The sequence below is a fragment of the Choloepus didactylus genome, chromosome 10 (assembly GCF_015220235.1).
Source record: "Choloepus didactylus isolate mChoDid1 chromosome 10, mChoDid1.pri, whole genome shotgun sequence".
Lineage (NCBI taxonomy): Eukaryota > Metazoa > Chordata > Mammalia > Pilosa > Megalonychidae > Choloepus > Choloepus didactylus.
The window spans coordinates 22026771-22315128 of NC_051316.1; the positions used below are offsets into that span (position 1 = coordinate 22026771).

The 288358-nt window shown below is 39.3% G+C and overlaps 4 protein-coding genes, 1 non-coding gene and 2 pseudogenes across 22 annotated transcripts; 1 reads left to right on the forward strand and 6 right to left on the reverse strand.

The window, feature by feature from the left end:
* Positions 1–12541: 12541 nt before the first annotated feature.
* On the reverse strand, positions 12542–48827 carry LOC119505040 (zinc finger protein 782-like). Of its 7 annotated transcripts, none has more exons than XM_037797733.1 (5): positions 48742–48827; positions 46151–46208; positions 38006–38132; positions 21903–21998; positions 12542–16367 (listed from the first exon to the last, which is right to left on the reverse strand). In XM_037797733.1, exons 2-5 carry the CDS (start codon positions 46163–46165, stop codon positions 14584–14586), a joined length of 2022 nt encoding a protein of 673 aa, XP_037653661.1. In that variant the 5' UTR covers positions 46166–46208; positions 48742–48827; the 3' UTR covers positions 12542–14583. The 7 variants fall into 7 exon arrangements, with proteins under 7 accessions (XP_037653661.1, XP_037653662.1, XP_037653664.1 ...); XM_037797734.1 differs by lacking the exon at positions 48742–48827 and adding an exon at positions 47432–47505; XM_037797736.1 differs by lacking the exon at positions 46151–46208 and having other exon boundaries at positions 48742–48810.
* Positions 46318–169280, reverse strand: LOC119505042 (zinc finger protein 510-like). 12 transcript variants are annotated; one of them, XM_037797750.1, is made up of 7 exons: positions 120911–121277; positions 119614–119874; positions 118784–118842; positions 99705–99831; positions 99392–99487; positions 48742–48828; positions 46318–46450 (listed from the first exon to the last, which is right to left on the reverse strand). In XM_037797750.1, the coding sequence occupies exons 3-6, from the start codon at positions 118796–118798 to the stop codon at positions 48770–48772; spliced, it is 297 nt and encodes a 98-aa protein (XP_037653678.1). In that variant the 5' UTR covers positions 118799–118842; positions 119614–119874; positions 120911–121277; the 3' UTR covers positions 46318–46450; positions 48742–48769. The 12 variants fall into 12 exon arrangements, with proteins under 12 accessions (XP_037653678.1, XP_037653677.1, XP_037653676.1 ...); XM_037797749.1 differs by lacking the exon at positions 46318–46450 and adding an exon at positions 46634–46672; XM_037797748.1 differs by lacking the exon at positions 46318–46450 and adding an exon at positions 47477–47607.
* On the forward strand, positions 136457–137018 carry LOC119505046 (annotated as a pseudogene).
* LOC119505041 (zinc finger protein 782-like) lies at positions 144941–177272 on the reverse strand. The gene is made up of 6 exons (XM_037797738.1): positions 177202–177272; positions 174587–174645; positions 169360–169479; positions 169153–169279; positions 156257–156352; positions 144941–147667 (listed from the first exon to the last, which is right to left on the reverse strand). The coding sequence occupies exons 3-6, from the start codon at positions 169360–169362 to the stop codon at positions 145935–145937; spliced, it is 1959 nt and encodes a 652-aa protein (XP_037653666.1). The 5' UTR covers positions 169363–169479; positions 174587–174645; positions 177202–177272; the 3' UTR covers positions 144941–145934.
* Positions 177273–188996: 11724 nt separating this feature from the next.
* Positions 188997–190171, reverse strand: LOC119545124 (annotated as a pseudogene).
* Positions 190137–190242, reverse strand: LOC119505841. Its single transcript, XR_005210876.1, has one exon. It is a non-coding gene; the product is annotated as a U6 spliceosomal RNA (small nuclear RNA).
* A 51028-nt stretch (positions 190243–241270) lies between these two features.
* On the reverse strand, positions 241271–246818 carry LOC119505455 (procathepsin L-like). Its single transcript, XM_037798248.1, has 8 exons — positions 246686–246818; positions 244983–245118; positions 244551–244673; positions 244301–244447; positions 243896–244120; positions 243253–243418; positions 242415–242532; positions 241271–241667 (listed from the first exon to the last, which is right to left on the reverse strand). The coding sequence occupies exons 2-8, from the start codon at positions 245106–245108 to the stop codon at positions 241568–241570; spliced, it is 1005 nt and encodes a 334-aa protein (XP_037654176.1). The 5' UTR covers positions 245109–245118; positions 246686–246818; the 3' UTR covers positions 241271–241567.
* Positions 246819–288358: the final 41540 nt, after the last annotated feature.

The following is a 288358-nucleotide window of genomic DNA, read 5'->3' on the forward strand; positions in this document are numbered from 1 at the left end:
ATATCTTCAAAGACAGAGCCATGGAGGTTGAGGTCTGGAGTCAAGAGGCCTTGGGCTGGGAGAGTGGATCAGCCCACATGCATGGAAAGGGTGTTTGCCTGGGAGGTCGAGGGTGGGCATTCCGCCTCAATGCTCTGGAAGTTTTGCCACCCCAGGTCCCAAAGAGGGTGGAGCACATTCCCAGGAAATTGGGGAGAGCCTGGCTGCCACCCCACTATTCTGAAGGGGTTGAGCATGTGCCCCGGAAATGGAAGGGAATCCGGGTGCTGCCCGATGTTTGAGGAGGGTGGGGCCGAGAAGGTAGTCTCCCCAATGTGTGGATATGTTGGAGAACTCACCTCAGTGTCTGGAAAGGAAAGAGCTGCCGCAAAGTCCCTTAGGACAGGTGATACTCCCGCTCTCTCAAGCCCCAAGGATGCAACGTTGTTCTGTTAATGACTCTCAAATTTTGAAATCTAATGGGAGTTTGTTCTGTGGGTTTTAGGAACTGTTCTGGTGCCTTAAACCCTGTTTTTCTCACTGTTTCTCCTTATAGCAATGGGAATGTTTATCCTATGAATGTCCCTCCTTTGTATATTGGAAGCAGGTAACTGGTTCTAGGTTTCACAGATCTACAGCCAAAGGGGAAGTTTGCTCCAGGACACACCATGCTGCTTGTAACTGATTTTGATGGGATCTTGTACTTACCTATTGCTACTGAAATGATTTGTTTTTGATATTGTGATGGGATGAATTATTTTTTATTTGGAAAGAATATAATTTTCTGGGGTCTAAGGGGTGGAATGTGCCAGTTTAAATGTATTATGTCCCCCAGCAAAGCCGTATTCTTTGATGCAATCTTGTTGGGCAACCATTTCAGTGCTGATTAGATTGGAATCCTTTGAGTGTTCCATGGAGATATGACTCACCCAACTGTAGGTGATAACTCTGATAAGATCATTTCCATGGAGGGATGGCCCTGCCCATTCAGCATGAGTCTTGCTTACTGGAGCACTATATAAGAGCTCAGAGAAAAGGAGCAGTTTGCTACAGCCAAGAGGGACACTTTGAAGAATGCACTGGAACTGAGAGACGAGCTTCAGCTTACAGAGACATTTTGGAGACGGCCTTTGAAAGTAGACTTTTGCTCCAGAGAAGCTAAGAGAGGACAAACGCCCCAAGAGCAACTGAGAGTGACACTTTTGAGGAGCTGAAGCCTAGAGAGGAATGTCCTGGGAGAAAGCCATTTTGAAACCAGGACTTGGAGCAGATGCCAGCTACATGCCTTCCCAGCTAACAGGTTTTCCGGATGCCATTGGCCATCCAACAGTAAAGGTACCCAATTGTTGATGCATTACCTTGGACACTTTATGGCCTTAAGACTGTAACTTTGTAACCAAATAAAGCTCCTATATAAAAGCCAATCCATTTTTGGTGTTTTGCATTCCGCAGCATTAGCAAACTAGAACATAATCCAATAAGTTTGTGACGATTTTTTATGCTTCTTTAAAAAGCTAATAAAAATTTCAGTACCAACAGCTGGGTGTGGCCATAATAAATAAAAATTTGCAAGTGGATTTAGAACCAAGTAGTGGAAAGAGGGTGATCCACTTTTGAGCAGAATTTTAGGCATATGATACAGTCCCAGTTACATTGAACTTAATGTTGGTGGAAATACGGTCATTGATACACTGCTGGTAAGAACGCAGAAGGAAATGGAAAACATATTGTGCCAGTTTGGATGTATTATGTTCCCCAAAATGAAATTTTCTTTGATACAATCTTCTGGGGGAAGACATAATAGTGTTCATTAGGTTGGAACTATTTGATTGTTTCCATGGAGATGTGACTAATAACACCTTTGATTACGGTGTGACTTCTTGAAGGGCTTGTTTCCATCAAGGTGTGACTGTGCCTGTTCAGCATAGGTCTTAATTTTATTACTGGAGCCCTATAAAAGTTCAGAAATATAAAAGGACTTCAGAAAAGCTGCAGCCATGAGGGACACTTTGAAGAATGCACAGGAGTTAAGAGAGGAGTGCAATGCAAACTAGGAGGCAGCAGACACCAGCCACATGCCTTTTTAGCTAACAGTTCTTCGGACGCCATCAGCCATGCTTAAGTGAAGGTACTCTATTGTCAAAATCCTTGATGCCTTACCCTGGACACTTTATGTCCTTAAGACTGTAACTATGTAACCAAATAAACCCCCTTTATAAAAGCCAAACCATTTCTTCTGTTTCGCAAAACGGCAGCATTAGGTAACCAGAACACATATTATTTGAAACTGAAAGAAGGAAAAAACTTAGTGGAATTGTCTCCTTGAAGTTATGTAGAAAGTAGATTTTGTAAGCAATGAACTTGCATGTGTAGGTGAGACTTTGCAGTAAAGCGCTGAAGGTGTTTCTTTGTCATGCCTATAGTAAAATGTGAGAGAAGAAATTAAGGATAGAAGTATCAAAGAAAAAGAAACAAGGACTTTATCATTTGGGAAATTCTCAGCCATCCAGATGGCAAAGAAGCTAAAATCAAGACGCTTCCAAATGTCTGGCACTGAGAAAAAACTGTGTGTGGCTGTGCACCACTTTTCTGACCCACTGGAAATACCAAAGATCAAAGTAGTCATTCACAAGAGATTAAAGATGTGACTCACAGATACAACCCCCCTGCCCCCAATCAAACTAGGTGGCCTCCAGGAAAGTGGGGTCATGTGCTTTGGAGCAACAGAAGCCAATACAATTGATATTTATGAGCTTCCTGGAATCTCTGCTGAGTTGTTCTTGACAATTTTGAATCATTGCATTTGTACCGTTTTGAAAATCTGATAGAAAATCAACACTAATATGTCTGCCCCCGAAAGACTGTATCAAAGAAAATTCCATGTACACTCCTATATACAATCAAAAATTGCATCCATCTTAAGCAACAAATGAACTCCTTACAGCTGTTTGTGGTCTCACAAATTGAGTTAAGGTGGCTCAGTATATTTATTTTCTACTCTTCTGATACTGAAGTCCAGAAGTATACTCAATAGGGGAGGACAGTGCTCTACAATGCAAAGGTCGTAAGCATGAGAAACAGTTAGTCAGCCACTTACCCTGGCAAAACTCCTTGGCTTCCTTCCTTGGGTGGATTACACTAGCAGGCTGCCTGTCATTCTGGTTCACACATCAGAGATGGCTGAGGGCATTTAATGACTTACTTTGTTAAGCAGACATTGATGCCTGCTCAATAGAAATTTTTAGTTTATTTGGACGATTAGGCAAGCAGAAGATCGAAAGTCATTCAGTACCCAAACCAAGCCATAAGGAAAACATATAGGGATCCAGGTCAGGGCAGAATGTAAGAAGGCTCCTTGCCAAATGTGTCACTACCTGCAACAGTGTGAAACCCTCTGAAAACAGGCTGCTTTTCTGCCTATATAACCATGAAGACCCTTACTGAGCAGGTACACAGAAAATCTAACTCTTCCTGGGTCTCCAAATGAGGTGACCATTTCTTAGAACAAAAGTGAAGAAAACTGTAAACAAAATTATCAGACAAGAAGAAAGATCTGACATGTAAGAGAAAAAAAGGAGGTTTAATGACAACAACGTAGATAACATTCTCCAGTAGATGAAGTGGTGCTGGGGAGTCCTCTGGATATGTCCTGAGCAAACATGAAGAGCAGGTGGAGTATGCATACCCAGTCACTAGCCTGGGTCTCCTGGTTTCAAGAATGACTCCAGGTCCTCTAGTTAAACTGATATCACTTTGTGCGTAATTGATTAAGACTGAATTTAATGCAAATCGAATTATAATCTCAAAAGATTTGTTGAAGGGGCGATTAAATTGCCAAATATTATCTCTAAGGGAAACAATAACAAAAACAACAAAATTTGGGGGAAGAAATGGACTTGTTCTATGATGTATAGTATTACAAAGGCAGGCAAAACACATTGATCATAACAAGTCCAAACAAATAGCTTGGTAAAAATAAAAAGCAATCAGAAACACATGATAAGGCCAAAGTGGCCAAATGAAGGGGTTTTCAGCAAACAAATCTCAGGGAGTTTCAGAAACAAAAACAGTGATAGCCCTCTGGATAAAGACAGCATCCAGGAGTCTAGACTGGTATCAGTACATAAAGGAACAAACTATTCTTCATGGTATAAAGACAGTTGACATATGCATAAAGAATATAAGAAATACAAGGAAATCCTAAATTGCAGTTTGTGATTAAGGGAGACTGAATGGACATGACAAGAGAATATAATACTTAATATGGGATTGTCTTTTGCTATAATGGATAGTAGTTGGGAAATTGGAAAAATATTAGTAAGTGCCACAGATTAAACCCTAGTATTTTATCAGTGTTAATTTCTTGGTTTTGATAAATGTTCTGAGGTTACGTAATTCCTCATGTATAGAACAGAGTAAAGGGGCATCAAATCTGCCACCTAATCTTCAACAGTTCAGGAAAACTATGTAACAAAATCCATCTATCTATCTACCTTGCATCTACCTATATATTTGACAGAGAGAACAATAGACCAAACGTAGTCTAGTGTTAACTCTTGGGGAAACCGGCAGCATGTTGTCTGGGAATATTTTTATTACTCTTGCAATTTTTCTCTAAGTTAGAAATGATGTAAAAATAAAAATTAGAAAACTAGGGCTCACCATTACATCCAAGGACACATCTTTTATTAGTATTTCGGGACTACATAAAGTAACTATTGAAAGATCATGGACACTGTAGTCTTCAGAGACCCAAACCTTCTCCTATACTTATGCATTATCAGAAAACTCTCTGCCTATTCATCTGCTTCTCACTAAATGTAACCTTATTTCCACTTGTTGCAATTCAAAATTACAAAGAAGGCTGATCGTTTGTTAATTGTGGACTAAAAGCCTGTCACTGGCACAATCAACATGGAAGCAAGAGAGGAAGTACTATTATTTACTCATATGGGTTATATAGCAGTTCTGGGCACCAAGAGAGTATCTGTTATCAGAAGCAAACAGAGAAAGAGTACTGAGAACTCTACAATACCACTGTGAATGATAACTCATTACAAATAATAAAGCAGTCTAAATGAGCAGAAATGGCATGAAAGAAACTAATGATATTAGAACTATTTCTCTGGACAAAAAATATAGGTAGTGTTCGGCAAAATTCCCACCACCAACACACACAAAACCTACCTTTAGCAAATATTCCAGGAAGCTCTCCGCACCCACAACGGATGTGACTGTTTACATAAAACCCACTCTCAGCTTATGTGGCAGTTTGACCAAAAAAACAAAAATTTTCCATAACATAATAACCCCCCTGATGTCAACTCCTTATCTTAATCTGAACAAACCAATCCATGACATCTACTCTTTATCTTATCTGCCCTAAGCAAACCACTCCGCTGACATCAATTCCTTACTTCTCTATCTTACCCCAACATCCCTCCCAAAAGGTATAAAATTGTACTCTAACCTTTGTTCAGCGCTGTTGTCATTTTTTGGCTACAGGCACCTGTGTATAAATAAAACATTCTTCGATCGAGTTTTGGTCTCTTTTCTTCCCAGTCATAAAGACACTTTGGTGCCAAAACCCAGGAAAGAAAAAACCCACTTGCCTGACTTCAGCACCAACACTGGCACATCACCTCTGGGTAAGAAGCAAGCAGCCTTCTCTTTCTTCTCCGGCACTCTCTTTCCAACCCTGCCTCTCAAAAGCTATAAAACTTTTGAGAAAAAGAGTAATACCAAGATAAGCAAATGCTAAGAGGACAAAAACAACAGAAAATTATCATGCATATAAGGAAACCAGAAGATATGGATAATCCATATGCCCAAGTTAAAAAGCCAGATGTGACACAGAATTTGGAGCAATTAGTCAAAGTAGTACTCACAAACACCAATTTCATGGCTCAGTATTTAAAGGATATGAAGAAGACCCTAAAAGAGCATAAAGAAGAATTCGCAATGGAAAATTTGAAAACTAGCAGACATTATGGAAATAAATATTGTTAATCAAATGAAAAAAGATTTTTGAGACACATAAGACCAGATTTCAAGAGGTAAAGGGAAGAATTAGCAAATTCGAAAACAGCATGACAAAGTAAAAGTACAGAAGAATGAATGGTAAAAAAATTTGAAAAATTTGAAGTAGATCTCAGGGAAATGATGGACAACATGAAGCCCACGAATATAAGAATAATCGGCATTCCAGAAGGGGAAGAGAAGAGGAAAGGGCTAGGAAGGGTATGCAAAGACATCGTTGGAAAAACTCCCCAACCCTTTTAAATGACATAAATATGCAAATTATACTTGCCCAACGAACTGCAAATAGAATAAATCCAAATAAACCCACTGCCAGACATATTCTGATCAGATTGACAAATGCTAAAGAGAAAGTTCCGAAAGTAGCAAGAGACAAGTGATTCACCACATACAAGGGAAACAACGTAAGACTAAGTAGCCCTTACTCAGCAGTCACCATGGAGGAAAGAATGCAGTGGTATTGACATATTTAAAATTCTGAAAAATTGCCAACCAAGAATCCTTTATCCAGCAAAGCTCTCCTTCAAAATTGAGGAGAGCTTAAAATTTTCACATACAAACAAATGTTGAGAGAATTTCCTAACAAAAGACCTGCCCTTCAAGAAATTCTAAAGGGAGCTCTACCAGCTGACAACAAAAACAAAAACATAACAAACAAACAACAACAAAAAAAAAAAAAAAACAAAGGAGAGTGAGAGATGTCTGGAGAAGGGCACAGAATTAAAGAACTTTAGTAAGGGTACCTTAAAGGAAAGAGAGAGAGGGAATAAATACATTGGACAAACAAAAATGAAAGGATATGATGCCTGAATTCAAGAACTCCCTTCAGAGCAATAACACTATATGGTAATGGATTAAACTCCCCAATGACAAGGTATAGATTGGTAGAATGCATTAATAAATATGAACCATCAATATGCTGTTTACAAGAGACTTATCTTAGACCCAGAAACACAAAGAAATTGAAAATGAAAGAGTGGAAAAAAATATTCCATGCAAGCTACAGCCAAAAGAAAGCAGGGGTAGCAATATTAATCTCAAATAAAAGAGACTTCATATGCAAGGATGTCATTTAAATGCAAGGACACAAAGAAGGATAGCATATACTAATAAAAAGGACAATTCACCAAGAAGAAATAACAATCATAAATATCTGTGAACCCAATGGAGATGACCCAAAGTCCACGACACAAACATTCGCAAAACTGAAGGAAGCAACAGACTTTTCCACAATAATTGTGGGAGACTCCAATACATTACTCTTTCCTACAGGTGGATCAATCAGACAGTGGACCAATGAGGAAACTGAAAAACTAAACAATGTGATAAATGAATGTGACTTAACAGACATATATAGAGCATTACATCCCAAATCACCAGGATGCACATTCTTCTCTACTGTTCACTGAACTTTCTCCAGGACAGATTATACACTGGGTCATTAAACAAGACTCAATAAATTTAAAGATTCAAATTATTCAAAGAACACTCTCTGATCACAATGGAATACAACTAGCAATTAATAAATATCAAAGATTTACAACATTCACAGATATATGGAGGTTAAACACACTCCTAACAACTCACTAGGTTAAATGTGAAATTTCAAGAGAAACGGCTAAATATCTAGAGAAGAAATAGAAGACCTCAGCAACACAATCACAACATATCAAAACTTATGGGATGCAGAGAAGGCAGTACTGAGAAGGAAATTTATACCTCTAAATGCATACATTAAAAAGGAAGAAAGAGCTAAAATCAAACAAACAACTATTGGAACAATTGAAGAAAACAGAAAATGAACAGCAAATTAATCCCAAACCAAGTAGTAAAAGGAAATAACAGGGATTAAAGGAGAAATAAATGATATACAGAACAACAACAAAAAACAATAAAGAGAATAAATAAAACCAAAACTTGGTTGTTTGAGAAGATCAACAAGATTGACAAGTCCTTAGCTAGACTGACAAAAAAGAGAAGACCCAAATAAACAAAATAACAAATTAGAGAGGGGACATTACTGTGTATCCCAAAGAAATTAAAAAAAATTATTAGAGGATAACATGAACAACTGTATGCTAAAAAAGTAGATAATTTAGAAGAAATGGACAATTTCCTGGAAACACAGGAACAACCTAGACTGACAAGAGAAGAAACAGAAGACCTCAGCAACACAATCACAAGCAAAGAGATCCAATCAGTCATCAAAAAGCTTCCCACAAATAAAAGCCCAAGACCAGATGGCTTCACAGGCGAATTCTATCAAACTTCCAAAAACAACTGACACCAATATTACATAAACTCTTTCAAAAAAATTGAAGAAAATGGAACACTACCTAACTCATTTTATGAATCCAACATCACTCTAATAACCAAACCAGTTAAGGATGCAACAAGAAAGGAAAAGTAAAGGCTAATCTCCCTCATGAAGACAGAAACAAAAATTCTCAACAAAATACCTGCAAATCGAATCCAAAGACACATTAAAAAAATCATACAACATGAGCAAGTGGGGTTCATTCCAGGCATGCCAGGACGGTTCAACATCAGAAAATCAATGTAATGCAACACACTGACAAATCAAAAGGGAAAAATCAAATGATCATCTCAACAGATGCTGAAAAAGCATTTGACAAAATCAGGCATTCTTTTTTGATAAACACTTCGAAAGGCAGACACTGAAGAAGTTCTCAACACAATAAAGGGCATATATGAAAAACCCACAGCCTGCATAGTACTCAGTGGCGAGAGATTGAAAGCCTTTCCTCTAAGAAAAGGAATGAGAAAACAATGCCCACTGTCACCACTATTATTCAAACATTGTGCTAGCAGTTCTAGCCAGAGCAATACGGCAAGACAAAGAAATAAAAGGCACCCAAATTGGGCAGGAATAAGAAAAATATTATTTGCAGATGATACAAACTTATATTTGGAAAACCAAGAAATCAATGACACCGCTACTTGAGCTAACAAAAAAATTTAGCAAAGTAACGGGATACAAGTAATGTGTTGACATTATATGTAAAGCAAGAAATTCGTTTTAAATTTCTAGATAAGGCTTACTTACATTTTTCAATTTTATAGATTTTTCCTTTAAATATGTGATAATATTTGACAATTAGTTGAAATGTTTTACACATTCAAAACTGAATGTACAGGTGATGTCATCACCATGGTGACATAAACAGCTACTGAAAACTACTCTTCAGAGATTCAATGAAAAAAAGGACAATTGTGAATCGTTTGAAATTCCAGAGGATATTGACTGGAGTATGACCTTGAAAATGTTGAATTGAAGAAAGAGAAGAAATATCAGATAAGAATTTTCCATCCCACAACAGCCGATCCTCTTGCTTCCCCCACTCGGTATCCTGCAGGAAAGGCATGGAAAAGGCAGTGACATGGCACACGGGACCCCTCTCTCCAGGAACGCAGATTTTAAACTCTTACAGCAGTGAAAAATACCCTTGCTGTTTGAAGACCTGGTGGACTGGGGAGGACATTTGAAGGCCCAGCTCAGTGAGAGGCAAAGAGACTGAAAAAATGAAGACACAGATGCGTTTCCAGCCCTGGGTCTCAAAGCCCTTCTCCCACCCTTGAGGTAAGCAGCACCTGGCATGTGGATCCAAGGCAGACCAGGCACTGGGGATGATTAGGTTACCCAACAGCACCATCTGCAGGACAGTCTGAAAAGTGCAAGGACCCTTTCTTAGGAACATAGAAGCGGGTCTACACACCGTGTAAGGAAACCTGGCCCTGTTTTGGCAGAAAAATAGGGAAGACCCAACTGTTAAAGCAGGGATGTAAAACAAACCCAGGTATTGCTAGCCAGTGGAAAACAGAGCACCACTGGAGGCCAGGAGATTTCTATTACCACACACAGTGACCTTGCTGGGGTATCAAGTGCCCACCTCCCACCTCTATGGCAGGCCACAGTGGGCACCTGGTTTGGGTGGGGGGGAAGACTGGGAGGAAGAGCCAATCTGACAACTGGTCAGGGAGAGAAACACAGAAAGAGATAAAAGTCAACAAACAAGAAAACCTTACACAAGGGAGAAAACCTCAAGAATAAAGCAATCAAGAAAACCACAAGCCAGGACAGTAGAAAATCAAGCCACATCAGGAAACAGGAAGATATGGCCCAGTCAAAGGAGGAAACTAACATTTCAACTGAGATTCAGGAGTTGAAACAATTAACTACAGATGTTTAAATGACTCTTTTAAATTGAATCAATGAGGTGAGAGAGAATGTGACACAAGACAAAGGATATAAAGACACTAGGTGATCATAAGGAAGAAATGATAAGCTTGAAAAAACAAATGGTAGAACTTATGGGAATCAAAGGCACAATAGAAGAAATGAAAAATACAGTAGTGACATACAACAGCAGACTTGGAGAGGCAGTAGAAACGCTTAGTGAGATGGAAGACAAAATATCTGAAATCCTGCACACAAAGGGACAGGGAAAAGAATGGAACGATATGAGCAGGGTCTCAGGGTACTCAAGAACATGAAGCACACAAATATACAAGTTAGAGGTGTCCCAGAAGTAGAAGAGAAGGGAAAAGCTGCAGAAGGAATACAGAAAAATAATCAGTGGAAATTTCCCAATGCTTATGAGATGTAAAATTACAGCTCCAAGAAGCACAGTGTACCCCAACCAGAGTTCATCCAAATAGAACTACTCTAAGACACTTACTGATCAGATTTTCAAATGTGAAAGACTAAGAGAGAATTCTGAAACCAGCAAGAGAAAAGCAATCAATCACATACAAGGGAAGAATGACAAGACTAAGTGCAGATCTCCCAACACAAACCATGGAGGCGAGAAGGCAGCAGTATGAGATACTGAAGATACTGAGAGAGTAAAACTGCAAAGAATCCTATATCCGGCAAAACAGTCTCATAAAAATCAGGGATAATTTAAAATATTTATAGATAAATAGACACTGAGTTAGTGAACAGCAGACCTCCCTGACAGGAAATACTAAAGGGTGTGCTACAGATAGGAAAAGACAAGAAAGGCTTGGAGAAGAGTATAGAAATGAAGGTATCAAAAGGTAGAGAGAGGATAGTGATTGGATATTTGATGTTGGAGTATAGAATGTTCTAGAAGATTGATTGTGTAGCACAACCCTCTGTGATGGTAGCATAGTATAGTAAGTATGCTGAAAGAAGACTGCTGTGAATACTGTTGAAAGAGGAAATTTAGGGGTCTGAATGACATGAGAAGGAAATATAGAAGGGACTGTATAACTTAGTGAAACTTGAAGTAGTCAATGTGTATGATTAAATGTACAAATGTAAGAAAATTTTTGCATGAGGGAGCAGCAAGAATGAATGAAGTTATGAGGTATGCAACAATGTGAATGGACCATGAGGACAGTATGTTGAGGGAAGTAAACCATAAATGAAAAGACAAACATTAAAATGGTCCACGGTTTGCTAATGCTGCTGTTAAGCAAAACAACAGAAACGGATTGGGTTTCATAAAGGGAGGTTATCTGTTTACAAATTAACAGTCTGAAGGCCATGAAAACGTACAAATTAAGGAATTCCATGAGTATACCTACACCAAAGGACCAGTAGTGTCCAGAAAACCTCTTTTAGCTAGGAAGGCACGTGGCTGGCATCTCCACGGAAATAATCCAATGAAACTTTTCACTCTCAATTGACTGAGTCACATCTCCTTGGAAACATTCAAAGGATTCCAACCTAATCAACACTAATACTCCCCCCCACAAAATTTCATTAAAGATAATGGTGTTTTGAGGGACATAATACATCTAAACTGGCACTCTAACATAGACTACTAACAATATTTAAACTCTGGGAACTGAATGTTCGACCATGGGCTATAAGGGGAAGGTTTATATAAAGGCTCCTAGATTGGAAGCTCTTGCAACAGTCACAATTATTCATGATTTATAACAGTTATTTCTACATTTTGAGATACTGAGATATTTCTATGCAATGTAGACAGTCCCTGGAGCTTTGGGGGTCTGTCTGGCAGCTGGGACTCACAGCCAGAGTTCAACATATATGACCGTATGATTCTAAAAATCTATGGTTCACACTACCTTTACCCAGTGTAGGGAAAATCAGCAGAAAAAAATGGGACAAAAAGTAAATGAAAATATTGATCAGGGGGATATGGGACATTTTGAGTGGTCTTTTACTTGTATTTTTATTTTTTGAGAGTAATGAAAATGTTCAAAAATTGACTGTGTTGAAGAATGCACAATGATACGATGAAACTGTGAACAATTATATTTTCGATGATTCTATGGTATATGAATATATTTCAATTAAAAAAAGTAAATGGCAGAGATGGGGTATGGGATGCCATGAGTTTTCTCTTTTATTTTTATTTTCATTTTATTTTTTGGATGAAAATGTCCAAAAATTGATTGTGGTGTTGAATGCACAAATATATGATGAAACTATGAAGAACTGTACAGATTGGATGATTGTATGGTATGTGAATATATTTCAATAAAATTACACTTAAAAAAATGAACATGTATTCAAGGAGATATTTATTTTCGGTAAAGGATTTTCAGTATGTATTGAAATATTAGATTTCTCCACTCATATTTATCAGCTTCCCAATGAAGGATAATTCTGGGATGATAATTTAGGATGTCGTCAGGGAGTGGTTCTGAGGAATTTCCTGATATACATTGAGTTTACAGGTCTCACAGAAGTCATATTTGTAAATTTTATTAACCTATGGTAAGCATGTCAGTATTACATATATCAAACCTGCAGAATTTCATCAGAAACAACTTTATTTCCTTTGTCATGTTAAGTCCTCCTGTGTACATGGAGGAGAAAACTGTCCCATAGTCACTCTCTGGGCCTGGATCCTTCCATCTTGTACTTACTCATCATAAGAGCATGAGTCTCATGATTATCTTCCCAAAAGTTCCTTTCCATTCTGACAAGGGACAGAACAAAATGAAATTTTAGAGAGCTATCTTCAGTGGGTCTGGTCACCAATTCCTACATTCCACTAGTTAGAGATTGATGACATGAAGCTATTTCGATGAAGGAGAGGTTGGGAAAATTAGACTTAGTGTGCAAGAAGGGGAAAGAGGAAAAGTTACTAGTAGACAAATAATAGTCATTCTATGATATATCAGGTTAAGTCAAATTGAGCATGGACATACTGCAGGATTTTTTTTGTATCCATTACCTTCACAGAGTCTCCTTGTTATTCTGATACATGAAGAGGTTCACACTGAAGTTATTTTCTGCTGTACGGAGAAAGCTGGCTTTTGGTTTAGGGTTACCATCCACTTATTACATTCTAGGTTTTCTCACTCGATTTCTCTCATCATGAAGGCGTTATGGATCCTGTCACATTATTATTTCGTTAGAAGTTTTCAAAAGTTTGAGTTTTCTGAAGGTTGCGTTCACAAAGCATGTTTCCCATGTTAATTATTTTTACAGGCTCTCATTCTTGGGTGAATTCTCTGCTATCAAATAAGGAGTATACTATCACTGAAAGACATTCCATATAAAATATATTTCAAGAAGTTCTCGCTTGAGTAATTTCTTTGATATTTAAAGAAGGTTGATATTTTGCAGAGGAACTTCCAACGTTCATTTATACAAAAGGTTTCTTTCCTGTGCATCTCCTCTGGTTTCATGAGATAGGATTTCCAGCTCAGAGTTTTCCCAAACTATCACCATTCGTATGTTTAATCCCCTGTATGGGGTCTCTGACGTTCTGTAAGGTTTGCTTTCTGGCTGAAAGTTCTCCCACATTCATCACATTTGTACTGTGAGTTCTCTCATGTACTCTGAGGCCTGCTGTTTGGATAAAGCATTCTACACACTGATTGTAATTATAGGTTTTCTCTCCTGTGAGTCCTCTGATGTCTTAGAACTGAATTCTCGCTGAAAACTTTTCCATATTCATTACGTTCATATGGTTTCTCACCTGTGTGAGTTCTCTGACATCTTGTAAAACGTGATTTCTGCCTAAAAGATTTCCCACATTCATCACATTTCTGGGGTTTCTCCAATTGTAAGTTCTTTGATGTGTTCTAAGATATGATTTCTCTCTAAGATCCAACACACCGATTACAATGACAGTGCTTATCTCCGGTATGAGTTCTCTGATGTTTTCTTAAAACTGAGTTCTGACAGAAAGCTTTTTCACATTCATTACATTCATTGAGTTTCTCCCTTCTTTGAGTTCTATGATGTTTTCTTAGGCAACACTTCCTTCTGGTTTTGCACATTCATGACATTTGTATGTTCTTTGCCCTGTGTGAGTTCACTGTGGATTCCTCACATTCATTATACTCATGGGGTTTCACCCATGTTAGTTCACTGATGATTCCTTAATTCTGATATGACTGAAAGATTTCTCACATTCATTACATTCAGTCGCTCCCCTGTGTGATTTCTCTGATGTACTATAAGGGATGACTTATACCTGAATGACTTCCCATATTCATTGCATTCAAAGAGTTTCTCCCTTCTATGAGTTTTCTGATGCTCTCTTAGACATGAATTCTGTTTTCCCACATTCATTACATGCTTAGGGTTTCTCACCTGTGTTGAGTACTCTGATGTTTTTTTAGACTCAACTTGTCCATGAAAGCTTTTCCACATTGATTACATTCATAGGGTTTCTCACCTGTGTGAGTTCTCTTATGTTTTCTTAGACCTGAATGCTCGCTGAAAGCTTTTCCACATTGATTACATTCATAGGGTTTCTCACCTGTGTGTGTTCTCTGATGTTCCGTGAGGTGTGATTTCCGTCTAAAACATTTCCCACATTCATCGCATTTATAGGGTTTCTCACCAGTGTGAATTCTCTCATGTCTTCTGAGACTTGAGTTCTGGCTAAAAGACTGTCCACACTGATTACAATTATACGGTTTCTCTCCTGTGTGAGTTCTCTGATGTGAACTAAGAAGTGAATTCTGATTGAAAGCTTTTCCACATTCATTACATTCATACGGTTTCTCCATTGTGTGATTCCTAAGATGTTTTCCAAGGGATGACTTGTGTTTGAAATGTTTTCCACACTCATCACATTTATATGGTCTTTCCCTTATGTGTGTTCGCTCATGATTCCCTAGGTGTGATCTAAAACTGAAAGATTTCTCACATTCATTACATTTAAAGGGTTTCTCCCCTGTGTGAGTTCTCTGGTGTCCTATGAGGGTTGACTTATAGTTGAAAGATTTCCCACACTCACTGCATTCAAAGAGTCTATCGCATTTGTGAGTTCTCTGATGTACTCTGAGACCTATCTTTACACTAAAGGCTTTCTCACATGTATCACATTTATACGGTTTCTCTCCTTTGTGGGTTCTCTGATGTTTCCTTAGCTGTGATTTCTCACTGAAAGTTTTCCCACATTCATGACATTCATGGGGCTTCTTCTTTGAGTAACTTATTTGAGGACTAATTGGGCGTAAATTCATAGGACAGGACTTTCCAAATCCCTTACCCTCATAGGGTTTTTCCCTTGTGTGAGTTCTCTGATATACACTGCAAGATGACTGGTAACTGAATGTCTCTCTACATGTGTTATAATCATAGGACTTATCTGTTGTATGAGTTCTCTGATGCACTGGAAGGGCTGAATCCTGACAAAAAAATTTTCCATATTCAAATGGTTTCACCTCTGTAAGAATTCTGTGATGTTCTCTAAAATGTGAATCATGGCTGAAAGTCTTCCCTCCTGTATCAATTTTTCGAAGTTGAGTGATCCTACTGAACTTTATCCCATTTTCATTAGATTTATATTCATTAAGCTCATCGTGACTCTTATGTTCTTTAGGAATGTTCTGAGATACAATAACAGATTTTTCAAGCATGTTTTCCCCACCTTCATTGCATTTATATGATTTCATACTTGGGTGGGCATTCATAGATGCAAAAAAGGCAGCTTTCTGTAGGAAAGCTTTCCCACATTCACCATCCTCAAAAGGTTGCCTCAAACTCTGAACTGCCTGATTCTGAATAACTTCCTCCTCCTGACTGAAGGCTTTCATGTTTTTATTACAATGAAAATATTCCTCTCCTGTTTGAGTTCTGCCATCAATACTGTGGATCCACTTCTCAAATACATTAACCTCATCAGCACTCTCTTTTGAATACTGGCAGTGTGAGGCCAATGTGCTTAGATCAAGGTAAGTAGGTCCTACAGTGTCACATTTCAAAGGTATTATTCTTGAAGGAAAAGTGTTTATGTCCGGATTACATGGTGTTCCCGAGATGTTCTCTTGCTCTGTAGTCAACATTTTGTTGGTGAATAAAACTTGGCACCAATGTTTGCCTCGGTTTTCTGAGCTCTTAAGTTCCTCATGTTGGTAGTGTTCTAAAAATCAGAAAATTAAACATACTTTGTGATGCTTAACACACTTCTTATGGAATGAGGTTTATATACATATGCCCTATTATCTATTTTTTTGTTTCTGGTTCAATCTCCCACTTAAAAAATAATGCCAAATATTTATTCCCTCTATCCCAGTTGATTTTTAAAAATAAAACATGCCCAAGAACATCTTTATGTAGTGGAGAAAGGGACAAGAGAGTGGAAATGAAGGTCATATGTATTTGGCATTTAAAAAAATAATTCTCAAAATTAATGTATTGGCATTCTGAAATGTAATTCTCAAAATCAGTCTTCATGCTTCCTGTGGCATTCCCTGTGTTCCATTCTACACCTGAACACCTTGACAAGTTTATAATGGCACCAACTTCCACATGTGGTAGGTCATGGTTTAATTCTTCCCGTACTTTTATTCACAGGAACACAAATGTACAGTGGAAGTGTGAAACTGATGTGTGTTAAGTCATTTTTCCATCCGGACTGGATCACTTCCCTAGCCTGGGTGTATTTTATCAGGTACCTGTGTCTACTCTATCAGGGTCATTCAATGAACCGGTCTTGATCATCAAATCTTAACATTCCTTCTTTTAATTTGCCCACTCATTTCCCCAAAACCAGTTTTGCTCCTGTCCAATCCTTAATTCTGCTTTCTGTCTACTTTTCAACATATCTAGTTTTCACTGACTGTGAGAACCTTAAGGATCATGTTTCAACCTGATTCAAGAAACTTAAAAAGTATCTTCATATTTCTTTATCATAAATATCTTGTATACATTTTACTGCAATTACCCTGCTGCAAACCACTTTCCATGAGACAAAGTGTCAAGCCATGCTAAAAACATTTTGAGGTCTTCAGTCTGCTCCATAGGTACCCACAGATGAAAGACAGATGAGACATGATTCTGAAAAATAGCTTTCCACTAACTGCGTGTTCATTATGTATTCTAACTTCTGTTCCACTAGTCCACAGTATTTTCTGCTCTAGTTTCGACAGGTTATTGGTCCCCACTAATTCATTTCCAACAATTATCTTACACTCATATTCTTTTTCTAGTTATTCATTCCCAGTTTGGGCACTACTTAAATCTAGATGCCCTTTAGAGCAAAGCTATTTTCCCAAAGGTTTAACAATAATTTTTTTTAAGGCTTCTTGTACGTTCCCAGTAACTTAACCACCATTTGTTTTAAAACATGAAAGTAGTCACTGTCTGTGTTGTTCATTTGGAGTAATGGATACAGGAGAGAACTTCATGTATCTGAGATACAAGATTTTTAAGCAAATTACCATCACCAAAATCAAGAAGCATCTTAAACATGATGGCATGTCCACAGTTAAACAGGGCAGCATTTTCCTCAGTTGTACCTTAAATAACGGCTTACCTTTTAATCAACAGCAACTTTCATGATAAAATTTATTTTACATAGCTTTGCTCTCCTTTCCTAAATGCAACTCTCATGCTGATTTAATTGCATTCATGTACAATATAAATTAAACCAGCAACCCTTAGAAAATAATGAATCATATAATGACCCATTGAGCTCTTTGACACATAGTGGCTCAGACCTAGTACAATCCAACAGATAATGCTTCAAAAGGTCTAGAAATGTGACTTTGGCATGTGCTGACAGTGAAAGTGTTCCTGAATGAGTCAATATGAAATCCTTCTCCCCACCTAACTATGGGTAATCCACAATGGAATTTAAAAAGATTTATTATATATTACATATCACAGAATGGAAGAATAAAAGAGACCATTCTTTTGAGGGGAAAGGAGCTCATTTAATAACTGTATGCTATGTGAAACAGAATGTGTGAACGAGTCTCATTTTCTTCTGACACACTTATTAAGTGGGTTCAGAGTTTTAAAAAAAAGGGAGAGTGAAATATCTGCTAAAGTCTTGCAAGATAACTCTATAGAAGAAGTGGGAATCTGAGCCAAAATTGAAGGTATTCCTTCCTGAGCAAAACTTTCTTCATGCTTACAAGGTCCCTTTGGCCATGAAATTTTTAAACATTCTTTCCTCACTTCCCTTTATATTTTTCATCCTATGTACACAACACAAAAATAAGTACAATTTACTTTTTCCAGCTGCTTTATATAAACGGCTTCATAGAGCTTACTATAGTCATTGTTTGTCCTGCTTCTGTGCTCAACATAGAGACGCATCCAGGTATTTTCTTGTAGGCATAATTTGGTATATTCCCTTTGCTGTATATTTTTCTTTTCAACAACTGCACTACAATTTATTTCTCCATTCACCTATTAAAGGGTATTTGTGTTGTTTTCATTTTGGAACAAAATACTCACATGCTTCCTATACCACAGCAGTACACCATTCTCAAGAGTATATACCTAGGACCAGAACTGCCTGATATGTGGTATGTGTATCTTTGCCTTTACTCAATAAGGCCTGCTGATTTCAGAAGTGGTTGCATCAGTTTTAATTCCACAGCAGTGATGAGAGTCTCTGATGCTCCACATCTTCAATTCCTGTTTCTGTCAGACTCTTCATTTCTGCAAATCTAACGAATAAAGAACTGTGCACTGGCACCATGCTGCAGTTCTACTTTGCTACTGTTTCACAATTAATCAGGTTAAATAGCTTTTCCCATGTTTACTGGGCACCTGTATTCCCACTGGAAAAGCTCCTTAAGTCTTGTATGCGTTCATGCTAGGCTCTCAACTTTGTTAATAGATTTCCAGAGGTTCTCAGAAGAAATAAAAATTCAGAATTTTAATAAACCGCAGTTTATGTCTTTTATCATATAATACATGATTTTCTGTTCTTCAATTGTTCCCTATGAAATGGAACAAAAATGTTCTCCTGTATTTTCTTCTAAAATATTTACAACTTTGCCTCATAAAAACTCAGCCTTTAATACTCCTAAACAGACTATTTTGAAATGGTGTGAAGCAGGGCAAAATATGTCATTTTTTATATTAATGGCTTTGCAGCACTCTACAGTGACAACTGTTTCATAAATCAAGTGAAAATAAAGCATGTTTGTTTCTGCGCTTTCCATTCTGTTTCACTGTTCTATTTAATTTTCTCGACAGACTACCATTTTTTATTGGTTATAAGAGCTTTCCAATACACTTTTATGTCTCGGGGGGAACAAAATCCGCCTACCTTGTTCTTGTTTTTTTTCAAATGCACTTTAACAATTATTGGGACTTAGGATTTCCATATAAATTTTAGAATCAGCTTTTCAGGTTTCAAAAAATTGGGATTTTGTTCAGTATTATATTGAATATATAAACACATCAGAGAGAACTGTGAGTTTTAAAATACAATATCCCAATCTATGAAGTGTGCTATATTCTTTATTTTAGTTTAATGCCTCTCGAATACTCTTAGAAAAATTTAGATATATTACATGTCTTTCATTATATCTATTTCAAAATATTTTCACCACTGTATTGCTAGATGTATCTTCATACTTTTTTCTAACACAGTACTTTTCCTTTTCTAGTCAGGGATAGTTATTTGACACAATTATTTTGACTCTGAGAATCAATTTTGGTCTTAGAATTTAGAATATGCCAGCTTATCTTGATTACTCCTTTTATTTTGCTTAGTCTTCAATTAAAATTACCTTGCTTTTTAATGTATGTATGTTAGCCAAAAATTTTCTTCTAAATTCTACTTTACTTACTATTCAACAGGTAAATTCTAATGATTTTCATTTTTATATCTGTCTGGATATTGTACAATATTGATTTTTATTTATTCCTTGACCAAATGTTTTTAAAAGATACCCATTACTGATTTCAAGAAAGACATTTTGATTTTTTTCATATTTACAAGTTTTATTGAACAATAATATTTCTACTTTTTTCCCCAAATTATTGAAGTTTGCCTAAAATATCTTTATATTTTGTGACTGTTCAAATATCATGTAATAGAAGGTTTATTTTTTGTTTTTACAGTACACAGCTTTGACAGAGACATACCAGGTTCATTTTATGAAATATAGTATTTAAAAATTTGAGAGCAGTGGTCAGCAAACATTTTCTTTAAATGTTCAGAGAGTAACTGTTGCAGACTTTGCTGTTTATGTGGCTTTGCAAAGCACTATTTTAGAGTCTCAGTTTTTGTCTACTAACTCTGGTATGAAATTAGTGTACATTAAAGTCTACTCTGTCTAATGTGTTTGTATTTCTCCTTACTTCTTATAGTGTTTTTTGTGTGTAAATATTGATGACAATTTATTTGTTGCACAGTTATTCAAAACTGTTATCCTCCTTTTAAACTGTCTTCTTTAGCATTATCAAAAGGCCCCTTTTCTCATCTCTGTTTTGACCCAAATTGAACCTTAGTAGAACCTTTCCAAATTATGTTTTAGGTGTATCTCTGATACAATCTAATAACATTTTCATTTACTAAGCCTTTTAACCATTTACCTTAGTTAACAGGGCAGATATGTTTCAATTACTGTATGTTAAACAGTGTGTTTGCATAACTTTTGTGCAGAAAAGAATTAACATAGAAGGTTTGAGACTACTCTCCTTAGAAAGGTCTGTTTGCAAGGTAGGCTCCCCGCTGGCATCTTGGAACTTAGATTTCAGGAGTCCTCCAACATTCCCGGAGCTGATAAGAGTGGCTCACTGTGCCAAAACTGAAAAATGTGATTTATGCTAAAGACCTGTATTCCTTCTGGGAGTCTGCAACTTTGGTAGATGCTAGACACAGGAAACCTACATAAACAGCTCCCATTAAAAACCTTGGGCACTGAGTCTCTAACAAGCTCCCCTGCTGGGCAACATTTTCACACATATTGTCACAACTTGTTGCTGAGGTGATTAGCATATTGTGTGAGTCCACTGGGAGAGGACTCATGAAAGCTTGTGAGAAGATTCCTCTGCACTTCTTCCCATGTGTCTTTTCCTATTGTTGATTTGCTTTGTATCCTTTCACTTCAATATATCTTAGCAATGAATACGACTCTTTCTTGAGTCCTGTGAGTCTCCCTTGTGAATTATAATAACTGGGGGTGGTGCTGGGAACCCTGATACAGCTTTCTAAAAATACATGTCTGGTAATGTTGCAATGTATTTCTCTTCTAACAATTAGGAAGATTGGATTTGGCTCCATTAGTTATCCCTATAATTACAATATTATGCAATTCCTCAATTAAATATTCATTTTGATAGTATCTAGTAATTCCCTATTATAGAATGAAAGATTGTTTCCTCTCTCTTTCTGATGCTTTAACTCGCAATTGAGTTGGTTTAATAATATTAGTTTTTATATTTTTATTTACATATATATCCATCACTTAATTTTTCACCTTTAAATTATATACTTAGTGCTATGTTTTCAAGGTGGGATAGCAACATGCTTACATCCATCCTGTTTTATAAGGTTTTCCTTCCACATTTCATTGGATACTTTATTTCTAAAATTCCAATAAAGGCTTCTACAAGAAAAGTCCTGAAAAACATTTTAAACTGTTCATCTCTGATCACTTTGGTTCTAATACCCTTGGATACCTTCTGCCAGTACTAAATAACGCACCTGTATAGCTCCTGTCCAGGAATCCTTCCTCTAATAACCATGAGTCTTCTCCTTTTTCCAATGTGAAGATCAATTCTGGTTTTGTAAAGCAGTATCCTGTAAATTGGAAACAATTTAGAACTTGACTGAGTTGCAAGGGCTTCACTGTCTTTGAATGTGAAAGAAGGCACAACTTCAGAAGTGGCACGTTGACCAGGCTCGTTTCACTCTTTATGTGGGGAGTGACAACAGAAATATTTTCTTCTGCTCAAAAGGACCAACCTCCTTTAATCCCTAGATCACAAAACCAAATAATACCAAATTTTAATATAGGACAACCTGTTATGCTTCATAAAAGGGATTTCCAGGGAATATCCACTTGTGGCCATGGTGAAGGACAAGGAACCGATTAAACCCACCATAGTGTACATCTAGAAAACCAAGCAAAATATATGAAAGAACAGCTTTTAGACACTGGACAACAGGCAATGCAATACAAGGATTCTTGAACATAGGGAAATAACGTAAGACCTATGATTATCACAGATAACTGCTAAGTTTTCAAGACACTGTATATAAAGGACTACCAAAATAGAGCCTGACAGACTCAGTAAGTGAGGAGACAGTATTGAAGGTTTAGGGAAGACATAACAACTAGAATTTGTGGGGTAAAATACCAGAGAAGGAGAATTGTACTGAGAGGGTGAATCTTAGAGATCTGCAGAAGGTTCTCATTGAGTCTTTGGCTGGGTACTGCCTTGTGCATTGTGCTGGCCAGGATATATTATGTCCCCCAAAAAGTCATGTTTTAACCCAATCTTGTGGGATATTTAGATTAGGTTGTTTCCATAGAGCTATGACTCACACAACTGTAGGTGATACTTTTGATTAGATTATTTCCATGGAAGTGTGGCCCCAACCATTCAGGGTGGGTCTTGATTAGTTTATTGGAGTCCTTCAAAAAGACCGGCTGAGAGGGACATTTTCGAGAGAAGCTAAGAGCTGACACTGATGCTGACACTCAGAGATGCTTGGAGACACTTGGATATGCCAGACTGGTTTTCTCCAGAGAAGCTAAAAGAAAAAAGCCCAGAGACATTTTGGAGAATGCCACTTTGATACCAGAACTGCGGAGCGAAGGATCATTAGACGCCAGTCATGTATATTCCCAGATAACAGAGGTTTTCAGGACACCACTGGCCATTCTTCAATGAAGGTATCCACTTGTTGATGCCTTAATTTTGAGATTTTCATGGCCTTCGCATTGGAAATTATAACCTAGTAAACCCCCTTTATGAAAGTCAACCAAAGGGCAAAATGATGCAGTGGTTACATTTGGAATTTAATTACTCCTCTAGGGCAGCTGGTAAATAGCCAGTAACTTTGTGGAGCAGGCATTTCAGGGAAGTCTATGATCAGCCACACATCATACAACAGCCTGGAATGCGTAGAGCAGCTGAAATCGCAGCGAAACCTGTAAGTTTCCCCGGCCAGGGGAAGTCGTCCCTCCCTGTCCCAGGTATAGCAGACTGTATTGAAGCTAGTTCCTAGAGGAAAAAACGACAATCTATGCTAGGAGCATGGAGCGAGACTCAACCTGGCCCCAAGTGCAGAATTAATTAACAAACTCAGATGACTGAATAAAAGCTGCAAGCACAGATAAGCTGAGAGCAGGCACAAAAGAATCTGGGAATAGTCATCCCGGCAAAGAGGAGGTAGGGCTAACAAAAACGGGGGAAAAAACAGAGACTTTTGCAGTTGGAGGCACTCAGAATACTGGAAAAGTGCTGGGCTCCAACAAAAAGGGGCAAATAGAAATGGGTCCCAATTCCCATCTGCAAAACCAGGAACTTGGGGTCCAACTTTCAAAGAGGGTACATTTGGTTAACTTTTCCTGTTTCCTTGCTCTCTGACTCTTTATCTTCTTACATTTCAATTGCCCATCAGAGCTCCTGCCCCAGTCCAGACTCCTGCAAGGGCAGAATTAAAGTTGTCTCAGAGTAACTATCAGGTGAAAGAGATAATAATAATAGCCTAAAGGGCTTACCTTTAAATAGCCTACAGTGGGACTTACAAAACTTGGAGGCTGGGAAAGAACTTGAAAATGGGTTTCTTTTTTGTTTTCTTTCTTTTTTTTTTATTTTTAATAACTATTCATTACAGAAAGCCTCAAATGTATGCAATTGGCCCCTGGACCAAGGCAGGAGTGGAGCTAAGATAGCCCTGAGAGACAAAGCAATGAGTCTAGTGGGGAGACAATCCCCTGAAGGGCATAACTTCCCCCAAAAAACATCAGGGCCCAGCTCAGGGAGCAGCCTTCCTTCAGAGAACTCGGAGCCCAAGGGCTGGAAAACAGAAACCAGCTTGACTCAACCATGCATCAATCCCAATCTCTGCATCTCAATTGATGCAGAGAAGGCATCTGACAAAATTCAACATGCATTCTTGATGAAAACACTTAGAAGGATAGGAATAGAAGGGAACTTCCTCAACATGATAAAGGAAACAAATGAAAAATCCACAACTAACATCATACTCAATGGGGAAAGACTGAAAGCTTTCCCTCTAAGATCAGGAACAAGACAGGATGCCCACTGTCACCATCATTATTCAACAATGTGTTGGCCATTCTAGCTAGAGCAACCAGTGAAGAAACAGAAATAAAAGGCATGCAAATTGGAGAGGAAGAAGTAAAACTTACACTGTTGCAGATTACACGACCCTATGTGTAGAAAATCCAGAAAAATATACAGCAAATTACTACAACTGATCAATGAACACAGCAAAGTAGCAGGCTGCAAGATCAACACTCAAAAATCTGTAGTGGTCCTATACACAAGTAATACGAAACAGGAGGAGGACATCAAGAAAAAAATTCCATTTGCAATAGCAACCAAAAGAATCAAATATTTAGGAATAAACTTAACCAAGGTCACACAGGACCTATACATAAAAAACTACAAGAAACTGCTAAAAGAAATAAAACAGGACCTAAGAAAATGGAAGAACATAGTGTGTTCATGGATTGGAAGAGTAAATATAGTTAAGATGTCAATTCTACCTAAACTGTTTTATAGATTCAATGCAATACCAATTAGAATCCCAACAACTGACTTTGCAGAAATAGAAAAACCAATAACCAAATTTATTTGGAAGGGCAAGGTGCCCTGAATAGCCAAAAACATCTTGAGAGGAAAGTGGTAGATCTCACACTACCTGACTTTGAAATATATTACAAAGCTACAGTGGTCAAAACAGCATAGTATTGCCATAAAGAAGATACACTGCGCAACTATGAGAAGGAGTGAAGCTGTGAGACACGCAATGAGGTGAATGGATCTTGTAGACAGTATTTTGAGTGAAGTAGGCTAGAAACAAAAAGACAAACATTATAATGCCTCATCAATATGGACTAACTAAAATGTGGAAACTCTGAGAATTGAATCTTAGAGCATAGCCTATCAGCAGAACGCTTATTTTAATAGTACCCAGATTGTAAGCTCTTACAGTAGTCACATCTATTCCTGAATTGTAATGGCTATCTCTAAATTCTGAGATGCTGATCTCTGTGTATAACCTGGATGGTCTCTGGAACTTTCGGTATCTGTGTGACACCTGAAACTCAGAGCTAGAGCTCGGCAGCTATGAATGTCATTTATAGCACATACAGCAACTGTTTAAAAAGCTGAAAGAGTCCAGACTTCAATTAGAGATATGAAGGAAGCAGATCTGCTTAGGCTAGGGCAAATCAGGCAAAAGGTTAAAGGACGATTTTGACCGTGTGTTAAAACTTTCAACTTCTGTGTGGTACCAAGGGAAGAGATGTTTATTTGGTGCAGAATGAGTATTTTCTACAGCACACTAGAGAATTTAACTTGTACAGTCAATTTGTTTGAACACCGTAATTACAAGGAACTTTGGATAGGAAGTGAAATCTGGTAGGTTTGTACACATTAGTTTGAAATAGTGATACATCCCAAAGTCATTTGAGCAGAGAATAAAAATATATTTGGAAGGCCCCCCTGAGGAGCTGGGGAAAAATGCAGAAATGTTGGACATCCCCACCTGGGTTATTGCTGATAATCTGACAAACACTGAGAATGGACAATTTAGTATGCTGGGCCCTCAATCTTGTGGCTTAATTTTATGAGGCCTATTACTGCAAAGCAGAGATTAAGCCTATTTATAAATGTGCCTAAGAGTCTCCCGCAGAGAACCTCTCTGTTGCTCAGATGTGGCCCTCTCTCTCTAGCTAAGCCAAATCAACAGGTGAACTCACTGCTCTCCCCTCTACGTAGAACCTGATGCCCAGGAGTGTAAATCTCCCTGGCAAAACAGGATATGACTCCTGGGGATTAGCCCAGACCCAGAATCATGGGATTGAGAAAATCTTGACCAAAAGGTTCTTTGAAATTTGCTCTCCAACTCCTTGGTAAATTGTACTTTGAAAGTTATCACTCTTCTATTTATGTTATGTATCACAGTAACAAATGTAAAAAAAAAAAAACAAAAAAAGTCAACCTAGCAAACATATTTTCAAACAAAAATCAGCTGAAAGAAAGTATTTCACAGCACCGTATGTGTATAACCATAAGAGTTTAAAGAAATTCTTCAGAAAGAAGAAAAATAATACCAGGGGAAAATTTACATCTACATAAAAGAAAAACCCCATAATCTGGAAACATGAGGCTAATTTTAGAACTCTTTTAAAAAGACAATTTAGGAATAAACTTAACAAAGGATGTAAAAGACCTCCACAACAGAAAACTACAAAACTTTACTAAAAGAGATTAATAAAAAGGACCTAAAAAGGTAGAAAATATTCCGTACTCATGGATGGGAAGACTAAACGTTGTTAAGATGTCAATTCTACCCAAACTGATCTACAGATTCAATGCAATTCCAGTCAAAATTCCAACAACCTACCTTGTGGACTTGGAAAAGCTAGTTATCAAATTTATTTGGAAGGGAAAGGGGGACTCAAATAGCCAAAAACATCCTATTAAAGAAGAACGAAGGGGCAGGACTTAAAATTCCTGACTTTGAAGCCTACCATAAACCCAAAGAAGTCAAAACAGCATGATATTGACATATTGATCAATGGAATCAAATCTAGAGTTCAGAAACAGACTCCCAGATCATAAGGCTCCCAAATCCACTGAACTGTGACAGAGTACTCTCTTCAACAAACGGGGCTGGGAGAACTGGATATCCATGTCCAAAAGAATGAAAGAGGACCCCTTCCTCTCACCCTGTACAACAATTAACTCAAAGTGGACCAAAGACCTCAATAAAACAGAGAGCACCATAAAACCCTGAGAAGATAATGTAGCGAAACATCTTCAAGACCTAGTTATCAGGAGGTCACTTCTTAGACCTTACACACAAGCAACAAAACAAGAAAACAGATAAATGGGAACTCCTCAAAAACAAAATCTTTTGAACCTCGAAGGAATTTGTCAAAAAGGTGAAGAGACGGCCAATGCAATGGGAGAGAATATTTGGAAACCATGTATCTAATAAGATACATCTTGCATATATAAAGAAATCCTACAACTCAACAATAGTACAAACAGCCCAATTATAAAATGGGCAAAAGATATGGAAAAATGTCTCTCCAAAGAGGAAATACAAATGCCTACAAAACACATGAAAAAAATGTTCATCTTCACGATTACTGAAATACAAATCAAGACCACAATGCCATTAAACAAACAGGAAACTAAAAATGCTGGAGAGGATGTGGAGAAATTTGAACTCTTATTCACTGCTGGTGGGACTGTATAACGGTACAGCAGCTGCGGAAGACAGTTTGGCAGTTCCTCAGAAAACTAGACATCAAGTTATGTTACAATCCAGCAATTTTACTTCTCAGCATATACACAGAAGACCTGAAAGCAGTCACATGAACAGACAATTTCCACACCAGTGTTCTCACAATTGCCAAGAGATGGAAACAATCCAAGTGTCCTTCAACAGATGAGTGGATAAACAAAATGTGGTATATACATACGATGGAATATTACACTGCAGTAAGAAGGAAAGAGGTCTTGAAACACATGACAACACAGATGAACCTTGAAGACATAATGCAGAGTAAAATAAGCCAGACACAAAAGGAGAGATATTGCATGTTAACACCACTAATGTGAACTCTGTGAATAATGTAAAATAAGTGTCTTCTGATGTAGAATATAGGGGACCTAGAGATACACAGAAGCTAGTGAATGGGGAATGATAAGCTGATGTGTATAGACATGATAATGAGGGTGAACTTAATGGTATTGGAATGGACAGGTGTGACTATGCTTCCTTAATGGGATTAGAAGTATCAGTGCCACATTGAAGGCGAACAGGTTTGAAAGTAGTTTTTTAAAGGCATGTAATCCCCAGAGTAGCACTTCAAACATAAATAAGTGTTAGTATGATATATTTATAAGGTATGACACTGGTACAATGAGTTAATAGAACTGCATATGGAAAAACTACCCATTATGTATTATAGTCTATATTTAACAGGAATATCTTAACTAACACTACACTAATACTAGGGATAAATAATTTGAGGCTGATAAGAGCTCTGGGATGTATTATGTTATGATAATTGTATAAAATTGAGAGTGATGATGACTGTACAACTAAGTGAAGATAATGAGAGAAAGTGTTTATCTTGGGGCAAAATATATGTTATGTGAAATTAGGAACCTAACCCTTAATAAATCAGATCCCCGACTTGAGGCTTGCTCTTATACAACTTAGGGCTGTAAATGGGAGGCTAAGCCATCCTACAATTATGCCTAAGAGGCACCTCCTGAAAACCTCTTTTATCGCTCAGATGTGGCTTTTCTCTAAGACCAACTCAGCAAATAAATTCATTAACCTCCCCCCAAGATGGGACATGACTCCCAGGGGAATGAATCTCCCTGACAACATGAGACATGCATGACTCCCAGGAATGAGCCTGGCCCTGGAATCAAGGGACTGAAAACACCTACTTGATTAAAAGGGGGAAAGAAAGGTAACAAAATAATTTGCAGTGGCTAAGAGAACTCAAATAGAATCGAGAGGCAATCCTGGAGGTTTCTCTTATGCAAGCTCCACCCAGATATCCCAAATGGCCAGCATATGCCATGGTTTACCAATCATAGTTACAAAATACCTAGGTGCCTATTTGAGAGTCTATAACAGATTCTCAGTTCACTAAGTTTTGTATCTCAGAGACTTAAATCTATCAGCGTGTTCCTATGCCAGACAGGTCCTAAAACCCAGAGGCAAAACCTCTTTAAGAACAACAATCAGATGCAGCCCCCTTCCCCATGGTGTCAACACCCCCTTTCTATGTGAAAGAGTTGGGGTGGTCATTGCCTAGACACCCCTGAAGACTGAGAAAGTTATTGGATGAGAGGAAAGGGTGGCAACAGACAGAATGGGATTTAATAGAGGATTCAGAATACTTAAATTTTATATAAACATATGTATGTATTAGATGCTAGGGTACTGGAATAGCTAGAAGGAAATAAGTGAAATGGTGGAAAAATAACATAACATTCTTTGAAATTTGCTCTATAGCTATTTGTTGAATTGTGCTTTGAAAGTTGGCACCTTTCTATACATATCCCACATTGCACAATAAGGAAAGAACTGAAACTGTGGAACTTTAATCCATAACGTTTTATGAAATTACCTATATAACTGCTTATTGAACTGTACATTGAAAGTTAACACCTTTGTGTATATACGTTGTATTTTCCAACAATGGAAATAACTGAAATTGCAAAACTGTAATGCATTTTAACATTCTTTGAAATCTGCTCTCTAACTACTTTTAAATTGTCCTTTGAAGGTAATCACTGTAATGTATTGTGCCAGTTTGGAGATATTATGTCCTCCCAAAAGTCATATTCTTTAATGCAGTTTTGTGAGGACAGATATATTAGTGTTGATTAGGTTGGAATCTTTTGATTGAGTGTTTCCATGAAGATGTGACTCAATCAACTGCAAGCAAAACGTTTGATTAAATTATTTCTATGGAGATTCAGACCCCGCCCATTTAGGGAGGGTCTTTGATTTAATCACTGGAGTCTTATAAAAGAGCTCACAAAAAGGAGCTCAAAGCAGTTGAGAGGGACATTTTGGAGAGACATCTGGAGAGATGCTTGCTGACACTTGGAGATGAGGACAGAAGGACACTTAGAGATGCTGAGCTAAGAGATGAAGTTGAGTCTGTCATGGAGAAGCTAAGAGAGGGCCCTCAGAAACTTAGAAACGCCTTGGGAGAAAGACGCAAGGACACAAAGGAGCTGAGAGAGAGGAGCTAAGGCAGAGACATTTTGGGAGAAGGCCATTTTGAAATGCAAGCTGGAAGCAAAGGATCAGCAGTCTCCAGCCAAGTGTCTTCCCAGCTGACAGAGGTGTTTTGGACACCTTAGTTTGGACTCTCAGAACTGTAAATTTGTAGGCAAATAAACCCCCTTTATAAAAGCCAATCCATTTCTGGTGTTTTGCATAATGGCAGCATTAGCAAATCAGAACATGTATATATATTGAAGTTCACAATTTTTAAAAATGTATTTTTAAAAACTGCTTAATATTGCCACTATATAGCTGAGATCCAACAAAGGGGATACTCTAAAGAGGACCTCCTAGAGGACCTAGCCAAACTCACATATCATAAACTAAAGTGAGACTAAGCAATAGCATTTCATAAAATACAAGGGCCATGACACTCTGTGGCATTGTGTGGTCCCCTAACGGCAGCAAGATTCCCACCGCCATCGAACACAAGTCCACTTTAAGATATGCATGATACCTAGGAGGCTTATTCTGGAGGCAATACATCCCACATCTCTCACTTTCACTGTAGCCCATACACAAAATCACATTTACATCTGCAGCTTTCTACTGGGGAGAATCCCAAAAATACACCTTAGTATTGGCAAAACAGGCCATTTCCCACAGCATGCCCCTTGTCCCAGTGGGAACAGATTTTAGATTAGAGGTTTGGCTATCTACAAGTATGCCTCTTGGAGTCTGTAGTAGTGGATCAAAGACCTCAATATAAGAGACAGTACCATAAAACTCCCAGAAGATAATGTAGGGAAACATCTTCAAGACCTTATACTAGGAGGTCACTTCTTAGACCTTACACCTAAAGCACAAGCAACAAAAGAAAAAACAGATAAATGAGAACACCTCAAAATTAAAAGCTTCTGTACCTCAAAGGAATCTGTCTAAAAGGTGAACAGAAAAATGAAAATGAGAGCACAACATATCAAAATTTATGGGATGCAGTTAAGGCGGTACTGAGGAGGAAATTTATAGCTCTAAATACATACCTTAGAAAGGAAGAAAGAGCTAAAACCAAAGACCTAAAGGAACAACTGAAGAAGCTAGAAAATGAACAGCAAATTAATCCTAAACCAAGTAGAAAAGAAACAACAAGGATTAAAGCAGAAATAAATTGACACAGAGAACAAAAGAACAACAAAGAATAAATAACACTAAAAGTTGGTTCTTTGAAAAGATCAACAAGATTGAGAAGCCCCTAGCTAGACTGACAAAATCAAAAAGAGAGAAGACACAAATAATTACATGGGACCAATTCCCATCACCGCCAGAGCCACCAGGAATCAGAGATTATAGATTCCAAACTGGGAATGATCAGGGTCACTTTTAGAAATAAAGAAAAGCTATGTGTGGCGGATGCCAGTCATAACGCAAAATGATCTTCTTTTACCCTGCCATGAGTGCCTATTGCTCATACAACAACACCCGGCTCGCAAACACCAGACACAGAGTGAGCCCCGAGAAAAAGCATTATACAGTCTCTCAGCGGGGAAGAAACAACAGCAAATCTGGCTGTCATGACACAAGTAGCACTCACAGAAGCCGATCCTTGCCCACTGGTGCAATGTCAATGTCTACCCTGGCTCTGAGTTTTAGTATTTTCACTGGCTGCATGGGTCACATGACTACTTACTGCCCTACAAGGCTTCACCATGTAGGCCTAGGAATGCTCAAATAATACTCAGCTAAAAACCTAAAACTGTACACAGGGATGGGACAGAGGAAATTGCTGGCTGCTGCTCCTCAATCACCCACATCCAACATGCCACTGAGCATGATTAATGACCCAAAGCTATCCAATCTATATATCAAAAGGGTCCAATAGCATAAATGGGTCCAATGCATAAACAATTCTCGACCCAGCATACCCTAAGTAAGATTTTCATACAACAGCAATGGTCTCCTGAGTACAATAAAAAAAAACCCAGCATGGCCCACTGTCCTCTACTCTAACCTCCTGGACATTTTACTCTAAGACAAGAGGTTAGACTGCAAAGAGGGCCAACAAAAAATTAACACCCAATTGGCAAATGTGTGGACAAAACATTCTCGCTGTGGAGAGAAGTGCAGGTGACTATGTGGGAACATGCAGCCAAAGCCTTTGCTAGGCTAGATGACTTCCTAAAAGTCATAGACCTCTGTGACAACAATCATTTCACTAAACCTACAGAGATACCATGACTGGAGCTGCACAATGGTATTTAAAAGCCCAAGAGAAAATTCCCCATTCTTTATGGACTCCTACTTGGGAGCAAAACACATGTCATGTTTGGCCTCTGGCATTACTACCTCACCTCAGATGATATTACCCCAACCCCTGATCTAACCCCTGAGAGGATTTCATCTCCAGTAGAATCCACCACAGTAGTTGGAGAACAGGACTTACAACAGTGCTTGTAGCCCTGGGACTCATATGTGGACTTACACCCTGCAGAGATTGCCAACTGCCTGCCCAGTGGGCCCATGTGGTACCTTAAAGCTTGCAAAACAGAAAGCCACCCCCCCACCACCACTGTCAACTTGCCCTGAGATGAGCAATCCCCACTGGTTAACAATGTCTACATAACCATTTAAATGATGACTCATGCGTCCCAGAAGAGCACCTCTCTGACAACCTCTTCCTGTGTGTACTAATGCAGAGAAATTCTTGCCCCATAATACCAACAGAAGGGTTTCCTACACACAGTATCATGGTTACCCCCTACCCTATACCCACATTTCCACCTTCCTCACCTTCTCCCTACAATACCTGACTCACCCTCTCAGGAATATTTACCCACTGATGACGTTTTTGTGTATGTAACCAAAATAGCAGCCCATAAGCTAGAAGAATAGAACTGTTGGATATTCCATCACAATGTGCAGGCGTATTCCCCAAAGTTTGTACTCCACCCTGATGACCTGGTCCCGGATGAGCCCCTGTCTTGGACAAAGATCAATCACTCTTATGCTCCCATAAAGCTATGAGATTACCCCAGGGTAGCTACTATCTGCCCCTCCACTAATCTGCCTAATAAAAGATGAGAGTCACACAAACCCAGACTGTGACAGTCACATTAAATTCATATACTACTTATTTACTTTCTGGATTTTCTACATACAGAATTATGTCACCTGCAAATAGTGAAAGTTTTACTTCTTGCTCTCCAATTTGGATCCCTTTTATTTCTTTTTCTTGCCTAATTGCTCTAGCTAGCAATTCCAGCAAAATGTTGAATAACAGTGGTGACAGTGGGCATTCCTGTCTTGTTCCTGATCTTAGAGGGAAAGCTTTCAGTCTTTCCCCATTGAGTATGATGTTAGTTGTGGGTTTTTCATTTATTTCCTTTATCATATTAATGAACTACATATCAGATAAGGGTTTAATAACTCAAATATATAAAGGGATTCTACAACTCAACAACAGAAAGACAAACAATCCAATTAAAAAATGGGCAAAAGACATGGACAGACACTTTTCTGAAGAAGAAATACAAATGGCTCAAAAACATATGAAAAAATGCTCAACTTCACCGGCTATTAGGGAAATGCAAATCAAAACCACAATGAGATATCATCTCACACCTACCAGAAGGGCCATTATCCAAAAAACAGAAAAGTACAACTGCTGGAGAGGATATGGAGAAAGAGGCACATTTATTCATTGTTGGTGGGAATGTAGAATGGTGCAACCACTCTGCAAGACAGTGTAGTGTGGAGGTTCCTCAGGAAGCTAAGTATAGATTTGCCATATGATCCACCGATTCCATTGCTAGGTATATACTCAGAGGAACTGAAACTTAAGACACAAACAGACATCTGTAAACCGATGTTTATGCAGCATTATTTACGACCGCCAAGAGATGGAAACAGCCCAAATGTTCATCAACGGGAGAGTGGATAAACAAAGTGTGGTATATACACATGATGGAATATTATGCAGCTGTAAGACAGAACAAAGACATGGATCACATACAAAGGTGGGTGAACCTTGAGGACATTATGTTGAGTGAAGTTAGCCAGAAACAAAAGGACAGATACTGTATGGTCTCACTAACACGAACAAACATTAATGAACAAACTTCAAGAGTTAAAAGCTGACAACACAGGCTACCAGGAGATAAAAAGAGGGTAGAGATCAGGAATTTGATGCTGAAAGACTACAGAATGTTTAGCAGTATTGATTGTATAGATACAGAAATAGATAGCATAATACTGTGTGATGGTAGCACAATATTATAAGTACACCAAACAAAGATGTCTGTGAGTAAAGCTGAAAGAGGTGGGATAGGAGAATGTTGACACCAGAGGTAAAGATAGATGATAAAGACTAGGACTGCATAACTTGGCCAAAACTGGAGTGGCCAATGACTGTTACTAAATGTACAAATATAAAAAAGTTTTGGCATGTGGGAGAGCAAATGAATGTCAACCATGCAGTGTTGAAAAAGAGATGGTATTCGGGAAAAAACATTTTCAAAGCAAACTGGAGTCTATGGTCAAAAGTAACATTGTAATATGCTTCCATTAAATGTAACAAAGGCAATATACCAATGCTAAGTGTGTATGAGAGGGGGATATAGGGGAGGGACATGGGATTCTTGGTAGTGGTGGTGGTTTCTGTCCTTACTATCATATTGTATTGTATGACATGTTGTTTTACTTTTCATCATCTTTTTTATTATTCGCTTAAAAAAAAACAAAACCAGAACCAAAACCAAAAAACAACTTTTTTTTTGTAGTAATCAATATGTTCAAGTGGTGATTATGGTGATAAATTTACAACTTTATGATGATACCATGAATGACTGACTATAGACTCTGGATAAATGTATGGTATGTGAATATAACTGTAAAATTGCAGAAAAAATATATAGGAGTAACAGTGTTGGAGAAAACATGGAGAGAGGAATGTACCTGTCTACTATTGATGAGCAGGCAGAATGGTGTAGCCTTTCTGGAGGTCAGTGTGTTAGTTCCACAAAAAGCTAAGCATACGGGGCCATAAGGTCCTGCAACCTCATTATTGGGTATGTCATTGGAAGATCTGAGAGCAGAGACATGAGTGGACATTTGCACACTGGTGTTCATGGAGATAGTATTCATGATTTGTAATGGGTGGAGGTGGCCTAAGGGTACATAGATTGAGGAACAGAATGGTGAACTGTGGTGTATGCATACAATGGAATACTGGGCAACTGGGAGAAGGAGTGAAACTGTGAGACATGCAATGAGGTGAATGGATTCTGTACACAGCATCTTGAGTGAAGTACACTTGAAATAAAGGCAAACACTATAACACCTCAGCAATATGGACTAACTACAATGTGTAAACTCAGAATTGAATCTTAGAACACAGTCTAAAAGGGGAACGATTATTGTAATGATCCATAGATTGTAAGCTCTTACAGCAGTCAAATCTATTCCTGAACTGTAGAGGCTATCTCCAAACTTTGAGATGCTGATCCCTTAGTGTATAACCTGATCGGTCTCTGGAACATTGGGTACCTCTGTGACACCTGAAACTCAGAGCTAGAGCTCGGCAGATATGAATGTCAGCATTACTGCATACAGCAACTGTTTAAAAAAAAAGAAAAGCTGAAAAAGAGCCCAGACTTCAACTAGTGATATGAATGAAGCAGTTCTGGTTAAGACTAGGGAAAACCAGGCCAAAGAGTAAAGGTCGAAACTGACTGTGTTTTAAAACTTCAACTTCCATGTGAGACCAAGGGAAGAAATGTCTATTGGGTGCAGGATCTATATTTTCTATAACATGATAACTCTACAGTCAGTTTGTTCAAACACCACAAATATATGGAACTTTCAATAGGAAGTGAGATATGGTAGGTTTGTATAGGTGAGAGTGAAATAGTGACACATCCCAAAGTAATTTGGGCAGAGAATAAAAACATATTTGCAGGGCCCCCCTGAGGAGCTGAGGGAAAATGTAGAAGTGTTGGACTTCCTCACCTGGACTGATGCTGATGCTGTCACAAACATTAGGACTGGTGGTTTGATGTGCCGAGCCCTCTATCATGGGACTTGCTGTTATGAAGCTCATTACTGCAAACGAGAGGCTAAACTTGCATATAATTGTGCCTAAGAGTCTCCTCTTGAGTACCTCTTTGATGCTCAGATGTGGCCCCCTCTCTCTAACTGAGCCACCTAGACAGGTGAACTCACTGCCTTCCCCGCTATGTGGGACCCGATTCCCAGGGGTGTGAATCCCCCTGGCAACACAAGAAATGACTCCTGGGGACGAGCCTGGACCCAGCACTGTGGGATTCAGAGAATATCCTTGACCAAACAGGGGAAGAGAGATGAAACAAAATAAGGTTCCAGTGGCTGAGAGATTTCAAATGGAGTCAAGAGGTCACGCTAGAGGGTATTCTTATGCGCTATATATAGTTTTTAGTGAGTTGGATGGCTAGAGGGAAATATCCAAAGCTGCCGAGCTGCAATCCAGTGACCTTAATTCTTAAAGATGATTGTATAACTGTAGCTTTCACAGTGTGACTGTGTGATTGTGAAACCTTGCGGATCGCACTCTCTTTATCCAGTGTATGGACAGATGAGTGGAAAAATGGGGACAAAAATTAGATGAAGAATAGGGTGGGATGGAGGGGATGGAAAGATTTAGGTGTTCTTTTTTGCTTTTATTTTTATTTTGGAATAAGGAAAAGGTTCAAAAATTTATTCTGGTGATGAACCCACAACTGTATGATGTGCTGTGAATAACTGATTGTACACTGTGGATGACTGTAGGGTCTGGGAATATATCTCAATAAAACTGTATTTTTAAAAAAGTACATGAACAATGGGGAGGAGGAGGGGAATGGGATGTTTAGGATGTTCTTTTTTATTTTTATTTTTATTTTATTTTTGGAGTAATGAAAATGTTCCAAGATTGACTGTGGTGATGAATGCATAACTATATGACACTACTGTGAACAACTGATTGTATACTTTGAATGATTGTATGTTATGTGATTATATCTCAATAAAATTGCTAAAAAAAAAAAAAAAAAAAAAACTCAGTAAGATACAAGTAGAATTGTTAAAAATATCAAGATGTACCAACCCAAACATTGGTAACCAAAGAGTAATGAGAACTCTCAGATATCACTAATGGGCATAAAAATAGCACAGCCAATTTGAAAACATTTTGCAACTATTTCTAAAGATTCATATAGAAAGATCCAATAAGCCTACTCCTAGGTATATACACAAGATAAATAAAAATAAATGTTCACACAAAGACTTATATGCAAATGTTCATAGCAACATAATTCATAACAGCCCGAAACTTGGAAAAAAAAAAAAGTCTATCAACTCGGAATTGATAAACTATGGTGTACTTGTACAAAGGAATAGTACTTGGGATAAAAGGATAAACTACTGATATACAAAAACACAAATATGAATCTCAAAACATTCCACTAAGTCAAAAAAAAGTCAAAAAAACGGAAGTACATACTTAATGATTCCACTTATATAAAATTCAAGAAAAGGCAAAATTATTGCAATAGAAAGCAAATCAGTGGCTGCAGGGGCTAGAGGGGCAGGAATGGAAGAAAAGACTTGCTGCAAAAGGGTATGAAGAAACTTTCTGAGGTGAAAGAAATATTCCAAATCATGATTTAGTGGTAGTAATCAGCTTTACACATTTCTCAAAACTCATCACACTAGTACTGAATTTTATTCTCCATTAAAAACACCTCAATAGACATGATTAAAATTTAAAAAAAGAAAAAACAAAAAGGTACTCAACAGGGAGATACAAGTTAGGCTCTGCTCACCGACTGAGACGAGGTGGCTGTAGTTCTCCAGCATCACATCTCGGTACAGGGTCCTCTGAGCAGGGCCCAGGTGCCGCCACTCCTCCTGGGTGAACTCCACAGCCACGTCCTTGAATGACACCGAGGCCTGTAACAGCACATTTCTGGTCAATCTGAAGCATCCAGAGACAGGTGACATGGAAAATACCTTAGGAAATCAACTCTTACCATCTTTACTGTTGCGAGTTTCAAACAAAATGCTATAAAGGATGCCTAGGATGCTCCTAACTGCAGGAAATCTTGATGAGGAGAGCTCTCTACACAAGGTCAGGGGAAATGCTTCAGGGGCTCTGGGTATGAATAAGGCAGACAGAGATGCACAGAGCAATTCTCATGTTTAATATTTGATGACGCTTCTGTAGATGATATGACAATTTAAACTTTTGTTTTCTAATTGTTTCTGGCTGGGATACAGATGATGAGTTTGATTTTTTTTTAAACACTGACCTTGTATCTAGCTACTTTCTAACTTGACTTATTATCTTTAATAGTTAACGTGTAAATTTTTCTGGATTTTCTACCTACACAATCATTTCATGTCTGAAAAAATGGGAGTTTTATATCTTCCTTTCTAATCCTCCTACCTTTTATACTCTTTACTTTCTAGGTCCCTGGTTAAAATTTCCATTACTATATTTTCAGTCTCAGGAGAAAAGTCTCCTGTATTAAGGTATAACACATAAAGTTACCATACTATGTTATTTTTTATATATTAGATGAAGAAAGATCACTTTTATTTCTACTATGTTAATAACTCTGATCATGAGTAGATATTAAATATGCTCCAATTCACTTACTACATATAATCATATAAGTATATGATTTCTATCCTTTACTCTATTACTGTCATGAATTACACTGATGTTTCATTAACTCAAACTTAAATTCATCGAATATCAGTAACCTCGACATGATATACTATCCTTTTTAAACATGTATCGATTTGTTTTCCTTACCTTGGCTCAAAAATTGGATACAGAGAACTAAACAGGCATATATAGCCAGAAAGGACTGAAAAACATCAAATATGATAAAGCTGTCCTGCTTGACAGTGACATAATTTCAAAAGGTTTAATTAAAACAGTGTAGTCTCTTAGTACATAATGCAATGGACTGACCCAGGGAACAAAGTCAGAAATAAACACCAATACCTACCTTTTCCTTACTGTAATGCAGCTGACATCTTAAATGAGTGGAGAAAGGCTGGATATAAATGTCATATGTGTAATTAGATTGCCTTTTGGGACACAAAAGTTAGATCTATACCCCAGACCACAGAGCAAGACAAAATCCAAATGTATAAAAGCTCTGAATCTAAAACAAAATGAGCACCTTCTAGGAGACTATATAGGATGATTCTTTATAGTGTTAAAATAAAAAATGCCCAAATATGACTCAAAATCCAGGAATCATAAGAGAAAACTGCTAAATTTGACAACATAAAAATCAAATGACTTTATGGCAGAAACAAAAACAAAAACAAAAAACCAACAAAAAACAAATCATAAGTCAGGCAAAAGTACAAATGGAAAACTGTAGGAAAATTATGTATTTTATATCATAGGATGGGGCTATGAAAACGTACTGAATAAATAATTTAAAAATCAGCACATCAAAAGAGAAACAGGATAGGGAGGTATGGAACTGAGTTAGTCCCCTAGAACAACTAGTTAAGTAGCCAGGAACAACCAGTAAATAGCCTTTGGGAGGACAATGTGACCAGTCACACATAGTACACCAGTCTGTAATGGGTAGAACGGCTGAGATTACAGCATGGAGATGTACGTAAAGCTCCACAAACCGTGGAGCTGTTGCCCCTCCGCCACCCGCACAGCAGGCTGAGTAGGAACACTTCCTTGTGGTAAAAAGAAATGGTAGCTGCCAGCAACAAGGAAAAGCATCTCAACCAAGCTCCATTCACAGTTTTAATTAACAAATATGGACTACTGAACACAAGCTACGAGCAAAGATAAACCCAGACCAAGCAGGAAAGGAACCATAAGGAGTCTCCCAGAAGAGAGGAGGTGGGGCTGATGGAAAATTAATAAATTAATTAAAAAAAAAAAAAGAGGCTTCCGGAGTTGGCTGAGCTCAGAAAACTGGAAAATGGCTGTGTTCCAAGAAAAGCGGCACACAGAACAGGTACCAACTCCGGTCAACCAGCAAAACAGGGAGGCTGGGGACTGGCTCTGAAAAGGGGATTTCTTTCTTTTTCCTTTTTTCCTCTCATTCCAAGTGGCTCATTAGAGAAAGCCTCAGGCATTTACAATTGTCAGCTCCAACCCAGGCAAGGGTGGAGTTCCCATCCCTTATGAAAGGTATAAAATCACAGATCCAAGAAGCATAACGTACCTCAAACAATAGAATCTGAATAGACCTACTCCAAGATACTTAATAATCAGATTATCAAATGTGAAAACAGAGAATTCTGAAAGCAGCAAGAGAAAAATGATCCACCACATACCAACAGAGAATTCTGAAAGCAGCAAGAGAAAAATGATCCACCACATACCAAGGAAGCACGATAAGACTATCTGCAGATTTCTTGGTAGAAATCATAGAGGTGGAAAGGCAGTGGTATAACATATTCAAGATACTGAAAGAGAAAAACTAACAACCAAGAATTCCCTATCCAACAAAACTGTCCTACAAAAATGAGGGAGAGTTTAAAATATTTTCAGACAAACAGACACTGACAGTTTCTGAACAAGGTACCTGCTCGATAAGAAATACTAAGGGGCGCACTACATGGCAGACAGGAAAAGTAAGTAGAGGGAGGTTTGGAGAAGAGTGTAGAAATGAAGAATATCAGCAAGGGGAAAAAGAGAGAGGAAAAATAAAATAAACTATGACCTATAAAATCCAAAAGACAAAATGGAAGACAGTAGACATTACCTTGTGTGATGGTTGGGTTCATGTGTCAACCTGGCTAGGTGACCCAGCTGTCTGGTCAAGCGGGCACTGGCCTGACAATTGCTGTGAGGATATTTGAGGCTGGTTAATAAACCAGCAGTCTGGTTTGTTGGATCATCAGTCAATTGACTGTAGCTGACTGATGACTCATCAAGGGGCGTGCTTCCACAATGAGAGAATGCAATTGGCTGGATTTGGTCCGGGTGATCAGCCGGTTTGTTGGATCATCAGTCAATTGACTGCAGCTGACTGATGACTCACCAAGGGGCGTGCCTTCCACAATGAGAGAATGCAGTTGGCTGGATTTGGTCCAGGTGATCAGTTGAAGGCTTATAAGCCAGACGGTTAGAGAACCTTCACTTCTTCTTCGGCTGCCCAGTGAAGCATTTCCTGGGGAGCTCGTCGAAGTTGCAGTTCATTTCCTGAGGAGTTCGTCGAAGTTATCGGTTCGTTTCCCGAGGAGTTCATCGGACGTCTTCCTTGGAGTTGAGTTTGTTGACAGCTCTGCAGAATTTGGACTCGTGCATACCCACAGTTGCGTGAGTCACTTTTACAATCTGATAATCAGAGACATCTCTCATTGATTCTGTTTCCCAAGAGAACCCTAACTAATACACCTTGGATGAAATCAGCCAGAAAGAAAGGGACAAATACCATATGGGCTCACTAAATGAACTAATATTGATGGGTAAACATTGTGAGTTAAAGATGAGAACACAGTTATGAGGAAAAGAAAAGAGGCATTTGATACTGAAGGAGTACAGAAGGTTCAACAGGATTTATTGTATAGATCCAGAAATGAATAGCACATTACTGCATGATAGTAGCACAAAATTTTAAGTATTCTGAACAAATGAGTGTGAATACGGTTGAAAGAGGGAAGCTAGAGGCATGAATGACACCAGAAAGAAAGATATAAGATAAAGACGGGGATTGTGTAAGTTAGCAAAACCTAGAGTAGTCAATAATGGTGATTAAATGTACAAAAATAACAATGTTTTTACATGAAGAAGAACAAACGTATGTCCACATTGCAAGGTGTTCAAACAATCAATGCAAACCAGGGTCTACAATTAACAGTAACACTGTGAGCTGCTTCCATTACTTGTAACAAAGGCAATACACAAAAGCTAAATGTCTGTAAGAGGGGGATACAAGGCAGTGGTATGGGTTTCTTCATGTTGTTGCTATTGTCTGACCCCTTCATTGTATTTTATTTTAATTTTATTTACTTTCTATCTTTCATTTTTTTCTCCTCTTCCTCTTTCTATGCAAAAGAAATGGATATATCCTCATATAGATTGTGGTGAACTATGTGATTATACTGGTGATCATTGATTATCTACTTAGCATAGATCGTATGGTGTGCGTATGAAACTATTTAAAAAATAAACAGAGGGATACAAGTGCTGGAGAAAATGTGAAGAGAGGTATCTACCTACTCCCTCTTGGTGGAGAAGTAGAATGGTGCAGCCCATCTGGAAAGCAGTGTGATGATTCCACAGGAATCTAAGAATCAGGTTACCTTATGGTCCTGCAACCCTGTTACTGGGTATACGCTTGGAAGAACCGAGAGCAGGGACATGAATAGACATTTGCACACTGGTGTTTATGGCAGCAGTATTCAAGATTTTCAACGGATAGAGATGGCCTAAGGTTACATCAACTCATAAATGGAATGGTGAACTGTTGTGTATACAGAAATGGAATACTGAATGGTGGCAAGAAAGAATGAAGTTGTGAGGTATTCAGCTAGCTAAATGGACCTTGAGGACAGTATGTTCAGTAAAATAAGCTGGAATAAAAAAGACAAGCATTATAACTTCTCACTAATATGGACTAACTATAATGTATAAACTCTGAGAAATGAATCTGAGAGCACAGGTTATCAGGGGAGGCTTGTAAAGGTTCCTAGACTGTAAGGTCTTATAACATTCACATCCATTCATGAGCTCTAATGGTTATTTCTAAATTCTGAGATGCTGAGAATATAACCTAGTTGGTCCCTGTAAATTTGTATAACTGTGTGACACCTGAGACTCAGAGACAGAATTCAACAGCTCTGAATATCAGCATTAACCCATAAAACAACTGTTTAAAAAAGCTGAAAAAGAGATCAGACTTCAATTAGAGATATGAATAAAATGGACTTGGTTGGGATAAGGTAAATCAGACTAAAGGGTGAAGGATGATATTAACTATGTTCTAAAACCTCAACTTCTATGTGAGATGAAAGAAAGAGATGTTCATTTGGTGCAAAATCTGTATTTTCTGTAGCACACTACATAATTTAACTGAACGGTCCATTTATTCAAACATCATAATTACCTGGAACCTTGAATAGGGGGTGAGATCTGGTTGGTTTGTACAGGTTAGCGTGAAGCCATGATACATCCCACAGTAATTGGGCAAAGAATAAAAATGTGGTAATATTAAACTTTCCCACCTGGGGAATTCCTGATATTCCTGCAAGCATTGAGGACTACCAGTTTAGTAGGCTGAGACCTTCATCTTGGGGCTTGCCCTTATGAAGCTTGTTATTGCAAAGGAGAGGCTAAGCCTATTTATAATTTTGCCTAAGAGTGACCCCCAGAGAACCTATTTTGTTGCTCAGATGTGGCCTCTCTCTCTAAGCCAACTCTGCAGATAAACTCACTGCCCTCCACCCTATATGGGACATAACTCCCAGGGGCGTAAATCTCCCTGGCAACGTGGGGCATGACTCCTAGGAATGAGCCTCAACCAGGAATCATAGGATTGACAAAGCCTCTGGATCAAAAGAAGGTAGAGAAATGAAAAACAATAGAATTTCAGTGGCTGAGAGTTTTCAAATGGCAAAGAGGTTCTTCTGGAGATTATTCTTACGGTTTATATAGATATCCCTTTTTAGTTTTTAGTGTATTGGAATAGCTAGAAGGAAATAACCTGAAACTGCTAAACTGCAAGCCAGTATCCTTGATTCGTGAAGACGACTGTATAACTGTATAGCTTACATGGCGTGACCATGTGATTGTGAAAACCTTGTGGCTCACACTCCCTTTATCCAGTGTATGGACACATGAGTAAAAAATGGGGACAAAGAGTAAATGAATAAAGAGGGGGAGAAGAGTATGAGATGTTTTGGGTGTTTTTATCTACAAAAATCTACAAATAACCAACAGTTTTCTCATTTTTATTTTTGTCCTTATTTTATTTTTATTTTTTGGAGTAATGAAAATGTTCAAAAACTGTGGAGATGAATGCACAACTATATGATGATAGTGTGATCAACTGTACACTTTGATGAGTGTATGGTTTGTGAATATATCTCAATAAAATTGCATTTAAAAAAAGAAAACAAAATGGGTAAAAGGGAAAGGATTCAATAAAAAGAAATACAAGAGAATCATAAACAACAAAAGCTGTTCCACCTCACTCATGGGAAAATAAATGCTTCTAAAATTCATCAGAGATTATCATGTTTTATCACATAGATAAAAATCAAAAAGCTTCACAGAATACTCCCTATATGACAAGCTCTGGGGAAGCAGGTACTCTGATCCTGTTGGCTCTACCTTCAAAATTCATCCAGAATCTGACCACTTCGAAGTACCACAACAGTTAATACCACTAAAAGCATCATTTCTTACCAGAATTATTGAAATCGCTTCCTACATTGTTCATGCCTCCATTATGACCACCAATGCCTCACTAATCATCTTCTAGTATCGATCAGTTATTCTTTTAAAACACATCAAAGCTGTCCTTTCTCAGTTCAAAACCTTCTGTGATCACTTAAATAAACAGAGAGACTCAACATGATCAAGACGTCATGCAATCAAATCAAAATTAAACTCTTGGCAGGCTTTAATGAGCTAGACAAGGCTTAATTTTAAAAATCTATATAAAGAAGGAAAGGACCTGGCATATTCTAAACAATTTTGAAAAAGAAGAACAAATTTGGAAGACACATCATTTCAAAACTTACTGTCAAAGGACACTAACCAAGACAGTGTGGTGTTAACAAAAAGATTAAACAAATGTACAGAAACCAGAAACAGACCACTTAAATACAGCACCTCAAAAAGAGGTGTGAAGGCAATTCAATGGAGAAAGTATATTCCTCTCAACAAATTAGGCTGGCAGCTAGGTGTGCAGAGGTGTAGAGCACAAATATGGTGAGTGTATGTTCCCTCCATTCAAATATTCAGGCAACACTGACAGCACACAAAATGTTAAGACCCAGAACCATGAAACTCTATGTTCCAAACTGGGCCAAACAGAACATATTTTCTCTTTTCTGATCAGCAGCCACAAAACTAAAATAAAATTTAAAAACAGATCAAAAAAGGAATTACAGATACAACACATAAAGACCCTAAAATCATAAGAGAATATTTAATCAAGCTCATGAAAATACATTTTAAAAAATAAAATAAACAATTCTCTATGAAACTGTAATGGCAAAAATTAAATCCAGAAAAAAACAGAAATCCAGGATAGATTATATTATTGACTATTTCATAAATCAAGTCAATCAAAATCTTCATGCAAAAGTCCCCGTTTTATAGGTGAGTTTCACAAAAATCTACAAATAACAGTTTTCTCATTTAGATTGCTAGAAAGGAAAATGAGAGCAAAAAGGGCCGTTTCCTTACAAAATCTGACACCATAATATGACAGGTCCACAAGAAAATTATAGTCTAATCTAATTTCATAATGCAGAAATAAAAATCCTGAATATAGTATTAGGAAAAAAAAAAAAAAAAAGAACCACATAAAAACCAATCAAAATAAGCACCCTTAGGAACATAGGTATGAAAAACTCAGCACAGTTATTAGCAAGCAGGGTCTATACAGGAATTTAAGAATACATTCACGTTAGAAAATAGATTATGTTATTCACAATTTTTATATGTTTAAGTAAAGAAATTATGCTTTTTCTCAGTAGATACACAAAAAGTACTCAATATAATTCAACGCAAACTCACAATAAACATGCGATCTTAGCAAACTGGTAACTGCAGGGAAGCTACTTGTGCTGACATAGGTGACCTACAAAAGCTGACACCAAACATTAGAGTTATTGGGGAAATCTTCCCACAAGTTTGACTCAATTTTTTTTCTAGCTCTTCTTTTCCAATAAATGCATGGACCCTTACAAAGCTCATAAATCCATTACAATGCAAATTGGGAGGTGAATAAAGAGCTCACCTGAGATTTTTTCATTTTCTGTGGCTCCTGGGAGAATGTGGAGACCTGTGATGGTCAGCTGGCGGAACAGAAAAAGGTCATGATATCTGGCCTGCCTTCCAGCTCCCGGATTTACCTCCCACAGATCTCAGAGCTCCAGATGGGGAGCAGCCTCCCTATGGGAAGAGGGCTCTTTGGGCCTTGAAAAGGCATGAGAAGGCAATGTTCAGATGATAGCATCTGTCCATGTGCAACTCTGAAATGAATATGGGGGCTTAAACCTGCAGTTCTTCACTGGATGAATATAAACTTTTCTCAATCCTGACAAAAACACAAAGAAATAAAACAAAAGAGGATTAGGTGAATTACAATACACCAAAGGATAACACAATACTCTTTCATTAAAAGTAACTTAGCAGAAACTACACATACCTGCAGACACACACATACGAGAGTATGTATAACTGCAGAAATTGGAGTAAGCTGTATTGAGTGAACCAATATCAATTTCCAGATTTTGATATTCTACTGTAGTTGTGCAAGCTGTTAAGACAAGAGTAGGCTGGGTAGGCTAAACATTTCTCTGCAACTTCCTGTGAATCTATAATTATTTCAAAATAAAAATGTTTTTTTAAAACTCTGAGTGATATTTTTGAAAGGTAAATATGCTGTTTTATACTTAGAACATAATAAATTTATTTTGTGCATTAAAAAAGTAACTTAGAAGAATAATACTCATGGTGCATCATTTATCTATTTTTCCAATAATATTGTTTATTCTTTGACATACAAAGTACTCAGAAAGCAGACTAAAATAAATGAAGGTTATTTAAAGGCAAGGATAATTAATTATTTGTTTTAATCACAATATAGTTTCTCAAAAGGCCCTTGTGTTAAGATGCTTGTGGTGCCTTATCTGTGAAAGTGAACTGCACTGTGTTTTCCTCCTGGCTCTGCCACAAACAAACTGGATGTCCCCGGACAGGTTACTGAAGCTGTCAGCACCGATGTCTTTAAAGCTTTCAAGAGTGGGAAAAAGATATCCATGGAAATCCCTCATGAAGCATCATTCTAATGATAAGAATAATGTCAGGAGTGTCACATGCGGTAATGGACAGGAGTCAAAGCAGCACATAATTTTAATAGAGTGGCAAATGAAAGCATAGGAACCTTTTAGGGATGGGTGGAGACAGAATACCCTCACTTCTACAGGTTATCCCCTATCTCCAGACCACGCCCATACAGGCTCTCCTGTGAAGTGGCCTTTGCTGAGCATCCTGCCTCTGGGCCTCCTCAGCTCACCTCGCCCTTCTCAAAGCTGGTCCAACCCCTCCACTGTCCGACAGCCTGTGGTGGCTTCTGGAGGTGGAGACATCATCAAGTTTGCTTCATTCTAGGCAGGCGGATCAAGAACTGCTTTTGGCTGAGCAAATCACAACCTGCTTCTTTCTGGGCAATTCAGCCTCTCCTCTGAAGCTCTGGTGAGAGGTGAAAAGTCAGAGAAGCATTCTCTTCCAGGTAAGATTCCAGTTCCCAGAGGCCCCCTGCTTCCTACCTCACTACTGCTGCTTTTTCCCAAAAGATCGGGACCCTGGACCCGGAAAGCAAGTTCACTTGAGGGCAAAAAACACATGACTCTTGGAACTTACTGTAGTATCAGACTTAAAACACAAATAGCCTGCAAGTCCAGGAAGGGCCAGGAACATTGTCTTACCCAAAGGATCTAAAGACACCAGAACGCATTTGCTACGTGGAAGGATGCCCTCCACATTCAATTCACACATCACCAGAGACCTCCGGACAGGCCACTCAGTTAAGTGCTGTGATATTAGAAAGAGCCTGAGAATTGAGAAAAGCACACCTGCCTTTAAATCCAAACTTTAAAATCCTGCTGGCTTGTGACCTGAGCACATCATCCCACCACGTTGAACTTCAGCTTTTTACTTTTAGTGCATATAGTTATACCGACATCATAAAGTGGCTATGAGGTTTACACAGGCCACTAAATGAAAGGAACAAAGCGTCTTCTAAACATAAAAGCAGTTGTCACTAACTTAGTGCTTAGTACCTGGCATTTGTATAATTATAGATAATACTCAACTAACTTTCTAAACAGTATCCTGAAGCAGTCATTATTACTAACCTCATTTTCTTAGGAATGAGCTCACCTTCCCCAAGTACCTTATCTGGCCCCTGGTTTCCGGTGACAGAGCTGGAATTTACTCAGGCCTTTCTCTCTCCCAAGTCCGCAGACCCATGGCCGGCTCTTTCCGTCACGCTCACAAAGTTATAACGTTATAAACACACCCTGACTTCCCGCCTTCGGCGCCGACTTTTTCCTGGTCGAGCTATACCTGGGACGGGCAGAAGCTCCCCAAAACTCCGCTGGTACCAAGCACCTTCCCCTCAGGAGGCCTCTGCACCCCCGGCGCCCCGAGCGCGCGCGGAGCTGGGGATTCGCCCCCGTTGGCCTTTCTGGGTAGGACTGTCGGGCCCGGCGCGCGCACGGGCTCCAGGCGGCGAGGTCGCTCCTATGGACTCCCTTTCCCGCTCCCCGGGCCCAAGCCCGCAGCTCCCAGCTGCTCCCCACGGCTCTCAACCCGGGTACTTACCTTCGAACCCGTAGAGACGCCGGAGATCTCAGGAAGGTCTCAAGAAGCTTGAGTGGGCGTCTTGAAGAGGCAGAGCTCCGACTGCGCCTGCGCAGAGAAAGTCCAGACTAGAGTTCCCAGAACGCTGCGCGCGGTACGTAAGTGTCGCGAGTACATTGCCAAAGTCAGTTTTTGATGTTTCTGGGTAATACAGAGTTGGGGGGTGATATTCTTAAAGGTCTCCGCTACCCCCAACTTCCTTCAGAACCTAAAGAGGTTAAGGCTTAAATTTGAACACTACCGCCAAAAACAAAGCCTGGTCCCGAACAGATCCCGATGGAAATACCAACCTTTTCTTAAGACATTTGGAAAAATTTGGGGAAACTTGCATTACTAAATGTATGACTACCTATGTGTTTAGGAAAGAAATTGTAAAGTAGTTTGTTCGAAAGGCGGGTAACGAAGCCAAACGGCAGGCAAGAAAGAAAAAAGTTTTATTTGAGAGAAGCCTCACGGGGAGTACCCCAGGCAGGCGGAAAAGCTGCTTAGAAGCGAGAGCGCACAGTCTGGTAGCGGGATTTCCTTTTATAGGCCTTTTTGCCAATCAGGAGGTTACACGGGGTTCTGGACATGTAAGGTATGTGAGTTTGGCCAATAGAGGATTATACAAAATTTATTTTGTAACTTCCGCAGTGCCTGGTTTGTGCGTTTGAACAGGGGAGGTGGGGAGGGAGGGAGTAAATTTGTGGCGCCAGATGGGGAAAGGGAGTCCCGCGCGGCGCAGCCTGGCTTCCCCGCTGTGCTGCAGCAAACAAAGGGAGTGGCGCGAAATGGAGGAAAGGGAGAGGCCGCCACGGCGCAGCCCGGCTTCACAAAAGAGGGAAATGGAGGAGGGGCTCCAAGCCCAGACCTAACAGAAATTATATATATTATATATAACTTTAAATTTATCTGCTAACTTAAAAATTTTCCTCCTGGGACCTCGATCCTTTCTTTTTACTACAAACTCCAGACCCACCGTCCCCCTAAACTGGTACTGCGTGCCCCGGAGCCCACCCTGACTGTTTTAAGCCGGAGCCGAGTCTAGCGCCGCAGTTATACTGTATATAAGAAAACTGTTGCTTTATACACATTAGCATTGTTCACTGCTGAATTCTCTTATTGTTTCAACAAACTGTTATGTTAATTATCTCGGATTTTCACGCACGTAATGCCAAGTTTACTTGCTTTTCCCCAATGTTTAGAATTCTTAACCATTGCAAATAATAACTACAAAAGTACTGGTGACATTTGATTAAATCAATTATAATAATCCTTAACATTAAGATCTCTAATACAGAAAAAATGGACAATTCATTCAACAGTTATTGAAAACCTGCCATATGGTATACATCATTCCAGGTGCTGTGATTGCAACATGAAATAAGAGATACAACTTCCTCCCCTTAATCACGGTCTCCAGAAGAAACAGGTATCACCCTCAATTGGAACAATTGAGATGAGTCTATTAAAAGGGCTCTTGACAAACCATGGGCAGGGTTGATGAACTACCCTGTGACAAATGACAGTAAGGAGCCATATCACCACAGGTGTGAAGTGGGAGTATGAGAATTACTGGAATCTGGAAGAAAGGGGCACTGCAGTAGGAGTAATGGCCTCACTAAGCTTAATATTGTAATGACCAACTCATCACACAGCACAAAGAGTCATCAGAATATGTATACTGCATACACTTGTTATCAACCCTCTAATGTCCTATCTTTGATAAGCATTCATAAACCCTACTCTGTTTTTCTCCATGAAATCCATCCACACGTCTCTTCCAGATATTTTTTGTTACCAATTTTTTACTGTTATTCTTTTCTAGCTCCTAACTACCTGTCAACTCATTGAGCCATTGGAGATGAGTCAGTATGAATCTAAACTCAGAATCTCTCTTCATCATAAAGTGGACAAATATATCTTGCTAAACTGTGCAAACTGAGAATTCACATCTCAAAAAACTTTGAGAACCAGCCCTTGGGGGGGACTATATTTCCAGCAGCCATCACTTCTAGATTATTCCACCATGCATGGTCGGTCATGAATGGAAATTCAACCTGTCTATGGCTACACTGCAATTTCCTTTCTGGGCATAGCTAAGTTTTACCCTGAATATGGACATGGAGTCAATATAGGAGGTTGTAGGGACAGGTCCTGAAGGAAATATGCATCTCCTTTCTGGGATGAGTTACACTAGGAGCCCCCCTAGGGATTGGGAGTGAGAAATGAGACCTACTCTCAGAAGCCAGTTTATCCTCATTCTTTTTCTCAACTTATCAGAAACGTTGATTTTCACAAAACTGAAAGGTCTTAAAATTGCAGATATTGTGCCAGGTACAAGGAATCCTACTAACTCAGTAAACCTCAAAGCCTAATTTCCCAGATAAAGTATCTAGAGCACAGAGTATTTGTTGCAACTAACTGTCACACCCTGAGGGTGCTTTGCCAGTCGAAAGACCAAAGAAAACACCAGCAGATTCTGAGACATGAGCTTTATTCAGGGTGTACTTACAGGAAGGCAGAAATCAGCAAAAATCAAATGGCTTTGAGAGGCAGGGCAAGATGACAAAGTAGTGAGGTCTAGGTTGTAGTTACTCCTCCAGGGCAGTTGGTAGAAAGCCAGGAATTGCATGGACCGGACACTGCAGAGGAATCTGAGATTGGACAAACTTCATACAACACTCACGAACGTGTGGAACAGCTGAGATCAGCGAAATCTGTATGTTCTCCCAGACGGGGACCGTGCATTCCAGGCACAATCCCGAGGGAGGAGGGGACATCAGTGCTGGGAACCAGGAGAGAGAACAAAAGCTGCAACCATAGATAAACTGAGAGCAGACACTGGAAAATCTGGGAGCAGTCAGCCCAGCAGAGAAGATATAGGGCTAGCAAAACAGCAAAAAAAACAAAACAAAACAAAACAAAAAACAAAATAAAAACAGAGACTTCTGGAGACAGGTGAACATACTATGGAGAAGGGCAGGGCTCAAACAGAATCAGACACATGTGCAACTGCAAATCCAGGGAGGGAGAGCCCTTGTCTCAAAAGCCAGCTTTTCTGCTTTCTTGATTGTTCCTTAATCGCCCTCAACTCCTGGTCTTTTAGCATTTCAATAGCCCATTAGATCTGCAAGGACTGTAAATAGTCCATACTAGGCCCTTCCTTTTATTTTTTTATTTTTTTATTTTTCTCTTTTTCTAAAACAATTATTCTAAAAAGCCCACTACAGAAAGCCTCAAAGACTTGCCATTTGAGCCCAGGCAAGAGCAGAGCTAAGATAGCTCTGAGAGGCAAAGCAATAAGTCTAGTGGCATAGAAAATTTGCTAAACACCATAACTTCCCAGACTTTTTGGGAACTCAGATCCCAGGGGTTGGAATCCATTAACTAACTTCAGTCAGCCACGCCCCTGACAGGGTCAGGGTCACCTGGAGAACTAAAGGCACCCTGCCTCCTTACACTGGAGGGGGAACTGTGGGCTAGCAAGCGCCACATGCTGGACAGCATAGGAGAAGCACAGAGTCTAAAGACCTCACAGGAGGGTCTCATTTTCAAGGAAACTCCACACCCTCCTCCTTAGACCTGGGCCTCTCAGGACTAGGAAAACCTGACTGGGGCTGACCATATTTGAGGAGATCACCACACAAAAAGGCTACACAGAGGCAGGGCAAGAAACAGAAAAGCAAGAGGTGAAAAACTCTGATCAACTAAATGGAATCTAAGTTAAAGGTCTAGAATAAGCTGAACTAAACAACAAAGGTTAGAGAACAAAGCCAACCAACAAGAAAATCCTAGGTAAAACAGTGAAGACAAGCTCCAGAATAAACTAATTAAGAAAGTCAGATGCATAGACAGCTTACAATAATGAGCCATACTAGGAAACACGAAAATATGGACCAGCCAAAGGAACAAACTAATAGTTCAACTGAGATACAGGAGTTGAAGCAGTTATTGCTAAATCAATTCAATGAGCTGAAGGAAGAAATAATTGGAGATGTTCAAACAAATCTAAATCAATTCAAAAATTAAGTCAATGAATTGAAGGAAGACAGCAGAAGAGATGAAGGATATAAAAAGGACACTGGATGACCATAAGGAAGAATACATTAACTTGAAAAACCAAATGACAGAACTTATGGGAATGAAGGGTATAATGGAGGAGATGAAAAAGACAATGGAGGGATGCAACAGTAGATTTGAACAGGCAGAAGAAAGGATCAGTGAATTGGAAAACCACACATCTGAATTCACACACATGAAAGAACAGATGGTGAAAAGAATGGAAAAGTATGAGCAGGGTCTCAGGGAGCTGAGTGACGACATGAAATGCACAAACATACATGATATGGGTGTCCCAGAAAGAGAAGATGGGGGAAAGGGGCAGAGAGAATAATAGACTAAATAATCACTGAAAATTTCCCAACTCCTATGAAAGACAGAAAATTAGAGATTCAGGAAGTACAGTGCACCCCAAACAGAATAGACCCCAAAAGATGTACTCCAAGACACTTACTGATCAAATTGTCCACTGTCAAAGACAAAGAGAGGATTCTGAAAGCAGCAAGAGAAAAGCAATCCATCACGTACAAGGGAAGCTCAATAAGACTATGTACAGATTTCTCTGCAGAAACCATGGAGGCGAGAAGACAGTGGTATGATATATTTAACATACTGAAAGAGAAGAACTGCCAACCAAGAATTCTATATCCAGCAAAACTATCCTTCAAAAATGAGGGAGAGATTAAAATATTTTCAGACAAACAGACACTGACAAAATTCATGAATACGAGACCAGCGCTACAGGAAATACTAAAGGGAGTGCTACAGGCTGATATGACAAGACAGGAGGAAGAAGTTTGGAGAAGAGTGTAGACATGAAGATTATCAGGAAGGGTAAAAAGAGAGAGAGCAAAAAATAAGACATGACATATAAAATCCAAAAGACAAAATGACAGAAGAAAGTTCTGCCCTTACAGTAATAACACTAAATGTTAATGGATTAAACTCCTCATTAAAAAGACACAGACTGGTAGAATGGATTAAAAAACAGGACCCATCTATATGCTGTCTACAAGAAACTCACCTTAGACACAAGGACAAAAATAGGCTGAAAGTGAAAGGTTGGAAAAAGATATTTCATGCAAACAGCAATAAGAAAAAAGTGGGAGTAGCTATATTAACATCAGAAAAAGTAGACTTCAAAAGTAAAATAATTAAAAGAGATGAAGAAGGATACTATATATTAATAAAAGGGTCAATTCATCAAGAAAACATAACAATCATAAATATTTATGTACCAAGCCAGAGTGCCCCAAAATTCATGAGGCAAACACTGAGAACACTAAAAGGAGTAGATAACTCCACAATAATAGGTGGAGTCTTCAGTACACCACTCTCATCAATGGATATAACATCCAGACAGAGGATCAACAAGGAAAAGGAGATGTTGAATTGTATGATAAGTGAACTAGACTTGACAGACATTTATAGAACACTACACCCCACAAAAGCAGGATATATATTCTTCTTGAGTGCTCCTGGAACATTTTCTAGGACAGACCACATGCTGGGTCACAAAGTAAGCCTCAACAAATTTAAAACTATTGATGTAAAAAACACTATCTCAGATCATAATGGAATGAAGTTGTAAATAAATAACAGGCAGAGGATTGTAAAATTCACAAATATAGAGACTGAACAACACACTCTTAGAAAACCAGTGGGTAAAGAAGTCACAAGAGAAATCAGTAAATACCTTGAGGCAAAAGACAATGAAAACACAATATATCAAAACTTATGGGATGCACCAAAGGTGGTGCTGAGAGGGAAATTTATTGCCTTAAATGCCTACGTTAGAAGAGAGAGCAAAAATTGAGGAATTAACTGTTCACCTGGAGGAACTAGAGAAAGAACAGCAAATAACCCCCCAAAGCAAACAGAAGGAAAGAAATAACAAAGATCAGAGCAGAAATAAATGAAACTGAGAACAGGAAAACAACAGAGAGAATCAACAAAACCAGAAGATGGTTCTTTGAGAAAATCAACAAAATTGATGGACCCCTAGCTAGGCTAACAGATGATTAGGGATAGGGATAGGGATAGGGATGATGCAAATAAATGCAATAAGAAACAGTAAAGGAAACATAACTACTGACCCTGCAGAAATAAAGGAGATAATGAGAAGATACTGTGAGCAACTATATGCTAATAAACTGGACTACTTACATGAAATGGACAACTTTCTAGAAAAGCATAAACAACCAACATTGAACCAAGAAGAAGTAGACGACCTCAACAAAACAATCACAAGGAAAGAGATTGAGTCAGTCATCAAAAAGCTCCCCAAAAAGAAAAGCCCAGAACCAGATGGCTTCACATGTGAATTCTACCAAGCATTCAAGAAAGAATTAATACCAATCCTGCTCAAACTCTTCAAAAAAATTGAAGAGGAGGGAAAGCTACTCAACTCATTCTATGAAGCCAACGTCACCCTAATACCAAAATCAGACAAAGATACTACAATAAAAGAAAATTATAGACCAATCTCTTTAATGAATATAGATGCAAAAATCCTCAACAAAATTGTGGAGACATGGAAGTTTCCCTGGCTTGATAGGTTATACAGGGAGGCCGCCAACAAAGCATTGGGAGCCTGAGGGTGGGCACCAGGCTAGGAGAAGGCCAAAGCTTTGCGTGCCTGAAGGCAGGCACCAATTTAGATAAGGGTCAAGTCACCGGACTCCTTCCGTGCTCCTGTCTCATGCTCCTGCTGTCTCCCATCTAGCCCCAAAGAGATTGTCCCTTGAGATCAAAGACATGCAATCACACCTATGGCTTTAGAAAAAATGCACGCTCCCTGAAATACCTGAGAACAGTCATGTAGGAGACTACCTTGTATGCTATAAAAACCTATAGAAATGAGTAGAAAAAAACTTTCTTTTGCATGAACACAGAGATGGAGTCGGCTCCCTTCTTTCACAATATTGAGTCAGTCATCAAAAAGCTCCCGCAAAAGAAAAGCCCAGGACCAGATGGCTTCACATGTGGATTCTACCAAGCATTCAAGAAAGAATTAATACCAATCCTGCTCAAACTCTTCAAAAAAAATTGAAGAGGAGGGAAAGCTACCCAACTCATTCTATGAAAGCCAATGTCACCCTAATACCAAAATCAGACAAAGATACTACAATAAAAGAAAATGGTAGACCAATCTCTAAGAAAATGGTAGACCAATCTCTTTAATGAATATAGATGCAAAAATCCTCAACAAAATACTCGCAAATTGATTCCAGCAGCACATTAAAAGAATTATACCCCATGACCAAGTGGGTTTACTCCAGGCATGCAAGGCTGGTTCAACATAAGAAAATCAATTAATGTAATCTACCACAGCAATAAATCAAAGCAAAAGAACCACATGATCATCTTATGGATGCAGAAAAGGCATTTGAAAAAATTCAGCATCCTTTCTTGATGAAGACACTTCAAAGGATAGGAATAGAAGGAAATTTTCTCAATATGATAAAGGAAATATATGAAAAATGCACAGCTAACATTGTATTCAATGGGGAGAGACTGAAAGCTTTCCCTCTAAGATCTGGAACAAGACAGGGATGCCCACTATCACCATTGCTATTCAATATTGTGCTGGAAGTTCTAGCTAGAGCAATCAGGCAAGAAAAAAGAAAGAAAAGGCATCCAAATTGGAGAGGAAGAAGTAAAACTTTCACTGTTTGCAGATGACATGATTCTATATGCAGAAAATCCAGAAAAATCTACAGCAAAGCTATTAGAGCTAATCAATGAACACAGCAAAGTGGCAGACTACAAGATCAACACACAGAAATCTGTAGTGTTCTTATACACAAGTAATGTGCCACAAGAGGAAGAAATTTTTAAAATTCCATTTACAATAGCAACCAAAAGAATCAACTCTTTATGAATAAATTTAACAAAGGCCACAAAAGACCTATACAAAGAAAATTACAAGAAACTGCTAAAAGAAATTGCACAGGACCTAAAAAAAATGGAAGAACATACCATGTTCATGGATTGGAAGACTAAATATACTTAAGATGTCAGCTTTACCTAAACTGATTTATAGATTCAATACAATACTAATTAAAATCCTAGGAACCTACTTTGCAGAAATAGAAAAACCAATAGCCAATTTTATTTTGGAAGGGCAAGGTGCCCCAAATAGCCAAAAATACCTTCAGAAAGAGGAACGAAGTGGGAGGTCTCACACTACCTGACTTTGAAACATATTACAAAGCTACAGTGCTCAAAACAGCATGGTATTGGCATAAGGACAGAGATACTGACCAGTGGAATTGAACTGAATGTTCAGAAATAGATTCTCGCATCTACAGACAACTGATCTTTGATAAGGCAATCAAGCCAAAGCGACTGGGACAGAGCAGCCTCTTCAATAAAGGTGTTTGGAGTACTGGATATCCACTTCCAAAAGAATGAAAGAAGACTCCTACCTCACACCTTATACAAAAATTAACTCTAATTGGATCAAAGACCTAAACATAAGTTCTAAGACCATAAGACTCTTAGAAGAATATGTAGGTCAATATCTTAAACATCTTGTGATAGAAGTGGTTTCCTAGACGTTATACCCAAAGCGTGAGCAACCAAGAACAAATAGAGAAATGGGATCTCCTCAAAATCAAACACTTTTGTACATCAAAGGACTTTGTTAGAAAAGCTAAAAGGCAGCCTACACAATGGGAGACAATATTTGGAAACCACATATCAGATAAGGGCTTAATATCCTGAATATATAAAGCAATCCTACAACTCAATAACAGAAAGACAAACAACCCAATTAAAAAATGGGCAAAAGACATGGACAGAAATTTTTCTGAAGAGAAAATACAAATGGCTCAAAAACATGAAAAAATGCTCAACTTCACTGGCTATTAGGGAAATGCAAATCAAAACCACAATGAGATATCATCTCACACCTACCAGAATAGCCATTATCCAAAAAACAGAAAACTACAAGTGCTGGAGAGGATGTGGAGAAAGAGGCACTCATTCATTGCTGGTGAGGATGTAGAATGGTACAACCACTCTGGAAGACAGGTGGAGGTTCCTCAGGAAGCTAAGTAAAGATTTGCCATATGACCCAGCTATTCCATTCCTAGGTATATACTCAAAGGAACTGAAAGTTAAGACACAGACATTTGTAAACCGATGTTTATCACAGTTTTATTCATGATTGCCAAGAGATGGAAGCAGCCCAAATATCTATCAATGGACAATGGAAAAACAAACTGTGGTATATACACATGATGGAATATTATACAGCTGTAAGACAGAACAAAGACATGGAACATATAATAATGTGGATGAACCTTGAGGACATTATGTTGAGTGAAGTTAGCCAGAAACAAAAGGACAAATACTGTATGGTCTCACTAATATGAAATAACCTAATGATCAAACTTTGAGAGTTTAAAACCTGATAACATAGGCTACAAGGAGATAGAAAGTGGGTGGAGATCAGGCATTTGATGCTGAAGGACTACAGAAATGTTCAGCAGGATTGGTTATATAGATCCAGAAATAGCATAATACTGTGTAATGGTAGCACAACATTGTAAGTACATGGAACAATGAGATCTGGGAGTAAAGATGAAAGTGGTGGGATAGTGGAATTTATGATACCAGAGGTAAAGATAGATGATGAAGACTGGTCCTGTATAACTTGGCAAAAACTGGAGTGGCCAATGACTGTTGCTAAATGTACAAATATAAAAATGTTCTCACGTGTGGGAGAACAAATTAATGTCAAGCATGCCAAGTGTTGAAAAAGGGATGGTATTTGGGAAAAAACATAATCAAAGCAAACTGGAGTCTATGGTCAGCAGTAACATTCCAATATGCTTCCATTAAATGTAACAAAGGCAATATAACAAAGTTAAATGTGTATGAGAGGGGGATATAAGGGAGGGATTTGGGATTCTTTGTAGTGGTGTTTTTTTCTGTCCTTACTGTTGTATTGTATGACATTTTTCTTTTTCTTTTTATTATCTTCTTTATTATTCACCAAAAAAAACCTTTTTCATAATAATCAATATGTTCAAGTGCTGACTGTGGTGATAAATGTACAACTATGTGATGATGCTGTGAACAACTGATTGTACACTGTGGATGGCTGTATGTTATAAGAATATATCTCTATGAGATTGTAGAAAAAATATAAATAGAGGTGTTCTAGTTTGCTAATGCTGCGGAATGCAAAACAGCAGAGATGGATTGGCTTTTAAAAAGGGGGTTTGTTTAGTTGCACAGTTACAGTCTTAAGGCCATAAAGTGTCCAAGGTAACACATCAGTAATCAGGTACCTTCACTGGAGGATGGCCAATGGCATCCGGAAAACCTCTTTTAGCTGGGAAGGCACGTGGCTGGCATCTGCTCCAAAGCTCTGGCTTCAAAATGGCTTTCTCCCAGGACGTTCCTCTCTAGCAAGCTTGCTCCTCTTCAAAACATCACTCACAGCTGCACTGAGTTCGTTCTCTTTTTAGTCAGCTCATTTATTTGGCTACACTGATCAAGGCCCACCCTGAATGGGTGGGGCCATGCCTCCATGGGAATATCTCATCAGAGTCATCACCCACAGCTGGATGGGGCACATTCCAAGCAAATCTAATCAGCACCAAAATATCTGCCCCACAAGACTACAACAAAGATAATGGCGTTTGGGGGACACAATACATTCAAACTGGCACAAGAAGTAAAAGTGCTGAAGAAACATGGAGACAGGGATGTACCTATATATTGTTGATAAGGAGGCAGAATGGTGTAGCCTTTCTGGAGGTCATTGTGGTGGCTCCACAAGAAGCTACCTATGTGGGGCCATAAGGTCCTACAAACTCATTGTGGGGTATGTATTTGGAAGATCTGAGAGCAGAGACATGAATGGGCATTTGCACACTGGTGTTTATGGAGGCAGTATTCATGATTTGCAATGGGTGGAAGTGGCCTAAGGGTATACTGAGGAACAGAATGGTGAACTGTGGTGTATGCATACAACGGAATATTGAGCAACTACAAGAAGGAGTGAAGCTGTGAGACACGCAGCGAGGTGAATGGATCCTGTAGACAGCATGTTGAGTGAAGTGTTTCATTATACACATTATAGTGTTTGCCAGAAACAAAGGCAAACACTATAATGCCTCACTGATATGAACTAACTACAATGTGTAACTCAGAACTGAATCTTAGAGCACAGCCTAAAAGGGAAACGATTATTGTAATGGTCCCTAGATTGTAAGCTCTTACAGTAGTCAAATCTATTCCTGAATTGTAATGGCTATCTCCAAACTCTGAGATGTTGATCCCTTAGTGTATAACCTGATTGGTCTCTGGAACATTGGGTATCTGTGTTACACCTGAAACTCAGAGCTAGAGCTTTGCAAGTATGAATATCACTATTAATGCATACAGCAACTGTTTAAAAAAAAAAGCTGAAATAGAGCCAAGACTTCAATTAGAGATATAAATAAAACAGATCTGGTTAAGACTAGAGCAAATCAGGCCAAAGGGTAAAGGTTGAAACTGTCTGTGAGTTAAAACTTCAACTTCCAGGTGAGACCAAGGGAAGAGATGTTTATTTGGTGTAGGATCTATATTTTCTACATAATATAACTTCTACAGTCAGTTTGTTCAAACACGACAATTACATGGAACTTTGAATAGGAAGTGAGCTATGGTAGGTCTGTATAGGTTAGAATGAAATAGCAACACATCCTAAAGTAATTTGGGTGGAGAATAAAAATATATATTCAGGGCCCCCCTGAAGAGCTGAGGGAGAATGCAGAGGTGTTGGACTTCCTCACCTGGGTTGTTGCTGATGTTCTCAAAAACATTGGGGACTGAAGGCTTGATGTGCTGAGACCTCTGTCTTGGGGCTGGTCTCTGTGAAGCTGGATGCTGCAAGAAGAAGCTAAACCTGTTTATAATTGTGCCTAAGAGTCTCCCCCTGAGTGCCTCTTTGTTGCTCAGATGTGGCCCTCTCTCTCTAACTGAGCCACATTGGTGGGTGATCTCGCTGCCCTCCCCCCTACATGGGACCTGATGCCCAGGGGTTTAAATCTCCCTGGCAACACAGAATATGACTCCCAGGGATGACTCTGGACCCAGCATCATGGGATTGAGAACATCTTCTTGACCAAAAGGGGAATGTGAAATGAAACGAAATAAAGCTCCAGTGGCTGAGAGATTTCAAATGGAGTTGAGAGGTCACTCTGTTGGACATTCTTACGCACTATATAGATAACACTTTTTAGATTTTAATATATTGGAATAGCTAGAAGTAAATACCTGAAACTACCAAACTCCAACCGAGTAGCCTTGACTCTTGAAGATGATTGTATAACAATGCAGCTTACAAGGGGTGACAGTGTGATTGTGAAAACCCTTGGATCACACTCCCTTTATCCAGTGTATGGATGGATGAGGAGAAAAATGGGGACAAAACCTAAATGAAAAATAGGGTGGGATGGGGGGAGTGATTTGGGTGTTCTTTTTTACTTTTATTTTTTATTCTTATTCTGATTCATTCTGGTGTAAGGAAAATGTTCAAAAATAGATTGGGGTGATGAAGCACAACTGTAAGATGGTACTGTGAACAGCTGATTGTACACCAAGGATGACTGCATGGTATATGAATATATCTCAATAAAACTGAATTTTTTTTTAAAAAAAGAGATGTTGAAATCCTAAAAAAAAAAAAAAAAGAAAAATCAAACAGGTTTTCTCTTCACCAGGCAGGTACAGCTTTCAGCAGGGCAGTTGACTGTGCAATCAAGCTAACCTGTCAAGCTGGAAGGGCTTTCTAGACAAAGACATTCTCATGATACAGGTTGTTTTTGTTTTGTTTTGTTTTGTTTGTTTATTTTGTAGATTTCAATAAGATTGATAATATCCAAGGGGGCTCAGAAAGGAGGTAAGCTATAGATGTATGAGGTGTGGTTTCTATACGTACATAGTCCAAGCTGCACATTCTTGTCAGGACACAGAGGTGGTAGATTAAACATTAACTGGCCTAGGTCACACAGGCCGCTGAGTGCCAGGTTTCTCACCCCCCGCCCCCGAAGTTAAGCTAGCAGATGTTACATTCCACCCCCACGCAGCAATCTGCGTTGACCATAGGACAGGCATTGCAACTATAACCCACAACAACAATATACCAAGCAACACAACACTAATATTCCAGTACAGAGAGATAACAGGCCTGTTCATAATTATGCCAGGGCCAAGTCAGTGAGTTCCATCATCTAGGTAAAGGATCATCAGACAACTGATCAATACTTTGTATATGATTTTGCATGTGATTTAGAGCCTGTGTTACATTCTGGGAATTATCAGGTATATATATACAACACTGAATATTGATTACAGCAGCATTCCCCAAACAGAACAGATCTGAATAGGCCCACACCAAGACACTGAATGATCAGATTATCAAATGTCAAAGACAAAGAGAGAATCCTGAAAGCAGCAAGAGAAAAGTGATCCATCATGTATGAAGGAAGACTATGTGCAGATTTCTCAGTAGAAACCATGGAGGCAAGAAAGAAGTGGAATGATACATTTAAGATACTGAAAGAGAAATCTGCCAACCAAAAATCCTACATCCGGCAAAACTGTCCTTCAAATATGAGGGAGAGTTTAAAAAATTCTCTGACAAACAGACAATGAGTTTGTGAACAAGCTACCTGCTCTACAGGAAATACTAAAGGGAGCAATATAGACAGACAGGAAAAGACTGAAGTGAGAGGTTTGGAGCACAATTTTGGGTGATGGTAGCACAGCAACGTAAGTACACTGAACAAAAATAACTGAGTATGGTTGAAAGAGGAATGTTAGGAGCATGGAGGACACCAGAAGGAAAGAGAAAAGATAAAGACTGGGACTGTATAACTCAGTGAAACCTAGAGTGCTCAACAGTTGTGATAAAATGTACAAATATGTTTTTACATGAGGAAGAACAAATGAATGTCAACCTTGCAAGGTGCTAAAAATAGGGTGGCTTTGGGGGAAAAATACAATCAATGCAAACTAGAGACTAGAGACTACAGTTAACAGAAACATTTAATGTAACAAAGGCAATACACCAAAGTTAAATGCATATAAGAGGGGTTCATAAGGGAAGGGTATGGGACTCTTAGCATTGGTGATGTTGTCTGACTCTTTATTCTACTTTAGTTTAATTGTGTCTTTCCTTTTGTTGCTTCCTAGCTGTCATGTTTTTCTCTTTCTTTTCCCTTTTTCTATTGTCTATCTTCTTTGATTTTTCTTCCTTCTTTGTGGAAGAAATGGAGATGTCCTTATATAGATAGTGATGATGGTAGTGAATACATGTAAATATGACTATACAGGGAACCATCTATTGTTTACTTAGGATGGAATGTATGGTGTGTGAACAAAACCATCTTAAAAAAATGAGTTGATGAAGAAATTTTGAGGACATTATATTAAGTGAAATAAGTCAGACACATAAGGACAAATATTGCAGGATCTCACTGATATGAACTAATAATAATATGTAAACTCATAGACATGAAATATAAGTTATCAGGATCTAGAGTGAGGTTTAAGAATGGGGAGTGGTTGCTTATTATGAGAATAATGTTTAACTTGGTCAAACTTAAATGTTTGGAAATGGACAGAGATGATGGTAGCATGTTATTATGAGAATAACTAACAATGATGAATGGTGCATGAATGTGGTGGAAAAGGGAGGCTCAGAGTCACGTACATTACCAGAAGGAAAGCTGGAGGTTAAAAGATGAGAATGTGTAAAACAGTGAATCTTGTGGTGGGCAATGTCTGTGAATAACTGTACAAATATTAGAAATTTCTTTCATGAACTAAAACTAATGTATGACACTACACCTAGAAGTTAATAATAGAGAGGCATATAGGGAAAAATATACCTATTACAAACTATATACTACAGTTAGTAGTATTTTAACGTTCTTTCATCAACCATAACAAATTTGCTATACCAATACTATGAGTCGCTAATGGAGGGGAGGTGGTTAGGGGTATGGGTGGATTTGAGTTTCCTTTTTTTTCTTTATTTCTTTTCTGGAGTAATGAAAATGTTCTGAAAATTGAAAAAAAATTAATTGTGATGGATGCATAGCTCTATGATGGTACCTTGGGCAAATGATTGTATACTTTGGATCTCTGGATAATTGTATGGTATGTGAACAATCTCAATAAAATTAAATTTAAAAAAATAAAAATAATCACATGGGAGAAACTCCTGAGAACATTCTGAATGATCATAAGGTTTTATCCATAGTTCATTATTAATGAGATATAAATACAAGGGGAGGATTCTAACATTTGAATGGCTATAGGAAAGCCTTTATCAAGAAATGATATCTCGGAAGGGGCAAGATGGCGGCATAGAGAGGAGTGGAAGCTACGTAGACCCCCTGGAACAACTACAAAAAACCAGAAACAACTAGTAAATAATCCACAATAACTGTGGGGGGACAAATGAAACCATCCACTCATCATACACCAACCTGAATTGGGAGGAATGCCCGAGAACACAGCATAAAATCTGTAAGTAAAACCTGCGGATCCAAGTCATGAGACCCCCTCCCCCATAGCCCGAGCTGCAAAGCCTCGTGGTGCCAGGGAGAAGCTCTCTCCCAGCAAGCGAATATAGCTCAGCTGAGCGCCAACTGGGGTTTTAAGTAGCGAGTGTGAACTGCTCACTACAGGTACGAATCCCCAAAAAACAGACAGAGGCTTTGGGTGACGACTGACCTTGGAGAGCCGGAGGGTCGCCTTGGACTGGGTCTGAAGGGGACTGTTTGTTTCCTTTTCGGCTCAGTGGAGAAAGCCCCAGTCATTTTCAGTTTCCAGGGCTGTGACTCCAGGAAGGGTGGAGACAGCACAAGCAGAGAGAGAGACCACTGAAATGCTAATAACCTCCACCTGGGGGGTCTGTCTTCTCTAGGAGGAAAGGAGTGAGGCCCTTTCCATTCAGAACCAGACCCCAGAGCCTGGGGGAACACGGCCATACCTCCTCACACCAGTCAAGAATTATAGGATAACAGGCATCACCTGCTGGGCAGAAAAGCACAGTGACCTGAGGCATCACAGGGTGGAGCAATTTTCTAAGACACACCCTCAGGGAAACCAGATACTGAATATTTCTTCCCTCTGGGACCTGAGCCTGTTCTGGTCTGGGAAAACCTGATTTGGATAACCAAGGAAACCATCCCTAGACAACAGAAAATTACAACCTACACTAAGAAAAACAAAGTTATGGCCCAGTCAAAGGAACAAATGTACACTTCAACTGAGATACAGGAATTTAAACAACTCATGCTAAATCAATTCAAAAAGTTTAGAGAAGATATTGCAAAAGAGATAGAGGCTGTAAAGGAAACACTGGGCATACATAAGGCAGAAATCGAAAGTTCAAAAAAACAATTAGTAGAATCTATGGAAATGAAAGGCACAACACAAGAGATGAAAGACACAATGGAAACATACAACAGCAGATCTCAAGAGGCAGAAGAAAACACTCAGGAAATGGAGAACAAAATACCTGAAAGCCTACACGCAAAGGAGCAGATGGAGAAAAGAATGAAAAGATATGAGCAACGTCTCTGAGAACTCAAGGATGAAACAAAGTACAATAATGTATATATCATTGGTGTCCCAGAAGGAGAAGAGAAGGGAAAAGGGGAAGAAGCAATAATAAGAGGAAATAATTAATGAAAATTTCCCATCTCTTATGAAAGACATAAAATTACAGATCCAAGAAGTGCAGCATACTCCAAACAGAAGAGATATGAATAGGCCTACGCCAAGACACTTAATAATCAGATTACCAAATGTCAAAGACAAAGAGAGAATCCTGAAAGCAGCAAGAGAAAAGCAATCCATCACATACAAAGGAAGCTTAATAAGACTATGTGCGGATCTCTCAGCAGAAATCATGGAGGCAAGAAGGAAGTGGTGTGATAGATTTAAGATACTGAAAGAGAAAAACCGCCAACCAAGAATCCTATATCCAACAAAGCTGTCCTTCAAATATGAGGGAGAGCTCAAAATATTTTCTGACAAACAGACAATGAGAGACTTTGTGAACAAGACACCCGCCCTACAGGAAATACTAAAGGGAGCACTACAGAGTGATAGAAGACAGGAGTGCGTGGTTTGGAAAACAATTTTGGGAGATGGTAGGACAACAATGTAAGTACACTGAACAAAGATAACTATGAATACAGTTCAGAGAGGAAGGTGGGGAGCATGTGAGACACCACAAGAAAGGAGGAAAGATAAAGACTGGGACTGTGTAACTTGGTGAAATCTAGAGTATTCAACAATTGTGTTAAAATGTACAAATATGTTCTTTTACGATGGAGAACAAGCAAATGTCAACCTTGCAAGGTGTTAAAAATGGGGAGGCATTGGGGGAGGGATGCAATCAGCATAAACTAGAGACTGTAACTAATAGAATCATTGTATTATGCTTCCTTTAATGTAACAAAGGTGATATACCAAGGTGAATGCAGATAAGAGGGGCGGATAGGGGAGGCATGTTAGACACTTGACATTGGTGGTATTGTCTGATTCTTTATTCTACTTTGATTTAAGGTTATTTTTCCTTTTGCTGCTTCCTAGCTGTCATTTTTTTTCCTCTTTCTTTTGCCTCTCTACCTTCTTTGACTCTCCCTCCTGCCTTGTGGAAGAAATGTAGATGCCCTTATATAGATAGTGGTGAAGGTGGTGAACACATGAATGTATGACCATGCAGAGAACCATCGATTATTTTCTTGGGATGGAATGTATGGTGAGTGAACAAAACCATATTAAAAAAAAAAACGGGTTGATGACAAAACCTTGAGAGCAATATAGTGAGTGAAATAAGCCAGACACATAAGGACAATTATTGCAGAGTCTCACTGATAGGAACTAATTATAATATTTAAACTCATAGACATGAAATATAAGGTACCAAGATATAGGACGAGGCTTAAGAATGGGGAGTGGTTGCATACTAAGCAGAATGTTCAATTAGGTTGAACTTAAATGTTTGGAAATGAACAGAGGTGTCGGTAGCAAGATGTGAGAATAACTAACAGTGATGAATGGTGTGTGAATGAGGTGGAAAGGGGAAGCTCAGAGTCATATATGTCACCAGAAGGAAAGTTGGAGGTTAAAAGATGGGAATGTATAAAACTGAATCCTATGGTGGGCAATGTCCATGATCAACTGTACAAATACTAGAAATCGCTTCCATGAACCAGAACAAATGTATGACAATACAATTAGAAGTTAATAATAGAGGGGCATATAGGGAAGAAATATATACCTGTTGCAAACTATATACTACAGTTAGTAGTATTTCAACATTTTTTCATAAACAGTAACAAATGTACTATACCAATACTATGAGTGAACAATTGAGGGGGGTTGGTTAGGAATAGGGGAGAATTCGAGTTTCCTTTTCTTTTTTCTTTTTTCATCTTTCACTTAATTTCTTGTCTGGAGTAATGAGAAGTTTCTAAAAATTGAACAAAAATTAAGTGTGGTGATGGATGCACAGCTGTATGAGGGTACCCAGGGGCAAGTGATTGTACACTTTGGATCTTTGGCTAATTGTATGGTATCTGAACAATCTCAATAAAAATGAAAAAAAGATTCAGTATTCATAATCCTTTGCTAAATCCTTTCTTGTCTGTTGCTATCCCTTCCTCTCATTTAATCACTTTCTTGATCTTCAGAGGTGTGTAGGCAGTCACCACTCAAACTTGTTCACATTGAAAAGGGGTGTCGACATTATGGGGAAGGGGGCTGTATCTGGTTGTCGTTCTTAAAGAGGCTGTTGCCTCTGGGTTTTAGGACTTGTCTGGCATAGGAACACTCTGGTATATTTAAGTTTCTGGAAAGTAAACTGAGTGAGTGAAACTTTTATAGAATCTCAGATAGTATTGGTTAGGGCTTAGCATACTGTGGCCATTTGGGATATCTACTTGGAGCTTGCATAAGAGAAATCTCCAGGAGACCCTCTCAACTCTATTTGAAATCTCTTAGCCACTGCAACCTCATTTTGTTACCTTTTTTTCCCACCTTTTGGTCAAGAAGGCATTTTCAATCACTTGATTCCAGGGCCAGGCTCATTCCTAGGAGTCATGTCCCGTATTTCCAGGGAGATTCAATCCACACAGTTCCTGGCTATTTACCAACTGTCCCAGAGGAGGGAGGTTAATGAATTTATTTGCTGAGATTGGCTTAGAGAGAGAAAGGCCACATCTGAGCAACAAAAGAGGTTCTCTGGAAGTACCTATTAGGCGTAATTGTAGGACAGCTTAGCCTCCCATTTACAGACATAAATTTTTCAAGAGCAAGCCTCATGATTGAGGGCTTGACTTACTAAGTAGGGGGTTCATAATTTCACATAGCATATGTTCTGTCCAAGATAAAAAAACATCAATGTCTCACATTATCTTCACTTAGTTTTACAATCATAATTATTCTCAATTTTAAACAATTATCATAACACAAAACATCCCAGAGCTCTTATCAGCCACTAGTTATTCACCCTTAGTATTAGTGTAATATTGGTAAGGTATTCCTATTACATATAGCCTGTAATATATAATGTGTAGTTTTTCCATATACACTCTGTTGTTAACTATTTGTTCCTGTGTCATACTTTAGAAGTATATCATGTAAACACTCATTTATATTTGTAGTGGTACTCTGTGGGTTACATGTCTTTAAACAACCACTTTCTATCATGTTTGCCTTCAATGTAGTACTAATATTTACAGTTCCATTAATGAACCATCACCACCTTTGTCCATTCCTATACCTAGAAGTTAATCCTCATTATCAAGTCTGAACATATTAGGTTTTCCTTACCCCTTCACTAGCTTGTCTATGTGTAGGTCCCCTATATTCTGCATTATAAGACATGGATTTTGCATTATTCACAGAGTTTACATTAGTGGTAACATTTAATTTCCTTTTCTGTCTGGCTTACTTCTCTCAGCATTATGTCTCCAAGGTTCATCCATGTTGTCATGTTTCAGGACCTTGTTCCTTCTTACTGTGGCATAGTATTTGATTGTAGGTTTATACCACATTTTGTTTATCCTTTCGTCTGTTGAAGGACACTTGGATTGTCTCCATCTCTTGGTAATTGAGAACAGTGCTGCTATAAACATTGGTGTGCAAATGTCTGTTCATGTCACTGCTTTCAGATCTTCTGGTTATATACCAAGAAGTGAAATTGCTGGATCATAGGATAACTTGATATCTACTTTTCTGAGGAACTGCCAAACTGGCTTTCATAGCAGCTGTACCATTATACATTCCCACCAGCAGTAAATAAGAGTTCCAATTTCTCCACATCGTCTCCAGCTTTTTTAGTTTCCTGTTTAATGGCAGCCATTCTTATTGGTGTGAGATGATACCTCATTGTGGTTTTGATTTGGATTTCCCTAATAGTTAGTGAAGATGAATATTTTTGTGTGTTTTTTATCCATTTATATTTCCTCTTTGGAAAAATGTCTTTTCATATCTTTTGCCCATTTTATAATTGGGCTGTTTGTACTATGTCATTGAGTTGAAGGATTTCTTTAAATATGAATGATTTCAGTCTCTTATCAGAGATATGGTTTCCAAATATTTTCTCCCATTGTGTTGGCCGCCTCTTCACATTCTCAACAAAGTCCTTGGAGGTACAGAAGCTTTTGATTTTGAGGATTTCCCATTTATCTATTTTTCCTTTCACTGCTGTGCTTTGTGTATAAGGTCTAAGAAGCTATCTCCTAATATTGGGTCTTGAAGATGTTTCCCTACATTATCTTCTAGGAGTTTTTTTTTTTTTTTTTTTTTTTTAATCTTCATTTTATTGAGATATATTCACATACCACGCAGTCATACAAAACAAATCGTACTTTCGATTGTTCACAGAACCATTACATAGTGGTACATTCATCACCCAAAACAATCCCTGGCACCTTCATTAGCACACACACAAAAATAACAAGAATAATAATTAGAGTGAAAAAGAGCAATTGAAGTAAAAAAGAACACTGGGTACCTTTGTCTGTTTGTTTCCTTCCCCTATTTTTCTACTCATCCATCCATAAACTAGACAAAGTGGAGTGTGGTCCTTATGGCTTTCCCAATCCCATTGTCACCCCTCATAAGCTACATTTTTATACAACTGTCTTCGAGATTCATGGGTTCTGGGTTGTAGTTTGATAGTTTCAGGTATCCACCACCAGCTACCCCAATTCTTTAGAACCTAAAAAGGGTTGTCTAAAGTGTGCATAAGAGTGCCCACCAGAGTGACCTCTCGGCTCCTTTTGGAATCTCTCTGCCACTGAAGCTTATTTTATTTCCTTTCACATCCCCCTTTTGGTCAAGAAGATGTTCTCCGTCCCACGATGCCAGGTCTACATTCCTCCTCGGGAGTCGTATTCCACGTTGCCAGGGAGATTCACTCCCCTGGGTGTCTGATCCCATGTAGGGGGGAGGGCAGTGATTTCACCTTTCAAGTTGGCTTAGCTAGAGAGACAGGGCCACATCTGAGCAACAAAGAGGCATTCGGGAGGAGGCTCTTAGGCACAACCATATGGAGGCCTAGCCTCTCCTTTGCAGCAACTGTCTTCCCAAGGGTAAAACCTGTGGTAGAGGGCTCAACCCATCAAACCACCAGTCCCCTATGTCTGTGGTCATGTTAGCAACCATGGAGGTGGGGTAGGCGCATACCCCTGCATTCTCCACAGGCTCCTCAAGGGGTCACTACATCTTTTTCTTTTCCTTGTTTTTCTTTTTTTTTTTTTTTTAACTTTCCCTTCTTTTTTAAATCAACTGTATGAAAAAAAAAGTTAAAAAGAAAACAAACATACAATAAAAGAACATTTCAAAGACACCATAACAAGGGAGTAAGAAAAAGACAACTAACCTAAGATAACTGCTTAACTTCCAACATGTTCCTACTTTACCCCAAGAAAGTTACCTAATATAGCAACATTTCTGTGAACTTGCTCCTACTATATCCATCAGAAATTAACAGACCATATTCATTCCTGGGCATCCCCAGAACGTTAAATAGCTTATCTGTTCTTCTTGGATTATTGTTCCCCCTTCCTTAATTGCTCTCTATAGCTAGTTCCCCTACATTCTACATTATAAACCATTTATTTTACATTTTTCAAAGTTCACATTAGTGGTAGCATATAATATTTCTCTTTTTGTGCCTGGCTTATTTCGCTCAGCATTATGTCTTCAGGGTTCATCCATGTTGTCATATGTTTCACGAGATCGTTCCTTCTTACTGCCGCGTAGTATTCCATCGTGTGTATATACCACATTTTATTTATCCACTCATCTGTTGAAGGACATTTGGGTTGTTTCCATCTCTTGGCAATTGTGAATAATGCTGCTATGAACATTGGCGTGCAGATACCTGTTCGTGTCACTGCTTTCCGATCTGCCGGGTATATACCGAGAAGTGCAATAGCTGGATCGAATGGTAACTCTATATCTAGTTTTCTAAGGAACTGCCAGACTGACTTCCAGAGTGGCTGAACCATTATACAGTCCCACCAACAATGAATAAGAGTTCCAATTTCTCCACATCCCCTCCAGCATTTGTAGTTTCCTGTTTGTTTAATGGCAGCCATTCTAACCGGTGTTAGATGGTATCTCATTGTGGTCTTAATTTGCATCTCTCTAATAGCTAGTGAAGCTGAACATTTTTTCATGTGTTTCTTGGCCATTTGTATTTCCTCTTCAGAAAACTGTCTTTTCATATCTTTTGCCCATTTTATAATTCGGCTGTCTGTACTACTGTCATTGAGTTGTAGGATTTCTTTATATATGCAAGATATCAGTCTTTTGTCAGATACATGGTTTCCAAAAATTTTTTCCCATTGAGTTGGCTGCCTCTTTACCTTTTTGAGAAATTCCTTTGAGGTGCAGAAACTTCTAAGCTTGAGGAGTTCCCATTTATCTATTTTCTCTTTTGTTGCTTGTGCTTTGGGTGTAAAGTCTAGGAAGTGGCCGCCTAATACAAGGTCTTGAAGATGTTTTCCTACATTATCTTCTAGGAGTTTTATGGTACTTTCTTTTATATTGAGATCTTTGGTCCATTTTGAGTTAATTTTTGTGTAGGGGGTGAGGTAGGGGTCCTCTTTCATTCTTTTGGATATGGCTATCCAACTCTCCGAGCCCCATTTGTTGAAAATACCATTATGGCTCAGTTCAGTGACTTTGGGGGCCTTATCAAAGATCAGTCGGCCATAGATCTGAGGGTCTATCTCCGAATTCTCAATTCGATTCCATTGATCTATATGTCTATCTTTGTGCCAGTACCATGCTGTTTTGGCAACTGTGGCTTTATAAGAAGCTTCAAAGTCAGGGAGTGTAAGTCCTCCCACTTCGTTTTTCCTTTTTAGAGTGTCTTTAGCAATTCGAGGCATCTTCCCTTTCCAAATAAATTTGATAACTAGCTTTTCCAAGTCTGCAAAGTAGGTTGTTGGAATTTTGATTGGGATTGCATTGAATCTGTAGATGAGTTTGGGTAGAATTGACATCTTAATGACATTTAACCTTCCTATCCATGAACATGGAATATTTTTCCATCTTTTAAGGTCCCCTTCTATTTCTTTTAGTAGAGTTATGTAGTTTTCTTTGTATAGGTCTTTTACATCTTTGGTTAAGTTTATTCCTAGGTACTTGATTTTTTTAGTTGCTATTGAAAATGGTATCTTTTTCTTGAGTGTCTCTTCAGTTTGTTCATTTTTAGCATATAGAAACATTACTGACTTATGTGCATTAACCTTGTATCCCGCTACTTTGCTAAATTTGTTTATTAGCTCTAGTACCTGTATCGTCGATTTCTCAGGGTTTTCTAGATATAAGATCATATCATCTGCAAACAATGACAGTTTTACTTCTTCTTTTCCAATTTGGATGCCTTTTATTTCTTTGTCTTGCCGGATTGCCCTGGCTAGCACTTCCAGCACAATGTTGAATAACAGTGGTGACAGCGGGCATCCTTGTCTTGTTCCTGATCTTAGAGGGAAGGCTTTCAGTCTCTCACCATTGAGTACTATGCTGGCTGTGGGTTTTTCATATATGCTCTTTATCATGTTGAGGAAGTTTCCTTCAATTCCTACCTTTTGAAGTGTTTTTATCAAAAAGGGATGTTGGATTTTGTCAAATGCTTTTTCAGCATCTATTCAGATGATCAATTGATTTTTCCCTTTTGACTTGTTAATGTGTTGTAATACATTGATTGATTTTCTTATGTTGAACCATCCTTGCATGCCTGGAATAAACCCCACTTGGTCATGGTGTATGATTTTTTTAATGTGTCTTTGGATTCGATTTGCAAGTATTTTGTTGAGGATTTTTCCATCTATGTTCATTAAGGAGATTGGCCGGTAGTTTTCCTTTTTTGTAGCATCTTTGCCTGGTTTTTGTATTACATTGATGTTAGCTTCATAGAATGAGTTAGGTAGTGTTCCATTTTCTTCAATGTTTTGAAAGAGTTTGAGTAAGATTGGTGTCAGTTCTTTCTGGAAAGTTTGGTAGAATTCCCCTGTGAAGCCATCGGGCCCTGGGCATTTATTTGTGGGAAGATTTTTGATGACTGATTGGATCTCTTTGCTTGTGATGGGTTGGTTGAGGTCTTCTATTTCTTCTCTGGTCAGTCTAGGTTGTTCATATGTTTCCAGGAAATTGTCCATTTCCTCTACATTATCCAGTTTGTTGCCATACAGTTGTTCATAGTATCCTCTTATAATTTTTTTAATTTCTTCAGGATCTGCAGTTATGTCACCTTTTTCATTCATTATTTTGTTTATATGGGTCTTCTCTCTTTTTGATTTTGTCAGTCTAGCTAGGGGCTTGTCAATCTTGTTGATCTTCTCAAAGAACCAACTTTTGGTGATATTTATCCTCTCTATTGTTTTTTTGTTCTCTATGTCATTTATTTCTGCTTTAATCCTTGTTATTTCTTTTCTTGTACTTGGTTTAGGATTGGTTTGCTGTTCATTTTCTAGCTTCTTCAGTTGATCCATTAGTTCTTTGATTTTGGCTCTTTCTTCCTTTTTAATATATGCGTTTAGTGCTATAAATTTCCCCCTGAGCACTGCTTTTGCTGCATCCCATAGGTTTTGGTATGTTGTGTTCTCATTTTCATTCGTCTCTATATATTTAGCAATTTCTCTTGCTATTTCTTCTTTAACCCACTGATTGTTTAGGAGTGTGTTGTTTAACCTCCAGGTATTTGTGAATTTTCTAAGTCTCTGATGGTTATTGACTTCTAATTATATTCCATTGTGGTCAGAGAATGTGCTTTGAATAATTTCGATCTTTTAAAATTTATTGAGGCTTGTTTTATGTCCCAGCATATGATCTATTCTGGAGAAAATTCCATGAGCACTAGAAAAGTATGTGTATCCTGGTGATTTGGGATGTAATGTCCTGTATATGTCTGTTAAATCTAATTCATTTATCAGATTGTTTAGGTTTTCAATTTCCTTATTGATCTTCTGTCTGGTTGATCTATCTATAGGAGAGACTGATGTGTTGAAGTCTCCCACAATTATTGTGGAAACATCAATTGCTTCCTTTTGTTTTGCCAGTGTTTCTCTCATGTATTTTGTGGCACCTTGATTGGGTGCATAGACATTTATGATTGTTATTTCTTCTTGCTGAATTGCCCCTTTTATTAGTACGTAGTGGCCTTCTTTGTCTCTCAAAACATCCCTGCATTTGAAGTCTATTTTATCTGAGATTAATATTGCTACACCTGCTTTCTTTTGGCTGTAGCTTGCATGAAATATTTTTTTCCATCCTTTCACTTTCAGTTTCTTTGTGTCCCTGTGTCTAAGATGAGTCTCTTGTATGCAACATATTGATGGTTCATTTTTTTGATCCATTCTGCGAATCTATATCTTTTAATTGGGGAGTTTAATCCATTTACATTCAACGTTATAACCGTGAAGGCATTTCTTGAATCAGCCATCTTATCCTTTGGTTTATGTTTGTCATATTTTTCCCCTCTGTCTATTAATATCCTTTATTGTACCGATACCGAATCTCTTTAGTACTGAACCTTTCTCCAAGTCTCTCTGTCCTTTCTTTGTTTCTCTGTCTGTAGGGCTCCCTTTAGTATCTCCAGTAGGGCAGGTCTCTTGTTAGCAAATTCTCTCAGCATTTGTTTGTCTGTGAAAAATTTAAGCTCTCCCTCAAATTTGAAGGAGAGCTTTGCTGGATAAAGTATTCTTGGCTGGAAATTTTTCTCACTCAGGATTTTAAATATATCGTGCCACTGCCTTCTTGCCTCCATGGTGGCTGCTGAGTAGTCACTACTTAGTCTTATGCTGTTTCCTTTGTATGTGGTGAATTGCTTTTCTCTTGCTGCTTTCAGAACTTGTTCCTTCTCTTCTGTGTTTGACAGTGTGATCAGTATATGTCTCGGAGTGGGTTTATTTGGATTTATTCTATTTGGGGTTCGCTGAGCATTTATGATTTGTGTATTTATGTTGTTTAGAAGATTTGGGAAGTTTTCCCCAACAATTTCTTTGAATACTCTTCCTAGACCTTTACCCTTTTCTTCCCCTTCTGGGACACCAATGAGTCTTATATTTGGACGTTTCATATTATCTATCATATCCCTGAGGTCCATTTCGATTTTTTCAATTTTTTTCCCCATTGTTTCTTTTATGCTTTCATTTTCCATTCTGTCATCTTCGAGGTCACTGATTCGTTGTTCAACTTCCTCTAGTCTTGTACTATGAGTGTCCAGAATATTTTTAATTTGGTCAACAGTTTCTTTTATTTCCATAAGATCATCCATTTTTTTATTTAGTCTTGCAATGTCTTCTTTATGCTCTTCTAGGGTCTTCTTGATTTCCTTTGTCTCCCATACTATGGTCTCATTGTTCATCTTTAGTTCTTTGAGTAGCTGCTCTAGGTGCTGTGTCTCTTCTGGTCTTTTGATTTTGGTGCTTGGGCTTGGGTTATCCATATCGTCTGTTTTTTTCATATGCTTTATAATTTTCTGTTGTTTTTGGCCTCATGGCATTTGCTGAACTTGATAGGGTTCTTTTATGATTTGTAGACCAACTGAAGTTCTTATCTCTAATTTATCAGATCTGCAGCTTCATGGAGTACACTTTCTCTAACTAACCAGCAGGTGGCGTCCACGAGCCACCTGTTCTCCACAAGCCAGTTCTCCCCTGCTTAGCCTTTTTGGTGAGTGGGGGAGTGAGTCTTGTGGGGTCCAGTTGGTGTACCAAGCTTGCGTGTGTAGTTGGTGTTGCCTGCCCTGTATATGGGGCGTGTTTCTGGGCAGTCAGGGAGGGGGGGGTGGCTCTAACAATCAAATCTCCCTGGTGATCCTAGAGTTTTAAGGCTGCTGCAATAGTCTAATCCTTCAGTTCAGTCCTGCCACAGTTTGTCTCTGCCACTGACCCACAAGTCCCTGGTATTGGCGTATGGCTCCTGAGACTTGCAAGTGGGCCCCTCTTCCAGGCCGTGCACCCCCTGGTCCTCTGTTGAGGGATGACTATGCTATGTCACAGGTGAGTGCCGTCCCCCCAGAGCAGTTCTGGGCTGCTGGGCTGTGTAGGGAGGCTCCCAGTCTGCTGAAATGATGGCTGATTGGGGCTTTGTTAATTCACACTGCTCTACCTCCCCAACTCTGGGACAATCAGCTGAGGTTGCAGGGAAGGCTAATGTCCACGCCCAGTTTTGTGGTGTGTGCCTGTTATTTGAAGCACTTCCGTCACACTGGGTTGTCTGGGGCATTTCTGGGCTATGGGGCTGGCGATGGGCAGGAGTGTTTCCTGTCCACCAGGATGATGGCTGTGAGCGGACACCCCCCTTTTCTTGGGAAGTTGTGGTGTTTAGTGAATTTTCTCAGCCACTGGATTATTGCGTTTTGTCTCAGAGCTCTCCTAGTTCTGCTCTTGACTTGACCTGCCCAAATTGCAGATCTTTGAAGCTTTCTGTATTGGGCTTCTTAGAGTTATTGTTTTAGAAAAAGAAAAAAGGATTAAAAAAAAAAAAAAAAAAAAAGGGGGCCCTCCTCAGAGATCTAATGGGTTATTGAAATGCTAAGAGACAAAGCAACCAGGGCCATTAAGGAAACGTCCACAGGGCAGAGAGATCAGCTTTTCTTCCGGATTTGCATATGCGCCTCAGGGCCTGGGCTCCGGCCTGAGCTCTGCCCTTCCCCCTTCTATGTTCACCAGAACTCCAAAAATCCTCCGCTTTTATTTTGGAGTTTTTCGTGTTGTTTTTTTTCTATGCCTGTCTCCTCTCTGCTGGGCTGGCTGCTCTCAGATTCTCTGGTGTCTGGTCTCCGTCTATCTATGGTTGGAGTTTGGATCAGCAGAATGAGTTTCCGATAAGGGCTGCCACTGCAATTCTCCCTTCTCCTTCCTGGAGCTGACAGCCCCTCCTCCCACGGGACTGAGCCTGGCAGGGAGGGGCGCGGGTCCCCTGGCCGCAAAAACTTACAGATTTCGCTGATCTCAGCAGTTCCACGTTTTCATGAGTGTTGTATGAAGTATGCCCAAAGACAGATTGCTCTGTGGTGTCCAGTCCACGCAGTTCCTGGCTTTCTACCTACTTTCCTGGAGGAGTAACTAAAACATACAGCTCACCAGTCTGCCATCTTGCCCCGCCCTCCACATTTAATGTTTAGCCTTCCTATCCATGAACATGAATATCTTTCCAAATCTCTAGGTCCCCTTTGATTTCTTTTAGTAAAGTTATGTAATAGTCTGTGTAGAGGTCTTTGACATCCTTGGTTAAGTTTATTCCTAGACATCTGATTTTTTAGTTGTTATTCTGAATGGAATTTTTTTCTTGAGAGTCTCTTCTGATAGGTAATTCCGAGTGTATAGGAACATTAGTGACTTTTGTGCATTAGTCTTGTATCCTCCCACTTTGCTGAATTTGTTTATAGCTCCAGTGGCTGTGTCATTGATTTCTCAGGATTTTCCAAATATATGATTATATAACCTGCAAATAATGACAGTTTTACTTTTCCCTTTCCAATTTGGATGTCTTTTATTTCTTTGTCTTGCCAGATTGCTCTGGCTAGAACTTCTAGCACAACGTTGAATGGTAGTGGTGACACCAGGCATCCTTGTCTCATTCCCACTCTTAGGGAGAAGGCTTTCAGTCTCTCACTGTTGAGTACTATGCTGGTTGTGGGTTTTTCATATATGCCCTTTATCATATTGAGGAAGGTTCCTTCAATTCTTACCCTTTGAAGTGATTTTATCAAAAAGGGATGCTGAATTTTGTCATTTTTTTTAGCATTTATTGAGATGATCATTTAATTTTTCCCTTTCTATTTGTTAATGTGTTGAATTACATTGATTTATTTTCTTATGTTGAACCCATACTTGCATGCCTGGAGTGAATCACACTTGGTCGTGATGTATGATTCTTTTAATGTGTCTTTGGATTCAATGTACAAGTATTTTATTGAGAATTTTTGCATCTATATTCATGTTTTCCTTTCTTGTAATATCTTTATCTGGTTTTGGTATTAGAGTGATGTTAGCTTCATAAAATGAGTTATGTAGTATTCCTTTTTCTCCAATTTTTTTGAAGGAGTTTGAGCAGGAATGGTGCCAGTTCTCTTTGGAAAGGTTGGTAAAATTCCCCTGTGAAGCCACCTGGCCCTGGACTTTTATTTGTAGGAAGCTTTCTGATGACTGATAGGATCTCTTTACTTGTGATTGGTTTGTTGAGGTCTTCTATTTCTCTTGGGTCAATCTAGGCTGTTCTTATGTTTTCAGGAAATCATTCTTTCCTCTTAAATTGTCTAGCTTGTTGGCATACAGTTGTTCATGGTATCATCTTACGAGTTTTAAATTTTCTTCAGGATCCACAGTAGTCTATCATTTCTGATTTTGTTTATTTGGGTCTTCTCCCTTTTTTACTTTCTCAGTCTAGCTAAGGGCTTGTAAATTTTGTTCTTCTCGAACCAATTTTTGGTTTTATTTATTCTCTGTTTTTTTTTGTTTTGTTTTGTTCCCCATGTCATTTATTTCTGCTTTAATCCTTGTTATTTCTTTTCTTCTAATTGCTTTAGGGTTCATTTGCTGATTATTCTCTGGCCTCTTCAGTTGTTCTGTCAGTTCTTTGATTTTTAGCTTTCTCTTCCTTTTTAATGTATGCATTTAGAACTATAAATTTCCCCCTCAGCAGTGTATTCACTGCATCCCATAGGTTTTGATATGCTGTGTTCTCATTTTCATTCACCTTCTAGATATTTAGCAATTGCCCTTGCAATTTCTTCTTTGACCCACTGATTGTTTAGGAGTGTGTTTTAATTCCACATATTTGTGAATGTTCTGACTCTTTGATGGTTACTGACTTCTATTAACATTCCATTATGGTTAGAGAATGTGCTTTGAATAATTTCAATCTTTAAATTTATTGAGGCTTCTTTTATGCCCCAGCACATGCGCTATCCCAGAGAATATTCCATGAGTGCTAGAGAACAATGTATCCCCTGGTAATTTGGGACATAATGGTCTATGTATGTCTATTAAGTCTAATTCATTTATCACATTGTTTAGGTTCTCAATTTCCTTATTGGTCCTTTGCCCGGTTGTTCTATCTAAATAAGAGAGAGGTGTATTGAGGTCTCCCATGAGTATTGTAGAAACATCTATTGCTCCCATCAGTTTTGCCAATATTTGTCTCATGTACTTTGGAGCACCTTGACTATGTGCATAAGCATCTATGATTGTTATTTCTTCTTGGTGAATTTTCCATTTTATTAATATATAGTGTCCTCTTTCTCTTATGACATCTTTGCACTTAAAGTATATTTTGTCTGATATTAGTATTGCTACCCCTTCTTTCTTTTTGCGGTATCTTGTGTGGAATATTTTCTTCCACCCTTTCACTTGCAATCTCTTTGTGTCACTGCATCTAAGATGAGTCTCATAAACAGCATATGGATGGTTGATACTTTTTAATCAATTCTGCCAATCTATATCTTTTAATTGGGGAGTTTAATTCATTCACATTCATTGTTATTACTACGAAGTCAGTTTTTCAATCAACCATCATTATCCTTTGGTTTTTATTTGTCAGATCTATTCCCCACCCCCCTCTTTTTTCCTTCCCTTTAAGTTTCCCTTACTTATACTCTTCAGTTCTGTGCCCTTCTCCAGACCTCTCTCTTCCTTTTTATCTGAACCAGTAGAACACCCTTTAGTATTTCTTGCAGGGCAGGTCTCCTGTTAACAAATTACCCCAGCATTTGTTTATGAAAATTTTATATTCTCCTTCAACTTGAAGGAGAGTTTTGCTGCATAAAGCATTCTTGGCTGGCAATTTTTCTCTTTCAGAATCCTAGATATGTCATACCACTGCCTTCTCATGTCCATTGTGCCCACTGAAGAGTCAGTGCTTAGTATTATGTGGTTTCCCTTGTATGTGGTGAATCAATTCTCTCTTGCCACCTTCAGGAGTTTCTCCTATTCTTCAGCATCTGACAGTCTGATTAATGTGTCTGTGATGGTTAGGTTCATGTGTCAACTTGGCCAGGTGACCCAGCTGTCTGGTCAAGCAAACACTGGCCTAACAATTGCTGTGAGGATGTTTGAGGCTGGTTAATAAACCAACAGACTGGTTTATTAAATCATCAGTCAATTGACTGCAGCTGTGACTGATGACTCACCAAAGGGCGTGCCTTCCACAATGAGAGAATGCAATTGGCTGGATTTGATCCAATTAATCAGTTGAAGACTTATAAGCAAGACAGATAGAGGACCTTCACTACTTCTTCGGCTGCCCAGTGAAGCATTTCCTGAGGAGTTCATTGAAGTTGCCGGTTCGTTTCCTGAGGAGTTCATCGAACACATTCGTCGAAGATCCCAGTTCATTTCCTGAGGAGTTTGTCAAAGTTGCCAGTTTGTTTCCTGAGGAGTTCATCGGACATCTTCCTTGGACTTGACAGTTTGTTGACAGCTCTACAGAATTTGGACTCGTGCATACCCACAGTTGCGTGAGTCACTTTTACAATTTGATAATCAGAGACACCTCTCATTGATTCTGTTTCCCTAGAGAACCCTAACTAATACAGTGTCTCTGAGTAGGTTTATTTGGATTTATTCTATTTGCAGTTTGTTGGGCATCTTTGATTTGCATATTAATGTCATTGTTGAGGGTTGGGAAATTTTCCCCAACTATGTCTTCAAATATTCTTCCTAGCCCTTTACTCTTCTCTTCACCCTCTGGAAAACCAATGATTCTTGTGTTTGTGTGTTTCATTTGTCCATTATTTCCCTGAGATCCATTTCAATTTTTAAAATTTTCTTCACCATTTGTTCTTTTGTCATTCACATTCAATTCCCCTGTCCTCAAGTTCACTTATTCTTTCTTCTGCCTCTTCAAATCTGCTGCTGTGTATCTCTAGTATATTTTTAATTTGATCAACCATATCATTTATTTCCTTAAGTCCTGCCGTTTTTTATTTACTCTTTCAAATTCTTCTCTATGCTGTTCTAGAGTCTTCTTGGTGTCCTCTATGTCTTCAATGACCTGACTGAAGTTGTTTGGGAGTTTCTTGTGTATTTCTTTGATTAATTGCTCCAAGTTCTCTGTCTCCTCCAGCTTATTATGTTTTTTTTTTTATTCTGCATACCTTCTAATTTCTTCATATGCTTTATGATTTTCTGTTGGCTTCAGAGAATTTGCTTACCTTGATAAGATTATTTTGGTATATGTAGAATATATGTAGGATTATTTGAACATTTTCTATAATTTAGCAGAGCTGCAGCTTGGTGGAGTGCACTTTCCAAGTCCTACGAGAAGATGGTGCTCTTGAGCCACCTCTTACTCTCAGGCCAGCTTTCCCCCAACTTCCCCTGTGTATTAGGCAGGTCCAATCCTGATGAAAATCCAGTCAGCACCCCAGTTATCTGTGTGTGTTCCCTTGGGACTGCAAGCCTTTTCAGTAGGGGTGGGCCCTGTGCAGTTCATGAGGGAGTCCATTCCAGGGCTCAGTTGTCCTGGCAGGTGTCCAGGCTGTGAATGGACTACTCTGGAACTATGGAGCTATGCATCTCACCCTCCAGCTCATATGCACCATAGTCGCTGATCACCATCTGCCTATGAATACCTGGGGTTGAAGTGGGGCTCCTGGCACTTCCGTGAGGTGACCTTGACTCTGCTGTGCTTGGAGAAAGAGTGAATGCAGTCACAAGTCTGTCAAATCCTGAGTTCCCTCATGGGAGCTCAACCACAGGTGTGTGAAGGGTTATCTCCCCAGCCAACTGCTGAGATGGGTGCACACAGCATGGGAAACTGCTTCCTCCCACACTTGCCAGCTGGCTCCAGCCACCAAGACCCTGCATGGGAGCTCTTGGTTGTGGGGCTGTGAAGGGTTATCTCCCCAGAAAATTGTTTAGAAGGGTGCACAGGGCATGGAAAGCTGCTCTCCTGCATTCTTCTGTTGGCTCCGGCCACCCATCCCTGGGGTCTGTCTGGGCCAAACAGACTCACCCCATCCTTTCAAATGCAGTCTGTCTGCCTCTCCATCTAAGGTCCCCACTGTGTGGTATAGAAGTCCCTGTCCAGCCGGTGGCATCCTGGAATTTCTGCTCCAGAGTGCTTTCTGCCCTTTATCTAGTCTTTTTCATGGAGGAGAATTTTGCTCTGCCTTTCCTACTCCACTCTCTTCCCAGAAGTCATTATGGAGTTTTCATACTTTAAATTTTACTTTAGCTGTTTATGAGCACATTAAAATTATTTTATAATTGTTTTAAGCATTTGCCTTTTAACTTATATAGAAAAACTTAGAAACCAAAAATGCAGTATTATTTGTTTTTGTATTTACCTAATTCTTTAATTATATGGTTCTGAATTACCATCTAGTGTCATTTCATTTTTAGGCTGGAGGATTCCTCTTAGCCTTTCTTGTGGGTAGTTCTCCATGTTTGAACCCTCTCTATTTCTGTTTATCTGGAAATATTATTTATCCTTCTTTACTGAAGGATGTTTACTGAAGGATATAGAATTCCTGGTTGGCAGGATTTGTTTTTATTCTTTCATGTTAATATGACATATCACTGCATTTTGGCCTTCATAGCTTCAGAAGATAAATTCACTGCTTGGAAGAGAAATTATATTGTGTATCTCTTGTACATGAACAACACACTTCTCTTCTGCAGCTTCTTGGACTTCTGACAGTTGGATGATAATGTGTCTCAGTGTGGATCTCTGAGTTTATCCAACGTTGAATTCACTGTGCTTTTGAATGTATAGACATACCTTTTATTAAATTTAGGACACTTTCAGGTATTATTTCATCGAATATTCTTTCAGCCCCTCATCGCTGCTTTCCTTCTAGGTCTCACATTATGTATATGTTTGTAAGTTTGATGGTCTCTTAGGTTTCTGCTCGGTTTTTGTTGTCATTTTAATTTTTCTGCTCCTCAGTCTGGATAATTTCAATTGATGCATTTTTAACTTTGCTGATTTTTTCCATCTGCTTGCTCATATCCGCTGCTTAAACCATCTCGTGAGTTTTTAATTTCAAGTATTGCAGCTTTCAGCTCCAGAGTTTCCATTTGGTTCCTTTACAAATTTCTATCTCTTGATTTACATTCTGTACTCGTTGAGCTATCATTCCCTTGATTCCTTTTAGCTCTATATCCAAAGTTTCCTTTAGCTCATTAAGCTTTTGTAGTAAGTTCAATGTTTCTGCTAATTCAAGGACTCTGCTTCCTTTGTTAACTTTTTTTTCTCTAAATGGGCTTTACTTTCTTCTTTGTATGCTCATCATTTTCTGCTGAAAACTGCATTTTGAACAGTATGATGTGGCCACCCTGGCAATAAGATTCTTCCCCTTCCTGGGATTTACTGTTGCTGCTTCCTATGAGTTTACTGTTTTCTTGCTTAGAGACTATTCTAAGGTATTTTTGCAAAGTCTGCATTCTTATTCATTTGTGGCCAGTGAAGTCTGTATTCCATTATCTCAATACTCAGCTAGTGTTTTCACACTTCTCTTAAATACTTGTAGCTGAACAAGAAAAAGAAGTAAAAAAGAAAAAAAGATAGTAAAAGATACAGATTCAAAATAATCTGTTGGTTTGGATCCATTATGCCTCCCAGAAAAGCCATGTTCTTTAATGCAATATTGTGATGGCAGACTTATTAATCTTTTTGATTAGGGTGTGACTTTTTGATTAGGTTGTTTCCATGGAGATATAACTCACCCAACTGTGGGTGGCACCTTTTGATTATATTATTTCTATGGAGGTGTGGCCCCACCAATTCAAGATGGGTCTTAATTAGATCATTGGAATTCTTTAAGAGGCCCAGGAAGAGAGACGGGAGCTGGAGCTGACAGAGATGCTTAGACATTCTTGGAGATGTGGAAAGAAGGACGTTTGGAGATGCTAAGCTATGAGATGAAGCCCAGAGTTTGCCCTGGAGAAGCTAAGACAGGACCACCAGATGCTGAGAGAGAAACATCCTGGGAGAAAGGAACAAGGACACAAAAGAGCTGAGAGAGGAGCTGAGACAGATGCCCAGAGACATTTTGGAGAAAGCCATTTTGAAACACAGCCCAGGAGCAAAGCACCAGCAGACACCAGCCATGTGCCTTCCCAGCTGACAGTGGTGTTCCAGGCACCATCGGCCTTTCTTCATTGAAGGTATCCTTTTGTTGATGCCTTAGTTTGAACACTTACGGCCTCAGAACAGTAAATTTGTAACCTAATACATCCTCTTTATAAAAGCCAAGCCATTCCTGGTACTTTGCATAATGGCAGCTCTAGGAAACCAGAACAATCTCCCATGCTTTGAAAATTGACTCTGTTGGGACATCTTCTAACACTTAAGCAGGCCACAAACAAATCTGCCTTAACTTTCACTTCTTTGTGAAGAACCTTAAAGCCAGTCAGTAGTGGATATTATGGATCTTCTTAGGCTTTTCAGAGCATGCATCTGAATATATACATATAGCTTTCTCACTTCTCCAATATACATAGGAGCTTTAAAAAGCCCTTATTCCCTTATATATCTCCTTTCCCAATCTGTTCCATCCATGGTCTACAGTTTATTGATTTGTTGTAATGATTGCTGTGCCTTCCTCTAGGCTGCTGTGGCCAGTCCTTGTGCCTGTACGTGCTTTTGGCAAATGCCAACTGGGACATCATCCCAGCCCTGTGACTACCCCAATTCAGGTGAAACAAAGCTGAAACCTTTCATCACTCCTTTACGCAGCTGTAAGACAAGTTGAAACTTTCAACCAGAATTCAGAAGGGTTTCTATTGCTCCCTCTGGCCCTAGCAACTTGCACCCAGAAGTGCCAACTGCTGTCATCACAGTCCCTGCAAATCTGAGGTATGGGGACCTTGGGGGTATTGGGTACAAAGCAGCTGCTTTTTTTTTTTTTTTCCTTCAACAAGCCTTCTCCTGGTTATTGTAAGGTTTTGACTAGATCTAGCTCTAGTGTTTTATAAAAGTGATTCTGACAGATTTGGCTAGTAATTAGTTGATTTTCTGGGGGATAGATTCCTGAATTTTCCTACTCCACCATTTTTGGTGATGTCCTTAATCCTTTTATTTAGATCATTTACATTTAATGCAATCTTGATGTGATTCAGTTAAAGTTTACCATCTTGATAGTCCCCCCCCCCCCAACACACACACACTTTCTTTCATCAATTCTGTATTCACTTTTTTTCTGGCTTGCTTTTGGGTTGGCCTTATCCTGGATTGCAAAATCTCCTTCCTTCCTTTTATTTTATAAAATATGATTTAGCTATATGCAGATATCTACTTTTCTATATAAATTCAAGAATATTTTTGAATTCTGTAAATATGTGACTTTCATTTCAGTAACAATTATGTTCACTCTGTAGTTTGAAGGATAAATTCAATATTATATTTGTTATAAAAGTTTTTCTACGTTAAGGATGTTCCTTTCTACATAAAATTGGGTGATGGTTTTTATCATGAAGTGTACTATCAAATCCTTTTTCTGCTTCAGTTAAGATCATGTTTTTATTTTACTCTATTAATACTATGAACTTCATATTCAAAAGTTTGGTTTTCTTTTCAGCCAATTTTGTAATTTTATACTTTTCTAGGGAATTATACCACTTGTCTTGGTTACACTGGCTTTATGCCTGCAGTTATCCCCGTCCCCGCCTTTGATCTGTATTTTATTTCTTTCCAATCTCACTCCTTTCTTGATGATTCTTGCCCTGATGTCTTTCTATATTGATCTTTTCAAAGAATCAAGGCTGTTAAAAAAATCTTCTTCCAAGAATTCTTGGTGTTTTGTTCCTCCCATCTTTTACTTTGCGTTCCCTTCTACCCTTTTCCTCACATTTTTTTTTATTAGGTGAATGACCAAGTTATAATTCCCTCTTCGTTCACATATGTTCAGGTCACCTGTTCCATTTTTTAGAAGCACCCTTCCTTGACCCTGCTACCACCTCATACTACTGTCATCTCTCATTGCCTTCCATCAAGCTCCGTTTTCTTATTTGGCGCCTTCAAACCAGACTTGGATCCTCACCCTCCTAACATTGTTTCCTGGGAAACATTAAAATACTGAGATCCAGATCCTACCCCCAGATATTTTGATGTAATTGCTCTGAACTGTGGCCAAGACAAGGGAGAGACTGTTGTCCCATTAAAAAAAAAAAGAAATCCATTTTCTCCTTTACCACATGTAAAATGCTATTGGTAGAAGGCTAGAATATATTATTTATTTTGGGCCTCCAGGGGGACCTCTAGAATATATTATTTATTTTGGGCCTCCAGGGGGACCTTTGATATGAGAAAAAAAGGTGTTGCATATCTGGGAAAAAGAAACAAACATGGAAGGAAGAAGATGTACAGGTTGTTGTGATGCCTCTTCTATTGTTACATCTGTGGTTAGATCCCCAAATCTGACCTAAAAACCTTTCTCCTTGGAAATGCAAGGACTGTGATTTTGGAAGTAAAAGTGAGGGGAATTACTGGTAAAAAGGATTCAAGGAATGACCACAGGAACCACCTCCTTTGCCTGCACATTTAGTTGAATGTGAAAATTTGCTTTACCATTTTTATGGTTTTACAAAATTGTGTGGATTGGTACTTACAAAAATGATTGTGGAAGCAAAGTTAAAAAATCAGATGCCTGCAGTCTTCAGTGAGAATGAAAAACTGATTACATATGTATATATAATTCTGAGTTAGCAATCTGAAGATAAATTCTGTTTTGATTGACAAAGATCTGAAGATCAGTGCTATATATGTCTGAATATTAAGAACAAATAAAATGTTTCATTTAGCACATTTAGAAAATAACAAAAACAGAAATGTCTGTGAGTGGGGAGTCCATACCAATAATCTCCAGAATCAAAAGGAAAAGACTCTGAATTTCACTTTTATAGTTGTGTGATCAAGAACTATTTCTGAGTGCCTAATACGTAAAGGCACTGTTTCATACGCTTGAGATATAAGAACAAAATAGCCAAAATTTCATGCCCTCATGGAGGATTTTCTATCTTAGCTTGAATACCTCAATTAGGCAGGCAGATACAAAATTGATTCCTGTGTGGTCTTCAGATGCAGAATCAATCTGCTGGAATAACTGACCATGACCTGGTAAGGAGGGTCCACTGGGCAGGGAGGGGGAGGGAACATTCATGACTCCTGAAGAGACTGTGGCCTCTACTTGATGTTATTGTATATGGAGAGGAGTCCCAAGCCTATCCCAGTAAAGGAAGAGCAGGAAAAGCCTGAGTTTCCAGTCATGGGACTTAGGCACCTGGCCTCCCAGTGAATGACTGAGGTTACCTAGGTGAACTGGTTCCACCCTGGTAGGTACCCGATTCTGAATTTAATTGCAAATCCAATCATAAACATAACCAAAAAATTATATTTAAATCCAATCATAAATATAAAATTTTATTTAAAAAGGAGGGGGATGATTGTAACTAACTTATTGAAGAAAAAGTATTTGAGGAAATATTAGAGAGACAATTTTTAAAAATCACAAAACATTGGCTTTATAATATATTATATTACAAAAACAGAGTAATTAAGTATTGATGTTTTGATTCTCAAGGAGTCAAAATACTTAATGGACTTTTATACCATCAATCTGCCTGTCATGTCAGCTTCTCTCAATGTGCAATCTTATTTTATTCCATTGTAGATACATTTTCTTGGTAGAGCTGCTGGCAGTTCTCGTGTCATTATGAAACTATCTGTGATGCCACAGCATTTCCAAAGTCTCTTATCCAAAGTTGATTCAAATACCCTTCTGTGAAACATTCTCAGGCCAGAAGAATGAAATAGTTTGGCCCACATGAGGCACATGCCATCCCTCTTGTCACAAAGGGTGATGTGTTCTTAAATGAATTTTGGGAAGGGGTGCTAATCAACCATATGCAACATCTTTATAAAAGGTAATTTCACATAAGAAGAAGATATTTAAAATTAGTGGGAAAGGAGTAAAATAATGAAGTGGTATATGGAATACTGGCTGTACACCCAGAGGGAATAAATGGCAGATTCTTCAATCAGGTTATTAAAGGAAGCATCAGATATATGGAGACCTTTACTTTTTACCCAACCTTAGACGGTATTTTGCCATACCAGTATAATAATGGATCCAGATGGAAATGGTGGCAGTCTGGCCAGTGAAGGTATCAGTCTCATTAGAGAACAGTTTCTTAACATGGGTATCTAGATGAGAGACCTAGGTGGTGTTCTCAGCAGCCCTGATTTTTTCCCCAAAACTCACAGCCCCAGTAGGGATGTTTTTAGTCTATCAAGCTATACATAGTTTTCCAGTTTGCACTCCAAACAGCTAGGCTACTAGCAAGAACCCAAGATTCAATAAAAATATTACTAGGTTCAACAAGAAGAGTATTGGCCAGAGGTGAGATCACCCTGAAAGGAGTAGCCACATCCATTTTTGGGTCTGCATACTGGCACAGAATTAAAGTCACAGTATCACAGCTTCAGCTTAGCAAAACCATCACTGAATGAGGCACAGGTAGATAGGGGATCCTCTGTGAATTTACAGCTTTACTGACCCAGTGGCTTTGCTTAAGGCAGTCAACTGGAGGATAAATATCCCCTCACAGTGTAGCTGCTATTCTTCAATGTAAAGGCAACATACCCCTGGGGCTAGGACAGCTGTGTATTTGGATATACCATTTACATTGCATAAGAAAGGTTTTTTGGGTCCTTCCTTCTTTGTCATTGGTCTGAGATGACACACCAGAAAATCAGAAGAGGTTACAAGTCTCTGTGAGTCATGTGTCTAGAGTCTAAAGAGCTCAAGAGTATAAGCTAATAGCTGCTTTTCAGAGGTGTGTATCTGTAGCCATCCCAGAGAATCACCCTAGGGCCACCTTGGCCACAGGCTGCCTCCTTTTGCTAGAGGTTCCAGTTAGAGAGTTGATGCTTCAAATGGTCAACAAAGTGGGCTGACCTCAAAGGTAACTTCTTTAAAAGCAACTCTTTCTGTTTTGGTGAATTCCCTCTATGACTTACAGGACAGAAAGTACAGCATATAACATTAATTCTTTCCACACTGTAAGATGTAGAGGCAACCACAGTATGTTGCACAGGCCCAAAGGGTCTGATCCATGATGCATTCCCTTCCCTACTGTGTTCTGAACCCAAACCCCATTAGTTGAATCCATGTGCCCATCCCCTCCACATGAGAAAATTTAAGATGTTGATGTGGGAACTTGTATCCAAATGAGCCATAAGTTTGAGTCCCTCCCCAGCATACTGGAGTTGGTGCCAATGGCGTTTGATTCCCTTTGGTGACAGTCAAACCTCGTTCTTCTTAAAGCAGATGAAGCTGGGGTATATAAATGTATTAGGAATTGTGGGAGGAGTGTGGCTTTGTGCCATTGAGCAAGACATTTACTTTTGGTTTTGAGCTGCATGGTGGCTGTTTATCATTTAATGACAACAAAAATTCCAACATTTTATATTCAACCAGAACTATTTATTGAGTGATGTCTTCATTACAGGTATAATCTTTTTCATTACATCAAAAAGATATCTCATCTATAAATTTTGATGATCTTGAGGGACTCAACTCAACAAGTCACTACTACTGCTTGTGTCCTCTGGCTGACTCAAGATTGGCTTAAACAGTGGTTTTGTATCCCCGCAGAAAAGGAATGGTTAAACTGCTACAGTAACAAATAGACTCAAACATTTAAGAGCCCAACAGAATACAAGGTTATTTCTTACTCAGAAAATGTTTAAGTGGTGAAGATCTGGAAGAAGAGAATTCTGTTCCACATCTTTTCTCAGAGATCCTGTCTTCTTTCACCTTGTGCTGTGCCATGTGAATGCACAGCAACCAAGTTTGTCTTTAAAGTAATTTCCACTTTGTTATGAAAGGGGACTGGAAATCTGTGAGGGAAGTCTTTTGATGTATCTCAAAGTGGCATTCATCCTTGGCTTCCACATTCCCCTCGCCAGTCACTTGGATGAAAGGGAGAAATACAGATTAACTATGTGCCTAGAGGAGAAAGAAATGGCTACCAGTGAAGAAATCACGAGTCTACGGGATGGGTGCAAGTTATCTAATAGACTATGAATTAATTAAGAAAGACATTTTATAGTATATTGAAAAAAAAAACAGAAATATGAGAGACTTCCCTGACATATTCTGAGGGTTGCTTTTTAGACAGAATCCTTCCTACATTCATCATATTAATGGGCATTCTCTACACTGAATTCTCTGAGGTACTGTGTTTACTTCTGGGACAGTTACTGCACTTTCACTAAATTCAGTTGGTTTCTCCCATGTGTGAGTTCTCTAATGTCAAATGGATGGTCCTTTGGACAGGATTTTTCACATTTATTACATCAATGGGATCTCACCCCTTCCTGAACTCTTTGGTACACATGTAGGGTTGACTAATTATACAACTTTCCATATTGATTACATTCATAAGATTTCTCCCTACTGTGAGTTTTCTGATGTATTCTAAGATTTGATTTCTGCCCAAATGTTTTCCCACAATTATTACACTGAAAGGGTTTCTCCCCTGTATGAATTCTCTGATGGTCACTAAGGATAGCTTTCCGGACAAACTTTTTCCCACATTCATTACATTTAAATGGTTTCTCTCCTGTGTGAATTCTGTAGTGAACTCTGAGGGTTGAAGTCCGGGCGAACGTCTTCTCACACTCATTACATTTAAACGGTTTTTCCCCTGTGTGAGTTTTCTGATGTTGAATTAGATGGTCTTTTCGCCAGAAGGATTTGTTACAATCATTACATTGATAAGTTTTCTCCCCATTGTGAGTTCTCTGATGTATTCTGAGGTTTGATTTCTGGCCAAAAGTTTTCCCACATTCACTACACTGAAAGGATTTCTCCCCCGTGTGAATTCTGTAATGATCTCTGAGGGTTGATTTCTGAACAAAGGTTTTCCCACATTCAAAACATTCATAGGGTTTCTCCCCTGTGTGAATTCTCTGATGTCCCCTGAGGGTTGACTTCTGGACAAAAGTTTTCCCACATTCATTACATTTATAGGGTTTTTCTGCTGAATGAATTCTCTGATGTGTACTGAGGTGCGATTTCTGGGAGAAAGCTTTCCCACATATACTACATTCAAATGGTTTCTCTCCAGTGTGAGTTCTCTGATGTTGAATGAGATGTCCTTTTTGCCAGAAGGATTTCGCACATTCATTACATTTATAGGGTTTTACATCTGAGTGAATTCTCTGGCATACTTTGTGGGTTGATATCTGATAGGAGTTTCCATTTTTGTTATATTCAAAGGAATTATCTCCATGTTGTGTTCTGGCATTACATTCAAGTGGAGCATCTTTTGTGACAGATTTCTGAGGCCGAGGGAAGTGTGACTTCCTGCTGAAATTATTTCCACTTACATTACATTCATAATGTTCCACAGCCATGAGAAATTTATTGTATTTCAAAAGGGCTGAATTATCACAGGAAGATTTCCCACATTGGCTCAGATGAGAGCATTTCTCCCCTGGGGTAGTTTTCTTGTGGTCAAAGAGAGTTTTCTTTTCATGATTTTCTCTAAATTCATCAAGTTTATAGGATTTCTCTTGTGTTTGAGAGTTCTTATGTGCAATACAGGCAGCCTTGTTATGGATGGCTTTTCCAAATTCCTTATGTTCAAAAACTTTTGCTAAACTTTGAAATTTTTGATGTTCAGTAAGATCTTCCTCATAACTGAGGGCTTTCACGTTTTTATTATATCCACAAAATTTATCTCCAAGGTGAGTTCTCTCAAACTTATTATTGAAAGGCAAATTCTCACATCCACTAAAATAATTGGCTTTCTTTGTGGAATGGTTTCTCTTATTAATGATAAATTCAGAATAATTTTGTAAATTCATTTCCTGGGAGTCATATTTACAGGATATTTTTGTTGAAGGAATAGAAGGTATGCGCAGATTAAATGGTTTCCCCAAAACATTCTCTTTCTCTTTAGTCAATGTTTTATTATTTATAAATATTCCTTCCTGCAAGAGGTTTTCTTTGATTTTGTTGTTCCTCTTGGTCAGGTCATCAACTCGGTAATCTTATAAAACAGAAAAATTGAAAACATATTAAAAGTCTTACATTTCATATGTGTTGTGAATATATATTCTCTGATAATCCCTCCTTTTAAGAAATAATATTGATACAATGAAAAATGGGGGACGAAAATTGTAATGAACACATCTGTACTTGGTATTTGATAATAAGATTCTCCCACCGGGGTAGAAAAGGGGGAAAACGGACAATAGAAATTGAGTTTTACAGGAGTGCTTATTTTAGGGAGCAGGAAAATCAGAAAATGGCATGAAAACAAAAAGAACTATAAAATTATGTAGAGTATCAAGAAAAATCAGGCGATAACAGTGTTCATGTGATAGGCCCAAGAGAGGAAAGTTCTGGTCTCAGGACGTCAATTACAGTCTAGCTCTAGATTACATCAGTAGACTACTCACTAATGTGCAGACTTCCAATCTGATAACCTATTTCCATTCTACCTTTCAACATCAATTTAAATTCACAATAGCACCAAGTTTATCATGAATAAACAGAGAATCTTATAGCTGAAGCTTTAACGCATTTACGGCTGTGATTCACAGAAACAAAAAAGCACAAAACTGATCGTAGGAAAATCCATCATTACAATAAACAAGACTAACTGCACAATGCTGGCCATCGTACCTTTCCTGTATTCTATCAGAATTGCATAAGTGAACCTGACCATGCCAGCCTAAGTTTCCACATTTCAATGTGCTCACTTATTTCCTCAAACCAGTGTTTTCCTTGACACAAACCTAATCTTTTCTATTTATTTTGAGGGCCTGTTTTGGAAACTTTAAAAATATTCTTTATATTTATTTATAAAAATTCTTGTTGTACATTTTACTGCCCTCTGGCTACCCATGTGCAGTGAAACAATGTCAACTGTTTCTTAAAATCCTATTCTTCGAAGTAATCAACCTTGCATCTTTTCCTATATAGTCTTTAAAATTATAATCATGGTTAAAGCCCTTTTCAGTTAATACGTAATATCTCAATCATCTGGGGATCATCTGAGGGTCATCTTCTAATTATTTTTCTTTGGACTTTGTTATATATTCTTGTTTCCTTCAAGTCTAGTAATGGTTTACTGTGTGCAGGACGTTCTGTGTAAAAAGTTCTCATAGGCCATTGCTTACGTGATATATATTGCAGAAGACATGGTGTCTCCTTTCCTCTGTTAGGGAGAGCCAGTTGAGTAGTGAGATGATCAAGTCAAGATTAAGTAAAAATCAAGGTAGGACAGGGCTGGGTTAAGAGTTTTAGTATACAATTTAAGTCTATTTCTGATTTTGGAGTTCGGGCATCCCATTTTTCTGACTGAGTACCTAACATGTATTGTTCTCCACCCTGAACCACTGTGGTAGAGCAAACTCTGCCTTTCAAAATCCTCCATAGAAACCCTTCCAGTTTTCACATTGCAGAGTTTCAATATCTGGCAAAGTTCTTAAGAGAGAAGAGAGATGGAATCTTTGAATCAGGCTTCTCATCCCTGTGGTTGCTTGTGTCTTAAGAAGAGCAAGACCGCAGATGATTTTAATCTTTTAGAAGCTAGTTCCCTTACCTCCTCTGCAATCCCCAAACTCATGTAAAAGCCTTGCTGGATTCTCTTTCTCCTGGCATTACTATCAGTCTACACTGCACTCAAGCACCTAACTAGCAAATACCCCCCATGAAAATATTGGCAGGCAATCCTTACTTCACTTTGAAATAATCCTCTTTCTAGAATTTTAGTTCACCTAGTTTTTGTGGCTTCCACAGTTGACTCTCATGTCTTTAATACAGCTTTTCAAAAAATTGATCAGCTTTTTCTAGTTCCTGCAGCAGGGCTGCCATGATCTAATACATCCTTCCCAGAAACATAACCATACTTTTCACAGCTCTGCTTAACAACTCACTCTATTTCAACTATTCTGAGACATACAGTTTTTACATTTACTATCACAGAAACCAAGATTCATCTTATATCTGATAGCATGTTATAGTTTAACGGATATTTTCACTTAGGGATATATAGAATGGTGTTCTAGTTTGCTAATGCTGCCAGAATGCAAAACACCCGAGATGGACTGGCTTTTATAAAAAGGGGGTTTATTTGGTTACATAGCTACAGTTTTAAGGCCATAAAGTGTCCAAGGTAACACATCAGCAATCGGATACCTTCACTGAAGGATGGCCAATGGTATCCGGAAAACCTCTGTTAGCTGGGAAGGCGTGTGGCTGGCATCTGCTCCAAAGTTCTGGTTTCAAAATGGCTTTCTCCCAGGACGTTCCTCTCTAGGCTACAGTTCCTCAAAACTGTCACTCTTAGCTGCACTTGGGATATTTGTCCTCTCTCAGTTTCTCCGGAGCAAGAGTCTGCTTTCAACGGCTGTCTTCAAACTGTCTCTCATCTGCAGCTCCTGTGCTTTCTTCAAAGTATCCCTCTTTGCTGTAGCAGCTTGTTCCTTCTGTCTGATCTTATATAGTGCTCCAGTAATTTAATTCAGACCCACCCTGAATGGGTGGGGCCAACACCTCCATGGAAATTATCCAATCAGAGTCATCCACAGTTGGGTGGGGTGCATCTCCACAGAAACACTCCAAGAATTACAATATAATCAACACTGATATGTCTGCCCACACAAGATTACATGAAAGATAATGGCGTTTTGGGGGACATAATACATTCAAACTGGCACAAATGGTTTATATAATTAATGCCTTTTCCCATTTTATGAAATATTGCAAACATTCCCTATTAAAGGCAGACACTTTATATTTCAAGCAGTTTTGCTCTCCTACAGCCTATACTTCTGGAGATGCTACTACAGCTCTGATTTCTTTTAAACTTCCATGAGTAGAAATTAAATAATTGACTCACACATAGTATAAACAACAGTTATTTGGAGACCATTCCCAAACATAACTGCTAAGTAAGAACTAACAATGATGTGTATTAGGCATATGTATTTACAATAGATTCTATGACAATTATTTCAAATGAATAAATATGAACAATTTCTCCCCTATCCTTGCAGTTAAATGACTGTAATATAGTATATATATATGAAACACCAGAGTAGGAGAATGAAATAGAGGACACTCTCTGCAGTGGATCGTAATTCTTATGAGTAAAAAAAGTTCACTTATGGGTTTCCAAACTTTGACAATGTTGACATTTTGGGCTGATAATTCTTTATTCTGGGGGACTGTCCTATAGTATCAAATATCAGGGTGGATGATGAAGTGTTAGATTATGTGGTACAGCCACTTTGGAGATAGGAAACTGGGCTTAAAATTTAATATGTATAATACCAACAATAATGGTAATGGCAGGAAGCTTCTACTAGAAGACAGACATAATTCTAAGCACTTTTAATTTATGAATACATTAAAGTCTTTGGAGAGGAAAAGTTTCCAGTGTTTTAAGGGGTACTGCAAGGAAGAGTAGCATATATATTTCAGGAGGCGGGAACAAATGGCATCTGGTATGAGTATAGAAATGAAAACATCGATTTAGTTTTGTCAATTAGTGCCAGATAAACCAAATATTTGTATAAAAATAAAAGCTGAATTCTAACTAGAAATTATAGTAATCAAATGAGGAGAAATGACAGGCCTGGTTCTGGGTGTTGTTCATGGACTGAGAATACGAGGGTATGTAGGAGACAATTTTCCAAATAAAACAACAGGATTTGTGGAGACATCATTAAGGGAAGATGAAAAATATTCAAAGACTTAAAGTAACTTTTATGGCAGCTATGGAAGCAGAAAGATGATAGCACAGATTAAGGTAGAAGTAGGAAAAGTAAGGATGTATGATTTATGAGAGAGAAATTTGTTTTTGGTTTCTGCCATACTGTAAATGAAAGAACTCCACTGTCAAAGATTAAGAAGTCTCACATGCAGGTTAAAGATGGGACTACAGTTCTGGTGGGACACACACCCATGAGGTGACTATTTTGCAGGTATAGTAGACTGCTGGCTACACTGATGGCCCCCAATTCATCAAGACTCCCAGTATCCAGGCCCTTGTGAAGTCCCCTCTAAAACTGACTCAGGCATCCATAAAGTGACATGCTTTGACCACTGGGACATAAGCAAAGGTGACATAAGCAAGAGGCCAGCAGTTGCACATTGGGGCTTCCTCTTTTGGATCTCTGAGACCACGATTCTGTGACAAAGCCCTAAATGAAGGGCCATGTGGAGAGAGAGCCAAGTGTCCCTACTATTCCAGACATTCCATATGAGGCCCTAGACGATCCTGCCATAGGTCAAGAACCCAGATGATGGCAGCAACATGAGTAAACTCAGGTGCGAGCAGGAGGAGAACCACCTTGCTGAGCCCAGCTGAAAATCCAAACTGAATAAATGGGTGCTTTAACTCACTAATTTGTGTGCAAAGATTATTCCACAGTAATAGGAAGCATAAGACAAATCTGTTCTGCCATTAAATCCAAGGTGAGATGGACAGTAGGAAGAATGAACAGGGATAAAAACATTTTGTGGATGACTGGACATACTGGAATTTCATTTCAGGTGTAAGGGGAAAATAGGAAATGATTCAATTTCAACAAACAATTGTGAGATCATTTCACAGTGAAGAAGGAAAATAAAGTGGAATTAAACTAAACAAATTGCATTGTTAGAAGCTTAATTTTGTGATAAATATGAACGGAAAGAAGTTAAAATAGTTGTCCATATTGTCTCAGGTCCCTCTTCTATATTTTTTCTATTTAAACTTGATACACACATAAGTACAGATGTAAGATGTAAGTAACTTAGTAACTTAAAATTCAAATACCCAGAAACCCCAATCTGCTTAGGATCATTAACATATTTGAATCTACCTGGATATGCCTCATCTATCCTGTCTCCCTTTCCAACCCCACATGTAACTCCATCATTTATAGTTCTACCATATTTTTTGATGCAAAAAACAACAGCCAGTTTAGTTTTTACTGTGTATGAGCATTATTATTATGGTATTACTGTTACATATAGTTTTCTGAGATTTGTTTTTGCCTATGTATTTTGATTTTTAGGTTTATCCCTGCTCTTTCATTTAGACAGCACACTATATGAAAGCACAGTAATTTATTTTTTAGTTCCCTTTTAGTAACACATTGAGATCATTTTTAGTTACTTGTTTTTACATGTAATGTTGACATAGACCCCATCATTCCTGGAGATCATATGCAAAACTGTTTCTAGAGTATATAAGCCTGGGAGTGGAACTGCTGGGTCACAGGGAATGAACATATTCACTTTAAGGATAATGCCCACCTCCTTCCCCAGGTCACTGTGCCAATTTACACTGCTCCCTGCCTTGTGAAATTCTTTTCATACATTATACTGTGTACCATCACTCACTGGGTAATGTCAGACTTCTTAATCTTTAACAACTTATTACCCACTGAGTCCTAAGTGTACAATGAGTTGTGTATATATTCACAACTCACTATAACATGCAATCACAGCTGCCAAATTACTGATAAGATCATGAATATGCAGAATAGCTACTTGTACTTTCTTTTCTGAAAAATGGCTGATGGTTTTCAGCCAGTTTCTTTTGAAGTATTTGCTTTTAAAATGTAATTTTTATGATTTTCAACATTTAAAAAGCATTTATTGATTTCCAACTGTGACAAATTTTTATCCAACCCATGCGGTTGAAAAAGTAAAGAAAACAGGAAAAATCCTTAGTTTTATTGCCTTTGTACCCACAGGAAGACAGACAAAAAAATATAAGCAACCAATATTATGTTAGATGGTGAGAAGTGCTCTGGAGATGAATAAAGCAGGCAAGGGGAAGAGATGAGGTATCTGGTGTGGGGGGTGCAATTTTAAATGGGGTATCATGAAGGCCTTTACTGCAACTGATGACATTTAAGAAAAGTTCAAATTGTTGAGTGTGAAACAATATACATGTGTCTAAAGCTCTTATGTGTAATATGCATTTAGCAACACTAAGTGTTTAGAAAACACTTAGGGGATTAGAAACCAAGTCAAGAAACAGAACACAAATGGCTCTGCAAAAAAAACATATTTATTATCTCTGCCTGGTTACAACCTGTGCATGCTTAGAGTGCACCTCTCTCCTAATATTTATGTAATCATTTCTTTGCTTTTATTTATAATTTCGCCATCAAAATGAATTCCTAAAAATGTAGTGGAGTTTCTTCCTGTTTCTGACCTTTATATAAATGTCATCATATGGGCATGCTTTTCCTTGTGGTTTCTCTTGCTTAATATGTACATAAGCATTCAACAAGTTTTCCTGTAACTGCATAATTGTCCATTAAAGAATATAACTGTTTCTCCTTTCTATTGTCAATGATCGTGATTTTTGGCAATTATAAATAATATTGTCCCAGGTATTGTTTTATGCATCCTAGAGAGTATAGGCACACTTTTCTGTAGGGTATAATTAGGAGAGTTATTGCATGGGTATGGGGTACACATGACTTGACTTTTAACTAGATAACATCTTCCTGATTTCAAAGGGGTTCTACCAGTCTCCGACATTTTCACATCCTCACTGGCACTTGGCATTGCCAGATGTGTTAATCTCATATTTTGCAGTATCTCACTGTGATTGATTTTTGCATCTACCTCAAAACTAATGAGGTTGAACACATTTCATGGCCATTTGGTTATCACTGAATGTCCTATCATAGTCTTTTCTTATTTTTCAATTGTGTTGCCTACCTTTTCCCACATTCACTTAGAAAAGTTGTGTGTATTTTTCAGGATGATTACCCTTTCTGGGTTATCTGAACTATATATGTACTCTGCCACTCTGTGGATTATCTTTTCACCCTTTAATGTTTTCATTCTATTAATGATATCTTACGAACAAAGTTCTTAATTTTAACATCACCAAGTTTATCACGTTTTCTTTTGATTGGTGCTTTTTGTGAACCTTCTAAAAATAATCCTGGAAAACAAAGGTGTTCTCCGTGTAGATGATCTTCCGGACACTAGGCACCTCTGCAGGATGCTTTCTGAAAGTGCTCAGTAACTCACCTGGGTAGCTCGGGTTTGAGAACTGCTTCTCTAAGAACCAAGGCTCTTCTCCTTGCTCCAACTTGAAGACCACCTCCGGTTTGAAAATACAGAACCCTATAACAGGGAAATTGAGTGTGTACATCAGACACATGAGCCTTTTGGTTTCCACAACTGGAAGAAGACAAGGTTTCAGAAGGGTTCAATTACTTTAGACAACCAAATGAAAAGACTGATATCACTGAAGTCTAAATTAAGTATTCATGTGTAATGGCAAAATTTACAGGAAATGCCTTCTATAGAGTGCATGTGTACATGATGCAAACGTGCTCACCCACTGAGACGAGGTGGCTGTAGTTCTCCAGCATCACATCTCGGTACAGGGCCCTCTGGACAGGGCCCAGGTGCTGCCACTCCTCCTGGGTGAACTCCACAGTGATGTCCTTGAATGACACAGATGCCTATAAGAAGACATTTCTGTTCAGTCTGAAGGAGTCACAATAAAGTAGTAATAGAAAATATAAACGAAAACTATTCTTATGCTATTTTAAAAAAAAACTTAAAGGAAACAACAGAGTGGTATATGGGAAAAACTACCCATTGCATATTAGAGACTATATTTAAGAGCAGTAACTTATCAGTACTACTATAATATTAGGGCTGAATAATTTTGGGTGGATAAGAACCTTTGGGATATTTTGAGTTATGACAATTATTTAAAATTAAGAGTGATGATGACTGTACAATTAAGTGAAGATATTGTGGGACACAGATATATGCTATGTAAAATTAGGAACCCCCTACTTAGTAAGTCAAGCCCTCGATCTTGGGGCTTGCTCTTGTGAAAGCTATAGCTGTAAAAGGGAGGCTAACTGTACCTATAATTAAGCCTAAGAGACACCTCCAGAGAACTTCTTTTGTTGCTCAGCTGTGGCCTTTCTGTCTCTAAGCCCAACACTGTAAATAAATTCATTAAACTACCCCTCTCATGGAGAGTGAATCTCCCTGGGGACATGGGACACAACTCCCAGGAATGAGCCCGGCCCTGGGACTGAAAGGGATTGAAAATGCCTTCTTGACCAAAAAGGGGAAAAGAAAGGTAACAAAATAAGGTTACAGTGGCTAAGAGATTTCAAATCAAGTTGAGAAGATATCCTGGATGTTGCTCTTATGCAAGCTCCAGCTAGATATCACAAATGCCCATAGTATGCCAAGCCCTAACCAACAGCAGTCGTGAAATGGCTAGGTCCCTATGTGAGACTCTGTAAAAGTTTCACTCATTAACCTTATTTCTCAGAAACTTAACTCATCCATAGTGTTCCTATGCCATATAAGTCCCAAATCCCAGAGGCAACAGCCTCTTCAGGAACATCAACCAGATGTAGCCCTCTTCCCCATAATGTCAACACCTCTTTTCCATATGTACAAGTTAGGGTGGTCACTACCTAGACATCCCTGAAGATCGAGAAAGTGATTAAGTGAGACGAAGGGGAAGCAGCAGACAAGATAGGATTTAACAAAGGTTTATAAATGCTGAATCTTTATATAAACATTTTCTTTCTTTTTTTTTTTTTTTTCAGATGCTAGGCTATTAGAATACCTAGAAGGAAATAACTGAAATGGTGGAACTCTAACCTATGACATTCCTTGAAAATTGCTCCCTAACTACTTGTTAAATGGTAAGGTTATCACTGTTCTGTATACATATTTCACAATAAATGTAAGGAAAAAAAAAATCTTGAAAGGAAATGATTATAAAGAATGCCTGTTTTGGTCTTAATTTTATCTTATACTTTGGTACTCAACTAGTAATAATGCTTATAATTATTTTGTATACCTTTATGAATTTTATACATGTATTGTCAATAAATATATTAGTAAAGGTATTCAAAAAAAAATTTTTAGCAAAAAAAAAAAATATGTCAATAAGCTTGGTACAGAGTTCATTCCACACCCCAACAGACTACTCTCAACATGCTCTACATCAGGAGTCAGCAAATTATAGCCTCTGGGCCAATTCCAGCTTGACATCTTTTTTTATGTTTTCTTGGAATATGGTGATGCTCAATCACTTATGTATTGACTGTGGTTGCATCTGTGCCAAAAGAACAGAACTGGAGAGTCCCATCAGAGACCATACAATTCTTGCAGCGGAAAATACTTAACTACCTGGCCCTCTGGAGAAAAAAAAAATTGCCAATCCTGAACTACATAATCCAATTAAAAAGACTTCCTAACTACGTTTAAAAAAACAACAAAGAAAACACATTTTATATAGAGAGATATAAAATGCAAAGGATGGAAAAATATACATGTAATCACTAACCAAAAGAAAGCTTATCTAGTCATGTTAATATCAAAAACAATAGATTTTAAGGTAAAAAAGTATTAAAAGATAAACAGTTTAACAATAAAATGTTCCTTTAAACAAGAATATATAAGAAAACTAAATTTGGATATACCTCTTCCAAATATATAAACAGAAGTTGACAGAAATGAGATAAACAAATGCAGAATTATAATTAGTGATTTTAACATTAAAGTAACTAACATTAAAGTAACTAACATCTATATCCTTACTAATTTTTAAAATTTTTTTTTAATTTAATTAATTTAAAAATTAATTTTCATTTTTTTAATTTTTTTAAAAAATTAGTAAGGATGTAGAACAGGGGTTGGGAAACAATAGTTTGAATGATGAAATCTGGCTCACTGTCTTGTTTTTAGAAGTAAAATTTTATTGAAACACAGCTGGTTCATTCATTTCTTGAACCGCTCTGGTAACTGCATTTGAGGGCAAACAACTAACCTGAGATCAGGAGAGACACAGGCTCCTGAAGAGAGAATTAGGACCTGCTCACTTGCTGAACTTGGAAAAGATGCCACCAAACTCCATATAACCCAACAAGAAGATAAAAGTAGAAAAATTTTCACAGCTGGCTAAAGGCCAAATGTGGGCTAAAGTGAGCATGTGAAGTCCCTGCGGGCTACAGACATAGCAGGGTTTTCACTGTCCTGTGGGATTTTCATTATGGAACCCAACCTGTTTGTCACAGAGGGGGCTGGTAAGATATCCATGAGAAGATCCCCCCGTGAAGCTGACTAGGGTAGGGGAAGAACAGTCACTGCCTAAATCTGCTCAGACCTAATGATTACCGATATTACAGAACAAAATAGTTAAGCTATGAAAGGAAAGTCGTCAAAACACATAACCTGAAGGCACTGGGGTTCCCCATTGTAGCAGAGGGAGCGCAATGGTGGCCGCTACCAGAATGCTGCTCAGACCCTATGTCTCTTAATAAGAAAAGCCTAAGACCAAGTCTGCCTGCCTAAGACTGAGGTTAATCAGAAGATCAGCCCAATTCCCATTATTTGGCCTATCAGGTGGTTCCTTAGAAGACCCCACATATAAGGCTGTCTTTATTTGACATGACTTCGGCACAACTGCTGTGAATTGCATTTTCCCAGGGGCATTACTGAAAAAAAAAAATCCACAGGCCATTGTTAAACATCATGTCTGCATTAGGCAGTTGATAAAAGTTAAGGCAAACAAGGGTCTCACCAAAAGACTTAAAAGGAAAAGCTGGAGAATGAGATGTACATAGAGCCTTGGAAAGCCCAGAAATACTCCTGGGAATCTAAATGGCCACACACATGGCCATGCTTGTGTGCAGGCTCAGGAAAGAACTCTCTTCTCTGGTTAATTTTAAGATTCTGTGTAAGGTGGAGTGAAGGCAAATATGGAGTTGTAAACTGCCGGGTTGAATACTGAAGGTGTGCCCTGAGATGCACATAGAGCTTTTTGGTCAAGAAAGGAAAAGTTATCAGTTGCAGGAAATCTCTGCCCACACTGCTGACCACTAGGCTAATAAAATAAGGACTTAAGTGGCCACCCACAGAAAAAACTACAGGTTTTATAGAATTAGTTCTAAAGAGTCACTAAACAAACAACCACCACACCTTGGCAGGGGGATAGATTCTGATTACCAGAGTTGTGACATTCTATTATTTTAAATGTCCAGTTTTCAAGAAAGAATTATGAGACATGCAAACATACACAAAGGTATGGTCCACATACTGGAAAAAATAAACTGTATGAAATTGTGTAGAAACTTTCCTTAAGGAAGAACAGACATTACACATACTAGACAAGACTTTAAATCAGCTATTTCAAATATATTCAAAGACGTAAAGAAAAACAATATATAAAGAACTGCAGTGGATTGAGTGGTGTAACAGTTTGGACATGTTTTTGGTGTTGGTCTGCATTCTGGTGGGTATGGACCAGTCGTAAATAAGATCTCTTCAAGATATTACTTAAACAACACACTCCTAAACAACCAGTGGGTCAAAGAAGAAATTGCAAGAGAAACTGCTAAATATCTACAGATGAATGAAACTGAGAAAACAACATATGAAAACTTGTGGGAAGCAGAGAAGGCAGTGCTGAGAGGGAAATTCATAGCTCTAAATGTATATATCAAAAAGCAAGAAACAGCTAAAACTAAAGACCTACCTGAATAACTGAATTGGCTAGAGAATAATCAGCAAAGTAACCCTAAAGCAAGTAGACAAAAATAAATAACAAAGATTAAAGCAGAAATAAATGAGCTGGAGAACAAAAAAAAACAATAGAATAAATAAAACCAAAAGTTGGTTCTTTGAGATCAACAAGATTGACCAACCCTTAGCTAGACTGATGAAATAAAAAAGACAGAATACCCAAATAAACAGAATCAGAAACAAGAAAGGGATAATTACTACAGCTTCTGAAGAAATAAACAAAAAAAAATCATAAGAGGATACTATGAGCACAAAGATAGACATATTGATCAATGGGATTGAATTGACAATTTGGAAACAGACCCCCAGATTTATGGTCAATTGATTTCTGATAAGCCCCAAATCCACTGAACTGGGACAGAACAGTGTCCTCAAGAAATGGGGCTGTGAAAACTGGATATCCATATCCAAAAGAATGAAAGAGGACCCCTACCTCACACCCTATACACTCAAAGTGGATCAAAGACCTCAATATCAGAGACAGTACCATAAAACTCCTAGAAGATAATGTAGGGAAACATCTTCAATACTTAGTATTGGGAGGTCACTTCTTAGACCTTACACTCAAAGCTCAAGCAATGAAACAAAAAATAGATCAAAAGCTTCTGCACCTCAAAGGAATTTGTCAGAAAGGTGAAAAGGCAGCCAACTCAATAGGAGACAGTATTTGGAAACCTTGTATCTGATAAAGCCTGATATCTTGCATATATAAAGAAATCCTATAACTCAACAATAGTACAAATAGCCCACCTATAAAATGGGCAAAAGATATGAAAAGTTATTTCTCTGAAAAGGAAATATAAATAGCTAAAAAACACACGAAAAAACATTCAACTTCATTAATCATTAGGGAGATGCAAATCAAGACCACAATGAAATATCATCTCACACCAATAAGAATGGCTGCCAGAGAAGGGCCATTTGACATGGGAGAGCAGTGGAGGTCCTCTGGGGAGTACTTCTTGCTGCCGCCAGCCACACTCATCTCTCCTCTCTGCACATTCTGTAGCATGTGCAGGGTGGACCACGCCTCTTCCCATGGGATGCTATCCTGGCTTTGATTAAATGACTGTGTTCACCAAAAAAAAAAAAAAAAAAAAAAAAAAGAATGGCTGCCATCCAAGAAGTAGGAAACTACAAAGGCTGGAGAGGATGTGGGGAAATTGGAACTCCTACTCATTGCTGGTGGAAATGTATAATGGTACAGCCACTCAGGAAGACGGTCTGGCGGTTTCTCAGAAAACTAGATATTGAATTACCCTATGATCCAGCAATTCCACTTCTCAGTATATACCCAGAAGATTTGAAAGCAGTGACACAAACAGACATTTGTACACCCATGTTCACGCAGCACTGTTCACAATTGCCAAGAGATGGAAACAATCCAAGTGTCCTTCAACAGATGAGTAAACAAAATGTGGTATATATATACAAAGAATATTATGCAGCAGTAAGAAATAACAAAGTCCTGAAACATATGGCAACATGGATGAACCCTGAAGATATAATTCTGAGTGAAATAATTCAGACATAAAAGGAGAGACATTGTATGTTGCCACTTCAATGAACAATCTGAACAACGTAAAATCAATGTCTTACAAGAAAACTGGGGACCTAGTGGTAGACAGTAGCTAGTGAAGAGGAATGATAATCTATTATGTTCAGATATGTTAATGATGGTGAATTCAAAGGTATGGTGTGGATATGGGGTGATGTTTGTTTGTTAATGGGATTATAAGTATTGTGAATAGGAATGAAACGGGTTGTTTAAATGCATATTTCCCACAGATCAGCACCACAAATATAGATAGGTGCTTGCATGATATAGTTCTAAGGTATGACACTAGCACAGCGAGTTGGCAACAGAAGGGTATATGGGAAAAACCTACATATTGCATACTAGAACTATAATTAATAGGAATACCATACTAGTATTACACAAATACTAGGGACAAATTGTTAAGGGCTGACAAGAGCTATAAGATGTTTTGGGTCATGAGAATTGTACAACTCCATGATGATAATGTGAGATACGGATGGATTATCGTGGACATAACATATGCTATGTGAGCTTAGGAAGCCACTACCTTATAAGTCAAGCCCTCGATATTGAGGCTTGCTCGGGTGAAACTTATGGCTGTAAAGACGAGGCTAAGCTCACCTGCAATCATGCCTGGGCGTCACCTCCAGAGAACCTTTTTTGTTGCTGAAATCTGGACCTTCTCTCTCTAAGCCTAACTCTGCAAATAAATTCATCACCCTCCCCCAGATGTGGAACAGGACCCCCAAGATGAATGAGACTTCCTGGTGATGTGGAACATGAATTCTGGGAATGAGCCTGACCCTGGCACCAATGGACTGAGAATGCTTTTTGACCAGAAAGGGGAAAAGAAAGGCAACAAAATAAGGTTTAGTGCCTAAGAGAATTCAAATAAAGTCGAGGTTGACCTGGAGGTTACTCCTATACAAGTCTCACCTAAATATGCCAAATGACCATAATATGATAGGCCCAAGTCAACAGTGAACCAAAAATATTAAAGAGTGCCTGGATCCCTATCTGAGACTCTATGAAGGTTTCACTCACCAAGTTTATTCGTTAGAAACTTAGATCCTTCAGAATGCTCCTAAGTCCCAAAACCCAAAGGCAACAGCCTCTTCAGGAACATCAACTAGATGTGTCCCCTCTGTTCATAAAGTTGACGCCCCTTTTCAACATGAACAGGCTCGGATGATCACTGTCTAGACATTCCTGAAGATCGGGAAAGTGACTGAACTACAGGAAGGGGAAGCAACAGACAAGATGGAATTTAACAAAGGATTATGAATACTAAATAGTTATAGTTTTCTTTTTCTTCGTTGCCAAGGTATTAAAATAGAAAGAACTGAAATGGTGGAACTGTAATCCATAACATCCTTTGAAATTTGTTCTATAGCTACTCAGTAAATTGAAATTTGAAAGTTATACCTTTTTGTGTATATGTTGTATTTCACAATAAGGAAATAACTAAAACTATGGTACTATAACTTATAATAACTTTGGAAATTTCCTATATATCTACTTGTTAAATCATGCTTTGAAAGATATTACTGTTTTATATATATATTTCATAATAAAGAAATAACTGAAACTGTGGAATTATAACCTACAATATTCTTTGAAATTTGCAACTACTTGTAAAATTGCACTTGGAAAGTTTTCACTTTTATGTATATATGTTATATGCTACAATAAAAGCAAAACAAAAACAGTAACAATAACAAAAAGTGCAAGGGACCCCAAATAGCCAAAACAATTTTGAACAAAATAGGAGGACTCATACATCATAATTTCAAAACATACTTCATGATTTCAAAACTAACTGCAAAGGTACAGTAGTCAAGACATGAATGTGGTACCAGCATAAAGACAGATATGTAGAGCAGTGGAAAAGAACTGAAAGTCCAGTAATAAATGTATACATCAATCATCTGCTGATTTTGGAAAGGGTGCCAAGAACATTCAATGAAGAGAGATATTCTTCTCAACAATTATGCTGGGAAAACTGGATTTCCAAATGCAAAAGAATGAAGTGGAGGAGAACCTAAGATGGTGGCTAGGAGAGATAGGGCAAAACAAACACTTCTGTGAAAAATACTAGATAAAAGCCAGAAAGTGACCCAGAACACCAGTTCCAGCGATGCACTAGCTGGACAAGGTCTGCTAAATCCACAGGGACCATGCACTTGGTGAAACCAGGACTCTGGGTTCTGAAACGAGTGAGTAAGCTTGCTGAATATCCAGCAGCCACGCTGTGGTATGTGGAAACCGTGGGTTGGCATTTGGAGTCAGACTAGTTCCTTTTTAAAAAACCCAAAAGCGGCTGCAGATATGGCACAGTGAAGTGCGGCAGGAATGGGCTGTGCGAACGCCTCAATATATGGCATGGAAGATAGCCTTTCGCACACCCGCTGCTAATTGTCTCAGAGCGAGGCAGACAGAGGTGAGCCAACAGGGGAAAATAACCATGCCCCTTGCAGCCACCTTCCCGGTGGGCTGGGAACGCTCCCGCCCGGTGCCGGAGCCACAGCCCAGAGCCATGCCAAAAAACCCAGTGTGACAGGAAGTGTTTCCAGCATCACATGCACACGCCACAATATCGGGTGTGGACAATAGCCTTTCGCACACCCCCAGCTAATTGTCCTGGAGCTGGGAAGGCGGAGCTGTGCGAAAAGAGGGAAATTAACATGCCCCATACAGCCATCCTTACAGCAGGTTGGGAATGCACCTACATGGCCCGGTGGCCTGGAACCTTCCTTGAGGGACGGCACACACTTGTGACATAGCACAACCTTCCCTCAGCAGAGGCCCTAGAAGGGCACAGCTTGGAAGAGGAACCCACTCAGAAATCCCAGGGACCATATGCCAATAGCAAGGACTTGTGGGTCAGCTGCAGAGACAATCTATGGCGAGACTGAAATGAAGGTTTAGATTCTTGCAACAGCCTTAAATCTCTAGGAACACCTGGGAGGTTTGATTATCAAAGCTGCCCTCCCTCCCTAACCGCTCAGACACACACCCCACATTCATGGCGGACAGCACCAACAACGCACCCAAACTTGATGCACCAACTGGACCCCATGAGAATCAGACCCGCACACACCACCAAGACAAAGTTGGGGAGAACTGACTTGAGGGGAATAGGTGACTCGTGGACACCATCTGCTGGTTAGAGAAAGTGTACGCCACCAAGCTGTAGATCTGACAAATCAGAGATTAGTCTTTGAATAATCCTACATATCCTAAAGAACGCTATCAAGTAAAGCAAATGCCAAGAGGTCAAAAAACAACAGAAAATTTAAAGTATATGAAAAAACCAGACAATATGGATAATCCAAACCCAAACACCCAAATCAAAAGATCAGAGGAGACACAATACTTGGAGCAATTAACCAAAGAACTAAAGACAAACAATGAGAGCATGGCACATTATATAAAGGACATGAAAAAGAGCATGGCACAGGATATAAAGGACATGAAGAAGACCCTAGAAGAGCATATAAAGAAGAAATTGCAAAAGTAAATAAAAAAATAGATGATGTCATGGAAATAAAAGAAACTGTTGACCAAATTAAAAAGATTCTGGATATTCATAGTACAAGACTAGAGGAAGCTGAACAACGAATCAGTGACATCGAGGACCACAGAACAAAAAATGAAAGAACAAAAAGAAAGAATGGGGGAAAAATCATAAAAATTGAAATGGACTTCACGGATATGATAGATAAAATAAAATGTCCAAATTTAAGACTCATTGGTGTCCCAGAAGGGGAAGAGAAGGGTAAAGGTCTAGAAAGAGAATTCAAAGAAAACTGTTGGGGAAAAGTTCCCAAACCTTCTACACAATACAAACACACAAAACATAAATGCCCAGCGAACTCCAAATAGAATAAATCCAAATAAACCCACTCTGAGACATATTCTGATCAGACTCTCAAATACTGTAGAGAAGGAGCAAGTTCTGAAAGCAGCAAGAGAAAAGCAATTCACCACATACAAAGGAAACAACATAAGACTAAGTAGTGACTACTCAGCAGCCACCATGGAGGTGAGAAGGCAGTGGCATGACATATTTAAAATTCTGAGAGAGAAAAATTTCCAACCAAGAATACTTCATCCAGCAAAGCTCTCCTTCAAATTTGAGGGAGAGCTTAAATTTTTCACAAACAAATCCTGAGAGATTTTGCTAATAAAAGACCTGCCCTACTTCAGATACTGAAGGGAGCCCTACCAACAAAGAAACAAAGAACGGAGAGAGAGATATGGAGAAAGGTTCAGTAATAAAGAGATTCAGTATTGGTTCATTGAAGGACAATAAGAGACAGAGGGAAAAAATATATCTGATAAACATAAACCAAAGGATAGGATGGCTGATTCAAGAAATGCCTTCACAGTAATAACGTTGAATGTAAATGGATTAAACTCCCCAATTAAAAGATTACAGACTGGCAGAATGGATAAAAAAATATTGAACCATCAATACATTGCCATGCAAGAGACTCATCTTAGAGACAGGAACACAAGAATTGAAAGTGAAAGGACAGAAAAATATTTCATTCAAGCTACAGCCAAAAGAAAGCAGCAGTAGCATATATTCATCTCAGATAAATAGACTTTAAATGCAAGGATGTTATGAGAGACAAAGAAGGCCAGTTACATACTAATAAAAGGGGCAATTCAACAAGAAGAAATAACAATCATAAATGTTTATGCACCCAGTCATGGTGCCACAAAATACATGAGACAAACACTGGCAAAACTAAAGGAAGCAATGGATGTTTCCACAATAATTGTGTGAGACTTCAACACATCACTCTCTCCTATAGACAGATCAACCAGACCAATAAGGAAACTGAAAACCTAAACAATCTGATAAATGAATTGGATTTAACAGACATATATAGAACATCACATCCCAAATCACCAGGATACACATTCTTCTCTAGTGATCATGGAACTTTCTACAGAATAGACCATATGCTGGGACATAAAACAAGCCTCAATAAATTAAAAAAAAAATTGAAATTATTCAAAGCACATTCTCTGACCACAAGGGAATACAATAGAAGTCAATAACCATCAGAGACTTAGAAAATTCACAAACACTTGGAGGTTAAACAACACACTCCTAAATAAATGGTTTATACTGTAGAATGTAGGGGAACTAGTGACAGAGAGCAATTAATGAAGGGGGGAGGAGATAACCCAGTAAGAACAGAGAAGCTATCGTGGTAAAAAACGTTCTGGGAATGCCCAGGAACAAACTACAGTTTGTTAATTTCTGATGAGTATGGTAGGAACAAGTTCACAGAATGTTGCTATATTTAGGTTATTTTCTTGGGGTAGAGTAGGAACATGTTGGAAGTAAAGTAGTTATTTTAGGTTAGTTGTCTTTTTCTTACTCCCTTGTTATGGTTTGTTTGAAACTTTTTTTATTGTATATCTTTTTAAAAAATTTTTTTTTGATGTAGTTAATTTAAAAAAAAAGAGTTAATTAAAAAAAAATATGCACAGTCCCCCTGAGGAGCTGGTGGAGAATGCAGGGGTGTTGGGCTTCCCCACCTTGATGGTTGCTGATGTGCTCACAGACATAGGGGACTAGTGGTTTGATGGGCTGAGCCCTCTACCACGGGACTTGCCCTTGGCAAGACTGTTGCTGCAAAGGAGAGGCTAGGCCTCCCTATAATTGTGCCTAAGAGCCTCCTCCCGAGTGCCTCTTTGTTGCTCAGATGTGGCCCTCTCTCTCTAGCTAAGCCAACTTGGCAGGTGAAATCACTGCCCTCCCGCCTACGTGGGATCTGACACCCAGGGGAGTGAATCTCCCTGGCAATGTGGAATATGACTCCTGGGGAAGAATCTAGACCCGGCATCAGTGGGATAGAGAAAATCTTCTTGACCAAAAGGGGGATGTGAAAGGAAATGAAATAAGCTTCAGTGGCAGAGAGATTCCAAAAAGGAGCCGAGAGGTCACTCTGGTGGGCACTCTTATGCACAATGTAGACAACCCTTTTCAGGTTCTACACAGAATTGGAAATAGCTAGCAGTAAATACCTGAAACTATCAAACTACAAACCAGAACCCATGAATCTTGTAGATGATTGTATAAAAATGCAGTATATGAGGGGTGAGAATGTGATTGGGAAAGCCATATGGACCACACTCCCCTTTGTCCAGTTTATGAATGGAGGAGTAGACAAAGGGGGGGGGGGGAGGAAAGAAAAGAAAAAAAAAAGGAAGGGACCCAGTGTTCTTTTTTACTTTGGTGTTCTTTTTCACTTTTGGTTTTTATTCTTATTGTTTTTGTGTGTGGTGGTAATGAAAATGTCAAAAATTAATTTTGGTGATGATGAATGCAGAACTATATAATGGTACTGGAAACAATCAATGTATGCTTTGTTTTGTATGAATGCCATGGGTATGTGAATATATCTCAATAAAAATGAATTGAAAAAAAAAAAAAAAAAGAATGAAGTGCTGGTTATGACTCTAGTATGTATGGCAGAAAGCCATGTTCTTATAATCCCCAGACTTCTGATTAGGGACCTGTTGATTAGATTATTTCTAAGGAGATGTGACCCAGCCCACTCAAGGTGGGTCTTAATTAGTTTACTGGAATCCTTAAGAGAGGTCAAGAAGAGAGAGAAAGTCCAGAGCCGGCACAGATTTAGATGCTTGGAGATGCAGACAGACGTTTGGAGATCCTAAACTAAGAGATGAAGCCCAGAGTGTTCCCGGGAAGAAGCAAGGAGGACTACTGGAGATGAGAGAAGAAACTAAGAGAGACAAAAGCCCAGAGACATTTTGGAGAAAGCCATTGTGAAACCAGAACTCAGGAGACGAAGGACTAGCAGACATTGCCATGTGCCTTCCCATGTGACAGAGGAACCCTGGATGCCATCAGCCTTTCGTTAAAGAAGGCATCACTGGATACCTTAATTTGAACATTTAATAAGTGAGAACTGTAAATCTGTGAACTAATAAACCCTCATTGTAAAAGCTATCCATTTCTGGTATTTTGCATTTTGGCACCTTTAAGAAACCGAAACAGACTCTTACCTCAAAACAAAAAAGTTAACTTAAAATGGATCAAAGATCTAAACATTGGAAGTAAAACTATGAAACTTGTAGAAGAAATCAGAGGCAAATCTTCATCTTAGACTTGGCAATGGTTTCTTAGGTATGATACCAGGAGTACAAACAACTGAAGAAAAACAAATTGGACTTAATCAAATATTTAAAATTTTATGTATCAAAGGATACTGTCAAAAGAGTGAAAACACAGCCCACAGATAAGGGAGGAAATATTTGCAAACCAAATATCTGATAAGGGTCTAGTATCCAGAATACCTAAAGAATGTTTAAAACTCAACCAGACAGACCAACAACCCTATTAAAATATGGGCAAAGGAGTTGAACAGACATTTCCTAAAAGATAACACAAATGGCCAATAAGCAAATGTAAAGATGTTCAACATCAATCAGGGAAATGAAAATCAAAGCCACAAAGAGATACCACTTCATACACACTAGGATGCCTATAATAAACTTTAAAATATCAATTGGTGGCAAGCATGGGGAGAAATCAGAACCCTCTAAATCTGGTATAGCCAAACAATGGAGTATTTGATTATAAGAAGAATGAAGGACTAACATATGTTACAATGTGAAGGACACAGGAATACATGATGCTAAGTAAAAGAAGCCAGATACAAAAGACTACATATTATGTAATTCCATGTATATGAAATGTCCAGAATAGGCAAATCCATAGACAGAATGTAGATTAGTCATTGTATAGGGATGGAGGGAGTCCATGGAGCGAGGGCTGTGGTGGTAACTGAAGGATTCAAGGCTTCTTTTTCAGTTGACAGAAATGTTCTAAAATCGATTGTGGCAAAGATTACATAACTCTGAATATACTAAAAATTATTCACTACACACTTTAAATCTGTGAACTGTATGGTATATGAATGATCTCAATAAACATGTTCTAAAAAAATACATTGGAAGAAATAGGATTATTCAGATTTTCAAAATTTATTACAGAAACTGAATTCCTAATTTGAAGTACCCATAAAGAAAACCCAGACCCAGGTGGCTTCAGTGGTTTATTTTTCCAACCATTTAATGAAGAAATCTAACATACTCTTTGAGAGAACAGAAAAGGATAAATCATTTATCAACTCATTTCATGAGAGCAGAACATTGACGGTGAAATGTGACAATGACATTAAAAGAAAGGAAAAGTATAGGCCAATTTCTTCCCCTTTATTTAGATACAAAAATATTAATTTATATATTAAAGTGAATCCAGATATATATGAAAAGTATACTAATCATAACCACAAAAAGCATTCAATATAATTCAAAAAGCATTCAATATAATTCATTCCCCAAAATAATAAAGAATAAAATTATGTGATTATCTCATTAGAAGAATATAAAACATTTGACAAAATTTAATACCCATTTGTGAAAAAAACTTTTAGGAGGCAGCCTACTCAACAGGAGACAATATTTGGAAACTACATATCAGATAAGGGTTTAATATCCTGAATACACAAAACGATCCAACAACTCAACAACAGAAAGACAAACAACCCAATTAAGAAATGGGCAAAAGACATGGACAGATACTTTTCTGAAGAGGAAATACAAATGGCTCAAAAACATGAAAAAATGCTCAACTTCACTGGCTATTAGGGAAATGCAAATCAAAAGCACAATGAGATATCATCTTACACCTACCAGAATGGCCATCATCTAAAAAAACAGAAAATTACAAGTGCTGGAGAGGATGTGGAGAAAGAGGCACACTTATTCATTGCACTTATTCTACATTTACACATTGTAGTTAGTCCATATTGGTGAGGCATTATAGTGTTTGCCTTTGTTTCTGGCATACTTCACTCCAAATGCTGTCTACAAGATCCATTCACCTCATTGTGTGTCTCACAGCTTCACTCCTTCTCGAAGTTGTTCAGATTCCATTGTATGCATTGTATGAATGTAGAATGGTGCAACCACTCTGGGAGACAGTGTGGAGGTTCCTCAGGAAGCTAAGTATAGATTTGCAGTATGACCCAGCTATTCCATTCCTAGGTATACACTCAAAGGAAATGAAAATTAAGACACAAACGGATACTTGTAAACCAATGTTTATTGCAGCATTATTCACGATTGCCAAGAGATGGAAGCAGCCCAATGTCCATCAACAGACAAGTGGATAAACAAATTGTGGTAAATGCACATGATGGAACATTACACAGCTGTAAGACAGAACAAAGACACGGAACATATAATAACATGGATGAACCCTGAGGACATTATGTTGAGCAAAGTTAGCCAGAAACAAAAGGACAAATACCGTATGGTCTCACTAATATGAACTAATATTAATTAGCAAACTTTGAGAGTTAAAAAATGATAACACAGGCTATCAGGACATAGAAAGAGGGTAGAGATCTGCCATTTGATGCTGAAGGACTACAGAATGTTCAGCAGGATTGACTGTACAGATCCAGAAATAGAAAGCACAATACTATGTGATGGTACCACAATACTATAAGTACACTGAACAAAGATGTCTGTGAGTAAAGTGGAAAGAGGTGGGCTAGGGACATGAATGACACCTGAGGTAAAGATAGAAGATAAAGACTGGGACTGTTCAACTTAGCAAAAACTGGAGTGGTCGATGATTGTGACTAAATGTACAAATATAAAACTGTTCTTGCATATGAGAGAACAAAGGAATGTCAACCCATGCCGAGTGTTGGAAACAGGATGGTACTGAGGAAAGAATATAATCAAAGCAAACTGAAGTCTATGGTCAACAATAACATTGTAGTATACCTCCATTAAATGTAACAAAGGCAATATACCAAAGCTAAATGTGTATGACAGGGGGATATAAGGGAGCGTTATGGGATTCTTGGTAGTGTTGTTGTCTGACCCCACTATGACGTTGTATTGTATATTTTCTTTTTCTTTTTTTATTTTTTTAATTATTTGTTGGAAAAAAAACTTTTTTCGTAGTAATATGTTTAAGTGCTGACTGTGGTGATAAATGCACAACTATATGATGATACCATGAACAAATGATTGTACACTGTGGAAAATTACATGGCATGTTAATATAGCTCTCTAAAATTGTAAGGAAAAATATAAACAGGGATAAAAGTGCTGGAGAAAACACGGAGAGGAATTTATGTATTTACTGTTGGTTAAGAGGCAGAGAACGGTGTAGTCTTTCTGGAGGACAGTGTGGTGGTCCCACAAGAAGCTAAGTATGTGTGTGCCATAAGGTCCTGCAATTGCATTACCGGGCATATACTTGGAGATCTGAGTGCAGGGACATGAATGGACATTTGCACACTGGTATTTACGGAGACAGTTGGTATGATTTGCAATGGGTGGAGGTGGCCTCAGGGTTCATCAGCTGAGGAACAGAATGGTGAACTGTTGTGTGTGCATACAATGGAATCTGAACAACTTCGAGAAGTAGTGAAGCTGTGAGACACACAATGAGGTGAATGGATCTTGTAGACAGCATTTTGAGTGAAGTATGCCAGAAACAAAGGCAAACACTACAATGTATCACCAATATGGACCAACTACAATGTGTAAACTCAGAACCGAATCATAGAGCACAGCATATCAGGGGAACACTTATTGTTAAGGTCCCTAGATTGTAAGCCCTTACAGCAGTCACATTTATTCCTGAATTTTAATGGCTATCTCCAAATTCTGAGATGCTGATACCTTTGTGTATAACCTGATCAATCCCTGGAACTCTGGGTATCTGTGTGACACCTGAAGCACAGAAATAGAACTCGGCAGATATGAATGTCAGTATTAGGGCATACAGCAACTGTTAAAAAAAGCTGAAAAGGAGTCCAGACTTCAATTAGAGATATGAATGAAGCAGATCTAGGTAGGACTAGGGCAAATGAGGCCAAAGGGTAGAGGATGATATTGACTGTTTTAAAACTTCAACTTCCATGTGAGACCAAGGGAAGAGATGCTTAGTTGTTGAAGGATCTATAGTTCCTAAACAATTTAACTCATACAGTTTGTTCAAATACCATAATTACATGGATCCTTGAATAGGAAGTAAGACCTGGTAGGTGTGTATAGGTTAGTGAGAAATAGTGACACATCCCAAAGTAATTTGGGTAGAGAATAAAGATATATACGCAGGACCCCCTTGGGGAGCTGGGAGGAAATGTGGAGGTGTTGGACTTCCCCACCTGGATTGTTGTGGGAGTTCTCACAAACACTGGGGACTTGCGGTTTGGTGTGCCAAGCCCTCTATCTTGGGACTTGCCCTTACGAAGCTTGTTACTGCAAAGGAGAAGCTAAACCTGCCTCTAATTGTACCTAAGAGTCTCCTCCTGAATGCCTCTTTGTTGCTCAGATGTGGCCTTCTCTCTCTAGCTAAGCCAATTTGGCAGGTGAAATCACTGCCCTCCCCTCTATGTGGGATCTAACACCCAGGGGTGTAAATCTCCCCGGCAACTCTGGATATGACTCCCCAGGATGAATCTGGACCCGACATTGTGGGACTGAGAACATGTTCTTGAACAAAAGGGGAATGTGAAATGAAACGAAATAAAGTTTCACTGGCTGAGAGATTCCAAATGGAGTCGAGAGGTCACTCTGGTGGACATTCTTATGCACTATATACATATCCCTTTTTAGTTTTTAGTGTATTGGAATAGCTAGAAGGAAATAACTGAAACTGTCAAACTGCAACCCAGTAGCTTTGATTCCTGAAGACAATTGTATAACAATGTAGCTCACAAGGGATGACAGTGTGATTGTGAAAGCCTTGTGGATCACACTCCCTTTATCCAGTATAGGTATGGATGAGTAGAAAAATGGGGACAAAAACTAAATGAAAAATAGGATGGGGGGAGGATGATTTGGGTGTTCTTTTTTACTTTTATTTTTTTATTCTTATTTTTACTTTTTCTGGTATAAGGAAAATGTTCAAAAAATAGATTGAGGTGATGAATGCACAACTATATGTACTGTGAACAGGTGACTGTGCACCACAGATGACTGTATGATATGTGACCATATATCAATAAAACTGAATTTAAAAAATAATAATAATAATAAAGGGAAAAATTCTACCAAAAAAAAAAACCTTTCAGAAAAACTTAAAACAGAAAGGCAATCTCCTAGTCAAACAAAGGGCTTGTATGAAAATACCTAGACTGAAAATCAGATTCAATGGTGATACTGACCACTTTTCCCTTCAGGTAAGGTACTGACTAGGATGTCCACTGTCACTATTTCTATTCAACATTGTACTGGGTATCTTAGCAAGAAGCTTAAAAAGAAATTAAGGCTATAGGGATCAGAAAGAGGAACATACAATTGTCTTTAAGTGAAAAGACATGATTGTGTAAAAGTAAAAAACCTAAGAGAATCTACATATAAGCTTTAACCCTAATGAGTGAATTTAACAAAATTGCCAGATATAAAATCAACATTAAAAAATCTGTGTTTTAAACTAGTAACAAACTAGAAAATGAAATTTTAAAAATATCATAATAGTGTTAAAATAGATGAAATATCTAAGAATAAATCTAATGAAAGATGTCAAAAATTTCATTCACCTCTACATAGAAAAACTAACCCAAAGAATATTACATGAAAATTGACAAAACTTCTATGAAAATGAAACAGACCTAAAATAGCCAATAAATTATTAAAGAAGTACTACTTGAAGGCTCTTTACTACCATATTTCAACGCCTACTATGAGGCAATAGTAACTATGACAGTGAAGTACTAGCAAAAAGATAAATAACTGGACCATGGGAAAAGAATAAGAAATTTAGATATAGACCACATGTATAAAGTCAGCTGATTGACAATAGAGGCTCTGCTACAATTCAGTGGACCAAGGATGATCTTTTCAACTTTAGGGTTGAAACTACGACAGTCTCCACTATCACCTACGTGAAAAACATCATGACATTTTTCCAGACTTCAGTGTCTTTAGTTTTCATGAGGAACCAGGTTTATTCTTCTCATCAATGCAAATTTAAAACAAATATCTGTCTTTCTCCAAGGTTATCAGAAAGTTCAGAAATATACTTGCAGGTCCACTTTGCAAAATCTGCAACATTAGAAGACCTGCATCTTTCTACATGCCAACTTTGCCCTGATATTCATCTGCTATTCTATATCTTCCCTAAATGATTCTGATCCATGTCTTGTTTTACTTTTCTATTTTAATGTTTGGGCTCTTAAACACCTATAAAAATCCATCATTAAAAAAGGTGTTAAGAAACAACTCACCCGAGATATGTCCATTTTCTGCTCCTCTTGTAAGAGTTCAGAGGACTGTGAAAGATAAGCTGAAGGTACAAAAAAGGAGAGAGTCATGAGAGATCTGGTTGACTCTACCTGCCTGACTAAAAATCTGTCACAACAGCTCTGGTCACCTGAGCTTGTGCATCTCTCATATGATCATGTGGGCTTAACGCCATAGTTTGTCACAGGTTGAATGTAAACTATTTTCCTATTGACTTGTTAACAGTTTATGTCCCCTCTGACTAGTTAACAAAAAATTTCAACAAAGGATTATTACTAATATTCCATTAATATTATTTATACCTGGAGTTAGAAAATCAATAGAAAATTATGAAAAGAAGATGAGATACTTAGACTATTTCTTAATCTTTCTGGTCTAACTTGGTTGCATTTTTGATAAGACACTTCTGCTCACTGACCAATAACAGAGTATGCTCCTAGCTCTGTCCTGGATGATCCTGGAAAGTCATTCATCTCAGGCTCAATATTTTATTAAACTTGCAAGAGTCAGAAATTAAACCATTTCCTGTACTATCATTTTGTGATTCTATATATTTAGGATAGAAGAAGCTTCGGCCTATCTCTAGATGGTGCACGTGGTCACTGACATGGTGTGAGAGCAACTCAGAATATGGAAAGAGTTAGTGAAGAAGGAAGGAAATGGAAGGCTCTTTAAAAGGAGTGGAGATAGGATTTCCTCAGCTCTTGCTGGTCCTGCCTTCCCTGGAGATCACGCCTTCACAAGCCCTCCAGTGATATAGCTTTTCCTGTGTACTCTGACAGTCCACCCATTCCTTCCAACCCCAGGTCACCACCTTCTGCAAGCTGATCCAAAGCATCCACTGTCACAGTCTGTGATGGCTTTTGGAAGTGGCGACATCACCATCTGGCTCAGGGCAGGGGATCAAGAACTGCTTCTGGTAGAACAACTCAGGAACTGTGACTTTCTGGGCTGCTCTATCCTTTCTCTGCAGCTCTGCTGAGTGGTCTCTGAACAGAGAGGCTGTTCTTCCAGGTGGGACTCCTCCTTCCTGCCTCACAAGAGTTGTTTTGTTACAGAGAGCTGTGACCTAGGCCTGGGAAACAAATTCATTTTAGTTGAAACCATCATCTGGAGCAGGTTTTGGAACCTCGGCACTAATGTCACTTTGAGCGGAAAATTCTGTTTTGTGGGGGGGCTATCCTGTGCACTGTGAGGTGTTTAGCAGCATCTCCCGCGTCTAACACAGGAGATCCAGTAGCACACCCCCCCACCCCCCGACCAGTTCTGACAACCAAAAATGACTCCAGGCATTCCCAAAAGTTCCCTGGGGAGCAAAACTGTCCATCTGGTTGAGAACCACTGATGTAGGCCTTAAACCTGATTCTTGGAGTTCAGGAAAACTGTGCAATCCATTTCTGTATCCACTACCACTAGTGATTACTGAGTACTTGAAATGTCCCTACTGAAACGTAGAAATAACATTTTAAAAATATGGTTATACATATAAATACGACAGTTCTGAGGATTAAATGAATACTACATGAAAAGAACAAAGTATACTTCCAAAAAGGTTGGGAGCAAACGTTTACACTCACCTATTAACTAACATTTGGCTAGATGTTTTACAGGTGATGACGTATATGTGAGAACAAAGGCATGAAACCGTTTTTTTCTGATACCCTCCTTTTCAGATGAGAAACCTGCATGTCACTAATGTGAACGCACTGGGATCTACCCGGACCTGCCTGGCTCAGAGCTCTCTCTCCCGCAGACCCACCGCCCGCACTTTCTGGCAGGTTCATGGTCTGCATTACACACACACATTTCTTACCGCCGCCGTCATGGGCTGTTTTCCGGTCAAGCTGCAGGCAGGGCTGGACACAAGGTCCCGCACACCCCAGTCCAAACCTAGCCCAGTCTCCGGACGAGGACATCCCACCGGAGCCCCTAAAGCCCGCGAGGCGGGTCGGAGGTCACCCCACCGGCCTATCCCGGGCGGACGTCCGGGCCCGGTCCAGCACTAAAGGTCCCTGGTGGGGTTTCGGGATTTCCTGCTCTTCCCACGTCAGAATCCTCTCTCTATGCTGACACCGAGGTCGCGCAGGGATCCTGGAACCCAGAGCCCTTACCTGAAAAGAACAAACTCGATACCCCGAGTTGGGGACGGCGAAAGCGGGACCGGACAGGTGAACTGCGCATGCGCAGAGGGAAGACCCGCTATCCACCCCTAGAATGCAGCCCGGCAAATCGCCAGTCAACACTACACTTCCCATAAAACACCGCGCTGGAAGCCACTGACTTTTGGTTTGCTTTTTAAAGCACTAGGAAATTACAGGATGTCACTGATGGTCTGATACCTGGAGACTAAGTGTTCCTAATGCCCTCAGGGCTTATGGGTCGGCCTTTATGACATAACAGGAAATACAATGTGTGGTCCTCGATTGGATCTTGGTTGAAGAAAATAAGTTCAAAAGAAGCAATTTTGGAAACAATTTGGAAGCAATTTTGGAAACTTGTGTATGTACTAATATCAGAAATAAAGGGAATGCATTGCTTTTGATAACTGTGGTCAATAATTTTACTTATTAGAGAATCATATTAAAGTGTTCAGGATTGTGTTATGTATTTGTAATTTCCCTTAAATATTTCAGCAAAAACAATTTACAAACACAAATATGGTGAAGTGTTAAGAATATGGGTATACAAAGTAATTTGGGAAGAGATTAAAAAGATATATGCAGAGCCCTCCTGAGGAGATAGGGGAAAATGCAGAAATGTTGGACATCCCTACCTGGGTAACTATTGATATTCTCACAAACATTAAAGACCAACAACTTAGTAGGCCAAGCCTTTGATTTTGGGGTTTGTACTTATGAAGCTTGTTAATGAAGAGGAGAGGCTAAGTTTACTTATAACTGTGCCTAAGAGTCTCCCCCAGAGTACCTCTTTGTTGCTCAGATGTGGCCTTCTCTCTCTAGCTAACACACCTCTGCAGGTGAACTCACTGCCCTCCCCCCTACATGGGACCTGACCCCCAGGGGTGTAAATCTCCCTGGCAGGATGTAACTCCACGGGATGCTGGACCTGGCATCATTAGATTGAGAAAATCTTGACCAAAAGGGGGAAGCGAAATGAAACAAAGCTTCAGTGACTGAGAGATTTCAAATGGAGTCCAGAGGTCACTCTGGAGGGCATTCTTATGTAGTATATAGATATCCCTTTTTAGGTTTTAGTGTATTGGAATAGCTAGAAGGAAATAACTGAGACTGTCAAACTGCAACCCAGTAGCCTTGATTCTTGAAGATGATTGTATAACTATGTAGCTTACATGGGGTGATGGTGTGATTGTGAAAGCCTTGTGGCTCATACTCCCTTTCTCCAGTGTACGGATGGATGAGTAGAAAAACGGGGACAAAAGCTAAATGAAAAATAGGGTGGGATAGGGGGCATGGAATGATCAGGGTGTTCTTTTTTACTTTTAATTTTTTATTCTTATTTTTATTCTTTTTGGTGTGAGGAAAATGTTCCAAAATTGGGGTGATGAATGCACAACCATATGATGGTACTATGAACAGCTGATTGTACACCATGGATGATTGTATGGTATGTGAATATATCTCAATGAAACTGAATTTAAAAAAACAGAAAAAGAATATGGATATGTGTGTGTATTTCTACTTTCCTATGTATTTGAAAATATTGTAATATAAACTTTATAAAGAGAAAAATATGGGCTGTGCCTCCACTAGTGTATATTTCTAAAACTCAGCTACCAAAGAGAAGTAAAGGTATATTTAAAAAGCTTTTGTGAAAGAAATGTTGCTATATTATGTAACTTTCTTGGGGTAAAGTAGGAACATGTTGGAAGTTAAGCAGTTATCTTAGGTTAGTTGTCTTTTTCTTACTCCCTTGTTATGGTCTCTTTGAAATGTTCTTTTATTGTATGTTTCTTTTCTTTTTAACTTTTTTTTCATACAGTTGATTTAAAAAAGAAGGGAAAGTCAAAAAAAAGAAAACAAAAGAAAAAAAAAGATGTAGTGCCCCCTTGAGGAGCCTGTGGAGAATGCAGGGGTATTCACCTACCCCACCTCGATGGTTGCTAACATGACCACAGACATAGGGGACTGGTGGTTTGATGGGTTGAGCCCTCTACCGTAAGTTTTACCCTTGGGAAGACGGTTGCTGCAAAGGAGAGGCTAGGCATCCCTATGGTTGTCCCTAAGAGCCTCCTCCCAAATACCTCTTTGTTGCTCAGATGTGGCCCTCTCTCTCTGGCTAAGCCAACTTGAAAGGTGAAATCACTGCCCTCCCCCCGACGTGGGATCAGACACCCAGGGGAGTGAATCTCCCTGGCAACGTGGAATATGACTCCCGGGGAGGAATGTAGACCCGGCATCGTGGGGCAGAGAACATCTTCTTGACCAAAAGGGGGATGTGAAAGGAAATGAAATAAGCTTCAGTGGCAGAGAGATTCCAAAAGGAGCCGAGAGGTCACTCTGGTGGGCACTCTTACGCACACTTTAGACAACCCTTTTTAGGTTCCAAAGAATTGGGGTAGCTGGTGGTGGATACCTGAAACTATCAAACTACAACCCAGAACCCATGAATCTCGAAGACAGTTGTATAAAAATGTAGCTTATGAGGGGTGACAATGGGATTGGGAAAGCCATAAGGACCACACTCCACTTTGTCTAGTTTATGGATGGATGAGTAGAAAAATAGGGGAAGGAAACAAACAGACAAAGGTACCCAGTGTTCTTTTTTACTTCAATTGTTCTTTTTCACTCTAATTATTATTCTTGTTATTTTTGTGTGTGTGCTAATGAAGGTGCCAGGGATTGATTTAGGTGATGAATGTACAACTATGTAATGGTACTGTAAACAATCGAAAGTACGATTTGTTTTGTATGACTGCGTGGTATGTGAATATATCTCAATAAAATGAAGATTTAAAAAAAAAAAAAAAGCTTTTGTGAAAGGATTACAAATACTGAATCTTTATGTAAATATATATAATTAGTCTCTAGGGTAGTAGAACAGCTAGAACTAAATAATTGAAATGGTGGCAGTAAAGCCGATAACATTCTTTGAAATTTGCCCTACAACTACTTCTTAAATAGTGCTTTGAAATATGTGACTTTCTGTATGTATGTTATATTTCATTTAGGGAAATAACTGAAATGGTGGAACTGTAACCCATAACATTCTTTGAAATTTGTTCTATAGCTACTTGGTGAATCGTACTTTGAAAGTTATCACTTTTATGTATATGTTATATTTCACAATAAAAAATGTTTAAAAAAAAGCTTTTGTGAATGAAGTTATGAAATGTAAAAGGTATTAGAAAATGAAACCTGGGATTAATAGAAAAGAGTAATAATATCTTTGACCATCAGAGTTTATCACTGGAAAAAGAAATAAAACAAGCAAGCTGTTCAAATTTACATAAGTAATACCTGAAAGTATACATTAACCCAAAATAAGAAAATTATTATCATGTAAATTATGTATTTTCTAAAGAGAAGCCTGCTTGGAATTTATGGTGGACACTGCTGCCTACCAAATTTGAACTCTTATATACTATGTACACATCCTCACATATATACTTTTCTTGGTGAACATTTTATAACATCAGTTATTTTTAAATACCAATGATAAAAAGATAGAAAATAAGTTTCCATTAGCTACAAAAAGGATAAACATTCCCAGTTAGTTATTCCAACTTAGGTGAATCAAGGTATAGATCTCTACTCTGAAAACACTTTATAAATACCAGATTTCTAGATAAAGACTAAAATTTCTTTAACAAAATCAGAATTCTCAAAAAGTTTTCAGAGTTTTTTTTTTAACGTCTTTATAATTTGTTTGTTACCCTGAAAGACTAACTCCAACCTTCATGCAAATAAAACCTTACAATAATGATAAAAATAATTGAAAATGCATATCAATACCACGATATTAATATGTGTGACTGCCAAAATATTAAAAATAAATTGGCGCTGGTGCAACAGAAGTTCAAGTCGAGGAAGAACAAAAAGTGAGAAGGTAGGGTGTATCAGAGTTGGGGCTTAAAGCAGTGGAAAAGAGAACATTTAGTACCTTCTAGAACAAAGCAAGGATGTATCTATAAAGCTCCTATTACAATAATTAACTCTCAGAGGGATTTGAGCTGTAAACAATTAAAAGACAAGTTCTAAGTTCTTAAAGAAAACAAATCCCTTTGTTCCTTTCCAGGAGAGGCTCTCCCTTCTTCACTGCTACATATGCCTGAAACCCAGACCCTGAGCATGGTCTGGCAGTCTAGGAGGCCAGCCCAGGGGTGCAGAGAAAGGCTGCAAACCCACAACGCATTTTGCTTCTGGCTAGTCCTCTGCTGCTACTAAAAATGCGGGGTGGGGGGTGGGAGGTGTACATAGGGAAGGAACCCTGGGGGTGCAACGGAAGGGGCAGCAGGAGAGTCAGAGGACAGGAGGAGCTGAGGGAAAGGAGAAGGAAAGGAGGAGAGAAGAGGAGAGGAGAGGAGAGGAGAGTAGAAAGGGGAAGAGGGAGGGAGGCTCAGGAGCTGCTACCAAGCTCTCCCTATGGTACAGGGGACACAGGGGTATGTGGGGATCACGAGCAGGGATGGGGTAACTGAGTCTTCCAAGTCCATGGCCTTCCGAAGGTCTTGTGCATTTGTCCTTCTAGTCGATGTGAATTTCAGTGTTTGCAAAAATGGAATCTACTCAGTTATCACACGGGCTTCCTCCAAGAAAAAAGAAACGTATTTCCCTTAAACAGGTAGTTACATAGTAAATAACCTTCTTTTTCATTAAATACAATTTTCTATATAAAACCCCTTGAAGTTCTAAAACTAAAGCTGAACTGTCATCCCATCACATTCGTTTTATGCAAGCAGAATAGTCTTTCTCATCAAGCAGCCTTAGCAGCTTCATGAATAAGATTTGCAGCTAGGTTTTTCCATCCACTTGAATTCTGTGCTAAGTATGGCAATTAAACAAACCTACTGTTACTGAACATTTGAGATAGTTTCTTGTCCTTTATTTTTTGTAATGTATTTAACATTTCTTAAAAAAAATTACTTTGAAATAATTTTAGATTTACAGAAAGTTGCAAAAGTTGTACAATAAGTTCCTGTGGAGTCTTGATCCATGTTAACTAACCATGGTACACATATCAAAACTAAGAAATTAAAAACAGCAGGATACTATTATCAAAACTAGAGACTTCATTTGAATTTCCCCAATTTTTCCATTTAATGTCCCTTAACTGTTTCAGGACCCCCAGGACCTACTTGCATTTAGTAGTTTGACACCTTAGCCTCTTCCAACATGTGATAGTTTTAGACTTTCCTAATCTTTCATGAAATTTGGAGAGTACTGGTCAGATATTTTGTAATGTGCCCCTCAATTTAGGTTTCTCTGATGTTTTCTCATGATTTGATTACAGCTGTAGGTTTGGGGAAGAATATCACAGAGGTGATGAATGTTCCTCATAGCATTATGTTGGGAGTACATGATGTTAACACAGATTATTTCTGGTGATGGAACCTCAGCCGCTTGGTTAAAGTGGTGTTCTGGTTTGCAAATGCCACCTTTATGCAAAATACCAGATGTGGATTGGTTCTTATAAAGGGGGTTTATTTGGTTACAAAGTTACAGTCTTAGGGCCATAAAGTGTCCAACAAGGGGATACCTTTAGGTCGATGGTATTCAGAACACCTCTCTTAGCTGGCATCTGCTTGCTCCCAGGTTGCGTTTCAAAATGGCATTCTTCAAAATGTCAGAGTCAGCTTCCAATGGCCATCTTCAAAATGTGTCTCTCAGCTATAGCTGCGTTGGGTCTGTGTGGCTCTTTTTAAAGTACTCCAGTGATCCAATAAAGACTCACCCTGAATGAGTGGGGCAGGAACTCTATGGAAATAATCCAATGAAAGGTCTCACCCACAGATGATTGAGTCACATCTCCATGGAAACAGCCAATCAAGTTTCCAACCTAATCAACACTAATATGTTTTCGACCCATACAAGGCTGCCTTAAAGATAATGGCATTTTGGGGGGCATAATACATCCCAACCAGCACAAGTGGTGTCAGCCATGTTTCTCCTCCATATAGTTACTATTTTTCGCTTTCTACACTACGTTTTTTAGAAGCAAGTCCACACACTTGGTGTTGATGGTGGGGTGTTAAGGTCCACCTCCAACAGGGAGGAATGCCAAATGAATTTCTGGACATCTGTTAAAACCATCACATTAACTAATAAATATTTGCAGAGAGATACTTTGAAACATCCTGTTTCTCCTGGAAGTGTTACCCAGTTATTTCAGCATTCATCAGTGGATCATGCCGACATCAATTATACTGAGTGTTCTAATGGTTATAACTAAAAGAAATAGAGCCATATGTGTCTAAATATCCCTGTTACTGATCATATGGAATGGAGGAATTTCCTTAGCTACAAGCGGGATGGTGCTATATCAAGGTCTATATACTGACAGTGAGTAATTGCCTCTGCCATGAAGCCAGCTCAAATCAGTCTTTCAGTCCATGGTAAAAGAAGCCTTCAGCAAGAATTGGGCCAGCAGACATACCTGAGACTGTCACTGGAAGACCTTGAACTGGCCCTACTCCTCAAAAACACTGAGAAGTAATCATGTGGAGTATAGTCACCACATGAAAACATGATTCCAAATAGGGGGGTCTGTGGTCAATCCAGAGATTTCACTTTCTCCCCAGAATCCAGCCATCTAAGATGGCATTAGGGTACAATAGAGCAGCTGTGAAATGGGTCTTACAGGCAGACCAGTGTGGTAGGTAGAAATCTAAAATGGCCCCAAACATGTCCTGATCCTTGAACATGTGAATATGATGGGATATTAGTCCCATGGTTAAATTATATGACATGGTTGATCTTAACATAAGGAGATTGTTCATGCGGGCTTGATATACTCACATGAGCATTTAAAAGTAGAGAGCTTATCTATGCCCAATGGCAGACTGGTAAGTCAGAGAGATTTGGAAACATAGGAAATTGACGTGCCACTGTCACATTGAAGACGAGAGGTTCACATAAGGAATGTGGGTGGCCTTAAGTAGCTGAGGGCAACCACCAGCTGACAGCCAGGAGGGTCAAAGCACCTCAGACTTACAGCTACAAAGAGCTAGGTTCTGTGAACATGAATGAACTTCGAAGGAGATTCCCAGAATCTCCAAATGAGCACCAAGCTGAGTACAGGTGTTCGCTTGAGTGTGAGACACTGAGCAGAAAGCTCAGCCAAGCCCACCTATATTTATGACATACAAAACTGAGAGATAAGAAATGGGTGAAGTTTTAATCCAATAACTTTGTGATAATTTCTCAGGCTGCTATGGAAAGCTAATAAAAATTTCAGTACCAAAATCTGGGTGCACCCATAACAAATAACTAAAAAAATGTGTAGGTGGCTTTAGAACCAAGCAGTGGAAAGAGGGTGAAACAAGTTTGAGCAGAATTTTAGGCATATGACAGAAAAAGTCCCAGTTACATTGAACATAATGTTGGTGGAAATTAGGTCATCAAGAATGCTGCTGGTGAGAACTCAGAAGGAAATGGAAAACACATTATTTGAAACTAAAAGAAGGGGAAAAAAAAAGCTTGGTGGAATTGTCTCCTGAAGTTATATAGTAAGTAGAATTTGTAAGCAATGAACTTGCATGTATAGGTGAGATTTTGCAGAAAAGTGTTGAGAGAGAAGAAACTAAGGAAAACATGAGAGAGAAGAAATTAAGGAAAGAAGTATCAAAGAAAAAGAAACCAGGACTTTATCATATGGGACATTCTCAGCCATCTAGATGGCAAAGAAACTAAAATCAAGACACTTCCAAATGCCTGGCACTGAGAAAAAACTGCATGTGTGGCTGTGCAACACTTTACTGAACCACTGGAAATACCAAAGGTCAGAGAAGAAATCCACAAGAGATTAAGGATGTGATTCACAGATCCCCTCAATCAAACTAGGTGGCCTCCAGGAAGGTGGGGTCATGTGCTTTGGAGCAGCAGAAGGAATACAATCGGGATATTTATGAGCTTCCTGGAACCTCTGCTGAGGAGTTGTTCTTGACAATTTTAAATCATCACATTTGTACCTTTTTGAAAATCTGATAGAAGCAATGAACCCTTATCCCACAAACACGTACATACCTACATACAGCCAGAAATTGCATCCATCTCAAGCAACAAATCAATGCCTTACAGCTCATGGGTGGTCTCAGGAATGAGTGAAGCTGGCTCAGTATATTTAATTTCTACTTTTCTGATACTGAAGCCTGGAAGTATGCTCATTAGGGGAAGGCAGTGCTCTATAATGTAAAGGGCCTAAGCATGAGAAAGAGTCAGTCAGCCACTTAACTAGCAAAATTCCTTGGCTTCATTCATTGGGTGGGTTACACAGCCTGGCTGTCTGTCATTCTGGTTATCACATCAGAGATGGTTGATGACAGTTAATCACTTCATTTATTAAACGGCCAGTGTTGTGTGCTTAATAGAAATTTTTAGTTATTTCCATGATTAGGCAAGCAGGAGATCCAAGGTCACTGAGTTCCAAAACCAGGCCATAAGGCCAACATATGGGGATCCAGGTCAGAGCAGAGTGTAGGAAGGCTCCTTGCCAAGTGTGTCACTATCTGCAACAGTATGAAAACCCTCTGAAAACAGGATGCTTTTCTGTCCTGTAGCAGCATGATGATCGTTATTAAGCAAGTACACAGAAAATCTAAATCTTTCTAGGTCTTCAAATGAGGCTACATTTCTTAGAACAAAAATGAAGAAACCCATAAAAGATCATCAGATAAGAAGAAAGATCTGACAGGTAGGGGAATAAAGGAAGATTAATGACAAGGATGTAGATAACATTCTCCAGTGGATGAAGTGGTGCTGGGGAGTCGTCTGGCTATATCCTGAGCAAAGAGGAAGAGCAGGTGAAGTCTGTGAACCTAGTCACTAGCCTGGGTCTCCTGGTTCCAAGAATGACCCCAGGCCCTCTGGGTAAATTGATATCACTTTGTGGGTACATGATTGAGACTGAATTTAATGCAAATCCAATCATAACCTCAAAAGATTTGTTGAAGGATAGATTATGTTATAAAATATTATTTCTAAGGAAAAAAACAACAAAACAACAGAATTTGGGGGGAAAAATGAAGGACTTATTCTATGATGTATAGTATTACAAAGGCAGGCAAAACATCTTGATCATAACAAATACAAACAAAGAGTTTGGCAAAAACAAAAAGAGACGAGAAACACATGATAAAAGAACAAATGGGCCAAATGAAGGGGTTTCCACTGGACAAATCTCAGACAATTACTATTATGAAACCAGTAATAGTACTTTTAGGCCTCTGGACAAAGACAGCATCCAGGAGTCTAAACTGGTATAAATAAATAAAAGAGCAAACTCTTATGATATAATGTCAATTGATAAATGCAGAAAGAAGAGGAGAAATACAAGGAAATGCCAAAGAGCTGTTTGAGATTAAGGGAGACTGAATAGACATGACAACAGAACATAATATATGATTGGGGAGAACCCGGCCACCACCCAACTGTTCGGAGAGGGGAGGGCCTTTGCCCTGGAGAGGCAGAGTCCGGATGGCACCTCGATGCTTGAAGAGGGTGGGGCCAAGACGGTGGTCTCCCCAGTGTGTGCATATGTTGGATCACTCACCCCAGCGTTTGGGGAGAAAAGGGCTGCTGCAAAGGCCCTTGGAAAAGGCTGAACTGCTCTCTCAAGCCCCAAGGATAAAACGGCATTCTATTAATGATTCTCAGACTTTGAAATCTAATGAAGTTTGCCCTGAGGGTTTTAGGAACTGTTTCAGACCTTTGAACCCAGTTTTCCTTTCACTTTCTCCCTATGGCAATGGGAATGTTTATCCTATGACTATTCCTCCTTTGTATATGGGCAGTACATAACTTGTTTCAAGTTTCACAGGTCAACAACTCCAGGAGAACTTTGCCTTAGGACCAACCACAACTGAACTGATTTTGAAAGGATCTTGTACTTGCCTATTGTTACTGAAATGATTTAAGTTTTTGTGCTATTGTGATGGGATGAATGTATTTTGTATTTGGAAAGATCATGTCTTTTTGGAGTCCAGGGGGTAGAATGTGCCAGTTGGGACATATTAGGTCCCCCTCAAAGCAATGATCTTTTAATCCAATCTTGTTTCCATGGAGATGTGACAACTGTAGGTAATCACTTTGATTAGTAATCATTTTGATTAGTTAATTTCTGTGGAGGAGTGGCCCCACCCATTCAGCCTGGATCTTTTTTTTTTAATTTTGTTGAGATTGTTCATATATCATACAAGCATCCAAACAGCCCGAGTGCACAATGAATTGCCCACGGTACCATCATACAGCTGTGCATCCATCACCGCAATAATTTTTTTTCCCAATTTTTAGAACATTTTCATTACTCCAGAAAAGAAATAAAGACAAAAAAGAAAACTCAAATCCTCCCATACCCCTAACCACCCCCCTCCATTGACCCACACTATTGTTATAGTACATTTGTTACTGTTGATGAAAGAATGTTAAAATACTAACTGTAGTACATAATTTGCAATAGGTATATTTTTCCCCTATATATACCCCTCTATTATTATTTTTTTCATGTCTACTATTTATTTTTTTTCTTTTTTTATCTTCATTTTATTGAGATATATTCACATACAAAACAAATCGCACTTTCGATTGTTCACAGTACCATTACATAGTTGTACATTCATCACCTAAATCAATCCCTGACACCTTCATTAGCACACACACAAAAATAACAAGAATAATAATTAGAGTGAAAAAGAGCAATTGAAGTAGGCTCTGGGGTCTGAGTTCTGAAGGGAAGGCCGCCACTAAAGCTGGGCCCCACCTCCTTCCCCTTAGGGAGTTATCTTCTGCATTTGAGTTGCTCCTTTGTCTCTCTCACTCCATTATCTCCACCCCTGTCTGGGTCAAAGCACTGCGAACTGAAAATGGTGGCGGCTCTCTCCACTGAGCCACTCAGGTTGAGAGAGAAAAAGGGAAAGAAAGCCCCCTTTCACAGCCAATCCACAGTCCCCCAGTTTTGCTCATCAGTTTGAGAGAGCACCTGGTCTTCTGGGTTCCCTTTCCTGGGGCACAGGCGTTTTCTGTTCTTTAAGGTCAGTTGTCTCTAAAAACCTCTGTCTGCTTGTTAGGGGTATGTCTATGTTTGTAGCTTGTATTTAGCAGTCCACATTTTTTTATTAAAACCCCTGCTGGAGCTGGGGTGAGCTATATTCGCTTGCTTTGGGACTGCTGCTTTCTCCTACAGCAAAGTCTTGTAGCTCAGCCTGCGGTGGGGGAAGGGGGCTCCCAGTGCGGTTCAGCAGTTTTTACTTACAGATTTTATGCTGCACTCTCAGCCACTCTACCCAATCCAGGTTGGTGTATGATATGTGAACAATCATGGTTGTCCTCCAGCAGTTGTTACAGATTATTTACTAGTTGTTTCTGGTTGTTTATTAGTTTCTCCAGGAGACTAACTAAATTCCACTCCTCTCTATGCCACCATCTTGCTCCCTGCCCTACCCTGTGTCTTGATTAGTTTACTGAAGTCCTTTTAAAAACAGCCATCACAAGCGCAGACTGCTGACGCTAATGTTTTGGCGATGCTAGTCCAGAGTTTGCTTCAGAGATGCTAAGAGAGACAGAAGCCCAGAGATGTTTTAGAGAAAGCGATTTTAAAACCAGAACCCTGGAGCAAAGGATCATCAGATGCCAGCCATGTGCCTTCTGAGCTAACAGAGGTTTTCCAAATGCCAATGGTCTTTCTCCAGTGAAGGTATACACTCATGTTTATGCCCTGGTTTGGACACTTTTATGGCCTTAGAACTGTAAATTTGTAACTTCATAAATCCCCTTTATAAAACCCAATCCATTTCTGATATTTTGTATAATGGCAGCATTAGCAAACCGGAACACTAGATTTTCTTTTGGTATAATGCATGCTATTTGGAAAATTGGTAAAACATTAATAAGAGCCACAGATTAAATCCTAGCATTTTTTCAATGATAATTTCTTGATTTTGATAAATATTCTGAGGTTATATAAAATAATTCCTTGTTTATAGAACAGTGTGATGTATTCAGGAGTAAAAGGGGCACCATATCTACAACTTACTCTTCCATAGCTTGGAAAACTATGGACTTAAATCCACCTGTTTATCTACCTATCATCTATGTATATATTTGACAGAGAGAATGATAGACAAAACCTAGTAAAGTGTTAACACTTGGGGAAACAGGTTATAAGTTGTCTGGGAATATTTTTATTACTCTTGCAACTTTTCTCTAAGTTAGAAATGATGTAAAAACAAAAATTAAAAGCTAGGGCTCACCATCAGATCCAAGGACACATCTTTTATTAGTGTTTTGGGACTATATAAGGGATCTATTGAAAGATCATGGATATTGTAGTCTTCAGAGACCCAAACCCTCTGCTGTACTTATGCAGTGTCAGAAAACTCTCTGCCTATCCCACCAGCCTCTTACTAAACGTACCCTCATTTTCTCTGATTGCAATTCAAAAGTCCAAAGAGGGGCACTCATTTGTTAATCTTGGATTAAATGCTCTTCACTGGCACAATCAATGTGGAAGCAAGAAAGGAAGTGCTATTATTTGCTCATATGGGTTATACACCAGCTCTGTGCACAAAGAGAGTATCTGTTATCAGAAGCAAATGGAGAAAGAGTACTGAGAATTCTATAATACCACTAAGAATGACAATTCATTACAAAAAATAAAGCAGTATAAATAAGCAGGAATGGCATGGAAAAATCTAATGATATTAGAACTATTTATCTGGATAAAAGTACAAGTAGGTGATTAACTCAAACCATATCAAAAGAAGCAACTCAGGGGTAAATGAATAAATCAACTTCATGTGTTTCCTACATTTTACACAGAATGTAGTTATAAAGTAAAGTAGTTGTGATGGCAATAGGACAGCTCACAAATCACAAATCCTTCTTTTATATGATGCAACAAGGAATGGCCTATTAATTAATTCAGAAAACCTTCTCCACACCCCCAAAATTTTCCTCAAAGGTTTTACTAAACATGGCTGGGTCACAAGCACACTCTAAAGAATTCAAATATAACTTGGGTATATTTCCATAATTATTCCATGATAAAAATAAGGACATATTTCTACATCATCAAGGAGAGGGATGGCTCCTCCAGTAGGGAGAAGTGAGAGATGGTCCTAGACAACCAAGCAACTGACTGTAAAACATCACGATTTTTCTAAAGTAAACTCAAGAAATATTGACTATGACCACAATGATGGTAATACTAATAATTAAAATGATGACACCACCACCACCTAACATATTACATTCATCACGTGCCAGACATTTTCCATTTGATTTGGGTAGATTATGTTCTTTAAGCCTCATAATCACCCTATGAAATATGTGGTATCATTCCCATTTTGGAGATAAGGTAACTAAGTACAGAGTTCAAGTAACCTACCTGTTCTGGTTTGCTAAGGCTGCTGAAATGCAAAATACCAGAAATGGATTGGCTTATATAAAGGGGATTTATTAGGTTACAAATTTACAGTTCTAAGGCCATAAAGGTGTCCAAACTAAGGCACCAACAAGAGGATATCTTCACTGAAGAGAGGCTGATGGTGTTTAGAACACCTTTGTCAGCTGGGAAGGCATGTGGCTGGCATCTGCTGGTCCTTTGCTCCCAGGCTGTGTTGCTTTTAGCTTCTAATTCCAGTGGCTTCCTCCTTAAGCATCTATGGGTTCTCAGCTTCTCAGGGGCAAACTCTGGGCCTCATTTCTTAGTTTAGCTTAGCATCTCCAAACATCTTTCTGTCTGCATCTCCAAAACATCTGGGATTGTGTCAGGTCTTGGCTCTCTTAAGGACTTCAGTAAACTAATCAAGACCTACCCTGAATGGGCTGTGTCACATCTCCATGGAAATAATCTAATAAAAAGGTCCTACCCTCAATTGGGTGGGTCACATCTCCATGGAAACAACCGTATCAAAAGATCCCACCCAGAATAGTCCTGGCCCCACAAGATTGCATTAAAGAACATGGCTTGTTATGGGGCACATAACAGATTCAAACCAGCAAACTACCCAGTGCTTAACCATTATCTGGGATTGAATACAGGTAGGGTAACTTCAAGTTAATTCTCTCAACCACTTCGTCATACTGCCAACACTTAAAGAACAGAGTACACCAAATGACATTCTATCACACACAAAAAAATAAAATGCATTTGTTACGGAGAATTAGGAGTTGCCTAATCCAGCTCATGTAGCCACCTCACTGAGCAATATAAAAAATGTGGAAGACAGGGATATTTTCCTTACTAAGTACCATTATTTTTTTATTTTTTATTTGTTTGGAATTGCTGGTACACATAGTGATTAGATAAAAAACAAAAACAGGCCAAGTTTTACACTGGCAAGGCAAACTGAGCTGGAACACTTCCATGTGGGAAAAAGAGGTGGTGTCTGCTGGGAGCAAGGGAATGTGGCTCAACCAAACTCTAATTGTGGTTTTAATTAACAAATCTGGACTACTGAATATAAGCTTTGAGCACAGACAAACACAGAGCAAGCAGGAAAGGAAACTTGAGGTCTCTCCTCAGAGAGGAAGTGGGTCAGAAGTAAAAAAAATAAATGAAAACAGAGGCTTTTGGAGTTGGTTGAGCTCAGAGTACTGGAAAAGGGCTATGTCCCAAGGAACCATATACCAACTCCTGTCAACCGGTGAAGCTGGAGGGCTGGTACTGGCTCTGAAAAGGGAATTCCTTTCTTTTTTCTTTTCTCTAAGTAGCTCATTAGAGAAAGCCTAAGGAATTTTCAGTTGTCAGCTCTGGCCCAGGAAAAGGTGGAACTAAGATAGAGAGACAAATGAAGAAGTCAAATGAAGGCAGTAATTCCTTAAAGAGCATATCTTCCCTAAGAAAATGGGAGACAGGGCCCAGCTCAAGTGGCTACCATACCTCAGGGAATTCAGATCCCAGAGCCTGGGGGAAAGGAAAAACAGAAACAGCTTAAGTTTGGCTTCCGACTCACCATCAGTCCCTGGCTGGGACAGGGTGTGCTGAGATCTCATTAACAACACCCCACCTCTTTATGCCAGTGGGGAGCTACGGGCTGTTTAGCACCACCTGCTGGGCAGGATAGGAAAAGAACAAAGTCTAGAGGCCTCACAGAAATGTCTGACAATCTGCTGGGTCTCATCCTCAGGGAAACATGATACCACTTATGGAGACGGGCCCTTCTGGTAGGGGAAAATCTGTTTGGGGTAATCAAGGAAACCAGAAGCCTAGACAACAAAAAATTAGAAGTCACATTAGGAAAAATGAAGATATGGCCCAGTCAAAGGAACAAACTTACAATTCAAATGAGATACAGGAGTTGAAACAACTAAGTAAAGATGTTCAAACAATATCTTCTAAATTGGATCAATGAGCTGAAGGAAAATGTGGCAAAAAGAGATGAAGGCTATAAAGAAGACACTGGGTGACCATAAAGAATTTGTATGCTTGAAAAAACAAATGGCAGACAATTTTTGCACCTAACTTCGCAGGGAGTTCAGATGAGGAGAGCATGCTCAGAATTATTTACTGCTGCTTTCATCATGGTTCGTCTGCTAAACCGCATCGTCGCTGGGTCCCAGAACATGAGCATCAGCAAGCATGGAGACATGCCCTGGTCCCCAGTCAGGAATGAATTCAAGTATTTTCAAAGAATAACCACAACCTCTTCAGTAGAGGGTAAATAGAATTTGGTGATTATAGGTAGAAAGACCTTGTTCTCCATCCCTGAGAAGAATTGGCCCTTAAAGGACAGAATTAACTTAGTTCTCACTAGAGAACTCAAGGAATCCCTACAAGGAGCACATTTTCTTGCCAATAGTCTGGATGATGCCTTAAAACTTACTGAGCAACCAGAATTAGCAAATAAAGTAGATATGGTTTGGATAGTGGGAGGCAGTTCTGTTTATAAGGAAGCCATGAATCAGCTAGGCCATCTTAAACTGTTTGACAAGAATCATGCAGGAATTTGAAAGTGATGCATTTTTTCCAGAAATTGATACAGAGAAATATAAACTTCTCCCAGAATACCCAGGTGTTCTTTCCAATGTCCAGGAGGAGAAAGGCATTAAGTACAAATTTGAAGTGTATGAAAAGAATGATTAATATGAAGATGTTTTCTGACTTAATTCAATTTGTTTCCCTTTCCCCCTCCAAAATTAACTATTTTCACATTAGAAAAAAAGACTTTTGTTAAGTTTAAATCTATGGATAATTGTTTCCAAGCATGGTGGTTTTATTCTCCATTAATCTTAAACTTTATCAGTACCATCTGTGAACTGTTTCTTGTTATAACTACTTTAATGCCTGTCCCTCAAGGATCAGGATTAGGTCCCCAATGCCTGCCTAGGGTATCATACCTATCAAGATAGCCCAAAGTTGGCAAATCCCTTATATCATGAGTTGAAACAAAGACCCATAGAGATAGGAGTTAGACAGATTAGTCCAAAGAGCAGTAAGGGATTACAAACAGAAGAATTACAACTCATAGCTTAAAAGAAAATTGGATTAGAATAGGGACTGTAAATTATTCTAGTTATATATCATCCTTTTGAAAAAAATTCTGTTCACTCAGATAGGAAATCAGTGAAGTGAGAGATCCACTATATTCAGTAGCCAACAAAGAGTTAGGTAGGAAACTAACTTTGTGAGGGTTAAAAGAGGAAAAAAGGTCTGAGACTTTTAAAAATTCTGTTTCTCATCATCAGTGAGATTCGAAGAGTTGTTAAATAATAGGACAAAAATAGGCTGCTGTTTACAGAAAGAGCTCAATCTAGTAACAAGCATAGTGTCTAAAATTAAACCCAAAGAAGTAATAAATTGAGAATGGATATTGCTAGAAACCAGAGTTAGTTTATTAGAAAATAAGCTTCAAAACTTTAAAAAAATGAAACTTAGTGTTTTTTTTTAAACTCATTTTCTTAGCAATGATTTAGATTATGATATCCAAGAAAATATTTTTGGCACTTTCTGCATTATAAATTGACACAGCCATTTTAAGAGTGTAAATTAGCAATATCAATTAATTAAAATTCAAAATTTCCATATCCTTGGCACCCAGAGCTTGCATTTCTAGAAATTAATCCTGAACTACAAGAAGGACCAAGAATATTTGTTGAAGACTTTTTAAAAAAATAACAGTTTGGAAACTGCCAAATATTGATCAATAAAGAAATATCTAACCAATATATCTATAAAATGTAACATACTACAGAAGTTAAAATGATTGCGGTACTGACAAAAAAAAGTCAAAAACTGCTAAGTGAAAGAAGCAAATTTTACACATTAGCCAAAAATTTTAGTAAATATTAATACGTGTGCTGGTTTGAATCTACTAAGTCCCCACAAAAGCCATGTTCTTTAATGCAATCTTGTGGGGGCAGACTTACTAGTCTTTTGATGATTAGGGTGGGATATTTGATTAGGTTATTTCCACGGAGATGTGACTCACATAACTGTAGGTGAGACCTTTTGATTAGATCATTTCCATGGCTGTGTGACCCACCCATTCGGGGTGGGTCTTGATTGGATCACTGGAGTCCTTTAAGAGAGCTCATGGAGAGAAGGAGCTCAGAGAAGCTCACAGAGATGTTTCGGAGAGAAGCTAAGATATGTAATCCAGAGATTGCCCCCAGGAGAAGATAAGAGTTGACACAGACCAAGATGCTCAGAAACACTTGGAGATGTGGACAGAAAGATGTTTGAAGGTGCTAAGAGATGAAGCCCAAAATTTGCCCCAAAGAAGCTAAGAGAGGACCCCCAGATGCTTAGATGCACAGCTGAGAGAGGAAGTTAAGAGTGATAGCCCAGATACATTTTGGAGAAAGCCATTTTGAAACCACAACCCAGGAGCAAAGAACCAGCAGACGCCAGCCACGTGTGTTCCCAGCTGACAGAGGTGTTCCAGAAACCATCAACCTTTCTTTACTGAAGGTACACTCATGTTGATGCCTTAGTTTGGATGCTTTTATGGCCTTGGAACTATAAATTTGGGACCTAATTTATAAAAGCCTATCCATTTCTGGTATATTGCATAACAGCAGCATTAGCAAACCGATACGCAACAAAAAAAAAGTTTTGCACACAGTTGACAGTATGAGGAGTAGGGGAATATTTTTCTCATTAGGGTATTTCTATCACGATTAGATTCTGAGTAACTTTAAGATGTTTATTTTTAAGAAGAAATTATTGAAGATAAGAAATTGAGCCCCCCATGTTCAGCAGTAAAATTAGGATACACCACAGAGTAAAGGAATTTCCTTAACTCTTCAATAGAGGGTAAAAAAAAAAATTGGACAAAGGAATCAATCCCATATATTATTTATGAAAACATGACTGTAGTAAAAATTATAAAGCCACACAGTTTGTTTGAAATATTTTATTTAAAAAAAGGCAGAAAGACTAATTAGAAGTTCAGGTGTACAATGATGGTAACTTGGACCAAAGGGAGGGATCAGGCATGGTGAGGAATTGTATGAGTCAGGATATATTTTAAAAGTAGGGGTAGAAGAATTTCCTGGTGGAGTTTGATTATGGTTTTGACTCACTGAATTTGAGATGCATTTAAGACAAGAAAGAAGGACAGAGGAATAAAAGAAAAAGAAACTGAAAACAATAGAGCAATGCCTTCAAAATTGTAAGAAAATTTTTTTTCAACTGAGAAATCTATAACCAGCCAGATATGATCAATCAAGGGCAAGGGTAAAATAAAGACATTTTTAACCAAGTGTTCTAGTTTGCTAACGCTGCCGGGATGCAAAACACCAGAGATGGATTGGCTTTTATAAAGGGGGTTTATTTGGTTACCCAGTTACAGTCTTAAGGCCATAAAATGCCCAAGGTAACACATCAGCAATCAGGTACCTTCACCGGAGGATGGCCAATGGTGTCTGGAAAACCTCTGTTAGCTGGGAAGGCACGTGGCTGATGTCTGCTCCAAAATTCTGGTTACAAAATGGCTTTCTCCCAGGTCGTTCCTCTCTAGGTTACAGTTCTTCAAAAATGTCACTCTTAGTTGCACTTGCAGTATTTGTCCTCTCTTACCTTCTCCGGAGCAAGAGTCTGCTTTCAAAGGCTGTCTTCAAACTCTCTCTCATCTGCAGCTCCTGTGCTTTCTTTAAAGTGTCCCTCTTGGCTGTAGCAGCTTCTTCCTTCTATCTGATCTTATATAGTGCTCCAGTAATTTAATTCAGACCCACCCTGAATGGGCGGGCCAACACTGCCATGGAAATTATCCAATCAGAGTCATCACCCACAGTTGGGTGGCGCACATCTCCATGGAAACACTCAAAGAATTACAATCTAATTAACACTGATAGGTCTGCCCACACAAGAGTGATAATGGCATCTGGGGGACATAATACATTCAACCTGGCACACCAAGCAAAGACTAACATGTTTCCCCCATGTACCCTTTCTTGGAAAGCGGCTAAAGGAAATGCTCCAACAAAATGAAAGAGCAAAATAAACCAAGAAACCATGTGATGTGGGATCCAGTAAATGGGAGCGAACAACAGGGAATATTCCAGCTATGTAGCTGGCTTAGAAAACAAAATGTAAAAATGAAACAATGGATTACTTGCTTTTTACAAAATATTAATAGGTTGTTGACAGATCTGGAGCATTTGGAAAGAGGTAAATTCATTGAAGGTAAAGCAAATGAAAAAAAAAGGGAGAGGCAATCATTAATTCCAGGAAAAAGAAAAAGATATATATAAAAAGTAAAGCATAAAATGCTGTTTTTTTTTTCAACAGTAATATGTACATAGTCATAATGATGTGATGACTGGTTAACCCAAAAATCTGGCAAATATTTGGGGGCAATATGGGGAGGAAAAGAGGATACTGCTGGTGTATGAATTAAATCCTTATTTACTATATCAGGAAATCACCAGTATTGTGTAAAATAATGAATCAAGAAATAATGTAAGTAATTGTTTTAAGAAAAAACAGCAGAAGAAACTGCTGAAACTATTAAAAGTCCCTCTATGGAGAGTGGGGAGGGATGGGGCAGGGGTCTGATGGGTTTTTAAATAACCTTATGAGTTTCTTAAAATACATGTATTAATATATGTACCTACTTGAAAAGCTAAAAAATTAATCTAGGAGGAAAAACCATGAAGGTAACTGCCAGAAGGAAAAGCTAAGAGAATGAAAAGGACAATGAAGTCAAGGGAGACACAGAGCAGAGGATTGTTGCTTTCATTGAAAAACCTTTTGGAACCATTTTATTTCATTTAACCATCTTCATGTATTCCTTTAATAAAACTATCTTAAGAAGTTGAACCAGTTAAAAAACACACACACAAACAAATGGCAGAACTTATGGGAATGAAAGGCACAAGTGAAATGATGAAAAACACAATGGAGACCAACAAGAGTAGATCTGAAGAGGCAGAAGAAAGGATTCACGAATTAGAGGACAAGACATTGGAAATCCTACAGACAAAAGAACAGAAAGGGAAAAGAATGGAAAATACATCTCAGGGAATTGAATGACAACATGAAGGACACAAATATATGTGTCATGGGTGTTCCTGAAGAAGGGAAAAGAGGCAGAAACAATAATGGAAATATAATTACTGAAAATTTCCCACGTTTATGAAAGACATAAAATTACGGATCCAAGGAGCAGAAAGTACCCCAAACAGAATAGATCTGAACAGACCTAATCCAAGACACTTGTTCTGCTTTGCTAATGCTGCCGGAATGCAAAACACCAGAAATGGATTGGCTTTTATAAAAGGGGGTTTATTTGGTTATGCAGTTACCGTCTTAAGGCCATAAAGCGTCCAAGGTAACGCATCGGCAATTGGGTACCTTCACTGGAGGATGGCCAATGACATCCAGAAAACCTCCGTTAGCTGGGAAGGCACGTGAGTGGCGTCTGCTCCAGAGTTCTGGTTTCAAATTGGCTTTCTCCCAGGACATTCCTCTCTAGGCTGCAGTTCCTCAAAAATGTCACTCTTAGTTGCTCTCGAAGCCTTTTCCTCTCTTAGCTTCTCGGGAGCAAACGTCTGCTTTCAATGGCCATATTCAAACTGTCTCTCATCTGCAGTTCCTCTCTCAGCTCCTGTGCATTCTTCAGTGTCCCTTCTGTCTGAGCTTATACAGTGCTCTAGTAACCTAATCAAGGCCCATGCTGAACCGGCGGGGCCACATCTCCAGGGAAATTATCCAGTCAGAGTTATCACCTACAGCTGAGTGGGTCACATCTCCGTGGAAACACTTAAATAATTACAATGTAATCTAATCAACACTAATAGGTCTGCCCACACACAATTGCATCAAAGATAATGGGGTTTTGGGGGACATAATACATTCAAACTGGCACATTCCACCCCCGGTCCCCAAAATGACATGATCTTTCCATATACAAAATACATTCATCCCATGACAATATCAGAAAAACTTCAATAATTTCAGTAACAACAGTTAAGTACAAGAGCCTATTAAAATCAGTTACAGGCATGGTTTGTCCTAAGGGAGAATAAATGAATGTCAACATTGCAAGGTGTTAGAAAATTGGATACTATAGGAGAAAAAGATGATCAATGCAAACTTGTCTATAGTTAACAGTAGCATTGTACAATGCTTCTATTAATTGTAACAAAGGCAATATACCAAAGCCAAATGTCTGTAAGAAGGGGTTATAAGGGAGTAGTATAGGAATCTTGGTGGTGGTGGTGTTGTTGCTGTTGTATGACCTTTTCATTGTATTTTAATTCTTTTTTTTTTTTAACTTTTTTATTCATTTTTTCCCTCATCTCCCTTTCTCGGCAAAAAAAAAATGGAAATGTCCTCATATAGATTGTGGTGGTGAATGCACAACTATGTGATTATACTGGGAATCACTGATTGTTTATTTAGGACGGATTGTATGGTGTGTGGATAAAACTGTTTAAAAAGTAGAAAGAGAGATACAAGTGATGAAGGAAATGTGGAGATAGGGAGGTACCTATCCCCTGTTGGTGGGGAGGTAGAATGGTGCATCCCATCTGGAGGGCAGAGTGGTGGTTCCACAGGAACCTAGTTTTGGGATTGTCATATGGTTCTGCAACCCTGTTACTGGGCGTATACTTGGAAGAACTTTAAGTGGGGACATGAGTGGACATTTGCACACTGGTGTTTGTGACGGCAAAATTCACGATTTGCAATGGATAGAAGTGGCCTAAGGGTACATCAAATGATAAAACAGAATCGTGAACTGTGGTGTATACAAACAATGGAATATTGACTGGCAGCAAGAATGAAGTTGTGAGGTATGCAACTAGGTGAATGGACCTTGAGGACAGTATGCAGAGTGAAATAAGCCAAAAACGAAAAGACAAACATTGTAATGCCTCACTAATATGGACTAATAATAATGTGCAAACTGTGGAATTGAATCTGGGAGCACGGGTTATCAGGGAAAGGCTTATTGTAAAGGTTCCTTGATTGTAATCTTTTACAGCAGCCACATCTATTCATGGGCTCTAACAGTTATTTCTAAACTGAGATGCTGAAATGTGTGACCTGTTTGGTCCCTGGAGCTTCAGAATCTGTGTCACCTGGGACTCAGAGCCAGGGTTCAGTCGCTGTGAGTGTTGGCATTGCCCCTTGCAACAACTGTTAGAGGCTGACAAGGAGATCAGACTTCAATTGAAGATATGAACCAACTGGACTTGACTGAGACTGGAGTAGATCAGGCTAAAGGGGAGAGGATGATATTGACTGTGTTTAAAAACAAAAATCTTCAGCTTCTGTGTGGGACCAAAAGAAGACATGTTTATTGGGTGCAAAATGTATATTTTCTGTAGCACAGTATATAATTTAACTTGCTTTGTCAGTTTAGTCAAACACCATAATTACATGGAACCTTGAATAGGGAGTAAGATCTAATAGGTTTGTACAGGTTAGCATGAAGATATGATACATCCCAGAGTAATTTGGGCAAAGAATAAAAAATATTTGCAAAGCCCCTTTGAGGGACTGGGTAAAAATGTGGAAATATTAAACCTCCCCACCTGAGGAATTCCTACTATTCTCGCAAGCACTGGGGACTACAGTTTAGTAGCCCAAGCCCTCGGTCTTGGGGCTTACCCTTATGAAGCTTGTTACTGCAACAGAGAGACTAGGCTTACTTGTAATTGTGCCTGAGTCACCCCAAGAGAACCTCTTTTATTGCTCAGATGTGGCCTCTCTCTATAAGCCAACATGGCAGGTAGACTCACTGCCTATCCCCCTACGTGGGACATGACTCCCAGAGCTGTAGATCTCTCTGGCAACATGGGGCGTGACTTCTGGGATGAGCGTGGACACAGTGTCGTAGGATTCAGAAAGTCTTCTGGATCAACAGGGGGAAGAGAAATGAAACACAATTAAGTTTCAGTACCTGAGAGGTTTCAAATGGAGCCGAGAGGTCAATCTGGAGGTTACTCTTATGCATTATATAGATATCCCTTTTTAGTTTTTAGTTTATTAGAACAGCTAGAAGGAAATACCTGAAATTTCTGAACTGCAACCCAGCATCCTTGATTCTTGAAGATGATCATATAACTGTATAGCACATATGGTGTGACCATGTGATTGTGACAATCTTATGGTTCACAATCCCATTATCCAGTGCATGGACAGATGAGTAGAAAAATAGGGACAAAGTAAATGAATAATAGGGGTGGAGGGAGGGAATGAGATGTTTGGGTGTTCTTTTTTAAATTTAGTTTTATTCTTATTTTTATTGTCATTTTTTGGATAATGAAAATGTTCAAAAACTGTGCACAACTATGATATTCTGTGAACTGTTGTACACTTTGGATGATTGTATCGTATGTGAATATATTTCAATAAAATTGTAAACTCAATGAACAGATATTCAAGGAGATATCATTTCTTTTTGGTAAAGGATTTCTGATATGTATCAACATATTAATTTCTCCAGATATTTACCTGCTTCGCAATGAAGGATAATTCTGGGACGATATTTAAGATGTCGTCAGGGGTTTGTCATGTGGAATTTTCCGATATACACTGAGTTGCCATGTCTCAGGGAAGTCACAATTGTAAATTTTATTAACCAATGATGAGTATATGTTAGTATCAAGTACATATAAACCTGCAGAAGTTCATCAAAAACAAGTTTATTTCCTTGTCACGCTAAGTCCACCTATGTACATGCAGGAGAAAACTCCGTTCCATAGTCACTCTTTGATCTAGGCCCCTTCTGTCTTGTACTTTCCCATCATAATACATAAGTCCCATGATTTCATTCCCATAATCTCCTTTCCATTCTGACAAGTGACAGGAGAACACAATGAAATTTTCAGAGTATCTTTAATGGGTCTGGTCACTGATTCCTATATTCCACTAGTTAGAGATTAGTGACATGGTATCACTTTGAAGGAGAGGTTGGGAAACTTAGACTTAGTGTGCCACAAGGGAAAAGAGGAAATGGTTACTAGTGGCCAAATAATAGTCATCCGCGATGTTTCTTGGTAAGGCAAATTGAGCATGGATATACTGAAGGGTTTTCCATATCCATTACCTTCATAGGTTCTCCCTGTTGTTCTAATATATTAAAAGGTCCACATTCAACATATTTTCTGCTGTACTGAGAAGGTTGGTTTATAGTTTAGGGTTACCACCCACTTACTACAATCTATTTTCTCAATGGATGATTACTCTTATCTTGAAGGAGTTATGAATCCCGGCACAGTGTTCACATTACTACTTTCTCAGAATTTACTCACAGTGTGAATTTTCTGAAGGCTGAATTCACACAAAATGTTTCCCATATTAATTACCTTTACAGGGTTTTGTTCTTGGGTGAACTCTCTGCTATCTAAGGAGGACTATATTCTCACTGAGACACATTCCATATAAAGTGTATTTCAAGAAGTTCTTTCCTGTGTAAGTTTTCTGATATTTAAAGGTTGATATTTTGCAGAGGAACTTCCAAAGTTCATTTATTCATAGGGTTTCTTTTTTCTGCATGTTCTCTGGTGTTTTATGAGGTATGATTTCCAGCTCCTACTATCCATATGTTTAAACCTTTTGGTGGGCTTTCTGATGTTCTTTAAGGCTTGATTTCTGGCTGAAAGTTTTTCCACATTCATCACATTTGTAGGGTTTCTCCCCAGTGTGAGTTCTCTCATGTATTGTGAGGGTTGATTTCTGCCTAAAAGATTCTCCACACCGATTACAATTATAGGGTTTCTCTCCTGTGTGAGTTCTCTGATGTATTCTTAGAACTGAATTCTGGCTGAAAGCTTTTCCACATTCATTACATTCATAGGGTTTCTCCCCTGTGTGAGTTCTCTGATGTCCACTGAGATTTGATTTCTGCCGAAAAGATTTCCCACATTCATCACATTTATAGGGTTTCTCCCCAGTGTGAGTTCTCTGATGTACTCTGAGATATGATTTCCAGCTGAAAGACTCCCCACATTGACTACATTTAAAGGGTTTTTCCCCTGTGTGAATTCTTTGATGTCCTCTAAGTTGTGACTTCTGACTATAAGCTATCCCACACTGACTACATTTATAAGGTTTCTCCCCTGTGTGAGTTCTATGATGTTTTCTTAGGCCTGACTTCAGTCTGAAAGCTTTTCCACATTCATCACATTTATACGGTCTTTCCCCTGTGTGAGTTGGCTGATGATTCCTTAGGCCTGATATGTAACTGAAAGATTTCCCACATTCATCACATTTATAGGGTTTCTCCCCAGTGTGACTTCTCTGATGTACTCTGAGATATGATTTCTGACTGAAAGACCCTCCACACTGATTACATTTAAAAGGTTTCTCCCCTGTGTGAGTTCTCTGATGTATTATGAGGTGTGACTTATAGTCAAACGATTTCCCACATTCATTACATTCAAAGGGTTTCTCCCCTGTGTGAGTTCTCTGGTGTACTATGAAGGTTGCCTTACAGTTGAAAGATTTCCCAAATTCATTGCATTCAAAGAGTTCCTCCCTTGTGTGAGTTCTCTGATGTATTCTGAGACCTGACTTTGCACTAAAAGCTTTCTCACATCCAATACATCTATAGGGTTTGCCCGCTGTGTGAATTCTCTGTTTCCTTAGCTGTAACTTTTTACTGAAAGCTTTCCCACATTCATGATATTCACAGGGTTTCTCCCCTCGGTAACTTTTTTGAGGCCGAACTGAGACTAAATTCATAGGACAGGATTTTCCAAATTCCTTACACTCATAGGGTTTTTCTCTTATGTGAGTTCTCTGATATACACTGAGAGCTGTCTTGTAGCTGAATGTCTCTCTACATGTGTTATAATCAGAAAATTTCTCTGTTGTGTGACTTTTCTGATGCACGGGAAGGGCTGAATCAGGGCAGAAAATTTTTCCATTTTCAAATGGTTTCACCTCTGTAAGAATTCTTTGATTTTCTCTAAAGTGTGATTTTTGGCTGAAACTTTTCCTTCCTGTATCAATTTTTGGAAGTTGGCTGATCCTACTGAAAGTGCTCCCATTTTCATTATATTTATATTTATTAAGTTCATCATGACTGTTATGCTCTTTAGGAATGTTCTGAGAGACGACAGGAGTAGATGGGCTTAGATCAAGGTAAGTAGGTCTTGCAACGTCACATTTAGAAGGGAATATTCTTGAAGGAAAAATGTTTTTGCTCAGTTTACATGGTGTTCCCAAGATGTTCTCTTGCTCCGTAGTCAATATTTTGTTGGTGAATAAAACTTGCCACCAGTGTTTGCCTTGGTTTTCTGAGCTCTTCTCTATGAGTTCCTCATGTTGGTAGTATTCTACAATCAGAAATTGAAAACGACTTTATGATGCTTAACACTGTTTACGCAATGGGGTTTATATACATATGCCCTATTATCTATTTGACTCCTTGATTTCTGGCTCAGTCTCCCAACAGAAAAATAATACAAAACATTTATTCCCTATATTCCAGTTTATTTATGAAAATAAAACACACCCAAGAAAACCTTTACAAAGTGGAAAAAGGGACTGCAAAGTGGAAATGAATGTCATGTGTATTTGGCATTTTAAAACATAACTCTCAAAATTAATCTACATGCTTCATTTGGAGTTCCCTTTGTTTCATTCTACACATGAACACCAAAACAAATTTATAATGGCACCAACTTACTTATGTCATAGGTCATGTTTTAATTCTTCCTGTACTGTTATTCACAGGAACACAAATGTACAATGAAGTATAAAACTGATGTGTGTAAGTCATTTTTCCATCTGGACTGGATCACTGCTCTAGCCTAGCTGTATTTTATCTGGTGCCTGCATGTATTATGTCAGGGCCATTGAATGAACTGGTCTTGACCATCAAATCTTAACATCCCTTCTTTCAATTTGCTCATTCATTTCCCCCAAACTAATTTTGCTCCTGTCCAATCCTTAATTCGAATTTCCATTTACTTATAAACATATCTAGTTTTCACTGACTGTGAGAACCTTAAGGATCATATGTTTCAACCTGATCAAAGAAACTTTACAAGTATCTTAATTTTTACTTTTTATCATAAATTTCTTGTATATGTTTTACTGCAATTTCCCTGCTGCAAGCCACATTCCATGAGACAAAGTGTCAGGCTTATGCTAAAAACATTTTAAGGCCTTGAGTCCACTCCCTAGGTACCAAAAGATGAAAGACAGAAGAGACATAATTCTGAAAAAGAAAGCTTTACATTAACTGCATGTTCATTATGTGTTCTAGTGACCATTTTACGAGTCCACAGTATTTTCTGCTCTAGTCTCGACAGGTTATTGGTCCCTACTAATTCAATTCCAACGATTATCTTATGTTTATATTCTTTCTCTAGGTATCCTGCATTCCATTCTGGGCACTAGTTAAATCTAGATGCCTTTCAAAGCAAAGCTATTTTCCTAAATGTTTAACAATATTATTTTTTTAAAAGGTTTCTTTTATTTTCATACCAACTTAAGCACCATTTGTTTTAAAATGTGAAAGTGGTTACTGTCGAATTCTTCATTTGTAACAATGGATGCAGGAGAGAATTCATGTATCTGAGACCAAAGATTTTTAAGCAAATTACCATCACTGAAATAAACATGCATCTTAAAACTGATGACATGTCCACACTTAAATAGGCAGCATTTTCCCTTGGTTGTGCTTTAAATAATGGTTTACCTTTTAATCGACAGCAACTTAAATGATAAAATGTATTTTATGCCACTTTGCTTTCCTTACCAAAATGCAACCCTCATTCTGATTTAATTGAATCTGTGTATACATTAAATAAGTAATGAATAGAAAGCAGTGAACCATATAATTGCCCAGGGAGCTCTTTCACACATAAGGGCTAAGACCTAGTGCAACAGGTAATGCTTCAAAAGGTCTAGAAATGTGACTTCGGCATTTGCAGGTAGGGATAGTGTTCCTGAATGAATCAATATGAAATATCTGTTCCAAATTCACTATGGGTTAATCTACATCACGAACCACTGAAAGATCAATAAGAGATTATAACACAGAAAAAAGACTTAAAAATTTTAAATTACTTCATGGTTGTCCATTACCGGAGGAGAAAGACAGCAGAAGAAAATAATTAAAGGGGAAGTAGGAAGGACAGAGGATTTTGATTCATGAGAGAAAATTTAGTTTTGATTTTTACCATATTGAGAAAAAGAAACAATAATACTCCAATAGAGATCCCTAAAGGCACAGAAATGTTGCATGTGAGCAGAAGTAGGGAAAAGCATGTGGAAGTAACAATTTAGTGGTCATCAGTATAAAGTAAAAAAGCTTAAATCTGAACATGGATGAAACAAAGAGGAACTTACTGTATAAGAAGAGGCACAGAGCACAGAGAACAGAGCATTCAGACACAGACACTACAGGAGGAGAAAGAGCCTGTGGGTCTAAATTTACTTTCTCAAGAAATATTCAGTAGAAGCCTATTATGCACGCTATTGCATTCCAGGCACTGGAGAAAAAACTTTAAACAAGGCTCACTAGCTGCGAAGAAGAGCTGATGAGAACTTTGGAGAAAGCATACAACAGAGGAAGGGGGATAACTAGACAGCCTGAGATGAGAGATGTCATTTTAAACAGGGTGATCATGGGAGGCCAGGCTAAGAAGCGGACACTTGTGACAAGATCAAATTCATTTTATTCATTAAAGGAGCAAACACTTTGTCTTGCATACTTGTAGTAAATAGCATCTCCCTCTTATTGGTTTGCCTCCTTCTAACTTTTTTAAAAACAACTAAAAATAATATAAGTGTGCATAAAACTCTTCAATGCATTTCAACAAATGGCAGAAGTCTAACAACTAGTAACCACCATTCAGGTGAAGAAAAAGAAAATGACTGGCTAGAGAAATCCCAGGTATTCCTTCCTGAGCAAAATTTCCTTCATGCTTACAAGGTCACTTCTCTCATGAAATTCATAGTAATTGTTTCCTCACTTTTCTTTTTTTCATCCTATGTATGCAACTCAAAAATAAGTACAATTTACTTTTACCAGTTGCTTTATATAAATGGAATCATAGAGCTTACTATATCCGTTGTTGTCTTCCTTCTATGTTCAACATTGAGGAATTCATCCATTTATTTGCTTTTGGCCACAATTTGGTACATTCCCTTTGCTGTATAATATTATTTCTTTCAGTAAATGCACCACAATTTATTTCTCCATTCATCTGTTGTTGGACACTTGGCTTGTTTTCATTTTGGAACAAAATTCTCACATGCTTCCTGTACCACAGCAGCACACCATTCTCAAGAGAATATACCTAGGACCAGAACTGCCTGATACGCAGTATGTGTATCTTTGCCTATAATCAATAATGCCTACTGATTTCAGAAGTGGTTGCACCAGTTTCAACTCCATAGCAGGGATGAGACTCTCCGATGCTCCACATCCTCATCAACTCCTGATGCTGTCAGATTCTGCCAATCTTATGAAAAAACAATTGTGCAGTTGCATTGTGTTGCAGTTTCATTTTGCATTTATTTCACAACTAATCAGGTTAAACAGCTTTTCCCATGTTTACTGGGCACCTGTATTTCCACTGCAAAAGCTTCTTATTAAGTCTTTTGCCCACGTTTATGCTAGGTTGCCTCACAGATTTTCAGAAGTTCTTCATATAATCTGAAAAATAGTACATACTGTCTTGGTTCTACATATTACAAATAGATTCTGCTATGCTGTGGTTTAACCTTTCAATCTTTTTGTGATAAAAATTCTGAATTTTAATATGCTCTAGTTTACGTCTTTTCTCATAAAATAAATGATTTTCTGGTCTTTAATTGTTCCCTATCCAATGTAAAAAACAGTTCTCTTGTATTTTCTTCTAAAATATTTACAATTTTGCCTCACAAAAACTCAGCCTTTAATACCCCCAAATTGACTTCTGTGGTACAGTGTAAAGCAAGACACAATATGTCATTTTTTATATTAATGGCTTTGCAGCTCTCTGCAATGTCACATTTTTCATAAATCAAGTGTCATTAAAGCACATGTTTGTTTCTGTGCTTTCTATTCTGTTTCATTTGTCTATTCAATTGTCTCTACACATTACTATTTTGTACTGGTTGCAAGAGCTTTACAATATACTTTAATGTCTGGGTGAGAAAATCCTCCTATCTTGCTCGTTTTCAAACATGCTTTAACAATTATTGGGACTTCGTATTTCCATAAAAATTTTAGAATCAGCTTTTCAGGTTTCAAAAAACAAACTGAGGAGGGAGATCTAAGATGGCGGCATGGAGAGGAGTGGAAGCTAGTTAGTCCCCCTGGAACAACTAACATGCAACAAGGAACAGCTAGTAAATAATCCAGAATAACTTCGGGGGGACAAACGTGACTGTGCACTCATCATACACCAACCTGAATTGGGAGGAATGCTCAAGATCGCAGCATAAAATCTGTAAGTAAAAACTGCGGATCCAAGCCGGGAACCCCCCACCCCCCACCCCATGGCCCAAGCTGCAAAGCCTCGTGGAGCCAGAGAGCAGCTCTCTCCGAGCAAGCAAATATAGCACAGCTGACCTCCAACCAGGGTTTTAATTAACAAGTGTGGACTGCTTGATATGAATCCCCAACAAACAGACAGAGACTTTGGGTGAAGACAGACTTTGGAGAGCCAGAGGGTGGCGGCAGACTGGCCCTGAAGGGAGCTTTCTGTTCCTGTTACGGCTCAGTGGAGAAAGCCTCAGTCATTTTCAGTTCCCAGTGCTCTGACCCAGACAAGGGTGACGATAACACAGGCACAGAGAGAACACTGAAATGTTAATGACCTCTCCCTAGGGGGTCTATCTTCCCTAAAAGGAAAGGGGTAGGGCCCAGCTCTACTACCTGCCTACCGTTCAGAACCAGACCCCGGAGCCTGGGGGAAAATAGCCATGGGCCACACCTCTTCACACCAGTCTGGGGCTACAGGCTGACAGGTGCCACCTGCTGGGCAGAGAACACAGTGACCTGAGGCCTCACAGGGTGTACCAATTTTCTAAGACACACCTTCAGGGAAACTGGATACTGAACAGTTCTTTCTTCTGGGACCAGAGGCCATTTTGGTTGGGGAAAATCTGATTGGGGTACCTGAGGAAACCATGCCTAAACAATCGAAAACTACACCCTACACTAAGAGAAATGAAGTTATGGCCCAGTCAAAGGAACAAACTTACACTTCAACTGAGGTACAGGAACTTAAACAACTAACACTAAATCAATTCAAAAAGTTTAGGGAAGATATGGCAAAAGAGATGGACCGTATAATGAAAACATTGGGCATACATAAGGTAGAAATTGAAAGTTCGAAAAACCAACTGGCAGAATCTATGGAAATGAAAGGCACAACATAAGAGATGAAAGATACAATGGAAACATACAACAGCAGATCTCAAGAGGCAGAAGAAAACACCCAGGAACTGGAGAACAAGGCACCTGAAAGCCTACACCCAAAAGAACAGATAGAGAAAAGAATGGAAAAATACAAGCAATGTCTCTGGGAACTTAAGGACAAAACAAAAATCAGGAATGTACGTGTCATTTTGGTGTCCCCGAAGTAGAAGAGAAGGGAAAAGGGGCAGCAGCAATAATAGAGGAAATAATCAATGAAAATTTCCCATCTCTTATGAAAGACATAAAATTACGGATCCAAAAAGCACAGCGTACCTCAAACAGAATAGATCTGAATAGGACTATGCCAAGACACTTAATAATCAGATTATCAAATGTCAAAGATAAAGAGAGAATCCTGAAAGCAGCAAGAGAAAAGCAATCCATCACACACAAAGGAAGCTTGGTAAGACTACATGCAGATTGTTCAATAGAAACCATGGAGGCAAGAAAGAGGAAAGAATTAAGATGGGAAAGGTGGTTCAAAGAGCATTTTGAGAAACTGGGTATTTGAGGAAGTAGGAAACTTGGTTAGATACAAAACTAGTTAATGTCCTGGAGGGTAATAAAAAACTATAACTTTCAGGTTATTTTTTGTACTGGACAAAAAACATCTGAAACTCTACTAGACAAATTTAGGCCTTTAATCAATAATAAAGAGCAAGGCAAACAAAGGTACAGTCCCTGGTCTATACCACCAGTGGGTCAAATCTGGCTGCTGCCTGTTTTTGTAAATAAAGTTTTACTGGAATGCAGGCAAGACCATTCATTTACATATTGTCTAAGGTGCTTTTGAACCCCAAGGACAGAATTGAGGAGTTGACAGAGAGCAAGCATATAGCCCGAAAAGCCTACAATATTTACTATCAAGACCTTTACAGAAGTTTGTTGACTCCCCCTGGAGAATGAAAGAATCCTTGAGAGAGCTTGTTAAACAATGTCCTAGATGTCATTGGAAGGACTAAGCAGTACTCTCTTGGTCTTTTTGGTAAATTTTTAATTATTTTTTTTTTAGGCTTAAAATAAAATCTTGGGCATTTTGAAAAAAAAAACTAATTAGGAATTTATTATTATATTGAATGTATAAACACATCAGAAAGAATTGTGTGTTTTAAAATACAATATCCCAATCTATGAATACTGCCATATTCTTCTATTGTAGTTTAGTTTACCGCCTCTCAAATACTTTTAGAAAAATTATTTAGATATATTACATGTCTTTCATTATATCTATTTCAAAATATTTTTGCCACTGTATTGCTAGGTGTATCTTCATAATCTTTTCTTAATGCAGCTATTTCCCTTTTCTAGTTGAGGATAGTTATTTTACATAATTATTTTGATTCCAGAACCACTTTTGGCCTTGTAATTTATAACATCATAGTTTATCTTGATTACTCCTTTTGCTTTGCTTAGTCTACTTTTAAAACTTCCTTACTTTTTATTATAAGTATGTGAGTCTAAAATTTCCTTCTAAGTTCTTTATTGCTCAAAGGGTCCACCTAATTCCCATGATTCTCATTTTTATAACTTTCTGGATATCGTACAGTATTAATTTTTATTTACCCTTTGATCAAATAGGTTTTTAAAAGATATATATTCATTATTGGTTTCAAGATAGACATTTAAATTTTTTTATATTTATAGGTTTTATTGAGCAATATTCCTACTTTGTGGAAATAACTGAAGTTTGCCTAAAGTACCTTACATTTTGTGACTGTTCCAATGTCACGTAATAGAAGGTTTGTTTTTTGTTTTCAGAGTACAGAGCTTTGAAAGACATATCAGATTCATTTTATGAAATGTAGTATTTACAACTTTAAGAACAGTTGTCAGCAAACTTTTTCTGTAAAGGTTCAGAGAGAACTATTTTGGGCTTTGCTGTTCATGTGGCTTTTTTTTTTGCAAGTATTCAATTCTGTCTTGTAGTTCAAATGTATAAATGAGTAGGCATGGCTGTGTTCCAATAAACCTGAGGGCCGTACTTTGCCAAGCAGTATTTTAGAGTCTCAGTTTTTGTCTATTGGCTCTGATATGAAATTAGTGTACATTAAGGTGTACTCTGTCCAATGTGTTTCTATCTTTCCTTATTTCTTGTAGATTTTTTGTTGTGTGAATCTTGATGATAATTTATTTGGTACACACTTAATCAAAACTTTTATCGTCCTTTTAAATTGTCTTCTTTAGCATTATCAAAATGCCCTTTCTCTCATCTGTTTTTTGACCCAAATTGAACCTTAAGTAGAAGTTACATAAATTAACCCTGAATTATTATTGGTTTAAGAATTCACAACTGTATTTCCAACTTTCTAAAATATGTTTTAGGTGTATCTCTGATACAATCTGATAACATTTTCTTTTAATGATTACCTTTAATCCATTTACCTTAGTCGACAGGGCAAATATGTTTCCCTTACTATATGTTACACTGCATGTTTGCAGAACTTTTGTGCAGAAAAGAGTTATCATAGAAGGTTTGAGGCTACTATCCTTAAAAAGGCCTGTTTGCATGGTTGGCTCCTAGCTGGCATCTGGGAACTTAGATTTCAGGTTTCCAACATTCCCAGAGCTTATAAAAGTGACTCACTGTGCCAAAACTGAAAAGTGTGATTTATGCTAAAGACTTGTTTTCCTTCTTGGAGCCTGCAACTTTGATAGATACTAGATACATGGGAGCCTACATGAACAACCCCCATTAAAAACCCTGGGCAGTGAGTCTCTAATGAGCTCCCCCACTGGGCAACATTTCACACATACTGTCACAACATGTTGCTGAGGATTAAGCATGTTCTGTGTGACTCTACTGGGAGAGGACTCTTGGAAGCTTGTGACTAGATTCCTCTGGACTTCACCTCATATGTCTTTTCCTTTTGCAGATTTTGCTTTGTATCCTCTCATTTTAATAAATCTTAGCAATAAATATGACTATTTGTTGAGTCCTGTGAGTTCCCCTTGTGAATCATAATACTTGGGGATGGTCCTGGGAATCATGATATAGCTTTCTAAAAAACATTTCTAGTAATTGTGCTCTGTTAAGTGTATTTATGTTCAAATAATTAGGAAGGTTGTATTTGGCTCTAGTAGTTATCCTTATAATTACAATATTGTGCAATTCCTCAATTACTTACTCATTTAGATGGCATCTAATAATTCCCCATTATATAATGACAAGATTGTTTCCTTGCTCTTTCTGATCCTTTAACTCCCAATTTAGTTGGTTTAATAACATTAGCTTTTTTATTTTTATTTTAAATATAGACCTATCACTTAATTTTTCAGCTTTAAATGATATACTTAATGCCTACAGTTTCAAGATGGGAAATCGACATGCTTAAACGCCATCTCTTTTGTTAGATCTTCCTTCCACATTTTACTGGATACTTTATTTCTAAAATGCCAATAAAGGCTTCTACAAGGAAGGTACTGAAAAATGAAACTGCCACTTCTATTGATCACTTTGGGTCTGAATTCCTTGGATACCTTCTGCCAGTACTAAATAACTCACCTGTATAACTCCTGTTTAGAAATTCTTCCTCTAATAAACATGGGTCCTCTCCTTTTTCCAATGTGAAGATCAATTCTGGTTTTGTAAAGCAGTATCCTGTAAATTGGAAATGATTTAGAACTTGACTGAGTTGCATGGGCTTCACTGGCTTTGAATGTGACAGAATGCACAGTTCAGAAGTGGCATGCTAAACAGGCTCATTTTCGCTTTATGGGGAGAGTGACAACAGTATATATTTTCTTCTGCTATAAAAGGACCAATCTCCTTAAATCCCTGAATCACAAACCCAAGTAATAGTGAACTTTAACATAGGACAACCTATTGGGCTTCAAAGAGGGGATTTCCAAGGAATGTCCATTGCTGGCTATGGCCAAGGAACTCATTTAACCCACTATAACGTACATCTAGAAAACCATGCAAAATATATGAAAGAATAGCTTTTAGACATTGGACAACAGGCAATGCAAAACAGGGATTCTTGAAAATAGGGAAACAAATAACATGAGGCCTAAGATAATCACAGATAATTGCTAAGTTCTCAAAAGATAGCATATAAAGGACTTCCAAAATAGAGCCTGGCAGGCTCAGTAAGTGAGGACACAGAATTGGAGGTTTAGGAAAGCTATAACAACTAGTATTTGTGGGGTAAAATATCAGAGAAGAGTTCTATGGAGAGAGTGCATCTTAGAGATCTGCAGAAGGTTCTCTTTGAGTCTTTGGCTGAGCACTGATTTGTGCATGCATGTAAGGAAACTACCCAAGGTTGGGGAAGGAACTACTGGAAAGGAGTAGGCTGAAAAATCACTAAGGCACACACAGAGATGGAATATTTCTGATCTTGCCAGCCAAGGTTGAAAGGCCTCCTAATATCAGAAGGGAACTGCCTAATTACTGCTAGACTAAAGCGAGCTCTGAATCCAGGAAAGTTTAAAAGCAAATCTTGAAAGGATCAAACTAATTCCAAGTATCTTAACTGCATTGCAGAAATGGCCCCCAAATATTTAAAAGAATATCAGAAATCCCAGCACTCAACAACGGAAAAAAAGGACATCAAGCACAGAATTAAAAATTACCAGGTAGGAATAGAAGCAGGATATATAACTCTTTAGAGAGAAAAATCAACCAATTGCAATAGAATAAGAAATGACACATGGGATAAAATTGGCAGTTAGGGTCATTAAAACAGCAATTATACTCCATGTATTTAAGAAGACGGAAAAACCATGGATATGATGAGAATAGGAAAAAAAAAGTTACAAAAAGCTCCACACTGAAATTCTAGATATAAAAATAAAATATCTGAAAAGAGAAAGCAAACCAACCAACCAACCAACAAACAAGAAAACACTGGAAATAATTAGTAACAGTAGATACCAAATAAGAAAAGATAAATAACATCAACAGACTGGCGAATTTATAAACAGAGCATCAATGACCTGTGGGATAATATTAAGCAGTCCAACATGTGTATGACTGGGTTTCCAGAGGAAAAAGAGGAGGAGGATAGAAGAAAATAGTTAAATAATGGCCACAATATTTCAATTTTGATGATGCATATAAACCCACAGATCTAAAGCTAAATGAATGCCAAGCTGAAGAAATATGAAGAAATTCATACTAAAGTATATTACAATCAAATTTTTAAAAACTAGTGACAAAGAGAAAATCTTAAGTAGAGTGAAAAAAGACATAATATGTGGAGGAACAAAAATAAAATGAAAGCCAACTTTTTATCAGAAATTATGCATGCCAGAAGACAATGAAGTGACACTTTTAAAAACTGAGAGAAAAAGTCAACCTAGCAAATACGTTTTCAAACAACCAAAGCTGAAAATATTTCACATCACCTTATGTGTATTACCAAAAGAGTTTAAAGAAATTCTTCAGAAAGAAGAAAAACGATACCAGATGGAAACTTAGATCTATACAAAGAAAGAACACCATAAACTGGGAACATGAGGAAACTTTTAGAACTCTTTTCAAAAGACAATTGAAAATTGAAAACAAAAATGATAACAATGTATTTGGGATTTATAACATATATAATAAGTAAAATGTATGATAAAACAGCACAAAAGATGAAAGAAAACGGAAGAAAGGTATTCTAAGATTCTTCTAACTTTTGTGAAGTGATAAAATATTACTTGAAGGTATACTATAATAAGTTTAAGATTGAAAGAAGAAAAACAGGAAGAAATAGACAGGAAAAATAGTTAGCAAATACTTATAATGGTGTAAAATAAACTGTATTTTGTACTTCATCATCATGCCTGGGCTAGTTATACATTCCCCGTTTGAGCCACCACTCCAATTAGTTCCTGCCTTGGGTGTAACAGCAACTAGCAAGGCATGTGCCTCTGTATGGCTTGAACGATAAAAGAACTGCCCTCAGTGTCCCCAAAAGGCCCTCACCACTTCTGCCCTTTGTGCCGCAAAGTTTAAAACTGCCAGTCCCCAGCATCCATGGGAAAACCCCACTACCCCTCCATGGGCCAGATAGACAAGGGCTGGGGACACAGATGCATTCCCCCTCCATCCTCCACTGACCTCGGTGGGAACCTAGGTTGGGTAAGCCCTGGCCCCCTACCAACTTCATTCTTCCCTCTCCCCCTCCAGGCCATTTGATCTAATAAAGCCATCTTTGCTTGCATTCCTGGCTGTTGACTATCTGAGTTTACGTTTCTTCACCCAAAGAACTTCCAGATAGCATACAAAATAATTGGTGGGCAAGCAGAATGATTTGGCACTGACTGAGAGCAGCCAGGTGGGAATGCATTTAGTCTGCTCTGGGCTGTCTTAAGTGTTTAGCACCATTTGGGAAGGCTCCACCATTTGCTGGCATTCATTGGCACCACTTTATATGGCTCCCTTCTGTGTCTGTCTGTGGATCTATTAAAGGCCTGCAGAGAGGCATGGGCTGGCTCCCTGGACACTGCTTAATTCAGCTGCCTGCCTTAGTGGGGCAAGAAGGGGGACAAGGATCTCTAGCACTCCCTGTAAAGGTGCACAGGACTAGGTGAAACCAGTGAAAATTTGGTATAAGTTAATTGGTTGTTGTCCTGTGAAGACACACAAAGATACAGAAAAGGCCATTACCAGGTCTATGTGCCATAGGACACCCATGGGGTAAGGACTCACAGGCCTCCTGTCAGCTGTGTCTGCCAAATCACCCAGAGGCCCAAGAATGGCACAGTATTGAGATGAGAGCTTCTGTTGGTTAGTTCTCTGAGCTGTGTCTGCCAAATCCTATCCAAGGGTAGGATACCATCCTCTGGGTTCAGGAACTATTTCCCCTGCCAGAACACACAGGGAGGGGGCATACTCTCAACCAGGACAACACGGCACCTTTAACAAAGGGAAGCAAGGGTTTACAATCCTCATATTGCTGCTTTCACTTTTCATCACCTGAACTGTGGGCTACAGAGAGTCCAGTTTTTTGGTCACAATAGGCCAAAGATCTCATGGGCAAATGCAAGGAACCCATGCACATTGTGCTGGCTCCACCTAAGAGTTCTGTTTCAGTTTGGTGAAGCTGCAGAATGTAATATACCAGAAATGGGCTGGCTTTTACAAAAGGGATTTATTAACTTACAATTTACAGTTCTTAGGCCGTGAAAATGTCTAAATTAAGGCATCAACAGGATGATACTTGAACTCTGAAGACAGGCTGCTGGCATCTAGGACACGTCTATCACATGGGAAGACACATGGCTGGCATCTGCTGGTCCTTTGCTCCCAGGTTTCATTGCTTTTAGCTTCTGGTTCCAGTGGACTCCTCCATGAGCTCTCTGTGGGTCCTCTCTTAGCTTCTCTGGGGCTTTTTCTTTCTCTGTGCTTCTCTTGCTTTCATCTCTCCTGTCCTCTAATATAGGACTCCAGTAAAAGGATTAAGACCCACTTTGAATGGGCTGGGTCACATCTCAATTGAAATAACCTAACCAAAAGGTACCACCCACAGGAATGGATTAAAAGAACACGGCCTTTTCTGGGGTACATAACAGCTCCAAACTACCACAAGCCCCAGTGAGGTTTACCAACTACCGAAGAAATGAAAGACAAGCCCAAGGTACCTGGGCTTTGCTGAGCTCTGCATCGTTATCAGTATGCTAAAATGCTAGTCTTAGGAGTCCTGGATCTTGGAGCCTTGCTCAATGATCTGACAATCCTGGCATTAATAGCTGCGGCCCCAACCCCTCTGAAATCCATTGGGACACCCTGGAAAGAGAAGCAGCAGAACATGAGACAGAGCGAAGGGACTCCCAAATTTTTCTGGTAACAACCTATAAGATCAAATGAACCCTGGATAGGGAGGATAATGAAACTGAAACTAGAAATATTACCAGACTAGAAATTCAAACCATTCTTACGGATTTTGTTCAGAAGGGAGAAATGGCAGCTGACTAGTCACTAAGGGTATTTCAACATGGGTCCAAATTATTAGTTACCCCCAGGAAATAAAGCAATTGGCTAATATCATTAAAGACTCTGAGCCCCTCCCCTATTGACTTAAAAAAAAAAAAAAAAAGACACAGCCATCCACAGTGGGTATAACACAGATGCCCACTGGCAAACAATTAATGAGGCCCCATTGTTACTTAAAAAGACTGAGATGATGCAATGTGCATAGCATTTTTTGAGAATTCAGAAAAAAGAGACCCACAGTTCATCTCCAAACCTCAGGCCACCCCTACTCTGACACCAACAGTGGAAAATTTTCTTATGGGGATTCTCCCTCTCCCCAAATTACTGGACAGCATTGCTCAATCTTATCAGCATAGACCATACTGTCTGTGAGGCTATGGGTATGGTGGAGCTTTAGTGGCAGAATATGATGGGGATTCACATCAGAGGCACAGATCCTGGCTTATCAGGCCCAGGAGGCCACCCAACAGGGGTCCACCACCTCTTTCTCCTGCCTATAAAAAACCCAGTCTCCTGCTCCCCCTGGGAGTTGTGACTATTGGAACAATTCTTATTAAACAGCTACCCCTAATGGTTGCACTTTTGGCTCTTACTTTCCCCACTAGAAGTACAGATGCTTTCATGTGTTGGCTGGAATAAGATCAAATCTTAATTGGCTCCCTTGAGGGACCAATGGGAACCCAGTGGAACTCCCCCTGCCAATCAAGGAGATAAAAACCACAATATCACCTGAAACAAGGTACTGTGGGGCTCTGGCTTATAATGCAATACCTCCTCAAAGAGGGAGTCATTATACCTACCATCTCCCCATATAAGAAGAACCCTCATCGGCCAGTTCTTAAAGCCTCCACCAATAAAGGATGAATAACCATCAGTTATATGCACCTTAATGTTCAAATCCTGCTCCTATTCCCAATATCATCTTTAAAAAAAGAAAAAAAAAATCCTAACTGTTGCTGCCAAGACCTTAACATAGTCTTTTAAAAACCGCTTACTAATGGCACTATATAGCTGAATCCGACAAAGAGGAAACTGTAAAGAGGGCTTCCTAGAGGACCTAGCACACTAACATATCATTTACAAAAGCGAGACTGAGCAATTGCACTCCATAAAATACAAGGGTCATAACACTCTGTCAAATTCCTGGGCATCGTCTGGTCTCCTGACGGCAGCAAGATTCCCACCACCGTCAAACACAAGTCCACTTCCCATATCTCTCACTCTCACTACAGCCCATAAACAAAATCATAAGTACATCTGCAGTTTTCAGCTGGGAAGAGTCTCAAAAATGCACCTTAGTATTGGCACAATAGACCATTTCCCATGCCATGCCCCTGTCCCACTGGGAATGGATTTTAGATTAGAAGTCTTCACTATCTCCAAATACGCCTCTTGGAGTCCTTGGTCTATGCACGGCAAATCCCGGCTGCTTATCATGCTCTTCTAAAAAATGAAGGTGCTTACAGGACCACGACTGGTCGGCCTGCACAAGCAGACTCCCATAACGCCATGGGTGAGAGAGAATTCCCAGCAGAAACTCACTATGGCCACACGCCTCACTAGTGATATGGAAATGGTACATACAGGAAAAGGTTAAACTTGACAAACAGGGACTTCCCAAACTGCAGGAGGATGTGGCTTCCCCAATGCTTAGTCCCTTGCCCACAGATCTAGCCAAGTGGGGAGCCCTTCCGGACCAACTCTCTGACTTGGAAAGGGAGTTGGTATATCTCACTGCTGGCAACATTATCATCATAAGCAATGCAGCGTGCTAGAGGGCCACAGCCTATCTCCTGACCTCAGATAGTATACCTATCCAAGATGGCTGTTTGGGGTCTGCACAGCACGTAGAGCTGAGAATGGTCCAGTTATACCTCCAGGATACTCTCAGCTGCCAGTTGTCCAATCTCCGAAACCTTACTGATTCTTGGGCTGTGGCCAAAGGGCTGGCAGAAGGGTCAGGCAATGGAAACAAAATAATTTTCTGAGGCAACAAAGGCCCTCATGGGGGAGGGGGGTCCACATTTGCAAAAAGCACACAGCCTCACCCATTTCTACACATGCTCGACTCACCACACTGGAATTACTATCCAATGACACTACTGATAATCTATCTAAAATTCATTCTTACACAGCATATCTGGCATGTTCCTCAGAGACTGCCCACTCAGGCCCCCAAAGCTTCCCCTACCAATAGTCTGGGCCCATAGCACTGCAGGACTCAAGGGCTCCTCTGCCCTGGTGGAGGGGACACATAAAAAGGAATTGCTTCTAGGCCCATCTCTGACCCACATAGTTACTAAAGGCTGTGACTTGTGCTCCAAAATCAAATATTAGTATCCCATAGATGTGGTCACATTCCACGGGGTGGGGATAAATCATTCTCCCACTCCCACATTAATTACCTGGGACCACTTCCCATCACTGCCAGAGCCACCAGGAATTTGAGATTATAGATCCCAAATGGGGAATGATCTGAGTTATATTTAGAAGTGAAGAAAAACGACGTGTGGTAGATGCCAGCCTCATCACAAAACGACCTCCTTTTACCCGCCATGAGTGCCTACAAGATACAACACCCAGCTAGCAAACACCAGACACAGAGCAAGTATTATACAACCTCTCAGCACAGGGAAACAACTCTCTACTGAGGAATCTCATAATGAAGATGCTGACTTCTCTCTACGAAAGGATTTGGCAGATGTGAAGCCTTGCTGCTCTCATATACCACCTGATGCTTTCATTACTTATAGTGAAGAAGCAGTTATTCCTTCAGCTATAAAGGCCTATTTAACAAAACTTTTACCCAAAAATATTCAAGTACAATTTCTGAATTCTAGAAACTGAAAAGGCCTTACTATAATAACTGGGACAGATGATCCATACCCTTCGAGTTGTATACTGGAAGACTGTACTGAGGGAGAGGCTAAACAAGTCCAAGTAAAAAAGGAGGAAGTGAGGGGCATGATGTAATGGCTAAACTAATTACAGAATGAAATAAGAAAACTATATGAATAAGTTAGATATAAGTACTAGTTATCTTCTAATTCTTAGATTTTATATAAGTAAAAGGTGTGTTATATTGCTCTTACAGAATTCATAGCTTAATCAGTAGAAATATTTTCAGTAAAGTTTTGCAAACATTCAAGGTTAAGCTTTAATCTCTAATAATGCTATGAATACCCTCTTTTGTTTTTGACTCACCCATGGGTTACCACCTACATTACCTGTGGTTCAAACATAAAAATAAAATATGATTTAACTGAATGTTTCCTAAGTCAAGGCTCTATAAATACTCGGTAACTTAAATTGGAGGGGTCTTCTGGTCTCATATCCAACTATATCTCGAAGAGTAGAAGTCCCCAGGTTTGGTAATGTATCTATTTTTACACAGTAAACTTGTTCCTTTAACCTTATGTGCTCCTTTAGTAAAAAAAAGTTGAATTCTTGCCTTGAGTGCTCTTTACTTTTCAACTATCATCTGAGTGACGGGTTACTTGATGAAGCCCAAGCCAACTGAAGCACAAGCTGATAAGGCTAAGGTCTTTTCTAACACAGATCACAGGTTTGAGATATAAAGAGACAAACCAATAAAACATGACACAACAGCACTCCCAGAAGCCAGTCCTCGTCCACTGGTGCAATGTCAATGTCCACCCTGGCTCTGGGTTTTAGTATTTTTACTGGCTGCATGGGTCATAAGCTTACTTACTGACCTACAAGGCCTCACCATGCAGGCCCAGGAATGCTCAAACAAAACTCAGCTAATCCTAAAACTGTACCTAGAGGAGATTGTTGGCTGTTGTTCCTCAATCACCCACACCCAAAATGCCATGGGGCATGGCTAATGACTCAAAGCTACCCAATCTATATATCAAATGGGCCCACTGGCATAAATAGGTCCAATGCATAAATGATTCTTAACCCAGCATATCCTAAATAAGATTCTCATACAGCAGCAATGGCCTCATGAGTATAATCAAACCAAACCTGCATGGCTCATTGCTCTCTACAGGGAAGTGCAGGTGACTGTGTGGGAACCTGTAGCCAAAGCCTTCACTAGGTGCATCCTAGATGACTTTCTAAAAGTCACAGAACACTATGATGACAACCATTTCACAAAACCTAAAGAGATATCATGACTGGGGTTGCACAGGGTCTTTAAAAATTCCCCATCCTTTATGGATTGCTACTTGGGAGCAAGACACATGCCAGGGCTGCCCTCTGGTAATTATTATGTGACCTCGGATGACACTGCCCCAGCCCATTATCTCATCCCTGAGAGGACTTCACCTCCAGTCGAATCCACTACAGTAGCTGAAGAACAGGACTTACAACACTGTTTGCAGCCCTGGGACTCAGATGAGGAATTACACCCTGCACAGTTTGCCAAATGCCTGCCTAGCGGACCCAAGCAGTATCTTACAGCCTGCAAAACAGTAAGTCACTCCCTCCACCACTGTCAACTTGCCCTGAGATGAGCAAATACATACTGGTTAAACAATGTCTACGTAACCATTCAGTTGATGACTCATGCCTACCTGGAGAGCCCCTCTCTAACCACCTCTTCTAGTGCATACTAATGCAGAGAAATTCTTGCCTCACAGTCCCAATTAAGGGGTTCCCTGCTCCCAGTATCATGATTACTCCCCACCTTATATCCACACCTCCACCTTCCTCACCCTTCTCCCTGTGATACCCGACTCACCCTCTCAGAAATATTCACCCACTGACAATGTTTTCGTGTACGTAACCCAAATAGCAGCCCATAAGCTATAACAATAGAACTGCTGGGTATTCCATCACCATGCACAGGCCTATTCCCCAAAGTTTGTACTCTACTCTGTCGAGCTGGCCCCAGATCATACCCTGTCTTGGACAAACGTCAATCACCCTTAGGCACCCCTAAAGCTACAAGATGACCCCAAGGTGGCTATAATCTGCCCCTTCACAAATCTGCCTAATAGAAAGATGAGGGTCACACAAACCCAGACTGTGACAGCCACATTAAATTCATATACCACTTATTTACATTCCGTAACTGCCCCAACCCCTAGGCCCCTTGGCTCAATGTCCCTAAATGGCCACAGAACCAATACTATCATCACATTGCTCTTCAAGAGATCTATGCTCTGAGGGATAGATTAATCCTCTTCTACTGTGGCCTTGACATAGATGGTCAACACTTCCTGAATTTTTTTGCTCCTTCTGCCAGATGGAGACTGGCCCCGTTTGTAGACTCATGGCACTGGTATACATACGGCAATACAGTCAGCACCCTTGCAGGGAGCCTTTTGCCCAAACGGGCCTTCCTGGCCCCCATATAATTAGGACTGGGAGTTCTTGCCAGGGTTGCCAGAAATGCTCTGGGAGCCACATTCCTACCACAACAAATAGATAGCCTCCAGGTCAATCAACGTTTGCCAGCTACAATTGCCTAACATATGTAACTGATACACCAGACCCTGAGCTACAAGCAACAACAGTATAGCTCCGTACTCAAATGGTCTTGACAACAGACTAGCACTGGGGAGTCTATGCTATAGCAGCATGGCCTACTGCATGTATATCAACAACTCAGGGCAAGTCAAATATAATTTACAAAAGATGCAACAGATGCACATAATTAATATCTCCAACACCTTTGTTAAAATATATAATTCCTCCCAAACCTTCACTATTTTCAAGCCCACCTGGGACCTTTTCTCATGGCTAAGTCCCACTACCAGGGGACACTGGCCTTGCCAGGCCTCCAAATTACTAGTCAGAGGACTGGTTTTAATTATGATTACAGTACCCCTATTTAGACTGATCATCGGAACCAGAATGAACATCTTAAATGTATCTCTAAATATCTTGACTACTCAAAGAAACGATGCTGAGGCACCACAGAGTAAACTGTAATGGCGTCAAATGAATTATATTTGGCGCCTCATCATATTGCCTAGCCTAGTCATAAGTTCCCCTTTAGAGCACCATTCCGGTTAGCCCTGCCCTGGGCATAACCGCAACCAGCAAAGCATGTACTTCCATAAAGTTTGGATGATAAAAGCCATCCTCAGTTTCCCCAAATAGCCCTTCCTGCTTCTACCCTTTGCACTTCATAGTTTAAAGCTGCCAATCCCCAGCATCTGTGGGAAAACCCCACTCCTCAGCAGAGGTTCACAATAAAGGTGAGGGCCGGGACCCCCATGGGCTTCTCCCCCTTCTTCCATTGACCCTTGTGGGAGCTTAGGTTAGACAAGACCCGGTCCCCAAGCCACTCTCATCTCAACTCTCCCCTCCAGGCCCTCTGATGTAATAAAGGTGTCATGTCAAGCACTCTCAGTTCTCTGGCTATGTGAGTTTTCATCTCATCACCTGTAGAACTTCCACATAACATCCCAAACAATACTCATATGATATATTTCAAGTCAACCATATCAATAGTAATATTAAGCAAATGAACAAATGTTCTAATCATAATCAAACCAATTAAAAGGCAGAGATTGACAGCAAGACCCAACTATATGATGTCTACAGGACTCAATTATATCATGTCTCCAAGAGATCCACTTTAAATATAAAAACAGAGACGATATGAGTAAAAGTAAAAGGAAAGAGATACCATGCAAACACTAATAAAAAGAAAATCTCAGTGCTATATTAATATCAGATCAAGTAAAATGACACTACATAACTTTCACAAACACTGATACAAAAAATGACAGTACCAAGTACTTGTAAATGGCAAATGGGAATGCAAAATCATACAGCCACTCTGGATAATATCTGGCCACTCTAGATAAGAGTTGCTTTAAAAACTAAATACACACTTACCATACAACTTTAGCAATTACACTCCTGGGTACTTATCCCACAGAGATGAAAATCTGTATATAAATGTTAATAGCAGTATTATTTGTAATAGCCAAAAATTGAAACAAAGGGTCCTTCAACTGGGGAATGACTAAACAAACTGCCACGAATTTATACAATGGAATACTGCGCAGTAACAATAGGAATGAACTATTGATACAAACTGCAACTTGGACGAATATCAAGAGCATATGCTGAGCGAAAAAGCTAATCTCAACACAACATATACTGCGTGATTGCATTTATATAACATTCTTGAAATGACAAAATTATAGACATGGAGCAGATTTGCAGTTGACAGAAATTAGGAGTGGTGGGAGAGAGGACATAGGTGTGACTATAAGGGGGTAGCACAAGAAAGATCTTTGTGGTGATAGAATAGTTCTGTATCTTGACCGGGGTGGTGCTTCCACAAGTCTACACACAAGATAAAATGACACAGAACTATTCACACACATTGTACAAATGTCAGTTTAATGGTGATGATGTTGTGTCATACTTACATGAGATGTAACCACTCAAAGAAACTTGGATAATTCCTGTGAATCTATAATTATCTTAATGTAAAAAAAAATTTAGCAAAAGAATATGCAGAAAACCCAAAAAACCCTGAAAAAGTTTTCTTCTTCAAAAACCACTATTTAAGAAAATGAAAAGGCAAGCCGAAGATGGAGAGAAAATATCTGTCAAACATATATATGATAAAGGTTTGAACTCTTTCAACTCAAAAATAAGACTATTTATCATACATGTTTTATAAAGAGAAAAAAAAAACTAAATTAAAAAAAATCAACTGAAGAGTTGACTGATTTCACTAAAGATTTAGGAAGGGCCAAAAAACACATGAAAAGAAGTTCAACACTGTTAATCATCAGGGAATGCAAATTAAAACTCAGTAAGATAGAAGTGGAATGGTTAAAAATAATAAGATGTACCAAATCACACGCTGGTAACCAAAGACCAATGAGAACTCTGACATTGCTAATGGGCATAAAAACAACAGCCAATTTGAAAACACTTTGCAGTTTTCTGTAAAGATACATATACAAAGAGCCAAAAAGCCCACTCCTAGGTATATACACAAGATAAATGAAAACAGACCTTCACACAAAGACTTGTAGGCAAGTATTCATAGCAACGTTATTCATAATTGCCCCAAACTGGAAAAAAACATGTCTAGCAACTGAGAGGTGATAAACTATGGTTTATTTGTACAAAGGAATACTACTTGGGATAAAAAGGATAAACTATCAATAAAGACAAACCCATACACGAATCTCAAAACATTATACTAAGTTAAAAAAAGACTAAAGACAGTATACTTTATGATTCCACTTAAATAAAATTCAAGAAAAGGCAAAATTATTCCAATAGAAAGCAATCACCGGCTGCTGAAACCAGAAGGGTAGGAATGGAAGAAACTTTCTGAGGTGATAGGAATATTCCAAATCATGATTTAGTGGTAGTAATCAGCTGTATGCATTTCTCAAAACTCACCAGACGTGTACTGAATTTTATTTTCTGTTAAATACATGTCAACAAATGTGATTAAAATTAAAAAAACAAAAAACAGAAATGCACTATATATAGGGAGTTACATGTTAGGATGCACTCACCGACTGAGACGAGGTGGCTGTAATTCTCCAGCATCACATCTCTGTACAGGGTCCTCTGAGCAGGGCCCAGGTGCTGCCACTCCTCCTGGGTGAACTCCACAGCCACGTCCTTGAATGACACTGATGCCTGTAACAGCACATTTCTGATCAATCTGAAGCATCCAGAAACAAGTGACATGGAAAACACCTTAGGAAATCAACTCTTACCATGTTTACTGTTGAGCGTTTCAAACAATGCTATAAAGGATGCCTAGGATGGTCCTAACTGTAGGAAATCTTGATGAGGAGCGCTCTCTACACAAGGTCAGGGGAAATGCTTCAGGAGCTCTGGGCATGGATAAGGCAGACAAAGAGAGAAGCACAGAACAATTCTCATGTTTAATATTTGATGATGCTTCTGTAGATGATATGACAGTATAAACTTTTGCTTTCTAATTGTTTCTGGCTGTGATATAGATAATGATTTTGATTTTTTTTTAAGCTACTTATCATTTTAAGCTAATTTTTTTAATGCAATAGCTTTTTTTTTTACTTTATCAAAACATTAAAAAAAACAATTCAAAAAACAAAACAAAACAAAGGTGATTTTGATTTTTTTTTTAAACACTGACCTTGTATCTAGCTACTTTCTAACTTGACTTATTAATTCTAATAGTTAATGTATAAATTCTTCTAGATTTTCTACCTACACAATCATTGCATGTCTAAAAAATGGGAGATTTCTTTCTTTCTAATCCTCATACCTTTTATTCTTTTTCTTTATACACCTGGTTAAAATTTCCAACACTATATTTTCGATATCAGCAGAAAATTCTGCTGTATTACATTATAACATATAACGTCGACCATAGTAGGCTATATATCAGATGAAGAAAGATTCCTTTTATTGCTAATATGTTAATAACTCTTATCATGAGTAGGTATTCAATATTCTCAAATTAATTTGCTACATATAATCCTATAAGCATATGACTTCTCTCCTTTACTCTATTACTGTCATGAATACACTGACATTTGATTAACTCAAACTTAAAATCCCTGGAATATCAGTAACCTCAACAAGATATATTATTCTTTTAAAATATGTATCAAATTATTTTCCTTATCTTGGCTCAAAAAATGGATATGGAAAATTAAACAGGCATATATAGCCAGAAAGGGGGGAAAAACATCAAATATGATAAAGTTGACCTACTAGATAATTGACATCTTTAAAAGGCTCAATAATTAAAACAGTGTGGTCTTTGTACATGATGCAACAGACTGACCTAGGGAACAGAAGACAAAGTCAGAAATAAACACTAATACACACCATTTCCTAATTTTAATACAGGTGACATCTTAGATAAGTGGAGAAAGGCTGAATATAAATGTCATATGGATAACTAGATTGCCTTCTGGGACACAAAAGTTAGATCAATTCCTCAGACCACAGAGCAGGACAAAATTCAAATGCATAAAATCTCTGAACCTGATACAAAATCAATCATATTCTAGAAGACCACACAGGACGATTCTCTACAATGTTACAATGGAAAATGCCCAACTATGACTCAAAATCCAGGAATCATAAAAGAAAAAAATCTGCTAAATTTAACAACATAAAAAATCAAATGACTTTATGGCAAAAAAAAAAAAAAAATCATAAGCAAGGCAAAGCACTAATGACAAACTGTAGAAAAATAGTATAATTTATATCATAGGATAAGGCTATAAAAACATACTGGATACAATAATTAAAAGATCAGCACATCAAAAGAAAAACGGGTAAGAGACAAACAATTCAATAACAAGAAATACAGAGGAATCAGGAAAAAAAAAAAAGCTGTTCCAACTCACTCATGGGAAGATAAAAGCTTATAAAATTCACCAGAGATATTATGTTTATATCACATTGGTAAAAACTCAAAAAGCTTCACAGCATATACTCTATTCGCCAGACTCCTGGGAAACAAGACACTCTGATCCTGTTGGCTCTACCTTCAAAATATATCCAGAATCTGACCACTTTGAAGAACCACAACTGCTAACACCCCTAAGAGCATCAATTTTTGCTAGAGTTACTGAAATACCCTCCTATGATGTTCATGCTTCCATTACGACAACCAGTGCCTGACTACCCCCTTCTATTCTTGATTAGTTATTCTTTTAGAACAAGTCAAAGCTGTCCTTTCTCAGCTCAAAACCTTCTGTTGTCACTTAAATAAACAGAGAGACTGAATATGATCAAGATGACATGTAATCAAATCAAAAATCAAAATCCTGGCACTAGACAAGCTTATTTTAAAAAAATCTATATAAAGAAGCAAAGGACCCAGAATATTCAAGACAATTTTGGAAAAAGAACAAAGTTGGACACATCATTTCAAAACTTACTGTAGAAGGACACTAACCAAGATAGTGTGGTATTAACAAAAAGGACAAACCCAGATCAAACAAATGAACAGCAGCCAGAAATAGACCACCTACACCCTCAGGGGTGCCAAGGCAATTCAATGGAGAAAGTATATTCCTTTCAGCAACTGGTGCAGACAGGCATGTGTGCAGCAGTGTAGAGCACAAATATGGTGAGTGTATGTTCCTTCCACTCTAATATTTAGAGAACACTAACAGCACACAAAATGTTAAGACCCAGAACCATAAAATTCTAGGTTTCAGATTGGGCCAACTAGAACACATTTTGTTTTTTTCTGATCAGCAGCAGCAAAATTTAAATAAAATTTAAAAACAGATCAAAAAAGGAATTACTGATACAACAGCTAACGACCCTAAAATCATAAGAGAATATTATAACCAAGCTCATGAAAATACATTTCAAAAAATAAAATGAACAATTCTCTATGAAACTGTAATGGCAAAAATTAAATCAATAAAAAACATAAATCCAGGATAGATTTATGATGATTTCATAAATCAATTCAATCAAAATCTTCACACAAATCAAGACCACAATGAGATACCATCTCACACCAATAAGAATGGGTGCCATTAAACAAACAGGAGACTATAAATGCTGGAGAGGATGTGGAGAAATTGGAACTCTTATTCATTGCTGGTGGGACTGTTTAATGGTACAGTCACTCTGGAAGACAGTTAGATGGTTCCTCAGAAAACTGAACATCAAGTTACCCTACCATCCAGCAGTAAAGGGGGAATAATAATCTAATATGTACAGATATGTTAATAAGGGTGAACTTAATGTTATCGGAACGGTCAGGTGTGACTATGGGATTCTTAGTATCAGTGACATATCGAAAGTGAACATGTTTGTAAATGGCTGTTTAAAAGGCATGTAACCCACAAAGTAGCACCACAAACCTAAATAAGTGTTAGCATGATATACTTATAAGTTATGACATTGGTGCCGAGGGTTAACAGCAGAGTGGTATATGGAAAAACTACCTATTACATATAAAAGACTATACTTACAAGAATCTCTTACCAACACTACACTAATACTACGGATGAATAATTAGCAGCTGATAAGAGCTCTGGGATGTATTATGTTATGATAATTGTTTAAATTCGAGAGTGATGATGACTGTACAACTAAGTGAAGATAATGTAAGAAACTGATTGTTTTATCCTGGGATAGAATATATATTAAGTGAAATTAAGAACCCTCTACTTAATAAATCAAGCCCTAGACATGAGGCTTGCTTTTGTGAAACTTAGGGTTGTAAATGGGAGGCTGAGCCTTCCTATAATTATGCCTAAGAGGCACCTCCAGAGAACCTCTTTTCTCTCTCTAAGCCCAACTCAGCAAATAAATTCATTAACAACCCCCCCCCCCCCAATAAGGGACATGACTCCCAGGGGAATGAGTCTCCCTGGCGACGTGGGAAATGACTCCCAGGAATGAGCCTGGCCCTGGCAGCGAGGGATTGAAAATGCCTATTTGACCAAAAAGGGTAAAAAGAAAGGTAACAAGCTGAGGTCACAGTGGCTGAGAGATCCCAAATAGAGTCAAAAGACTATCATGGAGGTTTCTCTTATGCAAGCTCCAGCTAGACATCCCAAATAGCCACAATACGCCACACCCGTACCAAAAGTAGACCCAAATACCTAGGTCCCTTTATGAGATTGTGTAAAAGATTCACTCACTAAGTTTTATCTCTCAGAAACTTTAATCCACTAGAGTGTTCCTATGCCAGACATATCTTAAAACCCAGAGGCAACAGCCTCTTTAAGAACAACAATCAGATGCAGCCCCCTTCCTCATACTGTCGACACCCCCTTTCAGTATGAACAAGATAGGATGCTCACTGCCTATTCATACCTGAGAATGGAGAAAGAGATTAAGTGAGAGGAAGGGGTAGCAACAAACAAGATAAGATTGAACAGAAGTATAAGAATATTGAAACTATATATATATACATTTTTAGATGCTGGGGTGTTGGAATAGCTGAAAAGAGGTAAATGATATGGTAGAACTGTAATCTTCAACATCCTTTGAAGTTTGCTTTATAGCTACTCATTGAATTGTGCTTTGAAAGTCTTCACCATTCTTATGTATATTGCATAAGAAAAGAACTGAAACTGTGGAAGTGTAAACCATAACAATTTTTGAAACTACCTATATAACTGCTTGAAAGTTAACTTTTCTGTATGTATATTTTAGAACAATGGAAATAGCTGAAATTGTGGAATTGCTACCCATGACATTCTTTGAAATTTGCTAACTACTTGTTAAATTACTTTGAAAGTTAACTCTGTTATGTATATATTTTAAAGTTCACAACAACAAAAAAATGCATTTAAAAAAAAAAAATCTTCACACAAAAAGTTCCTGTTTCATAGGTGAGTTTCACAAAAATCTACAAATAACAGACAATTTTCTCATCTAGATAATTAGAAAGGAAAATGAGAGTGGAAAGGACCTGTTTCTTTTTAAAACTTGATACCATAATGAGACAGGTACACAGGAAAATAATAGTTTAATCTAATTTGGTAATGTAGGAATAAAAATCCTGAATATCGTATCAGGAAAACAACAACAAAAAGAACTGCATAAAAACAAACCCAAATACATACCCTTAGGAACATAAGTAAGAAAACATAACACAGTTATTAGCAAGCACGGTCTATACCAGAATTTAAGAATCCATTAACATTAGAAAATAGATTTTTATAAGTTAAAGTAAAAAAATTATGCTTTTTTAACCAATAGATACACAAAAAAGTACTCAATATAATTCAATGCAAATTCATGACTAACATGTCATCTTCGCAAACTGGTAACTGCAGGGAAGCTACTTGTGCTGACACAGGTGACCTACCAAAATCTGACAGCAAACATCAGAGTTAACTGGGACATCTTTCCTCAAGTTTGACTCAATTTATTTCTAGTTCTTCATTTCCAATTAATGTATGGACCCTTATAAAGCTCATAAATCCATTACAGTGCAAAGTGGGGAATGAATAAAGAGCTCACCTGAGATTTTTTCATTTTCCGCGGCTTCTGGGAGAATGTGGAGACCTGTGACAGTTCAGCTGCGGGGACAGAAAAAGGTCATGAGATCTGGCCTGCCTTTTAGCTCCTGGATTTACCTCCCACAGATCTTAGCACTTCAGCTGGGGAGCAGCATCCCTATGGGAAGGGCCTTGAAAAGGTAAGAGAAGGACAATGTTGAGGTGATAGTATCTGCAAATGTGCAACTCTGAAATAAATATGGGGGCTTAAACCTGCAGTTCTTCACGGGATGAATATAAACTTTTCTCAATTGATTTAACAATAATGCATGGGTCCTTCTGACAAAAACACAAAGAAATAAAAACAAAAGAGGATTAGCTGAATTACAGTAAACAAAAGGATAAAACACTATTCTTTCATTAAAAGTAACTCAGCAGAAACTACATACCACACGCACAAACACGCACGCACACACAAGTGCATGTATAATTGGTAAAACTGGAATAAGCTATACTGACTGAACCAATGTCAATTTCATAATTTTGATATTGTATTATAGTTGTGCAAGATGTTAACGTAAGAGTAGGCTGGGTGAAGGGCGCACAGACCTCCTTTCTTTGCTCCTGTGAACCTGTAATTATTTAAAAAAACCTGATAGTGACATTTTTGAAAGCTAAATATTTTGTCTTATATGCTACTTAGCAGAAAATACTCATGGTGCATCATGCATCTATTTTCTCAGTAATTATGTTTATCCCTTGCCATAGAAAGTCCACAGAAAGCCGACTAAAAGAAATTAGGTGGTTTTAAGGCAAGGATTTTTAACTACTTGTTTTAACCACAATGCAGTTTCTCAAAAGGCCCTTGTCAGAAGATGCTTGTGGTGCCTTATCTGTGAAAGTGAACTGCACTGTGTTTTCCTCCTGATTCTGCCACGAACACACTGGATGTCCCTAGACAAGTTACTGAAGCATTCAGTCCCGATGTCTTTAAAGCTTTCAAGAGTAGGAAAGAGATATATATCCATGGAAACCTTTCGTGACACATCATTCCAGGATTCTACAATGTTAGAATAATGTCAGGAGTATCACATCTGGTAATGGACATGAGTTACAGCAGCACATAATTTGATAGAGTGGCGAATAAAAGCATAGAAACCTTTTAGGGATGCATGGAGACAGAATATCCTCACTTCCAGAGGCTATCCCTTATCTCCAGATGTCACCCATACAGGCTCTCCTGTGAAGTGGCCCTTGCTGAGCATCCTGCCTCTGGGCCTCCTCAGCTCACCTCGCCCTTCTCAAAGCTGGTACAACCCCTCCACTGTCCGACAGTCTGTGGTGACTTATGGAGGTGGTGACATCACAGAGTTTGCCTCATTCTGGGCAAGCAGATCAAGAACTGCTTTTAGCTGAGCAAATCAGGACCTGCTTCTTTCTGGGCAATTCAGCCTCTCCTCTGAAGCTCTGGTGAGAAGTGAAAAGTCAGAGAAACATTCTCTTCCATGTAAGATTCCAGTTCCCAGAGGCCTCCTGCTTCCTACCTCACTAGTGCTGCTTTTTCCCAATAGATTGGGGCCCTAGACCTGGGAAGTAAATTCATTTGAGGGCAAAAAACATGACTTTTGGAACTCACTGCAGTATCAGACTTAAAACACAGTCAGCCTGCCAGGCCAGGAAGGGCCAGGAATATTGTCTTACCCAAGGAATATGAAGACACTAGAAACCCCAGAATGCATTTGGTACATGGGGGGGACACTCTTCACATTCACTTTACACAGTATCACCAGAGACTTCATGACAGGCCACTCAGTTAAGTGCTGTGAAGGTTACAATCATGTGTTTTAGGCAGGTGTGATATTAGAAACAGCCTGAGAATGGGGGTAAAGCACACCTCCTTTAAATCCAAGCTTCCCCAACAGCTGGCTTGTGACCTGACCACATCACCCCACCAACTAGAACCTCAGTTTTTTATTATTTTCAGTGCATATGGTTATACCGACATCATAAAGTGGCTGTGAGGTTTACATAAGCCACTAAACGAAAGAATAGTGTCTTCTAAATAAAAATGTAGTTGTCACTTACTGCTTAGTACCTGGCATCTGTATAATTACAGGTGAAACTTAACTTTCAAACAGTATGCTAAAGCAGTCATTATTACTAACCTCATTTTCATATTAATGAACTCATCCTTTCCCAAGTTCCTTTCCTCGCTCCTGGTTTCTGGTGACAGCTGGAATTTACTCAGGCCTTTCTCTCTCCGGAGTTCGCAGACCCATGGCCGGCTCTTCCCGACATGCTCACAGTCAACGTTATAACGTTATAAACACACACTGACCTCCGGCCTTCGGCTTCCACTTTTTCCCGGTCGAGCTGTACCCGGGTCGGGCAGAAGCTCCCCGCAACTCCGCTGGTACCAAGCACCTTCCCCTCAGGAGGCCTCTGCACCCCCGGCGCCCCGGGAGCGCGCGGAGCTGGGGATTCGACCACGCTGGCCTTTCAGGGACGGACGGACGGGCCGGTCGCGCGCACAGGCTCCAGGCGGCGGGGTCGTTTCCATGGACTCCCTTTCCCGCTCCCTGGGCCCAAGCCCGCCTCTCCCGGTTGCTCCCCACCGCTCACACACGGAGTACTTACCTTCCAACCGGTAGAAACCCGGACAGTCTCAGGAAAATCCAAAGGAGGCGGGACTCCGGGTGCGCATGCGCAGAAGAAGGACAGACTTTTGTTCCCAGATTGCTACGCGAGGAAACCAGAAACCTCCTATTTGAAGTGATGTTTAGGATGTTTGTGTGTTATAGAAAGTTGGGGGCTGAGATTCTTAAAGGTCTCCCCTACCCAAAATCCCTCTGTGCCCGCAGAGGTTAAGGATTAAACTTGAACTGCACCGCCAAAGAGAAAGTCTGGTACCGAACAGATCCCGTTGGAAATAACCTTTTTCTTAAGACATTTGGAGACAGTTGGGGAAAATTGCATAGTTAAAGGCGTGACTACTTAAGTATTTAGGAACGAAATTATATAACTGTAAATTTACTTCCTAACTTATGAATTTTCATCCTGGGACCTCGATCCTTTTTACAAACCCCGGACCCATCGACACCCAAACCTGGTACTGGGTGCCTGGGATCCCAGCCGGAGAGTTTTAAGCCAGGGCCAAGTCTGGTGCTGCAGTTATAACTATATATAAGAAAACTGTTGGTTTTTATACATTAAGATATCTAATACAGAAAAAGTGGTGAATTTATTCAATAAATACATACTGAAAACCTGCGCTATAGGAGACATCATTCCAGATCCTGAAATTGCGACATGAAATAAGAGATAAAATTCCCTCCCCTTAATCAAGATCCCCTCAAGAAACAGGTAGATTCTATTAAAAGGGCTCTTGACAAACTATGGTAAGGGTTGGTGAACTACCCTGTGACAGAGTAAGGAGCCGTATCACCACCAGGTGTGAAGTGGGAGTAGGAGAATTACTGGAATCTGGCAGAAAAATGCCACCCTAGTAGGAGCAATGGCCTCAGGAAGGGGAATATTGTAATGGCCAACTCATGGCTCAGCACAGAGAGTCATCAGAATACGTATACCATGTACACTTGTTTTCCACCCTCTAACGTTCTATCTTTGGTAAGCATTCATACAACCCACTGTTTTTTCCAAGAAGTCCATACACATTTGTCTCCTCCAGGCGTTTTTTGTTACCAAATTGTTCACTCGTATTCCTTTCTAGCCCCCCACTGCCAGTCAACTCACTGAGCCATTGGACATGAGTCAGTATGAATCTAAACTCAGAACATCTCTCTTCATCATAAAGTGGACATACAAATATATCTTGTCAAACTGCACAAACAGAAGAATTCATTTCACCAGACTTTCAGAACCATCACTAAGTGGGATTATATTTGCAGCAGCCATCACTTCTAGATTATTCCATCATGCATAGTCGGTCTTGTGTGGAAATTCAACCTGTCTATGCCTACAAATCTCCCTTGGGAATGCTTGGGAATGATTCGCGGTAATACTTGTGACTAAATAACCAGGAATTGATTCAAAGGGACCCATCTCCTTTCATTTGAAGACTTCTGTCTATAAACTATGATACATCAAGGGATGGAAAAGAGGATTTGAATTCCTATTATGGAGATAAATGCTTGTTTTCTCCCGAAAAGACTAAGATTTCATATATATGTATACACACATGCACACACAAATCCACACAGGTACCTAGTTATCAAACATGGCGGCACACTGGAAATACCCAGAGTTTAAAAAAATATTAGTCAGGATTCCATTGGATAAATATTGTACTTCATGCATATGAAATGCAGCATGTGCTGCTCCTGAATCCATGGTGAGTATACTCATATTGATAACTTTGACCCTATCCAAACATATTTCAACGTTTGTGGACTAATATCCTAAGAATCCACCTTCACGTAGGTTACCCAGTTCAGCTTGTACTACTGAGGAAGATTTTGAGCTCCTTTGGTGTTTTTTTTTTTTTTATATATATATCTGAATTAGACATTGCAATTTCCCTTCTGGGCATTGCTGGGCTTTTACTCCGATTATGGTCAATAAGGGAGGTCATAGGGACAGGTCCTGAAGGGAGTATGCATCTCCTTTCTGGGATGAGTTACGCTAGGAGCACCCCTTAGGATTTGGAGAGAGAAGTGAGAGAGCTACTCTCAGAAGCCAGTTTATCCTCACTCTTTTTCTCAGCTTATCAGAGAGACTGATTTCCACAAAACTGAAAGGTTTTAAATTTGCAGAGAGTGTGCCAGGTATAAGGAATCCTAATTACTTAGTATGCCTCAGAAGCCTAATTTCCCACGCAAAGTGCCTAGAGCAGAGATTATTTGTTGTGACTAACCAATAATAGATGTCTGACCACACCCATTGCTTCTGGTGGTAACACTTGGCTTCCTGGCTGCTTTGTAAATCTACATGGGTGAAGGAAGAATGTTTCTTCTCCTTGATCTTACCTTCAGGCTCAGTCCATCCTAGCAGGGAAAGGGGAGAAGAAGGTACTTGGCATTATATTCATGTGTGCACTAATCATTTTATAGAAGGTTTTGGGACATGATGGCTCTCTTAAAGATAGTCTTGTAGTCAAAACCATATATGACTCAATGCTTGAGATAAATCTCCATCTATTGAGAGCCCAACTTTATTGGGCCATTTTTTCACTTATCCAGACAACTCCATCTGGGAACAGTTCTCGTTGGTTTCTGTCACTTTGGATTAGTTTTGTGTTTTCTATAATTTCATGCAAGAGGAATCACACAGTGTATATATACTCTTTTGTGTCTGTATTTTTCATGTGGAATAATGATTTTGAGATTTATACTTTTTGTACAGTAACAGCAAGGCAGGAGCAGCCTCACACAGGGAGGACAGCTGCTTATAATGACAAGAGGAACTCATATTTAACGGGTTTAAATTACATCTGAATCAAAAAACATGGCCTCATTCCAGTTTCAAGTTTCCTGGACTTTCTCAATAAATGCCCCAAATTTCATGTAATATACCTACTAAAATTATTACAATAGTTGTTGTAATCCAATTTCCTGCAAAAAAAAAAAAAAAAACACTCTATCATTTTATTTTACTTTTTCAACATCAGCCCAGTGGTTAGGAGAAAAGAGATTATTCTAGGGCAAATGTAGAGGTTTGCTTCTCCTCTGACATTGCTTTGGGTCAAGTCCTTGATTTTGACATTTTCCAACTTTGAATTATCTGAATCCACCTAACTAGCCAGCTCACTTCACAAACTGCCAATTAGTTGGTCAGAGCCTTATTTCATGGTTGGTTGGTTTGTTTTTCATTCCAGAAAAACACCCACAACATAACTGCTTCTCAACACCTATGATTGAGAAGTGGTCACTGGAACCCCAAGTCCAGGTGCTGGAACCAGATTCCTAAGAAGGTACTGGCCAGACACTGGTGCATGAGTCTAACCAACAAAATTACATCTCCACATTGACATCTTAAAGTGTTGTTTGTTCTCAGAAATAGCTTCAGAAAAATGACTCTTGTGATAGACATTTCCTACTGGATAAGCCTTAAAAGCACTCTTGTGATAGACATTTCCTACTGGATGAGCCTTAAAAGCCATCAACTTTTATTGAAAGTTAAGATTTTTTTTTTAATAAGTCAGCTGAGATCTTCTATTTCTACTTGAGTCAGTTTAGGTAAGATGTGTTTCTAGGAATCTGTCCATTTCTTCTGTATTATCTAATTTGTTGGAGTAGAGTTGTTCCTAGCAAGATCACTTGTAATGCATTCCCGACTTTAATTTTGGATTATAATTAGGTTTTCTTTCTTCTTGTCAGTCTAGCTAGAAGTTTGCCAATTTCATTGATCTTTTCAAATAACCAACACTTGGTTTTGTTGATTCTCTTAATTGTTTTTCTATTCTCTATTTCATTTATCTCCATTCTAAATTTATTATTTCTTTCCTTCTACTCACTTTAGGTTTATTTTGCTCTAGTTTTTATTGTTCCTCTTGATGTGAAATTAGGTTGTTGATTTGTTATCTTTACTCTTTTTTAAAATAGCTGCTCAACTCTTTCGTTTCTCAGATATGGCCTCTATCTCTCTCTAAGCCAAACTCTGCCCAAAAAATCTCATTACCCTCCCCACTACGTGGGAAATGACTTTCAGGGATGTTAGTCTCCCTGGCAATGTGGAACATGACACCCAGGGATGAGTCTGTCCCTGGCATCTTGAACTTGACAATGTCTTCTTGACCAAAAGGGGGAAAAGAAATGTAACAAAATAAGGTTTCAGTGGCTAAGAGACTTCAAATAGAGAGTCAAGAGGACATTCTGGAAATTACTCTTAAGCAGCTTCAGTCAGATTATGCAAATTGCCAGGGTATGCCAAACCCCAACCAACAGTATTCCTGAAAACCCTAAAGACCCAGGGCACTATGTAAGACTCTTTGAAAGTTTTACTTACTAAGTTTATTTCGCAGAAACTTGAAACCTCCAGATTGTTCCTATGCCAGATAAGCCCTAAAACTTAGACGTACCAGTCTCTCTCAGAATAACAAGTTACATTCCCCTATCCCATAAAGAAGTTAGGAAGGTCTTTGACCATGTATCCCTGAAGATTGAGAAAATGATCAAATGAGAGTGAGAAGTTGTAACAGAGAAGTTAGGATTTAACAAATGATTATGACTACTGAATCATTATATAGATATTTCTTTTTAGAGTCTAGTATATTAGAACAGCCAGAAGGAAATTCCTGGAACTGAGGAACTGTAACCCATACTACATTTTGACATTTGCTCTACAACTACTTGTTAAACTGTACATTGAAATTTATCACTTTTCTACATATGTTATATTTCACAATAAAAATGTTTTTAAAAATTCCTATTTATAAATTTTCCCTCTAGAACTGCCTTCACAGCATCCCATAAACTTTGATATGTTAGTTTCAGTGTTCTTTCATCTCAAAATAGTTTGTAATTTCCTTTTTTATTTCTTCTTTGACTCATTGATTGTTTATATGTGTTGTTTAATTTCCACATATCTGCATTTTCCAGTTTACCTTGTTACTGATTTCTAGCTTTAATCCCTTGTGTCTGGAAAAGATGCTCAGTATAATTCCAATCTTTTAAAATGTATTGATTTCTTGTTTTGTGACCTAACATGTTGTCTATTGTGGAGAATGAGCCAGAAAAAATGATTCTTCTGAGCACTTGAAAAGAATGTGTATTCTGCTGTTGTTGGGTGTTCTGTGTATGTCTGTTAGAGCTAACTCATTGATACTAATGTTCAAGTTCTTTGTTTCCATATTGATCTTCTGTCTAGATGTTCCATCCATTAATGAAAAGGGTGTATTTTAGTCTCCATCTGTTATTGTAGAGGTGTTTTTTTGCTTCAGTTTGTCAATGTATTTTGTGTTCATGTATTTTGGGGCTCTGTGATTAGGTACAAAAATGTTTACAATTGTTATACCTTCTTGGTGGAGTGACCCTTCTATTAATATAGTCTTTTTTTCTTACTCTTGTAACAGCTTTTAACAAAGTCTATTTTGTCTATTATCTTAGCCACTCGAGGTCTCTTTTGGTTAAAATTGCATGGAATATTTTTTCCATTCTTTCACTTTTAACCTATTTGTGTCTTTGGGTCTCTTGTAAACAATGTATAGTTGGATTATGCCTTTTTAATCCATTCTGCCAATCTGAGTACTTCGACTGGAGAATTTAATCCAGTTACATTCAGAGTAATTACTGATAAAGTAGGAATTTATCCTTTTATCTTCCCTTATACTTCTACACCTGTTTTCCCTTATTTCCTCCATTGTAGTCTTTTTTTTGTATAGTTGATTGTTGTAGTGATGCAAATTGATCCCCTTCTGGTTTCCATTTCTGTATATCATTTAAATAGTTTTGTGTGATTACCATGGGTTTGTATTTAACATCCTAAATCTATATAACAAAATATATACATCTATTAACACACTGCTTTGTAGTGATACCAACTTAAATTTAATGGCATACACAGTCTCTGTTCTTATATCCTTCCATTCCTCCTCTTTATGTTATTCTTGTTACACACTACCTTATCATTTTATGTAAATATGGTTATGTTTTATGCAACTGTATTCTAAATCTTATAAGAAATAAAATGTAGCATTACATACCGAGATACTGAGAATACACTAATACTGACATTTCTATTTAACTATGTAGTGACCTTTACCAGAGATCTTTATTTCTTCCTATGGCTCAGAGCTACCATTTACTATCATTTCCTTTCAACGTTAAGAACTTCCCTTACTATTTCTTGTATGGCAGGTGTTGTGGTGATGAACTCCTTGAGCTTTTGTTTATCTGAGATTGTCTTAAACTCCCCCTCATCTTGAAGGACAGTTTTGCCAGATAATGACATATTGCCTGGCAGATTTCCTCTTTCAGTAGTTTAAATATGTCATAACATTCCTTCTCACTTCCTAGGTTTCTGGTAAGAAATTGGCAGTTAATCTTACTGAGGATCCATTACACATGGCAAATCTCTTCTCTCTTGCTGTTTTCAGAACTCTCTATCTCTGGCATTCAACATTTGAAAATCACATGTCCTAGAGATCAACTTGAGTTTATCCTCCTAGGAGTTTAAGTTTTTGGTTGTGTATATTTATGTCTTTTGTCAATTTGGGGAAGTTTTTGGCCATTATTACTTCAAATATGCTTTCTGGCTCTTTCTCTTTCTCTTCCTCTTCTCCTTCTGTGGCACCAATAATGCATATGTTGGTACACTTCATGGTGTCCTACAAATCCCTTTTGCTCTGATCATTTTTTTTTCCCATCCTTTTCTCTTTCTGCTCTTCTGACTGAATGGTTTCTATTCTCCTGTCTTTGAGTATGCTGATTCTTTCTTTTGCCTCTCCAGATCTGCTGTTCAACACCCCTGGTATATTTCTCAATTCTGTTTTTGTGCTTTTCATCTCCAAAATTTTATTTGGTTTCTATTTAAAATTTCTAATACCTCCTTGTGGGCATGTATTTCTTATTGATTTCCTATAGTTCAATGTCTTTGTTTTCCTCTAGCTCATTGAACTTGTTTGGAAGGTGTGGTGCTTTGGAGCTGTATGAACCACGGAAAAACATGTTCTTAAACTTGATTCAAGTTCTGCGCTGCCTAGAAAGTGCAGCCTGATTTCTCCTTTCAGCCTACAGCAAAATGCACTTGTGGGTGTGAACCTATTGTAAGTAGGACCTTTTGATGAGGTTATTTCAGTTAAGGTGTTACCTATCTCAATCAGGATGGGTCTTAATCCTCTTACTGGAATCCTTTATAAGTTAGAATAAAATTCAGACATAGAGGGAGAAAGCCATGGGAAGCAAGAAATTGAAGGTCAACAGAACCTGGAAGCAAAGGGAGAGGCCTGGGAGATCATGATGTGTATTGCCATGGAACAGATTTGCCCAGGTCCATGGATCATTAGCAGCAGGCCCAGAACACTAGTCTTTGGGAAGAAAGCATCACCTTGATGGCACCTTGATTTTGGACTTCTCCTAGCAAATTCTCATTAAGCCAAATCATTGTGTGGTTTTTGCTTTAGCAGCCTGAAAACTAAAACAGATTTTCATACTGAGGTGGGGTGCTGCTATTGCTAATACCAAAAAAGTCTGGAAATGGTTTTGGAATTGGGTAATGAGTAGAGGTTGGAAGAATTGTAAGGTTCTTTACAGAGAAAGCCCAGACTGCTTTGAACAGACTGCTGGTAGAAATATGGATGCTAAAGTTAGTTCTGAGGAGGATTTAGAAGGAAATGATGAATGTGTTATGGGAAACTGGAGAAAAGGTGATCCTTGTTTTAAAGTGGCAGAGAACTTGGCAAAATTGAATTCTGATGTCAGATGGAAGGCAAAACTTGAAAGCAATGAACTTAGGTATTTAGCTGAGGAGATTTCCAAACTAAGTGTAGAAAGTGCAGCCCAATTTCTCCTTTCAGCTTATAGCAAAATGTAAGAGGAAAGGGATAAGCTGAAAACTGAACTCTGGACTCTTAAGCACAAAGCAATCAGAAATTTATGATCTGGAAAATTCTCAGCCTAAGTGTGCTCTGAGACCAGAGCCAGCAATGGTTTTGTAAGGGACCTCCCTGAATCTTCCGAAAGCGAATCCCCAGAGAATAGGGCTCCATGTGAAGGTTTAACTTAATGATTCAGTTAGCCATTTCAGTGGAACTCAGGATTGGAAATGCAGTTATGTAGGAAGGATCTGTGGGAAGTCCTTCTGCGTGATGTTTGAATCTCTGTGAATACATGCAAAGCCAAGAAGGTTTCTGCAAAACTTGTGTTATTAGAACCACTACTAGTCTGGATTATAAGGGACAGAGAAGGGACAAATTAAACAAATTTGTCTTTTAGTATTGATTTTTGAAACAAGTCCTTTGGCAGATAAGATATTGCACTTATATTTCCCAGTCTTCTGCATGTCTTCTCATTTTCTTTGTGGTGTCCTTAAATGAGAATAGATCTTTTAATTTTAATTTAGTGCAATTTGTCATTCTTTTTGTGATTAGTGCTCCTTCTGCCTTTCTAAGAAATCTGCATTTATTGCAATGCTATGAAAATAGTCTCCTTACTCCTTTTATATGTTTAAGGCATGCATATTTTGTTTATTTCTGCAATCCAATTCTAGTTAATTTTTAGATGCAGAGTGAGAGGGTAGTTAAGGTCCAGTTCTATCTGTATAGTTATTTAGTTTTCCAGAAGTATTTGTAAACAAATCTATTTCCCCATTGAATTACATTAGTGCGTTTGCCAAAAATCAAAAACTATTTACGTGGAGGTGTTTTTCTGGATTATCTATTCTGTTCCCTTTTTCCATTGGTCTGCTTTGCATCACACTCTAGGTTTTGAATACTTACATATCACTCAAAATAATTTTATACATACATACAAACACACACACGCACATATATGTTAGTACCAAGGTTTCACTTTCTACAAAATTGCCTTTTGGTATTTTGCTGGGGATTGCATTTGAATTTTACATCTATTTGGTGAAAATTGATATTTTAACAATAATGGGGATTCTGATCTTTGAACACAGTATATCTTTCCACTGATTTTTTTTTTCTTTATCTCAGAAATGTCTGGTAATTTTCAGTGTATGGATGGATCATGTTGTTTGTTAAATTTATTTATAAATATTTTGTTTTTGATGCTACTGTAAATGAAATGTTTTATTTTTTATTTTTTTGCAAATTTGTAGTGGTAATTCATAAGCACAACGGATATTACATGTGGAACTTTTGTACTGCAAATTTAATTCATTTAGTTCAAACATATTATTGTAGATTTCTTAGTATTTTTCACATAGACAATCCTGTCAACTGCAAAGGAAGACTGTCATATGTCCTACTTTCCAAACCGTACAGATCTTATTTCATTTTTTTACTCCTTATTGTACTGGCTAGGACCTCCAGTACAAGGTTATATAGAAGCAATGGGGACAGATCTCCATTTCTTGCTCCCAGTCTCATAGGGAACATGGTCAATAATTCACTATTAAATATAATACTAGCTGTAGTGATTTTTGGGTAGACTTTAAGAAGTTGTATCATGGAATTTTAAAAATATTTCTTTTTGCTGAAACTTTTTATAGTGAATGAGTATGAATTATATGATATTTTATGCAGCTACTGAGAATATCATGCATATTTTCTCCTTTACTCTGTACTTGTGATTAACCAATCTGATTTTTAAAAGTTTTAAACTGATATTGTATTTCTGGTATAAAATTCCACTTGGTCATGACAGGTTATACTTTTTATGTATTTCTGGATTTGTTTTCATATATTTTGTTAAATATTTTTGTGTCTTGTTTCATGAAGGATGTTGGTCTCCATTGTTTTTATTTTTGTAACATTTTAGTATCAAAGTTAAACTGTCTTCATAAAACAAATTAGAACATGCTCTTCTTTCATTCTGAACAGATATGTAAAATTTCTTTTTTAAAGGATTATAGACTTTATCAGTAAAACTATATGGCCCAGGAGTCTTCTGTTTGGTAAGGTTTTAATTAGGAAATCAATTTCTTTAACAGACATAATGCAATTTGGCTTTTCTATTCTCATGTTAATTTTGGAAAATTGTGGTTCTCAAGAAATTTATTTCATCAAAGTTAATGAACTTATTGACATAAAGTTGTCCATAATTTTCTTTTACTATGATATTAATATCTGTAAAATCACTAGTTATGTCCTATTCTTGGTATTGATAATTTGTACTTACTTCATGGGGATTTAATAATTTTTAATCATTTTAAGTTCCAATTTTTGGCCTTAATTTTCTGCTATTTTTTTGCCATTTAAATGACTTCTACTCTTATTTTTTGTAATTCATGTTCTTCTAATTACTTTTGATTAATTTCCTCTTCTTTTCTAGCATCTTAAGTGGATCACTGAATTTCATACTTCAAAATATGTTGTTTTCTCAGTATTATCTTCAGTGTATCTCAACATTTTTGATCTTTGTTTCCATTATTATCTAGTACAATACATTTTTTTATTTCCATTGTGATTTCTTCAAGGACCTAGGATTACTCAGAGGTGTGTAGGTTAATTTAATATTGGGCAATTTTTTAAGCATGTGATTTTTACTGATTTCTAATTTAATACTACCAGGTTCAGATAAGGTATTCTGTACGGTTTTAATCCTATCAAATATACTGAACTTTATTTTTGTGACCCAGCATATGAACTAACTTCATGTGCACCCAAAAGAAGGTGTATTCTATCAGTTCGTGGGCTAAGGTTTCATAACATCAATTTAGTCAAATTGATTTATAGTGTTCTATTTTGTTACTTAGTTTTTGTATCATAAAGTTATCAATTAGTGAAATATGACATTGAAACATCCATCTATAATATGTGAATGTAATTTTACATTTAGTTGTGACAGATTTTTTTAAAATGTATTTTGAAGCTCTGTTATAGGTATTTATAGGTAACATTTAGGATCGCTATGACTTTCTGATGAACTATCAGTTTCATGACTATGAAATGACCGTCTTTTTCTATGGGAATTTACTTTTTCTTGAAGTGTATTTTATTTGGCATTAATCTAGCCACATTAGCTTCCTTATGCTTAGTGTGTGCATGGTAACTCTTTTTCTAACCCTTTATTTTCAGCATAGCTGTGTCTTTATATTAAAATGCATTATCTTTTAGGCAGTATATAGGTGGATGTTGCTTTATAACCCAGCATTAGTCTGTTTCAGTGTTCAGCTTATTTTTATTAAATGTAATTATTTATGTGACTCACTTTATATCTATCATGCTGCCTTCTGTTTTCTCTTTGTCCCATCTGTTCATGTCCAATCAGTTCATGTCTCTTAATGTCTTTTGCATTTTTTTCCTTAAGGTTTCCTTCTTTTTCTGAAGTTTTGAAATGTTTTATGAATTTGGGTTATAATTATTTCGCTATGTTATATGCTGCAAATATTTTTTGAATGTCTTACATGCATCTTGACAAGTTATATTTTTACTTTTTACTTTTTCTTTTGACCAGCTGCATGCTTATTTACCAATTCCAGGCTCTTCACTGCTAACATACAACTTTATTCAGGGATTTGTACAGTCCAGCTGGAATGGGAGAGAAAAAAGAAAAGAAAGGTGTAACTAAAGGGAAGCACATATCTGAGGGGTGGGGATCTACAATAAGCCAACCTTATTTTCTTTTTTGGTTAAAGAAAAAAAAATTTACAATCACTTCTACTCATAAGTAAAAGTGAGATAGAAAAAACTTGAATGCTTCAATATAGCATTATGTAAACCTTCTCATTTCATATGTACTATTTACCTGGGTATTTCTACCGTCCATCCACCAATAGAATACCTAAACTTAAACTGGCTGTCCGGAAGGAAAAAGTATTAACAAAAGGAGGTTCGGCGGCAGGGGGCATCAGTAGAAGCAGACAGTGTGCAGAAAGGTCTTGCCACTCTTTTCAAACTCCTGCAGCAGCTCGTTCACCTTGTCTTCAGTGTCCTCCATGTGCTGGATGCACTGGCGCAGCTCGCGGAGGAGGATGGCCCCCACGGTGGCCTCCTCATGGTTGTCCTGCATTTCCACATCAATGCCATGCACAGGCTGGCAGATCTTCTACCCTCTGGAATTCAGATCTTCCACCGCCTGATCATAGACTCTCTTCATAAGAGAGGATCGGATCAAACAGGACTTTGCAGTTCTGGAGCCTTTCTGGCCCGGGCTTGATTGTTTGTTTCTGTCCAACATGTGTAAAATGCCTTTCTGCGTATAGATGCTACAACATGGATGAATCTTCAAACAGTCACAAAGGATCACATATGGTATGACTTCATTTATACGAAATGTCCAGATAGGTGAATTCAGAGACAGAAGATAACTTAGCGGTGGGCTGGGGCAGGGGAAATAGGTATGCGGTTTCTTTTTGGAGTGATGCAGAGGTTCTAAAATTAGACAGTGGTAAGAACTGCACAACTCTATAAATGTACTAAAAGTCATTGAACTGTATAGTTAAACAGAATATCGTATGTGAATTATATCTCAATAAAGCTGTTTTTTTTTTCATGCAGAATTCTCATTAAAATAATCTGATAGAGGCTATTTCTTATTGATCTACACAGGGTCACGAATTGATTTCCTACCCTTGTCCATATGGGAAATGGTAACATAAAACTATTAAATAACCCATTCTTGTTTCAACCTATTTATAGCTAAATATTTAAGAAATAAATTATTTTGAGGGTTTAGTAACTGCAGATCCCTTATGCAACATTTCACATGTTCTAACTCATTTAATTCTCAGGCATACCCTGTGAATGAGGAAACCCAGACCCTGCGACACAGTGAGCAGGTGGCAGAGCCTGAGTTGGGTCCCTCACTCCTGATCCCTGGGTTTCAACCAGCAATTTTGCCTAATTGGGTAGCATTTTCCTATCAACTCACATCACTTTTTTCATGGAAAATTTAAACATTTTCCTACTGTCCTCTTTTATGTTTGGGTCTGCTAGCTTTCTATGACTGATTATACTGGTCAATTTTGCAAAAACAGGTTCTTCAATGAAAAATATGGAATGCTTCACAAATTTGAGGGTCATCCTTGTACAGGAGCCACACTAATCTTCTTTGTATTGTTCCAATTAAGTATATGAGCTGCCAAGGCTAGCACTTGACAAGTTATTTTTAGTAAGCAAAAGCTTCTTATTTTTATTAGGATCAATTTTCTCAATCCTTTCTCTTTTTTTTTGTCTAAGAAATCTTTATACTGATAAAAGAGGAGTTCTTCCATATTGTCTTCCAACAGGCTCTTCTATCACTCCAAATACAAACATAAAAAAACCTTTCCTATTTTTATAGTTGTATAGGATTCCATGTATTAATGAATCCTAATGTACTTATTCCACCTTCAAATAATACACTATATGTAGTCTTCTGCTATTATAGAGTCACAATATTTAACTTTTTCAATACAATAACATATATGTAAGCATACTTGTGGATCAGTTTCTAAATATGAAGTGGTTGGTTCAAAAGGTAAGAAGATATTTGTACTAATTAATTTCCATAAGTGTATACAGTGTATGCAAGAGTCTGTTAACCCCACAACTTCAAAAGCAGAAATGGGTATCTGTGCTGGTTTGTATATACTATTTCCCCCAAAAGCCATGTTCTTTATGCAACCTTGTGAGGGCAGACATTAATCTTTTGATTGAGTGTTTCCATGGAGACGTGACTCAATCAACTGTAGGCCAGCCATTTGATTAAATTATTTCCATGGAGATATGGACCCTGCCCATTCAGGCTGGGTCTTAATTAAATCACTGGAGTCCTATAAGAGAGCAGCTGAGAGGGACATTTTAGAGAGCAGCTGAGAGAGACTTTTGGAGAAATGCTTGGGAGCTGACAGAGATGCTTATAGATGCTTGGAGATGTGGACAGAAGGATATTTGACGCTAAGCTAAGAGATGAAGCCCAGAGTTTGCTTGGGAGAAACTAAGAAAGACCCAGTGACATTTTGGAGAAAGCCATTTTGAAATGCAAACCAGGAGCAAAGGAACAGCAGATGCCAGGCACGTGCCTTTCCAGCTGAAAGATGTGCTGTTCTTCAATGAAGGTATGCTCTTGTTGCTTTAATTTGGACATTTTCATGGCCTTCGGACTTTATATTTGTAACTGAATAAACCCCCTTTATAAAAGCCAATCCATTTTTGCTATTTTTGCATAACAGCAGCATTATCAAACTGAAACAGTATCCAAACTTTTTCATCTTGCTTCATCTAATAGTTAAATAAAATGAAATCACTGTAGTTTATATTTGCATTAAAGGAGGAAAACACAGTGGGTGAGCTCCACATTCCCTCAGTCTTACTTGCCTGGGACACTTTTCCAAACTTCAGCCCAAGGAAATCGAACTGAAACATAGGGAAGAGGTCACACTGGGTGGAGGAAACACACCAGAAGCTGGGGCTTCTGAAGAGACTGGAATTTATGTAGAAGAAAGATCAGTGAGAGGAGCCCATGAAATTGAGTAAGGGTCAACTCTAGTCTCTGAGTGCACGTGAACAAGGTATGACACTGAGATGCTTAACAAAGAATAGATATGAGGTCAGTGAGGGAGGGAACTGTGACTGAATGGAGAGTTCGAGGTTGCACTGTTCTCAGAGATGTTAGAGTTTGACCATCCTGAGTGGAGACATCATGTATGCCTTCTTTTTTCCCCCCAAATGTATATTTCTCATACTTTTATTTTTTATTCTTCTGTATGATATAAGAAACATCCAGTTTTAACATTCCCAAATGATGATCCCATTGTCTCAACATTATTTATTTAAAAAATCCCATTATTTTAAGATGTAAACTTTATCATTTACTAGTCTTCCATTATATTTGGGACTTTATTTCTATTCTTGACTTTATTTCTTTTCCGTTTATCTACTTCTCTATTCTTGTACCAGTACAGCTCTGTTTTAATTATAAAGCCTTACAGCATGATTTAATATACGGTAATATTAGCCCTCCCTCATAGCTCTTCATTTTTCAGGGCTTTCCTAGCGTTGTCTTTATTTTTCCATAGAACTTGAGAATATCAACTTTTCTAGATCCAGAAGATCAACAATAAAACTCATGTCAGAAACCCAACTTCAGTTAGCTTGGGGAAAAAGAATTTGTTGTCTCACAAAATCAGAGGATGGGCTTAACCATCATAATATATGTGAGTATATAAATTTCATCTTAGTTAAAACTAGAACTAGGTATGAACTGTTGTCTACCAACTTGTGCTTCTGTCACTTTTTTTTTTAACATATTTTCAATGATCCAATGTCCAAGAAAAAATTTCTTTTTCCTTTTGGAGACGTACTCATCTGTGGGCCATTTGTTCATAGAGAATAAATCCATGCAACCATTTTTGGAGTTGAGAATTAACAAATAAGATTTCCAGTGCCATAGCAAGAGAGTTTTAGAGTAATGATATATGAAAGATGTGTAATTTAAAATTTTAGTAGAAAATTCATGAGTGGACAAACCATATTATTGGATCTATTCATAAATGTCTGAGCTTTGAGATATGTATATACTGTTTGGAGATCTTATTATAGTTATGGTCAAGGTCATATGCCATATTCTGAGGAAATTATTTCTTTTTCCACTTCAGAGCATTTTAGTTGGTTCAGTGATAGTGCACACACATAGCATTAACAAAAACAAAATTATTTATTCAAAATATAGTGTTGAGTTATTGTCACAATTAGACAAAGCTCTAATATAATGATGGACAAGATAGGTTGAGCCCTTTTCCACGTGAAGATTACATTTTAGTATATGAGACAAACAATAAAAAAGGAAAACCTACACACAGTGTAGAGAGTGCAGAAACTTTTACATCAAGAGAAATCCAGAAAATATAAAAGACAGGGAGAAAAACTTAGCTATATAATAATTAAATACTATTGAGGGATAAAAATCCCCCACAGAGACTGAGAAAAACTTACAATTCTATTTTTTTAACGGATTACAAAACTGATTTTTTTTTTTTAATTTGTGAAGTAGATTTGCATAATTTTGTACGTCTGAATGTCAGGTTCACGAATCTGGACTTCCCCGCGCCCCATCAACATGGTAAAATATATTGAAAATAAATTGCTAACCTTTTTTTTTCAGTGGCATATTATTGACCAGGGAAATACAGAACAGGATTTTAATCTAAATTAACCTGGCAACATTAGAATAAACAGCAATTGCTATCCATATAGCTGTAGTTTGAGTCAGTCAGTAATTTAAATTAGGACAGAGCTATGTTTGGTTTGCTCTGGCTGAAGCAGCTGGGGAATTGTTACAGTGTGATTTGTACCCCTGCTGCCAGCAAAATGTGGCACTCTGAAGATCAGAAAGCATTATTTTATTTAAGTTCTTTCCCCTTGCACATTAAGGCCTCCCTGCAGGTAAGAAATGTTGTTAATAGAAAATTTTGAAGATAGGCCCATCCCTCCACTAGATCCCATCCCCTCTTTCCCACTCAAGTTCCTCACTTAAGCTATTTTCCCCTCTCATCTCTTTCCTTTTCCATCTACACTTACTCCCATGGCGTTGTATACCAGTCCTATATTCACAATTCTTATGTCTCATAAAAGATTAAAAGAGCTCTTACAAACTGAAAATAAAATGCCAAAAGTCCATCTAAAAAACTGGAAAATCATGTGATTAGGAAATTCTGAAGGCACTATAAAATCTGTAACTATAACACATCTTCACTATTAATCAAATATATCTGAATTAAAGTAATAAAAAGGCATCACTTTATCACAGCCACTGGATTGATATACATTTAAAGAGTGAAAAAGAATTCTGGTGTCAGATCAGGGATATAGAGAGCTGGAAACACATCCCTTCTATCCTTGCAAGATAAAACTGAAGAGGCAAGATTTAATGACTTTCCATGAATCCACCAGAGAACTTATGACAAAGAACAAATAACCATCCTGAAATCCTGAGTCAGGCAACTTCAGGGAGACACAGGACTCAACTGTATGCTTAACTAGGACAGAAACTGCTTGGTGCCATATATGCTGTTAGAAAGATTAAACCAGAAATTTTGACAAACTGCTGAAGGATGAGTGTGGACTAGCATGAAAATATGAAGCTCCTGGGAACTGCACTCATAAGAGAGTTTCCAAACTGCGTGCAGGCTTTTCTTCCAGGAATCACATCAGGCTCTTACAGGGATTTTAGAGGTGAATCAGGATAAAGCACCCTCATTGTGCTGGCTAGGGGAAGGGAACGGAAGCCACGAAATCCACCCGGACCATTCTCCATTAGATAGCAAAGGGGTTAATCAGCAGGAGGAAGGACCTTTGAGGTCTACAGCCTCAGGGAACTGGTGGATTACCAGTGTAGCTAGACGCAGGAAACTCTATCCAGACACAATGCCTCTATCTCACCTAAATTAAAAAACAAAAACAAGGGCCTTAATCTACAGGCATAGGATTTCAAAGCCATGGACCAAGGAGATTCAGAGATACTCTATACTGTGAATAAGGAATGGGTGGAAAGTGCTATCCCTAAAGGAGAAGTAGAAATATTTGTGAAGCCCACACAAGACAGAAGCCCACCGTGCATTTCAAACATGGAGTCTTAATCAGAACACTAGGAAATGTCCACTTTCCCCCACTTCCCACCACCATGCTGCAGGGGTTCATAATAATATCAGTGCATACCAACTGCTTACAAGAGCTGCAAAAGACAGATTTTTCAGGGGAGTACCACAAAGAGAAGACACAAAGCTAAGAAGGCATTAAAAAACCAGGTCACTAGAGGGCATCTGAAGTCACTGAGGGTGCATAACAACACCATAATTCAACACAGATAACCACAGCAACAACAAACTTCGTACACAGCCCAACTCCTCTGACTAGATTAACACAAATCCTAACGCTAGAGACTCAATTTACCTCAGTATACACTGCATTTCATTCTAGCTCATTGTATTAGTTAGGGAAACAGAATCAATGAGAGATATCTATAAATGTAAGATTTATAAAAGTGTCTCACTCAACTGTGGGTATGCACAAGTCCAAATTCCATAGGGCAGGCAGCAAATTGGCAACTCCAATGAAGGTGTTTGATGAACTCCTCAGGAAACGAACTGGCAACTTCAACGAACGTGTTCAATAAACTCTTCAGGAAACAAACTGACAACTTCAAGGAACTCCTCAGGAAACGCTTCACTGGTCAGCTGAAGAAGAAGTGAAGGTCCTCTATCTGTCTTGCTTAAAGTATTCAACTGATTGGATAAAATCAAGCTGACTGCATTCTCTCATTGTGGAAGACACACCCTTTGTTGATGTCATCAGTCACAACTGCTGCCAATTGACTGATGATTTAATTAAACCAGCCTGTTGGTTTATGAATCAGCCACACACGTCCTTGCAGCACCAGTTAGGCCAGTGCTTGCTTGACCAGACACCTGGGCACCATCACCTGGCCAAGTTGACACATGAACCTAACCATCACACTCATGGTCATGGTTTATATAAACACCTAACAATTTTTCTTCAATCTGAGCTCATATTATGAAAAATATTGAAAAAATTATCAATATATTATTGATACTTTAAATGAATATGTATTCATAGTCACACTACAATTTTAACAGCTCTATGGTTTTTCTATTTCTACAAATGTAACAATTTAACATTAAACTCTATTAGGATAAAACTCTGTTCATTCAACTGATTTCCTTTTATGCACTTTTTCACTGCCATCTAAAGTTCAGACCTCTCTTTTGTCTACTATTTGGTATTTTTATGAATAATAAATCACTATCTCAATTATCATTCTCAATGATGCACTTTCCTTAGCTCCAAGCAGGATAGTGTTATATAGCTGGGTCCTCACCCCTTAGCTGAGAGTATCCACTGCGAAGGGAGTGGAAATCAGTCATCCTGTGTTAGAGGCAGTACCAGCAAGAAAGGGGCTGTCAGACTCCCTTGGGCCTTTGTCTAGGGGTCTTCCACCCCAGCTCAACTCTAAGAATGACCAGTTGGGAATAATGGGAAACTACATCCACATGAGAACAGAATTCCAGGTAGGGCTCCGTGATCAACCCAGAGCCCAGCACCTTCATCCCTGATTCCGGATCCCTTAAGATGTCAGTAATGTATATCGGACAGGCTGCGAAACAGACTTGGCGGTAGTCTTGGAGGTCTCTTAATGAGAAGTGACTAGTCAACACTCTTGGGTCATATTAAGTCAGGAACCATTTGAAAATCTGATGGAAGCCATGGACCCTCAGCCCTGAAACATGCACAGAACCACTTATAGCCATAAACTTGCATGCATCTTAGCTAATGAACTACTTACAGATCATTTGTGGGCCTAAGTGGCTGTAGGTGGCTCTGGATACTTATTTCCTATTTACCTGACACTGAAGGATATAAGTATGTTCAAGTGGGGAGGGCATGGGTCAAGAATGCAGAGGAGCCTAAGCCTGAGAAAGGAGCCAGCCACCGACCCTGGCAACACTCAGTAGTTTCCCTCCATCTGGGTGGGTTACACAACTACAGTCCCTCTCATTTTAGCTTTCATGTCAGAGGTGGTTAATGGTAGATTTAGTAACTTAGTCATTTAGTTAACTGGGAAGTCTGTTAATCAGAATGCTTACTATATTTAGTTATTTGGAGAGTGCCTGGTTTGCTAATGCTGCCCTTTTGCAAAATACCAGAAATGGACTGGCTTTTATAAAGGGGGTTTACTTGGTTACAAAGTTAGAGTCTTAAAGCCATAAAGTGTCCAAGGTAAGGCATCAACAAAGGGTACCTTCACTGGAGGAAGGCAGTTGGCATCTGGAAAACCTCTGTTAGCTGGGAAGGCATGTGGCTGGCATCCGCTTGATCCCAGGTTGCGTTTCAAAATGGTGTTCTCCAAAATGTCTGAGTTTGTCATTTGTTGGAACAAAAGTCTACAGACTAGTCAGAAAGATCCACCAGGTGGGGAGATGGAAGCATTAAAGACTAGTGTCCAGATAACATTATTCTCCAGTGGAATGTACTTGTCCCAAGAAAAGGGGGAAGCAGGTAAGGTCTGAGCCCCTGATCATTGGCCTTTATGTCCTGGTCTCTACAGGATGACCTCCGTCCCTCTGAATGAATTGGCTCCACTTTGTGAGTACCTGATTGAGACTAAATTTAGTGCAAAACCAGTGGGAATCTTAATATATTTTATTTAAGGGAAGATGAAATTTCTAATTAACTCCATGAAAAAATGAACAAAATGAAAAACTTCCTCTATAATACAAAGAAAGTAATGCAAAGGCAGAATAATTAAATGTTGTAACTGACAAAACAAGGATAAACAAATAGTTTAATAAAACCAAAGAGGAGAAACACAAATAGAAAGATGCAAGAGCCAATCTCAAGGGCCTCCCACTGGCTATACACATGTGACAATTAGAGCATCAAAAGAATTAATGATGGTTCAGTATTACAACCTATTGCATAAATAATCCATGAGTCTACACTGACATAATAAACACACTCACCCACCCTCACACACACAAACAGATGAATATGGAAGAGGAAATCTCTTACCATAGAAAATCAACTGATAAAATTAGGAGAAATGAATCAGTATTTCATAACCATGATTATACATGATGTAGGCAAGGAACATAAATAAACTGCAATACTAGTGAGTGAAGATTTCCAGGTTATTTATAATCTAAAAGAAATCTCCTCACTACATATTAATTATTATAAAAGATAAAATGGTGATTTCCTGGAGACACTTAGAAAACAGTTGTAGTACTAGGACTTACTGACAGCACATGCCTCCAGGAATGATTAACTGTGAACTCAGCATTACTTCTATGGTATTGATGCCAAAATAAAAGAGAAAAAGAACTCAGATGCAAATAAATAATTTGAGTTTACAGGGCACATAATGAAAACACAGAAACCATGAATATTGTAGAACTCAGCGAGTCATGCCCTGTCTAGACTTTTGAATGTCAGAACTCTCTCTGCCTCTAATATCTGTTAGTCTCACTAAATATAATGTTACCTTCTCCCACTGTATTTCAGATGTCTTAGAAAAGAAGCTGGCTGATAAATACTGGATCAACTGCTCTTCTCTGAAACAATAAATGAGGAGGCAGGAGGATGAGGTACTATGATTGGCACGTGAGGGCTACTGCCAGCTGTGTTCCACAGAACAGGAATTATTGTAAGAAAAACTGAGGAAAGGAGTACAGAGCAGATATCTGCAATATCTCTATAACTAAACTATTATAAAAATAAAGTATTCCAATAAAAAAGTAATAAAGTTCCAGTACATGCAATAACATGGATGAAGCTTGAAGGTGAGTGAAATAAGTAGACACACAAAAAAACAAGTATTTTATGATCTCACTGATATGAAATAATTAGAATAAGCAAACTCAGAGTCAGAAACTAGAATTCAGGTTACCAGGAGCTGGGGTGAGGGTAAGGAATGGGGAGTTACTGTTTGAGGTGGAGAAAGTTTTGGTAATGGACAGTCCTGCTAGTAAGAAAATATTGTGAATATAATTAATACCATTCAATTACATATGTGAATGGAGTAAAAGGGGAAATTTTAAATTGTATAAGTTACTACAACAAAAATTTAAAAACAAAACCATAAGACTGTACAACACAGTGAACTCTATAGCTAATAGTACAATTACAATAACATTCTTTCATCAGTTGTAACGCAGGTACAACACTAATGCAAGGTATTAATAAGGGGGGGTGTGATTTGGGAACTCTGTATTTTCTGCATGATTTTTCTGTAAACCTACAACTCCTTTAATAAAAAAAATTAAAAAATATACTATGAGACAGAAAAAGAAAACACACACACACACAAAGTAAAGTATTCCACAATGAAAACATCTATCAACCGATGAATGGATTAAAACGTGGTATACCCATGCGCTGGAATATAATTTGGCCATCAAAAGGAATGAAACTCTGTACATGCTACAATATGGATGAACCTGGAAAACACTATGGCAATTGAAAGAGGCCAATCACAAAAGTACACATTTTTTATGAGTGCTTACAAATGAAATAAGCAAAATAAACAAATCCATAGAGACCGAAAGTAGATTAGTGGTTGTCGGTGGCTGGTAGGAGAGGAGAATGGGGATTGACTACTAATGGCTAAGGGGTTTCTTTTTTGAGTGATGAAAATACACTGGGATTAACATAGTGGTGATTGATATGCAACTTTGTAAATATACTAAAAACCAACAAGTTGTAAATTGAAAAGGATGAAACTTGTGGTATATGAATTTTACCTCAATGAAGATGTGATTAAAAGAAAAGAAAAATAATAAAGTATTACAAACCAGTGAAAATAGTAAAAGTAAACCTAAAGATGTAAGGCAAACTGGCCACTTACCTGAAAAGAAATATAGATTGATGCTTACCTCAATCCTCATCAAAAGAGGCCAGAACATATAGGGGTTCATGGATTATTCAATAACGGATTTTCATACATTGTACATGGAAGACAGACCTAAGGCAATTTTATCTGTGTTGGTAATGTCAGCTCCTATAGCAGAAAAGCATTGCTCACACAAAGGTATAATGAATAATTTATTTAATCATGGAGGAAAACTTTTCCCATCATAGTCTCACAAAATTTCCTCAAAGGTCACACTGGACACAGCTGGGTCACAAGCACTATCTAAAGAAAACAAATGCAGGAAGCGCACGTTTCCATGATTATCCGCTGGCCAGTGAGGCATATCCCTGCCTTATCTGGGGGAGGAGGGTATTTAGAGGGAGGGTAAAGTGAGGACAAAGTGGAGAATGGGTCCACAACAGCTAACAAACTGAATCTGTTAAATCCTCCTGCCATTTTTTCTACAAAAGTAGAAGAAATATTAATGGTGGTGGTGGTAATAAAAATACTAATAGCGATAACAGTACCCACACATACCATGTGACAGGCATTCTTCCATCTGTCTAACACAGGTTAATGTCTTTAAGGCTCATAATAACACTATGAGATAAGTGATACCATCATTTTGTAGATATGGATGCTACGTACAAGAGTTTCAATGTCCTACCCAATATCCCACAGGGATCTGGGATTTGAGCACAAGCAATCTGGCTGCAAGTACATATTCTTAATCACTATGTCATGTATCTACACTTGGAAGAAAAGAGCATAGGACACTATATGGCATACTCTCATTAAAAAGTACAAATGCAGATACTTAGAATTTATACAATCCAATCTCCTGAGGCATCTCACTGAAGCATATCATATATACGGAAGAGAGGGATATTTTTCTTACTGAGCACCACTGTTCACAACTGCTCTTAAATTAAGCAAATAATTTAAGGTTATTTTGTCTTCAAATAACTGTGTATGTGACCTTTGTATATTTTATACTAATACTGTTTACAATAAATGTGTCCCTGACTGAGACAATTCCAAAATTTACAGAAAATATTGTTCGGTTTCTTTGCTAGAGAAGCAGTTCAGTAACACAGGCCTTTTCTATGCACTTACTCCAGAACAAAACAAGAAAAAGGGGATGTGGAATGGCACTTTGCATTTTTTCAGATAATTCCCATTAAGGGGTTATTTGTTGTTAAGACCTAAATGGAAGTTTATAGTATAAGAGATATTAAGTAAAGAGTACATTAGTCCTACTACAATGATGTGTGCTACAATAGCCATCAAACAAATAGTGGCTAAATGGCATGCATACACACGTACTCACTGAGACAAACACTACAGAGCTCAAGAAACACCTATACAATTAAAGCTCTAGCTATGATCCAAGAATTTATTTCCGGTTTTTCAAAAGCTTCCTATTCAGGGAATGTTTGGGAATACTTTAATTTGTTATTAAAAGTTTTAATACTACATATGAAATGAATTCTGGTATAATTTCTTGGTAAAGGCTTTCCTGTATCTGTTGAAATCTTGGACTGGTATTTTACATCTCACTAAAAATCAAGAATTATAGACAAAAGCCTACAATCACTGAGGATGTTTACAGGGTCTCTCCTGTACACTTTACTGATACATTGAGTATTGCTCTCAAAGAGAAGTCATAGGCATAAGCTCTATTAACTGAGGTATGACTACCTAACAAGTAGATCTAAACCTGAAAGAGCTTAGCAGAGAACATGTTTATTTCCATGTTTCGAAAAACCCAACAATGTACATGGAGAAAGCCCTTTCCACAGAGTCACTCTTGGACTCTGGCTCCTTCCAACTTGTGCTCTTTCATCTTCTATTTATGAGTCCTGACATCTCCCTGGTAGACCTACTCTAATCTAATCTGATGAGGTACAGCACCGAACATGGAAGATTTTGAGGGATCTCTTTTACACGAATTGTTTCTCACTGACCCCACAATCCAATATCCAGATGTTACTGACACGATCCTATTTGGATAAAAATAGTTGGGAAATTTAGGACAGGTATGTGTTTAGGAAGAAGAGGAAATGGTTATGTGTATCAAATTAGTCAGTACTTACCAAATGGGAATTATCCATTTGTAAGTCAAGTTGGCTTTTGGCTAATAGTTTTCAGACAATATATTCTAGGTTTTCTTCTTGGTGTAATTCCTCTGACATTTAATGAGGCTGGGGTTCTGGCAGAAAGTTTCTTATATTTGCATTACTTTCTGTGCATTTCTCCACAATGTGAATTTATTGAGGGTTGAGCTCATATAGAGTATTTCCCATGATCATTACTTTCAAGGCAATGCTTACAAAACTAAAATGAGATTATCACTTCTGTAAAAATTGTTTGACAGCTCACAACATATGCAAATTATGATGAAACAAAGTCACTTTAAAAACTGTTGCTTTTACCTTTAAAATATATACAGAGAGGCGGGGCAAGATGGCAGACTGGTGAGCTGTATGTTTTAGTTACTCCTCCAGGAAAGTAGGTAAAAAGCCAGGAACTGCGTGGACTGGACACCACAGAGCAATCTGTCTTTGGGCATACTTCATACAACACTCATGAAAACGTGGAACTGCTGAGATCAGCGAAATCTGTAAGTTTTTGCGGCCAGGGGACCCGCGCCCCTCCCTGCCAGGCTCAGTCCCGGGGGAGGAGGGGCTGTCAGCTCCAGGAAGGAGAAGGGAGAATTGCAGTGGCTGCTCTTATCGGAAACTCATTCTACTGATTCAAACTCCAACCATAGATAGACTGAGACCAGACACCAGAGACTCTGAGAGCAGCCAGCCCAGCAGAGAGGAGACAGGCACAGAAAAAAAACAACACGAAAAACTCCAAAATAAAAGCAGAGGATTTTTGGAGTTCTGGTGAACACAGAAAGGGGAAGGGCGGAGATCAGGCCTTGAGGCGCATATGCAAATCCCGAAGCAAGGCTGATCTCTCTGCCCTGTGCACCTTTCCTTAATGGCCCTGGTTGCTTTGTCTATTAGCATTTCAATAACCCATTAGATCTCTGAGGAGGGCCGGTTTTTTTTTTTTGTTTTTTTTTTTTTTTTTAAAATCCTTTTTGCTTTTTCTAAAACAATTACTCTAAGAAGCTCAATACAGAAAGCTTCAAAGAATTGAAATTTGGGCACGTCAAGTCAAGAGCAGAACTAAGAGAGCTCTGAGACAAAAGGCAATAATCCAGTGGCTGAGAAAATTCACTAAACAACACAACTTCCCAAGAAAAGGGGGGTGTCCGCTCACAGCCACCATCCTGGTGGACAGGAAACACTCCTGCCCATCGCCAGCCCCATAGCCCAGAGCTGCCCCAGAAAACCCAGTGTGACGGAAGTGCTTCAAATAACAGGCACACACCACAAAACTGGGCGTGGACATTAGCCTTCCCTGCAACCTCAGCTGAATGTCCCAGAGCTGGGAAGGAGGAGCAGTGTGAATTAACAAAGCCCCATTCAGCCATCATTTGAGCAGACTGGGAGCCTCCCAACACAGCCCAGCAGCCCAGAACTGCCCTGGGGGGACGGCACTCACCTGTGACATAGCACAGTCATCCCTCAACAGAGGACCCGGGGTGCACAGCCTGGAAGAGGGGCCCACTTGCAAGTCTCAGGAGCCATACGCCAATACCAAAGACTTGTGGGTCAGTGGCAGAGACAAACTGTGGCAGGACTGAACGGAAGGATTAGACTATTGCAGTAGCTTTAAAACTCTAGGATCATCAGGGAGATTTGATTGTTAGGGCCACCCCCCCTCCCCGACTGCCCAGAAACACGCCCCACATACAGGGCAGGCAACACCAACTACACACGCAAGCTTGGTACACCAATTGGGCCCCACAAGACTCACTCCCCCACTCACCAAAAAGGCTAAGCAGGGGAGATCTGGCTTGTGGAGAACAGGTGGCTCGTGGACGCCACCTGCTGGTTGGTTGGAGAGAGTGTACTCCACGAAGCTGTAGATCTGATAAATTGGAGATAAGGACTTCAACTGGTCTACAAACCCTAAAAGAACCCTATCAAGTTCAGCAAATGCCACGAGGCCAAAAACAACAGAAAATTATAAAGCATATGAAAAAACCAGACGATATGGATAACCCAAGCCCAAGCACCCAAATCAAAAGACCAGAAGAGACACACCTAGAGCAGCTACTCAAAGAACTAAAGATGAACAATGAGACCATAGTACGGGATATGAAGGAAATCAAGAAGACCCTAGAAGAGCATAAAGAAGACATTGCAAGACTAAATAAAAAAATGGATGATCTTATGGAAATTAAAGAAACTGTTGACCAAATTAAAAAGATTCTGGACACTCATAGTACAAGACTAGAGGAAGTTGAACAACGAATCAGTGACCTCGAAGATGACAGAATGGAAAATGAAAGCATAAAAGAAAGAATGGGGAAAAAAATTGAAAAACTCGAAATGGACCTCAGGGATATGATAGATAATATGAAACGTCCGAATATAAGACTCATTGGTGTCCCAGAAGGGGAAGAAAAGGGTAAAGGTCTAGGAAGAGTATTCAAAGAAATTGTTGGGGAAAACTTCCCAAATTTTCTAAACAACATAAATACACAAATCATAAATGCTCAGCGAACTCCAAATAGAATAAATCCAAAAAAACCCACTCCGAGACATATACTGATCACACTGTCAAACATAGAAGAGAAGGAGCAAGTTCTGAAAGCAGCAAGAGAAAAGCAATTCACCACATACAAAGGCAACAGCATAAGACTAAGTAGTGACTACTCAGCAGCCACCATGGAGGCAAGAAAGCAGTGGCACGATATATTTAAAATTCTGAGTCAGAGGAATTTCCAGCCAAGAATACTTTATCCAGCAAAGCTCTCCTTCAAATTTGAGGGAGAGCTTAAATTTTTCACAGACAAACAAATGCTGAGAGAATTTGCTAACAAGAGACCTGCCCTACTGGAGATACTAAAGGGAGCCCTACAGACAGAGAAACAAAGACAGGACAGAGAGAATTGGAGAAAGGTTCAGTACTAAAGAGATTCGGTATGGGTACAATAAAGGATATTAATAGAGAGAGGGAAAAATATGGCAAACATAATCCAAAGGATAAGATGGCCGATTCAAGAAATGCCTTCACGGTTTTAACGTTGAATGTAAATGGATTAAACTCCCCAATTAAAAGATATAGATTCGCAGAATGGATCAAAAAAAATGAACCATCAATATGTTGCATACAAGAGACTCATCTTAGACACAGGGACACAAAGAAACTGAAAGTGAAAGGATGGAAAAAAATATTTCATGCAAGCTACAGCCAAAAGAAAGCAGGTGTAGCAATATTAATCTCAGATAAAATAGACTTCAAATGCAGGGATGTTTTGAGAGACAAAGAAGGCCACGACATACTAATAAAAGGGGCAATTCAGCAAGAAGAAATAACAATCGTAAATGTCTATGCACCCAATCAAGGTGCCACAAAATACATGAGAGAAACACTGGCAAAACTAAAGGAAGCAATTGATGTTTCCACAATAATTGTGGGAGACTTCAACACATCACTCTCTCCTATAGATAGATCAACCAGACAGAAGACCAATAAGGAAATTGAAAACCTAAACAATCTGATAAATGAATTAGATTTAACACACATATACAGGACATTACATCCCAAATCACCAGGATACACATACTTTTCTAGTGCTCACGGAACTTTCTCCAGAATAGATCATATGCTGGGACATAAAACAAGCCTCAATAAATTTAGAAAGATTGAAATTATTCAAAGCACATTCTCTGACCACAATGGAATACAATTAGAAGTCAATAACCATCAGAGACTTAGAAAATTCACAAATACCTGGAGGTTAAACAACACACTCCTAAACAATCAGTGGGTTAAAGAAGAAATAGCAAGAGAAATTGCTAAATATATAGAGACGAATGAAAATCAGAACACAACATACCAAAACCTATGGGATGCAGCAAAAGCAGTGCTAAGGGGGAAATTTATAGCACTAAACGCATATATTAAAAAGGAAGAAAGAGCCAAAATCAAAGAACTAATGGATCAACTGAAGAAGCTAGAAAATGAACAGCAAACCAATCCTAAACCAAGTACAAGAAAAGAAATAACAAGGATTAAAGCAGAAATAAATGACATAGAGAACAAAAAAACAATAGAAAGGATAAATATCACCAAAAGTTGGTTCTTTGAGAAGATCAACAAGATTGACAAGCCCCTAGCTAGACTGACAAAATCAAAAAGAGAGAAGACCCATATAAACAAAATAATGAATGAAAAAGGTGACATAACTGCAGATCCTGAAGAAATTAAAAAAATTATAAGAGGATATTATGAACAACTGTATGGCAACAAACTGGATAATGTAGAAGAAATGGACAATTTCCTGGAAACATATGAACAACCTAGACTGACCAGAGAAGAAATAGAAGACCTCAACCAACCCATCACAAGCAAAGAGATCCAATCAGTCATCAAAAATCTTCCCACAAATAAATGCCCAGGGCCAGATGGCTTCACAGGGGAATTCTACCAAACTTTCCAGAAAGAACTGACACCAATCTTACTCAAACTCTTTCAAAACATTGAAAAAAATGGAACACTACCTAACTCATTTTATGAAGCTAACATCAATCTAATACCAAAACCAGGCAAAGATGCTACAAAAAAGGAAAACTACCGGCCACTCTCCCTAATGAATATAGATGCAAAAATCCTCAACAAAATACTTGCAAATCGAATCCAAAGACACATTAAAAAAATCATACACCATGACCAAGTGGGGTTCATTCCAGGCATGCAAGGATGGTTCAACATAAGAAAAACAATCAATGTATTACAACACATTAAAAAACTCGAAAGGGAAAAATCAATTGATCATCTCAATAGATGCTGAAAAAGCATTTGACAAAATCCAACATCCCTTTTTGATAAAAACACTTCAAAAGGTAGGAATTGAAGGAAACTTCCTCAACATGATAAAGAGCATATATGAAAAACCCACAGCCAGCATAGTACTCAATGGTGAGAGACTGAAAGCCTTCCCTCTAAGATCAGGAACAAGACAAGGATGCCCGCTGTCACCACTGTTATTCAACATTGTGCTGGAAGTGCTAGCCAGGGCAATCCGGCAAGACAAAGAAATAAAAGGCATCCAAATTGGAAAAGAAGAAGTAAAACTGTCATTGTTTGCAGATGATATGATCTTATATCTAGAAAACCCTGAGAAATCGGCGATAAAGCTACTAGAGCTAATAAACAAATTTAACAAAGTAGCGGGATACAAGGTTAATGCACATAAGTCAGTAATGTTTCTATATGCTAGAAATGAACAAACTGAAGAGACACTCAAGAAAAAGATACCATTTTCAATAGCAACTAAAAAAATCAAGTACCTAGGAATAAACTTAACCAAAGATGTAAAAGACCTATACAAAGAAAACTACATAACTCTACTAAAAGAAATAGAAGGGGACCTTAAAAGATGGAAAAATATTCCATGTTCATGGATAGGAAGGCTAAATGTCATTAAGATGTCAATTCTACCCAAACTCATCTACAGATTCAATGCAATCCCAATCAAAATTCCAACAACCTACTTTGCAGACTTGGAAAAGCTAGTTATCAAATTTATTTGGAAAGGGAAGATGCCTCGAATTGCTAAAGACCCTCTAAAAAAGAAAAACGAAGTGGGAGGACTTACACTCCCTGACTTTGAAGCTTATTATAAAGCCACAGTTGCCAAAACAGCATGGTACTGGCACAAAGATAGACATATAGATCAATGGAATCGAATTGAGAATTCAGAGATAGACCCTCAGATCTATGGCCGACTGATCTTTGATAAGGCCCCCAAAGTCACTGAACTGAGCCATAATGGTCTTTTCAACAAATGGGGCTGGGAGAGTTGGATATCCATATCCAAAAGAATGAAAGAGGACCCCTACCTCACCCCCTACACAAAAATTAACTCAAAATGGACCAAAGATCTCAATATAAAAGAAAGTACCATAAAACTCCTAGAAGATAATGTAGGAAAACATCTTCAAGACCTTGTATTAGGAGGCCACTTCCTAGACTTTACACCCAAAGCACAAGCAACAAAAGAGAAAATAGATAAATGGGAACTCCTCAAGCTTAGAAGTTTCTGCACCTCAAAGGAATTTCTCAAGAAGGTAAAGAGGCAGCCAACTCAATGGGAAAAAATTTTTGGAAACCATGTATCTGACAAAAGACTGATATCTTGCATATACAAAGAAATCCTACAACTCAATGACAATAGTACAGACAGCCCAATTATAAAATGGGCAAAAGATATGAAAAGACAGTTCTCTGAAGAGGAAATACAAATGGCCAAGAAACACATGAAAAAATGTTCAGCTTCACTAGCTATTACAGAGATGCAAATTAAGACCACAATGAGATACCATCTAACACCGGTTAGAATGGCTGCCATTAAACAAACAGGAAACTACAAATGCTGGAGGGGATGTGGAGAAATTGGAACTCTTATTCATTGTTGGTGGGACTGTATAATGGTTCAGCCACTCTGGAAGTCAGTCTGGCAGTTCCTTAGAAAACTAGATATAGAGCTACCATTCGATCCAGCGATTGCACTTCTCGGTATATACCCGGAAGATCGGAAAGCAGTGACACGAACAGATATCTGCACGCCAATGTTCATAGCAGCATTATTCACAATTGCCAAGAGATGGAAACAACCCAAATGTCCTTCAACAGATGAGTGGATAAATAAAATGTGGTATATACACACGATGGAATACTACGCGGCAGTAAGAAGGAACGATCTCGTGAAACATATGACAACATGGATGAACCTTGAAGACATAATGCTGAGCGAAATAAGCCAGGCACAAAAAGAGAAATATTATATGCTACCACTAATGTGAACTTTGAAAAATGTAAAACAAATGGTTTATAATGTAGAATGTAGGGGAACTAGCAGTAGAGAGCAATTAAGGAAGGGGGAACAATAATCCAAGAAGAACAGATAAGCTATTTAACGTTCTGGGGATGCCCAGAAATGACTATGGTCTGTTAATTTCTGATGGATGTAGTAGGAACAAGTTCACTGAAATGTTGCTATATTATGTAACTTTCTTGGGGTAAAGTAGGAACATGTTGGAAGTTAAGCAGTTATCTTAGGTTAGTTGTCTTTTTCTTACTCCCTTGCTATGGTCTCTTTGAAATGTTCTTTTATTGTATGTTTGTTTTCTTTTTAACTTTTTTTTTCATACAGTTGATTTGAAAAAAGAAGGGAAAGTTAAAAAAAAAAAAAAGAAAAAAGAAAAAAGACAAACAAGGAAAAAAAAAAAAAGATGTAGTGCCCCCTTGAGGAGCCTGTGGAGAATGCAGGGGTATTCGCCTACCCCACCTCCATGGTTGCTAACATGACCACAGACATAGGGGACTGGTGGTTTGATGGGTTGAGCCCTCTACCATAAGTTTTACCCTTGGGAAGACGGTTGCTGCAAAGGAGAGGCTAGGCCTCCCTGTATTTGTGCCTAAGAGTCTCCTCCTGAATGCCTCTTTGTTGCTCAGATGTGGCCCTCTCTCTCTGGCTAAGCCAACTTGAAAGGTGAAATCACTGCCCTCCCCCCTACGTGGGATCAGACACCCAGGGAAGTGAATCTCCCTGGCAACGTGGAATATGACTCCCGGGGAGGAATGTAGACCCGGCATCGTGGGATGGAGAACATCTTCTTGACCAAAAGGGGGATGTGAAAGGAAATGAAATAAGCTTCAGTGGCAGAGAGATTCCAAAACGAGCCGAGAGATCACTCTGGTGGGCACTCTTACGCACACTTTAGACAACCTTTTTTAGGTTCTAAAGAATTGGGGTAGCTGGTGGTGGATACCTGAAACTATTAAACTACAACCCAGAACCCATGAATCTCGAAGACAGTTGTATAAAAATGTAGCTTATGAGGGGTGACAGTGGGATTGGGAATGCCATAAGGACCAAACTCCACTTTGTCTAGTTTATGGATGGATGTGTAGAAAAGTAGGGGAAGCAAACAAACAGACAAAGGTACCTAGTGTTCTTTTTTACTTCAATTGCTCTTTTTCACTCTAATTATTATTCTTGTTATTTTTGTGTGTGTGCTAATGAAGGTGTCAGGGATTGATTTAGGTGATGAATGTACAACTATGTAATGGTACTGTAAACAATCGAAAGTACAATTTGTTTTGTATGACTGCGTGGTATGTGAATATATCTCAATAAAATGATGATTAAAAAAAATATATATATATATACAGAGATGGCGGACTGGTGAGCTATATGTTTTAGTTACTCCTCCAGGAAAGTAGGTAGAAAGCCAGGAACTGCATGGACTGGACACCATAGACCAATCTGACTTTGGGCATACTTCATACAACACTCATGAAAATGTGGAACTGCTGAGATCAGCAAAATCTGTAAGATTTTGCGGCCAGGGGACCCGCACCCCTCCCTGCCAAGCTCAGTCCCATGGCAGGAGGGGCTGTCAGCTCCGAGAAGGAGAAGAGAGAACTGCAGTGGCAGCTCTTATCGGAAACTCATTCTACTGATCCAAACTCCAACCATAGATAGACTGAGACCAGACACCAGAGAATCTGAGAGCACCCAGCCCAGCAGAGAGGAGACAGGCATAGAAAAAAACAGCACAAGAAACTCCAAAATAAAAGCGGATGTTTTTTGGGGTTCTGGTGAACATAGAAAGGGGAAGGGCAGAGCTCAGGCCTTGAGGCTCACATGCAAATCACGAAGAAAAGCTGATCTCTCTGCCCTGTGGACCTTTCCTTAATGGCCCTAATTGCTTTGTCTATTAGCATTTCAATAACCCATTAGATCTGTGAGGAGGGCCCTTTTTTTTTTTTTTTTAATCCTTTTTTCTTTTTCTAAAACAATTACTCTAAGAAGCCCAATAAAGAAAGCTTCAAAGACTTGCAGTTTGGGCAGGTCAAGACAAGAGCAGAACTAAGAGAGCTCTGAGACAAAAGGCAATAAACCAGTGGCTGAGAAAATTCACTAAACACCACAACTTCCCAAGAAAAAGGGGGTGCCCGCTCACAGCCATCATCCTGGTGGACAGGAAACACTCCTGCCCATCGCCAGCCCCATGGCCCAGAGCTGCTCCAGACAACCCAGTGTGATGGAAGTGCTTCAAATAACAGACACACACCACAAAACTGGGCGTGGACATTAGCCTTCCCTGCAACCTCAGCTGATTGTCCCAGAGTTGGGAAGGTGGAGCAGTGTGAATTAACAAAGCCCCATTCAGCCATCATTTCAGCAGACTGGGAGCCTCCCAACACAGCCCAGCAGCCCAGAACCGCCCTGGGGGGATGGCATTCACCTGTGACATAGCACAGTCATCCCTCAACAGAGGACCAGGGGGTGCACGGCCTGGAAGAGGGACCCACTTGCAAGTCTCAGGAGCCATACGCCAATATCAAGGACTTGTGGGTCAGTGGCAGAGACAAACTGTGGCAAGACTGAACTGAAGGATTAGACTATTGCAGCAGCTTTAAAACTCCAGGATCACCAGGGAGATTTGATTGTTAGAGCCACGCCCCCTCCCTGACTGCCCAGAAACAAGCCCCATATACAGGGCAGGCAACACCAACTACACACGCAAGCTTGGTAAACCAATTGGACCCCACAAGACTCACTCCCGCACTCACCACAAAGGCAAAGCAGGGGAGAACTGGCTTGTGGAGAACAGGTGGCTCGTGGACGCCACCTGCTGGTTAGTTAGAGAAAGTGTACTCCACGAAGCTGTAGATCTGATAAATTAGAGATAAGGACTTCAATTGGTCTACAAATCCTAAAAGAACCCTATCAAGTTCAGCAAATGCCACGAGGCCAAAAACAACAGAAAATTATGAAGCATATGAAAAAACCAGACGATATGGATAACCCAAGCCCAAACACCCAAATCAAAAGATCAGAAGAGATACAGCACCTAGAGCAGCTACTCAGAGAACTAAAGATGAACAATGAGACCATAGTACGGGATACAATGGATATCAAGAAGACCCTAGAAGAGCATAAAGAAGACATTGCAAGACTAAATAAAAAAATGGATGATCTTATGGAAATTAAAGAAACTGTTGACCAAATTAAAAAGATTCTGGACACTCATAGTACAAGACTAGAGGAAGTTGAACAACAAATCAGTGACCTGGAAGATGACAGAATGGAAAATGAAAGCATAAAAGAAAGAATGGGGAAAAAAATTGAAAAAATCAAAAGGGACCTCAGGGATATGATAGATAATATAAAACGTCCGAATATAAGACTCATTGGTGTTCCAGAAGGGGAAGAAAAGGGTAAAGGTCTAGGAAGAGTATTCAAAGAAATTGTTGGGGAAAACTTCCCAAATTTTCTAAACAACATAAATACACAAATCATAAATGCTCAGGGAACTCCAAATAGAATAAATCCAAATAAACCCACTCCGAGACATATTCTGATCACAGTGTCAAACACAGAAGAGAAGGAGCAAGTTCTGAAAGCAGCAAGAGAAAAGCAATTCACCACATACAAAGGAAACAGCATAAGACTAAGTAGTGACTACTCAGCAGCCACCATGGAGGCAAGAAGGCAGTGGCACGATATATTTAAAATTCTGAGTGAGAAAAATTTCCAACCAAGAATACTTTATCCAGCGAAGCTCTCCTTCAAATTTGAGGGAGAGCTTAAATTTTTCACAGACAAACAAATGCTGAGAGAATTTGCTAACAAGAGACCTGCCATACTGGAGATACTAAAGGAAGCCCTACAGACAGAGAAACAAAGACAGGACAGAGAGACTTGGAGAAAGGTTCAGTACTAAAGAGATTAGGTATGGGTACAATAAAGGATATTAATAGAGAGAGGGGAAAAATATATATGACAAACATAAACCAAAGGATAAGATGGCTGATTCAAGAAATGCCTTCACGGTTATAACGTTGAATGTAAATGGATTAAACTCCCCAATTAAAAGATGTAGATTCACAAAATGGATCAAAAAAAAATGAACCATCAATAATGTTGCATACAAGAGACTCATCTTAGACACAGGGACACAAAGAAATTGAAAGTGAAAGGATGGAAAAAATATTTCATGCAAGCTACAGCCAAAAGAAAGCAGGTGTAGCAATATTAATCTCAGATAAAATAGACTTCAAATGCAGGGATGTTTTGAGAGACAAAGAAGGCCACTACATACTAATGAAAGGGGCAATTCAACAAGAAGAAATAACAATCATAAATGTCTATGCACCCAATCAAGGTGCCACAAAATACATGAGAGAAACACTGGCAAAACTAAAGGAAGCAATGGATGTTTCCACAATAATTGTGGGAGACTTCAACACATCACTCTCTCCTATAGATAGATCAACCAGACAGAAGACCAATAAGGAAACTGAAAACCTAAACAATCTGATAAATGAATCAGATTTATCAGACATATACAGAACATTACATCCCAAATCACCAGGATACACATATTTTTCTAGTGCTCACGGAACTTTCTCCAGAATAGATCATATGCTGGGACATAAAACAAGCCTCAATAAATTTAAAAAGATTGAAATTATTCAAAGCACATTCTCTGACCACAATGGAATACCATTAGAAGTCAATAACCATCAGAGACTTAGAAAATTCACAAATACCTGGAGGTTAAACAACATACTCCTAAACAATCAGTGGGTTAAAGAAGAAATAGCAAGAGAAATTGCTAAATATATAGAGACGAATGAAAATGAGAACACAACATACCAAAACCTATGGGATGCAGCAAAAGCAGTCCTGAGGGGGAAATTTATAGCACTAAACGTATATATTAAAAAGGAAGAAAGAGCCAAAATCAAAGAACTAATGGATCAACTGAAGAAGCTAGAAAATGAACAGCAAACCAATCCTAAACCAAGTAGAAGAAAAGAAATAACAAGGATTAAAGCAGAAATAAATGACATAGAGAACAAAAAACAATAGAGAGGATAAATATCACCAAAAGTTGGTTCTTTGAGAAGATCAACAAGATTGACAAGCCCCTAGCTAGACTGACAAAATCAAAAAGAGAGAAGACCCATATAAACAAAATAATGAATGAAAAAGGTGACATAACTGCAGATCCTGAAGAAATTAAAAAAAATTATAAGAGGATACTATGAATAACTGTATGCCAACAAACTGGATAATGTAGAGGAAATGGACAATTTCCTGGAAAGATATGAACAACCTAGACTGACCAGAGAAGAAATAGAAGACCTCAATCAACCCATCACAAGCAAAGAGATCCAATCAGTCATCAAAAATCTTCCCACAAATAAATGCCCAGGGCCCGATGGCTTCACAGGTGAATTTTACCAAACTTTCCAGAAAGAACTGACACCAATCTTACTCAAACTCTTTCAAAAAATTGAAGAAAATGGAACACTACCTAACTCATTTTATGAAGCTAACATCAATCTAATACTAAAACCAGGCAAAGATGCTACAAAAAAGGAAAACTACCGGCCAATCTCCCTAATGAATATAGATGTAAAAATCCTCAACAAAATACTTGCAAATCGAATCCAAAGACACATTAAAAAAATCATACACCATGACCAAGTGGGGTTCATTCCAGGCATGCAAAGATGGTTCAACATAAGAAAATCAATCAATGTGTTACAACACATTAACAAGTCAAAAGGGAAAAATCAAATTATCATCTCAATAGATGCTGAAAAAGCATTTGAAAAAATCCAACATCCCTTTTTGATAAAAACACTTCAAAAGGTAGGAATTGAAGGAAACTTCCTCAATACGATAAAGAGCATATATGAAAAACCCACAGCCAGCATAGTACTCAATGGTGAGAGACTGAAAGCCTTCCCTCTAAGATCAGGAACAAGACAAGGATGCCCGCTGTCACCACTGTTACTCAACATTGTGCTGGAAGTGCTAGCCAGGGCAATCCGGCAAGACAAAGAAATAAAAGGCATCCAAATTGGAAAAGAAGAAGTAAAACTGTCATTGCAGATGATATGATCTTATATCTAGAAAACCCTGAGAAATCGACGATACAGCTACTAGAGCTAATAAACAAATTTAGCAAAGTAGCGGGATACAAGATTAATGCACATAAGTCAGAAATGTTTCTATATGCTAGAAGTGAACAAACTGAAGAGACACTCAAGAAAAAGATACCATTTTCAATAGCAATTAAAAAAATCAAGTACCTAGGAATAAACTTAACCAAAGACATAAAGGACCTATACAAAGAAAACTACAAACTCTACTAAAAGAAATAGGAGGGGACCTTAAAAGATGGAAAAATATTCCATGTTCATGGATAGGAAGGCTAAATGTCATTAAGATGTCAATTCTACCCAAACTCATCTACAGATTCAATGCAATCCCAATCAAAATTCCAACAACCTACTTTGCAGACTTGGAAAAGCTAGTTATCAAATTTATTTGGAAAGGGAAGATGCCTCAAATTGCTAAAGACACTCTAAAAAAGAAAAACGAAGTGGGAGGACTTACACTCCCTGACTTTGAAGCTTATTATAAAGCCACACTTGTCAAAACAGCATTGTACTGGCACAAAGATAGACATATTGATCAATGGAATCGAACTGAGAATTCAGAGATAGACCCTCAGATCTATGGCCGACTGATCTTTGATAAGGCCCCCAAAGTCACTGAACTGAGTCATAATGGTCTTTTCAACAAATGGGTCTGGGAGAGTTGGATATCCATATCCAAAAGAATGAAAGAGGACCCCTACCTCACCCCCTACACAAAAATTAACTCAAAATGGACCAAAGATCTCAATATAAAAGAAAGTACCATAAAACTCCTAGAAGATAATGTAGGAAAACATCTTCAAGACCTTGTATTAGGCGGCCACTTCCTAGACTTTACACCCAAAGCACAAGAAACAAAAGAAAAAATAGATAAATGGGAACTCCTCAAGCTTACAAGTTTCTGCACCTCAAAGGAATTTCTCAAAAAGGTGAAGAGGCAGCCAACTCAATGGGAAAAAATTTTTGGAAACCATGTATCTGACAAAAGACTGATATCTTGCATATATAAAGAAATCCTACAACTCAATGACAATAGTACAGACAGCCCAATTATAAAATGGGCAAAAGATATGAAAAGACAGTTCTCTGAAGAGGAAATACAAATGGCCAAGAAACACATGAAGAAATGTTCAGCTTCACTGGCTATTAGATGCAAATTAAGACCACAATGAGATACCATCTAACACCGATTAGAATGGCTGCCATTAAACAAACAGGAAACTACAAATGCTGGAGGGGATGTGGAGAAATTGGAACTCTTATTCATTGTTGGTGGGACTGTATAATGGTTCAGCCACTCTGGAAGTCAGTCTGGCAGCTCCTTAGAAAACTAGATATAGAGTTACCATTCGATCCAACGATTGCACTTCTCGGTATATACCCGGAAGATCGGAGAGCAGTGACACAAACAGATACCTGCACGCCAATGTTCATAGCAGCATTATTCACAATTGCCAAGAGATGGAAACAACCCAAATGTCCTTCAACAGATGAGTGGATAAGTAAAATGTGGTATATACACACAATGGAATACTACACAGCAGTAAGAAACGTACGACAACATGGATGAACCTTGAAGACATAATGCTGAGCGAAACAAGCCAGGCACTAAAAGGGAAATATTATATGCTACCACTAATGTGAACTTTGAAAAATGTAAAACAAATGGTTTATAATGTAGAATGTAGGGAAACTAGTGATAGAGAGCAGTTAAGGAAGGGGGAACAATAATCCAAGAAGAACAGATAAGCTATTTAATGTTCTGGGGATGCCCAGGAATGACTATGGTCTGTTAATTTCTGATGGATATAGTAGGAACAAGTTCACAGAAATGTTGTTATATTAGGTAACTTTCTTGGGGTAAAGTAGTAACAGGTTGGAAGTTAAGCAGTTATCTTAGGTTAGTTGTCTTTTTCTGACTCCCTTGTTATGGTCTCTTTGAAATGTTCTTTAATTGTATTTTTTTTTTCATACAGTTGATTTAAAAAAGAAAAAAAAGTTAAAAAAAAAATGGAAAAAAATATGTAGTGCCCCCTTGAGGAGCCTGTGGAGAATGCAGGGGTATTGGCCTACCCCATCACGATGTTTGCTAACATGACCACAGACATAGGGGACTGGTGGTTTGATGGGTTGAGCCCTCTACCATAAGTTTTACCCTTGGGAAGACGGTTGCTGCAAAGGAGAGGCTAGGCCTCCCTATATTTGTGCCTAAGAGTCTCCTCCTGAATGCCTCTTTGTTGCTCAGATGTGGCCCTCTCTCTCTGGCTAAGCCAACTTGAAAGGTGAAATCACTGCCCTCCCCCCTACGTGGGATCAGACACCCAGGGGAGTGAATCTCCCTGGCAACGTGGAATATGACTCCCAGGGAGGAATGTAGACCCAGCATCGTGGGACGGAGAACATCTTCTTCACCAAAAGGGGGATGTGAAAGGAAATGAAATAAGCTTCAGTGGCAGAGAGATTCCAAAAGGAGCCGAGAGATCACTCTGGTGGGCACTCTTACGCACACTTTAGACAACCCTTTTTAGGTTTTAAAGAATTGGGGTAGCTGGTGGTGGATACCTGAAACTATCAAACTACAACCCAGAACCCATGAATCTCGAAGACAGTTGTATAAAAATGTAGCTTATGAGGGGTGACAATGGGATTGGGAAAGCCATAAAGACCACACTCCACTTTGTCTAGTTTATGGATGGATTTGTAGAAAAGTAGGGGAAGGAAACAAACAGACAAAGGTACCCAGTGTTCTTTTTTACTTCAATTGCTCTTTTTCACTCTAATCATTATTCTTGTTATTTTTGTGTGTGTGCTAATGAAGGTGTCAGGGATTGATTTAGGTGACGAATGTACAACTATGTAATGGTACTGTAAACAATCGAAAGTACGATTTGTTTTGTATGACTGCGTGGTATGTGAATGTATCTCAATATAATGATGATTAAAAAAAAACATTATGTAAATGAATTGTCCTCCCAGTGAATAAATTAACAGAACAGGCAGAAACTACCAAAAAAAAAAAAAAAAAAAGAAAAGAAAAGAAAAGAGACTCAAAACTCTTTGGAGAAACAGAGAAGGGATACATTGTGTTCTTGCTTTCTCTGAACATGGAGGCCTGAGGTATATGGAAGGGAAGTTGGATAGCAACTTTTTAAAGATTTTTTTTTAAAGTAAGTGTTGCTTCTAAATTAAAAAGCCCAATTCAGATGGAGGCTAATATTTTTTTATTCTTTTTAAAATATATACTCATTCAACCGTTGTATGTCACAAACCCCAGAAAGTTTCTTGTGAGTTGTGAGCCTAAAGAGCTTTAAAATTCCGGTAAGTAAAATGGATGTTTGGAAAAAAAAAAAAAAGGAATCTGGCCCTAAGGTGACAAGTGGTTACACAAGGCAACTGAACACACAGCAGAAGGTTAAAACCTATAAAACAAACTGGAGCTTTTTTTTTTCCTTTAATCAACCTGAATTTGTTTTTTAACATTTTGAAAATTTTTATTTAAAAAACAAAAAACACAGACTTCTTTCTTTCACTTTAAGATGTGTTATGTTGCATTTTCCAGTTTGTTCAATGCTTTAAAGAACAAGGATGCCTCTGCTTTCAATTCTCCTGTACTATATATTGATCTTAACATCTCTGATGGTTAGGTTCATGTGTCAACTTGGCCAGGTGAAGGTACCCAGGTGTCTGGTCAAGCAAACACTGGCCTGTTACTGCAAGGACATTTGTGAGTGTTTAATAAACCAGAAGGCTGGTTTAATAAATCATCAGTCAATTGGCTGCAGTGTAACTGATTACATCAACAAAGGGCATGTCTTCCACAATGTGAGAATGCAATCAGCTGGATTTAATCCAATCAGTTGAAGACTTTTAAGCAAGGCAGATAGAGGACCTTCACTTCTTCTTTGGTTGACCAATGAAGCATTGCCAGGAGGAGTTCATTGAACACCTTCATCAGAGATGCCAGTTCGCTGCCTGAGGAGCTCATCAAACAACTTCACTGGAGTTGCCAGTTTGCTGCCTGCCCTATGGAATTTGGACTTCTGCATACCCACAGTTGCATAAGACACTTTTATAAAATCTTATATTTATAGATACCTCTTGTTGATTCTGTTTCCCTAGAGAACCCTAACTAATACAACATCCTTTTTTGTTTTTGAGAATGGCTTCTCACTTTTAAAAGAATTAATTCTCACTTGTAAAAAGAATTTTAAATAATTTAAAAGAAACAATTCTTTTTCTTTTAATCATGTTAACTCCTCTATTAACTTTTAAAACCTTTTAATGTCACTGGGGTTAAATTAGGGAACCAAATATTGTTAGACTGTGAGCTATGATCCTAATTAACAAAATGTTTAAACCCAAAAACATTTTGACATTGCACCTTTCCAAACTCAGCCTTAAATGTATCTTCTTGATCTTAAACTGTCTATGATTTTCCAGAGCGCCTCTACAGAATCACAAAGGATTTGTTCTTTCACCTGGAAAAAGAGCGTGCTAGATGTAGTTAGGTTTATTTGATATATTAAGAGTTGCATGGGAAGTGTTGTCAAATTAAAAAGGATTTCCTAACTTTCTGTTGGTTAAATATATACAGGTAAAATATTAATACTAGCATTTCAGAAATTGTAAAAAATTCCTAGAGATTTGTCAATGTCCTCACAGTCCATGAGATGTCCTAGTACTGATCTGCCTATTAAACAACAGTAGTACTATTGGTCACGATTTCAGTTATTCTTAAAATAACATTGAATGAAGATGGTGCGAAGATGGTGGAATAGAAAGCTCCAGGAATCAGCCCCTCCACCAAAACCATCATTGAACTGGCAGGAACTGTCTGAATCCTGAAATTTTGAACTCCGGAGTTAAAAGAAACATGATGCAGCATCCAGAGAAGAGCTGGAGGAAGAGGTTGGTGAACTGTGCTAAATACCAGTGAATTTCACCCTGTGAAGGATCTACCATCCCCCATTCCCCAACTGTGTGGCAGGCAGGAAGGGGACTGCAGCTCAGGATCCTGATGCAGCTTGCTGGTGCCAGGGTGGGCTCTAGCGACTTAATCCTCCAAAATCTGTGTGTGTGTGGTCTGATTACGGATCACTATTTGATCAGCTATTTTAGATTGCTTGGAGGCTGGCTCTGGTGGCCACCATTATTCCACCTGCCTCCCCCCCACCCTTCAGTGAAAAGTGGCAGAAGAGTCTTAAAAAGACAGCATTTTTTTTTCTCCTTTGTTTTTATTCCCTAATTAAGAGAAAAAAATAGTTTGGAAAAGTCACAAATTGATGGCTCTGACCTTTAACCACAACAAAACAAAACCACTAGCGATCCCAGAGGAGTGAGAAATCTAGATTTCCAGAGTAATAACAGCATAACACTCAGAATGTCCAGTTCTCAACAAAAAATTACAAAACACACAAAGAAATAGGAAAGAATGGACTATTCGTAGGAAAAAAAGAACTTGCCAGAAACTATCCCCGAGGAAGCTCATACATTGGAACTATCAGTCAAAGTCTTTAAATCAACCATCTTAAATATGTTCAAAGAGCTAAAGGATTCCATACACAAAAAAATTAAACAAAATTAGGAAAACATTTTTTGAAAAAAAAATATTATAGAAACTATAAAATAGAACAAAACAGAAATCTTGGAACTGCAAAGTACAGTAATTGAAATGAAAATCTCATTAGAGGGATTCAACAACAGATTTGAACAGGCAGAAGAAAGGATGAGCAAACTAGAAGACAAAACAATTGAAATTATCTGGTTTATGGAGCAGAAAGGAAAGAAAATGAAGAAAAATGAACAGAGCCTGAGAAACCTACAGTACAGCATCAAGCATACCAACATACGCATCATTGGAGTCCCAAAAGGACAAGACAGAGAGAAAGCGGCAGAAAAAGTATTTGAAGAAATAATGGCCAAATACTTCCCAATCTGATAAAAGACAAGAATATACACATACAGGAAGCTCAAAAACTCCAAACAGGATAGACATAATATAGAAAAACTGTCCAAATCCAAAGAGAGGTTTTTGAAAAGAGCAAGAGAGAAGCAACCTGCCACTTACAAAGGACCCCTAATAAGGTTAACAGCAGACTTCTCATTAGAAACCACGGAGGCAGGAAGACAGTGCAGTGGCAAATTTAAAGACCGCAAAGAAAAAAACTGTCAACGAACAATATATACCTGGGAAAATTATCTTTCAAAATGAAGGAGAAATTAACACATTTACAGAATGTGTAAAACAAAAACTGAAAGAGTTCACTGCCAGATGATCATCTTACAAGAAATGTAAAGGGAGTGCTTCGAGCTGAAATACAAGGACACTAGATGGTAACTCAAAGCTATAAGAATAAATAAAGAACACTGGTAAAGGTAACAACAAAGGTAAATGTAAAACCCTGTATTATCGTATATTTGGTTTGTAACTGCATTTTCCTCTCTATATAACTTAGTAGGCAAATGTGTGAAATAATATTTTAAATGTTATCAGCATACAATGTATAAACATAATCTGAGACAATCACAATATAAATGGAGGGATGGAGACATATAGGAATAAAGTTTGTATGCTAATGACACTAGGTTGGGACTACTCTAACTAGGTTGCTATTAGTTTAAGATCTAAATTGTAATTAACAATGTAAACCCTAAGAAAATAACTAAACCACAGAGAAAAGGGAAGAAAAAGGGAAATAAAATGATACACTATCAAAAAAACGAACTAAATACAAAAAAGGCAGCAATGAATTAATTGAGGATCAAAAAATATACAAGATATACAGAAAACAAATGTCCAAATGGCAGAAGTAAATCCTTTCTTGTCAATTATTCCCTTATATGTCAATAAATTAAGCTCTTTAATAAAAGTGAATAACAATCAAAGGTCTAGAACATTCACAAATATCTGGAGGTTAAACAACACACTCCTAAACAATCAGTGGGTCAAAGAAGAAATTGCAAGAGAAAATGCTAAATATCTAGAGACAAATAAAAACAAGAACACAACATATCAAAACTTATGGGATGCAGTGAAGGCAGTACTGGGGGCAATTTATAGCCGTAAATGCATACATTAAAAAGGAAGAAAGAGCTAAAATCAAAGAACTAATGGAACAACTGAAGAAGCTAGAAAATGAACAGCAAACTAATCCTAAAGTAGAAGAAAATAAATAACAAGGATTATAGCAGAAATCAATGATACAGAGAACAAAAAAACAATAGAGAGAATCCATAAAACCAAAAGTTGGTTTTTTGAGAAGATCAACAATATTGACAAACCCTTCACAAAACTGACAAAGTGAAAAAGAGAGAAGACCCAAATAAACAAAATAATAAGTGAGAAGGGGTACATTACTGTGGATCCCAAAGAAATTTTTTAAAAATCATAAGAGGATACTATGAACTATACACCAACAAACTAGATAATTTAGAGGAAATGGAAAATTCCCTGGAAACACATGAACAACTAGACCAACCAGAGAAGAAACAGACCTCAACAAACCAATCACAAGCAAAGAGATACAATCAGTCATCAAAAAGCTCTCTACAAATAAAAGCCAAGGGTCAGATGGCTTCACAGGGGAAGTCTATCAAACTTTCCAAAAAGAAATGACACCAATCCTACGTAAACTCTTTGAAAAAAATTGAAGAAAATGGAACACTCTGTAACTCATTTTATGAAGCCAACATCACTCTAATACCAAAACTAGGTAAAGATGCTACAAAAAAGGAAAACTACAGGCCAATCTCCCTCATGAATATTGATGCAAAAATTCTCAACAAAATACTTGCAAATCGAATCCAAAGACACATTTTTTTAAATGACCAAGTGGGGTTCATTCCAGGCATGCAAGGATGGTTCAACATAAAAAAATCAATGTACTACAACACATTAACAAATCAAAAGAGAAAAATCAAATGAATATCTCAATAGATGCTGAAAAAGCATTTGACAAAATTCAGCATCCTTTTTTTTTTTAAATACAGTTTTATTGATATATATTCACATACCCTACAGTCACCCACAGTGTACAATCAACTATTCACAGTACCATCATACAGTTGTACATTCATCACAATTTTTGAACATTTTCATTACTCCAAATACACATATATCTATACATTAAAAAAAGAACACCTAAAACATTCCACCCCCCCCATCCTATCCTATTTTTCGTTTAGTTTTTGGCCCCAATCTTCTATTCATCTGTCCATACACTGAATAAAGGGAGGGTGTAAAGTTTAGTGCATTTTAACAAATGCTTGTATTTATGTAACCACCACAATCAAGATCAGCATCCTTTTTTGATAAAAACACTTCAAAAGGTAGGAATTGAAGGAAACTTCTCAATATCATAAAGGGCATATATGAAAAACCCAGAGCCAGCATAGTACTCAATGGTGAGAGACTGAAAGCCTTCCCTCTAAGATCAGGAATGAGACAAGGATTCCCGCTGTTACCACTGTTATTCAACACTGTGCTAGAAGTGCTAGCCAGGGCAATCCGGCGAGACAAAGAAATAAAAGGCATCCAAATTAGAAAGAAGTAAAACTGTCATTATTTGCAGATGATATGATCTTATATCTGGAAAACCCTGAGAAATTGACGATACAGCTACTAGAGCTAATAAACAAATTTAGCAAAGTAGCAGGATATAAGATTAATGCTCATATATCAGTAATGTTTCTATAAGCTAGAAATGAATGAAGAGACACTCAAGAAAAAGATATCATTTTCAATAGCAAGTAAAAAAATCAAGTACCTAGGAATAAACTTACCCAAGGATGTAAAAGACCTTGTTCCAGTTTGGCTAATGCTGCCATTTTGCAAAACACCAGAAATGGATTGACTTTTATAAAGAGGGTTTATTTGGTTACAAAGCTACAGTCTTAAGGCCATAAAGTGTACAAGGTAAGGCATCAACAATAGGGTACCTTCACTGGAGAAAAGCCATTGGCATCTGAAAAACCTCTGTTAGCTGGGAAGGAACATGGCTGGCATCTGCTTTCCCCCAGGTTGCATTTAAAAATGGCATTCTCCAAAATGTCAGCATCAGCTTTCAACTGCCATCTTCAAAAGGTCTCTCTTGGTTGAAGCTAACATCAGGGGTTCACAACTCCAAGCATGTCTAAGCATCAGCGTCAGCAAGCATCTGGGCCTGTGTGGCTCTCTTTTAAAGTACTTCAGTGATTAAATCAAGATCCATGCTGAATGCGTGGGGCCACACCTTCATGGAAATAATCTGATCAAACCTTTCCCCACATCTCCATGGAAACACTCAACCTAATCAACATTAATACCTCTGCTCCCAAAAGACTGCATTAAAGAACATGGTGTTTGGGGGGACATAATACATCCAAACTGGCACAGACCTCTACACAGAAAATTACATAACTTTAACTAAAGAAATAGAAGGGGACCTAAAGAGATGGAAAGATATTCCATGTTCATAGATAGGAAGGCTAAATGTCATTAAGATGTCAATCCCATCCCAACTTTTTTACAGATTCAATGCAATTCCAATCAAAATTCCAACAACCTATTTTGCAGACTTGGAAAAGCTTGTTATCAAATTTATTTAGGAGGGAAAGGGGCCTCTAATTGCTACTAAAACATTCTAAAAAAGGAAAACATAGTGGGAGGACTTACACTTCCTGACTTTGAAGCTTACTACAAAGCCACAGTAGTCAAAACAGCATGGTATTGGCACAAAAATAGACATATTGATCAATGGAATTGAATTGAGAATTTGGCAATAGACCCCAGATCTATGGTCAACTGATCTTTGATAAAGCCCCCAAATCCACTGAACTGGGACACAGCAGCCTATGCAACAAATGGGGCTGGGAGGACGAGATAATCATATCCAAAAGAATGAAAGAGGACCCCTACCCCATACCCTATACAAAAATTAACTCAAAGTGGATCAAAGACCTCAATATCAGAGACAGTACCATAAAACTCCTAGAAGATAATGTAGGGAAATATCTTCAAGATCTAGTATTAGGAGGTTGCTTCTTAGACCTTACACACAAAGCATAAGCAACTAAAGAAAAAACAGATAAATGGGAATTCCTCAAAATTAAAAGCTTCTGTACCTCAAAGGAATTTGTCAAAAAGATAAAGAGGCAGCCAACTCAACGGAAGAAAATACTTGGAAACCACGTATCTAAAAAAGGGACTGATATCTTTTATATATAAAGAAAGGCTACAACTCAATGACTATAGTACAAACAGCCCAATTATAAAATGGGCAAAAGGTATGAAAAGACATTTCTCTGAAGAGGAAATACTAATGGCCAAAAAACACATGATAAAATGTTCAGCTTCACTATTAGGGAGATGCCAATCAAAACCACAATGAGATATCATCTCACACCAATTAGAATGGCTGCCATTAAACAAACAGGAAACTACAAATGCTGGAGAGGATGTGGAGAAATTGGAACTCTTATTCACTGCTGGTGGGACTATATAATGGTACAGCCACTCTGGAAGAGAGTTTGGCAGTTCCTCAGAAAACTAGATATCGAGTTACCCTACAATTCAGCAATTACACTTTTCGGTATATACCCAGAAGATCTGAAAGCAGTCACGCGAACACATATTTGCACGCTGATGTTAATAGAGGCATTATTCACAATTGCCAAGAGATGGAAACAATCCAAATGTCCTTTGACAGATGAGTGGATAAACAAAATGTGGTATATGCACACAATGGAATACTATGCAGCAGTAAGAAGAAACGAGGTCGAGAAACATGTGACAACATGGATGAACTTTGAAGACATAATGCTGAGTGAAATAAACCAGACACAAAAAGAGAGATATTGTATGTTACCACTAATGTGAATTCGGTGAAAAATGTAAACTAAGTGTCTTATAATGTAGAATACAGGGCACCTAGAGATAGTGAGGACCCAGTAAAGGGTGAACAATAATCTAATACATACAGATGTGATAATGAGGGTGATCTTAATGGTGTGGGAATGGTCAGGTGTGACTATGGTTCATTAATGGGATTATAAGTATCAGTGATGCACTGAAGGTGAACATGTTTATAAACAGTTGTTTAAAGGCAAGTAACCCACAGAGTAGCACAACAAACCTAAATAAGTGTTAGCATGATAGACTGGTGCAGAGGGTTAACAACAGAGTGGCATGGAAAAACTACCCATTACATATTAATGACTATATTTAATAGGAATATCTTACCAGCTGTACACTAACACTTGGGATGAATAATTAGCAGCTGATAAGAGCTCTGGGATGTATTACGTTACGATAATTGTTCAAAGTTGAGAGTGACGATTGCACAACTAAGAGAAGATAGTGTAAGAAACTGTTTATCTTGGGATAGAATATATATTAAGTCAAGTTAGGAATCTACTACTTAATAAATCAAGCCCTCCTAAAATTATGCCTAAGAGGCACCTCCAGGGAACCTCTTGGTTGCTCAGATGTGGCCTTTCTCTCTCTAAGTCCAACTCAGCAAATAAATTCATTAACCTTCCCTTCCACAGGGGACATGACTCCCAGGGGAATGAATCTCCCTGGCAATGTGGGACATGATTCCCAGGAATGAGCCTGGCACTGGCAGTGAGGGACTGAAAATGCTACTTGACCAAAAGGGGGAAAAAAGAAAGGTAACAAGCTAGGTCACAGTGACTGAGAGATCCCAAAAAGAGTTGAGAGGCTATCCTGGAGATTTCTCTTATGCAAGTTCCAGCTAGACATCCCAAATGGCCACAGTAAGACAAGCCCACACCAAAAGTAGTCCTCAAATACCTACATCCATACCTGAGAGTCTATAAAAGATGCACTCACTAAATTTTATCTTTCAGAAATTTAAATCCACCAGAGTGTTTCTATACCTGACAAGTCCTAAAACCTAGAGGCAACAGCCTCTTTAAGAACAACAATCAGATGCAGCCCCCTTCCCCCTACTGTCGACACCCCCTTTCAATATGAACAAGTTAGGATACTCACTGCCTAGACACTCCTGAAGATGGAGGAAAGGATTAAGTGAGAGGAAGGGGTATCAAGAAACAAAATAAGATTGAACAAAGGTCCATGAATACTCAAAGTTTATATAATTATATATACATATTTTTGGATGCTAGGGTGTTGGAAGGGCTGGAAGGAGGTAAATGACATGGTGGAACTATAGTCTATAGCATCCTTTGGGATTTGCTCTATAGCTGTTCATTGAATTGTGCCTTGAAAGTCTTCACCTTTCTGTATATACCTTGTATTGCATAATAAGGAAAGAACTGAAACTGTGGAACTGTACCCATAACAATTTTTGAAATTACCTATATGACTGCTTTTTGAGCTGTACATCAAGAGATGACACCTTTACATATGTATGTTACATTTTACAATAATGGAAATGGCTAAAGTTGTGGAAGTGTAACCCATGACATTCTTTGAGATTTGCTCTCTAACTACTTGTGAAATCATACTTTGAAAGTTATTGTTACGTATATAGGTTAAAGTTCACAATTAAAAAAATAAAAATTAAAAAATTAAAAAAAAAACCATTCAACATATTCATTACCAAGTAGGGTCTATATAGGAATTCAATGAATAAGTTAAAATAAAGAAATTTATTATGTTATTTACAATTTTTAAAGATTAAAGGAAATAGGGTATTCCTTAATTCCAATAGATATAGAAAAAATACTCAACATAAATCAATGCACATCTATGAGTAAATTGAAATCCAAGGAAACAGATAACTGAATGGAAGCTACTTGCCCTGACAAAGGTTACTTGCCAGAAACCAACAACAAATATCAGTTATTGGAGCAACAGTGTATATTTTTCAAGATTGACAAGATATATTTCTGTTTCTCCACTGCCAATTAATGTATGGATGCTTATAAACCTAATAAATTCATTACAGTCAAGTAGGGAACAAATAAAGTGCTCACCTGAGATGTGTTTATTTTCTGTGGCTCTTGGGAGAGTATAGAGATGCGTGAAGATTCAGCTGGGGATCAGAAAGAGGAGAGGGTTCATGAGATTGGCTCTGCCTTACATATCCAAAATTCACCTCCCCAAATCCTGGCACCTCATTGGGGAGCAGCCTTCTTATGGGAATATGATCCTTTATCCCTTGAAAAGGACTATCAAGCAACAGCAACTCCTAAGACCCATAAGATTCTTAAGTGATCATGTGGCATTGAAGATTCATTTTTCAATGGTTAAACATAAACTTTTTCCTATTGATTTGACAATGTATATGTTCTTAAAACTCATTAACATAAAAAAACTAAAAATAATAAAGGATGAGTAAAATTAAAATACACAAAGTAAAAAGACACTCTTATTTCTTAAAATTACCCTAGCAATAAAGTACTCAGATTTCATCACTTACCTATTTTCCTAGTAATATTGTTTAACCCTTCAGTTAGGAGTGTGATAGGGAAGGAATTTCAAAAAATTGTTTGTGTAAACTGGTTGCAGTTCCTCAAAGGGCCCTTTTGATCAGAGGCTTTGGGCGACTTACTCGTGACAGTGAACAAAAGTCTTTGATTCCTGCATCTGTCATAAATGGGGTGACCCTGCCCAATTCACTCATGCTCTCTGGTCTTGAATTTCTTTAAAGCTAGAGTCAGAAGTAGATAACATTGGAAACCCTTGGTGAACCGTCAGTCTGGGCTTCTGTGAAGTAAGGATAAATGTTACAGGTGGGAATGGACATACGTGAGAGGAGCTTAGAATTTGTAAGGAGTAGAGAAGAAAGAAATGGGGTCATTTAGGGATGGGTGGAAACAGAGTTTCCTCACCTCTGGCAGTTATCCTTCACCCCAAGACCTCGCCCATACAAGCTCTCCTATGATGTGTCCTTTTCTTGGGTCTCCCCAGCTCACCTCGCAAGAGAAGACTTAAAGATGGTCCAAGCCTTCCATTGTGACAACCTGTGGGGACTTCTCGGGATAATGAATTCATCAAGTCTGGTTCGTTCTGGCCAGGGCTTTTGACTCTGCAAATCTAGGACATGTTCCTTTCTGGGCTCTTCTGCCTCTGTCTGAATCTCTGGAGAAAGGTCTTAGGTCAGAGAGGCATTCTCTTCCAGGTAAGATTCCTGTTCCCAAAAGCCCCTTCTTTCCCCCTTCCAAGAGGGGCTTTGTTTTAAAATGAATTTGTTTTCTAGGCAGCTGGGACCTGGACCTTGAAAACTAATTTTGGGGGCCACAAACCTGATTTTCTTGGAATTCACTATGATACCAGACTTAAAACACAGACAGCCTGCCCGTGCAGAAGGGCAAGGTATCATGTCCTATTCAAGGGATCTGAAGAGACACTAGAAATTCCAGAAGACATTTGCCACAGGATAGGATTCCATCTACATTCACTTCCCATAGTAACACTAGGGATCTGGGGACTCTAAGTGCTGCAACCTTGCATTTTAGGCAGGAGTCATATTAGAAAGAGCCTGAGATGGGGAGTAAAGCACACCTGCCACTGAATCAAAACCCCCCTTCACCCTCTAGCTTGTAACCTGAGCACATCACTCCCCAGCTTGAGGCTCAGATTTTTTTTTTTTTATTAAATTCAGTTTTATTGAAATACATTCACACCATACATTCATCCATGGTATACAATCCACTGTCCACAGTATGATAACATAGTTATGCGTTCATCACCACAATCTATCTCTGAACATTTTCCTTACATCAGAAAGAACCAGAACAAGAATAAAAAATAAAAGTGAAAAAAGAACACCCAAATCATCCCCCCATCCCACCCCATTTGTCCTTTAGTTTTTATCCCCATTTTTCTACTCATCCATACACTAGATAAAGGGGGTGTGATCCACAAGGTTTTCACAATCACACTGTCACCCCTTGTAATCTACATTATTATATAATTGTCTTCAGGAGTCCAGACTGCTGGGTTGGAGTTTGGTAGTTTCAGGTATTTACTTCTGGCTATTCCAATGTATTAAAACCTAAGAGATGTTATCTATATAGTGCATAAGAATGTCCACCAGAGTGACCTCTCGACTCCATTTGAAATCTCTCAGCCACTGAAACTATTTTGTCTCATTTTGCATCCCTCTTTTGGTCAAGAAGATACTCTCAGTCCCACGATGCCGGGTCCACATTCATCCCCGGGAGTCATATTCTGCATTGCCAGGGAGATTTACAACCCTGGGAGTCGGGTCCCACGTAGCGGGGAGGGCAGCGAGTTCACCTGTAGAGATGGCTCAGTTAGAGAGAGAGAGGGCCACATCTGAGCAACAAAGAGGTACTCAGGGGGAGACTCTTAGGCACCATTACATGCAAGTTTAGACTCTCCTTTGCCATAACGAGGCTCAGATATTTTTTAATGGATTATGTTCACATCGATCTCATAAAGTGGCTGTGAGGTTTACATAAGCCACCCCAATGAAAAGAACAAAGACTTTTCTAAATAAAATAGCAGTAACAGTGCTTAGTATGTGGCATTTTCTGGTTCCTTTATAAGTGATAATTTATCTAAGAACAACGTCATTAAATGGTCACTATATATTTCTTCATTTCAGGTGTGAAGTACGACTCTTCTCTAGGTTTCTTATCTCGTCCCCGGTTACAGGAGACAGAGCTGGAACTTACCCGGATCCTTCTGGCTCTAAAGCTCCGTCCCGCTCTCACGCTGAACCACAACCCGCGCTTTCTGGCACAGGTTTACCATCAACATTATAAACACACCTTGTTCTCTAACCACCAGGATGAACTTTTCCCCGGTCGGGGTGCAGGCTGGGCCGGACACACGGTCCCACACACCCCGGCCCGCACCGAGCACCTTCTCCGGCCGAGGACTCGGCAGACTTGCGCCCCCGGAATCGCGGGGTCGTCCGGGCCGAGCTCAGTCACTGGAAAAGCCACGCCTGGGAGGTTCCCGGGACTTCCCGTTCCTTCCTCTCTGGGCAGGAGCCAACCCATCCCGGGTGATCCCCCAGAGTCGCCCGGAGCCCCCGACAGCGGCGCCCGCACTTCAGACGCGAAGCCTCAGCGCACGTGGAGATCGCTAGATCTCGGCGATCCTCCCAGGCACCGCGGGAGTGGGGAAACCGCGAGAGGGGACTAGGGCTGCACATGCGCAGACGGAGCGGGAGACCCTAGTCCCCCAGTGCTGCGCTGTGAAACGATAGGGTTCCAGATTGCATTTCCCACACCCCCGCGCTGACGCCTTGCCCTGACTTTGCTGGCAATTTTTTTTTTAGAAGATTGTTAGAAGTTGGTGGTGACTAGCTCTCCTGCCCACGGAAATCTCAGAGATCTCAAACGTTGTGGGTTAAATTGACCTTTATGCCAAATGCAATGCGTGGTCCTGGATCAAATCCAGACTGAAAAACAACAGCTGCCAAAGACGATTGGAGACAAATTGGGAAATTTGACTATGGGCTGTGTCTATTAGAAATATTAAAGAGCATTACCGGTTACTCTTGATCAGTGTGAAAATATTGGTAATATATAGGAAGATGTACTGATTTTATAAAAGCATGCATAATGAAGTATTTAAGGTTGAAATTATATACGTATCTGTAAATTTACAAATTTTCAAAGAACCCATTTGATGATGCATGCCCAACTTTATGGTTGGTGGGTCAGACAATACCCAGTACATGACAGACAGTGCGAGTTTTATGGTAACTTGGTTACATAACACGGTTAAGCATTCAGTCGCTACTAAGGCCCAGGAGCAAGCCAAAAGCTGTTTCTCCAAAGGAGAGTAGTTTTCTCCAAAGGCGAGTAGTTATGCACAGAGGATGTTTTGTAGGATGGGACAGATGTAACAGCTTATCCTTCACCTTAGAAGGGATATCTTGATGAGCTGTATGCCACTGGAATCCTAGAAATTCGCTGAGATGTATTTGATTGCTATCTAAACCTTTTCTTTTAATTTTACCAAATCCTAGTTATTAAAAGTTTTAGTATAATTTTTGTTGCCTCCAATGGAAGAACTACCACCTACAAAGATATATATTTGGAATAAGCACTGTTTTGGTATAAGGTACACTTTTGGATGTCTGAAGACACTGGATTAAATAAATCAACTCTATGTCCCATTCAGTATAGTTTTATAAATCCGGTTAATTCAAACTACTTGGTGACTTGAGAGTAGAACTCCCACATCTTACAGTTAGTATCATTTATGACAGTACCATTTAGTGTATTGATTATTATGATACTCTGATCAACTTATTTTTCAGCAGATTAAAATTTTAATTTCAGAGGTAAATTAACAAGATAATATTTTGAGTCATGAAATTGTATCATGAGTAGGTAGAAATACACTCTCATCAAGTCTGAAAGTTTTAGGTCTTCATAGCTGTAAAAATGCCAAAATCAGTCACATTAGGGGAAACATTGTTGTCTTCTTTTCATTCATTTAGCACCATTTAAAAATAAGAAGCCCACAAAGTTATACTACTAATATAACTTGAAAATATTTTATACTAAGGATTTAGTGATAACTCCTGAGGATGTAAAGCGTTAACAGAGAACAACACATCACTTTCTACTTACTTGTTTACAATGCATTAGAAATCATAAAATGATATGTAAACATAGGCAACACTGGGTGTTGAGGCTGAATGAACTGAAGTCTCAGGATGGATCTGCATAGAGGCCAAAGAACTCTATTAATTCAAATAACTACTTATCACCACTACCTTTCCCTTACACTGTGTGTGTTCATGGCCTACAATGTATTTGTTATTTATCAAGTAATGATTGTTTTATTTTTGTTTATAAGATGTTAATTGCCAAGACTGGAGTGAACTTGGAGCATTTTTTAAAAGCATGACTAAATTTACTTCAGGGTAAATTACCTATGAAAATCAAATTTCAAAAGCCAGAGGTGTTGATTGTTATAAAATAGCATGCTGCCATTCTTGATTGCTAGAGCTTTGTTAGCACTTTATGTGCAAAACTGAAACTGTGCTGTATGTGAAAATCTTAGTTAATTCTGCATATTAGTTCCAAGAAAAAAAAAAAAAAAGGATAGAATGGAAGGAGGGAGAGGATTCTGGGAAGACAACAGCAGTGACGGCATAGTTTTTCAAGGTCTCTGAATTGGCACATTAAAAATAGAGCAACTAGATTTTTTTTTTTTTTTTTTGATAAATCAAACACCAAGGAAAATATTTCCAGCCAAATTAGATGACAAGACATCCCACGAATTCCCAAATAGAGGAGAGTGGAGAAAAACCACCTACCTACTAGTAGCATCTGTGCAGAAGGAAGCACAGGGAAGCAATTTTTGAGCAGCAGCTCTAAAAAGGAGAGGTTTTGCTCTCTTCCCTGTGAGTGAGTCAAGGGACCTGTGTTAAGACACACTGAAAGGGCTGTGCAGTCTAGCACACAGGAACTCTCAATTTGACCTGTCGGGGCTCCCTTTTGGTACAGGACCCCATGCTGAGGAAAAATTGCATGTAGTGGGATCAAAAAGCAGGATGGGGACAACAGAGGTGAAGGAGAGAGAAGGTGAGCTGAGTGTGCTGATTTGGATGTATTATGTCCCCCAAAACACCATGTTCTTTAATGCGATCTTGTAGGGGCAGACGTATTAGTGTTGATTAGGTTGGAATCCTTTGAGTGTTTCCATGGAGATGTGACTCAATCAACTGTGAGTGAAACATTTGATTGGATTATTTTCATGGATATATGGGCCATGCCCGTTCAGGGTGGGTCTTGATTTAATCAATAGAGCCCTATAAAAGAGCTCACAAACAGAAGGACCTCAGAGCAGCTGAGAGTGACATTTTGGAAAGCAGCTAAGAGAGACATTTTGGAGACAGCCATCGAAAGTAGATTTTGCTGACGCTTTGGAAATACTAGCTCAGAGATTGCTCCAGAGAAGTTAAGAGAGGACAAAATACCCCAAGAGCAACATTTTGAAGAATGCACAGGAGCTGAGAGAGGAGCTAGAACACAATCCAGGATGAGCAGACACCAGCCACATGCTTTCCAGGTAACAGAGGTTTTCTGGACACCACTGGCCTTCCTTCAGTGAAGGTATACTCATGTTGATGCCTTAATTTGGACATTTTCATGGCCTTCAGACTGTAAATTGGTCACTTAATAAACCCCCTTTATAAAAGCCAATCCATTTCTGGTATTTTGCTTAATGGCAGCATTAGCAAACCAGAACACTGAGCCTCCGTCCACACCCAGCACCAAGACTTAACAAGACAGTGCAAGGCAGGGATAATCAGGACTAAGCTTCACACATACCACCATGCCACCATCCGTGAGGCACACTGGGGTGCAGCAGCAAAGCAAGTGATGTGAATCAGTCCTCTGCCTCCTCCCTGGCTGGAGGCAGTGGGGCACAACAGAGAGATAATCTTACAACCCTGCTCAGAAGCAACCACATGGTGAGAGCCAGTGCCCATTTTCACAAGAAAGGTGACAGCTTGGTGAGAACAGGCCTGAACTTGTACTCTACACACCTGCAACAAAGCAGTATGTGTCAGGAAGCTGCATATACACACCCACCTATACCAAATGTCTAGGATACAATAAAAAAATTACTCATGCCAACCAGGAAAATCACAACATGAATGAGAAAAGAAAATCAACAGATGGCAACACTGAGATGAGTCAGATTTATAATTACCTGACAAGTGTTTTTTAAGCAGCCATTATAAAATGCTTCAAGAACAATTACAACTTTTCTTGAAACAAAATTAAAGATTTCAGCAGAAAAATAGAAGTAAAAAAAAATGAAATTAGAGAACTGAACAACACAATAACCAAAATAAAAAAGACTTGCTGGATAGGCTCAGTAGTAGAGAGGTCATTATAGAGGATAGAATAAGTGAACTTGAGAACAGAATAGAATTTACCCTATCTGAAAAATAGAAAGAAAACAGACTGAAAAAAATTACAGTGTCTCAGGGACCTATCAGACAATAATAAAAGAGCTAACATCCGTATCATCAGAAACCCAAAATGAGGAAAGAGTGAGACTGAAAAAGTAATAGAAAAATAATAGATAAAAACATCTCAAATTTGGCAAAAGACATAAAACTACAGATACAAGAAGGTGAATGAGCCCCACACAGGATAAATCCAAAGAAATCCTAGACACATCATAATTAAATTTCTGAAAATTAAAGGCAAAGAGAAAATCTTGAAAACATGCAGAAGTAATGACACATTACAAATAGGACTCATCATTTTGAATGACAGCATATTTCTCTTCTGAAACTCTGGAGGCCAGAAGAAACTGGCAAACATTTTTCAAGAACTGAAAGAAAAGTATTGTCAACTCATTATTCTATATCCAGTGAAAACATCCTTCTGAAATGAAGGGGAAATCATGACATCATCAGACAAAGGAAAACTAAGACAATTTGTTACTAGCAACCTGTGCTTAAAGAATAGCTAAAGAAAATTCTCTAAACAGAAAGGCTTGGGACTTCAGAATGGAAAGAATATCAGAATTTATAAAAATGGGTAAATACAAAAAGACTATCTCAAGTCATATTTAATAGTTGAAACAAAAATTGTAACACCATCTCATGTACTGTTCAAAGTATGTGGAGGAAATATAATAATTATATTTAAAAGGTGAGGAGAGTAATGAGACCTAAATGGAAGTAAGTTTTCTAAACTTCACTAGAAATTGTAAAACGTCAATACCAGTAAACTGATTTAAGTTATGCATGTATAGTGTAATACCTAGAGCAACCACTAAGAAAATTATACAAAGCTATATACTGAAAAAACACTACAAATAAACCAAGGTACAGTTCTAAAAAATGTTCATATAATACACAGGAAGGTTAGAAAAGAGAAACAGGAACAAAAAACATAGGAAACAAGAGAAAAGCAAACAATAAAATGTTAGACTTCAGCTCTAACATATCAATAATTACCTTAAATGTAAATCATCTAGATCTTATAATAATGTAGATTACAAGGGGTGACAGTGTGATTGTGAAAACCTTGTGGATCACACTCCCTTTATCTAGTGTATGGATGGATGAGTAGAAAAATGGGGACAAAAACTAAATGATAAATAGGGTGGGATGGGGGGGTTTGGGTGTTCTTTTTTTACTTTTATTTTTTATTCTTATTCTGATTCTTTCTGATATAAGGAAAATGTTCAGAAATAGATTGTGATGATGAATGTATAACTATATGATCAAATTGTGAAAAGTTGATTGTATACCATGGATGATTGTATGGTATGTGAATATATTTCAATAAAACTGAATTAAAAAAAATGTAAATCATCTAACTACACCAGTTTAAAACAGAGATTGGCAGAGTGGATTTAAAATAAAACAAAAACAAAACGATCCATCAATATGCTGATTACAAGAAACTCACTTCAAACATGACACAGATAGGTTGAAAGTAAAAGGACAGAAGAAGATATGCAAGATTCAAAAACTAAAAGCAGGAGTGGATACATTAATAGCAGACAAGGAAGACTTCAGGGCAAAGATCATTACTGGAGACAAAGAGGGACATGGTATTATGATAAACGGATTAATATCCCAGGAAGCCATAATGATCTTAAATGTGTATGTACCAACAACAGAGCCTTGCAAAATTTGAAGCAAAAAATGATATAACAAAAGGAGAAACAGAAGGCCACAATTATAGTCGGAGACTTCAATACCCACTCTCAGCAGCTGTTACAACTTCAAGACTTAATTTTAAAATTTTTCATTTTTTTTCCATGAAAAAAATAGACAATAATATGAAACAAATTGTCAATGTGTTATATGTTAGAAATGTCCTTCCTACACTCCTTCCTTGGTAAACCTCTATTGAGTAGGAGTGATGTGCCTGAGCTTTTTAAAGAAATGCATGTTTGGATATGGTCCAGAGCTAATGTCACATTTTTGTGCCACAGCTGCAGCTGCCTCGCTCCCACTCTCAGGCCCAAGCCACTGTTGCTCTTGAACAGCAGACGGAAGAGAAGGCTGGGGTGTGGGAAACTCTTCCACGACCCTGGTGGAATGCGCCAAATAGAGCAGCAAAAGTGCTTGCCATGATCCTCAACACCTCCTACTCTGTCCCAAGCCCCTGGTCCCATATCCACAAGCAATACACTCCCTCAAGCCACATCACTACCTGCCTGGAACTGTTGCCCTCCGTGAAATCAAGCGGTGTTCTGGTTTGCTAATGCTGCTGTTTCGCAGAACACCAGAAATGGATTGGCGTTTATAAAGGGGGTTTATTTGGTTACAAAGTCGCAATCTTAATGCCTTAAAATGTCCAAGGTAAGGCATCCCCAATAAGGTACCTTCACTGGAGAAAGGCCATTGGCATCCAGAAAACCTCTGTTAGCTGGGAAGGCACGTACGTGGCTGGCACTTGCTTGCTCCCAGGTTGTGTTTCAAAATGGCATTCTCCAAAATGTAGCTCTTGGGGCATTTTGTCCTCTCCAAAATGTCACTCACAGATGCTCCAGCATCTGGGCTGTGTGGCTCTTTTTAAAGGACTCCAGTGATCCAATTAAGACTGACCCTGATTGGGTGGGGTAATACCTTCATGGAAATCATCCAATGAAAAGTCTCACCCACAGCTGATTGAGTCACATCTCCACGGAAACACTGAACCAATAGGTTCCAACCTAATCAACACTAAGACATCTGCCCCCACAAGACTGCATCAAAGAATATGGCTTTTTCTAGGGGACATAATATATACAAACCAGCACAAGTGGTATCAGAAATCCCAGGAAGTTTTATCCTCAAGAACCCTTTGAGAGACTGGTCTGGGAAGACCCTCAAGGCTTGTAGCCTGACCGTACTTCCAGAGCTTGGCCCTTGGGGCTTGCTTTGCTTGAGACCTGAAAAGCCTACCTGGTCAATATCTTTGAAGACACCAACCCTCTTAGCAAAGCATGAATTCTCTCTATGATAGCCAGGACAGATTCTTACTTCTTTCTGGACTACATCCCCACCCCCAATGCAAAAAGCACCTTACTTCACTAAAAGACAAATCATTCCTAGCTAGATACTGGTTCTTCTCTGGATGCTGACTAGTGCCCTTTTTAAAATGTGGTTCCCACATGACTCCCAGGGGTGTAAATCTCCCTGGCAATGTGGGACATGACTCCCAGGGATGAACCTGGACTGGGCATCATGGGATTGAGTAAATCTTCTTGACCAAAAGGGGAAAGAGAAATGAAACAAAATTAAGTTTCAGTGGCTGAAAGATTTCAAGTGGAGTCGAGAGGTCACTCTGGAGGTTATTCTTATGAACTATATAGATATCCCTTTTTAGTTTTTAGTGTATTAGAATAGCTAGAAGGAAATACCTGAAATTGTTGAACTGCAACCCAGTAGCCTTGATTCTTGAAGACTATTGCATTACTATGTAGCTTACATTGTATGACTGTGTGATTGTGAAAACCTTGTGGCTCACACTCCCTTTATCCAGTGTATGGACAGATGAGTAGAAAAATGGGGACAAAAACTGAATTAAAAAATAGGATGGGATGGGGGGGATTGAATGGTTTGGATGTTCTTTTTTATTTTTATTTTTATTCTTATTTTTATTCTTATTTTTATTATTTTTGGAGTAAAAAAATGTTCAAAAATTGATTGGGATGATGAATGCACAACTATATGATGGTACTGTGAACAGTTCATTGTGCACCATGGATGACTTTATGGTATGTGAATATATCTCAGTAAAACTGAATTTTTTAAAAAATATGGTTCCCAGACCTGAATGCAATATTCCAGACATGATGCAGTGAAGTAGGCATTAAATTCACTATCTCCTCTTTTATCTAGCTTTTTGCTGCCATTACTGCAAACTCTTGGTGTGCACAAATCATGCTGTTAATCACATTGAAATTATTAGTAACCAAAAACCAGTTATTTTTAAGTGTACTATTAAACCATTCTCCATTCTGTACTTGCAGTACACATGTACACACACACACGCATACACATACACTTTTTAATGAAATTTAACACAGTTACACATATTTAATCTCAATGCAGAGCTTTACATTTATGCACAATAAATTTCATGCTAGTAGTTTTAGTCAGTCTTTTTAGGGCTTGGAAATCCTTTTTCTTCTCTTTTTAATATCTTGATTCTTTTGTTCAGAGTATACTCTATGATGGAACATATGTTGTTCATGCTCACCTGGTAAAATCATGCTGGTTTTCCAGTGGGGAACCACCGATCTTCACACCACAATCCCCATGGATTAGATGGGGTTGTCAAACCAGCCCTGGGGAAACTACTTTCCTCCAAAGAGGATAAGAGAGGAGGACCCAGCTGGGAGCGCATCCAACAGGAGGAAAACAGATCCTAGAGACAGGGAGAAATGGAATGCCTATCAAGCTGCGTCTGTAGCCAGTAAGTTCCCCTTTCTTGAATAAGCCAGTTTAAAATTGGCTTCTGTTACTTGCAGCTTGGAGTCTTGCTTAATAGACCATTCCTGCCAATTCTGTCATCTTTTGACTTTGAAAACAATTTCCTTATAGTAGGGGTTAGTGGTGATAGGGAGCCCATGGGATTGGCTTTAATGCTGCATTTATGTAGCAAACATAGTTTTTGTTTAGATTTCATGTGTGTTTGGGGGTAGCTTAGTGAGGTGGGATGTGTGTGCATGTGTGCATGTGTGTGTGTATGTTAGACTAAAGTTCCTTCAAGCCTCCTGCGTGCCTCCACTGTATTCATTCAAATTGCTGAGTAAAATCATGGAGCAAGATCCAGTTAAGGACATGACCTTGTTTTTGCCACAGAAAGTAAATATAAATTGACAATAACAAAAAGTATTTGAGAACTGTGGTTTAGCCCTCTTTTATCCAGATCATTTTTATATCCTTCATATGCTAAGATTTTCTCCCTAACATTCTTACACACATTTAGGTGGATTTACCCAGTTATTTTATTAAAACCCTCTTTTTGAAGTCATAAGTGGGGCCTCAAATTCTCATAATCAAATGTTATGGGGAGTTTATACTACAGATAACAATCACAAGAATACTTCTTTCCCACCTCATTAACCATTTTTAGGGGCTATGAAGTTTACATACTTGAAGAACGTTTTTTAAAATGCACATACAGGAATGTGTATGTCTGTATCTTTTTAATCGAATCAAATTATACACGTTTCTCTATGACTTTTTTGCACTTGAAAATTATATTTCCTAGACATGACTATGTTTTCTTCTGCCACAATAAGATTAATTGACTGAGAAAATGACTCCCGTAACTCCCTGGAAGCTCTTTTTTTAAGGGCTTACTGTTTTCAAAGTCATGTGTATTAACTCCAGTGTTCTCTACTACTGGGTCTCAAGGAAAACTTTCGTTACAAAATAACACTCTTGGCCAAGAAAAACAACTGTGTGCTCACAATTCTCCATCCAATGATTCTGAACACTTTTAGGGAGACACTACACTCCTTCCCTCCCCACCAAGTCTGTTTGGAAGAAAGATTCAGCAATATCCTCAAAGAATATTACTGAGTTGTTTCTTCACTAGGGGGATGGACAGAAAAGAATTAAAACTAACAACAAAGCAAGGAAGAGAAACTTTGGATCCTCTTATCAAGTTAGCAGTAGCAAATTCTAACTCATAGTAAGAAAATAGGAGACTCTAAGACCCAAATCCTGAGTTTTTGTCAAAGCTCAGAGTCTGTCAGTTGTCAAGTGAAATTCTGTAACATGAACCACTTTGTCTCCTCTATGACTGGTAAGTATTATGTTATTGTTTTAATTATCATTTTGGGAAGCTGTTGCAGATTAAAGACAGAAACTCTAGACCGTGGACTGTTTGGTGACTAACAGGCCTCAGTTCTGAAGCTCTAAATTCTGAAGGCACTTCCTGTTACATTTCAGACTGGGGAGAAGTATAGTCCAAAAAAGGCACTTAAGAAAATACCCTCACCCAAAATGTTTTAATTAGATAATAGCAAGAGCTTACTTGGGCCATCTTGAAATATTAGAAAACTAAAGACAAACAAAGGCAGTTAGGTCTAAGTTTGGCCTAGTGACTTCTGTAACTCCCTCGTGATCTGTCACCAGGCTTCCGAGGCCAGAGCACTATTTTTGTAGCCTAGCCTCATTTCGGATGGACCTTGAACACATTTCTCCAGCTGTTACCAAACACCTGAGATTTGCTCATCACACCTGTTAAATTTATTTTTGCTAACACTAGGTAGCACATGAGGCTTTTCCTAGAAAATCTATGTGGAATACCATCAGGGACAAAGATCAAAAAGCCTGGGAAATCCACTAGCATCTGGTCCTTATTTGACTACAAAGTAGCCACATGGTCTTCAACGGCAATTCAGGCAGATAATCCAGGGATTGACTTGGTGACTTAAATCATGTAATGTGACTGGTTATATTCATCTTGGGTCAAAGAAAGATGATCTCCTTTTCCAGTCCCTAAACCCTAGAAATCAATATGCCCATTCATTTTGCTAATAAGTGAATTTGTTTTTACCTTTGTCCTTACAAATGGTTGGTCAAATTTTGCTCCATTCACGAGGTGGGCCAGACAAAGCCAAAGAACAGTGATGTAAAATCTACATAGTCATAACTAGAAGATGCAGGGGCCACCCAGTGTTTTCCTCCTGATACACTGTTGGCACAATCAGTTGTCTTTACAGCCCAATGACATTACCCGATTATACAAAAAGTTAATGTGTTACAAACAAAAAAGGAGGTCGCATCTCCACATACTGAATTAAATTTTACTTCAAAAGGTAAAACTTTATACATCCTTTCAAAAAATGGAAGTTCAAAAGTCTTAGCATGAAGCAACAAGTGTTCAATATTACAAAGCTGTTTACAGCAGGAATTAAAGTAGTGGTAACATTTTACCATTGTAAAAATGTCACAGAATTCAAAATGCCACTTGGATCCTCAACGATTCAAGTGTTTCATCCCACACAATAAGGGTCAGTCAGTTTTAAAATGAAATCCTCTGATATGCCGTCCCCGAGTCCTTCGTTATCACCACGCGTCAGGTCACACGGTGGGATAGCTGGCTGCGGTGGCAACTCCACAGTGGTTATTCTGGTCCTTGGCCATCTTCACGTAGCCATTTGAACCCCAGCTTGTACCCCAGCTGAAAGAAGAGCAGGTTTTCTGTTTTATACAAAGAATCAAGTAACTGGCTTCATTTATTGTAATAGCTAACACTTAAATAGTGTCAGGCACTATTCTCAGTGCTTTTACACATATTTGTAAATGTATTAACTCCTATGGGTCCTTAACTTTTTAAGACAGGAAACTGAGGCGGAACTGGGATTTCAATGTAATATGGAATCTGTCTCCACAGGCTCTATGACACTACATCCCAATTAAAGACCTTTAGTTGTCAAAATTGATTCCGACAACCCTCAAGACCTGTGAGGTAGAAAGCAAAAATGCAATGGCAGGATGTCAAACGATTAACAGAAAGGATGCACAGGGGCCACTGATCTCTTGGACAATCTTTCAGACTTAACAGAATCAGGAGAGATGGATGTTTCTGTTGACTATACCTTGCTGAAAACTTAAGAGACACAAAAGGGACACTAGTCCTCAATCACTCAGTCCTTTTTCTGGAACCCTTGGGGCCAGATGTGTTTCAGAATTAAGAGTTTTCGAAACTTAGAAATGCTATGTTGCAAATCCCGTTAAGACTCCTGGCAAGCTTGGCACAGAATCTAATCCAAATATCAGTATTTCTTTATTTACCCTAAGTGAAAGAATCATTTCTAGGATTTCAAAATCATGCTTAAGGGTTTGTGGACCTGTTTCTAAACACTGATTCCAAGTAAGCATTCCCTTTTCGATTTCAAATGTAAATACAATAATTGGCGCTACATACCTGTTCTTGATGAGCCAATATTTATTGTTATCTGAATCTGTTCCTTCAAAGCCATAGCCAACCACCAGGACCCCATGATCCAGGTCTCTGCTGCTGCAGTCTGGCTCATAATAAATGCCTGGAAAAGTAAAATCCAACACTGGTGTGAGAAGCTCCAAGTGACATGTGACAGTAATGTACCCTGTTGGCCACAGCAAAGCAGGCACCTCAAAATTCAGTGAAATGTCACAAGCCAATTCCAGATGAGACTTAAAAAATATTTGCCACAGAATAGGAATGACTGATAAAAAAGAAATAGTCAAACTCCACTTAATAGAAGTCAACCAAATTCAAACTAAGTCCATGTCATTATTTCCTACTTATAAGAAAGCAAAGATTTCCAAAAATAAGATTAAAGTAAGGTAGGCACTCATCTACCAGGCAAAAGACAAATGCACATAGTCCCTTTTTACTCCTAGAATGTGAGGAAATGGCACAAAACAAAAAATTCTTGAGCCAGGGGATTCTTTTCAGTCCTCTATGCAGTAGTAAAAACTTTTGGAAAAAACTTCAAAGACTGGAGAATAGTTAAGTAAATTAGACTGTATCTACAGAATTAATTGATTGCCTTTTAAAAATATCTATGGAAAGTTTGCCATCATGGGAAAACATTTAAAGTATAATGTCTGGTGGAAACCTCAAGTAAAAAAGTAGAATGCACAGTATGACTTCAACTATGTTAAATGCGTGCATTCATGATTCTACATTGGAAAGCAGGGCTCCGTACCCCAGAGTTCATCAATAGTGGTATGTTTTCTAATTCTGCTTGTATTTCAATAATAAAAACATGAATGTTTACCTGATCTATAGAACTGGAAGGATGTATGGCCTGCGTCAATAGCAACAGAGATAGGACCTACAGTTGCCACTGCTTTCATAAGGGCCTTCTCCCGCGGAGGGATGTCTACGAAGCCAGTGACGTTGGCAGCTGAACACTCGGTCCTGTAGTGACAGTTGTCTGTGTCCTTTTAGAGGTAAACAGGAAATCTGATTACTACCATCCACCTCCAGAGGAATATGAGTTCTAGGCCCACAAGATGTGGCAGTTTACAATTTCCAAGTCAACTTTATTATAAAGCAGACCCAAGAAGTGGAATCCTATTGATTGGTTTGAAATTGAAAAATTAGCTTGGTGTCTCTTCCATGAAATCCTCTATGTCTACCTTTCCATAAGAAAGGCTTCACTATGGAGAAATTTGTCTTCTTTGTAAAATGGTACATATATTCTTCATGTTACATAAACATAAAAACAGCTGTATGTTAACCATCTAATCCGAGAACTGTACAAAGGCTTATAACTTATAATGATAGTTCTGAGGGTTTGCAGATAGGTATAGCTTCTATCACCTAAAATGTAAATGCTGAATAAGGGGTCTTTTTATCTCTGAAAGTATCAACTTGTGAAAAGTAGAGCTGGAATGATAGTAAGGAACAGTTTATACCCTTCCATTATAGGGATAGGATTCCTCTGAATCAAGGCCTTTGTTGTCCTTGACATACTGGAAAGCGTTGTCCATTAGGCCGCCATTGCAGCCGTTATTGCCTTCGCGCCGAGAGCAGTCCACCAGGTTCTGCTCACTGAGTGAAACAAGTCTGCCAGTTTTCTGGAACACCTGTCCTTCCAGGGAACCAGTTGCACTAAAGGCCCAACAGGAACCACAACGACCCTAAAAAGGTAATAAAAAAGTTGTCAGTATAAAACAAACAGAAAAAGTTTGAGGACAACCCACATATCTGAATGCTCTTAAAAAAAAAGAAAAAAGACAAAATCGTGAATGTTCCATAGTCTACCAAAGCAACAAAGTCAATTCTTTTTTGGCTTTACTATTCGAGATAGAAAATCATACCTGATTCTTCACAGGAGTCACATAGCCTCTATCCCTCCAATCCACAGACTTGGGGACCTCCACAGAGGGCGATTCATGGAACATTTTCCCATTCTTGTGTTTCTGGTTTTGAAAGCCATTCATCACCTGCCTGAATTCTTCGTTGGTCTTCAAAGAAAAGTAAATAAAACATTTGAAAAGCAAGAGACTGTTTTGCTAAAGCACTGAGGAGAGGAAACACAAACAGTTAAGCAATCAGTGCCAGCCTCACCATGTCACCGAAGGCATTCATTCCCATTGTGAAACGATGTTGCCCTTCGCTGTATTCCCGATTGTGCAGTTCGATCATTTTCATATTCTTCTCCCACACTGCTCTCCTCCAATCCTCTTCATTCTAGAGCAAACATATAACTGATCATCTTTTATTTCCACATAAAATCCAACCCATCCTCACCAACTGATTAGTAGAGATGGAAGAGAAACCATGCCCAAAGATGGCTTTATACTTTTGGGTGCAGCCCTCCAAGCTCTGACACAACAGGGATGAGAACATCTACACCCACACTGTGCTCGGTAATGGGTACCACTGAGTTACTGTCTTGGTGAGAGCTGGCCTCTAGAAGCTCCTCTCTGGCTCCCAACTCCCAGTGAGCAAGGGCCGTTCTCTCTGGGGTTCCTCTGGACAGTTTCAGATGTTACCAACCGCGCCATATAGTCTTGGGTACTTTGACTTCCACTGGTTCCATTGTTCATCTAAACTTGAATCAAACTTTGGAACAGCTGAGGCTATTTCCAAGCAAAGGGCAGTCAGAAAGAGTGAAAGATTCATATTTCAGAACCTAGGAAAGGAGAAGAAATGAGTATCTAGTTAGACTAATCCTTCTTTTATAAATGCAATTTTGAGATATAGTCTCATAACATACAATCCTCCAAAGTGTACAATCAGTTGTTCACAATATTGTCATATAGTTCTGCATTCATCACCACAATCTTTGAACATTTTCGTTACTCCAAAAATAAAATAAAAATTAAAATAAAAAGAACATCCCAAACATCCCATTCCCCTCCTCCCTCCATTTTTCATTTACTTTTTTTTAAAATACAGTTTTATTGAGATATAGTCACATTCCCTAGTCATCCAGTGTACAATCATTCACAGCGCCATCATACAGCTGTGAGCTCATCACCAGAATCAATTTTTGAACATTTTCCTTACTCCAAAATAAAAATAAAAGCAAAAAAGAACATCCAAAACTCTCCCATCCCCTCTATCCCACTCTATTCTTCATCTAATTTTTGTCCCCATTTTTCCACTCATCTGTCCATACACAGGATAAAGGGAGTGTGAGCCACAAGGTTTTCACAATCACACAGTCACACTGTGCAATCACACAATCACACTGTGCAAGAATCCAGTGGACCAATCCTTTTTAAAAGCCATCTTATTCGCTCCTGAAAACTTAAGAGCCACCATGGTAAAGTGAAAACTTTTAAATTATCTTCCAAAGTATTTATGCAAAGACTATGGAAGAAGGTTAAGGACCTCGGGGGAGTCAAACAGGTCAAGGACTTTCAAACAGTGGAGGTGTCTGATTCAGACATGGAAATGAGACGAAGACAGATGCTACAGGAATTGAAACAGACCTAATTGTTAGAGTGCCATGATAATTTCGGTCTTTATAAGGTGTGGTCCCCCTCACCTTTCCCCTTGTCTAATACACAACAGAAGGTGAGCTATTGTTGAATTGAAACCTTTTTGAAATGCTTTCCCAGGAAAGTGGGGAAGGGGTGCAGCTCCCACCATACCCACACTTGGGCCCGGGCCACCAAAGCCCCACGCCCTCCTCCAACCGCGAAACAGCAGCCACCCGGCCGCGCCGCTGGGAGCCAGAGCCCCCCAATTCCAGAGCCCGAACTGGGTTCCCCGCGGGCTCCTAAGAGCGGACTCGGGCGGGGCCCCACACCACGCGAGGGGCCGGGGCTGGGGGTGGGGGTGGGGGGCGCCGAGCCTGTTCCCGCCCCTCCGCTCACCCCACCCCTCCCTGGAAGGATGTTTACGGCGGCTGCGCAAGGAGCAACAGGCGCCGCGGCTCGGCGCGCGGGGGCCAGCTGGCCTGTCCCGCTCGGACAAGCCGGGAGACGGCGGCGCCCGGGAACGCCTGGCCGCGGGACCCAGTGCGCGCCGCGGCCCCGGGGCCGACCCACCCCCTGCACACCTCAGAACCTCCGGGTGGGACCCCCCGAACCGGCCCATCCCCCGAGGCTCCTAGGGCTTGGGGGCAGCGCCCAGTCCAGCCTCGCCAGCTGCGGGCAGACGCTCTCGTTCCCGCGTAGTCCCTGGGGGGAAAGGTCCCCTCCTCCGGTCCCTGCCCCCGCCGCGCCTCGGCCCCAGTCAGGGGCGCTCACCTGCGGTGGCCGCGGCTGACGCAGGCGCACTCGACGCACCACTGCGTGCCAGAGGTCGCAGGGGTTCGCTATTCTGGTCCAGCCTCCGCCGTTTCACCCTTTAAGGCCCGATCGGCACCGCCCCCCACCCCCTTTCCGCGCCGCGACTGGTTGCACCGGCTCTGGGCGTGGCCTCCAGGGGCAGTGGCTCGACTCCCGGGCGCGTGACACTGCTCTGTCCCAACCTGTGCTGGGGCGCGGCGAGGCTTCCTCCGTGGGTCCCGCGGGCAGGCGAGGTGGAGGAGGGGGCAAGTAGGGAAGGAGGAGGGGGGTAGGGAAGGGGACGCTTTTTCGGATGGCTCAGATGAGCTACCCCGAATCGTTCCGTTCGTCGAGTTAGTCCAAGAAATCTCAACTAAAATATCCGGTTCCTTTTGTCCTAGGGATTTTGGTTTAAATCTCCTGGAGCGCCGAGAACCAGTATACTCTAGGCTAGTCTTGTTTAATCCAAAGCTTAAGTGGGGCAGGTTGAAGAACGCTTAGTTTCTTCGTAGGACGCAGTTGGTTTTTTTTGTTTTGTTCTCCAGCTTAGAGTTCCATCCTTTCTCAAAATCCTTTCTCAAAATCACAAGAAGTGAGTATTAAAGAAAAATTTGGTTTAATAAAAAGGAGAAGAGTGGTTGAGAACAGTGAAAACGTCCTCTATCATGGATTATGATATTTTCCTTAGTATCCAAAGTTTCCTTCTTTGGAGACTTAAGAAATTTAATGTCATTTGATGTCACTTTAAATTATGCAGTATGGGAAAATGTTTTAGACAGAGAAAAAAATTATATATCTAAGGATTTAAGGAACATAACCCAGAAATGTTTCTAAAAGTTTATTGTTATGTAAGAAACATTCATTATAGAAAATATCTTTTAGAAAAATAAACACCCTGTTTTCTCTTCTACAATTCTTTCCATGTGTATGTTGACTTTATTTTTTTAAAAAGAAATCATAGTGTATGTCAATTTTTAAACTCTGTTTACTTAAGATTAAATTGATAATCTTTCTAGAAACAAAATCAGGCAAATAAATATTTTAAAATTTCAATTTATTAAAAATTTTATTATATGGTCTTTGAAGAAGTAGAAGCCCTTCTACCCAAACACAAGTAGGGGCTAAAGCTCTCAGGTGCTTACAAAAGTATATTGTAAATGACTGGGGTTTTCTATCTGAAAAAAATTTTTTTAATACACCACGGAGTCAACACAATCGTCCACCCAAATGAAAACAGAGGCTCTATCTTCAGAGCTTGCTATAACAAGGGAGCTAGGCACCATCACTTCCAGGCAGCAGTCTCAGAGGCGTTAGGGGAGAGTGAAAGCATTATAGCAAAAAACAAAGGGAAGATTCAGGTATGTTCTGATTGGAGGCTGTTATCATGAGGTAGCCAGAGGAGAGCTAACTAGAAATGGATCCTCATATTTGATTGGTTTGGGGAGGATCTTTTGGCTTTCCTTGGTTGTCCAGAGTTGAAGTGAGGACAAAAGTAAGGAAGCTGGCCGTCATTAAGCAAGTCCTATCTGTGATGAGTTGGTTGCTGCCGAGACTATGGTTTGACTTCTTTAGTGGGTCAGAGTTCTGTTGTCATATATGGTCTGGTCATAGTTTGTTTCCTCAGTGTATCACAAAAAAATCTAAGTTATTCTAACTTGTGGGTTTCACAGTTGTCCTTGGGGTCACAGCTCCGTAAGATTGCATAGGAAGGAAAAAACTGCTTGCGCAGTAGCCTGGCAGGAGGCTGTGTGGCAAGCATTGCTCCAAAGAATGGAAACCTCTTGGTTTCCTGGAATGCAATACAAATGCAATGGAGGAAAAAATGGACTCTTTTTAAACCATGTGTGCTCACAATCTAAAATTAAACCAAGAAATATCTAAATGCAGGAGAAATATGGGAAAAAGCCATTTAAGGGACAAAGTGGAAAACGTCATTGCTCTAAGTCTTGGCAACATCTACTTATACATAATCTGTTAAATAATGCATTATAGGAACATGGTATTGTTAAACTTTTGTTCCTGTTTCTACTCTATCTCCATTTTTTTTTTTTGCATGACAGAAACGTGGTGTTGCTAAATATTTTGTTCCTGTTCCTACTCGCTATCCCCATTTCTTTGCAAATTAACTTTGATGAGGGCTAATTATTAAAATGTTCACATTTTAGTCATGCAACCAAGGCTTAGCATTGCCTTTGATGATAAAATGCATACAGCAGAACTTCCCGATTCCTATTTAGAATGCAGTGTCCGTGAGAGTATATTCCTGTGTGCATCTGTATACATTTCTTTTGCCCACCAGTAAGATGGGATATAATTCTTTATCCAGTCTCTTAAAATTTTAAATGTAGGGGAATTTAGTGTGGTGGTATTCAAAGCATTGAGGTCATGTAATGCCCCTTCCCAATAAAACAAGACCCTCTGATGTGTTTAAATTCACTGGGACCAGAATTACTCTAAAAAACATTATCCGGAAAACTGTCCATTTTCAAAATTGTCTGTTATCATTTATAATTGAATAGAAAACAGGCTGTTTATGATTTGATGTTCATATAAAACCATTTATGAAATAATTTTCTGAGTTACTGTAGCCTTGTTTTTCCCTTAAACAGTCATCCAATTCATCAAGTAAGTCAATCAATCAGCCAATCAGAATGAATGAAGTTCTACTTTTGTGCTTCTTGTCCTCTGCTTGGTGTAGTTTGAGCATTTACCTAGACACAATCTTTATGTAAATTTCGTAACAGCTTTTCTCAGGCTTAGATTTTCCACTTTAACCTCTGAGATTAATTGCAGTCATCTTGATTTTACAGCAAATGGGCATAGGCCATCACGGACAGATTTAAATGATGGCTAAGCATCTTGGTGCAGTGAATAACAAGGAAACTGACCTTGTGAGACTTCTCCTAACCTGTCAGGCTAGAGCCCACAAACTCTCATTTGGATGCCAGAGGATCTCATCCTCAAATCTGAAAAACAATCTTTTCAAGAAACATAGCACATTAGCTTCTAGGGCTTCTGCAACAAATCACCACAAATTCAGTGGTTAAAAACAACAGAAATTTATTCTCTCACAGTTCTGAAGGCCAGAATCCTGAAAGCGGTATCACTGGGCCAACATCAAGGTGTCAGCAGAGCCACAGTCCCTCTAAAGCTCTCTCGTTCCTTGTCTCTTCTGGCTTCTGGAAGCTGCCAGCCTTCCTTGGCCAGTGGCTGGACCACTTCGTTCTCTGCCTCCGTGGTCACTCAGCCTCTCCCCTTCTTGGGTATGTGTCAGGCCTCCCTCTGCCTCCCTCTTATAAGGACACTTGTTTTTGCATTTACGGCCCTGATAATCTGGGATAATTTCCCCATCTCAAGATCCTTAACTTAAGCACAGATGCACAGTCATTGCCATATAAGATAACATACACAGGTTCCAAGGATCAGGGTCTGGTATCTTCAGGCACCATTAATCAGGCTATTGCACAGGGCATAAGTTAAAATAAGTCCCTTGACAAGGTTGATCCACATGTCATGCTTGACCTAATTTTAGGCTGGCTTGACTAGGATCACCAGGTTCCAAACTCTATGTGAATTTCCCTTGCTGTAACTTTTTTGCTGTATCTCAGGCCCAGATCCCCACCTCATATACCTGACTGCAGACATTTCTTTTCCCAAGACCTTGCTGTTACTGCATTGTGTTGACACAGTTCTTTAGGTTCCAAGACCTCCCCTCCAGCAGCTTGTAGCACCCACATCCCACTTTCAACAGCCACCTATCCCAGGGTCTCTACGTAAAAAAAACAAAACAAAAAACTTTGCTCATCCACCTCTTTCCTAAGACATTTCTGGTTTAAGCTTTGCATTTCTCCCCTAAATGCAATAGTCCCCTAATATTGGAACTTGACGATTTTTTTTTTCCCTGACACCCTGTGTAATTATGGTAAATGTTAAAGACAGAGAAGACCTTTGTATTATTAAGAGACATATATATGTATATATCTATGTATATACATGTATATGTGTATGTATATATGTGTATGTATATATGTGTGTGTGTGTGTGTGTGTGTGTGTGTGTGTGTATAAATATATATATATATATATATATATGCCTTGAGAACTGTTCCAGAAGAAGGTCATCTCAATCTGATAGTAATTGGTACTCTTGGAAATTAAAGCATTACTATCAGGAACGACTCCTGCGATGGTAAGGATGGTGATGATACTAATAGCTAAATAACACTTAGGTACCAGCACTGTTAGGTGCCTGGCACACGTTCCTTCCTTTAATCTTCCCAACCACCCTATCACGAGGGTTCTCAAACATGTCAAACAGAAAAAAAATCTGGATTTAGATAAGGAGAGGCTTTCTTCAGGAGGAAAATCATTGCAATGTGAAGGTTTTGAATTCAGGAGCTGCAAGTGTCTCCAAACCAAAGAGAAAATGGCTTTTCTTTTACAGGGCAAGGAGGGGTAAGGAAAGCATAGCAGAAACTTTTACGGGGAAGCCGGGCAAGCAAAGGGAAATGATCGGCAGAGTCCAACAGGAAAAGTGTCTCAGTGTGGTCAGCCAATTCTCACCTTGATCTTGGCCTTGCAGCCTCCAGAGCTGTAAGATAATACATTTCTGTTGCTTTAAGCTAGCCAATTTGTGGAAATTTGTCACGGCAGCCCTAGGAAACACACAGCTCCCTGGGGCCAGTCTCTTGGCGTGGACTGTGGGTTCTGGCTTACCTGGTATCATGCGGAAAGCAGAAAAAGACAGGTGAACCCCAGAGAGCCATGCTCCCAGACCTCCCTGGGCCTCCACCTCTTCCTGCCCCACCAGCTTCCAGGAGGACATGCCCTGTGCCTCCTGGGTGTTCCTTGCTTGATCATTTCTCTGAGAACCCATGTGCCAGGCCCTTAACCCACAGTTGCTTTAATTTACACCACTCCTCCCAACAACTATATGAGTCAGAATTTATTTTACAATAGGAAAACAAAATGTGAGTTAGCTGTGTGCCTTTAGGCAAATAATTTAAGCACTATGTGCTTCCAGTCCTCCAACAGATGAATAGTAACAGTAATATCTTCCTTAGCTGCTACACAGGTATGATGAGTTTTATTTGTCAATAAATAAAACACACTTCCCAGTTATCTAATCAAACAATAGGTGTTATTGTGTAGGTATTTTGTAGATGTGATTAAAATCCCTTATCAGTTGACTTTAAGTAAAGGAGCTTATTCTAGATAATCTAGGTAGGGCTGATTCAATCTATTGAAAGGCCCTAAGAGCTGAACCGAGGCTCCCCGGGAGAAATTCCATCTGTGGATGGCAGCTTTCATCCTGTGCCTGAGAATTCTGGCCTGCCCTTCCTGACAGCCTGCCCTATGGATTTTGGACTTGCCTAGCCAGCCCTTTCAATTGCATAAGCCAATTTCTTGCAATAAATCTCTTCACAGGTGTGCTGGTTTGAATCTTTATGTACCCCATAAAAAGACTATGTTCTTTTAATCCAATCTTGTGGGGGCAGACCTATTGTAGGTGGGACTTTTTGATTAAGTTATTTCTATGATGTTGTGACGCTGCCCATTCAAGGTGGGTCTTAATTAGTTCACTGGCATTCTTTATGAGAGGATAAAAGGCAGAGACATTTTGAAAAGAGAGGTGAGATGCTTAGAAAATGCCCAGAGCTGACACAGACCCAGACATTTGGAGATGTTAAGCTAAGAGATGAAACCTAGAGTTTGCCCCACAGTAGCTAAGTGAGAAACCACAGACGCTTAAGGAGAAAGCTGCTGGCACCAGAAGCTGAAAGCAACATAACCCGGGAGCAAAGGACCAGGAGACGCCAGCCATGTGCCTTCCCAACTGACAGAGCTGTTCCGGACGCCATTGGCCTTTTCCTCAGAGAAGGTATCTACCTCTTGATGCCTTAATTTGGACACTTTAATGGCCTTAGAACTGTAAAATTTGTAACCTAATAAATACCCTTTATAAAAAGCCAGTCCATTTCTGGTATGTTACATTTCTGGCCTCTTTAACAAACTGGAACAATAGGTATCTCTTACTGGTTCTACTTTTCTTGTTGAACCCTGATTGGTACAATGGAGACATGTCAAAATTTAAGGTATTACATGTCTGCAGGTTATTTTATGGTACTCATGAATTACTCCTGTGATAATGTTTACAGTTTAAATGTTCTGGGGAGGACAGCAGGGCACAAAGAAGACTGAAAAGGCACCAGGCCTGGGGCTGGGATACAACTTGGCCTATAGCAGGCTGTATAATTTTGAGTAATCAAATAATCTCTCTGTGGGCCTCCATTTCCTCATTTATAGAATATAAAAGGAAAGCGTTGGACTAGATGTCTCTACAGACCTTTCTAGGGCTAAAAACATAGAATTTTGAGTTGGTTTTATAGCTATAATTAGATTTTTAAAATCTTTTCTTCTTTGTCTGTCAGCTCTATCGAGATACAACTCACATACAACAAATTTCACCAATTTTAAGTGTAGTGGCTGATTGGTTTTGAAAAAAATGTGATCAGTCATGTAACCACCACAGTCAAGAGATAGAATATTTCCAAAAAAAGTTCCTTTGTGCCTTTTGAAGTCAATCCTCTCCCCCAAGCCTGTCCCTTGGAAACAACTGATCTGCTTTCTGCCACTACAGTTTTGCCTTTTTTTAGAATGTCATATAAATGGACTCATAGAGGACGTATCCTTTTATATTTGGCTTCTTTCACGCATAAGCTTTTGAGTTCTGTTTTTTATTATTAGTACATTTTGATATAATTTCATATTGGCCATTTGTATTTTTTTCTGGAATAGCCTGTTTATGTTCTTTGTGCATTTTCTATTGGGTCATTGATCGGTTCTTTATCAATTTATAGGAGCATATTTTTTAAAAGTCAATTAATACTATGGAAGTTGATTTTATTTTTTTCTAAAGCTTTTTGAGTGTATATTTTCCCACCAAATGGTCCACTTTGAGCAACTGATGGGCACAGATGCTATCGTTCTTCCCTCTTCTTCAGAAGAACTGACCCACCCGGGCCTGGAGAGAGGCACCTGCTCGGGCAGGATGTGTCCTTGGAAGGGGAAAGGAGAGGTCAGATTCGCTGCTTCAATCCTGCTCCTTGGCTCCTCACAGTTGAGTGGTTTCCCCAGCACAGAGTTAGAGCCCCCAGCCCTGGCTCCTTGTTCCTGAGCCTTTGCACCCAGATCTGGGACCAGATACTGCACATGGCCAAAGCCTGGCTTTACCCTGACATGCAGCAAAGCCTCCTTTTGGTCCTTGTGCACAGGATGGACCAAGGATAACTTTGAGGCAGAGGAGGGCCTCTCGACTTCACCATATGCTGCTTCATTACCTGCTATAAACACTCTCAGAAAACCTCCATGGGGCTGGGTATCAATGGAGTGGAAACTTTCAATTCCTTAGTGAAAAGGGAATACATGGGCAGGTCTGTGGGACTGGGGGAACCAAGGGTGATGAGACAGATTTGGGGAAGCCCCTAGGCTCTCCAACCCCACTCAGCACCTAGAGCCATCTGGACCCCACCCCCAGTTCTCTTCTTTTCCCAGGCCCCAGCCGCATCATGTGAGGTTGGGAAGAGCCCACTGTCTCTCAGTGCCCGGCACCGGGAGGTTGGGGAGAATGAGCAGTCCTTGATCCTAATGCAGGGACAGATATGTGTTTGGCTCCTGAGGATGATCCTGTGGCCCAAAGAGGTCAGGTTCCATCATGGCACCACTGGGAGGAGCCAATGTTGGGTATATTAGCAGTTAAGTTAACTTTTGTGTATCAGCCTCAGTACCTACCCTGAGCTACGATCTCTGTGAGAAGATATATCTTGGTTTCCAAACAGCTCATTGGTGATATACAAGGGTCACATAACCTGCTTATAAACTGGGGATTATCGTACTTCATTTTGCAGAAAGCTTGGGCATGCTTCTCCAACAGGTGTTTACCCTTCAAGCAGGCACAGATGGGTTTTGCTGTTCTGTTTTTCTTTCTACTTTGCGTCTATATAGTCCAAGATGAAACTGAATTGGATATAAAGCAGCAGGAGCTTTTTGAGAAATAGAATGGAAGAAAATGGTCTTGGTTGAACTCCAATTACCACTTAAAGTCTCTTTTACTAAAGGCCATTAACTTGAAAACATTTGTATAACAGTCCTCTTATGATAATTTCTAGGGTGTTTCTGTTCCAGGCTTTCTTTATGGAATTCTGTGAAATTTCCATCTCTTAACCTACTGACTCTTCCGCTGAATCTGCAAATTTCCCATCTTTAGAGACATGATGGTCACTCACTGATCAGGGATACTGTAGAAAGGATTCTGGAAAAGAATCAAATGCCCTTCCAAATCTCTAGAATCTGACTCTGGAATTCCCAAAGAGACTGGTAGCCTTTCTCAATATCTTTTGTACGGAAAGACCATCTGCTTCATAGTCTGTTGCAACACAGATAACCATTGCGAAGCTCGATGATAAGTTTCAATGAGTTTATTCTACCTATGTGACCTGGGTAGACTCAGATTTCCTGGTATGTTTGTATTATGTTTCATATTCAAACATACAGTTTCAACAGTTTACTTTTTAAGTTGTGCTATTTGTCTTCCATGCACTCTGTCAATTGCGAAGTGCAATGTCATCTCCATGTGGGTGCTCTGAATAAATGCTAATTGTAGTGACTGGGATAATGATGTTGACAAAATGGCCCAGAGAACCAGTGAATCATTCGGTGGAAGCAGCCCAGGTACAGCAGGTTTGTCGTGTTGCTTCACCAAACATGTAATGTTTCATACCTCAGAACAGCACAGAATGTTTTGCCTGTTATTGCCTAGTCACTATTTCCAGTCAGAGCCAAAAAGTTTCTTTGAAGAGCCCAGAACTTTTGAAAAATATTAACTCTGTAGGCAGACTCAACGTTAAGAGACAAAGCTGCTTCTTTTGATTCAGGCAACTACCAAAACTTGTCTTGCTTACCAGTTGGCAATGAGATAAACAAAAAGGTGAAGCAAGAAGCCTGAGTCAGATAATAAAAACAAATAAACAAATTCATGTGAGTATTAACACTTCACTGGTGTCATTTCCACCTGCTGAGGAAGTCACAGACACACGCTGGGCGGCCATTTCCGGGCCCTCACCTACCCCACACCTCCTCCTCTATTGGGAGGCGATGGTTCGATTTGTTTTCATTCCACAACCTGGGGAAGATGTTAGCTCTATTGAAAGGGCCTGGTCATGCCTTGAACCCGGAAACTGGGAACAATCAGCTCCAGCTGCTAATCTCAGTGGCTGGGCTCCCTCCTCCTTGGATAGATAACTACCCACTGTGGGCAGCACAGATTTGTCTCTCCCCTCAGAAGCAAAGTAGGGCAAGTGGAGCTGCCATCCACCAACCCTGACCGAGCAGTTTGGCCTCCCTGGGAGATGGGATCTCTTCCCCTGTTCTTTTGGACCCTTTGTGCTGTGTAAGTAATAAAGTGGTCATTTGTTCAAAGTTCCCACAATGCACCATGTAGCAACTCCTTCTACAGATTTTAGTGCAAAAAGCAGAATGTACAGGGAAGCATGGAGTGGGTTGAATTTTTTGGTGGTTCTTGTTAATGCCCTTGCATTCCTTTTGTACAGGAGTATTTGGGGCAACTGAGAGATGGCCCCCATCTTTCCAGCCTGGGTGGAGGTACTAAACCCATGGCTGGGGGACCTAGGGCCCACTGTTTCTGTCTTCTGGGGTAAAGAAAGCAATAAATGGGACTTTGAAAATCCCCCTGTGAATGCCAGGGAGTTGATGAGCTGGTTCCACACTGAGATCAATGAGGTTGAGGCTTCGACAGCCTGACCCAGTAAACTCCTCTGGCCCATGGTCTCTTTTATCTGTTCTCATTCAGGAACAAGGCATATCCACACTCAGGCCTCCCAGACTGATCTTGAGGTTAGTGTGAAGCTGGTCATTATTTGGGAAACTGTTAGAAAACTGAAGATGGAGAAAATGAAAGTATGAGCTTTTATGGAGAAGGAGATATGGGTTATGAAAGATAGCTATGGGCAGAAGCTGAGAGAGGATCTCCTCTCTGGCTGTCCCAATTTTACAGTGAGGGTGCAACTTCCACCCTGATCAACCAGGCTGAGTGGAAGGGTCTCGTTCCCCTTGTGTCCAACACTTTCCTCCGACAGACTCCTAGTCAACTGGAGTTAAGAGAGGAGGAAGGGGGCAGGAGTGGCTCACCATGGGGGCACCTCAGGCATGCCATGGCTGTCTGTTTGACTGTTGACTAGGTCCTTCTGGGATCAGATGAGCATATCCCACTCTGGGTGACCACCTCCAAATTCCAACTAATATTTGGAGTAATGAGGAAGCCGTGGTCACGTTGTGACAACTGGGTCTTGGCATGTGGATATTCCTCACATGCTGGAGGGATTTAGCCCCTCAATAGATCCCCATTTTGCTACAGGACATTGGTGATTTTATTAGAAAGTCATCCCCCCTCCTGCAGTGGGGTGACAAGCTGATTCAGCTCTGCACCCCACATCTTACCCTGGGAGATGTGACTGAGCAGCTTTGTTGTGCCATCCCTGCTTGGAGCGGGAACTCCCATACTGGGAGGGTGCTCACCTTGGTAAACTGACAAAGGAGCAGGCGATGGGGACAGTACTCGCCTGCCTCTTAATCTGGAGGGTCCGAAAACTGAGATGGGTTGGTGGCCGCCCCTTCCTCTCAGGGCCCCCCTTGCTTAGCTGTGTTCTTATGGCTCCCGGAGTGGGGGTTCTGGAGGGTACCATATGCAGCTCTCGAGTGGGGTACTTTGGGACAAATATGGGTTGGGAGGAGGGCTCAGCAGGGATAGTCTGCCCTTGCCTGGCTCCCACACTACAATCTCTGATGGGGGCAGTAGATGGGGAAGAGGATTCTATGGATCTCCCACCTCTTCCTTCGGCACCAACTGAGGAGCCTGGTCCCCAGCAGGGATCCCTCCACCCAAACTTGACTAAATTAAAGTTGGCCTAGGGGTGGGGCCAAGGGCCCTGCCAACCCTCTGGGGGACCAAAGGCCATATGCCCCAGTGAGTGCACAATTTGGGAGCAGTGAACAAATCTTTATGGTGCTTTTGGATGCAGGTGCCCAGTTCATTATTATTCAAGGAGATGCAGAGGGGAGGGGTGGTGAATAGTGTTGAGAGGCTTCAAGTATTCTACGCAGGTATGGGGACAGAAGTTACTGCTACCCTGTGGGATGGTCCCTGTGGCCATGTTTCCCATTGCAGTAGTTGACACTCAGCACCTCCTAGTGACAACTGCAAGGATGCATGCCCCCATCCCAGCAAATTGTGGCCATCACGGTTGGGTGAGCCACAGGCTGTGCCCCACCCCCCCGAGTGCTCCCAACTCCTGTATTGCCCAGCAGTGGCAATATTGCATTTCTGGTGGGGAAAAGGACAATACTGAATATATAAAGGATCTTTTATCTGTGAGTGTCCTCTGCTCCACTATCTCTGTCTATAATAGCCTAGTGTGGCCAGTGAAAAAGGCGAGTGGAGCGTGGTGGCTAACTATAGACTATGAGCACTTGAATGCAGAAGTGCCCCCTTAGGCATCAGTGATCCCAGACATTTTGACTCTCATGGAAGCCATTATGGCTTCCACCAGAGTTTGGTATGTGGTCGTTGACCTGGTGAATGCTTTTTTCTCCATCCCTTGCTCAGAGGAGGACCAGGATCAATTTGCTTTCCAGTGGCAAGGCCTACAGGACACCTTCACTGTATGGTCACAGGGGTATTTAAGGTGCCCCACTCTCTGCCACCAATGGATGGGACAGCAATTGAGTAAGCTACACCTGCCCAAAGGACTCCGAGTGTTCTATTACATCATGATGACATTATGTTGGTGGCCTGAGTGAGGAACAAACTGCTTGGGGATTGCATGCATTTCTAAGTGGGCTTCAACAGTCTGGATGGGCCATAAATTCTGACAAGATACAAGGCCCAGCCCAGCAGGTTTCTTTCTTAGGTAGTATATGGCTGGAGCCCAGCTCTGGATTCTTGACATTGTGCAGGACAAATTAGTGCCCCCAAAGTCACCCACTTCCCAAAAGGAGGCCTAGCAGTTAATTAGGTTATTTTTATATTGGTGCCAGCATATTCCTCATCTCTGTATCCTCCTGGCATGCCTATATCAGGTAATATGGAAAGCAGGTACTTTCTACTGAGAATGGAGGAGGAGTAGCCCCTGCAGGAGGTAAAGACAGCTGTTTTAGCCACCCTGACCCTCAGAGCTTTAAAGCCTGGATCTCCATTTGAGCTACAAGTTTTTGTCACTCAGACCCATGCCAACTGCTCTCTCTGGCAGAAGGAGTGAGCAACAGGAATTTGCAGATCCCTGGGTTTTTTGGACCATGAAGTTCCCAGATGCAGCTCAACACTACTCACCCTTTGAGAAGCAACGTTTGGTGTGGTATAGGGACTTGTGGGAAATAGAAAGGATCACCGAGAGCTCCCAGGTCCTCCTGAGGCCAGAGATTGCCATCACATCCTGAGCCCTGGATAACATTATACGCACCCAGGTAGTGCCAGGAGCAGAGCATCATCAAATGGAAGTACATTCACAATCACACTCGCCCAGGACCCCAGGAAGTGACATACTTGCATGAGCAGGTGGTATAGGACTCCTCTCAATAAGATCCTGTTGTAATACTAGGGGAGAGCCCTTCCCTCCCTGCTTTGGATGCTCCACCAGAGGCCCAGCACTGGTTCAGCTAAGCTGAAGCCATCTGGCATCCATTGGGCAGCAGTTGTTGTTTCCCTCAGGCAGACTATATGTCACCTCTGGTACTGGTAAGAGTGCCCTAAAATAATGTATCTTTTCTTTAATCTCTCAGTTTTGTAGAGGCGTAAAAGATGGACAAAATTTGGGGTTGGTGGTATGTGGAGAACCAGGCTCTCTCACTCATTGATAAATGGATGGAACTTTTTGACCAGCAAGTTGGACATTTATCATTTAAAAAAAATGTACACACTTTTTGCCTCCAGAAATTCACATTTATCCTACAAAAATAGTCACATAAGCATAGAGATTACATCCTTCACACATTCAAAGGTTTTTATTGTAGCATTGTTGGTAATAGCAAAAAAGTGACAGTAACCTAAATGTTTATCAATAGGGGAATGTTTAAGCATGGTTACGTGGCTTGGTTAAAAAGAATGAGGTTGGTCTGTGTGTGCTAACATGAACAGTATAAAGGATCTAATGCTGAGTGCAAAAAGCAAATTTCAGAAAAATGTTCATGGTATGATCCCACTAAAATCAAAATCAAATAAAATATGTGTATATTTTGATATACACATGTATCTATAGGCACAGAGAAAATCTAGAACAATGGTCCTCAGTTGGGGGTGATTTTGTTCCCCAGGGGCTACTGGGCAATGTCTGGAGACATTTTGATTATCACAACTGGTGGAGGTGGGGGGAAAGGTGCTACTGGAATCTAGCCACTAGAGGCCAGGGATGCTGTGAAACATAAAGTACAGAAAAGTCCCCCATAAGAAAGAATCTTTTTTTTTTTTTATCTTCATTTTATTGAGATATATTCACATACCACGCAGTCATACAAAACAAATCATACTTTCAATTGTTTACAGTACCATTACATAGTTGTACATTCATCACCTAAATCAATCCCTGACACCTTCATTAGCACACACACAAAAATAACAAGAATTATAATTAGAGTGAAAAAGAGCAATTGAAGTAAAAAAGAACACTGGGTACCTTTGTCTGTTTGTTTTCTTCCCCTATTTTTCTACTCATCCATCCATAAACTAGACAAAGTGGAGTGTGGTCCTTATGGCTTTCCCAATCCCATTGTCACCCCTCATAAGCTGCATTTTTATACAACTGTCTTCGAGATTCATGGGTTCTGGGTTGTAGTTTGATAGTTTCAGGTATCCACCACCAGCCACCCCAATGCTTTAGAACCTAAAAAGGGTTGTCTAAATTGTGCGTAAGAGTGCCCACCAGAGTGACCTCTCGGCTCTTTTTGGAATCTCTCAGCCACTGAAGCTTATTTCATTTCCAAGAAAGAATCTTTTTAACCAAAATGTTAATAGTGCAGAGGTTGAAAAACCATGGCACAAAAATATGTAGCAAACTATTATCTATGGCAATGGGATAGGGAGCAGGGAGTACTGTAGGGAACACAAACTTTTTAATGTTCTTTTTATATTTTTCAGCTTTTGCTACATTTAAACTAATTTCTTTTTTTCAACAAGTAATTAAGTCACTGGTTCAGCTTCCAAAAAAGTTAAAAGGATACCCAGTAAAAAGTTTCTTTTCATCTCAGTCTCCACTCCACCACCACTCATGTAACATCTGTTGAAGTTTCCCATGCCTCCTTCCAGAATTGGTGCATGTACAAACAAATAAAACTATAGATTCTTATTCTTGCCTTTTCTTTGCCATAAAAGGTAGTGTATTATATTGTTTAGCACCCTTTTTTCCATTCAAAAAATATTCTTTATACTTTTGTATGGTTTGTAAAAAAAAAATGTCACAATGACACGTATTCCTGTGAAATTAAAACAAATGAGACGTGTTTAGCCTTGGGTGGGAAGGAGTTGCAATTGGAGAGGAAGGGTTACTCCTCATTCACAGTGGGAAGGCTATGCAGCAGTTTTTAAATGGAGACAAAAGTAGCTATTTCATGCAGAGAAGAACGTATCAGCAGACGACGAATTTGCCCTTCTGTGCACAGATTTTGCACTATTTAGAAAGATAATTCCACATTTCTAAACAGTTAAGTCACTGCTTCCTTATCCTGAAACATCTCTGTGAAAGCATTCCATGCTATCTGTCCACCTTCAGCCCTACACTGAGTTGAGAGAGCAGCGTACATAGCAGAGAAGGACGTGGGCTTGGAGTTGGGGCGGCGGGTGAGTAGCCACCCTGCTGCTTTCCAGCTGGGGGACCTCCAGCAGATTCTGTAACTCCCCGGAGCCTCCGTTTCCTCATTTAGAAAACGGAGGTGATATTTGTACTTTCCTCATAGGATTGTTATGAAGATTGAATGAGATAATACGTGTAAAGCATTAGCACTAATTAGGGTTAATTAAATGCTGCTTTATTGTGGGGTCAAAGACAAAATCCTTCTTAGGACTCTTGATTAGTCAAGAAAATATTTGTTTGAGGATTTAAGGTGTATGCAGTCCTCACTTATTTCTTTACTTCCTATGAACCAGGTTTCCAAATCGGTCAAATAAATCATAAAGTTATGGTAATAACTAAGCATATGTATTAAAAGCAGAGACAGAGTTAATTAACGTTATTAAATTATGCTCCCCAATTAAGCAAAAATAGCACCTCAGGTACAATCAATTGTTTTATGTGCTTGAACTGTCATAAAAAAGACATCACATTGTTAATTATACACCTGCCCAGGCAATTCCACTGTTAGGTATATACTCACATGGACTGAATACACATGTTCAAAAAAAGACCAGTACAAGATTGTTCATTTGTTCATAAGAGCCTCAAACTTGAAACAGATGGGACATGGGTCCATCCACAGGAAAATTACAAACATGATGCAGTACATTTGTACACCAGAACCTGTGGCTGGCAGATGTTATGATCGCCTGCAAGAATCACCACCTTCTGTCAGTCGTGCCCTTGCTCATTCCCTGCTCCTTCAGTGCGGGCAGGACATAGTGACTTCCTTCCAACCAAAGGTGATGAGAGGTCACTTCCGCATTAGGTAACAGAATATTGTGACTTGGGTCTTGCTAGCAGACTCCCTTGCTGGCTTTGGCGAAGCAAGAAGCTGTGTTGCAGAGGCCCATATTGCAGCTTCTGGCCAACAGCCAGCTAGGAATTTAGGCCTACAGCCCCTGTGCCCTTGAGGGACTGAAATTCTGCCAACAACCATGTGGGTTTGACAACGGATTCTGCCCTGGTTGAGCCTTCATGAGTCTTCTTGAGACTTCAACCCATTGGACACCTTGGTTGCAGCCTTATGAGGGACTCTGAGGCAGAGGACCTAGTCAAGCTGTGGCTGCACTCTAGGCCCATAAAAACCATGAGATCATAAATGTGTGTTGCTTTAGGCCGCTAAGTTTGCGGCAATTTTTTATGCAGCAATAGATAACTATCACAGTTGTGAAATCTCAAGACTTTTTTCGATGACTCAGAATCAGAGCAGCTGCCGATCATTGAATTTTCCCTTGTCATGCAGGGTTCTGCAATGTCATTCCACTGCCAAGAGAACTCGGGACAACAATCTCTGGGAAAATCAATCACATAAAATAAATAAAATCATCTCTACTGCAACTCAGGGCATTTCTGGACATTACAAACTGGGGGCATTTAGGATGTGTGTACGGTTGACATAGCAATATACCAAAGTGTGTATATTCTAAAATATTTTTACAGCTTGTGTGTAACCACTATCCTGGACTATGACACAGAACCCACAGCTGATGGTCCCAGGCTCCTTTTGGCTTCTAAAAGCTTCTGGGGGAGGAATGCCTTATGGGGAGGGAGCATCTACTGCCTTTGTGGAAATCAGTTTCCTGGACATTGAACTATTTGAAAATATTCTGAGGTGAGTCATGCCAGCCAGTTGACAGGAGCACACAGGGCCAGAGGTTTCCAGGATTTCAGGAATGAGTATCCTCAGATAAAGAGTGCTCACAAAAAACTGATGGCCCCACAGCACAAGGACCTCCCCACACACATGTCACATAGAGGCTGAGTCTCTTTCAGGCCTAATTTACTCTTTCATTTTATTATGAGCCATGATCTTGCCTCAGGCTTCTTTGAGGAACACAAATTGTTGTTTCGATTTTTAATAGTACTAATAAAAATAGATAATGATGACAGTTATTACTTCTTGATCACTTACTTTGTTGCCAGACATTGTATTAAAGGACTAACATAAATTACCTCAGATAATGTTCCCTAAAAGGACTGTGGTAATAATCATCATAAGTTATGTGACAGAAGAGGAAACTGGGGCAAACAGGTGAGAAGTGATTGCCCAAAGTCACAGAGCCACGTGGAAAGAGGGCAGGGAACACATACACAAGTGACGTCAACAAGCAATTTGGTAAATTCAGGGTTGACTGGCTCTCACCCCAACTCACCTAAGTCATTTTTAAAATCAATTGAGGCATAATTAATACACAATAAAATGTGCACATTTTCTGTACACTTCGATGAAAATGCACACAGCTGTGTAATCACCACCACAATCCAGATCTAGAACTCTCCATCATCTAAAAGATTCCCTTGTTTTCTGACCTAGTTAATCGCTATCCCCATTCCCAGGCAACCACTGATTTGTTTTCTATCCCTCTAGATTAGATCTGTCTTTCCTAGAATCATATAAGTAGAGCCATACACATGAAATCTCTTGTATCTAGTTTTTTTTGCTTAGCATAATCTTCTACAGATTTATCAATAGTATTATATGTTAGTAGATCCTTTAAATCATTGTGCTATTACTTGTAGGGTTATATATTTTATTCATTTTAGGAGGCCAGCATTATCCTAATAACAAAAGCAGACCGACATATTATAATAAAACAAAATTAAAGACCAAAACAATAATCCTCAATGAAGTATTAGCAAATGGAATCCAGAAATATATAAAAGGATAATACATGATGACTAAATGGGATTCACTCCAGCAATGCAAGGCTGATTCATCATTGTAATTAATCAATCAATATAATTAACCATATTAACAGACTAAATAAGAAAAGCTACATGATCATCTCAAAGGATGAATAAAAAGTATTTGGCAAAATTTAGTATTAATTCATGATAAAACTATCAGCAAACTTGGAATATGAAGAACCCCTTCATAACCTAATCTAATAAAAACCTGCAGCTAACGTTATAATGATGAAAGGTTAAATGTTTTTCCCATAAGATTGGGGAAAAAGCAAGTAACTCTTATTCAACATTGTATTGGGAATCCTAGCTGGTGAAATGAGGAAAGAAAAAAAGAAAGAAAACTCATACAGATAAGAGAAGAAATAAAACTCTATTTTTAGACAACTTGATTGTCTATATAGCAAATCCCAAACAAATCCCTACAGAGCTGATGCTAGAACTAGTAAGTTTGCTTATCAAGGCAGGATGACATAAGGCAAACAAATCAAAGTCTACTATAGTCTTACAGAACAATAATCAACCATTGGAATTTTAAATTTAAAAAAACATCATTTACAACAGCACCCAAAAAGTTACCTGGATATAAATCTATCAAAATCCCTCCCCCCTACGTGGGACCTGACTCCCAGGGGTGTACATCTCCCTGGCAACGCAGGATATGACTCCCGGGGATGAATCTGGACCCGGCATCATGGGATTGAGAACATCTTCTTGACCAAAAGGGGGATGCGAAATGAAACGAAATAAAGCTTCAGTGGCTGAGAGATTTCAAATGGAGTTGAGAGGTCACTCTAGTGGACATTCTTACATACTATATAGATAACACTTGTAGGTTTTAATGTATTGGAATAGCTAGAAGTAAATACCTGAAACTACCAAACTGTAATCCAGTAGCCTTGACTCTTGAAGACGATTGTATAACAATGTAGATTATAAGGGGTGACAGTGTGATTGTGAAAATCTTGTGGATCGCATGCCCTTTATCCAGTGTATGGATGGACGAGTAGAAAAATGGGGACAAAAACTAAATGAAGAATAGGGTGGGATGATTTGGGTGTTCTTTTTTCTTTTTATTTTTTATTCTTATTCTGATTCTTTCTGGTATAAGGAAAATGTTCAAAAAATAGATTGGGGTGATGAATGCACAACTATATGATGGTACTGTGAACAGTTGACTGTACACCATGGATGATTGTATGGTATATAAATATATCTCAATAAAACTGAATTAAAAAAAATGTGTAGAATCGGTATGCTAAAGTGACCAAATACCTGTTAAAGAATCAGAGGATATCTAAATAAATGCAGGAATGTACCATGCTTATGTGTTGGAAGACCCAGTATTGTTAAGATGTCATTTTTCTCCAAACTGATATAGAGTCCAGTGCAATTCTAATCAAAATCCCAGAAAGCTTTCTTGTAGATATTGATAAGCTGACTCTAAAATTTATATGGAATGTCAAAGGAATTAGAATGGTCATAGCAATTCTGAAAAATAAAAATAAATTTATAAATTTGGAATGCTGATACTACTTCAGAATTTGGAAATAATCTAGAGACAGGAAACCTCTGACAAATTTTGCTGGATTAACATGACAGAATAATTTTCAGATGTTAAAATTATATTTATGAAGAATTTTTGCTTACATAGGGGAATGCTTTTGCTATACCGATAATTGAAAATTCATTTAATAGAACAATATTCTATTTAAAGATCTTTAGGGGAAGAAATTATAATGAATTATGTGCAAATATTAAATATATACATCTGTATGCTAGGAGAATGAATGTTTAAAATTTTTTTTCTTTATGTGTATTTTTTCCAAATTTTTTGCAATCCACAATTATTTTTCTCATAAACCTTCTCCTGTACCTATTTAGTCAAGGGTTACTTAGGTCTACTATAGGTATCCACTAGAAGACTGCAGACAAAAGTTAAAATAGCAAAAATGAGACTCCTATCCTTAGAAAGTCCTGCTTACAAGGCTGGTCCTTGACTGGCACCTAGAAACTTATATTATGGGATGGTCCCCACCATTCCCTGATACTAGTTTTTTACTGTGCCTAGACTGTGTGTTTAAATATTACAGTTTATGCTGAACACCTGGCTTCCAGCAGACAGTCTGGAAATTTGGTACACACCAGGCAGAGGGTGCTTACGTGACCGACTCCCAGCCCTGGGCACCGAGTGTCTACTGAAGCACACTAGTTGGCAGCGCACACCATTGCTACAGGAATTAGGCACGTCCTGTGCGGTTTCAGTAGAAGAGAACTCTTGAAAGCTTGTGCCTACTTTCCTCTCAAATTCTTCCACACACCTTTTCTCTGTGCTGATTTTACTCTCTATCCTTTCGCCATAATAAACTGTAACTGTGAGTATGACAAACTACTGGGTCCTGAGAGTCCTTCTGGGAAATCAAGGAGCCTAAGATTGGTCTTGGGGACCCTGAACACAGTGGGCATCACAAGCAGGCTTTGCTAGAAAGACGCGGACTCACTGAAATATGTCAAAAGCATTGTCTGTGGACCAAAAAAAAAAAAAGGAGAAGAGGAAAGAGATGACAAACCTTTGGTGCTTTGGTTTGGAGTTATCTATGATATAAAACAGCAGCTGAACTGTCTTTTAGGAGAGGTTCACATGGCTTATGAAATTCAAAAAGAATAGATGCAATCCCGGGAGAACCGGCTTGTGGGACTCCGTGGTTGATTTTGGCCATATTGGATAAAGTGAGCAAAAAGCAACTTTGCTTTTCCCTTCTCCAGGCGGGAAGAGAAAGGGCCCAAACATTATCAAATGTGAGCACTGGGTAGACCAAAACTGTTACAAGTTTGCATTGCCCTCTCCTCCAAGTGGTGGGAAAAAAAAAATAAACCAGTTCCCAGGGTTGGAGCAAAGCTTCAGATACCAGAAAACAAAAGGCCAAACAAAAGAATCACTCGGGCTGCAGCTACTGCAGCCTTCCTCCCTGCTACATTCCAGCCAGGATGATTTCCTGGCAGTGGTAATGTTAACCCTCAAATGCTAGATTTCTGCTAGAGGTTTGAGTACACTTACAATTGGGGTGGGAAGGGGAATTTTTAAAAAAACGGCTTTGTGTTTTATGGCTATTGCATCTGGGTATATGATAAAGTATGATATGAAATGTTATATGCTTGTGATTTCATAAATGCTAGAGGGACCACCTTGATCAGGAAAGCTTCAAAAAGAAAAAATAAAATAAAAAGGGATGCAACGTCCTTGCTTTTTGCTGCTAGTGTGCAGACTGAAATTTAAAGTCTTTGAGTAATAGCAACAAAATAAGTTTTCCTAACTGAACATTTTTGCTATAATTTTGGCCTTTTGGAACCTCCAAAAAGAGGAAGACAACATGAAAAGAGAGGCCAACTCTAAATGGAGATACACTTCTGGTGTTTTAAAAAGCAAGTTTTAGTTACTAATGAGCTCTTGATGTCTGACTCTTAGAGGGTGATAATATTCTGGCCCGGTGTGTGTATATTTTTGAGTGGCTCCATTTGGAGTCTAAGAATAAAGAGATTTAAAAAAAAAAAAAAGGCTTAGGAAAGCCTTGCTTGTCTCTTGGACTTGGAACCTGGCTGTCTGGCTCTGCAGCGTCTCAGCTTTGCTACAGTAGAAGAAAAGTTGCTGGCTTTTTTGGATTCCTGAATTCACAGATTCAAATCGCCTGGACCTGACTCCAAGCTAAAACCTGATACTCTCTGCTGTGGTCTATTATAGCCTGAGCACAAGGCGTGCTGAACCAAAAGCGGACACGGGCTCAATAAACAAAACTCAGACTCTGGGACTGTTGCAGGATTAGGACATTTTATGTGGCCGTAAACTATGAAGATACCTTGGATGCCAGTTGCACCTTTGGGTCACATACAAAGATGCCCAGGAAAGGGCTTTTTCTCTGATGGGACCGTCTAACATTGAGCTGCTGATTGGCTTTCTATTTCTGACACAGAAACCAGTTGCATTCCTAAATTATGCTTTCTGCTAAAAATTGTAAGTTGCCGGAGGACACATCACAGGGACTGTGACCCCTCTGCCCACTCATGACAGATTGGACTCTTGACCCCTTCTCAGGGATGTCTCACTGTTGTTAATTATTAATTTGGCTTTGCTGAGTAGTTGAAGTTTGCAACAACAGACTGATTAACTGACTGTACTTCCTTCGTCTTTCTCCTGGTACACACACCTTAGTAAGGCAGTTTGATTATTAAGCACAGCTGTCCCCAGATAGGAATTAATCTTATCTAGGCTGCTCATTGGAAAAATGACCAGATGAAACGGGTGGGAAGTTATGCAAGCCCATTATGAACACGTTTAAAAACTCAAGATTTCATCCTGACCAGGTCCTGAACCTGGTGTGTCTGTCTGGTTAAGTTGTATGAAAATGTTTTTCTGTGAAATGCTTTTGTCACTCTTGCATACAACCCTCCCGGGTGATAGGTCTGGGGAAGCGTATGGGATGATTAAAAAATCTAAAAGTATAATTGCTAAATGGGACAACAGTGATTCTGTAAAAATGGAAAAATAACAAACTCCTGGCACCTGGGGTGATGCTGGAGAAGTGGGGGGGGGGGGAGTATTAATAATCTTTTGTTTTCAAAACTGTTCCTGAAAGCTTTCCCTTCTTCCAGAAGGCACCTGCCCCCCACCCCCATGCTGCCTTTCCAAACTGCTGAGATGGGTTTGCATTCAAAGGGGCCTGACCTCCAGACTAAGAGGCAGCAGGGATGGCTCCAGCTTCTGCACTTTTCATGCAAAACATCTCCAAAGGACCTCTGCACCCACAAGGTGGAGGAACTGTAGCCAAACCAAACTATTTTGAACTGACTACCTTCTGGTAGTCCCTCCAAGACCAAGGACTCAACCAAATTTTTTGGATTGAACTGGAAACCCCAGGACGGGAGGCCCCCTGGGAGCCCTGTTAACTCATACTGCCGACCAAGGTAGGTTCAGCTTGAGATGTGCTAACAATTGACGTGTGCCCTCGGAGACTGTGCTTCCCGTGTGAACCCTATCATGACACTGCCTCAGTCCCCGGCAGGTATTTAGGTCAGCTTCAATGTACTGACCAGAGTTGTGCTGGCCTAAACTGATGCCTCAGTCCAGGTAAAAAGAGTTCATACAAAAACTTAAGGAGGAAGCCATTTGGCTTTCTAACACAGACCTTTATGATTAATGGGATTTGTTTCAACTAAGTCCAGGATGCCTAAAGGGCATGGCTGAGATTTATACTGCAGGTTGGTCTCACCCTGATTTGATGCATGGAGTCATACTGATAATAATTTGGTTATAAAGATACCTCGGCCAAGGGACAAGGGGATGGACTTGTGCAGAAGAGAGTTCACAAAGCAGGCCTGCTTGTAAGGTTGCCCCTTGGCTGGTGTTTGGGAACTTATATTTTAGGACAGTTTCCACCACTCCCTGGGCTTATCCTGTGTGCCAGTTTGAATGTATTATTTCCCCCCAAAGGCCATTATCTTTGATGCAGTCTTGTGTGGGCAGACATATTAGTGTTGATTAGGTTGTAATTCTTTGAGTGTTTCCATGGAGATGTGACCCACCAAACTGTAGGTGATAACTCTGATTAGATAATTTCCATAGAGGCATGGCCCTGCCCATGCAGCATGGGCCTTGATTACTTCACTGGAGCCCTATGAAAGCTCAGACAGAAGGAGCGAGCTTGCTTCAGCCAAGAGGGACACTGTGAAGAATGCACAGAAGCTGAGAGAGTAGCTACAGATGAGAGACAGTTTGAAGATGGCAGTTGAAAGCAGACTTTTGCTCCAGAGAAGCTAAGGGAGGATAAATGCCCCAAGAGCAACTAAGAGTGACATTTTTGAGGAACTGCAGCCTAGAGAGGAAGGTCTTGGGAGAAAACCATTTTGAAACCAGAACTTGGAGCAGACTCCAGCCATGTGCCTTCCCAGCTAACAGAGGTTTTCTGGACACCACCGGTCATCCTCCAGTGAAGGTACCCTATTGTTGATGCATTACCTTGGATGCTTTATGGCCTTAAGACTGTAACTGTGTAACCAAATAAACCCTCTTTTATAAAAGCCAATCCATTTCTGGTGTTTTGCATTCCGGCAGCATTAGCAAACCGGAACACTGTGCCTAAACTGTTCAGACAAACAATGTGGTTTATGCTGACCTGCTTTCTTTCCAGGAGTCTGGAACTTTGGTATGTGCTAGGCAGAGGGCACCCAGATGACCAGATCCTAGTACAAATCCGGGGCACTGAACATTTCTCACCTGCTGTCACACATCACTGCTGGAGGATTTAAGTGTCCTGTTCACCTCCACCAGAACTCTTGGAAGCTTATGCCTGATTTCCTCTGGACTGACCCCCATGCAACTTTCCCCTTTGCTGATTTTACTCTGTATCTTTTTATTATAATAAACTGTAACTGTGAGTATAACAACTTCTGGACTCTGTGAGTCCTTCAAGTGAATCACTTAGCTTGAGGGTGGTTTGGGGGACCAAAACAGAGGTTTTTCCCTAAACCCAGTTCTTTTTGGAGAAATATATAGAATTCTGTGATGTTTAGGGGTTATAATATCTCCTCTAGTGATCTCATAAAATTCCAGAAGACAATATCTCTTGGTACAACAGAGAGGATTTCAAACTCTTGGGATATTTTTCTTTTTCTTTGATAGAAGTTTCAACATGTATTTTTTTCCCTACAGATCGATGTTTTTACAATTGGGTTTTAATTTTACTCATAAGTACGTACAGGCTTTCTTGGATTTTGCTTTCATCATGATCAAATTCAAGAAGCAAATGCTTCCAAATGATTGATCTTGGGTATTTTTTTCCTTCCATAAATTGGCCTTGGAGTTTTGGGGAATTCACTGCTATTGATGGTAATTATGTCTACAGCATGTACATACAGGGTATTTACAACCATCCCTATTAGAAGCTGTTTTAGTTTCCTAGGCTACTCAAGCAAATACCATGAAATGGGTCAACTTAAACAATGGGGATTTATTCACTCATGGATTGAGGCTAGGAAAAAGTCCAACTCAAGGCATCATCAAGGTGATGCTTTCTTTCCGAAGACCAGCATTCTAGGGCTGGCTGCTGGTGATCCTTGGCTCCTTTGGTAGTTTGGGGGCTTTATGTATCCCAGAAAGGATCATGTTCTTTTAATCCATTCCGGTGAGTGCGGACCTATTGTAGGTGGGACATTTTGATTAGGTTATTTCAAATGAGATGTGACCCACCTCATTCAAGCAGGTCTTAATCCTCTTACTGGAGTCTTTAATAAGAAGATAAAATACATAGAGATGAAATCAAGAGAAGCTCACAGAAAAAGCCCCAGAAAAGCTGAGAGAGAAGCCAGGAGCTGAAAGCAATGAAACCTGGGAGAAAAGGACCAGAAGATACCAGCCATGTGCCTTCCCATGTAACAGAGGTGTCCCAGATGCCAGCAGAGTTCAGGTATCAACCTGCTGATGCCTTGAGTTGGACATTTTCACCACCTAAGAACAGTAAATTGTAAGTTAATAAATCCCCATTGTAAAAGCCAACTCATTTCTGTTATATTGCATTTCATCAGCTTTAGCAAACCAAAACAGCTCCTCTGTCACACGGCAGGGCACATGGCAGTGTCTCCTGGTCTCTACCTTCTCTTTCTCGTTCCACTGATTTCAGCCCTCGGTGGTTTTCTTTCTCTCGCTCATGTCTGAATTCATTCTGCTTATAAAGGACTCCAGTAATCTTATTACTAGCCCTGACTGGGCTGGGCCACACACACCTTAACTGAAGTAACTTCATCAAAAGGTCCTACTTACAACGGGTTCACACCTACAGGAAAGGATTACACTTAAGCACTTGTTTTCAGAGGTACATATAGCTTCAAATCACCACAGAAGCCCACAGAAAAATTCCTCATCTATCTTATTTTTTACTAATATTGCTGCTGTGGTTTCTAGGAACATGCCAGAGATAACATTCTCTTTTAACATGTTAATTAAACATGTTCTAAATGATTTAGGGTGTTTTAGATGATTACCACATAAAGTGGGAATGTACTTTGACAGTGTAGGCTGGGGGTTTTCCATCTGCACATTTTCTGAACAACGACCATGAAGTATCCTAATTCACTACAAGTCATCCTTCTGGTAGGCAACTTTAAGTTCTACTACGATACTCCCAAGGGCTTATGTTTTATTATCTTTTGATAATAAAGTTTGAGAAGTCTGGCTGCAGGAAAAGCAAACATGGCCTCTGAAGGTAAGTGGAAACTGTACTCTTACTGCAAAGTATGGGAGGTCTCCCATCCAAGTCATCCTGAGTTATCCATCATTTGGTAAGAAAATGAGGTGGTATCTCGCAAAAAATGTCTTGACCAAGTAGATGATCCAAGAGCTGGTTTTTCAGAAAGGTAAACAGAAACTAGTAAACCATTTCAAGGCAAGAACAAAGAGTAGACTTTGGAGCTGTGACATACTACAAAGTCACTGGGACACAAAGGCAAACAAGCATACACTTGATAGAGCTGTGTGACGAACAAGATTGTTAAACAACTATATTTTTCTCACCCAAAATATAGTCTCTGGTCTGAATATAACAAATGTAAACTACAGCATTTAGTCCCAGCTAAAACACAAAGCAAAGACTGATCAGAATTCTGCTTCACCAAAGTTAGAAATCTACTGCATAGAATGAAAGGAATGTTAAATCCATTTCCAATCTACTTCCTATTCTCACTGCCTGTCATCTACCACCAACTCACCCACCCATCACACCCATCCCCCTGAGCAGTGTAACCCTCTATTTTCTGAACACACTACATTTTCCCTCCTCTGAATAATAGCTAATCCTGTCCTCTCAATCTGGAATGTAATGTCCACTCCTCTAACCTTTAGTCTCCTTTATAATTATCCATAACAAGATATAGAACAGGGTAAGCACTAAAAATAGAACCAAAACATGCTAGTGGAATATGGAGAACGGATTTGTTAAATCCAGCAGAGAGGAATTAAGGATGTATTTCATTTGTAGATGCGATATAAATAAGTCTTTGCATATTTGAGCAGGGTCTCAAGAGGTACCACACCAGCTAAGGAAACATCATAAAGAAAGAAACATATGGTAGTGGAACTCACACTTGTTGAACAGCTACCATATGCCAAGAATTGTTCTCAATACTTGATATTTGCTATCTCAATTATCTCGCAACAACTATTCAAAGACGTTGTTTGATAAACTGAAGGCTCAATGTTTTTCATATAAGCACAGCTTACACCATTATTCTAATTGTTTTGGCTTTAACTTTTTACAGAACAAACAAGCATAAAACACAGGATTCTTATATACCACCCTACCAACTACAACTTGCATTGGTGTGGGACATTTGTTACAATTAATGATAGCACTTTTTTATAATGGTACTATTAATTGAAGTCTATGGTTTAACTTATGCTTCATTGTTTGCGTAGTTTAGTTCCATGGATTTAAAAAAAATTATTCTGTTACCATATATATAATCTAACATTTCCCCTTTTAATCATATTTAGATATACCTTTCAGTGCTATTAATTGCATTCACAATGTTGTGCTACCATTGCCACCATCCATCACCAAAACATTTTCCTCACTCAAAATAGGAACCCTGTACATTTTAAGCCTTAACTTCCCAGTCTCTATCTTTACCTCATCCGCTGGTAACCTATATTCTATATTCTGACACTATGAGTTCACTTATTCTAATTGTTTCAAATCCGTGAGATCATAAAATATTTGTCCTTTTTTGCCTGGCTTATTTCATACAATATGATGTCTTCAAGGTTCGCCCATATTATTGCATGTATCAGGACTTCATTCCTTTTTTTTATGGTTGAACAATATTCCATTGTATGTATATACCACATTTTATTTATCCATTCATTGGTTGATGAACACTTTGGTTGTTTCCATATTTTTGGCAATTGTGAATAATGCCTCTATGCACATGGTGTGCAGACATCTGTTCAAGTCCTTGCTTTCAATTCTTTTGGGTATATAGCTAGTAGTGAGATTGCCAGGTCATATGGTAGTTGCATACTTAGCTTTCTGTAGAATCACCAAATTGTCTTCCACAGCAGCTGCACCATTTACATGGCTACCAGCAATGGTTGGGAGTTCCTATTTCTCTACATCCTCTCCAACAGTTGCTATTTCTCATTTTTTAAACAGTAGCCCTTTGAACAGGTATGAAAGGGTATCTCATTGTGGTTTTGATTTGCATTTCCCTGATGACTATCGATGTTAAGCATCTCTTCATGTGCTTTTTGTCCATTTGTATATCTTGTTTGTAGAGATGTCTGTCCCTTGTCATTTCTGATGTTATTTTTATCCTCTCTCTTTTTTGTCTATGTTAGTATAGCTAAAGGTTTGCCAATTTGATTGATCTTTACAAAGAACCAACTTTTGGTTTTGTTGATTCTCTTTTTTTTCAGTTTCATTTATCTTCACTCTAATCTTGGTTATTTCCTTCCTTCTGCTCACTTTGGGTTTAGTTTGCTCTTTTTTTCTAGTTATTCCAGTTTTGAGGTTAGGTCTCTAACTTGAAGTCTCTCTTCCTTTCTAATGTAGGCATTCAGGGCTATAAATTTCCCTCTCAGCACTGCCTTCGCTGCATCCCATAAGTTTTGATATGTGGTATTTTCATTTTCCTTTGCCACAAAATATTTCATAATCTTTGTTTCCATTTCCTCTTTAACCCACTGGTTGTTTAAGATATGTTGTTTTATTTCCACATATTTTTGAATTATCCATTTCTCCCTCTGCTATTGATTTCTAGCTTCATTCTGTTGTGGATGGAGAATATACATTGTATGATTTCACTACTTTTGAATTTGTTGCAACTTTTTTTGTGTCACAACATATGGTCTATACTGGAGAATCATCCATGTGCAGTGGAGAAGAATGCATATTCTCTCTTTTTTTTTTTTTTTTTTTTCACTTTCATAACAATGATTTTTTTTTTTTATTTTTTTTTTAATCATCATTTTATTGAGATATATTCACATACCACGCAGTCATACAAAACAAATTGTACTTTCGATTGTTTACAGTACCATTACATAGTTGTACATTCATCACCTAAATCAATCCCTGACACCTTCATTAGCACACACACAAAAATAACAAGAATAATAATTAGAGTGAAAAAGAGCAATTGAAGTAAAAAAGAACACTAGGTACCTTTGTCTGTTTGTTTGCTTCCCCTACTTTTCTACACATCGATCCATAAACTAGACAAAGTGGAGTTTGGTCCTTATGGCATTCCCAATCCCACTGTCACCCCTCATAAGCTACATTTTTATACAACTGTCTTCGAGATTCATGGGTTCTGGGTTGTAGTTTAATAGTTTCAGGTATCCACCACCAGCTACCCCAATTCTTTAGAACCTAAAAAAGGTTGTCTAAAGTGTGCGTAAGAGTGCCCACCAGAGTGATCTCTCGGCTCGTTTTGGAATCTCTCTGCCACTGAAGCTTATTTCATTTCCTTTCACATCCCCCTTTTGGTCAAGAAGATGTTCTCCATCCCACGATGCCGGGTCTACATTCCTCCCCGGGAGTCATATTCCACGTTGCCAGGGAGATTCACTTCCCTGGGTGTCTGATCCCACGTAGGGGGGAGGGCAGTGATTTCACCTTTCAAGTTGGCTTAGCCAGAGAGAGAGGGCCACATCTGAGCAACAAAGAGGCATTCAGGAGGAGACTCTTAGGCACAAATACAGGGAGGCCTAGCCTCTCCTTTGCAGCAACCGTCTTCCCAAAGGTAAAACTTATGGTAGAGGGCTCAAGCCATCAAACCACCAGTCCCCTATGTCTGTGGTCATGTTAGCAACCATGGAGGTGGGGTAGGCGAATACCCCTGCATTCTCCACAGGCTCCTCAAGGGGGCACTACATCGTTTTTTTTTTTTTGTTTTTTTTTTTTCCTTGTTTGTCTTTTTTCTTTTTTTTTTTTTTCTTAACTTTCCCTTCTTTTTTCAAATCAACTGTATGAAAAAAAAAGTTAAAAGGAAAACAAACATACAATAAAAGAACATTTCAAAGAGACCATAGCAAGGGAGTAAGAAAAAGACAACTAACCTAAGATAACTGCTTAACTTCCAACATGTTCCTACTTTACCCCAAGAAAGTTACATACTATAGCAACATTTCAGTGAACTTGTTCCTACTACATCCATCAGAAATTAACAGACCATAGTCATTTCTGGGCATCCCCAGAACGTTAAATAGCTTATCTGTTCTTCTTGGATTATTGTTCCCCCTTCCTTAATTGCTCTCTACTGCTAGTTCCCCTACATTCTACATTATAAACCATTTGTTTTACATTTTTCAAAGTTCACATTAGTGGTAGCATATAATATTTCTCTTTTTGTGCCTGGCTTATTTCGCTCAGCATTATGTCTTCAAGGTTCATCCATGTTGTCATATGTTTCACCAGATCGTTCCTTCTTACTGCCGCGTAGTATTCCATCGTGTGTATATACCACATTTTATTTATCCACTCATCTGTTGAAGGACATTTGGGTTGTTTCCATCTCTTGGCAATTGTGAATAATGCTGCTATGAACATTGGCGTGCAGATATCTGTTCGTGTCACTGCTTTCCGATCTTCCGGGTATATCCCGAGAAGTGCAATCGCTGGATCGAATGGTAGCTCTATCTCTAGTTTTCTAAGGAACTGCCAGACTGACTTCCAGAGTGGCTGAACCATTATACAGTCCCACCAACAATGAATAAGAGTTCCAATTTCTCCACATCCCCTCCAGCATTTGTAGTTTCCTGTTTGTTTAATGGCAGCCATTCTAACCGGTGTTAGATGGTATCTCATTGTGGTCTTAATTTGCATCTCTCTAATAGCTAGTGAAGCTGAACATTTTTTCATGTGTTGCTTGGCCATTTGTATTTCCTCTTCAGAGAACTGTCTTTTCATATCTTTTGCCCATTTTATAATTGGGCTGTCTGTACTATTGTCATTGAGTTGTAGGATTTCTTTGTATATGCAAGATATCAGTCTTTTGTCAGATACATGGTTTCCAAAAATTTTTTCCCATTGAGTTGGCTGCCTCTTTACCTTTTTGAGAAATTCCTTTGAGGTGCAGAAACTTCTAAGCTTGAGGAGTTCCCATTTATCTATTTTCTCTTTTGTTGCTTGTGCTTTGGGTGTAAAGTCTAGGAAGTGGCCTCCTAATACAAGGTCTTGAAGATGTTTTCTGTCCGGCGCCTTCTCACTCGGTCCCGCGCGTCCTGTCCTCGGCCGGCAAGGAGAACAGAGGGAAAGAGGGAGAGACACAGACAAACTGACACTTGAGGCACACAATAGCAGTGAATGCAAGCCTTTTACTGGAGCCAGGAAGAAAACTTTCTCTGTTACATATTCCACACGAGGCCCTATACCCCGCGGGAGAACAACCTCTATGCGGCCGTCAGGCACGGCTCCCTGTGGGCTGTCTCCCCGAGGCTAGCCCGGGTAATTTCTTATATACAACAGTTACAACCAATGTGCTGGCACTACGTAAGCGTGTACAATAGGCTAGCAGCAACCGCTGCCTCATGCGTCATATGCGGAAGCAGGATACGGGCGCCATCTTGGCTCAAACGATGGGCGGGGGCTACTCTAGAGCAGGTCGCGGCGTGTCCACTAGGCCTTAACCCGGAAAACGGCTCCCCACATCTCCCCCTTTTTTATATATTTCAACCCAGTGTCTCCATTGATGAGTGTACTCCCGTGGGCCTGAGTGACCCACTACATGTTTTGGTGCTTTGGGGAGTCTGGACTAGGCCCCTGCCATTTTACGGCGGAACCTCTGGCACCGACCAGAATGCTTACCTCATATAGAGACCGGAGAGCCCGTGAGCTGGAAACAACGTGACTCTCCCTACAGTACTTCGCCTCGTAACTGGGGAAAGACGGTTGGGGCAGGAGAGTGGCAACCAGCGTCAAAGGCGTCACTAGGCGTCTCTGTGCAATGGCCAGAGTCCAGTCTGGCCACAACTGGGACTCCGCCTAAGAGACTCGCCTGAGACAAAAATTAAGACTGCTGGAGTTATATGTTATATCCGGGATACGGCCATGGACTTTGCCGCGAACCTGGCCCCAGAGCGCCCCACCCCGAGTGGCCGGGACGGGGATCGATCAGTATAGAAGCTACTGTCAGGAGTACTACAGGTTGAAGACATAGCCATCATAGTGGTAACGCGCAGTTGCTGCTGTGCTTGAAACAAGCGTTCTAACAGGCATTTGACGATTACTAAACCCACCAACAACCCTATAGCGAGGAGAACCCAAGTGGTCAGATTGGGCCATGAAAACCAGGAGGTAACTCGGTTCCACAGGTCAGTTACCAAACTGGCAAGGTTGAACTTAACGGGGGTCAACTTAACGGTCCCAATCTTGTCCAGGCTGACGTCCACCTGCTGGGTAAGATTGGTAAAAGTTGGCAGATAAGTATTTTTAAGCCAGTCAGAGACTTTGTGGGTGTTAGCAGTTACATTGGCCCTGACCGGAGTGACGCAAAGTCTGAAAAGGATCCATCGGGTGTCACACAGTTGCTCGACTGTTTTCCAGAGCCCATCTATCTCCTGTCCAAGTTCCTGTATTTCATTTTGCATTTTCTGGATCGCTTGCGAATTCAACTCTAACATTAGATTGTGGGCGTGCAACGCGTCCCGGGTGGCATTGGCTAAAGTGTTGACTGTTTCCATCGTCAGGGCGATCTGCTCCGTTGTCCAGGCTTGAAGCACCGCATTCCCCACTGCTGGGACGAACACTGAAGCGACGATGCCGCCGAGGTTCCACAGCCAGCTTTTGACACTTCTTGGTTTCCTGTTGAGGGAGGGATTAAAAGGTCCAGAAAACGGAAAGTTTTCCGTTGACACAACCTGGGTAATAGGGCCTACCCAATCAGTGGTGTTGACCGGGACCCAAACATAGCTGGGACGGTAGGTTAGGATGGCGTAGGGAGGGAATCCGTTCCAGCATTCAGACAGGGTACAGGGGACGCTGGAACAGTTAAAGGTAGGCTCTGTAGAGAGTAGAAAGGCGAAGGGAGGGAGCACACAAACCTGCCTGTGCAAAGGGAAGGAACAATTCTTATCAGCATATGTTCCCTCTGCACCCGAAAAGGAACAATTGGCAGTGGTAGAGTCACCCGTCGCGTCGGTTGACGTGTTGGTAAGGGTACCATTCAATAGCATGAAATAGCGCAGGTCCAGACATGCCCCCAGGGGGTTGCAGGCCAAATGCTGAGCGAAGGTTTGGATACGGGAGGCTATGGGGTCGATTAGCGGTTCTCGACATTGGTTTACGGTACCCCACGCCGATGCCTCAGTATAGTTTCGGATCTTGCTTATTGCTGTGAAATTACGTATGTGAGGGCGCACGGACCAGAGCCACCAGTCCTCGCTTAAGAGGAACGGGTGCCTCACGGGCATACAGCTGTGCCAAGAGAAGTCCCCCAGAGTGGTTTTCCTGTGCAGATCATGCGCGCAAGGGGAGAAAGGAGGCTGCGGGGCATCAGGATCTCGAGAGCAGTTAAGGACTGTTGGTCTAAACCCAGAAAACTTGAGGCATCTTTTCGTCTCATTTTTGTTAAGCAACCCCTCACAATCCTGTTGATAGCCAGCCGAGGTATTAAGAAATTCTAGCAAGACTCCAAAAGTCACCTGAGTGCAATGGGTATCACAGGCAGTACTTGTGCTGTTTGCGCAGGAACAATTAGCTATAGAGCGATTAGCAAATGAAAGGATCAGCGTATCATCGGTTAGAGGAAAGGTCTCGTTGAAGGTTATGGAGGAAACATTGGCAGGCAAAGGTAGATGATGGAGGCTAAGAGTTAAATTAGGAGTGAAGAACTGAGGAGAGGCGGGGGACCCCGCAGAAAAGGGAGCTAGCGTCGGGGGATGGTGCCAGAGGCCCCAGAGGAACTGATCTTCTCCCTGAACCACTGCAACACTGCTGAGAAAGAGAAAACAAATCAGGAGGGTATTTATAGGGGAATAGGGGTTGGGATCACCGGTCCTCCCCCTGGACGACGGGGAGGCGGTCAGGATCATTCTCATCATCTTGCTGGTCATCTTGCTGGTCGTCACCAGTGTTGAAGGTTGGGTCTCTTGTGTCATGTTGGGGGTTCCCCAATTGGTCAGGCTGCAGCTTCTCAGCGCTCTCGGGCGTTGATACGGTTCTCACCAATCTCTCCGGAACCCACACCGGTTGACGTCCTGGTTCCTGTGGGAAGACACAAACAGAGCCTCTGGCCCAGCTGAGCACGGGGTCAGGGCCTTGCCACTGTCCTGACAGGACATCCTTCCATCGGACTAGACCTCTATGTGGAGGACTCGGGGAGGTGTGCTGAAGGGCAGGTGTCATGCCCTGTGAATTTTCATTTAAGAAATTGTACGTGAATAAGGCTACAGACAGTTGAGCCTTTGGGGATAGGCCGTGACCTATCCCCTCTTTCTGTTTTTGAGCAAGTCTTTCAGAGACCTGTGTGCTCTTTCAATGATACCTTGTCCTTGAGGGTTGTAAGGGATTCCATGCTTCAATTGTACTCCCATATTATCACAAAATTTTTGGAAAGTTTTACTGGTATAAGCAGGTCCGTTATCTGTCTTTAACATTTTTGGCTTGCCCCACGCTGCCCAAGCGGCAAGGCAGTGTGCAATGACTTGGTGGACTTTTTCTCCTGTCTCAGCAGAGGCAAATAATATTTGAGAACATGTGTCTACTGACACATGCAGGTATTTGATTTTTCCGTACTCTGAATGATGAGTGACATCCATTTGCCAAATGTCTCCTGGGACGAGACCTCTAGGGTTAACTCCCACAGATGGGATATGCTGTTGAGTAACACAATTTCCACAAGCTCGGACTATGTCTCTAGCGGCCGCTCGCGGTATACTAAACCGCTTAGCCAGGGTACCTGCATTGATATGAAATTTGGCGTGGAACTCTCGGGCTTGCTGATATGGTGTCAGCACGGGGAAGACGTGTGGCTGTCGAGTGGCCACATCTACTATGTGATTTCCTTGGGCCACGGGACCAGGTAGGCCTGTATGGGCCCTAATGTGAGTTGTGTAAAAGGGATGTTGCCTAGTACGAATCGTCTTTTGCAGCTCGAGAAAGAATGTGCTTACAGTGGAGGAGCATTTTATAATGCCCACAGTTTCTAGGATTTGTAGAGAATTTACGACATAAAGGGAATCAGAGACAATATTCAGGGGGCCAGGAAACTCTCTCAGGACTGTAATAGTAACCTGCAATTCAACCCACTGCGGTTTTTGTGGTTGAAAAAACACTGTTTTGGGAGTGTCCCCTTCCACACAATACGCCCCTGTACCGGAGCTGGAGCCATCCGTGTACACGGTGAGGGCGTTCGCTAGTGGCCTAGACGAAGTCACTTTGGGAAAGATTACCGGATGTTGGGTGACAAACTGTAAGAGGGGGTCTTTGGGATATTGGTTATTAATACATCCCGAAAAGGTGCATCGGAGAACAGCCCATTGATCTATGCATCCGGTAAGCACCTCAATTTGTGGGAGAGAGTAGGGTACTCTAAGGTTTTTTGGTGGTTGGCCAAGGTGTTGGATGGCCTTTTTGATGGCCTCCAGGGCCAGATCTGCAACTGCGGTAGGGTAATGCTCTAAGATCTTTTTTGGAGAAACTCCGGGGTGGATCCAGAGTAATGGCCCCTGTTGCCACAGCACCGCCGTGGGCTGTGACACCGTCGGCAGCAGGCAAGCTTCGAAAGGCTTATCAGGGTTTATTCTTTTTAACGTGGCACTACTGAGTGCCTGTTCTACTTGGCATAGTGCTTGTCTCGCTTCAGGGGTGAAGGACCGGGGCGAAGCTAAGTCCGGATCCCCTTTAAGCAAGTCAAACAAGGGTCTCAATTCGGCATTGGGTAACTTCAGATATGGGCGAACCCAATTTATGTCTCCCATGAGTTTTTGTAAGTCATTGAGGGTGTTCAGTTTATCTAACCTGAGAGACACCTTTTGGGGGGAGACTTGAGTAGACGTAAGTTTTGCTCCCAGGAAGGTGACAATCTCGGTCATCTGGATCTTCTCTGGGGCTATTTCAAGATTGACCTCTCTAAGTGTAAGAACCAAATGTGATAGTGCAGCGTTAAGGAGATCTGGGCTTTCATGAGTCAGCAAGATATCATCCATGTAATGAAGGATCCTTACTTTGGGGAATTGCTGCCGGGTATCGGCCAACTGTGCAGCGACATACAACTGACACATGGTAGGGCTGTTGGTCATGCCCTGGGGCAGGACCGTCCACTCAAAGCGGTGACAGGGCTCCTCTTGGTTTAGAGAGGGCACAGTAAAAGCAAATTTTTGGGTATCCTCTGTGTGAAGTGGGATAGAAAAGAAACAGTCTTTGATATCTAGGATGATAACAGGCCAACGCTCTGGCAGGGCCGAAAGGAGGGGCAACCCCATCTGAACGGGCCCTAAAGGCTCCATGCAATTATTGATGGCTCTTAAATCGTGCAGCAACCTCCATTTGCCTGATTTTTTCTTTATGACAAAAATAGGGGTGTTCCAAGGTGATGTGGAGGGAATGAGGTGGCCCTCTCTTAGCTGATCTGACACCAGAGTGTGTAATGCGGAGAGCTTTTCCCGTGATAAGGGCCACTGAGGCACCCAAACCGGAGATCTGGTTTTCCATTTTAGCTTTATGGGTGTGGGTGGGAACATTCCCTCAGTGGCCCCCAGGAAAAACCCAGGCCTTGCTTGACAATGTTGGAGGTAGCTTGTATGGGCTCTACACGTCCCTGTAACGAGGCTCCTAAGCCTTTGCCGGGGACATATCCCATTCCTTTTAACAATCGCTTAGAGGTTGGGGAGCAACCACTGGTCAAGGTAACGTCCATCTGGGTAAGAATGTCTCTTCCCCACAGGGAAACAGGCAGGGCTAATACATATGGCTGAAAACTACCTTGGTGTCCTTCTTCGTCTGCCCAATGAAGGGCAGCGGCACTCAGCATGGGTGCCGAAACCTGGCCTATTCCTCTGATGGTATCTTCCGCCTTGCACGTCGGCCAGGTGGAGGGCCAGTCCTGCTGTCTTATAATTGACCGATCGGCCCCGGTATCTAGCAGGCCTAGGAAAGATCTGCCTTGTACCTTGATAGTCAGCATGGGTCGAGACTCCAGAGACATATGGAGGCCCTCAAAAACTTCTCCTGAAGACCCAAATCCCTTATCTCCTCTCTGTCTGGGTCTACTCGGAAAGAGTGTATGTAAGCTGGGTAAGAGCAAGAGCTGTGCCAGCTTGTCACCTTTTGCAATGACCAGCGTACCTTGCTGAGATTGTACCATAATCTGGACGTAACCTGTGAAATCTGAATCCACAACACCTGGTATGACATTTAGTCCTTTCAGGGCTGTGGATGCTCTCCCTATTATGAGCCCAACAGTCTTTGTTGGCAAGGGCCCTTTAAAGGAGGTCCCTACCAACTGGACACCCATGGAGGGGGTCAGTACGAGTCTGGAGGTGGCACAGAGGTCCAGTCCCGCTGACCCAGGGGATGCGCGGATTTGGGTGGGCGTCGTGTCGCCGGATGGCATGCAGGGGGGCCCACCGAAAGGGTGGACCCCCCCTGCCCGTTTTTTGGGTCCTGTTCAGGACGGCCAGAAAGGCGCACACCTTGCGCATCGAAGGCTGACCTACAGTCTTCTGCGCGATGAGGTCCCTTGTGGCAACGGCCACATAGCCTGGTTGCTGCATATGGTCTACCAAACTGTGGAGTGGCAGGTGGTTGACCTTTATTGGGACAGTTCCTCTTAATATGTCCCAGCTGGCCACAATGATAACATCCTCTGGGCTTCATTTCTAGTTCTTTAGATTTCTTTGCAGACACTTGTAAGGAGTTGGCTAGCATGGCAGCTAGACCTGCATTAGTTAACGGGCTGCCAGCATCTCTGCAAAGCCGAACCCAGTCCGTCAGCTGTTTTCCTCTGTTTTGTGCTAAAATAACTTTACATTCTTTATTGCACTGTTCAAATATCATTTGTTTAACTACAGTCTCTGCCACCCCTGGATCTGAGAAAATTCTCTCGGCTGCAGTCTGCATTTTGGCTACAAAGTCCACAAAAGGTTCTGTGGGGCCCTGATGAATATTACTGAGCGAGGCTTGAGCCTCTCCCTCACCTGTCAGCTTTTTCCAAGCTCCCACGAAACAACAGAAGATTTGGGCATAGACCTCTTGAGGGAACCGCGTTTGATTTTGGGCATGGGCTCCCCTCCCCAACAGCATGTCTGTATTCCACGCGCCATGTCTTCCCGTTGCGTTCTTAGCCGCTTGTTCCTCAGCTAACTCCTCAAACCACGCTTTCCAATCTATAAATCGGCCTGGTGGCAAACAAGCACGGGCTAACTGAACGATATCTGCGGGCGTATGATTTAGGGCGGAGAGGTTTTCAACCATGTTCAGGGTATAAGGGGCATTGGGGCCGTACTGATGGACGGCCTGCCTTAGCTCCTTCAAAAGTTTGTAATCATATGCTTCATATTGGTTGTTGCCTTGATGGTTAATAATAACCGGGTACATTTCTGGGGATGGTTCTGGCTTAAGTGGTTGGTACCCACCTAGTATACCGAAAGGCCTAAAGGTGAAAGAGGGGACCCATTTCCAGAAATGCCTCCTTCCACATTCTGATGATATGGGGTCTAGGGGGCCTGAGTATTCAGGTGGGGGATACGGCTGTGGATGCCCCTCCCCCGGCCCGCCTGCAAGGGGTTCCGGGTCCCGCAAAGGCGGACCATCGTGATTATCGGATTCGGGCACTAGTGGGAGCTCTCGGTAAGGGCCTTTGGCGGAACCGCTCAACCAGCCCACCGGAAGCCGCGGCGTTTTTTGCGACGCGGCGACAGGCGCCGGCGGGGCGGAAGGCCGCGTGGGTGGGGCGGGAGGCTCCTCCCAATCAATTAATGGAGGCGCTTCCGCTCCCTCACCGTCAACGCTATCCGATTCTGAGGCAGAGGTGTCCGAGCTACCACCACTCAACTCTGGCTGCTTGCCTTTATGGGAGCCGGCCGCAGATGACACCGACTGGGTTTCTTGGAGAGCGTGCCGTACCTCTTGCAAGGCGGAGGACGGACTTAGGCCTGTAGCCGACTCCAGTTCAAGGACCGCGCGGACGGTCTCCCATATAGGGACTAGAACTGGATCCAGACAAACGCCCGTCTGCCGCGCCCGGTCTATATCGTGACCAAGCTTCAGCCAAGAGGGCAGACTGAGGCTGCCGGTGGAGGGAAACCAAGGGGCAAAAGTTTCAACATCATCGAGAAACCTCTGTAGGGAGCTTTTCTTAACTGAGATACCCCTCTGCTTCAGGAGGGTTTTTAAAGGAGCCAACAAAGGTGAACTTCCAGACTGCCCCATGCTTGCAGTCGGCACTGTACTTTAACCACTCGGAGAGCTCTTCCGAGTCCCCGGGACCGCCTGAGAACCCACGGGCCCTGACTCTCACGTAAAAGAAGCACTCACCTTCTCGCGCTGATCAGGCGCGGGAAGTCCGCTGCAATGAAAAAGGAGCGAGGCGAAAGGTTCCCCGTACGGGCCGCCACTTGTCCGGCGCCTTCTCACTCGGTCCCGCGCGTCCTGTCCTCGGCCGGCAAGGAGAACAGAGGGAAAGAGGGAGAGACACAGACAAACTGACACTTGAGGCACACAATAGCAGTGAATGCAAGCCTTTTACTGGAGCCAGGAAGAAAACTTTCTCTGTTACATATTCCACACGAGGCCCTATACCCCGCGGGAGAACAACCTCTATGCGGCCGTCAGGCACGGCTCCCTGTGGGCTGTCTCCCCGAGGCTAGCCCGGGTAATTTCTTATATACAACAGTTACAACCAATGTGCTGGCACTACGTAAGCGTGTACAATAGGCTAGCAGCAACCGCTGCCTCATGCGTCATATGCGGAAGCAGGATACGGGCGCCATCTTGGCTCAAACGATGGGCGGGGGCTACTCTAGAGCAGGTCGCGGCGTGTCCACTAGGCCTTAACCCGGAAAACGGCTCCCCACAGTTTTCCTACATTATCTTCTAGGAGTTTAATGGTACTTTCTTTTATATTGAGATCTTTGGTCCATTTTGAGTTAATTTTTGTGTAGGGGGTGAGGTAGGGGTCCTCTTTCATTCTTTTGGATATGGATATCCAACTCTCCCAGCCCCATTTGTTGAAAAGACCATTATGGCTCAGTTCGGTGACTTTGGGGGCCTTATCAAAGATCAGTCGGCCATAGATCTGGGGGTCTATCTCTGAATTCTCAATTCGATTCCATTGATCTATATGTCTATCTTTGTGCCAGTACCATGCTGTTTTGGCAACTGTGGCTTTATAATAAGCTTCAAAGTCAGGGAGTGTAAGTCCTCCCACTTCGTTTTTCTTTTTTAAAGTGTCTTTAGCAATTCGAGGCATCTTCCCTTTCCAAATAAATTTGATAACTAGCTTTTCCAAGTCTGCAAAGTAGGTTGTTGGAATTTTGATTGGGATTGCATTGAATCTGTAGATGAGTTTGGGTAGAATTGACATCTTAATGACATTTAGCCTTCCTATCCATGAACATGGAATATTTTTCCATCTTTTAAGGTCCCCTTCTATTTCTTTTAGTAGAGTTATGTAGTTTTCTTTGTATAGGTCTTTTACATCTTTGGTTAAGTTTATTCCTAGGTACTTGATTTTTTTAGTTGCTATTGAAAATGGTATCTTTTTCTTGAGTGTCTCTTCACTTTGTTCATTTCTAGCATATAGAAACATTACTGACTTATGTGCATTAATCTTGTATCCCGCTACTTTGCTAAATTTGTTTATTAGCTCTAGTAGGTGTATCGTTGATTTCTCAGGGTTTTCTAGATATAAGATCATATCATCTGCAAACAATGACAGTTTTACTTCTTCTTTTCCAATTTGGATGCCTTTTATTTCTTTGTCTTGCCGGATTGCCCTGGCTAGCACTTCCAGCACAATGTTGAATAACAGTGGTGACAGCGGGCATCCTTGTCTTGTTCCTGATCTTAGAGGGAAGGCTTTCAGTCTCTCACCATTGAGTACTATGCTGGCTGTGGGTTTTTCATATATGCTCTTTATCATGTTGAGGAAGTTTCCTTCAATTCCTACCTTTTGAAGTGTTTTTATCAAAAAGGGATGTTGGATTTTGTCAAATGCTTTTTCAGCATCTATTGAGATGATCAATTGATTTTTCCCTTTCGAGTTTTTAATGTGTTGTAATACATTGATTGTTTTTCTTATGTTGAACCATCCTTGCATGCCTGGAATGAACCCCACTTGGTCATGGTGTATGATTTTTTTAATGTGTCTTTGGATTCGATTTGCAAGTATTTTGTTGAGGATTTTTGCATCTATATTCATTAGGGAGATTGGCCGGTAGTTTTCCTTTTTTGTAGCATCTTTGCCTGGTTTTGGTATTAGATTGATGTTAGCTTCATAAAATGAATTAGGTAGTGTTCCATTTTTTTCAATGTTTTGAAAGAGTTTGAGTAAGATTGGTGTCAGTTCTTTCTGGAAAGTTTGGTAGAATTCCCCTGTGAAGCCATCTGGCCCTGGGCATTTATTTGTGGGAAGATTTTTGATGACTGATTGGATCTCTTTGCTTGTGATGGGTTGGTTGAGGTCTTCTATTTCTTCTCTGGTCAGTCTAGGTTGTTCATATGTTTCCAGGAAATTGTCCATTTCTTCTACATTATCCAGTTTGTTGCCATACAGTTGTTCATAATATCCTCTTATAATTTTTTTAATTTCTTCAGGATCTGCAGTTATGTCACCTTTTTCATTCATTATTTTGTTTATATGGGTCTTCTCTCTTTTTGATTTTGTCAGTCTAGCTAGGGGCTTGTCAATCTTGTTGATCTTCTCAAAGAACCAACTTTTGGTGATATTTATCCTTTCTATTGTTTTTTTGTTCTCTATGTCATTTATTTCTGCTTTAATCCTTGTTATTTCTTTTCTTGTACTTGGTT

Bases quoted from the DNA above. Each gene is read 5' to 3' on its own strand.
- LOC119505040 (XM_037797731.1), bottom strand. From the start codon at position 38,183: ATGTCACCTGTCTCTGGATGCTTCAGATTGACCAGAAATGTGCTGTTA. The intron at 21,999-38,005 runs GTGAGCAGAGCC...TCCAATTTACAG, and splicing joins CAGCCACCTCGTCTCAGTCG to GATACTGCTTTACAAAACCA. The intron at 16,368-21,902 runs GTGCGTTATTTA...TCTGATTTTTAG, and splicing joins CCTGGACAGGAGCTATACAG to AACACTACCAACATGAGGAA.
- LOC119505042 (XM_037797741.1), bottom strand. The intron at 99,488-99,704 runs GTGAGCACGTTT...TCCCTGTTATAG, and splicing joins CAGCCACCTCGTCTCAGTGG to GGTTCTGTATTTTCAAACCG. The intron at 92,385-99,391 runs GTGAGTTACTGA...CTGTTTTATAAG, and splicing joins CTCAAACCCGAGCTACCCAG to ATTACCGAGTTGATGACCTG.
- LOC119505041 (XM_037797738.1), bottom strand. The intron at 156,353-169,152 runs GTGAGTGCATCC...TCCAATTTACAG, and splicing joins CAGCCACCTCGTCTCAGTCG to GATACTGCTTTACAAAACCA. The intron at 147,668-156,256 runs GTGAGTTATTTA...TTCTGATTGTAG, and splicing joins TCTAAACAGGAGTTATACAG to AATACTACCAACATGAGGAA.
- LOC119505455 (XM_037798248.1), bottom strand. From the start codon at position 245,108: ATGAATCTTTCACTCTTTCTGACTGCCCTTTGCTTGGAAATAGCCTCA. The intron at 244,674-244,982 runs GTTGGTAACATC...TGTTTGCTCTAG, and splicing joins ACCCAAGACTATATGGCGCG to AATGAAGAGGATTGGAGGAG. The intron at 243,419-243,895 runs GTATAAACTGTT...TACCTCTAAAAG, and splicing joins CCTATCCCTATAATGGAAGG to GACACAGACAACTGTCACTA.